This window comes from Aegilops tauschii, chromosome 4 (genome assembly GCF_002575655.3).
Source record: "Aegilops tauschii subsp. strangulata cultivar AL8/78 chromosome 4, Aet v6.0, whole genome shotgun sequence".
Taxonomy (NCBI): domain Eukaryota; kingdom Viridiplantae; phylum Streptophyta; class Magnoliopsida; order Poales; family Poaceae; genus Aegilops; species Aegilops tauschii.
In genome coordinates, this window is record NC_053038.3 from 177,933,306 (window position 1) to 178,221,663 (window position 288,358).

The following is a 288,358-nucleotide window of genomic DNA, read 5'->3' on the forward strand; positions in this document are numbered from 1 at the left end:
TGGACTTGCCCCCATTATCTATCTTAGGGTGTGTGGGTGCGTGTGGGGAGGAAAAAGAAGAACCGCACTGCGCCTGTCAAACAAGCGCACTGCCGCATTAGCGCGAGGCTGAGCTGGGGGGGAGGGGTGGCCGAGCCAGGAACGAGCCGTAGCAGGCGAAGACGCGGTGTGCCGCGGCGTCGCATGCAAAGGAGAGTCCGTAACATGACTTGCCCCCATTATCTTATCTTTTTTTAGGGGAAAAACCAGCACCACACCGAGGGGCATAGTTGTACTCACACATCTTCCTTGTATGGTCTTGCCCCCATTCTCTTATCTTTTTTAGGGTAAAAACCAGCACAACAACAAGGGGCATAGTTGTATTAACACATCTTCTTTGTATGGACTTGCCCCCATTATCTATCTTAGGGTGTGTGGGTGCGTGCGGGGGGAAACAGAATAACCGCACTGCGCCTATCAAACGAGCGCACTGCCGCGTTAGCGCGAGGCCGAGCCAGATGGGGCAGGGGGTCGAGTCACCGAGGCACGAGGCTGAGTCGGGGCCCCCTCCTCCCTCCCGGCGAGGCCGAGCCAGGAACGAGCCATAGCAGGCAACGACGCGGCGTGCCGCGGCGTCGCATGCGGAGGCGAGTCCGTAACATGACTTGCCCCCATTATCTTATATCTTTTAGGGGAAAAACCAGCACCGAACCGAGGGCCATAGGTGTACTGACACATCTTCCTTGTATGGACTTGCCCCATTATCTATCTTAGGGTGTGTGGGTGTGTCTGGGTGGGAAACAGAATAACCACACCGCGTCTATTAAACGAGCGCACTGCCACATTAGCGCGAGGCTGGGCCCGGGGGAGAGGCGTGGTCGGGACCCCCCCTTCCCCATCCCGGCGAGGCTGAGCCAGTAACGAGTCGTAGCACGCGACGACACGGTGTACCACGGCGTCGCATGCGGAGGCGAGTCCGTAACATGACTTTCCCCCATTATCTTATCATTTTTTTGGGGAAATACCAGCACCGCACCAAGGGGCATAGTTGTACTGACACATCTTCCTTGTATGGACATGCCCCATTATCTTATCTTTTTATGTGAAAAACAAGCACCGCACCGAGGGGCATAGTTGAACTGACACATCTTCCTTGTATGGACTTGCCCCCATTATCTATCTTAGGATGTGTGGGTGCGTGTGGGGAGGAAAAAGAAGAACCGCACTGCACCTGTCAAACAAGCGCACTGCCGCATTAGCGCGAGGCTGAGATGGGGGGGAGGGGTGGCCGAGCCAGGAACGAGCCGTAGCAGGCGAAGACGCGGTGTACCGCGGCGTCGCATGCAGAGGAGAGTCCGTAACATGACTTGCCCCCATTATCTTATCTTTTTTAGGGGAAAAACTAGCACCGCACCGAGGGGCATATTTGTACTGACACATCTTCCTTGTATGGACTTGCCCCCATTATCTATCTTAGGGTGTGTTGGTGCGTGTGGGGGGAATAGAATAACCGCACTGCGCTTGTCAAACGAGCGCACTTCCGCGTTAGCACGAGGCCGAGCCGGGGGAGGGAGGGGGGTCGGGACTCCCCATCCCCCAACCCGGCGAGGCCGAGCCAGGAACGAGCTGTAGCAGGCGATGACGCTGCATGCCGCGGCGTCGCATGCAGAGGCGAGTCCGTAACATGACTTGCCCCCAATATCTTCTCTTTTTGTAGGGGAAAAACCAGCACCGCACCGAGGGACATAGTTGTACTGACACACGTCCCTTGTATGGACTTGCTCCCATTATCTTATCTTTTTTAGGGGAAAAACCAGCACCGCACCGAGGGGCATAGTTGTACTAACACATCTTCCTTGTATGGAGTTGCCCCCATTATCTATCTTAGGGTGTGTGGGTACGTGTGGGGGGAAACAGAATAACCACACTGCGCTTGTCAAACGAGCGCACTGCCGTGTTAGCGCATGGCTAAGCCGGCGGGGAGGGGTGGTCGGGACCCCCCCTCCCTAGCCCGATGAGGCCGAGCCAGGAGCGAGCCGTAGCAGGCGACGACACGGCATGCCGGGGTGTCGCATGCGGATGCGAGTCCGTAACATGACTTGCCACCTTTATCTTATCTTTTTTAGGGGAAAAAACAGCACCGCACCGAGGGGCATAGTTGTGCTGACACATCTTCCTTGTATGGTCTTGCCCAAATTATCTTATCTTTTTTATGGGAAAAACCAGCACCGCACCGAGGGGCATAATTGTACTGACACATCTTCCTTGTATGGACTTCCCCCCATTATCCATCTTAGGGTGTGTAGGTGTGTGGGGGGGGAAGCCGAATAACCACACTGCGCCTGCTAAACAAGCGCATTGCCGCATTAGCGCGAGGCCGAGCCGGGGGGGAGGGGGGTCTGGACCCCCTCCCCCATCCCGACGAGGCCGAGCCAGGAACGAGCCGTAGCAGGCGACGACGTGGCATGCCGCTGCATCGCATGTGGAGGAGAGTCCATAACAATACTTGCCCCAGTTATCTTAGCTTTTTAGGGGAAAAACCAGCACCGCACCGAGGGGCATAGCTATACTGACACATCGTCCTTGGAGGAACATGCCCCCATTATCTATCTTAGGGCGTGCGGGTGCGTGTGGGGGGAAACAGAATAACCACACCGTGCTTGTCAAACGAGCGCACTGCCGCATTAGCGCGAGGCCGAGCCGGGGGGAGGGGGGTCGGGACCCCCCGTCCCCCATCACGGTGAGGCCGAGCCAGGAACGAGCCGTAGCAGGCGACGACGTGTCATGCCGCGGTGTCGCATGCGGAGGCGAGTCCATAACATGGCTTGCCCCCTTTATCTTACCTTTTTTAGGGGAAAAACCAGCACCGCACCGAGGCGCATAGTTGTACTGACACATCTTCCTTGTATGGACTTGCCCTCATTATCTTATCTTTTTTAGGGGAAAAACCAGCACCGCACCGAGGGGCATAGTTGTACTGACACATCTTCCTTGTATGGACTTGCGCCCATGTATCTTAGGGTGTGTGGATGCGTGTGGGGGCGGACAGAATAACCGCAATACGCCTGTCAAACAAGCGCGCTTCCGCGTTAGCGCGAGGCCGACCCGGGGGGGAGGGGTCGGGACCCCCCTCCCCCATCCCGGCGAGGCCGAGCTAGGAACGAGCCGTACAGGCCACGACGCGGCGTGCCGCAGCGTCGCTTGCGGAGGCTAGTCCGTTACCTGAGTTGCTCCCATTATCTTATCTTTTTAGGGGAAAAACCAGCACCGCACCGAGGGGCATAGTTGTACTGACACATCTTCCGTGTATGGACTTTCCCCCATCATCTTATCTTTTTTTAGGGGAAAAACCAGCACCGCAACCAGGGGCATAGTTGTACTGACACATATTCCTTGTATGGCCTTGCCCCCATTATGTATCTTAGGGTGTGTGGGTGCGTGTGTGTGGGGGGGGGGGACAAATAGCCGCACTGCGCCTGTCAAACGAGCGCATTGTCGTGTTAGCGCGAGGTCGAGCCGTGGGGAGGGAGGGTCGGGACCCCCCCTTCCCATCCCGGCGAGGCCGAGTCAGGAATGAGCCATAGCAACAGATGACGCGGCATGCCGTGGCGTCGCATGCGGAGGAGAGTCTGTAACATGACTTGCCCCCATTATCTTATCTTTTTATGGAAAAAACCAGTACGACACCGAGGGGCATAGTTGTACTGACACATCTTCCTTGTATGGACTTGCCGCCATTATCTATCTTAGGGTGTGTGGGTGCATGTGGGGGGAAACAGAATAACCGCACGGCGCTTGTTAAATGAACGCACTGCCGCGATAGCACGAGGCCGAGCCGGAGGGGGAGGGGGTCGAGACCCCCCTCCCCCATCCTGGCGAGGCCGAGCCAGCAACGAGCCGTAGCATGCAACGAAGCAGCGTGCCGCGGTGTCGCATGCGGAGGCGAGTACGAACATGACTTGCCCCCATTATCTTATCTTTTTTAGGGGAAAAACCAGCACCGTTATGAAGTATTATTTCAATTGTACTTGTTTGATAATTTTCATTGTACTGTTATGAGTTATTATTTGTACTTTAGGTGTTTGTTTTCTCCCTCTATATTAATTTTTTATTGTATTTAGTTTTTGTTATTATCTTTAGTAACTGCCCAGAGATAGTGGGCTTTGCCCTTTTTGTTTTTCTTCCATGATCGTGGGCTTTAGCCATCGGTTTTGTCCCACTCACCTTTTAACGTCCTCTCTCCTCCCCTCCTCAAATCGATTCCTTCTTCATTCCCCTCCTCTCCTCTTCTCGCATAGAAGGTGCTTCTCCTGTTTCGTCGCGGGAGCATCGGCCGGCGGGTTGAAGTCCAGGGGTGGAGGTCTGGGTGCTCTGTTTGCTCCTTTTTCTCTGCCATCGGCTCCCCTTACGTCCCCTTATACACTGATTTTCCCTGTATTTCTAAGTTATTGCTCTTGTGTTGTCTCAGGCTGGATTCACTAGGGTTCCTTTGCTCTTGAACGATCGGTTCGCGCCAGTGATACTGGATTCGGTGGTGGATTCTGTGTTTGCTGGTAAGAGTTTTGCTTTGTATGCGTGCTTCGTTTCTGAAGTAGGTAAGAACCCTAATTTTGTTCATGTGTCTTGCAGTTCTAGTTCGGCTGATTTTTTTTTTGACTGGGAACTGTAGGGGAACCCCCCACAGCATATCAACACTTTATTGAGAAAAAGAGTTACAGTACAAGTACAAAGGGGGATTACAAGAGGTAATCTAAGTAGCTAGGGGAAGAAGGAGAAAAAACAAGTTAAAAGATACAGACTATTGGCCTCAAGGTGGCAGAAATGAAATCCAGCGAAGAAGATCATCTTTGTAGGCAGCTTTCACTCTATATTGCATTAAGTTGATGTCATGGATGAAAGCAGAGATCTCCATTTATTAAATCTAGCCCTCTCATGCCTGAAGACCTTAGCGTTCCTGATGATCCAGATATTCCAGCAAGCAATGAACACCACTTCGGTGAAGAAGGGCTTCCTAAAACTCCTGCTAGCATTAAGAACCAAATGAGCCATGGAGTCACCAGAAGACCAATCAATTTGCAGATAGTTCCAAACTCTGACACTAAAGTTGCAATTGAAGAACAGATGATCCCTTGTTTCCCTAGTCTGCAAAGGACAAAGGACACAGTTTACTCCATCCTCCAAATGCCAATGCCTCCTATCCACCATGTCCTTGGTGTTCAACCTGTCCATAATAAGCATCCAAGCAAAAACTTTGATTTTCATTGTACAAGAGGACTTCCAGATCCAAGCTGTCAAAGGGTTGAAATTTGCTGAAGCAAAAGTATGTGAGTAAAACAACTTTGGTGAGTATCCCTTGGCAGTGCCCTTCCAAAACCAAATATCCTTGGACCCAAGTGTTCTATTAAGGCCACCCAACATGGACTGGAGAATAGTCAGATCATCAAAAGCCTGGCTGGACAAAGGAAGGTGGAAGTGCTGGAAAATGTCCTGAGAGTCCAAGAACTCAAGAATAGTGACCCAGGGGTCCTTAACATAGGAATAGAGCCTGGGAAATCTGAGTTGAAGGCTAGACACCTGACCATCAAACTGCAAGTTATCTGACCACATGAGGGCAGTGTCCCCTGCATTAATCTGAACCCAAGCACACTCCCTAAAATGATGCATGACCTTGCAAATATCCTTCCACCCGAATGAGCCACAATCAGAAGTTCCCTGGGGGACCCTATTATGATAGTAGGTATCCCAAATTAAAGAAACCCAAGGGAGATCCTTTTTATTAAGGAAGTTATTCGCATGTTTGATCAGAAGTGCAACATTCTAAGAACCAAGGTTGAGAATACCAAGACCTCCCCTATTTTTTGGCCTGCAAATAAGGTCCCACGCAGCTAGGGAGGGGGCAGGCTGACCCCTATTCCTCCTCCAGAGGCATTGTCTCTGGATTATCTCCAATTGTTTAAGAATTCCAGCTGGGACAGCCAAACTGCACAGGAAGAAAATGGGCATAGATGACAAAGCAGAGTTAAGAAACTGCAGCCTTTCCCCCTGATTCAAAAAGGATGAACTAGTTGTCATTATCCTCTCCATGCAATCAACTAATGGCATAAAATCCACCATTTTAGGCCTTGTAGTTCCCACTGGCAACCCAAGATATGTAAATGGCATTTTCCCAATCTGGCAGCCAAATGCAGAAGCTAATTCAGTCAGGATAGCAGTGTCCACATTGATGGGAATAATGAAGGATTTATGATAGTTCACATCCAGACCAGTGGACACAGAGAAGACCCTGAGCATATCCTTGAGAGCTATGAGATGGTCCTTGTCCGCAGGCAAGATGATAAGAGTGTCATCAGCATACTGAATCACAGTGTAATAATGATCATGACAAGGTATAGGTAACTGAAGAATGCCCCTTCTGAACATGTCATTAATTATAGTCTGCAAGAGATCAGCAGCTAGGACAAAAAGGAGGGGGGAGACTGGATCACCCTGTCTGACACCCTTTTTGCACCTGAACTTCCTACCAGGGACTCCATTGAGCAGAACAGATGAGGTACCTGTGGATAGAAGTTGCTACATCCAGAGGATCCACTTGTCATTAAAGCCCTTATATTTCAAAATTTGCACAATGGCCTCATGCTCAAGGGAGTCAAAAGCCTTTTCAAAATCCAACTTTAGAATCACAATAGGTCTCTTGGACTGGTGGCACTGGTGTAAATACTCAAAGGTCCACCCAGTACAATCTTGAATTTTTCTACTTTTTATGAAACCATATTGGTTCTTGTGGACACACTGCATAATCACCTCTTGAAACCTATTGGCTACCATCTTAGACAAGAACTTAAGACCCATTCCTGTTAAGGAGATAGGTCTGAAGTCACCCACCTCCTCAGGGGAGGCCTTCTTAGGCACCAGAGTTATGTAAGAGTCATTGATATTTTCCAGATGAGCAGTACCCTCAAACAAAGCCCAGGCCAGTTCATAAAAATCCTGAGAAATTATGTGCCAGCACCTTTTGAAGAAAAGACCATTAAAACCATCTGGACCTGGAGCTTTATCAACTGGCATATGCTTGACAATCAAGTCCATTTCCTCCTTCTCAAAAGGCTTAGTGAGAATATCCAATCCCACAACTGGTTCAATGAGGGAAGAAAGATCAAAACCCATATTAATTCCCCTGGAAGAACCCATTCTGTTCTTAAAACAATTCCAGATAATACCCTCCATTTTGAATGATCAGTCACCACCGTACCATCAGGCAATTTTAAGCTAGCAATAGAATTCCTTCGATACCTCTCCGTGGCCATAGCATGAAAGAACTTGGTGTTCTCACCACCCACTTTTATGTATCTGATAGTACATCTTTTCCTCCAATAGAGACATTGAAGGTGGAGCAATTTCTCACCATGGGTTTTAACCACTATCCTGAAATTAGATTCATGTTTGTAGAGTGTTCTATATTCCTCAAGCTCATCCAAGAGCCGGATAACACTATTGCATTTACAAATTAGAGTTTTCAGTTTGGAGATGTTCTTCTGCCATCTCTTTAGACACATCCTCAAGGACTTAAATTTGTCAGCTATCCTGGAAGTAATATGGCCCTTTCTGGATTGTTTCTGCCATGAGGAATCAACACAGTCCATAAAACCCTCCAACTCCAACCAATAATTCTCAAACCTAAAGATATTAGACTTGGGAATAGAAGTTTTGATTGTAACCATACATGGCACATGGTCAGAAGCAGTTCTGGCAAGAGGTATCACCTCAGTCATGGGATAATCAGATATCCAATCAACAGAAGTGAAGAACCAGTCAAGCTGCTCAAGGAGTGGAGTATCCTGCATATTGGACCAAGTGTAAGACCTGCCTTTGATGGGCAATTCCAAAAGGCCGAGGTGTCCGATAATCTCACTAAAGATGAACATGTCATTCAAATCACCACCAGGTAGATTTCTGTTATCCACAGAACGTAAGAAATTAAAATCCCCCAATAACAGCCAATTCTCATCCACAGGAATGTGCAGGTGATACAACCAGGATACAAAATTGTCCCTAGCTTCTCCCTGACAAGGACCGTAAACCACCACAAGAGTCCACCGCTCATTGTTTTGCCTAGAAACAAACTCGATCACCACTGCAAATTGTTGGACTTGCAATAAATTCCCACCAAATATAGACGAGTTCCAAACAACTAGAATTCTACCAGAGGCCCCCAAGGAAGGAGAGAAAGCAAAGCTATCAAATCTCTTGGGGCAAAAGCTTTTAAGCATTCTGGAATCGAATGAAGCACATTTAGTTTCTTGCAGACAAGCAATAGCACAGTGACTTTCGTCAATCTTTTGTCTAACAGCTCGTTGCCTAGCCTCAGAGTTTAAACCCCTGACATTCCAGCACAGGACATTCCAGTTTCTACAGTGATTATTCATAAAGGAATAACATAAACAAGTCTCCCATGCACATGACACACAGTGTCAGAGGCCCAAAAGCACATAATAGTTCCGAACCAACATTATTACATATCCAAGGATCAGAAAATGAAAACCAAACGCATAAACAGATTTATGGGCTTGCCAAACCCAGCAGAAGAAGAGCACACTATTCATTGGAGGCTTGATTTGCAGCAGCAGTAGGGTGCACCATAAGTGCATCCTCCGTGAGCAGAGTTGCATTAATCTCCAGCTCCTTGCCAATAGCTTGTAAATGACTGATGGGAGTAGGTGGAGGAGCATCTCCAAATGCAGGGTCATCAGACATGTCTGCAGAAAGAGGCTTGGCCTTGGGCTTCTTCTTCTTGGGCTGCAGAACCAGCTCATGGAAAGTGGGCTTAAACCCATTCCGCTGGGCTAAACTTCTGTTACACCTTCGATCAGATGTTTCAACAAGAGGCGTTGGCGCCAGAGTTTTGTGCGGCCTCCTCGTAGGTGCACGCGCAGGAGGAGAAGGGACAACAGGCGCAACACTCTCAGCATCATCCACAAATAACTCTCTAGCCACAGGTCGGGCAGGTACCAGCTCCTTCCATGTCAGCAAAGGAAGATCATCCTGCTGGAAAGCAAAGTCCCAGTTTCTCTTGGTCAAAATGACAGGCGACAGGGGTTTGGGCAGCAGAGGTTTTGGCACCTCAAACACCATTGGAGCATTCATCAGGTTTTCAAACGAGCGCCTCCAAATCATTTCAGGGGGCAGAGGGGGACCAAAGGGGATCTTAACCACAGGCTGATCCAAAGCTAGGACATCAAAAAGAGGGGGTTGATAGACCACAATTACCCAATTACTAGCATCCTCCAGGTCTGGTGCAATTTCCATCAGATCATTCAGGTTGTCCGGTGGAGCCCCATCAATGAGAACGATAGGTGCAGGGGGCACCTGAGGTTGAGCTTCAGAACTTTGGTGAGCAGAACTGGGTTGAGCCGAGGCATTCAACACCACGGATTCTTGATCCTCAACTGCAGGCAAAGCAGCAGATTTTAGGTCTGTAGATCTCAATGGCTACATTGTCCAGTCCAGACAAGTTGAATGCAGGTGATTTTTCCTGTAATTCGGATGATGTGTTATCAGCTCTGGTGCTTAATAGGTTTTTAGCTGTATAGGTGTTGTCGTATGGACTTTACAAATTGTATGGATTTTGATAGCTATTAATTTTTTCCTTGGAATGTGTGGTGTGTCTAGTTTTTAGGTTGTTGTGACCTGCAGACAGGTTGCAGTACTTAACACCATGTGTAGTTCGAAGAGTTGTCCTGGCATTTGAATAGTTTGTAGCAGTCTAGGAAGAACTACTATGATGTTGAAAGAGTTATCATTTTGAAGTTTGTTGTGCCAGTGGTGGGGTGATATTGTATCATTGGGTGCACTTGTAGTGTTAATATAGTTGAACTGATTGCTTGTTCATGTACCTTTATTTTTTTACTTTTTTTGCTGATTATGATGTTGTTGCAGATGTTGAAGTGTCGGTGCCTCCTAATTTTGACAAACCAGAATGCTTTCAAGAACTTGTGAATGTTATTTTTGAGACACCAAATCCTCTATAAGAACTTGCGAGTGTTGCTGGTGTTTCCCTTATATTTGCACTTTTTTAACAGCCTTGAATACATAAATATGTTTAGTTATATCACTTGTTCCTTTTGTTTGTGTCTGATGCTATGCGCCTTATTTATCTTGTCTCTGCAGTGTTAATTGTGTTTTAATTTTATATGCGTGTGCTTATGTTATTGGCTTATGCAGTTAATGACAGCCATGCTGCTCTTGAGGACATTGCTGATATTGTCAAAGATATTATTAATGGAATGTATTCTCTTAACTTTGATAATGGTGATGGGAGCTTGCAGTTGTCTGTCACTCAGTCATAGAGTGTTGATGGCACTGAGCCTGTTACTCGGGCTGAGGATGTTCCTATGCAGTTACAGCTCAAGGATGAAATGATAAGAAAGAAGAAGTGTGATTTCCAGAGGAGAAAGGAGTTGGAACGGCGTCACACTAGTAGGGAAAACCTTATACACAGAGGTATAGCAGTAGCGCTGGTCAAAACATGGCGCTATTGGTACTTATTAGTAGCACTTGTTACTAGCAGTAGCGCGTCTGTGCGGAAAAGTGCAACTACTATAATTCCCTCGCTGGTGCCGGTAGGCTAGGAATAGTAGTAGCGGTTCTTCCAGAAGCACGCTACTGCTGAAAACTTTGTAGCAGTGCGTTTATGCTGTAGAGCGCTACTATTATGAAAAACAAAATAAATAGAAAAATAAGTAGAAAAGTAAATGAAAATGAAAGAAATAGAAAAAGGAGAAATGAAAAAAGAAAATGTAAAGAAAACAAAATAAAAAGAAGAATAAAACTGAAAGGAATAGCTGTAGCGCGTTTCGCTGGAAAACGCTATAGCTAACTTAGCTATAGCGCGTTTCGGCAAAACGCGCTACTGCTAGTTTGACTTAACCCCCGGCCGCGCGGGCTCAAAATTTTGCTAAGTCCTTCCCCCCCCCCACTCCCCCCTCTCCGCCAACTGCTCCATCGCCGTCGTCGCCCTGCCGCCTTTGACCACACCGCCGCCGCCCGAGGCCGCCTTCGACCACACCGCCGCCGCCCGAGGCCGTCGACCTCACCGTCCCTTCCCTCGAGCTCACCGCCGCCGCCCGAGCCCGCCCAGGACCTCCGCCACCCGAGCCAGAGCCTGCCCTCGCCACCGACTGTAAGGCTTTGCCTCTCCTCTCCCCTACCCTCCTCTCTCTCTCTCTGCTAGGGCAATTCATATATATGTTGATGCTGTGTTGATGTTCATATGAACCCTAGGTGTTCACATGAACCCTAGATTTGTTTAGGGCAGTAGGCATTTTTTAGCATTTAGGAAAAATGATTAGCAATTTTTTTAGGAACTTAGCTAGGGCAAATTTTTATGAAAATGCCTAAACAGTAATTCCATTTAGCTTTAAATTAATAGAGGGTATGTAAATAATAGTAGCATTTAGATTTAAATTAATAGAGGCTATAAACAAAAAACACTTAGCTATAAAAAATTATTTGGACTATGGACCTGAATCTGTTCCAAATTTCATTCATATGAAATTTGAATTATTCGGACTATGGACCTGAATATTTTTGAAGAAATTGGGTGTAGGTACTAAGGTCTTGCTGTGGCAATTTTGGTGAGGTCAGAAGGGTTAGAGAAAATGGAGTTCCTAGACTTTTAGCATTAGACAAAAAACAAAAGTATTTAGCTATAAATAAAAAAAGTAGCTATGGCATTTAGCTATAAACAAAAAACAATATTGTTTTTCTTTTCAAAAAATTGGTTAAACTAATTGTTGCTATGTAAACAAAAAACAAGATTGTTTTTATATGATATATGTCATTGATGTTCATTTGCATATTCCATTATTGTTGATTATATCATTTCATTGAAGTGGCCATGTTATATGAAAATTCCTCAATAGTGTTTGCCCATGTTATATCTTTTCATTCAAGTGGTTCGATTGTGCCAAGTGGCTTTGTTGTTTCCAGGGAATGAAACCGAGCGGCCTATATTTTGCCGGAATGTTGATTCATTTCCGTTCCGGCAAATTTCAGGTTCTCGATTTGTCCACTTTTTAGCAAAAGTCATGCCGGAATTTTCCGTGAATTTCGGCATGACTTGTGCTACAAACTAGGACATATCGAGTGCCCGGGATTTGCCGCACCGGGATGGAGTCAACGTTCCTGCAAAGCATAGGCCTTTTTAATGTCATTATTCATTTTATTAGGTCTAGAACTAATTGACTAGATTTAATCGTAGGAAACATGGCTAGCAACAATGAAGGACATGGTTCTGGTGACTGCGACAACGTCTACCTGGCAGCAGAAGAATTTTTGAGGGAAGCCAACGATCAAGAGTTGATGTTGCTGGGTCCACCTGTCACATCGGAGAATGAGATCGACATTGAGACCGGCGCTGAGACTGAGACCTACGCCGAGACTAGCGGAGCCAGTATAGAACCGAAAGCAAAGAGGCAACGGCTTCCTAACAAGCTCAGGACTACTAGACTGGTGGTCACAGAGGTGGACGACGGCAATTTTGATCCAAACGCGCCCGAGGAAGCGCGCGTGTGCTACGGCAATCAAATAGGCTGCATCATACGGACAACCGCCACCATCAACGATGAGAAACTAAAGAAGATAGATAATATGAGGCCCTCCCTCCTAAAGAAGTTGGACCAGATATTCTTGTTCCCGGGCCGGAATGAAAAGGATTATAAAGATCCAGATAAGGACCTGGCAATGAAGAAGATAAACAAACACGCCATGACCAAGTTTAGCGACGTGTTGGCCACCTGGAAATCAAGGGTGAAATATTGGATCGTTAACAAAAAGGAACCCTACTCCGAGATTGTAAAGGATAATACGACAATCACGGCATAGCACTTTCAAATATTCAATGCGGCTTGCGAGGCCGAAGCTGCCAAAAAAAGTCGAAGGACATGAAGGGGCTTCAACAGAGAAACATTGGGTGCCACCACCTCAGAAGCCATGGTTACAGCAGCAAGAGGTCCATATGGGCCAAGGAGGACGTGGAAGCCGTGATTCTGGGCATCCAAGACCCCTTGGCGGAGTTCACCATCCCGCAGAAGCGTGACGTCCTTAGGGCCCTGCATCGTTGGGACCCAGTGAAGAAGGCTTTCGAGACGAACGCGGTCACGAAGGAGTTCATGAGACTGCTGGTAATTTTATTTATGATCAATTCGACTGCATGTTAGTCATATTGGTAAAAGATCATTGTGCCTTTTGCAGAGAGAGCGGCACAGGATTGCGGCCGAAAGCGACTCGCCGTCTGAGGCGTTGGTGAGGCCCAAGTGGGACACTCCATTCAACCGGGCGTTGAACATATTGAAGGGACTCCCGTTGGGGACTCGACCATTGTATGGACGCGTGCACGGTGCCAGAGACGGCGCCACGTGGAAGAAGTACTGTCGTGAGACCACGGAGGAGAGAAAGGAAAGACGGAGGTTAACTGAAGAAAAGATCGACAAGAAGGTTGAGATTGCGGTTGAGAAGAGATCATCTGAGATAGTCGCAACAGCGGTAGCTGCCGCAAAAAAGGTGCTTGTAGATATGTCTACTACCTTGGTTCCGGCCTTTTTCAATTTGAGCAGGCAAAATCTAGAAAAAATGCAGCGGACTTTCCCCTTGCTGACTTCTTCGGGAGCAGCTCGACTAGCGTTGCACCAGCACCTATAGCTGCACCTGCTCCCGCACCAGCTCCTGCACCTGCTCCGGCACCGGCTCCGGCACCGGACGTGCTCGGCGGTGCTTCGTCTTTGGCTGAGCTCAACGCCCTCACGGTATCTGTCACACCAGCCCCCTTCAATAAATGTATAATCTCCTGTTTTCGTTGCCTTTCGGATGCCTCACATCGCAGAGTTTTCTTTGCAGGCCGACGAAACCCCGTGCACCATATTATACACCATCGGCGACCAGAAGGTGGACGTGGGGAAGGCGACGATAATGGAGCCAAAGGAACCATTGTTCCATAGCCGGCCGATCCCCCCGGACGTCTTCAAGGTTTCCGTGGCCAGTGTCAAACCGGGCCACGAGAATTTGGCTCCTCTGGTACTAGTGGGGGATGACGACGAGACCCCGCGGCGGCTTGGTGATTGTTGCAACGGCTGGGTCCCACTGTGGCCAAAGAGTCTGCTTCGTCTGGAGGCGGCCGGGAGCACACCCACAAGCATGCAGTTAGGTATGAACATCAACACCTCACCTACCCAATTAGCGTCGCTTGTCGTGCTGGGTGATAGCGGAGGGGGTGAGGAAGAGGCTCCATTAGTCGCTGGTGACGTCGCCATAGATGAGGATGAGGATGACACTCAACAGTATGTCAATACTGGCGCCTACTTAGGGTTTGAGCGTCATGAGTCGGTGCCTGAATTGCCGCCTCCGGAGTCTGAACGTATTATGGACAACCTTCCGGTAGTAAAGAAGTCTAGGAAGAGAACGAGGAAAGGCAAAAAAGCTGCTTCTATGATCCAGCCGCCTCAGTAGCCTCGGGTTCAAGACCGTATAGATATCCCCGGTGCGGCAAAATGGCATATCCCCGGTCAACCTATCCTACCTAAAGCAGCGCTAGGGGCCAGATTCGGTGACTTAAGGAGACTTCATTACGATGTGCTGCGGATAGATAAAAGCCTCATCGCCTCAAAAAATCCTAGATACCCACTCTCTATGGTTAACGTGTCGCGGCAATTGTCGTACGTCGACACATTCCCCACGGAGAAGTTCTTCCTTTAATTCGATTACATCTTTGACATGTTTCACTTGAAGAAGCTGGATTTTACGTTTGTCCACCTTTATGCCTTGCACATGAACTACCTCATCGGGGTTGAGCAGATACCTCATATCTGTGTCGTTGACCCGTACTTCATGCACGAGGGCTTCTTGGGAGTCTGCGCAGAGCACCGTGAATACGCGAGGGAATACGCGCGGATATCCTTCCTTTGATTTCAATCATTCATTTGCACGGTGGAGGCTAATTAATTTGAGGTGTACTTATTTTTGCACAGCGGCGGGCGCGCCGTCCTCATCATCCTCTACCCCCAATACTCCCACGCTCTTTACTTGGACTCGTCGAAGAACCTTAACAAAAAGGATTACACCCACATCAAGTCTGTTCTTGACAGTGCTATGTTTTACTACGGCGCACAGGGTGGAGAGGTCAAGGACAAGAAGAAAAGGGACGGCAGGCCCGCCTTCGGCTATAAGACCGACTTCTGCTGCGTCCAACAACCGAGTGATTCTCTTAATGATGGATTATATGTCCGACACCACATGGTGGAGTACAGACGGGATCACCAGAACCTTCGCGTGTCACCTAGATCCGGCGATGCCCATATTCTGCAATGGGCAAAGAACTTAGGAGATCTCGAGGATCATCGACTTCGAGCTGAGTTCTATCACATCCAGCGCGAACTTGCCCAAATCATCATGAAGGAGGTCGTCGGAAAAACAGGGATGTTCTACGGAGAAGGACAAATGTCGCGGGAAGACGTCCGAACACGCGTAGCCGCCCAGCGTCTTGACCTGAAGCCTTTCACTAAGCTCGGGGACTATCTCCCTGACTTGGATGGATGGCACGACATGTTGGAGTGATGGTCGATATATGACAATGTGTCCGTTTAGTCCATACTATCTGTATGACGAAACTTTCAGTTATGCACGAAGAAACTTTATTTGTGATGTAATTAAACTGTCCTCCTCGACTAGCGAAGATCACTCTAGTTAGGGCATTTTGGGTACGATGAACTTTGTTTTTTATGCTTATGATATGTTGCTTCTATTTTTGCCAAGTCTGTCTCTTTCTGTTGCTCAACTATATATGTTGCATATCATCGACTCATGTGACGCTGCAGGTGTATAGATCATCGATGGCGAAGAAGTGCTACGCTAGGAGTATACGATGAGTGGCCGGAATGTCAGGCCCAGGTGTACCGGTTTCCAGTTTTCAAGCGACAACCAGTAGTTAGTTTAGGTTCATGCTAATGCGAGAGAGGGATACGAACTCATGTACTGCATAGTTCCGCTCTCACTCGAAGTGATAGCTCTTCTCGCATACATCATTGTTTAGATGGATGATGATGTAGTTGCAAGTAATCGAGACTTGTATTGCTATTTTCGAGATGATGACGAGATACCACTTTGTGTTGGATGATGATTATGATGATGACATGATTTGATGAGACTATTTGTATGTATATGCTATTATTACATTTGTATGTGTATGATATGCTAAAGATTATTGTAAAGCCTATTCAAATACAAAACAAATATGCAGAAAAAACAGAAACTAATAAAACTAGCAGTAGCAAGGGGAAAAAAGTTAGCAGTAGCGCTCCCTTACCAGTAGCACTTCCTGCTAAAAAGCGTTGCAGATATTAGCAGCCGTGCTCTGCACTAAAGCGCGCTACTGCTAGCCATGTATAGCAGTAGCGTGGGACGACAGGCGCTACTGCTACACGTTAGCTGTAGCGCCTTATCAGTAGCACGTCGTCCCGCACTACTGATAGGCAAAATACCCGCGCTACTGCTAGGGTTTTCCCTAGTAGTGTCAAAAGGCTGCCTGCGTGCAACGAAGCGATGAGGATGTTGCTCAAGCTCCTAAAGGTGTAGGTGATGAAGGTGGTGACGCGGCCTTTTCAACTGTGGATGCTGGATCTCGTGGAACTGAGATGCCTATGAAGACAAACTTGCTGCAGACTCGTTTGACGCAAATGTTTACTCGTGATGCGGTTAAGGAAAAGAAAGTTGTTTGGAAGAGGAATATGTTAGATCCAAATCCTGATGGCACACAGAGGCGTAGCCCACGTGTGAAAGCTGGTTCCCAACTTGGCAATAGCAATGCTGATGGACATAGTGTTGCTGTGAAGATTGGTCCGAGCACACTTGGTGCCTCTCCTGTTCGCCGGAGTCCATGAGTTTTGTCCAATAAGAAGCCTTCTTTGTCTCCTCTTCCAGAGCGCTCTTTGTTGAAGGAAAATAAGAAGCATAAAGTTGCTCCTGTGAAGGTGAACAAAGGTATGAAGAAGCCTGCTCGCGTCGAAGCTCAAAATCCTGTATCTGAAGAAGATGACATCGAAGTTGATTCTAAAGATGAATATGCAGTGGTACGTGTTTGTACTATGTGTGACTTACTAGTTGTACTTGCAATGATTTAATTGTGTCTGGGTTGGTATGTTAGCCAGGTGAGGGCTGGTCATTGTTTGCATCAATTGAGGGTGGTACTGATGTTGCTTTAAGAGTTGAACTTGTGCAATCTTTTTTTTCCTTCTTTCGTTCATATGTTTGTTTTGTTTTCTATATTCATTTAATTAAGATGTGCCTTCTTTATTTTCATTTACAGCTTGTTAGCATTATGAGTCCGGTCAAGCCGGTGAGAGGCAATGCCGGAAAAGTTGCTTTGGATGAAGGTGACCTAGAGCGATTGAACATAACTGTGCGATGTTCATCGAGAGAGATTGATGCTTGTGCTAAATTTCTTGAGAGTCACCATGTGGCTAGGGTTCATGCAGCTGGTTTTGGTTCTATCTTCAAGTGGAAGGTGAAGTATAACATTTCCCGCCCTCTAATGGGAGTTTTGTACATGAAGATAGATCCTGATACGATGACTCTTGACATGGGTGAGGCTAATAAGAAGCTTCGCATCACTAGCGATGGTATACAAGAACTATTTGGGTTCCCTCGTGGTGGTCGTTCTGCACCAAGGCCATCAAAGGACGGATATGATGATGCTCTGATGAAGTTAAGATCGGAGCTTGACATTAGCCGGAACAAAGATATCAAGACAAAGGATTTGAGGGATAGGCTCAAGGTGCTTGTCAAGGATCCCAGCAAAGGTGACCTTGCTCTCAAAGTGTTCTTCATTATTGTGTTTATGAAGGTTGTGTTGCCTGATGCCGCCTCGCGTGTTTCCAGAGAGGCAGCAATGTTTGAGGATCTCATCATTGAGGACATGGCTTACATGAATTATTGCCAGCTGATGGTTGATGAGTTTAGAAGGGTTGTTGTCAGCTACCAAGGTGGTGTTACCCGTGGGAAGGCAATCACAGGTTGTGCTATAGGGCCTGTACTAATGTACCTTGACTGCCTTATCCATGGCAAGACTCCGGAGCCTGACATGCGAGTCCCCCGCATATGTTTCATGGATCCTGACAAGCTTTCCGATCTGGTTGATGCAGATTTGATAAAAAAGGCAACAGAGATCCAAAGACTTGGGTGTTTGGGAAGCTTCCGGTGAGTTCTATTTTTGTCGTGTCTTGCAGACCTTTTTTTATTTAGGTAGAGCTATTTTTGCTGGAGTGAACATGTGTACTTTAGAGTTACCTATTTAGGTTTTGTGATTTCTGAAGCTTTGAGAGGTTTAGGTGCGATTTTTAGTACTGTTGTGTCATGTGTGGTTGAACTGAATCTCTTGTTCAACTGGCCTGTTTATAAATACTAACAAATTTGCACTGATAGTGAAAGATCTTTAGTGCTATTGATTCAAATATGTTAATATAATGTTTATTTTTTCTTGTGTGTTGCATTGATTAATTAATTCTTTTTCCACTTTTTTGTAGTGGAAAACTCAAGAGGAAGTTGTCTATTTCCGAGTGTATGAACGGCTAGTCCTGGAGATGCCGCGCCTCAGGTTCCCAAGATTTCATCCCGGCACGAAGAGTTGAGAGATGGCCATGGTGTTGAGGGTGCTTGTTATGTTCCCCCTAGCCCTAGTAAGGCTAGTATTTCACAGAGGCAGGGTTTTGGTATTGATGTAGCTGTTTCTGCGTTGGAGTGTGATGAGCATATTTTTAGTAATGTGAGTTCTAAGCTGCAAAAGGTCCCACCTAGAGTTGAACGTCTGAGCTGTATCAATGGTATCCTTCCTGAAGGTCGTCAATTTAATGCTAAGGAAGCAGCAAACTATATTGAGTTTGAGAGAATTTTAATTAGTGATATGCAAGATGGTGCTACTCAACTAATTCAGAGCTCGGTCTGTTGAACAACATGAAGTGTTTCAAAACTATGCAAGACTCTCGCTTTAAGCCATATGAAGAAAGTGCCAATGTTGTTATCAGGCAGATTGAGTAGGATGAGGCTGCTGCCATCAACCGTAGGGCTGGTGATGGTACTAAGGCTAATGTTTCTGACCACCATACGAATGATGTTGGCTTGGAGCCCCTGTTGTTGATGTGAGTCAGTCATTGATGTTCGCATTTTTTACTATGTTGTTCTGCTATCAGTATTGTAGTTGAGCTTTCTCATGTTCATCTGTCTATTAATTTTTCTTCCATGCAGGAGACCAGTCATAATGTTGAGGCTGCTGTTGACTGTGGAGTTAATGATCCATCCACTGATAAGTGCAAGGTTATTTTTATTCTTTTGTGTTTATATATATTCTTGAATTTTCACGTGCAACAATGTGCCTTACATGTTCATTTGTTTATGCCACACCGTTAATAGTATGTAGGTGATAACTGCCCTTTTGCTACTATAGTTTAATTCCTTGTGTTTATTGTTGCTAATAATAGCATTGTTTTTTGCTTCATTACTATGAATCAGGGTCCTGTTGTTGGCGACGAGCCTTGTTCGACCATTGGTGATGTTCCTTTGAATGTTAGTAGCAGCAAGATCGATGTTGTTGCAGTGAATGCTGCTAAGGTTTTGTTTTTCTGTGCTTGCATTAATTTTATATGCAGTTTTCGCTGTTGTTTCCTTTTACCTGTAACAGTTAGCCTCTGCACCTCTTCCTAGATTTTTTTGATTGTTAGTTTTGCTCATATTATTCACTTTTTCTAAATTTTTTTAGATGACTGATGTTGAGCGTGAGGCTGCCGTTAGTGTTGAAGATGATGCTTGTGGTGTTGCATTGAGCAATGGGCGTGATGTTGGTACCAAAGTTGCTGATGAGGATGTTGGTGCTGCCAGCATACTTGATGCCAAATCGTCTAGCGTTGGTATCGCTGAGAATGAAAATCTTGCTGATTGTGAAGATTTGTCGCCGGAAAATTTCCCGCTTGGATGGCTTGATTACGGTGATGCATTGCAAGATGCCTCTAGCGTGGAGGAGGTTCCATCTGAGGATGATGATTTACTTTTGTCGATTTCTTCTGGCCCCTTGACGCAGGAGGCGCTCCTATCGTTCCAGGATTTCTTTCTTCAGACCCTAAAAGCGCAGCCATATTGTTGTCCTCACAAGATCTTCCATCGTCAAACCCTGAAACTGGAGGCATATTGGTGTCATCACAGGAACTCCTGTTGTCAAACGCTGATAGTGCAGGTAATGACTTGTAAATGAGGCGTACTTCTCATTTATTGTATTTTGGACATGTTCACTTGTAGTGCTTGAACTTATTGGTTGATTTTTTTCTTTGCTATTACGAGGTTGTGCACGAACCGTTGGAATGGTTAGTTTGGGATTTTGCCTATATCATTTTTGTCTCTTTTTCTTTCTCTCATTTGACTATTGTTGTTATTGAAGTAGTTTTAATCCATGTCATCTTTTGTGTTTTCCTAGCGAAAAGCCGATGTTTCAAAATAGCGAATGTGATGCCAGTGTTGGTTCTGTTGCTAAAGCGTTTGTCCCCACTTGCATGCTCAACTCAGACAGTGCTGACGTTGTTTTATATTCTCTACGTCAGAAGTACCGAGACACTCACAAGTTGATAGTTCCCAGATGGGTGACGGTCAGTATTTTGCTTTCTACATAGGATGATAAGTTATTTTGGGAATTTTCTAACTGTTGTTGTTCTTTTTGTACAACAGACGAAGATCCAATGGAAATATTGATGCTAATGTGCTAAGTGGTTCACGAGATCAGGGCCTGATGGTTTTGACCAAGTAGGTTAACTTGAACTTATTGTACTCTTGAACTAGAACTGTCATTTTTTCTTGCAAGTTTGGGAGGTGGGAATGAACTTGAGTAGCCTGCTCTTTACCCCTGTACTGACGAATGATGTGTGCTTCTTTTTTTAAAGCTGCACTTATTGTCGCAAGGAAATTGAACTGATATGTTTGTTGCATGTTTGGGTGGTGGATATAAACTTGAGTAGCATTTATTTTTGGTAGTGGGTTGCTTACTCAATTAGAACTTATTATTATTTGGAGGGTGAATTTTTTGTTTCCTTATGATTTGTTAAATTCATTTTTCCTCTGCGATTTTTTTGTCAGCTTCTTTTCCCAACTTTTGACCGCCGTCATTTGTGGCAGCCATGAAGCCTAGTAAAGAATCTGGGCATTAGTGTTTGATTGTTCTGAATTTGAGGTTCCGTCGTGTCGAGTGTCTTGATTCACTCCGTGATGAAACCTGGAGTGATGAAGTTGGATTCTTTAGGACTATGACAGATAACATAAAGAAGCTTTGGAGGAAGTCCATCGTAGACAGGGCCAAACCGTTCTCGTCGGCGCATATTGATGGTTTCTCTTGCGAGTTTGTGCGGGTGCCGCGGCAGGAAAACACGTGAGTATCCGTTTTAATGATTTTTATTAGTTGTTTTTGTCACTGGGAGGATGGTGTTCCTGTATTTTCGAACTTTTGGTTGTGTTCCTGTATTTTGAATTTGTGATGTACCATTTTGTTTTTTATTTTGTTAACAGGAATGATTGTGGCTTCTTTATGCTACAAAACTGCAAGACCTATCATTGCTGGGAGGATGGTGTGATTGAAATGTTGGATTACAGCCACGAAGATATTCTTGACATTAGAAAGAGTTTGTTGTATACCTGCGCAACTAGCGATGTGTTTGATGTTGACTTCCAGGGTTTGTTTGGCATCGAACCCTATACGTAGGCATGACCTTTTGTAATTTTTTGGAGCTTGTACTTCTTGATTAGTACTGTCATGAATTATGTATTTGAACTTACCCTTGATGCGCTCCTTATTTTTTTTATTTTGCAGGTGAGTGGCTGCATCTTGGAGAGCATGACTACATGATCTTTGGCAGCCAGTTCTCGGAGCTCGAGCGTGTAGCTATTGATTTTAGCCAGGGCGTTCTCCCGAAAAGACAAGATCTGGTGTTATGAAGGGGCGGTTGGGAGCTCTGAAAGGTTCTACGGCTGCTTTAGCAGAGAGCTCCTCTACACTCAAGAATCCCATTGTGGAATTAATAGACAGTGATGATGATGCGTTTGACAAGATTGCTGGCATGGGAAGAGTCACCAGGTGCGTTGCTGCCAATGGTGTATCTCCACTTGCTGGAATAGTGGCCCGTTGAGCTGGTGTTGCTAGGAAGGATCCTCCTTTGAATTCTGGCAATGTTGTAAGCACGAAGCATGCGCCTAGAGCTCTTATAAAGTTTTGCTCCACTGTGGAGCAGCTTCACCTTCATAATTTCCCTCACCTGGACAAGGCTCGTAAGTGGTATAATCTGTTTCTTAGTGATGAAGGACGTGAGAAGTATGCCGAGTGAGTATCTCTCATTATGTTTGTTTCTTCTGTTTGTTTCTAACTACTAGATAAATATGACCTGAACTGCTAATGTTTATACAACTTGAACTGCTATGAATGCCTTATCTAGCCTCCCCTACTTTTTGTTCTTGTGTGTGCTGCAGGTCTGCGTTCTCAATGATACCTCAGCCCGATGATAGCATAACTACCTTCACTTGGAAACGCATCTGGGTAGTTTTTGCACCTAGGAAAATGATGGAGGGTGATGTAATGGACTTCCTCATTGAAGATTGGAAGCTAGATCCCGAGAGAAATGCTAATTTTGCATCTGGAAACAGGATATTGCTGAGTCCATATTTCATCACGGTAATCAATCAGATCGTTTGTTTCTATGAAACAAGACTGCCTATTGTTTCACGAGTTTTAATAATACTTTGCTTGTTGATTGTTTCCCCCTGTCTATTTTTTTGGCTTTTTACAGTTTGTGCTTGACTGTACGTACTACGGTGATGAAGATAAAGAGTTTAATGTGGAGGGTGCAGCGAGAGATTTGAAGAGCTATGTTAAAGATAAGGAAGACTTGCTCAGTGCCGACCTTGTGAGATATACTAGCTGATTTTTGGTTTTATTTGTTTGCTGTGATGCTGGTTTTTATTTTGAATATTTAATATCTCTTTTTTGGTTATTTGTTTTTAGATTATGATGCCTCTATTCAAACCTATCGCTTTATCAAAGAATAAGAAAGTGAACCACTTTTCCTTATACGTCATGAATCGGTACCAAAGTAGCGTTGACATCCTTGACTCTTTACCTTATAAGAAGAACCAACGGCCTTCAAAGAACACATATCATAAAGACTCCGAGAAGATTTTGAGTGACATTTATTATATGTACTGGATTAATGTTTCCGCCTCTTTGTTTCTGCTTTTCTCAGACCTAAAAATGTGTGGTTTCTTTTCTTTTTTTACAGATCTCTAGATTGGTCCAAGTAATGAAGGCTGTGTATGGTGATGCTCAGTATAATGCGAGAAAGCAGCCCAAATGGGAGGTTTTTGCAAATAAACCAACATTTGTCAAGGTTCCACTTCAAGGGGCGAATGAATGTGGCCATTATACTCTGTAGTATGTGGGAACCTATGATGGTGAAAGATCGTTGAGAACATTCGAAATAATGACGTGGGTTCTAGTTGAGCTTTTCACTTTCTGTGTTTGGCTGATTGTCTATTCTTTTTTGATGTGTCATGATTTTTGATAATTTATTTTATCGTTTTGCATTCTCGTATTGTTGATTGGAACACTGAGGATCTGTATACAGTTTTGTTCAACCGGAATAACCAGGTTATGTTGCTGGAGCTTCCCAAGGAGGTTCAAGCTTTGGCTCCTGGTGCATAGAAGAAATGTTCATCATTTGAGTAGTGAATGGGATACTTGTGTGATATATCTATTGAAACCATTGTAGGCTTTGTTTGTAGTGTTTGGATGTCTTTTCAACTACCATGTAATAACTGGTATATTTTCTGATGTTTTTAAGTGTGCCACAATGTTTAACAAACTTTTTTCCCATGATGATAGTGTGGTTGAATAACTGTTTCACTTGTGTATGTTTCATCGGGTATTCGTTTCAGTTAAGTTTATTTTTTGTACTGAAGTCTTATACACTAGTTCAACTGAAAACACCTTTTTTCAAGTGCATTATGAGTTGTTGCTAAAAAAGTGAGATTTATTTTATTTTCATCTGTCCCAACCTAAGTTGGACCTTTATAGTTTCTCTACCCTCTTTTCTTGTACTTATTGTATAGTTCTGTGAGTACTGAATTTGTAATCTCATTCAGCATAAGGCTTTTAAAATTTGGTGTCACAGTAGCACTTGTGGATCTAGCGTGAGTGGAGTGACGCTTCCTTGTTATGTAGAACTGATGTCATATAATGTATTAGAACTGAAGTTTTTGTTGGGATTGAGATTGTTTACGATGAAATTGCTACATGATCTCTAGCCATATTTTATTTAAGTATAAGAAATTTAGCAAAATTGAGAGCCAAATTTTTTGTTTGAACTTCTTGAATTTTAGTAATGGAACTTCATAGTAAAAGTTAAAGCACTGGTTTAAATTACTGCTACACCTGCATGCCGTTCGGGCTACGCAATGCAGGAGTAGCCTTTCAACGGTTGATGCACATCGCCCTGGGTCAGCAGCTCGGGAGGAACGACAAGGCATACGTCGACAACATAGTGGTGAAATCTCGGGAGGCAAGAACCCTTATCGAAGATCTGGAGGAGACCTTCGCCAGCCTGCGCAAGGTGAACCTGCGGCTCAACCCGAAAAAAATGTGTGTTTGGCGTCCCGTCTAGCAAGCTATAGGGTTTCCTGGTGTCGCACAGAAGGATCGAGGCCAACCCGGAGAAGGTCAAGGCCATAGAGAGGATGAGTCCACTGCAAACCCTCAAGCAGATACAGAAGTTAGCAGGCTGCGTAACCTAGCTCGGGAGTTTCATCTCCAAGCTAGGAGAGCGCGCCCTTCCCTTCTTCAAGCTGATAAAAAAGAAGGGCCCGTTCGAGTGGACTCTGGAGGCTGACGCGGCCTCCCCAGACCTCAAGAGGTAACTCACCAGCCCGCCGGGCATGGTAGCACCGTGCCCCCTTGAACCGTTGGTGCTCTACCTAGCCGCCACACATCACTCTGCCAGCGCAGCGCTGGTGGTGGTCCGGGAGGAGCGTCCGTTCAAGGGCTCACGGAGCAGCATCTCGCACCCGGTCGAGACGCCGCGGCCTCAGGACGGCGCTCTTGAGGCCTCGGCCGCCCCACCGGTCAGCGGGGCTCCTGAGGATGGCTCCCCCGAGGCCGCGGCAGCCCCAACAGATGGTAAAGTTCCTGAGGTCCCCCAGCCTCAGAAGCTACATGACCCCGCCAATACCTCCACCCTCGTCGAACACCTAGTGTACTTCGTTAGCACGATGTTGCGTGACATGCAGGCATGCTACCCCATGCCGCAAAAGCTTTTGCTCGCGCTCCTCATTGCCTCCCAAAAGCTGCATCACTACTTCCAAGGCCACCCCATCAAGGTTGTCTCCGCTTACCCCTTGGAGAGGGTGCTCCAGAGCCTTAACGCTGCGGGAAGGGTTGTTGAATGGAACAATGAACTGCAGGTGTTCCAGCTGGAGTTCAGCACCACCAGGATCATCAAGGGTGTGGCCCTCGCCGATTTCATGGCGGAATGGACTGACGCCCCCGACCGAGAAGTGGGCGAAGACCGTTCGCTCGCACCCGGAAATGAAGCACCGGATGGTTGGGTCATGTACTTCGACGGTGCATTCGTGTGTCAGGGCGCGGGGGCAGGAGCCGTGTTCATCTCGCCCACCCAGGACAAGCTCTACTACGTTGTGCTTCTCTGCTTCTAGCACAGTGAGATGGTCTCCAACAACATCATGGAACTGCGGCAGCTTTGGGGGTGAGGTTCCTCAACATCAAGGGCGACTCCCAGCTCCTCGTCAACTTCTCCAACAAGGCGTACAAGCCAAAGGACGAGCACATGGAGGCATACCTCATGGAGGTACGCAAAATTGAGAAATGATTCTTGGGCTTGGAATTGCAGCACGTGCAGCGTGGCACGAACAAGGAGACAGGCGACATCGCAAGGAGGGCATCCCTGCATCTACCTCAGGAGCCTGGCAGCTCCTCCCGCCGCGGGACCAGCATCACCTGAAGAGGAGCTTCCCCCGGCACCCCTCTCAGCCACCCCAGCTTGCGGCCCGACCTTGGGAGCCCGCCTGCTCCTTGCGCTCGAGCCTCGGGAGGGGTGCTAGACCGAGGAGTTCAAGGCATACCTACTCCAGGGTACCTTGCCGGAGAAGGAGGAAGACGTGGAGCGTGTGGCCCGCTAGGCCACTGCGTACTGTATCCAGGACGGTGAGCTCTACCGAAAGAAGCCGAACTATGTTTCTCTATGATGCATCTCTAGGGAGCAGGGATGCGAGTTCTTGGCCGACATACACGGCAGGGACTGCGGGCATCACGACTCATCACACACCCTTGTGGGCAAGGTGTTCCGCAGTGGATTCTACTGGCCCACGGCGCTCAATGATGCCACCGAGCTGGTAAGATCCTATGATACCTGTCAATTCCATGCCAAGTAGATCCACCAGGCCGCTCAGGGCCTCCAGACCATCCCTCTCTCATGGCCATTAGCGGTCTAGGGGCTGGACATCCTGGGCTCGTTTCCTTGACCGCCCGGGGACTACCTCTACCTCTACATCGCCATCGACAAGTTCACCAAGTGGGCGGAGGTGGAGGCTCTCCGCACCATCCCTGCCGGCTCGGACGTCAAGTTCATCAAAGGCCTCGTGAGCCGCTTCGGGGTCGCCAACCGCATCATCACGGACAATGGCTTGCTGTTCACCAACAACCTTTTCAAAACATATTGTGCTAACCTTGGAATACAGATATGCTATGCTTTGGTGGCACACCCGTGGAGTAATGGCTAGGCAGAGTGCGCCAACGCAGGGGTCCTGAGAGGCCTCAATGCGAGGACCTTCAAGAAGAAGCTCGAGGCTCGCGGCAGGGGCTGGCTGACGAGATCCAGTCTGTGTTGTGGTCCATCCGCACCACCGCGACCAAGCCGACGGGCGAGACTCCGTTCGTCCTCCTCTATGGAGCCGAGGCGGTCCTCCCTCACGGGGTTAGGTATTGCTTCGCGCGGTTCTTGGCGTTTGACGAGGCACGCTAGGACGACTTGCGGGGGATGGACCTCATGCTAGGGGAGGAACGCCGCCGCCAAGCCTCGCTCTGAGCAGCGATGTACCATCAGGCGTTGCGGCGGTAACCCTGCCGCAACGTCCGCTCCAGGATGCTCGAGATGGGTGATCTCGTCCTCAGGCGGGTGCTATCCAGGGAAGGGCTTCATAAGCTCTCACCCATGTGGGAGGGCCCCTCCAGGATCGCTCGTGTCTCTAGGCCTGGAGCCGCACGCCTGGAGACGCAGGACGGGATCCCCATCCAGAACGCCTGGAACATCCAGCACCTCCAGAAGTTTTACCCATAAAGAAGGCCCCGCTCCTGTGAAAGTCTCCGCTCGTGACACTCTCACGTAATAATGAGTTGGGGCTTTACATGCCTCGGAGTCTCCTGAGTGCCGCCCCTGGGCCTCATGGGGGCTCCCACCCACGTCCTAGTGCAGGCCGCATGCTCCGCACTGGTGGGAAGACAAGAAGACTAGTCTATGTGCCGGACGCGGCTGTTCTTTTGCTTGCTTTCTGTAGCTGGATTGCAACTTCTTGAATGAATTTGGAGCTTTCGTGTGTTTTTTACGCAAGAGTTAGAAAATTTGTCTCTTTTTGTTCGCCTTTCCAACCTTGTCTCAGGAGGAGCAGCAGTGGCCCGTCGCTCTTCCTCGTGTGTCCCGTGTGCGGGGTCTAGATACGGTGTGTGCGACTGGGCTCGCTTGTGACCACACCTCACCGAAACCTTGCCGCACCAGCTTTGGTGCCCTTAATCCTCGCGAGACGCTCTCAAACGAGCTCACGGGCATGCGCGCTCTCTTAAGTCCATGCCTCCGGGCATCGCGACGTGCTGTACTAGCCACAGCTAACCCATGCTCGGGGCTGGTGCGAGGTAGGACGAGACGCCTCATGAGGCCTTCTAACCTTGCAGCTACACGACGTCTCCTGAGGTTCAACGACTCTCGAGTCTTCAAGAAGGAAGCCCTTGTAGGATGCCCCTGGAAAGGCATGCCCTCGCGACATGGGAGTCTACCACGAGCACATCAAGCTAAGTTACCCTAACCGCACCTAGTTGAAACACGGATATCATGGCATAATATTAAAATAAGCATAGCATAATGGTGCAAGCGCCATGGTTCATTACACGCCCCAACAGGGCCCTCTACTTTTTTCGATGCAGGAGAAAAGGAAAAAGCAAAACCAAGCCATGCGACTACAACGGCTCTTGAGGCCCGGCTCCAGCATAGCCCGAGCTAAGTCGGAGTCTTCCTCCTGCTTCATCGGGGCGCGTCGGTGATGCGGCCCGTTGCCCTCCCCGGTCCGAGCCCGGCGGCATGGCGGCTCGTCATCCTCGCCGTCGCTGGTGCTCTGCCCAGAAGAGGATCCCCCGCTACTGGAGGCGGCGCGGCTGTCGCCAAGGGCAAGCTCACCTCCAGCAGCGGCAACATCGCTGTCGTCCTCCTCCTCACTGTCGCTCTCCGGCAGCACACCAGGCGCCGGCCGCTTACCCCGAAGACCCTGACAAAGAGGGCCCTGACGCCATCCTTCTAGAAGTGAAGGGTGCACCTCCCATGCAGGCCGCGTGCGCAGGCAAATGACTGCCACCCATGGTTCAGGAACACATTGCCAGCGGCGGTGACTTCAACATCCACCCACAAGGCCTTGCTGCGGTAGCCGTCGCCCTGCATCCAGAGGCCACCAGGCCCTCCGGCCGGCAGCGCGCTCACGAAGGAACGCAAAAGCTAGAACCAGATGCCCGCTGGCCTCTCCGACCACACGATGAACTCCGGAGGCGGGTCGGCTGAGTGGGAGCACGGTCGTGGCGGCCGGACGATCGCGCGCCTCCCCCCGTCGCCGAGGTCGCCCCATCCGCGGCAGCCCCTACCGCGGAAAGAAGCTCCACCGCGGCTGCCAAAGGCAGCGCCGGCCATTGAAGGAGCGCGCCCGCGCCACTGAGTGGTCGCCGCCAGGGTAGTCGCGTGCTTTTGCGGCCACCGACGGCCTCTCTTGGGCGGAGGCGAGCCTGGCCCCTCCTTGGGGCCTTTGCCTTCTCCGCTGCAGAAAACCTCCCCATCGGTGCCATGGGTGCTTCGAAAAGACGGCGAGACAAGAAGGAAGAAGAAGGAGCAAGCAGCGAGAAGATGGAGATGAGCTGGGGCTCCCCCCCATTTATAGCCAGAGGGAGGCCAACCGCCGGCCTCCACGATCCCCAGTAATGATGATCTTTTTTGCATGCAGCAGACTATTGTCAAGTCGAACGGTCGCCGAGGCAGCGTGGGGAAGTGGAGATGCCCACGTCCCATGAAGCGCCATGCGCTGACTAGGTCCACAGGCGATTGGGACCAGCGGCGCTTCGCCCATGACCTTTCGCTTCGCCTCGAAGCCAAGTCCGAGCGTGCCTTGGGCGCGGGGGCTACTGTCGGCGTTCTGAGAACCAGGGTACGCAAACTTGCCTGCCTGTGGCACACGGTGTGGCTCCCCCGGTGGCCTGGTACGGCTCATCTTCAGCATCAACAACACACAACCATCGCGAGGGGCCAAGCCTCATGAGACGAACGACGCCAAGACCTCCAGAGGGAGCATCCTCCCCGGGCCGGCTCCTTAGGAGCAAAGATTTCTATGCAAGCCCTCACCTCGTGAGGTTCAGATGACGCAAGCCATGAGAACCAAGGCCAGGCGGGCGCCAGCGGGCGCAGTACAGCAGGTTTCCTGTTTGGTGCTAAAGAGGCAAGCGCAGGCGCCGAGTCCCGAGGAATCAGCCAAAGGTCTCCATTTCCGTGCTACAATACCAAGACCGCTAGGACGGCAGGACGGAGGTCATCGCTGAGCCCACCACGGTGTCACGCCCAGAACCTTTGCAGGCGAAGACCACCTTTCGTCAGGATATGATGTACTATTTGTCTCCCTTCAAATTTGGCCGTTGTGGGATCCCTGCCGGCCTTCGTTTTGGGGGAAGATGACCAACACTACTATAGGATGCTACTAATGCGACACTATGATCAGAGACCCTTTAACGAAACTATGTGCGATGCATTAATCTCAAATGGGGATGTAAAAAACCGTCAAAAAGGTGCAAAACATTCGCGATGGCGGACCGATCAAACACGGTTCAGATTTTAGTTGCGTGTGTGATGCAGGGCACAGAGTTAATCCATTTGAACTGTTTTGCGATGAGGCAGAATAATACAAATGGGCAGCCATATCAATGTGTGTGTGATATACGACATACAATTCGCTTTGATGAACTGTTTGCTATTAAGAAGTGCAATAGAAACAGTTAGCTAGATCGAGGTGTGTTGATATATGGCATACTGTTCACTCGGACAAATTGTTTTCGATTAGGGAACACAACAGAAACAGTTCAACTTAACAAGATGTGTGTGATACGTGGCAACCAGCCGACTAAGATGAACTGTTTGCGATGAGAAATTACAACACAGACAGTTAATACAGTTAGTTCGTGTGTGATTCTGTGTGTACAAAAAACTTTGAAAAATGCAAACTAGTTGCTGGCGGTGGCTAGCAGTATCGCACACGATGCGTCCGAGAGTACTCGTGTGTGATGATTAGTAAATTACACATATGTTTCCTTATGCTAACACTTGTGTGATAAATAACATGTGGCACCAGAAACGGTATTCGGGTTGTGTGTGTGCTTCGCTTAGTCTTCTCGTGCTCCAGCGAATGCTTCCGCGCTCCACATAGCTGAATTATAAAATCCACGCCTCTTCCCTCATCGGTTTCCTGCACCAAGGTAATGGCTTGCTGCATATAACCCAGGCGGCAACGCACTGTCGCGACACTCTGGGCAGATCTAGTCCTCACCCATCTACCATTAGTTATTCCAAGCATGCCAGGAAACGACCAAAGCTTCGATGCCGACGCCAACCTGCATTACATCTTTGGCGAGGAGAATGAGCCGGAGCAGGTCGGGGAGCAAGAGCTTCATCGGCAGGTGTAGGCACGATGGCACATCGGCAGCGATATCGACGTGACAGTCCTTGGGCGCAGAATCGACATATTGTAGAGGAGGTGTGATGAGACATTTTCCATCCACCATGCAAAAGATTCAGATTTGGTCAACGGCACGATCGATGACCCACCCGAATAGCCGCCATCACCTGTGCTCGTCGAGAGCCTGATGCCCCGCAAGGAATGGGCAGAGGACCTCTGCGATTCAGTCAAGACACGGGCAGCCTACGGCTTCATCATTGCCCGCGCCAGCCGTGTCAACCTCGATCCCGATGATGTGGTGGCCAGGCTTGAGTGCATCCTTGGCAGAGTTGACGTCCCCGACGAAGTAGAACTATGCCAACGTGATATATTGAGGATGCAGGTGATGGACGGAGTTTGCTACCAGGCCGAAGACATGGAAATGGAGCGGTTCTGCGGAGATATCATGCACGTGATTGCATGCTGTCAAGCTCTTCTCGAAGAGGCCCAATAACCCCAAGAGCCTCCCAGCGCTAGCAGCTCCGTAGGCGGAGGCGGGTCGGGACACTTGGAGTGAACGGTCGCAAGGGTGCTATGCTGATCATGGAGTCCAAGAAGACTGTCGTCGGAAGGCCGCCAGCTCAACCTTTTAGCCTATATTTTATTATAATTGTATGCATATGTAGGTCATGAGTGTTCTGGGCCTTGCCGCATGTGGCAATTTAAATTATCCGGAATATGTAAGACAATTATTAACCGTTGCCATTGTAAATTTGCCTCCAGTGCGAGCAGAGCGCACGCAGGGACGCGAGAGCGGAGCACGCCGCAGCCGCCTCAATGGCGAGCAAAACGCGCGGACGGACGCGAGCAGAGCGCGCCGCGGCCGCCTCAACGGCGAGCAACCACATGGTCAACCTTCTGCCATCAATAAATTTTGACCTTGTTTCTTATCACATTGTGGATCACAATGCAATAAGTAATTGCAAAACTGTTCACACCTATTAAACTAATATGTGCTCACACTTTGCACCGGCTATAAAAACTACCCACTCAAAAATTACTTCACAGTTCCTCTCCTATAACCCACAAAACAGGTCTTTCCCGCCAAGTCGTTCCGCCATGACCGGTAGGAGGTGTTTTGAGTGGATATATAACCAAGCAGCAAAGACCAAGGGAGCGGAAGCACTAGAGAGGTCCTGCCGCAAAGTAGCAGACGCAACAGAGCTGTCCCGGCGCTCCGCGGAGCCCTCGAACAAGCTCTCACGGGCACGCGAGAGCTCTCACAAGCGCACTCACCGTGTCGGCAATCGTGATGATCTAGCGTTCCTGACGTCCTTGGCAAGCGACGACGACATTCTCGCTTGCATCATTAAGCAGCAGGAGTTGGTTGGCGTCTTGATGAAGCTGGTCGAGATCAGCGATGCCTCGGTTGACAAGGCGACCGACCTCGTCAAGCAACTCATGGGTGACAATGCGAAGCTCCTCAAGGCGCTCGCCGAGAAGGAGGAGGAGGTCGCCGGCTGGAAGATGCTGCATGAGCAGAGCAGTTCCTCGAGGATGAAGCTGAGATCGGTCATCGAGGAATTGATGGGTGACTTGAGGAAGGTCTGGATCGAGCGCGAGTAGGAGGTGGAGGAATCTGTGGCTGCTTTCAACCCAAGTCATGAGCAATTGAAGAAGGAGCTAGAGGATGTCGTCGCCCGGCGATCCATCAACGAGTAGAGACAGTAGCGACCCAGATCGTTATGTGTGATTTCCTTCTTCTCTTGCCCCCGTGTTTTCCAGGCTTTGCCGCATGTGGCATTTTAAATTATCCAGAATATGTAAGACAATTATTATCTGCGCCATTGTAAATTTGTTGTCGTATTATCCGTTGCCATTTAAATTAGGCCAAAATATGAGTTGAAAACACGAACAAAGCAAATGCTGCCATGGGATCACAAGCAAACACCCTCCGTCCAGGTACTTTAATTAACCCATTAATGGAGAAGTTGTGAGCGAGGCGGGCAGCGGCTGGTGCATGGAGGTCAAAGAGTTTGCTTCCCGGTGAGCATGGGAGGCCTTGCTGCTCACACATATCTCGTCGAGCCTGCGAGGTGGACAGGATGCACGTGTCCCATCGAGCATGCGCGGCTGACTGCTCGCACGCGTCCCGTCGAGCCTACACAGCGGACTTCTCGCGCTCGCCCCGTCTAATCAGACAGCTACACGCACGCCACCGGGTAGGGTTAAACTTTGACATGGTTCATATAATACAACTGTTTGCCATATTCATGTGTCAGCTATTTGTTTCAAAAAGGACTTCATTGGCAATTAATGTGTGCGCCTTGTCTGAAACTGGACGATCTTTTTTCCCACGGCATATATGTGCCATGTCTTGAAACCATGCCAAGTTTCATGATTTTTGGGTGAGTTTTTGATTTACTGGGATTTAAAAACCGAGATTCTCAATGTTTCAGGACCACAAGAAGTTTGTAATTCATTCCCATTCCTTAAATCAGACCTAAACATGTACCCAATGACACATGTATCCCACCCATTTTGCTTCACTGGAGCATGTGCTTGTAGTTCAAATTTGAATTATGCACTACATTAAATGCCTAGAAAACTTATTTAATATATACAATGGCCAAACGAACCCTGAACAGTTTCAAATTTCAACACGACACTCTTGTTATTATATGTTTCCTGTAGAAAACAAAGCTCAAGGCGAGAAGAGGCAGCGATTATCGTTCCACCCACAAGAGGGGCATGTTTCCCTACCGGAACCACGAGGGTTGCGACAGGCTCCGGTTTGTAAGAGGCTTGTAATATAGCTTCGCCCAAATTGGACAAATATATGTACCATGAAGTGACACCATGCCAAGTTTCATGATTTCCTGGTGAGTTTTGGATTTACAGAGATTTAAAAACCGAGGTCAGCTTCATCCCTTGTCTTGTACTCCCCCCGTTGTTCCATAATGTAGTGCATATAGATCCAGGCCTGGACACTTGTTAGCTTCTAATATTGACTTGTTGCTTGTAGGTACATATGCCTTTGGCAAGGATCCACGCATCGACCCTTCTTGCATATGGGGCAATGAGATATTCATGAACAAGCATCAAGTGAGGAAATAGATAAGGATTATTAGCAAAAAGGTATGAATAGTGGCAAGCAAATTACTTGTTTACGCTCCATCCAACACAAGAGTGAGCTGTAGGATGGTAACTACAAACTCTGCAGCCTTCTCTTTTTACTGCCCATAATGAGTTGCTAGACAACAATGTCTGAATCTTTTTCGTTCGCAGTGGTTCCCGAAGCAGTTGACTCAAGATTTCCTCCCAAAGTACATGATTGGTGGACACGCAATGAAGGTTAAAGTATTTCATCCAGACTACAATGAGCATCGAGAAGTCATAATGAAGATAGTGAAGGATGGACGGGCAGCCATCACAAGGGGTTGGCCAAGAGTCGTGCGTGCATTACGCTTGGAGGAGGGCATAGTATGGGAATTCCGCTTCACCTTCTCCAGCAACCAGAATGTCTTTCGCCTCTCTCTTTATAGTCTTTAGTACAATTGTGGTCCATCATTCTTTACTTGGTGCTTTTGTAGTTCTTTAGTATATGTACCTGTGCATCGAATTATGCATTCGTGGTTGATCGTATATTTGTGTTAAACATGGTTGGACATGAAATAAGTGATTGCCTACTTTCAAATTTGAAACATGTGATTTTTAAATTAGGGATTAATTACGGATTGCACTGCACACGGTTTGCGAAAGCGAAACGTCTGTGATAGACATGGAGATCAGGCACGTTTCTAGGATCCACTACGTGTGCAATCAATCTCCACTACACAGAAGACATCCTCTTGAAAACTGTTTGCGTTAGGCCAGCTTGCACAAACGTTTACCACATAAAAACTGTGTGTGATGGACAGCCTTTGCCACATAGTTTCTTCTACGCACCATGTGTGATGCATTCAATAACGCAAACAATAATTTTTTTTAATATCATGTGCAATGGTAACGCTATCACAAATGATTTAATGGGGAAAATTGTGTGTGATGTACGTGCGAACGGAAACATTTTCCTTGGAGCGACTATGTGGGATGTACATACGAACGGAAACATTTAGCGGGGACTGACAGTGTGGGATGTACTTGCGACCGGAAATGAATTCGCCTATCTAATTCTATTTTTTAGCACTACTGTACATATAACCGTATTTGAGCGCTCGCCAGTCGCACCTGACCTCATTTTGCCGAGTGTGTGTGCTAGGAGGGCATATCCCCGATGGTTTCTGGGTCATGTGGGAAGGACCCCCCTATCGCCCACACTCACTTGGCAACGGTTGCAAACACCGTCACGGAAAGGAGTTAAAAACCATTTGTATAGCGCCGACAAGTACCAGTGCAAGGCCACTATAAATATAGCTTAGCCACCACCATAGAGTGGGCAGAGGAATTAGACCATCCGAACCCACACCAGCTCACACAAACACAAGAACACGCCTCCTGAGGTTGTTCTTCCTCTGTACTAGTTCGTCCTCAGCCCACCTCGAGGCTAATCCACCACAAAGCAGGAGTAGGGTATTACACCGCAAGGTGGCCTGAACCTTGGTAAACTGCCATGTCCTCTTACTTTCCAGTTCATCGAGCTGGGCCGTGAGATCGACGAGTTAGTAGACTGGGGAGATTGAGTTCTTCGCACGCACCCCAGAGTTCGAATCTTTCTTGGGTCTGTGGAGCCCCGAATCCGATAAAAACTCTGCGCTTGGAGGCCCAACATGAGTCTACAAGCAGAAGGTTGCATAGTAGACATCAAGCTCTTTTCTGGTGCCAATGCCGGGGAGGTTAGTGCTTGAAGTTATATCTTTAGATCTTGCAATCGAATCTTATTGTTTCTTGTTTTATCACTACTTTAGTCTATAAAAGAAAACTACAAAAAAAGAATGGAATTTAGGTTGCCTCACATGCTTCATCTTTTTAATGTCTTTCATGAAAATGATGGGAGGGAAAATTGTGCTCAAGTGCTAGAAGAAGAAGTCAATAAAATGTTTGGCACTAAATCTTTGAATGATGAGCATTGTTGCAATGTTGTTAGTATGTTTTCTATGAATATTCATGATGCTAATGATGTGCAAAGCTATAAGCTTGGGGATGCTATGTTTGATGAAGATGATATTTTCCGTTCCCCAAGTTTTGATGAGCAAATTTATTATGATGGTAGCATGCCTCCTATTTATGATGATTATATCAATGAAAGTGGATTTGGAAGAGTGTCAACTATAGGTAAGGATCCCACTATTTTGGAGAGTGTTGAATCTTATAATATTTGTGAAAGTGGATTTGGAGAGGTCATGAATTTTTTTTGTGATGAATCCACTATCTCGGAAGAGGTCCCAATTGATTACTAGAATAAAGTTACTATCTATGATGATTATTGTGATGACATGTATGCTTTAAAGAATAATGATAACCATGAAACTTGTCATCATGATTTTAATTTTCAATTGGATTATGCCTCACATGATAGTTATGTTGTTGATTTTGCTCCTACTACTATTCATGAGAAGAATTTTGGTTATGTGGGGAGTAGTAAAATTTCTATGATTATGGATCATGAAACTAATGCTTTATGTAATGGTCATATTGTTGAATTCATTCATGATGCCACTGAAAATTATTATGAGACAGGAACATATGCTTTTACATATCTCAATAATATCAAGTTTCCTCTCTATGAATTGAAAATCTTGAAGTTATGCTTGTTTTTCCTTCCTATGCTAGTTGATTCTTGTTCCGATGAATTATTTTCTCACAATATACCTATGCATAGGAAGTGGGTTAGACTTAAATGTTCTATTCATATGCTTCATGATGCTCTCTTTATGTTTCAATTCTTACCTTTTATGTGAGCATCATTGAGATCATCATGCCTAGCAAAAGGAATTAAAGAAAAGCGCTTGTTGGGAGACAACACAATACTTATACCTACTGATTTTGTGTGTTCACATGATTAAGCTACTCTACTAATCATGTTTTATAGATTTTGTTTCAATAAAGTGCCAAGTAAAGCCTTTGGGACAGTGTGGATGATAGTTGACTTGAATCTGTGCAAAAACACAAACTTTTGCGCCCAGTTACAGAATTGTTAAAAATCACTGGGGCATCAAAAAATTCTGAATTTTTTTAAGGTATAGTGGTATAAAAATTGCCCAGGTTGTCATAATTTTTCAGAATTTTTAGAGTTACGGAAGTATCATATGTTTCCAGATTACTACAGACTGTTCTATTTTTGACAGATTCTGTTTTCTATGTGTTGTTATCTTATTTTGATGAATCTATGGGTTGTATCGGAGGGTATGAACCATGGAGAAGTTGGAGTACAGTAGATATAACACCAATATAAATAACGAATGAGTTCACAACATTACCAAAAGTGGTGATTTTATTTTCTTATACTAACGGAGCTTACGAGTTTTCTGTTGAGTTTTGTGTTGTGAAGTTTTCATGTTTTGGGTGAAGTTTCGATGGACTACGAAATAATGAGTGGCAAGAGCCTAAGCTTCGGGATGCCCAAGGCACCCCAAGGTAATATTCAAGGAGAACCAAGCATCTAAGCTTGGGGATGCCCCGGATGGCATCCCCTCTTTTGTCTTCGTTCATCGGTAACCCTACTTGGAGCTATATTTTTATTCACCACATGATATGTGTTTTGCTTGGAGCATCATTTTACTTTATTAGGATCTGCTTGCTGTTTGAATAAAATATTAAGATCTGAAATTCTTAAATGTTAGAGAGTCTTCACATAGTTACATAATTATCCAACTACTCATTGATCTTCACTTATATCTTGTGGAGTAGTTTGTTGTTTGCTCTAGTGCTTCACTTATATATATTTTGAGCACGGAGGTAGTTTGATTTTGAAGAAATTGTTGAACTCTCATGTTTCACTTATATCACTTTGAGAGTCTCTAAACAGCATGGTAATTTGCTTAGGTTATGAATTTAGTCCTAATATGATGGGCATCCAAGAGGGATATAATAAAAACTTTCATATAAAGTGCATTGAATGCTATGAGAAGTTTGATTCCTTATGATTGTTTTGAGATATGAGGATGGTGATATTAGAGTCATGCTAGTGAGTAATTGTGGATTGTAGAAATACTTGTGTCGAAGTTTGTGATTCCCGTAGCATGCACGTATGGTGAACCGTTATGTAACGAAGTTAGAGCATAATTTATTTATTGATTGTCTTTCTTATGAGTGGCGGTCGGGGACGAGTGATGGTCTTTTAGTACCAATCTATCCCCCTAGGAGCATGCCCGTAGTACTTTGTTTCGATAACTAATAGATTTTGGCAATAAGTATGTGAGTTCTTTATGACTAATGTTTGTCCATGGATTATACGCACTCTTACCCTTTCGCCATTGCTAGCCTCTCTAGTACCGCGCAACTTTCGCCGGTACCATACACCCACCATATACCTTCCTTAAAACAACCACCATACCTACCTATCACGGCATTTCCATATCCATTCCGAGATATATTGCCATGCAACTTTCCACCGTTTCGTTTATTATGACACGCTTCATCATTGTCATATTGCTTTGCATGATCATGTAGTTGACATCGTATTTGTGGCAAATCCACCGTTCATCATTTTTCATACACGTAACTCTTGAGTCATTGCACATCCCGGTACACCGCCGGAGGAATTCATATAGAGGCATATTTTTTTCTAAGTATCGAGTTGTAATTCTTGAGTTGTAAGTAAATAAAAGTGTGATGATCATCATTATTAGAACATTGTCCAATTGGAGGAAATCAAAAATAAAGAGAGGCCAAAGAGTCCAATCAAAAAAATGAAGAGAAAACAAAAAAATGAGAGAAAAAGGGAGAAGGGGCAATGTTACTATCCTTTTTCCACACTTGTGCTTCAAAGTAGCACCATGATCTTCATGATAGAGAGTCTCCTATGTTGAAATTTTCATACACTAGTGGAAATTTTTAATTATAGAACTTGGCTTGTATATTCCAATGATGGGCTTCTTAAAAATGCCCTAGGTCTTCATGAGCATGCAAGTTGGATGCAAACCCACTTAGTTTCTTTTTGAGCTTTCATACACTTATAGCTCTAGTGCATCCGTTGCATGGCAATCCCTACTCACTCACATTGATATCTATTGATGGAATCTCCATAGCCCGTTGATACACCTAGTTGATGTGAGACTATCTCCTTCTTTTTGTCTTCTCCACAACCACCATATTCTATTCCACCTATAGTGATATGTCCATGGCTCACGCTCATGTATTGCGTGAAAGTTGAAAAGGTTTGGGAACATCAAAAGTATGAAACAATTGCTTAGCTTGTCATCGGGGTTTTGCATGATTTGAATATTTTGTGTGATGAAGATGGAGCATAGCCAGACTATATGATTTTGTAGGGATAACATCCTTTGGCCATGTTATTTTGAGAAGACATGATTGCCTTGTTAGTATGCTTGAAGTATTATTGTTTTTATGTCAATATTAAACTTTTGTTTTGAATCTCATGGATCTGAACATTCATGCCACAATGAAAAAAATACTTGGATAAATATGGTAGGTAGCATTCCACATCAGGAATTATGTTTTTACCATTTACCTACTCGAGGACGAGCAGGAATTAAGCTTGGGGATGCTTGATACGTCTCCAATGTATCTGTAATTTTTTATTGTTCCATGCTATTATATTATCCATCTTGGATGTTTTGTATGCATTTATATGCTATTTTATATGATTTTTGGGACTAACTAGTTAACCTAGAGCCCAGTGCCACTTTCTGTTTTTTCCTTGTTTTTGAGTTTCGCCGAAAAGGAATATCAAACGAAGTCCAAATGAGCTGAAAATTTACAGAGATTTTTTATGGATCAGAAGAAGCCCCCAAAGCAAAAGAGTTGGGCCAGAAGTGCCACGAGGCCTCCACAAGGGTGGAGGGCACGTCCCCCTATCTCGTTGTCGCCTCGTGGACCCCCTTGACTTTTTCCCGGCGCCAAAAATTCCTATAAATATATTAACCCCCAGAAAAAAACCTAGATCGGGAGTTCCGCCACCGCAAGCCTCTGTAGCCACGAAAAACCAATCGGGAGCTCGTTCCAGCACCCTGTCGGAGGGGGAGACCATCATTCATGGCCATCTTCATCATCCCAGCGCTCTCCATGACGAGGAGGGAGTAGTTCACCCTCGGGGCAGAGGGTATGCACCATTAGCTATGTGTTTGATCTCTCCATCTCTCGTGTTCTTGATATGGCACAATCTTGACGTACCGCGAGCTTTGTTACTATAGTTGAATCATATGGTGTTTCTCCCCCTCTACCTTCTTGTGATGAATTGAGTTTTACCTTTGAGGTTTCATGATTATCAGATTGAATACTATTGTGGATTTGAGAACACTTGATGTATGTCTTGCGTGGGATACCCATGGTGAGAATTGGTTATTCTATTGATTAACTTGATGTATGTTTTGGCACTCAACTCATGGATTCCCGAGGTGGCATTGGGGTAATCTATGCATAGGGGTTGATGCATGTTTTTGTCCTTCTTTCTTCAGTAGGAATCTTGTGGCACTCTTTGATGTTCTTTGTGTTGGATTGAATATTATGAATCGGAAGTTGTTTGATGCATATCGTATAATTGACCCACGGATACTGGTGGTGACATTGGAGTATCTAGGTGACATTAGGGTTGATTGATGTATGTCAAATGGTGCTATTTTACTACGAACTCTAGGGCTATTTGTGACACTTATAGGAATACCTCAATGGATTGATCGAAAAGAATAACTTTGAGGTGGTTTCGTACCCTACAAGTAATTTCATCTTATGTTCTCCGCGATAGGACTTTGGAGTGACTCTTTGTCGCGCGTGAGGGATTGTTATATGATCCAGTTATGTTATCATTGTTGAGAGAACTTGCACTCGTGAAAGTATGAACCCTAGGCCTTGTTTCCAAGCATTGCAATACCGTTTTTGCTCACTTTCATTAGTTACCTTGCTGTTTTTATATTTTCAGATTACAAAAACCAATATCTGCCATCCATATTACACTTGTATCACCATCTCTTCGCTGAACTAGTGCACCTATACAATTTACCATTGTATTGGGTGTGTTGGGGACACAAGAGACTTTTTTTCATTTGGTTTCAGGGTTGTTTGAGAAAGACCATTTTCATCCTATGCCTCCCACGGATTGATAAACCTTAGGTCATCCACTTGACGGAAATTTACTACTGTCCTACAAAACTCTGCGCTTGGAGGCCCATCACGAGTCTACAAGAAGAAGGTTGCATAGTAGAGATCAGCGACAGTACGTCCAAGAGAGCTTTGGAGCATGAGAAGGCCATGGTTGGAGTGGTGCCGACAGAAGGAAGGGACCAGTGGAGAATGATTATGGGTCTTTGGCTATGGCTGGGGGCTGGGGCTGAAGTTAATATAGGGGGTGAATGGCAATGAGTTGCGGCAGACGGATGGACGACTGGCGCCGGAGTAGGTTCGTCGGAAGCCGCGTGTCATTAATGTGGGTGGCGGACGGACGGATGGCCATGGTGTCATTAACGCAGAGCAGTCGCTTGCACCGGGATGCCCTGCGGGTGGCGCGCTCTCGGCCGTCGCGCTGCTGCAATGCCGGCGCCAGTGAGAGGTCGCGTCGGGTGAGAATGCCGCATTGACATTTTGTAGCGACGGTGACCGTTTCAGGTGGGAAGCGAGCGCTAACGATGTAAGGAGTTTTGGTAGGCCAGGGCAGTCAGATGCTGGCGTGGTGGTATATTGTTTTTGTAGTTTGCGAAAGTACTCAATTAATGTGGCAGTTCACTTTTTCTTTCTACGATCAACATACACCCTACAAAGTACCGTGTTCAAATTTGGCACTTCTCAGGGTTCATTTAGCATATCTAGGCCATTATGTGCATTTTGTAGAAATTTACTACCACTATAAGAATTATGGGTTGTTTGGTTCCCAGCCACAGTTTGCCAAGCCAAAATTTGGCAGCCACACTTAGTTGGTATGTGTTTGGTTTTTGCCACACTTTGGCTTCCCACACTTTGTTTCCCCTGTGGTCCACTTGTCATAGAGACAATTTTTTGCCAACTATTGCCAAGTTTGGCATCCAATTTCTCAGCCACACTTGTGTGGCTGGCCACACTTTGGCTTGGCCCCACTAGTCTCCAACCAAACAGACACAATGAATCTCTACATCATGCATATATGATTCAAAGCTTACATGCTATAGTGTGGTATTTATTCATTATTTGGTTGCCAAATCTCATGCAGGAAATGCACATGTACCTTACTAATAAACATAGTTTCCAGTGATATTATTTGTAGTAACATGCATCAATCTGGACGGAGGTGCAGAAACATCAAATCCCAGCTACAGCTACAAAGGTGTGATGAGAGGGACGTGGAATGTCATTCGATCATGGTGCACGCTTCGTGCTCCGCATGGCTGGGGTGGTAGCCAATCAGAAAGCAACCCACAATAGGATCTGTGCACACAGTTTCAAAGGGCAATGGAAAGTAACCGTGTGCGGTAATAAATAGTAAAATGCACTAGCGGTCATCGAACTTGTCTCGATAGCTCACTTTGGTCACTGTACATAAGAATACGATAAATACAGTCACTATATATGACTTAAGATGATTATACGGTCACTGGCTTAGCTTATAGCTCCGTATTTTGTTTGGTTGAACGGTCAAACAGTCCACATGCACCTCACCTAGGTTCTACGGCCCCACCCATCAATGGGTCAAAAATAAATAAATTAGAAAAGCTAAATGTTGCATTGCATGGGTGGGGAATTAACCCCGAACCTCTCGAGTAAAACCCCACAAGCTAACCAAATGAGGTATTTTTGCAAGGAGCGTATGCGACGCACATGCATGCATGTGGACGACCCATGCGCGCGCAATACGCACGCGCACACACACAATACATACTAGCACGCACGCGGACGCACTTACGCAGTTACGCTTATGATTGTACTGAAATAAATCATGTGAACTCATGGATGACGAGCCTTTGAAGCGTATGCGGCACATATAGACAACCAGGCATCCATGCAACCGCTCTTGTCGCCAGCTAGCCTTCGACGACCACCATTAGAGACCACACAACCATCCATAACTTATGAATAATGGATGAATAGATCAAACACACACTTGTGTGCAGTGGCACTATGATCGGTCGCTCACGATACATATATAGGTACCATAGTACCCTCTCTAGCTAGGCTGTTTTATAGATTGTCATTGTGATGGATGATATACATGAGCAAGGCGCCGGTTAATGTCGTCGCGTCATGTGTAGAGCCATGGCTAATGTCGAGCAGCTCGACACCCAAGCACAAGTATGACATTGGTGTTGAGCCAAGTGAATACATGCTCGGTTTTCGCGGAGGACGCCAGTAAACGTCTAAATAGTAATGTCAGGCACTGCCGGGGCGCGCAGGTGACAGCCTCGTCGTTTGCATTCGCCATGAGCAGGACATTGATTGAGAGGGCGACGTGCATGCATTACCATGGTTTGACAGCGTGAGCATGACTGTCTGCATGCGTACATGCTACTTGCGTCTGTGGATGGTGTGCGCTAATGGATGCATCACGTATAATATAAAAAATTGATTTGTTAATTTAACAGAAAGTATTTTATTTTCATTTGGCTGACGAGTGTGCATTGCAACGATGAGTCAGTGGTTTGATTCCTCACATACACATAATTTTGGTTTTTATTTCTTTCTCCACTGGCAGGTAGGCCTGCATAGATAGATAGATACAGAACACGGGCCGATGCGGTGCATGTGGACTGTTTGACTGCTCAACCAAACAAATACAGAGCTATACCCTAAGCCAGTGACCATATAATCACCATATCTCGTATATAATGACTGTATTGACCGTATTCTTAAGTACAATGATCAAACTGAGCTATCAAGACAAGTTCAATGACTGCCAATTCATTTTACTCGGTAATAAATGACCAGTATTGAAGGGGAATCCAAATTTCCTTCGTTGTGTGTCCTTGAGATCTTGACAAACCAATGCACTATACGGTTGTCCAGCCACTCCGCCCCACAGCTCTCACCAAGCGTTGTTCATGCCACCACGACGCACACTAACCGGTAAGGAAGTGATGGCATCCCGCCGCGCCGAGTTCCTCGCCGCCGACGACCGCACACAAAATGGTAGGGAAGCGATGGAATCTCGCTATGCCGAGTTGATCGCCGCTCGTGACCTCACACCTACGTGGGTGGACTTTGAAGCTGCCAAGGCCGAATAGGCAGTAGAGCAACAGGCGGCCAAAGCCGCACAGAGGGAGCAGAAAGGGCAGAAAGCAATCAAGAAAAGAGAGGCCCGCCGCCGCAAGAAAGAAGAGGACGCACGCACTGCAGTGGAGACCTCGGCGGAGATCCAAGCACGGTGGGGTGTCCCCGACAAAGCCGGGAAGGAGAACGACGGCGTCTGGCCAGCAAGTGAGAAGTAGTAGTACTTGTAGTTTGTGTGTGCGTGTGTGTGTGTGTGTGCGTCGCCCATACGTTTGTTTAATTAATTATGAGCATGTACCAGTACTAGTTACTACTGTAGTTTTTAGAGCAAATTACCAGTACATTAGCCTAGACTCAATGGAAAAATTCCTATCCTATGCATCAAATGGCATCTCTTTCTGTATAGGAATTGAGATGCATGTCATCTCACTTCCTATGATTTTCATATTCCTACAAAATTCCTATCCTATGAACCAAAGGAGGCCTCCTCTGGAGTATAGTACTACTATAGCTAACAGTATTGCTGGTATAGTACTTTTCTTCAAGAAGAGAAATTCAACGAAGTCATGATGTTTCCTTCGTCCGAGAAACTTTACAGTGGGAAAGGTTGGGCCTGTGATTTGAAGGCTCATTAGTCATTATTACTGCGGCATGCCACCGGGGTGACTCTCGCTTGAAGTTCTGCGTGTATGGTAAGTGGACCAGGATGGTCGGCGTCCGACATGTCGGCGGAACGGAAGTATTCTTTCCAATATTGAGGAGCAAGGAAACCGCGTGGTACAGTATCACTACTGATTTATATTTATTTTTTATTTTTGATGAAAGCTAGCGTTTCAACTCTTACGACGAAGGAATGCCAAACATGGTACATGCTGGATGTCCCACACGTCAGCGAAAGGAGTGGGACATGAACAACGTGGTAGAGCGTCTCCACTTCTTCCACTTGTAGGTCGGAGACCACACGTAGTACTAGTAGTATAAACAATACAAAGTGCGACCCGGAGAGAAAGACGCATCTAGATGGAAGGTCTCGGGCCATACACGTAAACAAATATAACACCTAATATGTGCCTCGAATTAATATAGTAGTAGAGTACTTAGGCACATACATCATAATATGCACATACAACATTTAGTGGTAGTAAGAGACAAATGCCTATATGCCACGCATGTTCATACTATTTGTGCCTTTCTCCTTCACTTACTGCGCTACATTACTCAGGTTCGTACATGTCCATCTCGTAGTTCCAGTCCCGTGTGTTCTTCATAGATGGAACAATCCATAACGGTGGGCAACAGTAGTCCATATCATTGCAGCTTCTTAGTGTGGCTCCCCACGATGGAGAATCATCCAAACTGAAGCAGCATAGATCAGGGATAGGGCGTTTAAGATAAGAATCCGTCGGCGCGCAATGAAAACGCACCCGTTCTTCCTAAGCGGCAGGCCGTCGGTGTCGCACACGGAAGGTGGCATCATTTGCACTATGGGGTACTTGTCCCCAATGATGGAATACTCTTGAAGTGTGTTCATCCGCACACAGGTAGCATCACGGGGGTCGAACACGCCGCCGTCCATCTGGTACACCTGGCATCTCAAACATGGATACATGCTGATGTGCATGGTTATGGTCCATGCAGTATAATAAGGTGACGTAAGTAGGGGATACAGATTAAAATAAAATACTTTATATTGATTATTTATATGGGGGGAACGGAAGCAATGCATAGACCAGTTGCGACACGGGCGACAGCAAACAATTTGAGAGTGTTACCTAGGCCATGTACATTAATTAAAGTAGGAGTAGTTTTGTTTGATGGGATTATGGCTACCTAGCTAGTACTACACATAATTGAAATTGTTAAGTCCTTTATAGTTTATACAACTGGCATTATAAAGTTGCGTAGATGACTATCCCAATCAATAAAAAAGATGGAAAGAACTACTCCTGCTCCTGTAGTACAAAGAGACATGTACTGAAATGTTATATGATGAGATGGCAATAAGATATACGATAGTTCCTGGCTCTACTACTCTTGATTCGGAGAGAAGGGATTACTTGGGTACATGATCAGGGTTCGATTGTGATAGATCATGGCACCTTTTTGCCCTTCAATGGTACCATGGGTAACGACTGCTAAGATAGTACGTCCCAACTGGGTGTCGTCAGCTACAAGGTTCCAAGTTACACCAAATAGCTCATGCACATCCATGATTGGCAATCTGATTTAGATCGGGGGATGAATTTTCCCTACATAATCATGCAAACAATTTGGAATTCATAGAAACCTTACGAAAATCATTACATTTCGAAAACTTTTCATATAAACTGGACAAGATACATTACAGTTTTCATACAAACCGGAGTAAAACCTACTCTAAACAAGTTGCAACTGTAATGTGGGCAGCGCACGGATGACGACCGGCCGTGGTATCGTTTGAGGCTACTCGTAGTGGGGAGTATTATCTACAATATACTAGTGCATGATACTAGTGTATGATATACTACTTTTATAGTGCATAGTATCATAGAGTAGTAGCATAGATAATCATATTTATTGCCATGCATGACCCCCTATCTCTTCTTTAATTCTCTGCCTCATCACCATGTCTGCTATTCCCGAGTGTATGCACCAGCTAAGTTACCACCACCACCACTATGGCCAGCCTCGACGCGGAGCAGTCGTGTGCAGCGACAAGCGGCGCTCTCTCGGCCATCGCGCTGCTTCAAAGCCGGTGCCAGTGAGAGGTCGCCTCCGCTCTGGCTAGGCATTAATGTGGCACTGATGCTCCGGGGCGACGCTGACCGTTTCAGGCGGGAAGCGCACGCCGGCAAGGGAGGGGGTTTGGGTCGGCCAGGGCGGTGAGACGCGGGCGTGGTGGTGGTATTGATTTTGTACCGTTTCGGGTGTAGTACTGGTAGTTTGCAAAACTACTAAACTATTGCACTCAGTTTCCTAAATTTTTTTGGTAAAAATGTTACTTGCAATGCATGCATGCGTGACCAATATAAATGACTAATAAAAAACTACTACATGCACGCAACGATTTAATGCACATTGTAATCTCAACATGTGATTGGGAGCTCTAAATTTCAATTTGAAACTTATAAAACAAAAAAAATCAAAACAAATAAACTGGAAGAGAGGGAGTATTCCGTAGGATGTGTCCCATATGAAACAAGTCCCCTGGGTTGTCACCGCGAAGATGCGGTTCGAAAGGAGCACATCGTCTTCGTACTCATACTGTCGGTGTACAAAAGAAGGGGCGCACCTTTGTACCCCTTTACCTGTGCACGGACAGTCGGAGCCGCGCCCGCGGTCACACCAAGCAGAGCAAGGGAGGTAAACCGAGGTAAAACCAAAGCTCAAGACGGCCAGAGCAACGCCAAGATCAGGACCGCAAAGAAGCAGAGTGGCGAAGCAGGTTCCCCCGGCAGGATCCTTGCCGGGGGCAGCCTCAGCGGCCCCGGCAAGACCCTTGCCGGGGCGGCTCGCCCACACCAGCGGAGTGAGCCACCCTCGAGCCCACGGGTTCCAACTCAGCCAACCACGTTGGAACTAGGGGTCGGGAGGCACCTCCATGGTGGCATGCAGATATTTGTCAAGACCAAGGAGTGTTCAAGATCAGATGAGGATTAAAAGACAACAGCCCTCGGCAAGATCCTTTCCGAGGAAGGCCACAAGGCCCCCAGCAAGATCCTTGCCGGGGACGACAGCGCGCCACCGCAAGAACCTTGCCGGGCCACCCGGCAAGGCCCTCACCAAGTACGCCAGCAGGGCCACTGCCAGACCCAAACCAACCAAGTCTCTGTCGCCATTCGCATGCAGCTACCAGCTTAACCAGCTAAGCAGGCACCTGCGTGGCAACATGCAGATCTTCGTGAAGGCTCCACCACCGCGCCACCTCAGCTGCCTGCCTGCGTACATGACGCCGCACACATCGCTGGCCAGGGCACGTGTCAAAGCGAGGAGGAGCGGCGCCGGACGGGACGAGCCTCGCCCCCGTCCCCGATAAAGCTAGGGGACACCTTAGCGGCGCATTAAATGCGTCTTGTCCTGTAATACGAGTGATAAGCTCGTAATACTGTACGCCTATCCACCTCCTGTATGCCACTGTGGCATCCCCTTTCGACTATAAAAGGAGGCCCATGGCATACTTGAGGGGGATTCGGCTCTTTGGAACCAGGCACCCCACCATAGCTAGTTCGAGAGCTCAAGAACTCTCTGAAATACACCCACCAAAGCAGGACTAGGGTTTTACGCATCTTCGCGGCCCGAACCTGGGTAAATGATCCTTGTGCTGACTACTAATCCTGCTCTTCTCGCAACCCTGCGCCCCGGCAACCGTAGTGGGGATTCTTCTGATCCCATAGGTGTCATTCCACACCGACATCTTTGGCGGGCCTGGTAGGGGGCACAATTGTGAGAATCTGGTCTAGTAGTTGGCCTAGCAGTTCTTCATCGCCATGGCTCCCAAGAAGGAGAAGGCTAGGAGAAAAGGGCGCTGCCTGCGAACGTGAAGGGCGCCTGCGCGACAACAGAAAAGCTAAGTCATTTAGAGCCTTGAGTTATTTCCTCACATATATAAGGTTATCATCCTCGTAGATCCTGCCTATGTATGAAAAACCTGCACGCAAAGGGCCCTCCCGCAATTGGCAACACCCTTGTTCTGTTTCGAGTCCGCTCAACAGCTCAAGCGGCCGCGTCGAGGGTGGCGGGGTAGCCTTCCGCACTTGGCAACGCTCTCGATTCTGACTCGAGTAAAGCTCGACAGTTCGGGCGGCCGCGCTAAGGGTGATAAGGTGGTTCGCCTGGCAGCAAGCACACCCGTCAGGCCAATGGGGATCCGTCCCCAACACGCTGCCCTGGGTTTACGCACCGGCAAACCTACATAGTTAACGTAGGGTGGAAATACAAAGGAAAATCGAAGAGGAAAATAACATGCATAATATTAAAAGTACTGCAGAAGTTATATTACATCACTTCCTGCCGCAGTTCTAACTAAAGATAAAAATCGTCTTGGTTGTGAACTTGCAGCAACAAAAAGAAACGGGGTGCCTAATCCCGGCACTAGCCCTCCACCCTCAGAATCCCGCCGACACGGCTGATGATGGGCTTGATGCGCTCCCTGAGCGGCGTCAGGTCAGTATCCTCCGGCAAGCTCTCCAGCGCGGTGTCGAAGTCGAGGTCGGGGTACCAGTATGCCACCTTGGTCATGGCGCCCTAGCAAAGCCTCCGGGCCTCGTCGGCCAGCGAGGCCGCCCGGTTGGCGTGAAGCTACTCCAGAGCCTCGAGAACGCACTCGAAGAACAAGGTCAGCTTGGCGTTGGTGGTCCCACTGTGCTCTGGGGCGTACTTCACGCTTGGCATCCCCATGGTAGCCAGCTGCGCGGTGATCCTGCCAGCGACGTCCTCGAGGCGGCCGATCCATCGGTTCACGCCCTCATTGAAATCCTTATGCTCGGCGGCCTCGTTCTTCTACAGTTGCTTCTCGGTCTCCAGCTCCATGGCCAGGGCCCCCTCCCGGGCTTTGGCCTTCATGAGCATCCCCTCGAGGCCCTCCAGCTTCAGCGTGATGTCCTTGATGGACTTGTTGGCCTCAGAGAGCTCCCCGGCCTTGCTGATGGCCGCGCCCTACGCCTCCATCAGGGCGCCGTTGAGCGTGTCCTTCTCCTGGGATAGCTTCAGGGCCTACTCCTTCAGCTCATCCCGCTCCACCTCCAGCTCCTTCACCTTGTCGGCGTGAACCTGGGCCTGGGAATCGAGTGCCTCTTTGTGCCTCTGCCCCAGCTCACTGGTCTGCTGCAAGACAAGCTTCCCCACCTCTTCATCCTTGCCGCGAAGCGTGGCGGCAAGCTTCCCCTCGCGCGTGGCAAGGTCCTCCTCCTGGGAGTCCAGTGCGGCCTCGTGCTGGGTCCGAGTGGCTTCGGCGGCAGCGGCCAAGTTCTTCGCCGTCTCTTGGGCCTTCTCGATGTCGGCCAGTTTCATGGTGAGCTCCACGTCTGTCACGACCGGTTTTCCAATAAAAATATTTATTGAGAAACCAATCCCTTTTACGGACCAGTAGAGAAGAATTCTCCTCACTGGTAGACAATTTCTTGATCACAGAAGAAAAACAAGGAGTACTAAATATAATACAAGGTTGAGCGGAGACTTCTCAAAAATTTATTACAAGCACGCCAATAATACATAAAGGCGGATAGAGTGGCATAACTACTAACTCACAATAAAAGCGGTGGTGGATATATCACAGTGAAGTGGGTGACATGACTCCTGAATCTAACAGCTCTTCGAGCGTCGGAGTGAGGCTCAAGTATACTTATTGTGGGTGGCGGAAGCGTATATAATACAAGTGACCAATATCCAGGATCGCACGGGACTGACTGGGACTCCTCTAGGCGTCGGACTCACTATCAAACTCTTCATCCATGAGATCGCCTTCGTCAACATCTGGCCAAATCAACAAGCCAGGTGAGTACTATGAAAGTACTCGCAAGACAGTTCGGACATAAGATATAACAAATGTAAACATAATGCATATGAACAGATTAACAAAGCGCACTCAGACAACGAGATGGTAATGCATGGGAAACAAAAGGGAAGTCGGGCGGTAGTCCTCCCGAAATCCCAAGGTAATACTGAGGGCCAATCGAGTGTCTGAATGACTCCTCGAAAGGGTACAAATGAAATAACAATGCCGCAGTCGGGCGTCATGGCGACACCACATAAAGGGCTTATAATGGAAAATGAATGATAGTGCGTGCCACAGTCGGACGTCTGAGCGACATCACATAAAGGGCTTATATCGAAAGTAAATGACAACAGTGCCACAGTTGGACGTCTGAGCGACATCACATAAAGGGCTTATAACGAAAGTAAATGACAAGAGTGCCACAGTCGGACGTCTGAGCGACATCACATAAAGGGCTTATATTGAAAGTAAATGACAAGAGTGCCACAGTCGGACGTCTGAGCGACATCACATAAAGGGCTTATATTTCATAACTTAATATTTCAGTAGCTCATGCATTTAATTCATTTCAAGGGTACATTCAAGTACGAGATAAAAAAAAGGTTAGTCCATCCACAGGAATAACAATACAACGGGTATACTACTCATGCTTTGTTTACCGGGGATTTTACCACGAGGACTGATATAGATATGGATATACTGGCCATGGACCTTGACCATAGACACGATGACTCGGAAGGATTTGACTCTGCAGAGTTTGTACTTTAACCACAGCCAACGGATTTCAGTAGTCACAGGAACTAGTTCCGTTTACGGTAAGAAACACATCTAACCAGTACACACCCATTCAACATTCCGATGCCAGGAATCACCCTCGGCAACGTTCAAGAAAAACTTTGAGACAGGGAGGCTACAACCTCGCGTAGCATGGGATCAAATTTATATACGCGCGCTCTAAGGGGTGCCCCCTTCTCGGTCCCAACCGGAAACACCCATGCCCCCTGACCGGATGACTGGCTTTAATCCAGGGCCATGGAACCTTTATCCCGGCCCCTCTATTTGGTGTGTACACGGAAAGAGGTTAACAACTTACTAAACCGTATCCTTTGCAGAAAACATGTGGCAGCACGAAAGGGGAAGGACGGTAACGTGGCTCAGTCCATGTTAACGTCGAAGTTTATCAGATGACGTAAGACTGGCATGCTACAACAATACCATCTTGCTACCTTTCATGTCACCACATGATCAGGTCATTTCTCAACAAAGATCATGATAACTTTGAAACACACGGTCAGTTGCCTTGCATGCAACCAAATACTCACTGATGCTCCTATGCCATGCACAAACCATTCAAGCAAACATGCAAAACACCCGTCATATCAAAGGTTCAAACATGCTTGCCTAGTTCGGAGAAGTCGGAGTCTAGCTCGGCGAAGTTCGCGGCTCCGTCACCTCTTCCGGAACCTACGATATAACGAAACCGTATACTAACGTGAACATCGACGCGTGCATAAAAATTGTTCCAAATTGTTTTCAAATAAATACTAAAAAAACTAGACAAAAATACAAGACTGACAGAAAAAGAATCATTCAAAAATCATCTTTTATTAAAAAGTTATAAGGGTTTTAGTCCAGGGACTGATCTGTGATGAAACAGAAAAGAACCAGGGACTTGTTTGAGAAAACAGAAAACGGTTCGGAGTAAAAGGCGCCAGTCCAAAGAGAAAACGCATTTGCTCGAAGGCGCCAACAGAAAACGGTTTGAGGGGGGGAAAAGAAGAGAGGCTGACGGGGGGGTCCACCCGTCAGGTTTAAACTCCAATGGAGCTCGCCGACGCCCGAAGGCTGCGGTGGTCGCCGGCGTCAAACCACGGCGAGGCAGAGAGATTGGAGGTTACCAAGAGTTTCAGGGTGTTCTTCCGCGTCGGTGGGTGGTGGACTTGGTCGTCGGAGAGCACCACGTCGACGGCGACACTTTCTCTGGCGGACGGTGGTTCGGGCGATGGTGGAGTACTCCGGTGGGCGCTGCAAACTCCAAATTGAAGCGCGGGTCAGGAGAGTGGATGCATTAGGAAGCTACTGGCAAGAGTTGAGAGCTAGAGGTGCACGCACGGGGGTGAATCGAGCTGGACCCCGTGGCGGGTCGAGGCGGCCGGAGTTGGGGAAGAAGGCTCCCTCGGGGCTCTTCCAGTGGCTTGGCGTGGTATTGGTGGAGTGCAGAAGTGGTGTGGGTTCGATTTCGAGCTCGGGGCCTCTATTTATAGGCGATCCGAGGGGGTGGCCGTGAACAGGGTAGCTCCAGCGAGCGATTATGGCGAGGCAGGGGTTGGGCAGGGAGTTTAAGTGGCCAGGCAACATCAGGGAGGTTCAATGGTGCCGTTCCCCCGCTAAACCTCGGTCGGGCTTGGCGTAATGCGTCGATCCCCGATGGGGCGGCCGTACGGGCACGGCGGCGGCAGAGAGCGCGCTCCGCGCTTAGCAGTTCACGACGAAGGATGGCAGCGCGCACGGGCGAGTGGGTGGCCACGCGGCGGCCTCCGGTGGCTTGGGCGGCGCTGGACGGCGCCGTCCACGCTGCGCCTCTCTCTGGCAGCCGCAAAGCCGCTGCTGCCGTCGCTCACGGGGTGGCGCACCTCCTCCTGCTCGTCGCCGACGCCCGCAAACCTCCAGGCGATCATGCGGCGCAGGGATAAGAAGGAGGGGACGGGGAGCAAGGCGCCACCGCGGTACTGGCGAGATCGACATCGGGCTCTGAAGAAAACGACAGCAGTTTACTGAAACTGTTTATCTGAATTCTGAACATGACAGTGACAATGCTCTGCAGGTGTTCGACGAAATGATTTGGCATGAAAAAAAAATCTGGAGCTGGGACTTGGTGAGGTGACCTCTCAATGCATCCAGAGGCTGCCTGAATTTTCTCAGATTTTTAGGAGGAGAAAACAAATGAATTTCATCAAATTTGGCAAATAAGGTCCAAACTTGCAGCAAGTATAATTTGAAATATTTGAACTGGAGGCCAGTGGATCTTCATGGATCTTGATTGAGGGCTCTAAGGACTAGCTAGGGAAATTGGTTTGGAGGCAAAACTCAAAGTAGAAAGGGTAGCTCCTTTGTAAATCTCCAATAGCCAAAGTAGAGGGCAGAAATATTTTTGATAAGAAATAAATGGAAGATAAATTTTATGGGGAGGTTCAAACTGCTGGATTTGAAGTATATCATGATCCAAAGATGGGGAAAGGCTTATGGGAGGGGATTTCCACTTAGGTCATGGCAAGAGGGATTTTTGAAAGGGGAAAAGATCACTCCAAAAGCCATAGGGCTATTTAAAAGATTTTCAAATATATTTTTTTCCAATTGAAAAACATTTGAGCCAACATGAGATGAAAAACCTCCAAGACCAATTGTCAAGTCTAGGATGAAACCAAACAAAACATTTGTCATAAAAGGAAGTTTTTGAGCGGGAAAGTTCTTTTAGAAGAAAATTTAAATACTCTCCTCAAATCAAATAAAAGATTTTGATAAAACCAAAATAAAAAAAATTGGGTGTCACAACGTCGCACTTGGCCAGCTCGCCCTGGGCGGTCCTCAGCTCCTTGTGAGCCTGGCGGAACTAGTCCTACGTCTCGGTGACGCGCTTCTGGAGGTCCGCCTCCGCTTTCTCCACCAATGCCGTCCTGGACCTGACTTTGTCCAGGCGGGCACGGTGGAGCACCTGGAGCCTCCGGAAGTTGGCACCCATGGCCTGGAGCAGCCGCTCCTACTAGGAGCCGTCACCACCAACACTCGGCTCGTCGACGGCCCCAAGCCCGGCGGCGGCAAGCACTTCGTCGTCGAACACCTCTCCCTCGACGGGCGTCCTGGTGCTCGACGCGCCTGGAAGGTGGACGAACAAGTCGTCACTCACCCTCAGGTACTTGCCAAAGCCGGAAGCAGCAAAAGGGGAAGGCTGGTCATCAGCCACCTCCTACTCCTCCTCGGCAGCGGCCCTGCCGGCCTCCCCGGCAGGCCCATTGCCGGTCTCCTCAGCGGCGGCCTTGTCGGCCCCCCCGGCAGGCCCCTTGGCGGCGTCCTCAGCAGCACCGCTGGCGTTTTCCTTGGCGGCGATCTTCTCGGCCTCCGCCGCGGCGTCCTTGGCCACGTCCTCGATCATGGTGTCCAGGTCCTCCCGGTCCGCCGAGAGAGGATCTGGATATCAAGAAGAGGGTGGGGTCGAGCCAAGATCAAATATTCAAAAAGAAGAGAAAAAGTAGAGACGAAGGGCGGACGACTTACCAGTGCCAGGCTGGGAAGCAGAAGTCCCCTCCCCGCCAACATTTGGTGCCGAGGCGAAGCCACCAACACCCAAGTTCTCCTCCTCCTCCTCCGTGTGCGTGGGCTCGGTGTTTGGCGCCCTTGCCGGGGTCGCCCCTCGGGGCAGCGTGGTCGATGGGGGCGGCGTGTTGGGGGTAGCCCTCTATGGCTCCTCCTGCTGCTTCTCTCCTCCTGCATACCTGGCAAGGTCAGCACCAAAGTGTCGTGCCCCTGTAACATGTCGACGAGGGGAGAGTGATGAACTTACGCCGGGGGGTGTGCCGGGGGCTGCTGTCCGGGCTACTCAACACGACCGATGGCGCCCTCGAAGTACCAGCCGGGGACTAGCCGCCCGCTGAGGTCTTGGCCCTCTTCACCCTTTGGTCCAGAGTCTCCGCGTCCTTGCAAAGATGAAAACAAGCCAAGACAAGCGACATAGATTGAGGAGACATGGATGACGGGGAGAAGCCAGATACTTACTCGTCGTCCTCCTCCTCCTCTGCTGTTTTCCTCTTCCTCCTCGGGCTGAGGGATCCGAAGTCAAAAGTGACCCCCGCGACGGCATCTGCCGGAGGAGGGGAGGAGGGCGGAGTCTACGTGCGCTTGGACGAAGAAGAAGCAGATGCCTTCTTCCTCGCTGTCGCGGCCTTCACCACCTTCTTCGCCGCCGCAGCCCTCGTCTGATGTGCGGACTCCTCCGGGGACTTTGGCCGCCGCGCGGCCCTGACGGGCCGCACCGGCTCGCTGAAAGTGGCCTGCCGTAGGACTCACCCTCTCCCCGTGGCCGGAGGGTCAACAGCCCCGGCTCCTCCTCCGACGACTCGTCAGCCGCATCCTCAACCAGAGGAGCCTCTTTGCCGGCGCTGCTGGCTTCCCCGGCGGCCGCCGTCCATCGGGCGAGCTCCTCCTCCTCCGCAGCCGTCGCGACCTTGTCCTCCACACCACCATCGCTGCCGGCCTCCTCGGTAAGCTGCGCCTCCCTCGCCCTGGTGGCGATGTAGTCCAGTTCCGCCTGGGTGGTGTCTTGGACGAGCAGCTGCTCGGCGTCGGCGTTGATGTACCCCTCGTGCAGAGTGTCAAATAACTGCTGCACCTCGACGTCCTCCGGCTCCTTCCAGCTCGGGTCAGGGCCATGCGTGTTGCAATCTGGCATCATGGAGATGATCTTGGTTCGGCGCGAATTATTGCACAGCGGGACCACACCCGCCAGCAGCTTGAACAAAGGCCCCTTGAAGACCTTGCCGGCCTTCGCGGCGGCCCTCGCGAGCTTGCCGGTCCGCTCGACCTCGCCGTCGTGGCCCACATCGAGCTGGAAGAGCCGCTGGCAGAAATGGGCATGCCCATCACTCTGAAGTTGTGGTCGAGGCCGGGGCGAAGCCGCATGATGTTGGCGGGGTTCGTAAAGAGCCAGGCCGGCCTCCCCTTATTGTGCAGTGGAGCGATCCGGCGGCGGATGAAGTCGGCCCCGATCATCTCAAGGGTGAGCCCGACCTCGGTGAGCCAAAGGATCCTGGTGGTGGCAATCGTGAGCTTCTCGTCCTCGGCGTCGACGTCGCTCCAATCGCTTCTGCGGACCGGCGGCACCCGGCGAACTTCGCAGAACGCCGGCGAGTCCATCTATTCGATCCAGCACCACCGGCCCCGCCATTCTTCCCACCTCTCCTTCATGGCGCCATCCGGGTATGCTCCCTTGGACCTTGGGATCCAGGTGATGCAACCAGAAATGGCACCTCTCGTCTGGATCCGAGGGAAGAAGTAATGGCGGAAGAGCGCCATGTTGGGGTGCACCACGGCGAAACCCTCACAGAGGTGCACGAAAAGGGCCATGCACGCCACCGCATTCGGGGTAAAATCCAAGAGGCGGAAGCCAAAGGTGTGCATGATGTCACTGAAGAAATCAGAGAAGGGAGGACAAAGCCCGCAGGAAAAATAGTCGACAAAGAAGGGTTACCGATTTGGAGCAGCCTCGGCGCAGTTGGCAGGGATGACGCACGTGGCTAGATGCCCCGACTTCTCTCCCCCCGTCTTCACCCCCCATAGGGGCTTGAAGGCTTCCCGGAGCTCGAAAACATAGACTATCGAGGGGAAGAAGGAGGACAGCGTCCGCTGCACCGCCAGCGCACTCTCCAGCGGCTCCGCCGCTCCGACATCCTTGGCCACTCCCTTGCCCTTGGTGGATTTTGGCCCCATGGCGGCTGGGGGAGGGGGCAAGAAATAGAGGACGGCGGGAACGCAAAGGCAGCGAGCAAGAGCGAAGCTTGGGGAAGAAAAGGAAGGCGAACTGAGGCTTCCGAGATTGGGATTGCGCAAAGGCTAAAAGGAACAGTGCACCCGCGGTTATCCCTTTTTATGGGGAAGGTACGGGTCGCGCTGCCCATTTACTGCGATGTGACGCATGCGTGCGGGAACCGCCCCACGCATGCTGCCCACATCACGCGCACCCTCCCCCCCCCAGTCGTGCATTCAACACAGGTCGTGGGAAGCGCGGTGCGCAAAAAGTTTTACCGCGGTAAAAACCGCCCCGCCTGCCCGCGCACCGTTTTGAGCCTGGCCCAACAATGTGTCGCGCTTATGTGTGGCCCAGGCCCGTGGGCTCCTGTCGGTGTAAAAAAGAAGGGGCGCACCTTTGTACCCCTTTACCTGTGCACGGACAGTCGAAGCCGCACCTGCGGCCACACCAAGCAGAGCAGGGGAGGTAAACCGAGGTAAAACCAAAGCTCAAGACGGCCAGAGCAACGCCAAGATCAAGACCGCAAAGAAGCAGAGAGACGGTTTCCATGACCTCTTCGCGCGCTTTGCTTCCCACGGCCCGCGCGCGCGGCACGGCTTGGAGGGGTGTGCGTGACGTGGGTGGCATGCGTGGGGCGGTTTCCACACGCATGCGTCATATTTTAGTAAAGAGGCGGCTCTCGCCTTCCCCGTAAAAAGAGGGAGGCGTGGAGGCGCGGCTCATTTACTGAGCGGGGCCGGGGCGCGGTCTTCAAGGCGTCCACTCCCCACGATCACGGGGTGGGGAGAGGTCGCTACACCCGTCCCCTCAGTTCTGCACGTCCGCCACGCGTCCTTCATGCGCCTGGGGTGGCAAGCGGTGGAGGCGGGAAACCGGGCCGTCGCTGGTTGGGGCAGCGGGACGGTCCTGATTCCTTGCGCCTCCGGTGTCTGGATTGGTCGAGTGGGGCGGCTGAGCCCCAACCCCGCTCCTTTATAAAGAGGGGGAAGGGGGATGGCATCCCGCATTCTTCCATCTTCTATCTCCTCCTGCTTCCCCTCAACCGCCATGCAGAAGGGGAATCTTGGTCCCTCGACGGTGGCGGCGAGGGTCGCCGCTCGACAGCGCGTCCCTCCTCCTCCTGAGCCCGCGGTGGTGGAACCGGCTGCGAGGGGAAGGGGGAGGGGGCGAGGCCGGGGCAGAGGCCGTAGCGCTCGGGGAAGAGGAGGAGAGGGCGGCACGCCGGCCTTGCCCCCGCCAATGATGCCCTTCCTGACGGAGGGCCACATTGAAGACAAGCCTTGCGATTTCTTCATCAGGCTGCGCCGGCCTCCGCATCGTCGTCTTCATCTCCCTGCCCCTTCTGCTCGGGTGATGGAGCGTGACCCGCCCCAGACACTCGGGTTGCACATGAGGGGCTATGGGAACGGGGGCACGCGGCTCGACGTCGACTTCCCGGCTCCTCGAGTTATGTACCTCCGCCGTGGATGGAATACATTGGCCCGCATCCATAGCCTGACGGCGGGGCTCGTCCTCTACTTCAAATTAATGGAGGATGTCCTGCTCTCCGTCAAGGTCTTCGGAGAGCTTGGAACTCGCCTAAAATGCTGCATGGAGAGCTCCTCTGATGGAGATTCCGACGATGGAAGCTCTTCCTCGAGAAAAAGTGACGAGGAGGACAGCGGGGACGAGTCCGACTAGGCGTCAGACGCCGCGCGCCTGGGCGGGTGCAGCAGCAGCATCTGGACCTGGCCGCTCCTCCAGCAGGGTTTTGCTGGGGGTGGGGCCAGCTACTTGTACTTCTCGGGGCCGTCTCCTTGGGCGGCTGGCATCGGGAGGCTGCGGAAGAGGAAGAGGGCGGGCGGCAAGGCCGTCAACTCGGAGTACGCGGGCACCGATGCCTTCATCGAGTATTGCCGGTCCTGCCGCCTCGTCTTCCAGCTCCTTGGCACCGTCATCACCGGCCCGCCCGTGGGCGGCCACCGAGGTGTTCTCTTGGTGCTTTCTGCTGCTCGTAGCTCGCATAGGCGCCCCTTTTGCCCTCTCACCTCCTTGACCTGCCTCCTGAGGAGAGGGACAAGAAAGGGATCACGGGCACCTTATCTCTTTTTTAATCTGTAAGCCTGCGGGCCTTGTTAAATTTAAAGCTTGTAATCCCCTTTGTTCATGTTTTTCATTTCGTATGAACTGTACCTGTATGGGATGTTTTTAATGAAAAAGGGATGCTTGCCGGGGTTTTCGTTCATGGGTAAGTCCCGCGACAAGGAGCGAATCCTTGTTATTGTTTTAGATAAACGTTTTTCGCCCGGCAACAGGCCTTGCCGTCCCCCCACTCCACTTCACTGTTCTCGCGCTCTTGGCGGAGGCAGGGATGAAGTGGGCTTTAGGCCCCTCTCTCTACCTCCTTGCCGCCGTGGCTACAACCAAATCCGGACCCAGGAAATAATCCTTGGGTATAGGAAAAAGGGGAGCACGGCAGCCTAGACATAAAAACGAGGTTTCACATGCCCTAGTCCCATTCCGAAATGCATGACAGAGGATAAAAGACTTATCAGGATCTGCAGCCCCCGGCAACCTTGTCTTGCCGCGGTTGGATCCCCGTGCTTGCAGCCCCCAGCAACTCTGGTTCGCCGGGGTCGGGACGCCGGTCCGTTTTCTTTCTTCCAAGTAGCTCAGCAGAAGTGCTCATGTGCCCTGCGAACCAAAAGAGGACAGAAGAGAAACAGATAGATGCGCACTCAACCTCTAAGCTAGGGGTTAGTCGCTGCTGAGCACTATCAACCCTAACCAAGGAAGAGACTCGACCTAGCATGCATGCTATGACTTAGGGCGCCAGCGCTTCATTTATTTACGCTCAGGGTCCGCGCCTGGCTTTGTATCACATGCCTTGCCGGCAAAGCATGTACAAAAGGTGGCTTGCCGGGAGGCCCAGCAAGCCGCGCCATACGGGTAAAACATGCGAAGATGCTCAATGTTCCAGGAGTTGCACACTGGGACGGCATCCTCGGTCTCCAAGCGGACTGCGCCAGGCCTGGTGACTCGTATTACACGATAAGGGCCTTCCCACTTCGGCGTCAACTTGTTGGACTTCTTGGTCGACTGAACGCGCCGAAGAACAAGGTCGCCTTCCTCAAAGCTTCGGGCATGAAGCTTGCGACTATGGTAGCGGCGCAAGGCTTACTGGTAGCGTGCCACTCTCACAGCCGCCCAAAGACGATATTCCTCAAGGAGCGTCGCGTCATCTTGGCGCAATGGCTCTTGCTCAAGCTCATCATAAGCGAGCACTCGAGGTGACCCATATATGAGTTCCGTGGGGAGAACTACTTCTGCCCCGTTTACCAGGGCAAAAGGTGTCTGGCCGGTGGCTAGATTTGGCGTCGTCCTGATCGACCAAAGAACCACCGGCAACTCATCAATCCAGCGCCTTCCACTCTTGTGCAGCTTGTCAAAGGTCTTCGTTCTCAGGCCTCGCAACACTTCAGCATTTTCCCTCTCAGCTTGGCCGTTGCTCCGTGGATGTGCCACGGAAGCAAAACCGACCTTGCTGCCGAGGTCTTGGATGTACTGCATGAAGGTGTGGCTTGTGAACTGCGTGCCATTTTCGGTGATGACTCTATTTGGCACACCAAAATGGCAGACCAGTCCATTGAAGAACTTGACGGCTGACTGAGTAGTCACCTTCCTCACTGCTTCCACCTCTGGCCACTTTGTGAACTTGTCGATTGCAACGTACAAGTATTCAAAGCCCCGGCAGCGCGGGGGAAAGGGCCCAGTATATCGAGCCCCCAGACCGAGAATGGCCAGGAGAGAGGGATTGTTTGAAGGGCTTGAGCTGGTTGATGAAGCTTCTTTGAATGGAACTGGCATGCTTCACACTTGGTTACTAGTGCCGTCGCATCCTGGAGGGCGGTGGGCCAGAAGAAACCTTGCCGAAACGCCTTCCCGGCAAGGGCCCTCGACCCTATGTGGGAGCCACATATGCCTCCATGTATCTCTGCCAACAGCTCCAGTCCTTCCTCCCAGGGGATGCACTTGAGTTTCACACCGTTCGGCCTTCTCCGGTACAGGACGTCATCGACGAACTGGTACAGGGCGGACCGACGGGCTACTTTCTCCGCTTCTTCCTGCTCCTCAGGAAGCTCCCCTGTTTGGAGGAATTGGACGGTATGATGCGCCCATGCCGGAGCCTGGAGCTCGACGGCAAGGACCAAAGGCATCTCTTCCGCCATGGGAGCGGTTGTCTCTACAGCCAGGGTTTGACGCCCTGACGGAGCCAGTTGCTCTTGGGCAGGCTCAGTGTCCGCGGCAGCACCCTTGCCGGCAGCCCCAGGGGCTCGGTAGGAAAGTACTTGCCGTGACCTGATTTCCTCCGCTTGTTCTGCCCCGCTGATGGTTCGACGGATGGTTGAGTTAACCGGAGCAAAAAGGTAGCTGGTTCCACAGGTAGCTTGAATGCGGCACGCTTTGACAGGTAATCGGTGATGTCATTCTCCGCTCAGGGGACGTGCTTCGCCTGGATACCGTCAAAGCGTTCCTCCAACTTCCTCACCTCATATACGTAAGCTTCCGTCAATGGGCTCTGATAATCCTTGTTGACCTCTCTGACAACGAGCTGCGAGTCACCCCTGACGATGAGCTTCTTAACCCCGAGGTCTGCCGCGATCCTGAGACCGGCAAGCAATCCCTCGTACTCAGCAGTGTTGTTGGTGGACATCTCCCTGGGGAAGTGCATCTGGATCACGTACTTGAGGTGTTCTCCGGTGGGTGCGACGAGCAGCACACCGGCACCGGCGCCTTGCAGTGAGAAAGCCCCATCAAAGTACATGATCCAATCGCGGTCTGCTTCCTTGCCGGGGAGAGTGGTCTCCTGGATTTCTTGCCGTGGCCCCGGGCAGGCCTCTCTTGCTGGTTGTCCTTGCCGGGGCGGCCTCCTTGGCCGCCACGCTTCTTGCCGGACCCCTCCGCACCGTCCTGGTCCTTCTCCTTGTCCTGCCTCTCGTACTCAGCCTTTTGCTTCTCAGCAAGCAGCTCGACTTGCCGGCAGTTCTGGAGGTCGTGGCCCTTGGTGCGGTGGATCTTGCAGTATTGCTTGCCGGAGCTTCCTGGCTTGTCGGTAGCTGCCAAGGCCCGGCAGGCGGCGCACCCGGCAATCTCCATGCCCGGGGCGTCTGCGTCTACCTTCTTGCCGGCACCGGTGTCATTAGATCCCTCAATGGCAAGCACGGCCATGCCTTTGCGTTTCCTGTTGCGACGCCGGCCCTTATTCGTCGGGGTAGCGGCGTCTTCATCGGTAGAGTCGATTTCCGCGCCGGCGTCTTCGCCGGGGTACTTCCTTCCCTCTTCAGCCCGGGCGCACCTATCGGCCAGAACGTAGAGCTCGGCCACATCCTTAACTTTGGTCATCGCCAGCTCTTCGCGCATCTTGCGATTGCGCACGTTCTGGTGGAACGCGCTAATCACAGCGGCGGGATGAACATCGGGGATGTTGTACTGCACCCGGCTGAATCTCTGGATGTACTTGCGCAGGATCTCCCCTTCATTCTGGGGAATGATATGCAGATCACTGGCCTGGCCATGAGCTTGGTGGCCTCCCATGAAGGCGCCAACGAACTCATGGCACGGATCCGACCAGGAAGAAATGGAATCCGCCGGCAAGTGCATCAACCAAGACATCACTTTGGGCTTCAGCGCCAGAGGGAAATAGTTGGCAAGCACCTTGTCGTCACGAGCTCCAGCAGCCTGCATCGCAATGGTGTAGATGCTGAGGAACTCGGACGGATGGGTCTTGCCGGTGTACTTCTCACCGTCGTCGGGTCTGAACGTGCGGTGGGACGGCCACTGGAACTACCGCAGCTCACGGGTAAAGGCCGGGCAGCGTAAGGTAGGCCGCCGGAGTCCCCCCGGTGTCGGGTGGTCCATAGCGGGTCCCGCCCGCTTGTCCGACTGGAGGCACGTTTCGTGCCGGCGCTCGACCGTGGTTCGAGCGTCTTTGTGAGCTCGTTCCCGAAGGACCTGGCGTTGGTCGAGGAGGGTCCGCGGGTCGGACGACGCTATGGAGATGTTATCGCAAGCATCATCATGATGGGCCGGCGCCCGCGGCGGCTGGTGAGGAGGAGGAGAGTGCACCGTGGCCGCAGCTCCCCCGGTCCTCCCAGCGCCAGCATGTGGTGGCTCGGTGGAGCGCCGACCCGAGGGCCCCGCTAGTCGCGGACCTTCTTTGTTTGCGACGGCGACGAGGCTTCGGATGGTGGACCTCCACTCGACGAGCTTCTCCGCAGCAGGAGGGAAGTCGAGGAGCAGCAGCGTGCGCGCCGAAGCTTCCGCTGGCATGGGCGGCGGTGACAGCTGCGTGGATCGCGGCACGCTTCGACTTCTAACTACGTTAGAAGGATCTCCATTATGACCCAGCGGCTGCGTGCCATTTTCTCCAGCGCTTCGGCGAGCGTGTTGAACCCCTTCATATTGCGGATGACGCACAGAGCTCTTCCCACGGCGGTGCCCAGGGTCATCGACGTGGTGACGCTGCTCGGCGCACACACCATGGGAAGAGTGTGCGGTGGTCGCCGGTGTGGGCATCCTGGAGATCGCTGCGCCGCCCAAGGGTGGCACAGCAACACTCCTGGAGGGCCCCGCGCCGCCTGCGGGGGGCCCAGCTCCGTCTTTGGATCCGGCGACGTGTAGCCAGTCGTCTGGCACGCAAACGACGCCGCTCGCCAGGCTCCGACTGCCTGGGCGATGCTGGTGCTCGCGGGCCGCGGCCCAGGTCCTATCTGCGACCGGTCCGCTGCTCGTCCGCACCGGCACGGGCCGTTCGGCTCCCAACAAGCCAATCGCCATGGCCGTCTTCTTCTTAGGAGCCATGGCGACGAAGAACTGCTTGGCTAACTACCAGACCAGATTCTCACAATTGCGCCCCCTACCTGGCGCGCCAAAGATGTCGGTGTGGAACGACACCTATGGGATCACAAGAATCCCTACTACGGTTGCCGGGGCGCAGGGTTGCGAGGAGAGCAGGACTAGTAGAGAGCACAAGGATCGTTTACCCAGGTTCGGGCCGCGAGGACGCGTAAAACCCTAGTCCTGCTTTGGTGGGTGTATTTCCGAGAGTTCTTGAGCTCTCTAACTAGCTGTGGTCAGTGCGTGGTTCGAAAGAGCCGAATCCTTCTCCAGTATGTCATGGGCCTCCTTTTATAGTTGAAAGGGGCTGCCACAGTGACACACAGGAGGTGGAAAGGCGTACAGTGTCCTGAGCTTATCGCTTGTATTACAGGACAAGATGCATTTAATGCGTACCTTAGGTGTCCCCTTACTTTATTGGGGACAGGGGCGAGGCCCGTCCCGTCCGTCGCCGCTCCTCCTCGCCTTGACACGCGCCCTGGCCAGTGAGGTGCGTGGTGCCATGTAGGCAGGCAGGCAGGCAAGCAGCTGAGGTGGCGTAGTGGCGGAGCCTTCACGAAGATCTGCATGCCGCTACGCAGGGCTCGATGAGTTGGCCTGGGAGCTGCATGTTGCCACGCAGGTGCTCGCCCAGCTGGTTGGGCTGGCAGCTGCATGTGAACAGTGCTGGAAGCTTGGTTGGCGCGGGCCTGGCGGTGTCCCTGCTGGCGTCCTTGGCGAGGGCCTCGCCGGGTGGCCCGGCAAGGGTCTTGCCATGGCGCGTTGTCGTCCCCGGCAAGGATCTTGCCGAGGGTCTGGTGGCCTTCCTCGGCAAGGATCTTGCCGAGGATCGTCGTCTTCTAATCCTCGTCTAATCTTGAACATGTCTTCACAAAGATCTGCATGCCACCACAGAGGTGCCTTTCCGAGCCCTGGCCCCACGTAAATGATGGCGTTCGGGACCGTGGGCTCAAGGGTGGCTTGCTCTGTTGGTGTGGGGCGAGCTGCCCCGGCAAGGACCTTACCGGGGCTGCTGAGGCTGCCCGGCAAGGGTCTTGCCGGGGGAACCTGCTTCGTCCCTCTGCTCTTTGTGGTCTTGGCGTTGGCGTTGCTTTGATTGTCTTGGGCTTCTGTTTTGCTTGGTGTGGTCGTGGGCGCGGCTCCGACTGCTCGTGCACATGTAAAGGGGTACAAAAGCGTGCCCCTCTTTTTGTACACCGACACAAGATTACATGATTTAGAGGGATAAACTCAAGCAATATGATATAAACCCCATCTTTTTATCCTCGATGGCAACAATACAATACGTGTCGTTTCCCCTTCTATCACTGGGATCGAGCACCGCAAGATTGAACCCAAAGCTAAGCACTTCTCCCATTGCAAGAAAGATCAATCTAGTAGGCCAAACCAAACTGATAATTCGAAGAGACTTTCAAAGATAACCAATCATGCATAAAAGAATTCAGAGGAGATTCAAATATTGTTCATAGATAATCTTGATCATAAACCCACAATTCATCCGATCTCGACAAACACACCGCAAAATAAAATTACATAGAATAGATCTCCAAGAGAATCGAGGAGAACTTTTTATTGAGATCCAAAGAGAGAGAAGAAGCCATTTAGCTAATAACTATGGACCCGAAGGTCTGAGGTAAACTACTCACACAACATCGGAGAGGCAATGGTGTTGATGTAGAAGCCCTCCGTGATCAATGCCCCCTGCGGCAGAGCGCCGGAAAAGGCCCCAAGATGGGATCTCACGAGTACAGAGAGTTGCGGCGGTGGGAATAGGGTTTTGGCTCTCCATCTGATGTTTCCAGGGTATATGAGTATAAATATGCGAAAGAGGTCGGTCAAGAGAGCTACGAGGGGCCCACAAAGGTGGGGGGCACGCCCAGGGGGCAGGCGCGCCTCCCTGCGCCGTGGCCTCCTCGTTGATTGCTTGACGTCCACTCCAAGTCCTCTGGATCATGTTTGTTCCGAAAATCACGTTCCCGAAGGTTTCATTCCGTTTGGACTCCATTTGATATTCCTTTCCTTCGAAACACTGAAATAGGCAAAAAACAGCAATTTGGGCTGGGCCTCCGGTTAATAGGTTAGTCCCAAAAATAATATAAAGGTATATAATAAAGCCCATTGAACATCCAAATCAGATAATATAATAGCATGGAACAATCAAAAATTATAGATACGTTGGAGACGTATCAAGCATCCCCAAGCTTAATTCTTGCTCGTCCTCGAGTAGGTAAATGATAAAAACAGAATTTTTGATGTGGAATGCTTCTTAGCATAATTTTCAATGTAATTCTTTTTATTGTGGCATGAATATTCGGATCCGAAAGATTCAAGATAAAAGTTTAATGTTGGCATAAAAACAATAGTACTTCAAACATGCTAACCAAGCAATTATGTCTTATCAAAATAACATAGCCAAAGAAAACTTATCCCTACAAAATCATATAGTTAGGCCATGCTTCAATTTTGTCACACGAAACGTTCTCATCATGCATAACCCCGATGACAAGCCGAGAAATTGGTTCATACTTTTTAACGCGCTTCAGCCTTTTCAACCCTTACACAATACATGAGCGCAAGCCATGGATATATATATAGCACTATGGGTGGAATAAAGTATAATGATGGGGGTTATGTGAGAAGACAAATAGGTAGAAAGTCTCACATTGACGCGGCTAATCAATAGGCTATGGAGATGCCCATCAATTGATGTCAATGAGTGGAGTAGGGATTGTCATGCAACGGATGCACTAGAGCTATAAATATATGAAAGCTCAACAAAAGAAACTAAGTGGGTGTGCATCCAACTTGCTTGCTCACGAAGACCTAGGGCATTTTGAGGAAGCCCATCATTGGAATATACAAGCCAAGTTCTACAATGAAAAATTCCCACTAGTATATGAAAGTGACAACATAGGAGACTCTCTATCATGAAGATCACGTTGCTACCTTGAAGAACAAGTGTGGAAAAAGGATAGTAACATTGACCCTTCTCTCTTTTTCTCTCATTTTTTTCTCTTTTTTTTCTTTCTCTCTTTTTTTGGGCCTTCTCTTTTTTTTTCTTTGGCCTCTTTTTTTTAGTTCGGAATCTCATCCCAACTTGTGGGGGAATCATAGTCTCCATCATCCTTTCCTCACATGGGACAATGCTCTAGTAATGATGATCATCACACTTTTATTACTTACAACTCAAGAATTACAACTCAATACTTAGAACGAAATATGACTCTATGTGAATGCCTCCGGCGGCGTACCGGGATATGCAATGAATCAAGAGTGACATGTATGAAAAATTATGAATGATGTCTTTGCCAAAAATACGATGTCAACTACATGATCATGCAAAGCAATATGACAATGATGGAGCGTGTCATAATAAACGGAACGGTGGAAAGTTGCATGGCAATATATCTTGGAATGGCTATGGAAATGCCATGATAGGTAGGTATGGTGGCTGTTTTGAGGAAGATATAAGGAGGTTTATGTGTGATAGAGCATATCATATCACGGGGTTTGGATGCACCGGTGAAGTTTGCACCAACTCTCAATGCGAGAAAGGGCAATGCACGGTACCGTAGAGGCTAGAAAATTGTGACAGGTTGAGAGTGGGTATAATCCATGGACTCACATTAGTCATAAAGAACTCATATACTTATTGCAAAAGTTTATTAGCCCTTGAAGCAAAGTACTACTACGCATGCCCCTAGAGGGATATATTGGTAGGAAAAGACCATCGCTCGTCCCCGACCGCCACTCATAAGGAAAGCAATAAAGGAACACCTTATGTGTCAATATTGTCACACAACTTTTACCATACGTGCATGCTACAGGACTTGCCAACCTTAACACAAGTATTTCTCAATTTCAAAATTACTCGACTAGCACACTCTAATATTACCACCTTTATATCTCAAAACACTTATCATGTATCAAACTTCTCATGATATTCAATGAACTCAATATGGAAGTTTTTATTATGCTCATCTTGGATGCCTATAACATTAGGACTAATTTCACAATTAAAACAAATTACCATGCTGTTTAAGATTCTCAAAATAATATAAGTGAAGCATGAGAGATCAATAATTTCTATAAAATAAAACCACCACCATACTCTAAAATATATAAGTGAAGCACTAGAGCAAAAACTATATAGCTCAAAAGATATAAGTGAAGCACATAGAGTATTCTAAGAAATTCCGAATCATGTGTGTGTCTCTCAAAAGGTGTATTCAGCGAGGACGATTGTGATAAACTAAAAAGCAAAGACTCAAATAATACAATACGCTCCAAGCAAAACACATATCATGTGGTGAAGAAAAATATAGCCCCAAGTAAAGTTACCGATAGACGAAGACGAAAGAGGGGATACCTTCCGGGGCATCCCCAAGCTTAGGCTCTTGGTTGTCGTAGAATTTTACCTTGGGGTGCCTTGGGCATCCCCACGCTTAGGCTCTTTCCAATCCTTGTTCCATAATCTATCAAATCTTTACCCAAAACTTGAAAACTTCACAACACAAAACTCAACAGAGAATCTCATGAGCTCCGTTAGCGAAATAAAACAAACCACCACTTTAAGGTACTGTATTGAACTCATTTTTTATTTATATTGGTGTTAAACCCACTGTATTCCAACTTCTCTATGGTTTATAAACTCTTTTACTAGCCATAGATTCATCAAAATAAGCAAACAACACACGAAAAACAGAATTTGTCAAAAACAGAACAGTCTGTAGTAATCTGTATCTAAAGCAAACTTCTGTAACTCAGAAAAATCTACCAAAATAGGAAGACCTAGATAATTTGTTTATTGATCTACTGCAATTGGAATCAGTATTTTATCACGTTCTGGTGATTTTAAACAATTGTTTTCGTGAGCAGAAAGTTTCTGACTTTTTCAGCAAGATCAAATAACTATTATCCAAGAAGATCCTATAGGTTTTACTTGGCACAAACACTAATTAAAACATAAAAAAAAATAACCAGAGGCTAGATCAAATATTTATTGCTAAGCAAGAACAAAAAGCAAAAAACTAAAATAAAATTGGGTTGCCTCCCAACAAGCGCTATCGTTTAACGCCCCTAGCTAGGCATAAAAGCGAGGATAGATCTAAGTATTACCATCTTTGGTATTTATCTTTTTAGTGGAGTTATGCTCGAATCCGGGAGGTTCCTTACGTTTCCCTTCATACGCAGAGATTCTTAGATCTATAGCATCCAACCGTTTATTGCAAAGTGTGATCAATGTATTCATACGATTGAGATTTCCTCCAACATTTTTAAGAGGTTCAAGAGATTTTTGCAATTCGCCTAATTTTTCTAAGATTTGGGTTCCCTCTTGGGTAAGAGTTAGTCCCTTTTGTGGGGGAAGTACTCCTACTATCCCCTCTATAATTTCATAAGTAAAAATAGGATCAATTTCAATAAAATTCCCTTTGGCGGCAAAATCAAGGAGTTGTCTATGGGATAAGGTTAGCCCAACATAAAAATTACGAAGTAAAACCTTGAAATCTCCGTCTATAGTGCAACCACGATAGGATTCTATCATCCTATACCAAGCATCTTTTAAATTTTCTCCTTGTTTTTGTTTGAAGTGAAGAACTTCAAACTCGGGGGGACAAAGGAGTAGATAAAGGACTAGCCATAATGACGAAGCAAACGAAAAGGAGGCGAACGGAAAAGAGGGCAAATGAAACGGCAAGGGTGAGGTGGGGGAGAGGAAAATGAGAGGCAAATGTCAAATAATGTAATGCGAGGCATAATGGTTTGTGATGGGTACTTGGTATGTCTTGACTTGTGCGTAGACTCCCCGGCAACGGCGCCAGAAATCCTTCTTGCTACCTCTTGAGCACTGCGTTGGTTTTCCCTTGAAGAGGAAAGGGTGATGCAGCAAAGTAGCGTAAGTATTTCCCTCAGTTTTTGAGAACCAAGGTATCAATCCAGTAGAAGGCCATGCTCAAGTCCCTCGTACCTACACAAACAAATAAGAACCTTGCAACCAACGCGATAAAGGGGTTGTCAATCGCTTCACGGCCACTTGCAAAAGTGAGATCTGATAGAGATGATAAGATAATATTTTTGGTAATTTTATGATAAAGATTAAAAGTAAAGATAGCAAAATAAATGGTAATAGAAATAGCTTGTTGACGGGAGATTAATATGATGGAAAATAGACCCGGGGGCCATAGGTTTCACAAGTGGCTTCTCTCAAGATAGCAGAAGTATTACAGTGGGTGAACAAATTACTGCCGAGCAATTGATAGAATTGAGCATAGTTATGAGAATATCTAGGTATGATCATGTATATAGGCATCACATCCGTGACAAGTAGACCAACTCCTGCCTGCATCTACTACTATTACTCCACACATCGACCGCTATACAGCATGCATCTAGAGTATTAAGTTCATAAGAACGGGGTAACACTTGAAGCAACATGACATGATGTAGAGGGATAAACTCAAGCAATATGATATAAACCCCATCTTTTTATCCTTGATGGCAACAATACAATACGTGTCGTTTCCCCTTCTGTCACTGGGATCGAGCACCGCAAGATTGAACCCAAAGCTAAGCACTTCTCCCATTGCAAGAAAGATCAATCTAGGAGGCCAAACTAAACTGATAATTCGAAGAGAGTTGCAAAGATAACCAATCATACATAAAAGAATTCAGAGGAGATTCAAATATTGTTCATAGACAATCTTAATCATAAACCCACAATTCATCGGATCTCGGCAAACACACCGCAAAAGAAAATTACATTGAATTGATCTCCAAGAGAATCTTGGAGAACTTTGTATTGAGATCCAAAGAGAGAGAAGAAGCCATCTAGCTAATAACTATGGACCCGAAGGTCTGAGGTAAACTACTCACACATCATCGGAGAGGCTATGGTGTTGATGTAGAAGCCCTCCGTGATCAATACCCCCTCCGACAGGGCGCCGGAAAAGGCCCGAAGATGGGATCTCACGGGTACAGAGAGTTGCGGTGGTGGAAATAGGGGTTTGGCTCTCCATCTGATGTTTCCAGGGTATATGAGTATATATAGGCAAAAGAGGTCGGTCAGGAGAGCTACGAGGGGCCCACGATGTTGGGGGACGCGCCCAGGGGGGCAGGTGCGCCACCCTGCCTCATGGCCTCCTCGTTCATTGCTTGACATCCACTCCAAGTCCTCTGGATCACGTTTGTTCCGAAAATCACGTTCCCGAAGGTTTCATTCCGTTTGGACTCCGTTTGATATTCCTTTCCTTCGAAACACTGAACTACGAAAAAAAACAGCAATTTGGGTTGGGCCTCCGGTTAATAGGTTAGTCCCAAAAATAATATAAAAGTGTATAATAAAGCCCATTGAACATCCAAATCAGATAATATAATAGCATGGAACAATCAAAAATTATAGATACGTTGGAGACGTATCATCGGACGCGTGCACACACGTATTAGTTGCACCATATCATGCATGTGTCTATGCAAGAACGTGCGTGCATGTGCCATGCAAAAGCATTTTCTTTTTGCATTATGACTTGCCTATGCTTATATAGCCTACATCAAAACTCATTAAAAAAATTATTTTATGCAACAGTGAACAAAAACACGTCGAACAAATGCCCCCTCGTCGAGTTGAGCATGAGAGCGAAACCAATCGAGCTTGACTCGATGAATAGTTTTTTTTCTCTATTCTTGGCGCATGATTCATAAGGAGCCTGAAGAACATTTTTGGAGTTGACATCTCCGTGATGATGTGCCCGCCATTCCAAAGATGATTGATTAGCATTAATATGTCTTTGTGCAGGTATGTCCATCCACACGTGTGTTCCCTAGGGAGCTCATTGGATCGTATAACAGGCACATTGCTGGTCAATGAGGCAACCCTACCTTGTCTTCGTTCCATGGAGAAACATCATGCCTTGTCCTGGAAGGAAAAACAAAATTTACCAATCTCGTCGCGACCGTATAGCTGCTACGGTGCCGGCTGACTTGATTGGAGGGTTTCACAGATTCACACTGGTTGCTCTGGCGCATTGCACTACTCCCATGATCTCTATGTGTTGATGTAGGTGAGGCGGTGGTAGACCAATGACAGCTCCCCTTCATCTATAATCGGCACACCATTCAAGGCGAGGAAATTTTGGTTGTACACCGGAATGCCATTGGCTTTATGGATGATTGGGAGGTTGATGTTGCCCCCATGCTTCATTTTTGTTGGAGACAGGGCCACAGAGACACAATGGTGTTGTCTTCATGAGCGCAGGTGTTGCCTTCTGGCGCCCATCGTGTGTGTCGGTGTAGACCATTGGTTGTCGGGGTGTCATCGGCGTTGTCATGGTCGCCTAGTATTGCTGCCCCCAAACACCTATGATGTAGGTTGATGTAGTGGTTTATCGTCGGAATGTTGTCAACGATGAAAGGAAGCGCCTCTGCATGGCTGCAAAGATGTTCTAGGGGCACAACTAGAAACAACAAGCGAAAACAGGTGAAAAGGAGAAAGAGAAAAATAAAAAGAAACAAAGTTTGTGGGTTATTAAAATGTTGGCTTTCCCGTTATACACCAGCAATAGGCGTGATATCTGAGAAGGATATCGAAGGACTTGTCATTGGGAACCGTCGAAAGACCTTGACGATTGCAACTCAACAACTAAAATAAGCTTCGGTGTACATGTATGAAGATGTCGTATTTCGGGATGCTTCCGAGAGGCAACAAAAAATCATACTCTAGCACATCATCATACTGAGGGCCGCCACAGCTCGACATGCCCCTGCACACGCCCCATGAACCTAGAGACTTAGGTATGGTAGGTTCAGGGCAAATGGTTTTGGGACAACAGCTTGGCGATTTTTCTTCGTGCATATTGAGGGATGGTGAACAGCTACCTACCGCCTTCCTTCCAGTGGGTTCCTTACTTCTTGGGACCGCTTGGTTGCTTCTTGGACGGTTTGTATTATTTTTGAATTTGCTTCTTGGACTTCTGGAGTTTTATTTTGATTGCTCACGCGGAACGATTGATTGGCCACCGAATTCATGAACACTCTTTGACATTCGGCTCAAACTTCTTGAGGACTCTTCTTCTAGGATTTCTGGGGACCCACCTTGGGAACTTGGAAGGCAACTGTTCACCTCCGTGGACTAGGAAAAACCCTCTATCACTTTATCTGGGGCTTCTGGTGGCGCACCCCAGGGGTGCCATTTGACTAGGCACCAAACCAATTTACATTGGGTCAGGCAGCCCTCCATGATCTTTTCCTATAGTCTTCCCTGGAGTGTGAGCCTCTGTGAACATGAGGCATGCTGGGAAATATGAAGAGTGTGGGGTCTCAATACTCAGAAGTGCCCAAGTAATCGTCTTCGCTGCCTCCGGAAACATACACATTGTACGTGTCGTGCATTGTGGGTGTAGGAGCCGCTCCACCTGCAACTTGACACGTTGTGCCACCCTCCAACAAGTCCTAGGGTAGCCAAAACTTCAATCAACAGCATGATGCGATAGGGGAAAACCATTTTTTTTGTTGGACTTACTCCGTAAAAATTGGGGAAAACTAGATATATCCACGAAATGCAAAGAGATTGCACCATGGATCCAATAGCCCACATAAAAAATTTCCCCAATGGAAATCCGAAAGGCAACAAAAGAGGCAAAATTTCAACAATTTTTTTAGGAACCATCCGTTAATTGGGAGCATAGGACGGACTCCTCGGGAATCGACGAGCTGGAATGCTCCCCCGTTGTAGACTTGCTCGATGATGTATGGTCCTTCCCACTTTGGCATGAACTTGCCCTTCATCTTGTGCGTCACGACGATGGGCCACCTGAGCACGAGGACGAATTCGACTTTTCGGAAGACGTGTTACTTGACGAGCTTGTCGTAGGCTCTCACCATATTCTTGCAATAAAGCTACAACATCTGTAGGGCATGCAGTCGCCCCTCTTCAAGGGCGTCGAGCTCCTGAAACGCAGTTGTACCTATTCGTTTTGGGTGATCTCATCTTGGATAGCCACCCGCAAAGAGGGTAGCTGGACCTCCAATGGAAGGACCACCTCACTCCCGTAAATGAGAGAAAACAGAGTTGCCTATGTTGGGGTACGGATCGTAACGTGGTACGCCCACAAGGACCCAAAGAGACGGTCATGCCAGTCTCTCATGTTCCTTGTCAACGTCTTCTTGAGTATCTTGTTGGGTGTCTTGTTGAAGGCTTTGATTGCGCCGTTGGCTTGGTGTAGATGGTGGGGATGTAGTGATGAAGTGAAGGGGAGAGAGGTATGTCCATCGCTTCGGCTATCCTTAGCAATGTCCCTCCGTCTTGTCATTGCCTGATGATGAAGTGGGCGGCCTTCGCCTCGTCGGTGCCCGGCCTGGTGTTGTCCGCCTTGTCGGTGTCGAACTGGATGACTTGCCTTTGCCTCATCGGTGCCTGGCAAGATATGTATAGCTTCATCAGGAAAATACATGTCGGTGGTGTACAGCTTCGCCTCGCCGGTGCTTGGGCGATGTTGTGGACATGTGTCATGTGGATGTTGGGGTAGCTATTGACGATGTTGCCGCCTCAACAAGCGGCAACACAGGATTAGCATGAAACCATGCAAGGTGGCCTTGGACGGGCTTCGTGTTAGTAAAAGTGTAGAGATGGAGCTCCGCCTCAGTGGCGACGTAGAAGGCGCGCCCGCCTTGGGCGAGCTCTGTGTTGGTGTAGATGTCGCCCCCCTTTAGGCGAGCTCTGTGTTGGTGTGGATGTCACCCCCCTTTAGGCGAGCTCTATGTCGGCGACGGGGTCAACGTTGTTCCCGCCTGAGGAAAGCTCATTTTCCAATGGCAAAGATGGCGGCCTTCCTCAGACAAGCTCCATATCAGCAATGGTATGGCCAGTGCTCCGCCTCAGCTGCGGTGTAAATGACACCCCACCTGGGGTGAGCTTGTGCCGGGGAAGGTGTAGGCAGTGTCTCCAACTTAACATGTTCAACAGTGTAGATTGCACGACCCCTTGGGCGTGCTCCGCATCTACGACAGTGTAGACTGTTCCCTGCCCGGGCCAAGCTTCGCCTGGACGATAGTGTCGACCAAGCCCCGCTCAAGCTCCACGTCGATGGGGTGTAGATGGCACCTCAACATCGATGGGCTCTGTGTCGATGGCGGTGTAGGTGTCCCGCCTTGGGTGAGCTCCATGCTGTGGGTGGTTGACAACGCCCTGCCTTGAATGAGCTTCCAGATGGTGTAGAAGATGCCCGCCGTTAGGCGAGCTCCGTACGACGATGATGCAAAAAGTACGCGGTCCTTGGGCATGATCGGAGGAAATGTAGACGGCACCCGACTTTATGCGAGCTCCCTGTTGACGGTGGTGTAGAAGGTGCTCCACCTTCGAGCTTGCTCTGTGTTGGTAGTGGTGTAGACGGTGCCCCATATTTATCCAAATCTGTGTCGACGGAGGTGAAAAAGGAGCCCTGCCTAACGGAGCTCCGTGTCGATGGAAGTGGATGGCGCCCATCTTGGGGGCACTCCATGTTGATGAAGGTGTAGTCGGTGCCCCGCCTTGGGACCACTCAATGTCGGTGATGGTGTGGACGGTACCCCTCCTTGGATGAGTGATGTGTCACCTGTGGCGAGCTCCAGTTGGTGGCTGCATTGACAACCCTTCACCTGGAGAGGACAGGGTGGCGCATGATGTCAACTGGACGATGCAGCCCTGTACGCCAGCACCTTGAGTTGTGGCTGAGCTCCCCAGCAAGGATAGGACGCATGTCGTGGTGGAAGTGTTTGTCGTAGATGGTCCTATGGTCGACACTATTGAGTGGATTTATGGTTCCTCTGACCATCTTGACGTCTTACCATTGTTTACAATGTGGGGGAATGTTAGGATGCCCCCCGCTCTAAGTGGTGAGTTGGTGAAGACTACCGTCCACGTGCTCATGCTGAGGATCGTAACTTTAGGGTTGGTGCCTCATCCTACCTTCACCTTGCATTAATGAAGTATCTGGTGCTCCTTGATCATGGAGCTCCTTTGGATATGGTTCATATGTTCCTGGAGTGGGCGAGGATCCACACCTTGAATCCTTGCCACCTGGTGTCGTGCCTCATAGCACGGAACGGTGAACCTATTTCCGTTGGAGAGTGATCGCCATCGACCGCCGAGTTGTCGAGACATGTCGCCCATGCACCTCTTCAAGTTTTGTTGAGGTTGAGGGAGACTGTAGGGCGTTGGAATACTTCACCCTCTGTCAGGACCCCGATTCCAAGTCACATCGATCTAGCTGGTAACACCTCATATCACTTTGCGGCCTCACGCACGGTATTCCCACGGGTATCGCCTTACCATGGCCCGGGAGCGTTTCCGCCTTTTGGCTCACGTATATGATAGTGTCGCTAGCATCCATATGACAGACAACCCAGGCCGACACGACTAGTCGTGAACCCAAGGTGGCACTAACTTACGGGGACAGGCGTACATGAATCAACATCGAGCACGTCGGTTAGCAGCGTACGAATCCGGGCTGTAGCACTGGGCTAACAGGACTCCGGTGAACCGGGCTGTAGCAGGCTAGGTAGAACTCTGGATGTCACCGCGTGACATTTCCCCGAAGGGACAGACAAAGGAACAAAGTGAATCACATGTCGGCCAGTCAAGTGTTCCGGAGCAGTAGTGCTGGGCTAGCAGGACTCCGGTGAATCGGGCTATAGCGGACTACTATGGCTCATGGAAGCACAAGACTACATTTCCCCATAAGAGAGGCTACCAAGGATAAACAACTAGGTTGTCGGATCCCACACATACTAAGCATTTCAATCATACACACAATATGCTCGATATGTGTAAATACAACATGGCATCACAACAAAACTCTACGACTCAAAGTATTTATTCAGTAGGCTTCGAGGAGCGAGATATTACAAACATGGGTCTCATGACCCAACATTCAGAGCATACAAGTCAAAGCACATGCGGAAGCTTAACATGTCTGAGTACAGACATCTACAAATGAAAAAGGCTGAGAAGCCTGACTATCTACCAGATCCTGCCGAGGGCACAAGATCGTAGCTGAGGTATCAAGCTAAACGTCGAAGTACACACGGAACTACTAGTGAGACTGACGTCTCTCTGCAAAACATAAAATAGGCAACGTGAGTACAAATGTACCCAGCAAGACTTACACCAGAACTAGCTACATATGCATCAGTATCAACAAAGGGGGTGGTGGAGTTTGACTGCAGCAAGCCAGCTTTGACTCAGTGGCTATCCTAAACTATGACTGCAAGTAACTCTTTTGAGGTGGCGCACACGAGTCCACATATTCGCCATATCAATACACCACTCTTGATCCGCTCCCGTATCCACTTTCACTTGTCTATGAACTATTATAGGCAACCCAGAAGTCCTTTACCGTGGACGCGGCTATTCGAATAGATCATTTATAAGCCTGCAGGGGTGTACTTCTTCACACATGTTTCCACCACTTAGTGTCTGCACACGACATGTGCTCGGCAGACTTCAAGCGAAAGCCGACGTGGGTGTAGACAACGACCTAACTAACCACACAAGTCTCTAGTCCAGGTTTATTGCCTATTTGGGTTCCATCTGCGAGGAGATCCGGCCGGGGTTTCGCTCACAGCCCCAAACGATGTGTGCAGGGTTCCCGAGACACCAAACGGGCGCCCGGTACACTGTGCCACGTGCCTACCGCATCAAAGCCCACCCCGCGGGTCAGCGCTGCACACGGCCTCCAGCATACTACTAACACCAGAAACTACTTGCAACTCCTGGACAGAGGACAAGGGTGGTTAAGAAGCCGAGAGAGTCAATTAAGGATCCCAATGTGTGGTAGTAGCTGTTCATGGATCACAAACACAGAACTCAGTTCCTGAGGACGGTTTCAATGAGACAACCCACCATGCACTCCTACATGGCCTCTCACCACTACCTTTACCAAATCGTGTTCACACACTTTGCTCACACACAGTAGGACATGTTCATCACCATTCCAATTCATTCCCGATGAATTAGACCTGACTCAACTCTAAGCAGTAGCAGGCATGACAAACAAGCATGAATGAGTAGGAACATCAGGACTCAAACAACTCCTACTCATGCTAGTGGGTTTCATCTATTTACTGTGGCAATGACAGGTCATGCAGAGGAAAAGGGGTTCACTACCGCAGCAAGTAACAGATGAATCGTTGTTGTACTAATGCAGTAAAAGAGAGCAGGAGTGAGAGAGTGGGATTGTATCAGAATGAACAAGGGGGTTTTGCTTGCCTAGCACTTCTGAAGCTAGTAATAGCTCTTCATCGATGTCATCGAACCCATCGTCGGAACCACGTTTACTGAGAGGGGACAATACCGGCAAACAAGGAAGAAACACAATCAATGCAATGCAACAATATGATGCATGCTCATGACATGGCAATATGCTATTGATTTGAGCTAATGCAGCTAAGGACAGAAGGGTTTGAGCTTATTTGAACCAAAGATTCAAATTAAAACTCAAACTATGAATTTATAAAGTGCATTATCATGTTTTGATTTGAACAGCAAGGTTACGTTGATTTGTCATGCATGAAACCAGTACCAATGGATAGATTGGATTTTTCTGATCAGTTTTCATATATAAATTATTTGATTTGGAGCTATGATTGAATTACTATGATTTTTAGAAGTTTAGGCAATTTTTCTGGATTTTGTAATTTTAGAAATAAACTAATTCCAGAAAATGCATTACTGCATCAGCACTACGTCAGCATGATGTAAGCGAGTCAACGGGGCAGCCCAGGTCAAACTGACCAGTGGGTCCCGCGTGTCAGTGGCTAACTAAACTAACCTAGTTTAATTAGCACTAACCTAGGTTAAACTAATTAAGTTTAAATCTAAACTAGATTAATTAGCCGGGCGGGGCCTGCATGTCATAGAGCCAGGGGAGGTCAAATCCCCTGGTCAACCGGGGCTAAACCACCGGCGGTCAGAACGGTCAACCCGCCGGCGTTTAGCCGCTGGCGAGGCCGGACGCGGCGGAGCGCGTCGGGATCCACCTACAGGGGCTCTTTTGGCGTGCAGGGAGCAGCTACGGGAAGAGGGTGGAGTGGCGCATCCAACGGTGGCGGTGGCAGAGGCTGGGGTGGCCGGGAGCAGCGCCGACGATGAGCTTTGCGGCGGCCGGGGCTCGGGGCAGCTCGAACTCGCCAGTGTGGTGCTCGTGGAGGCTCGGGGCTATCTCCCATGAAGCCTACGCGGTGCGGTGAGTGCGTTGGGCACGGTGGTGAGGCCATTGCGTGGCTGGAGCCACGTCGGCGGCGAGTTCAGGCAGCGGCGCGTGCGGGCGTGGTTGGTGCGGCGACTACGGCGAGTGGCGGAGAGAACGGAGAGGGGGAGGGCGGTCAGTAGCTCACAGCGGTCGCGGCAACGCAGACGGAGGGCTCGGGGAGGGACCAGAGCGAAGCAGGGCGGCAAAGGGATCTCCGGCGGCCGAACGAAGAAGTCGGCGGCAGGGCGTCGTTGCAGCACGTCCGGCGTCGCGTGAGTCATCGAGGCGGCGTAGACGATGGAGGCGGAGCCCATGGGCACGTCAGAGGGGCGCGGGGGTGGCTGTTGCTATGTCAACAACGAGCGGCGGCGACGTGCACGCTCGGTGGTCGCGTGGGAGAGTGGCAGAGGAGGGGAGAGCGCTCGAGGGAGGGAGAGGGGAGGTGCAGGGGGTTGAGGGGGGGTGCGTGGAGTCGCGGGAGGCGTCCAGCGCAAGCAGGCGGGTTGGAGGTGGCCTCACGCGTGTGTGCGCGCGTCGGGCACACGCCCTCCTGCCTACTGGCAGGAGGTTGAAGACGGTAGGGCGGCTGGGCTGGGCCATCTACAGTGCTGGGCCGCAGCTGGGCCGCCAGGTAGGCCAGGTAAGTTGCTTTCTCCTCTCTGTTTATTTTCCTAATTATCTTCTGTTTTCTATTTTGCAAGTTTGTTTTGGCTTAGCGAAAAAATACTAAATCACTTCTATAAATCCTGAAATTATTTATGGGCAATTACTGAATTATCTCAGAGGCCCTTAGCTATTTTCAAAATTTTCAGAGCATTTAATAATAGTTATAGCAATTAAATGCCCCAATTCAAATACTTATTGATTTAATTCAAAGCCCAAATATGTCATGGAAAAATGTGCAACACCTCTGGTTATTGCTTCTAGCATTTTCCAGAAATGATGAACATTTTTGAAAGCCATTTGGATTCACTGAGAATATTTTAGTTGAACCTAGTGAATTCCTTTGATGCTAGGGTTTAAACAATCCCCATTTCAAGTTCATTTGAAACATAAACATGATGACACTCATGAGGCTAGCCTAGTGGATTGCCAGAAGCTAGGGATGTGACACCCTCGGTGCACCATGGTGTTGGTGTTCGCACTCTGAGTGTGGAGGGATGCTGGACTTGCCCGCCAGATGGCGGGCATAGAATGGAGGGGTTGAGCTGCCTCCACATCTCCTTTCATGTACGCCATTATGACTCCTTCAATACGGCACACGCTTCAAGCATTAGCTTGCGACGCTCCTTCATCGCATTGGCGGTGTCCCACCTTTGTGCCTTCTTCGACTGCACATTTTGAAATTGCACCGGATCCTGAGCTTGGTGCATGTAGACCTCCTCGCCAAGCTCAATGACGACCATGGGTAGCAATGATCTGATCTATACCATGACCGGCTCTGAGTTGCCACCGCGGGAGAATCCACCTGCATGAAAGGGTTCTTACAAGTGGAGATCCCTGCAGCATGTTGTGGACATTGGGAGATTGGCGAAGACGGTTTCGATGACCACATCGAAGCAAAGATGGGAGGAGAACCACGTCCCACTGGGCATGCCAATTTGTTTGACACGAGAAACATCTTAATATGTCGCTCCGTGAGAAGGGAAGAGAGGGAGTATGGATTTCTCTCATGCACCAGGGAAAAAGAAAAATGCGGGTGTGCCAGTGTACCGTAGTACACAAAGAAAAGTGATACAGGAAACAATTATTTCATTTCTCTTTGGATGAAAAAAATTACAAGATCCCATAATAAATGGTTGCGCTCTGTGGCCTACTAGCGCGGCCTGCCTGACTATGGCGATGTGCGGTCTCCTGGTTCCCGGGGCCTCGAAAAGCTCCTGGTTAATTACTCCCGCCGGTTGCTCCGCGAGATACCTCCGATTAAGCCGTGTGGTCGTCTTTGTCGTCTTCGCTTCGTGTTCTCCATGCATGATGATGGTGGTGTGTGTGTGTGTGGTGTGAGTGGCAGCAAAGCCTGTGTCCTCGTTGGTACACGTGCCGCTCAAAATATGGCTTTGTGTTGGCCACGTTCGCCCTCGCTGTCGCGCCTCGTCGGTCTAACAACGTTGATGTACTCGGTGTTGAAGTTGCATGGGTCCTGCTCTACTCGGACTTCTTGACGATGTTGCGGCTACATCGGGGTACGCAAGGGGTTTGCCTCGCGGGAGTATTCTTATGGAGACCAGCGTCGGTGTAAAACCAACGCTCGCTCATATCGGCAATGCCTATGTGGTTGGCACCTCATCTCGACTAGATGCCGAGTTTACAGCGGTCAATCCAGACAAAGGACGCCACCTCATGGGGCCATCGGAAGTTGTTGTTAGTGAAGTCACGTCGCCTCCTCGCCATCACGCCTCATCTTGATGGGCTTTGGGTCGTGGAGAGTGCCATGCGGCACCGTCTTCTCGTTCGGGTCACAGACAACATCGTATAGCGCCATCCTCTTCTCCGCGTTGCGGGCAGCACTGTGGCCTGTGTGATGTTCATGACTCTGGGTTGCAGGCTATGTCTTGAGGAGGTGGACATCGATAGTGTCCTCCCGCGAGCTCCACGCCTCTGTCCTTTGCGGCACCGGCTTAATGATGTTGACGATGAGCGTCATCCTGTAGAGCTCCATGTCGCCATTCACCATGGCACGGCGGCGGCAGCCTCACGAGCTCCACGCCTCCGTCCTCCATGGCATGATTATGTTGATGATGGGCGTCATCCTGGCGAGCTCCGTGTCGCCATTCACCGTGGCACGGCGGCTGCATCCTCGTGAGTTTCCATGGCACCAGCTTCATTGTTGATTATGGGCACCGTACTGGCAAGCTCCGTGTCGTCATCCACCGTGGCACAGTGGCAGTATCCTCATGCACTCCACGCCTTCGTCCTCCATGGCGCCGACTAGATGATGTTGATGAGGGGCATCATCTTTGGCGAGCTCCATGTCGCCATCCACCGTGGCACGGCGGCGGCATCCTCGCGAGCTCTACACCTCCGTATTCCATGGAGCCAGCTTGATGATGTTGATGATGGGAACCTTCTTGGCGAGCTCCGTGTCACCATCCTCCGCAGCAACCCGACGTCATCCTCGCGAGCTCCACGGCAACGGCTTTATGATATTGATGATGGACATCGTCCTGGGGAGCTCCGTGTCGCAATGTGGCGACATCCTCGCGAGCTGTACGCCGTTGGCTTGATGATATTGAGGATGGGCACCATCCTGGCAAGCTCCGCGCCTCCATTCTCTATGGCACGACGGTGGCATCCTCGCGAGGTCCATGCCTCTGCCCTCCGATGGCGGGCGTCCTCCTTGCGAACTCCACGTCGCGATCCTCCGTGGCACCAGGTTGATAAAAAAGACGACGGGCGTCGTCTTGGCGAGCTCCGTCTCGCCATCCTCCGCGGCACCATCTTGACGAAGTGGACGTCCGCGGCATCCCTTCAGCTCCACGATGCTTCCTCCGTGGCTCCAGCTTGATGACGAAGGTGACGGGCATCGTCTTGACGAGCTCCACACCTTTGTTCTTCATGGCGTGGTGCACTCCTTTTGGCCTTCGGGTTCAACGCCGCCGCTAGAGGAGCGTCGCCTTCTCTTGCGTCCATGAGTCAACGCCACTGCCACGTACATGTCTCCTTCCCAATGAAACCTGGTAAGAGAAAGACGATAAAAGGAAAGGGCGTGCTACTATTGCATGCACGTATGCTTGCTGTTGCGTGTGTGTGTACCGCTGATGACTTCATCGGTAATGTCCGCCATCATCTCATCGGTGTGGTCGTCTCCATGACGCAGTCCGCTTCTTCTCCCAGAGGCGCCTGGGTTTCTTCAATCCGACGCATCATGGCCGCCGTCGCCACGTCCCTTCTCTCCTCTGTCCCCGTGAGCCTCTTATGTGTGTTGTGTTTGCTATCATCACATCTGGACTTTGCCGTCGCTCCGGCGAGTGCATTTGACTGCGTGTGTTCCTCTCCATCGGGTGCCGGCTGTGCTTCTCACGTAGCACTGAAAGACATAGTAAAGAAATAAAATTAGTTAGTCGAGCTCTCCTGCATGCTCGCTGTGTGGCTGGATTCTTCCTCCTGGGCTTCGTGTGTTTGCGAATGCGTGGCCACGTGTGCGTCGTCGCCTCCCGCGCTGTGTTCGTTGATTCTCCGGGTGCGTGAGATGTTCTTCATCCGGCTACACCCCTGCTAAATTAAGAATGGGAAAGAAGAAAAAGAAACAAGTGCATCCATCGTACGTGTCCCTGAATATGCATGGGAAACTAAAGATCCACGCAATGACTGTGCGTGTTGCCATCGCCCGACGGCGCATCTTCATGCTTGTACTGGGGTGTAATTGCCGCCGCCGCATATGCCGGTCTTATCACATGTGTACGCGCTCTGTAGCGAGCGCCTCTACCGTACACGCCGCCGCCGTGGGCGCGCCTCTCCCGGCTGGCTTCCATCTCCTCTCGTCCGCTCTCCTTTCAGCCCCCTCTAGTCGCAAGGATCCTCACGTATATATAGTCTGAGAGGCAAAACCCTTGGCCACATACGTTGGTGGAAACCTTCCATACTTGGGCTGCTCGTTGCGATCGGATCCAAAGCTATCCACCTTAAAATTAAATTTTCCTTTCCAGTACGTTCTCTTCTTGCTTTGCATGCCTGCACAAACAAAGGAAATTGTTCGATGCATACCTTGTTTAAACAACGCATGCAATGATCCACCTAGTCGGCTGCCTTTGTTTCCAAAATCTGATAGCTTGCCAATTGACGTACGCGTACGGCTGCTGCTTCCGTGCAATTTATCTAGCCAGACCGGGTATTCGGCCATGTACGCGTATGTACTGGTATTTGGAGATACTTGCCGGTCCGCCGTAGATACCCGAATACATATGTAGAAGGTCTACGCGTACAAACAAGTATTCGGGTATGTACAAATGCGAGCTTACCAGGGTAAATATACAAGAATTCACAAGTAAGCATCTATACAAGCTAGCTAGTCTACGTGCATGTTGTCCGACGCGTGCACACACGTATTAGTTGGACCATATCATGCATGTGTCTTTGCAAGAACGTGTGTGCATGTGCCATGCAAAAGCATTTTCTTTTTACATTATGACTTGCCTGTGCGTATATAGCCTCAATCAAAACTCATTAAAAAACATTTTGCATTATTACACTAACACCGGCTCCAAGATGACATAAAGCAGTTTTAACATAGTTTTTTTTAATGGAGCATGGTATAGTTGGTACTCCCGGATCTTCAAGTTTCTTTGGTATTCCATGCTTAAAAGTATAATTGGCAAGCGTGGTGGAAATTTCAGCCTCCGGTATCTTTTTTTTATTTGTAACAATATCTTTCATATACTTAGCATAAGGAGGCATTTTAAGCATATCAGTCAAACGCATACGCAAGAAGATAGGTCTAATCATTTCAGCAAAGCTCTCAAAATCCTCATCATCCTTTTTCTTGGATGGTTTAGGAGAAAAGGGCATGGGTTTCTGAACTCATGGTTCTCTTTCTTTACCATGTTTCCTAGCAACAAAGTCTCTCTTATCATAACGTTGATTCTTTGATTGTGGGTTATCAAGATCAACAGCAGGTTCAATCTCTACATCATTATCATTACTAGGTTGAGCATCAACATGAACATTATCATTAACATTATCACTAGGTTCATGTCATTACCAGATTGTGTCTCAGCAACAGAAATAGAAATATCATTGGGATTCTCAGGTGTGTCTATAACAGGTTCACTAGCAGCATGCAAAGTCCTATCAGTTTTCTTTTTCTTTTTATTATTAGGAGTAGTTGCATCAGTATTAGTTCTCTGAGAATCTTGCTCAACTCTCTTAGGATGGCCCTCAGGATACAAAGGTTCCCGAGTCACCTTACCAGCTCTAGTCATAACCCTAACAACATTATCATTATTCTTACTATTCAACACATTACGCAAATCATCTTGTGCCTTAAGTACTTGTTCTACTTGAGTTGGAACCATGGAAGCATGTTTACTAATAAGCTTAAGATCATTAACATTTCTACTCATATAATCACCCAAGTGGTCAAGCATGTAAGCATTACGTTTCAATTGTCTACTAACATAAGCATCGAAGTTTTCTTATTTAACAATAAAATTATCGAACTCATCCAAGCATTGACTAGCAGACATATTATGAGGAATATCACCATCATCAAATCTATAGAGAGTTTACCTCTACTACCTATATCGGGATATGAAGACCATGTATCTCTTCAATAAGCGGTAAATTCTTAACATCTTCAGCTTTAATACCTTTTTCTTGCATAGATTTCTTTGCCTCTTGCATATCTTCAGGACTGAGAAATAGAATAACCCTTTTCTTTGGAGTTGTCTTAGGAGTTGGTTCAGGAAGTGTCCAATCATTATCATTACTCAATATATTATTCAATAGCAGTTCAGCTTGCTCAACAGTTCGTTCCCTAAAAACACAACCAGCACAACTATCCAGGTGGTCTCTGGAAGCATCGGTTAGTCCATTATAAAAGATATCAACTATTTCATTTTCCTTGAGAGGGTGATGAGGCATAGCATTAAGTAATCAGAGGAGCCTCCCCCAAGCTTGTGGGAGTCTCTCTTCTTCAATTTGCAAAAAATTAAATATTTCCTTTAAAGCAGCTTGTTTCTTATGAGCAGGGAAATATTTTCCAAAGAAGTAATAAATAATATCCTGGGGACTACGTACACAACCAGGAGCAAGATAATTAAACCATAACTTAGCATCACCCTTTAATGAGAAATGAAACAACTCAAGAATATAGTAATAGCAAATTATTTCCTCATGAGCAAATAGGGTGGCTATATCATTCAATTTAGTAAGATGTGCCACAACAGTCTCAGATTCATAACCATGGAAAGGATCAGATTAAACCAAAGTAATTAACTCAGGATCAACAGACAATTCATAATCCTTATCAGTAACAAAGATAGGTGAAGTAGAAAACTTAGGATCAAAGACTTCTCCTTCAGCCTTGCTAACAGTTTCTTAAGATCATCTCTTTCATTGCAGGGAAAGAAGTCTCTAGCAGTTTCTTCATCCATAATATGACCCTCAGGTACAACAGGCAACTCATATCTAGGGGGAGAATCATAATCTTCAGTTTCAATAATATCGTCAGTTTCATTAATTTCATTCTCTCTAACCCTAGCAAGTTGTTCATCAAGAAATTCACCTAGTGGCATAGTATTATCAAGCAAAGAAGTAGTATCATCATAAGCATCATGCATAGCAGAAGTGGCATCATCAGTAACATGCGACATATCAGAATCAATAGCAGCTTCAGGTGTCGCAGGTTTACTCAAAACAGAAGGTGAATCAAGTGCAGAGCTAGATGGTGGTTCCTTACCTCCCCTCGTAGTTGAGGATGTCTGTTACCTCCGTTTTGTGGTACGCCAGACCCCTCCCAATGAACAGGATCCCGTTTTCACCGTGGCCGGTTGAACACAAGGCCATTTCCTCCGTTTTGCCGTACGCCAGGACTCGTTTCCATCTGCTGTTCCGTCCAAGCCGGTTGGCTCCCGATGAACACGACGACGCATTCCCTTCCGACCCAGCCCGTTGCCTCCCCATGATCGCGATGACGGCGCAGCTTCTCCGTTCCAACCCAGCCATGTACACGAGCCCTGGTCGTACGTATGCACGAGTAGGCGTTCGAGATCCCTCCCATATGTACATACGTCGCCGTATTTACTTTCTTGCACCCTGGCCGCTGTACGTACGTGTACAGGCTACGTGTGGGCCTCTACTACGACACGTGCCATTCCTTACGCAGCCACGGTTCATCGCTGCAGCCTGCTGACAGACCGATCGACCAGTATGTACATACACGTTCGCCACCAGAATGACAACGCTATGTATGCTTCGACCAGGTGGGTCCCGACTGTCAGGCACTTCCTTGCCTGCGAAGATGTAGCTGGTTGGTCCCAGCAGTCAGGGGGGCGAATCATTTTTTTTGCCCGTAATATGGATGCACTTCCTTGCGTGCGAAGATGTAGCTGGTGGGTCCCAGAAGTCAGGGAAACGTTTTTTTCATGAAATACAGTGGCCCGTCCTATGGGTCCCTGCTGTTAGGTGGAGGAATCGTTATTTTGTGCGTAACAAGGAGGCATTTCCTTGCTGCGACTGTGGACCCAGCTGTTAGCCTCTCCACGTATAGTACTCTTCCGAGGGAAGTCATTCGTTGACCACATTGGCCACGCCGCGCCGAGAGCACCAGGGCGGTGGACGACGGCGAGACCTAGGAAGGGGACGACACGAGCCGCGGAACACGCGGTAGTGGATGCCCACGTGGAGGGGAGTACGTGGGTTGACTGATTCGGCTGCGGTGTGAGCCTGCCGTCGCCGGAGAATAACAGGAGGTGTGGGTGAGTATAGAGGGATGGCATGGCCAGCGGTGGCAGCACAGCCGGCCACGGGAGGCAGGAGCAAGCGGTACGGTCGACGCTTGTTTGGGTAGCTGGAGCAAGAAGACCAGAGGTTGAAGTAGCACTACGGCCGTTGGATGGACATCGTACGGTCACTGGAGCTAGAATCGTTCATATTGACTAAGTTGACAAAGCCCTCCGTCCCCGTCAACTTAGTAGGCCCACAAGTCAGCCTCCCATTATGCTGGGTCCTAGCTAGCAGGGGGAGTATTCATTTTTTTGTGCGTAATAAGGAAGCACTTATTTGCGTGCGAAGATATAGCTGGTGGGTCCGAGCTGTCAGTGGCTGGAACGTTTTCTTCGTGAAATACAGAGGCCCTCTCGGTTTGTCCCAGATGTTAGGTGGAGGAATCATTATTTTGTGCGTAATAAGGAGGCATTTCCTTGTGTGCGGCCGTGGACCCAGTGTCAGCCTCTCCATGTACAGACCACTCCAGATGCATGTCGGTCGTTGACCACGTTGACCACGCCGCGCCGAGAGCACCAGGGCGGTGGACGATGGTGAGGCGAAGGGAACGACACGGAGCCAGGGAAGACTCGGTAGTTGTTTCCCACGCGGAGGGGAGTACGAGGGTTTACTGGTTCGTCTGCCGTCGCCGGAGAATAACAGCAGGTGTGGGTGAGTAGAGGGATGGCTAGGCCAGCGAAGGGAGTACGGTGGGGCGGTGAGGCCTATGCGGCAGCACAGCCGGCCGTGGGAGGAGGGAGCAGGCAGTCCCACCGGCTCTTGTTTGAGCGGCTAGAGCAAGAAGAGCAGAGATTGAAGAAGTACGACGGCCGTTGGATGGACATCCAACAGTCACTCCTTGCGCGTCAACCTTTTTTTAGGAATGCCTCAAATCTGTGGAAAACAGTATACAACCCATCTGCCATTATTTCTAATAATTTACAGCCCATTTGCTAATTCTTAAGGGTTTTTTTGGAGCCCATATTCTTTTTGTTAGCATTACAGCCCATATTGTGGCCACGGTTAAAAAATTATATGAATTTTTGCATATTTCAGTGCGGTCCGAATTGTTTTTAATCCCAAAATTTTGAGTCACATTCAAACTGATTTTAGAAAATAAATGTATATCAATGTAAAATCCAACAAATTGTCCACGCATAAAAATCATTGCAATTTAAAATCGCGAAATGAAAAAAAAAGAACTTTTAAAATAATTGCCGGTTTGATGTGTTTTAAAAATGTACATCCCAATTCTCATTGCTGACAGGCCATTTTCTCGGCCAGCCGAATGAAGCTCTCCTTATCTTGAAAGATTTGCAGCCCTACAGGCTGACAAAGCGACTTACTTGAAAAATCACAAAAAATCTGGGCTAGCCATTTTCAAAAAGAAAGAAAAAACTACTGGGCTGGTCTGTGGTGAACATAAAAGAAAAGGCTGTCTAGACAGGCCAGAGTGCCCTGCACAACCCAGTTGACACCCTGCTTCCGTCTCAAAAACAAATTAGATAAATTCCACTCCAATTATGGCGATTCATGAAAATGCCACTGCAATTTCCAAACTTTGAAAAATGCCACTGTAATTTTTGCAAACTTTGAAAAACGCCACTGCAATTTTTCCAAACTTTGAAAAACACCGCTCCAGACTTCGAAAAATGCCACTGGAAATGGCATTTTTCAAAGTTGGAAATTGCAGTGGCATTTCTCGGAATCACCAGATTTGGAGTGGCATTTATCAAATTAACCCAGAACAAAAATAGTTGGGCGAGCTGCTGGGTCCCTGGTGTCAGCCCCTCGTTGTGCAATTCTCCCGTTTATTGACTATGTTGACAATAGCATGGGACCCAGATGTTAGAAATCCATTAGGAGGAGCCTTTTTTTGGCATGAAATAAGGAGGCACTTGCTTGCATACTGCCATGGCCTTGGTGGATCCCTGCTGTCATCCTCTCCACGTACAATCATCTCCTGATTGTGTACGCGTCAACCTGGTAGGCCCACAAGTCAGCCTCTAAACCCGTGGCGGACAAATACAACCCATTTAAAAAATAACATCCCATTCCATACGTTCAAATGGAAAGTTCAACATTCAGAGCAAAGTAACAGGTCTGATCCAGATATAGAGTACTGAACTTCCAGGTTGACAACCATCATAGCCAATTTAACTATCTACTCCCACTAATACTCTAGTAGTGTACAAGTACTAACTTACTCTTACCTAACTAGACGATGCCGGCCGCCATCTGCGGTACACGATAAACGCCAGCACCGGCGTCCTCCGCCTCGCCTCGGACTTGCCAGAGGTGCGATAGGGCGAGTTGCTCGCGCGCGTTGGCCCTTTCCAAAGCGGGAAACCCACTTGACGAGGTTGTAGTAAAATTCAGCATCGCGAACGCGTGCGTGCGACAGCCTCCAGGGCTATTTGCCGGGCGCCGGCCTCCACGTAGTCGGCCCAGTTGCGGGCGCTCTGCTCGTGACTTAGGGCGTCGGTGCGCTGCTGCTCCATGTCCCGCTGGTGGCCAAATCGGCGATACGCTGCTCCGCCGCGAGGCGATCGCGCTCCAACAACTCCTCATACTCCGCATTGCCATCTAAAGACCGATAGAATGCCTCCTCCCTCCGTCTGCCTTCCGGTGAAAAACCGAACACTAGTTCCGGCGATGAATCTAATGGTATATGTTTGCCATTCTAGATGTAAATGTTTTTCTCCACGTACATGGTCCAACTTTGTGATGTTTGACTTTTCAATAAATCTATATGCTATGGACTGAAGAGAGTGCCTAAGTCGAGAAAGATCAAGTGCGTGTGAAGGAGAATGAGTGAGTGTGCAAAAAGAGTATGTGTGTGAAAGAGAAAGGGACAACAAACGATAAATTAGAGAGAGAGAGAGAGAGTGTGTGTGTTTTTCGTTTCTTATGCAAACCCATCAGGCATGCATCTCCGAGATTGAAAAGCAAGGTGAGCAGATACACGAAGATAGCTAGTGCATGATTATTTGCAACGGAGAGAGACACCCCTATAGCACATGTCCAACAGAGGTCTGGCCAACAAGGAACAAAGGTCGAGAGGGACACATGGAGAACATGGACGCATGGGGAGGGAGAGAGGGTGTGTTTGTGATAGAGAGACCCCCTCGAGATAGTGAGGGGACTATATGGGTGGGAGATCGAGGAGGTGCGTGCGCGATAGAAAAATGCCCAGAGAGAAATCGAGATAGACCATGCACATGTTTGTGATGGAGACTAAGATTAGCTAGTCATACACATAAAGGGGGGGGACTGCGTGTGCCTACATTTGAGTAAGAGACCATCATACTTGGCTAGGCATGAGATTGTGTGTGTGTGTGTGCGTGTGAGATGGAGAGAGAACGAGGGAGAGAGATAGAGTTTTAGATGGGTCTACCGAGTGCGAGTGAGATATGCATGTGTATGTGTGACCCAGGTAGATGGAGAGTTTGAGAGAGAGGGAAGAGTTCTGAGACGACCAAGTGGTGCGTGAGAGAGTTACGGGCAACGATCCAAGGAATTTGTGTGCGTACGATGAGTGCACCCAAGATATTTAGCTTGGACTAGAGAATCATACATAGTGTGCGAGAGAGACCTATAGATGGAGTATATATGCATGCGAACTAGAAAGACCCCCCCCCCCCAACACACACACAAAGAGAGAGAGAGAGACGGAGAGAGAGGGATAGGCACCAAAAAGGTTCGTGTGTTGGATGCGTGCGATGAAATTTAAGATTGTCGGAGAGAGAGAGAGAGAGAGAGAGAGCAGGAGTCCGGAAGAGGGGGAGGTCGCGTTTTATGCATCAAAGACTGATATAAACCATGTTTTGATATATACTTGCATTCAAATATTTAAATTGGAGAACATGTTGTCTACAATCCACACATGAACGGAGATATGCGTATACCAAACAAGTTCATTAATTTGACTTTCAACATGTTCATGGAGTACTATAATACTGTACAACATGCTACTCGATTGAGGTGTTTTAGCCATTACCTGGTGAACGAGCTATTTCATTGAATCGAGATATTTCATTTTGGGTTTGATTCCCGTTTTTGAGTGGGTCAACTATTTGTCATATAGTAAATCGCTAGCAACGAGCATGTAAAAACACATTACTCCCGAGCATCATCTCTCCATCTAAAAAAGATGTGGCAAGCTAATATTTCAACATTTGTTTCGAATCGACTTGGTAATGTAGACGTGGATGCTCGTTCTCCCAAAATTTGAACGAACCGTTAAACACCCTCTGCTCGGTGGAATTCGCCCGAGCAAATAAATGGGAGACGCGAAATTACCATCCTATGTCGGACACGCATCAATTGGCCCATTGTAAATCAAGGGTAGGTTCGTAACTTCATCCAAGCGCGCCTTCTCCTCGGCCGAAATGAGATGTGCCGAATAATTCATAAACCATGGTCGGCAAAACACCCTCTCCTCGACCGAAATAACTCGCGCCCACTATATTTGAAAACACGCCCTCCTCGCCTGAAATCGCTCGCGCACACTGAGGGAGTCCTGGACTAAGGGGTCCTCGGACGTCCAACCTGCTGGACATGGGCCGGACTAAAGGGCTATGAAGGTACAAGACCGAAGACTCTCTCCCGTGTCCGGATGGGACTCTCCTTGGTGTGGAAGGCAAGCTTGGCATCCCAATATGAAGATTCCTTTCTCTGTAATCGATCTTATGTAACCCTAGATCCCTCCGGTGTCTATATAAACCAGAGGGCTAGGTCTGTCGAGGCCAATAATCATAATCATAGTCAGAAAGGCTAGACTTCTAGTGTTTTAGCCATTACTATCTCGTGGTAGATCAACTCTTCTAATACACATATTCATCAAGATCAATCAAGCAGGAAGTAGGGTATTACCTCCATAGAGTGGGCTTGGACCTGGGTAAACATTGTGTCCCTCGTCTCCTGTTACCATCGGCCTTAGAAGCACAGTTCGGGACCCCCTACCCGAGATCCGCCGGTTTTGACAAAAATGTTGTCCAAGGAGAAGTCTTCCTCCCCGGACAGATCATCGTGTTCGGCGGCTTCGCACTGTGGGCCAACTCGCTTGGCCATCTGTAGCAGATTGATAGCTACGCCGCTGGCCGTAGGTCAGATTCGGGAGCTTGAACTACATTGCGGATATCTGTGGAGACTTGATCTTCGACGGATTCGAGACCACGGCAGCAGCTCCCCATCACCACGATGAACATGACTTAAATCTATCATCGGACCATACCTAGGAGATAGCACCTATAACTGCTCTGCCTTAGATACGGAGCAGATCGCGCCATCCAAAGACGAGAAGCTTAACCCTGCCATGGATGCCGCAGTCCCAGCGGCGTTAGAGCCGCACACAGACCCAACCTCAAGTGGAATCTATGTCACGGGGGCCTCGGACTCGTTTCCGGCTACAGGTTCCGAACCATGTGCGTCCACGTGCGTCGAGCTCGATCAGTCTTCGATCGTTGAATTCAGCTCCGCGGACATTTTTCGGCACTCGCCTTTGGGCGACGTGTTAAACTCGTTAAAAGCACTATCCCTAGCAGGGGCTCACAGCTGAATTATATCCGGTTCGAACTGGAGGCTGATGACGGAGAACTTCGCTTCCCACCCACCGCCCACTTAATAGCCACTGTTGAAGATTTAACCGACATGCTCCATTACGGCTCCGAAAGCATCGACGGTATGGACGCAATGCCGATGAGGAGCAGGGCCAAAACCCGTCGTTTACCGGACGCTGGACGGCCACCTCCTCTTACGACGTGTAGATGGTGGATACAGCTAAAAGAACTAACAACGATGAAAAAGAAGATCTAGTCGAGGATAAACCTCCTGAGACACAGCCAAAGCACCGGCGTCAGCGGCGCCGCTCTAAGTCATGTCGTTGAAAAGACAGCAATACTGGCACGGGAGAAAACAATACTCAGGACGATGCCAAACATAATGAAGACCCCATTGAGATAACTTCCGAATAGGAGGAACGGGAAAACGGGCAAGTTAGCCCTGATGAACAGGGCATAAACGACGACTCGGAGGACAGTAATTATCTTCCACTCTCTGAGGATGAGGTGAGCCTTAGCAATGAGGATTTTATCGTGCCTGAGGAACCTCTCGAGCAGGAGCACTTTAAGCATCGGCTAATAGCCACTGCAAGGAGCCTGAAAAAGAAGCAGTAGCAGCTTCAAGCTAACCAAGATCTGCTCAACGATAGATGGAATGATGTCCTGGCAGCCGAAGAATATAGCCTCAAGCACCAATCCAAAAGTTACCCAAAGCGCAAATTGCTACCTCAGTTCGATGACGAGGCGCCGGAGCCCGTACCATCATCGTGCAATGCGGCTGACCGAACACCACGTGGTCGGGACAAAGCGGCAACTCAAGCCAAACACCAGCTCGCCCCACCTCATCATAAAAGCAGAAATAAAATAGCTCGGGGTTATACATATGACCTTCAGCAGGACCTGGACAATAGAACAGGACATACCAGATTGACCTACAGATCACGAGGACGTGCCCCGACACGTGACGGCGGCTATCTATTCGGACGTGACAAGCCTAGTCATGCCCGGGCCAAAAACCGCAGACGGACTCCATCGGAGCTACACCGCGATGTGGCCTGATATAGAGGCGCCGCACACCCTCTTTGCTTCACTGGCGAAGTAATGGAGCATGAATTCCTAGAAGGGTTTAAACCCGTGAATATTGAATCATACAATGGAACAACTGATCCCGCGGTGTGGATCGAGGATTTCCTACGCCATATCCATATGGCCAGCGGAGATGACCTCCACGCCATCAAATACAACCTGCTAAAACTCAAAGGGCCAGCTCGACACTGGTTAAACAGTCTGCCTGAAAACTCTATTGGCAGCTGGGAGGATTTGGAAGACGCCTTCCACGACAACATCCAAGGTGCATATGTCCGGCCACCAGATGTCGATGACTTAAGCTACATAGTTCAACAGCCCGGAGAGCCAGCCAGGAAATTCTGGACTAGGTTCCTAACTAAAAAGAACCAGATCATCGACTGTCCGGATGCCGAAGCCCTAGCGGCCTTTAAACACATCATCTGTGATGAATGGCTCGCCCGCCACCTCGGCCAAGAAAAGCCGAAGTCCATGGCATCCCTCATGACACTCATGACCCGCTTTTGTGCGGGTGAGGACAGTTGGCTGGCCCGTAGCAAAAACACGGCAAGCGAAGCGGGCACCTCCGAGGTCAAAAACAGCAATGGCAAGCTTCGACGCAATAGGCAGAAACGTCGAAGCAATGGTGATAACACCGATGGCACTACAGTCAACACCGAATTCAGAGGCTCCAAGTCTGGTCAGCGGAAGAAACCATATCAAAGAAACAACCTGGGACCATCCAGCTTGGACCGCATACTCGACCGTCCGTGCCAGATCCATGGCACCCCAGACAAACCAGCGAATCATACCAACAGAGATTGTTGGGTCTTTAAATAGGTCGGCAAGTTAAATGCCGAGAACAAGGAGAAGGGATCGCAAAGCGAGGAAGATGACGAGGAGCCCCGGACACTGAACACAGGGGGACAGAAGAAGTTTCCCCCTCAGGTCAAAATGGTGAACATGATATACGCTACCCACATCCCCAAGAGGGAGCGCAAGCGCGCGCTCAGGGGTGTCTATGCGATAGAGCCAGTCGCCCCAAAATTTAATCCATGGTCGTCATGCTCGATCACCTTTGATCGTCAGGATCATCCGACCAGTATTCATCACGGCGGTTCAGCTGCACTAGTCCTTGACACAATAATTGATGGGTTCCACCTGACGCGAGTCCTCATGGATGGTGGCAGCAGCCTCAACGTGCTCTATCAGGATACAGTGCGCAAAATGGGCATCAATCCATCACGGATCAAGCCCACAAAAACTACCTTTAAAGGAGTCATACCAGGTGTAGAGGCTCGCTGTACGGCCTCAATCACAGTAGAGGTTGTCTTCGGATCTCCGGACAATTTTCGAAGCGAAGAGTTAATCTTCGATATCGTCCCCTTTCGCAGCAGCTATCACGCACAGCTTGGATGAACCGCATTTGCTTGATTCAATGCAGTGCCACACTATGCTTATCTCAAGCTCAAGATGCCCAGACCACATGGCGTCATAACATTTAATGGAAACACCGAATGCTCCCTCTGCACCGAGGAGCACACCGCTGCCTTAGCAGTAGAAGTACAGAGCGGCCTTTCCAAGCAGAACCTTAATTCGGCGGCCGAGCTCCCGGACACTATCAAGAGAGTCCGGACAATTCTGCAGCAGGACAGCTCGGCTCATCAAGAGCTCGACTAGCAATTTGGCCTCCATCCCAGTCCCGATCAAGTGGCGGCGTTCGTACCGCGCTTACATAACTACGCACTCAAAATACCATGGGCATAGATGGAGGCATAACTAGATTGTGGTCCACAATACGGCTCGACCGCCCCTAGAAACACATACTTTCACTATTTCCTTTTTTCTCCTTTTCAGGTTTCTTTTCCACAGGTCTTCCCTGATGGCCTAATCACCGGTCCTTTGGACGTATAAATACACCAAGACGGCAGTAAGCATGGATGTATAGGGGAATTTTTAGGTGGTCTCTTTAACGATCACTCTACCTGTTTGCAGGAACCACATGCAGCTCTCCCTTGGTTGTGGCATGTTAAATAGCCTGTTGCTTATTGCACTACTTGTACAAATGTGCTTTGACGTATTAATCAAATTATAATGGAAACAGTTTGCGGCCCAAATTCTGCGGCTCTAGCTTACTACCCTTCCTTCTTTCTTATTTTCTTTTTTGATAACCTCATCAGATAGCACCCGTACACTTTGGTACGTTTCAATTTGCCAGGGGCTTCATAGCGCCCCGCAATACGGCAACAAAGTCCGAACACTTTTTACACTATAGTTCGACACCCCGAATTTACCACTATCTGCATTGATTCCGAATCATGTCTTTGGTCAATAGTTGGGTTGCCCAGCTCCTGTGCTTGCTACCTTACGTTTCGTTATATCGGCTAGGGTAGTAAAGGGAGAACTACTGCGATTGTGCCCTGGTTTACCCGGATGAACACCTCAGTAGAGAAAGCCAGAAACTGACTGTCATGATGCGGCGAGAGCCGGTCAGCTCTTCGGAGGTCTCAAATCATTAGAGATTTTTTCCGCATTGCACGAGGGATTGGTACTTACCCGATCAGGTGTTTACAGCATCCTAGTTCAGATACTAGGGGCTGTGCCTTTATTTTTATTGTCAAACTCCTATGGCTAAGGGAGGGTGCTAAAGCCGCATAGTCCGATTGCCTGGTTCGCTGCGCTAAACACCTCCTTCAAGGACCAAAAAATATGGTCAAGAGTGTTTAGATTACATCCTGAACACCCCCGTACTACCTACGTGGGGGCAAAAGCCGACGACTGGCCGACTCTCAGATCTCACACAACACGGCCGCACAGGAGGTAAAATCTTTTAACAAACATTATATTACATAACGACTTTGTTTCATCATAGCAGAGACAACATGAATGTATTCATTCTAAAATAATGCCTTGCACACATTGTGTCGCCACAATACGAGACCCCTCCGGGACGTCTTCAAAATACCGCTCGGGCATGCGGTGCTCCTTGCCCTCAGGCGGTCCCTCGGTCACAAGCTTGACGGCGTCCATCTTCGCCCTCCACACCTTGACGCGGGCGAAGGCCATACGCGCGCCCTCGATGTAGACTGACCGCTTGACGACGTCCAGCCAAGGGCAGGCATTCACCAGCCGCTTCACAAGACTGAAGTAGCTGCTGGGTATAGCTTCGGCAAGCCAAAGCTGGATTATTAAATCCTTCATGGCTAGTTTGGCCACCCTATGCAGCTCGACCAGCTGCTTTAGCTGATCGCTAAAGGGCACCAGATGTTCTGGCGCAAGGTATTGCGACCAGAACAACTTCTCCGCTGAGCTCCCTTCTCTGGCCCGGAAGAATTTCGTAACATCAGAAACACTGTGCGGCAGATCCGCAAATGCCCCTGGAGAACTCCAAATCCGGGTTAGTAAGAAATACTTCTTCTTTACATACTTTCTTTGCATACTAAACGCTTTACCCTCCGCGATTTTCCTGGCCTCCTGGATCTCCTGGAGGGCGCCCTGGGCTTCAACCCGGGCCTCTTCCATGCTTTGGCGATGTGGGGACCCCGACTCATAAGTCGTGATCACCGAATGCACGTGTACAGTGATTCCAGAGATCAATGCTCACTGAACACACAGAAGCTGAATAACAAGAGTCTTACATCCATACATACCGTCTTACATAAATTATGACCATTATGGTCAAGTCTTGAGTATAACTTCGCAGCGGAAATCTTCGTCGATAACTTGGACCCATGCCATCTGCCTTAACCCTACAGGCATTCTGACTGGGAAAGCATCCTAGTTTGCATGTTCGTCACCGAAGTATTCTTCATCATATCCTATTCTTTCAAGCCTGGCCAACAAAATAACCAGTGGCAAGCCAATGAGTACTTTGAATGTACTCGCAAGCAACCCGTGTTTTGAGAACAAGGTACAACAATGCATGATATAGCACTAAGTAGGTCATTTTGCAGAAAGCTAGTTTTGAGTGCAATGACATGTTCAACAACTTGTAAGACATGCATCAGGAGAATTCAAGTAACCATGAGAACAGGTTACAGATATCAACATAATTAGAGTGGGCATCAACCCAACTCAATCATGTCAAGTTCTTTGACTTGACCCAAGTAGTTATTTCCACTTTTCCATACACACTCACTGGTTTCGCAAACATTTGGACGTAGCCCAAGAGCGGTTATCCAACTGTCCTTGACTGTGGTCATGGCTATTCGAATAGTTTTACACTCTGCAGAGGTTGCACACTTTACCCACAAGATCCGGGGAACTTCTGTGTCATCCACGACCCGCGGTACCTCAAGTACCCTGGGTAAGCACCCGATCACTATCTTTCCCTAGACGACACTAACATAGAGTCCACTCGATTGGCAGTAACCCATGTCCCCAACATTTCACATCTTAAAATTGTGGAGCCTCGCTCCCATATTCATCACATACCACAAGCACGGGGTACCAACGGTGTGTCCGGTGCCCTGTGAAAACAGTCATGGCCGCCGTACCTGGCACGACCCCATCCCGAGAGAGCGCAACAACAACTCTCCCGTCACTAGTAATGCGGGCTCCAAGCTAGTATCGACCTAGGTAATCAATAATGCCCTTTCCCATATAATGGTAGAGTGGTTGCGCATGTAAGGTTGGAATAACGGTCGTAACTTAAACCAATCCGTTTTGAAAACAACACACACACTTGCCTCGGTACACCACTTTGTCATCAAGTGGTTACCCAACTCATTATCTCCCTCGGTCATAAGTGGCACTCGACAGGGTTTTCGAAAAGTCATTTGTAAATACTTTGTCTCCATCACCATGCATATTCTCGTCCCTTTTTGCATAGCAACTACTTTAGCATCCTATCTACTCCCACTGGCATAACCCTCATAAGGAGGTAGGGTCATGCACAATGCAAGTATCAACGAGGAAGTAACAGAGGCAAACAACCCCAAGTGGTCACCTCATCATCAATGACTCCGATGCAAGCAATAAAAGTGTTATATGACATGCAGAAAAAAAGGTTTCATAGACATGGTCAAAGGGCTGCTTGCCTCGTTCATCAGAGTCTTGAAATCTTCTGGTCCTTCTCCAAGTACTCCGTCTACTTCGTCAACTAACGTCGGAACAAACACAATAAGCAACACAACAAGGCAAAAGTAAAAGTGCCCTAAAAATGTGAGTTGGATTTTTCTAGGATACCTCTGGTCATATGAGGAATGACCAAGGTGATTTCATTGGAAGTGGATCAATGGATATTTCTAAACATTTTGATATGATGGAATCAAGGGGTTTATCGATTTGCAAGAAGTGTACAGAAGAACTATTTGAAAAATGATCAAAGGCATCCATTTAACAATGAACAATTTTAGAAGCATCTAGGAGTTGGTTTCACTGGATTTGGAGTTCAAAGGAAATTCCTAGGGATTTGCAAAGTTGGTTATACATGGATAATTGGAAAAATATTTGATGTGGTACAGAAATAATTGGGAAAAATGTTCAAAAACTAAGTTATGAGGATATAAGTATCTAGGAATTTGAATCATCACATTTGGATGAAGAATGGGCCCACTGTGATTTTCTAAAGTTTATCACAGAAATGGAAAAATAGGATTTGGTAATTATTTGTGAAGAAAGTTTTTCTGAAAAAATGAGAAGGTCGAACCATATGATAGAGCATGAATTTATGAACTACTAGAAATTTGAATCATCCAATTTGGAGCTCTGTTGAATTATCTATGTATTTTTTAAGTTGACTGGAAAAGAAAAACGAAATAAGGCTTTAACCTTATCCTCCGCACAAGGCGACAGATAGTCTGTGGGCCGGCCCAGCTGCACGGCCGCACGGGGCGACATCGGTGACGTCGACGGCGCCTTCCGCCGAGTACGCCTTCGCTGTGGGTTCACGGGAAACATTGGACCCGTCTCCAATTAAACGGTGGGGCCGGCCCACTGGGTCGCCGACGCATGGGCCCAGCGCTCAGGCCATCGCCTACCTCCCTCAAACAGAGCAGAGGTAGCGGAGGTGAGGCCGAGCGGGCGCCGGCGCTCTCCCGGGCGGCACGGGCCACCTCCGGCGGTGCCCGACACACCGACAGACTCAGCGCGACGCGACGCACCCGTCCATGTGCTGAAAGCATTGGCCGGTGCTCCGAGTTGAGCAGGGCTTTGGGTGCAGCAGATGGCGGTGGCGGGCTTGGTTGGTGGTGCCCGTTTCGGTTGCGGAGGAGGGGTCCTAGGGTGTTGGGGAGGTCCGTGGAGGCTTGGGGGGTGCCGCAGACTGGTTTAGAGGAGGAAGGGAGGCAGGGGCGAGTCGAATTTGAGTGCGGGTCCGAGGCTGCAGTCGCGGCAGAGGAGGAGGAAGAAGGCACGGGAGGAGGTGTGGGTCGTTCTGGGAGGTGTATGGGAGGGAGAGAGCGAGGGGCGTCCAGAGAGGGGCTCGACAAGGCTCTATATGGCAAAGCCATTGTGCACCGCGAGCCGCGCTCGTGGGTGCCCACGGAATCGGTCCTCGCGACCGTTGGGAGGGGCCAGGCTGGGTCAGCGGCGTTCGTGGAGTCCGTCCAGGAGGGAGGGAGGTGAGAGGGGGAGCGGGGCGAGGTCAGAGGCGGGCCAGCCATGTGGCCAGGGAGTGGCCGAGTCGGGCGGTGCTCGGGCACGCGACGGCGGGCTCAAACGAGAGAGAAGGGGGAGGGGGCCGACCACGTAGCGTGTCACGCACGCCGAGGCAGCCTCGGGGGACACGTTCCCGGCTTCCATGGTTGACGGGAGCATCGGGCAGAGTGCGGCTACAGTGCCCTAGTGCACTGTAGCGTGGTCTAGAGCGCGGCCATTGCATGCCATGGCATGCAAATGGCTTCCTGCGCGTGGCCAAGCTTGTCCACTAGCTCCTGGGAGTTTCTGATATGCTCCATAAAGCTTAATAGTTAAGGCAAGTCCTTAAGAAAGAAGGGGGAGGGAAAATAGGTGCTGCCATGGTGAAAAGGGAGGGGTAAACCAGGGTTTCACCCTCCTCAATTATTGAACCATGGTTGGAGCTTTTTACTGGAGGTAGAAGGGAACTAGGAGGGGCTGTGGTAAAACTTTGAGCTCAAGGAGAATAGTGTAAGTGGTCAAAATGGTGATTTTTGAAAAATGACAGAAGGTGTTTGATGCAAATTTGGGCAAGCAAATTAGTTCCGCTTGGCATGAGAATTAACAGGATCAAGTGGCATATATAATTGAGGCTGACCACCAAGTTTGAGTCCATTTGAAGAAAGTTGCCAATGTAACTTTGGCAAACCCTAGAAATTAGTAGAAATGAACTGGTGGATCTAGTTGAGCAAATCATTTCCCCTTTATGCACCACTTGGTTTAGTGGCCTCATTTGGTCATGTGAACATGCTCACAAAAGTTGGGGTCAAGGAGAGAAAGTTGGTAGTACAAAGTTGTTCAAATGTGAATCTGGACAAAGATGGTTTTGGGGCATTTTTGTGAACCAAAATAGTTTGGATTGAGCTGAAACTTTGCAATGTCATCATATTTGTATATGTGACTTTCTAGAATTTTCTTGGATTTATTTGAAAATATTTCTTATAGAAATATCTCAAATACTTGAAATGTACAGAAATGGTTTTGGAGGGTTTTGCCCAATATTTTGAACATGACCATGTGTTGAAACTCTTATATATGGAAAATATATGTCCACTGAGTTTCCCTGATTTTTGTCAAATATTTTTGAAAGAATAGAATAATTTTTCCCTATTAAAGACCATTTCTGGCCTTAAGAAAAAGCTTTTAAATAAAATAGGAAAATATCTTTTCAAATTATATTTTTGTGGTTTATGGGCGTCCTATATCTAATAGGATTGAAATATACCTTTTGAAATATTTTTCACACCCCAAATCAAGTACTTGCAGTGCAAACCTCAATTCAGGGGTTTTTGGAAACCTAATTTTAGAAAATACTTTTTCGCCAAATTATTTTTGTAAGAAAATACTATATAGCTCTATACACATGGCATGATCATTGGGCAGATGTTTGGGGCAAGGAAAAGGAGTATAAGAGTAGGAGGATTTATTTGATTTTTAGAGCACTTGCAACTAACACACAAAAATCAAATGAAGCAATGACCAAAACACTCAAAAGTTTTTGTCAAACCACACTTTATCATGATTTTATTAGCTTAAATGTTGTGGCATGAAAATCAGGGTGTGACAGGCGAGCCCTGGCGAGTTCGGTCTCTTGAGCCGAAACATCGCGCTCCAAGGTCTCACATTTCTTCACGGCATCCTGGAGCTCTTGCTGGACCTCATTATGGCTGGCCTCGTGCTTCTTACGAGTGGCTTGTTCCTTGGCAGATCTCTCCTCGGCCTCGACTAGGGCCTTTTTAAGGACCCCGACCTCGGTCGTCGCTCCTACAAAAATCACGTCACTACTATCAATACACACCATTCATTCTTTCCGCATATACAGCAAGTCACAACATACCTTGCTTGTCCTCCAACTGCCTTTTTACAAGGCCGAGCTCTTCTCGGCCCGCTCTAGACTCTGCTTTAGTCTGGAGACCTCAGCAACTTGAGAGGTCGCGGCCAGCAACGACGTCTGCTTATTCACATAAGACATATTTAGTTAGTTCCCGGTGAAAATTACTTGATCCTCTGTCCGATTTTTCTTTCCGAACACCGGACAGTGTCTCAGGGGCTACTGTCTATACTAGGATTTGCTCTTTCGCGTCGCTTACCTAAAAACCTGTCAGCAGGCTACTGCAGGCTTCGGTCAGTCCGCTCTTGACGGACTGAACGCTCTCAACCACCGTACCCATAAGGATACGGTGTTCATCCACAATGGAAGCGCCCCGTAGCACTTCCTGTAGATTATCCGGTGCCTCTGGTTGGACAGAGGTCACCGGATTTCGAAGCCATATAGGTCTCCGGAACCGTATTCGGCTGGGGGCCAAACTAAACATGGCCTCCATCGCTAGTCTCCATGGGGATCTGCTCCCCCATGTGTCCGGCGGCCGAGGTTTCTCCCTCTGGCGCCACCCCGACGTCCTCCTGAACCTCTCCCTGGCCCGGGAACGTCCTTTGAGACAACACCTCATCGTCGCCCTTGGCCTTGGGAGAGTGAGCGGCCGGCGGGGACTCACTGGCCATCGCCTTTGAATCCAGCGAACCTCCCAATGAGGATCGCGGGGAGCTGTCGTGGGCTAGACTGCAATAGCATAATTCAACATATTAAAACTATGAAGAAGAGAGTCCGGATATATGGACGCATTACGGTCTTTAGTACTTACGATGCGGCCAGGGGCTTGTTTCAGGGGCGCGGCTCTGTGTCGGTGTCAAAACCGGCGGATCTCGGGTAGGGGGTCCCGAACAGTGCGTCTAAGGCGGATGGTAACAGGAGGCGGGGGACACGATGTTTACCCAGGTTCGGGCCCTCTCGATGGAAGTAATACCCTACTTCCTGCTTGATTGATCTTGATGATATGAGTATTACAAGAGTTGATCTACCACGAAATCGTAGTGGCTAAACCCTAGAAGCTAGCCTATGGTATGATTGTTGTTCTTGTCCTACGGACTAAGCCCTCCGGTTTATATAGACACCAGAGGGGGCTAGGGTTACACAGAGTCGGTTACAAGGGAGGAGATCTACACATCCGTATTGCCAAGCTTGCCTTCCACGCCAAGGAGAGTCCCATCCGGACATGGGACGAAGTCTTCAATCTTGTATCTTCATAGTCCAACAGTCCGGCTAAAGTATATAGTCCGTCTATCCAAGGACCCCCTAATCCAGGACTCCCTCAGTAGCCCCTGAACCAGGCTTCAATGACGACGAGTCCGTCGCGCTGATTGTCTTCGGCATTGCAAGGCGGGTTCCTCCTACGAATATCCCATAAAAGATTTTGAACACAAGGATGGTGTCCGGCTCTGCAAAACAAATTCCGCATACCACCGTAGAGAGCACAATATTTCCACAAATCTAATCTACTGACAGCTTTTCATAACATGACCTCACACCACGGCCTGGTCATTATTGGAACCGTTTCTCTCAGCCTGCCACTGCATGTTTCGCGAGGCGGTTTTATTGGCACGTCTTGTCGAAGCAGAGATAGTGTCCCCCTTATCACGGGATTCTCATCAATACGGGTATGGGTAACCCAATCGTGCCTGTTGGTATGACTCCTCGATTTTAGGAAAGTCCCAAACAGCCATGCGGAGGACGCTTGATATTCACCCTCTTTATAAAGGGGCCAAGGCATGTCCTTTTCTTCTCGCACTCAATCGAATCCTTCCCCCACCTTGAGTTCGAACACCCAAGGCTCAGGCTAGGCGCTTCGGACCTTCAATCATGTCCGGATCCAACCTTCAAGGTCGGTGGATGCCCTCCTCTGTCACAGAGGAGGACATCAAGAAGCTAAGAGAAGCCAGGTATCTGACCGCCAAAATCTCTCACAGGCTGCCTGCTCGAGGGCAGGTCATTCCCACTCCCAAACCCGGTGAGAGTGTCGTATTCGTCTCCCACTTCCACCGAGGGCTAGGCTTTAGTCTAGATCCCTTTGTTTGTGGGCTCATGTTCTATTACAGGCTTGATTTCCATGATCTGGCCCCGGATTCCATCCTTCACATCTCGTCGTTCATCGTCGTGTGTGAGGCCTTCCTCCACGTCACCCCACACTTCGTCTTATGGCTCAAGACCTTTAATGTGAAGACGAAGATGATTAATGGGTGACACGCAGAATGCGGAGGTGCCATAATAAGCAAAGGCGCCGATGCTCCATGGCCAAAGGGTTCCTTCCCGGAGGTTTCCAGCTTATGGCAATGGGAGTGGTTTTACATCACAACTCCTCGAGGTACTAAGTGGGTAGCCGCCCCTGCCTTCCGCTCGGGCCCCCCGCCACAGCTGGCGTCATGGACTGGGGGCCACTCAATGATGTGCCGATATTGCATAGTCGGATCCGAGATCTCCTCGAGAGAGATGTCAGCCATGTCATGGTAATGCAAGTCATGCTAGTTCGTCGAGTCCTGCCTTGCAAACGCCGACCTCTCCGTATGTGGGTGTTCAACCCGGAAGGACCGCGAACTATTCAGCACTTCTTCGGCGTGACGCTCGAAGGGATGTACAGATTGTTCTTCGGATCACGAATAAAGTGTCCGGACACCACCGAGGATGTGGGTCTAAACTGCCATCGTCCAGACACCCAAGTAAGTAGTTCTTTCGGCCGAACATACTGAAAAGTCACTCTTTGACCAGGACTGGGTAAAAAAAGGCGAAGATGATCAGGTGTTCGGCCCCCCTTCCCGAAGGCTCAACAGATCCAGTACCGGCCAGAATGCTTGAGCTCGCGCCTTATCAAGCACCCTTAGGGGAAGATAAAGGGGGGAATAAAGAAGCCGAAAGCGGGCCTCACTCATTATTCACAAAGACCGGGGGGATTAGTGCCTCCGCGAAGGAGGATAACCGGGGAGAAGAATCTAAAATTCCCTCTCCCCAGGGAATGAAGAGGACCGCCTCTGAAGACATGGAAACAATGGTTTCCAAACAAGGGAAGAAATCTTCGTCAGGGGGTCCTACCCCGGAGGGTATCCTTACCGCACAGTGCCCGCAAGGGGATCAGCCCCCCACCAAACTGTAAGTAGACAAAAGTACTTTATAGTAAATGTATCCTACTTTATTTCCGAGGACAATAACCGAGACGTATGTCTTGTAGTTCGGATCGTAGCCCTTCTCGACAGAGTTCGTCTTCGGGGGATCTTCTTCCGGAGATGATGGAGAGTGAAACACCTCCCCATGCCTCCCCGCCTCATGAGGCGGGCGACCCAGAGGTGTCGTCACAAAGGATTTCTCCTGATCCACCAAGGCCAGAAGGTAATCCTTCAGCCTCAAGAAGTCCAGAGTATTCGGCTCCTGAAGGGAGCAACAGAAAAAGTCCGGGGCCGTCTGGGGCGCGACCGGACGTATTGATGAGTCTTCTAGAGCAAGCGGCCATGTCAGAGGTGCATCGTACGTTAATGGGTACGGTAGTTAAGAAGATTTCATCCGCCGAAAGCGGGTTGCATGAAGCTTTTATGAGCCTACTGAGAGGCTTTGAGGTACGCAAAGTAATATGTATATTTTTGTCGGTACCGCACACGCCAGGTGTGCCCTATGCAGATAGTAGCCCCTGAGACTCTGGTTGCTGTCGAAAAAACGCGGCAAACAGAGGATCATAGTCTCAGGTAATAATCATGCCGCCATCATGTGCAGGTGGCTGAGGGTCCGGTGGCTAGCCGGACTAGGGAGTTTGCCGAATTGAAGCGGCAACTTGATGCGGCGGATGCCGACATCGTGCTTGTAAACAGGTGGCTTGACGAGGCACAGGGTATGTATTCTCCGATGGTCAACATAATTTAAGAGGGGCATGATGCTAGTATCTATAATATGTTGTGACTGCAGATGGAGTTGCCGTCGTGGAGACCCTTCTGGCAGAACTTGCCCGAGCCAAGGAACAAGCCAGGAGGAGTGATGCGGCCGCCCTAAAGGCGATCGAAGAATTAATAGCCGAACAGGCTTCGCATTGCGAGAGCAAAGAGAAAATAGCCAAGATGGCTGTTGAGTTGAAAGATGCCGCCGACCGTTATGAGCTTCTTGAAAGGGAAAGTCAAACAAAGACGGCGGACCTGGAGAAAGGCATGGTAGTAGCTAAGGAAACCCGCTCTAAAATCAGAGCGGCGAAGGAGGAGCTATGTCAAGCCGTAAATATCACGGCTGGGAAGCCCTTTTTGTTGCGGACGAAGTTCGGAGATCCTAAGTATGCCCTTCTGGATCAATTATGGAGTTCTGCGGACGCGTACCTGGATTTGGCAGCAAGTGCTGCTGATGCGACCAAGTTTTCCGAAGATCAAAAAGATCACGAAGTGGAAAAGTTGTTCTGGTCGCAGTTCAATGCTCCGGTGCGTCCGCTGCTGTTAAATGAGCAAATGGCCGAGTGGGCCGAGCTCCATAGGTTGTCCGGGCTTGCCATGAGGTCTGTCGTGCATCGTCTCATGCTGGAAGGACCAAGGCCGAATAGTTACTTTGGTCTTGTGCAACGATCCCTTGGTGCTGTGCCGCATACCGACGCTGTAAAGAGGTCGGCGTGCATAGAGGGTGCGCGGATGGCTCTTGCCCGTGTCAAGACATACTAGGTGGAGATGGAGGCCACCGCGATTGCAACCCAGAATCCGGCTGTAGGCCAGGTTTCGGCTGAGCACTATTTTGAAGAAGTCCTGGAAGGTGCTCGTTTAATAGAGGCTCAGTGCTCGAAGAGTGTCATGTTCGACTAACATGTATCTCGATTGTAATAACAATGCTATTTGAATTATAAAGGTTGTTTATACTTTTCCCTGAAAGTATTATGACGCCTCCTTTGCTGCCGTTTATGTATATATGTATATAACCCGAAAGTTTGCAGTCGTCGGCTTCAGCCCCCATGCATATAATGCAGGGGTGTTTGCAAAAGCACGTGTTCACACTTGATCCAACGTCTTGGTCCATTAAGGACGTGGTAGCGCGGCGAACGAGGCAATCGGACTATATTGCTTTAACACTTTCACTTAACCATAGGAGTTTGACAGTGGGGCTACTATATAGCCCCTGGTACTTCCGCGCTCATCCGAGTACGGGGCGCGTACGTACATGACCGAGAAAACCGGCGTTTCGTTAATGCTGAGGAATCCCGAAGATTCCGCTAAGTCATCGAGTGGTTGACCAGTCTCGCGCTTTATCATGACAGTCAGTTTTCGGCTTTCTCTACTTAGGTGCACATGCGGATAAACCAGGGCACAATCGCAGTAGTTCTCCCGGTGCCACCTTAGCCGATAGAGCGGAACGTAAGGTAGCAAAACGAGGGAGCCGGGCAAACCCAACATTTGACCAAAGACATGATTCGGAGCTGATGCATATAGGGCCAAACTCGCGACGCCGTACACTCCCTAAGGTATTCGATCTTTACAACATATACCGGGCTGAGTAACACCCTTGATAATGAACCCCGAGTGTCCAGGTATGTGCATTATTCGGACGTGGTGAAATGCCAATAACGTCAGCATCCCTCTCGGTTATACTCAGTATCCGGAGGATGTGAAGCAACAAGAGACAGTAAAAAAGGTTTACACAGGGTCTTAATCTAAAAAGAAACCTTTGAGCGGGGCCCTACTACACGTCTGCGCCTGTGTCTCCGTTGTGCCGTATCCTGGGAGGGTGTAGCACGATTATCATCTGTAAAAGAGAAGAACTTAGGTGAAAGTTGTCATGCGAAAAATTGGTTATTCTCAATAAACCATTAAAAGTCAAGATAAGTGGTCGAGCCGGACTGTAGTCCTTTTTACATGCGGGAAGCCCCTGGTACCGCCCATGGGGGTATATCCATCAAACCAATCTCAGGTTTGTCTAAGCTGTTATAGCTAGTGATGCGCCGGAATCGTCTAGTCGTGTCCGCGGTCTTGACGACCGATCATTTATTCTGTTTGGAGAGGCCGTTTAGTGTTCGGCTGCTAAAGCCGCCACACGTTCTTCCGCGCGTAAGGAACACTCAACATTTCTGCGAACTGTGATGATGCCACGTGGACCGGGCATCTTATGCTTAAGAGAAGCGTAATGCGGTACTGCATTAAAACAAGCGAAAGTTGTTCTTTCGAGTAGTGCTTGATAGCCGCTTCGGAATGGAGCGATGTCGAAGGTTAACTTTTCACTTCGGAAGTTGTCAGGAGAACCGAATACAACCGATAGTAACCAACAACCTAAGTTTAGCAGCAGCGCGGTGTCACAACGCGCGCTACTGCTAATGCAATAGTAGTAGCACGCTTTTTACGCACGTCGCTGCTGCTAATTTTGAAATTGTCCACACGGTTGGCCCCGTTTAGCAGTAGCGCGTGTGAGAAAAGTGCGTTGTTGCTATTGCTAGGACGCAGCACCCCACCACATTTTCCCACCCGTCCTCCCCTCCCCCATCTCCTCTCCTCCCTTTCCCCTACCTCCCACATCCTCCCTCTCTCACTCTTCTTCTTCCTCAATACGTCTCCCCCCATTAGTCTCCCTCTTCTACCTACCTTTCTCTCTCTTCATTACTCCTAGCTAACTACACCACCTCCATTAATGCATCTCCTTTCTCTTTTTCCTTCCCCCTCCACTAGTTGAAGTTGTCTCCTCCCAAATTAGCTATCTAGGTAGATGTAGCATTTAGTTAAGTGACCTATTTGCCCCCTAACTAGATCTATCTTTTTCAAAGAAGAGCTTTGTGCACTTTTGATCTCCCTACATCATCATCTCCACCGTGTGCTCGATCTCGAGATAGAGATGAAGGGAGTGCAATAGTAATGGCTGATGTAATCGGTCCTGTAGAACATAGAATGGATGATGAGACGGAGGTCGACCCAATGGGTTTCCTCAATACAAACGCATATGACTATGACATAGATATGATGAGTCAACCATATGACGATTTGGGCTATCAGCATGCTTATGAGGATATGGATGATCTGCCCGGGCAGGAAGGTCGTAGCAGGGATTGCAAAAAGTCTCTCTTCATGAAATCCTCACAGGAAACGCCTGAAGATGCCGCCTCAAAACAGGCTCAACTAGCCGAGGGTCGTACAGTGCTTAGCCCGGGAACACTGGGGCAGGGGTTAAGGAAGGGTCTGGAAGGTGTGCCCAAGAAAAAGGAGAGGAAGAGATCGGGGAAGATAACTGCCTCCAAACGAGCCAGAGCACATAGCAGCTAGACGATGGATTCTGAAGAGCGTGTACCCGTGAAAGGTGCTGCCATGTTCCATCTCACGGGCGAGCCGATGCTACCGCCAAAACCGCTGGAGGCACTATCAGGGGATCTCAGGAGACTGCACGACCATGTGCTGTTGACTGAGAAAATCCTACTAGCCTCACAGGATCCAGGATATCCGACATACGCGGCTCGTGTGCCTGAGGGGAAGTGCTACGTCGGCACACGGCCCGCGGAGGTGTTCTTCCTGTGGTTTGACCATATATTTGAGATGTTTCTAACAAGGCGGCTCGATTTTACAATTGTCCGCCTTTTTGCGCTACATATGAGCTCCGTCATGAAGAGAGAAGAAGTCTCGCAAATTTGTGTGGCGATCCGTACTACATGCACGAGTCTTTCTTGAGTCTCGGCGACTGTGAGCGTGAAACTGCTAGGGACTACCTCCAGAACATCATGGTACAGAATAAGGACCAGGAAATTGTCCTTCTACCTTATCATCCAAAGTAAGTCAGTTTCGGACAACCCTTTCGTATATTTCAATCATTCCTTCTTGCTCATATGGAGAATAATTTGAGGTGTCTTTTCCTCGCAGCACTGGGCGCGCCGTCCTTATCGTTCTTTACCCGCGAGTCTCCCACGCCGTGTATTTCGACCCTTCCAGAGACTACGAGAAGAAGGACTACACCCACATAATGAATATTCTAGATCATGCTCTCCAAGGATTTAGCATTAGAGGTGGCCACATGCAGATCAGGAAACAAAGGAACAAGAAGATGGGTTTCGCGCATAAAACTAATTTCTACTGCATCCATGTCCCAAAACCAAGTAAGAAGGATGGATTCTACATCCTCCATCTCATGATTGAGTACAACATGGATCACCAAAAGCTTCGCATGACAAGCAGAAATGATGATCATATCCACAAGTGGCTAAAATCTCATGGAGAACCGGATTATAAACTTAGAGATGACTTCTTTCGCATCCAAAGGGACATTGCGACGATCATCATGAAAGAAGTCGTCGATGTGAAGGGGATGTTCCACCACGGCCCTATATCGCGAGCTGACGTCCGAACTCGCATAGGCATGCAACGTCAAGACCTCATGCCGTTCAAGAAGCTAGGGTCCATCCTCGACGATACGGAAGGATGGAACTTCTAGTGATTTACGATGCCGATGATGATGATATGTGTCGGTTGAACTTGTATACTTTCTGTAGCGATGAAACTTTGTGATGTCCACAGTCCCTGCCAAACTTCTGTTAGTTGGGGTATGATGACCTGCGTACCTCTAGTTAATTAGTTTGCGTACTGTATGTTGCATCTAGTTGCTAACCCTTTCTTTTTCGTGTTGCTCTAATATATTTTGTTGCATATGATTGTACATCCTCTTGATGAAGATGCATCTCTAACAGGTACCTAGTTTCTTGATGGCGAGATGGTAGTGCTATGTTGTGTACAAAGGGAAGGTTCCGGGGGTGTACAATGAGTGGCCTGAGTGTCAGACGCAAGTGAATGGGGTCTCGGGCGCCAGCCATAAAGGCTTCAAAAGCAGACAAGAAGGAGAAGCTAGTTACTTGAGGTTCAGGCTAGCACGAGAGAGGACTCGTAACCACCGCCTCATGTACTGCATAGTTCCGCTCTCACTCATAGTGATAGCTCTTCTCGCGTATACCATTGTTTAGATGGATGATGTTGTAGTTGCAAGTATTCGAGACTTGCATGTATCGCTACTTTCGAGATGATGACGAGATACCACTGTGTTGGATGATGATTATGATGAGACTGTTTCTATGTATATGCTATGATTAAATTTGTGGTCTCGCAGCCATTTGTATGTGTATCATGATCACATTTGTATCTGCTAAAGATTCTTGTATAAAGCCTGTTCAAATACAAAACAAATATGCAGAAAAAATAAATCAAAAACTACTAAAATTAGCAGTAGCGAGGTGAGAAAAGTTAGTAGCAACGTTACAGTAGCAGTAGCATGTCCAGACAAAGTGCGCTAGCGCTATTAGCAATAGCGAGCTTCCACACAGCACGCTGCTGCTACACTTGTATAGCAGTAGGGCGGGCGCGCACGCCCTGCTGCTACGGGTTAGCTGTACCGCCTTATTAGTAGCGTCGGCTCCCGCGCTACTGATATACCTAGAACCCGCGCTGCTCCTAGGATTTTCCCTAGTAGTGTAGGGTATTACCTCCATAGAGAGGGCCCGAACCTGGGTAACATTGTGTCCCCCATCTCCTGTTACCATCGACCTTAGAAGCACAGTTCGGGACCCCCTACCCGAGATCCGCCGGTTTTGACACCGACACCCACTATGTTTTAAAACACGCCCTCCTCGCCCGGAATCGCTCGCGCCCACTATTTGGGAGAAGAAAAGTGTTGGGGAACGTAGTAATTTCAAAAATTTCCCTACGCACACGCAAGATCATGGTGATGCATAGCAACGAGAGGGGAGAGTGTTGTCCACGTACCCTCGTAGACCGACAGCGGAAGCGTTATCACAACGTGGTTGATGTAGTCGTACGTCTTCACCATCCGACTGATCAAGTACCGAACGTACGGCACCTCCGAGTTCTACACACGTTCAGCTCGATGACGTCCCTCGAACTCCGATCCAGCCGAGTGTTGAGGGAGAGTTTCGTCAGCACGACGGCGTGGTGACGATGATGATGTTCCACCGACGCAGGGCTTTGCCTAAGCTCCGCAACGGTATTATCGAGGTGTAATATGGTGGAGGGGGGCACCGCACACGGCTAAGAGATCTCAAGGATCAATTGTTGTGTCCATGGGGTGCCCCCCTGGCCCCGTATATAAAGGAGCAAGGGGGGAGGCGGCCGGCCTAGGAGGAGGGCGCGCCAAGGGGGGAGTCCTACTCCCACCGGGAGTAGGACTCCTCCTTTCCTTGTTGGAGTAGGAGAAGGGAAGGGAGAAGGAGAAAGAAGGAAGGGGGCGCCCCCCCTCCCTAGTCCAATTCGGACTAGTCCACGGGGCGGGGTGCGGCCACCCTTTGGGGCCTTTCTCTCCTTTCCCGTATGGCGCATTAAGGCCCAATACGAATTCCCGTAACTCTCCGGTACTCCGAAAAATACCCGAATCACTCGGAACCTTTCCGAAGTCCGAATATTGTCGTCCAATATATCGATTTTTACGTCTCGGCCATTTCGAGACTCCTCGTCATATCCCCGATCTCATCCGGGACTCCGAACTTCTTCGGTACATCAAAACTCAATAAAATTCATCGTAACGTTAAGCGTGCGGACCCTACGGGTTCGAGAACTATGTAGACATGACCGAGACACATCTCCGGTCAATAACCAATAGCGGGACCTGGATGATCATATTGGCTCCCACATATTGTACGAAGATCTTTATCGGTCAGACCGCATAACAACATACGTTGTTCCCTTTGTCATCGGTATGTTACTTGCCCGAGATTCGATTGTCGGTATCTCGATACCTAGTTCAATCTCGTTACCGGCAAGTCTCTTTACTCGTTCCGTAATACATCATCCCGCAACTAACTCATTAGTTACAATGCTTGCAAGGCTTATAGTGATGTGCATTACCGAGTGGGCCCAGAGATACCTCTCCGACAATCGGAGTGACAAATCCTAATCTCGAAATACGCCAACCCAACAAGTACCTTTGGAGACACCTGTAGAGCACCTTTATAATCACCCAGTTACGTTGTGACGTTTGGTAGCACACAAAGTGTTCCTCCGGTAAACGGGAGTTGCATAATCTCATAGTCATAGGAACATGTATAAGTGATGAAGAAAGCAATAGCAACATACTAAACGATCGAGTGCTAAGCTAACGGAATGGGTCAGGTCAATCACGTCATTCTTCTAATGAGGTGATCCCGTTAATCAAATGACAACTCATGTCTATGGCTAGGAAACATAACCATCTTTGATTAACGAGCTAGTCAAGTAGAGGCATACTAGTGACACTGTGTGTCTATGTATTCACACATGTATTATGTTTTTGGTTAATACAATTCTAGCATGAATAATAAACATTTATCATGATATAAGGAAATATATAATACTTTATTATTGTCTCTAGGGCATATTTCCTTCAGTCTCCCACTTGCACTAGAGTCAATAATCTAGTTCACATCACCATGTGATTTAACATCAATAATTCACATCACCATGTGATTAACACCCATAGTTCACATCTCTATGTGACCAACACTCAAAGGGTTTACTAGAGTCAATAATCTAGTTCACATCGCTATGTGATTAACACCCAAAGAGTACTAAGGTGTGATCATGTTTTGATTGTGAGATAATTTTAGTCAACGGGTCTGTCACATTCAGATCCGTAAGTATTTTGCAAATTTCTATGTCTACAATGCTCTGCACGGAGCTACTCTAGCTAATTGCTCCCACTTTCAATATGTATCTAGACCGAGACTTAGAGTCATCTAGATTTAGTGACAAAACTTGCATCGACATAACCCTTTACGACGAACCTTTTGTCACTTCCATAATCGAGAAACATATCCTTATTCCACTAAGGATAATTTTGACCGCTGTCCAGTGATCTACTCCTAGATCACTATTGTACTCCCTTGCCAAAATCAGTGTAGGGTATACAATAGATCTGGTACACAACATGGCATACTTTATAGAACCTATGGCCAAGGCATAGGGAATGACTTTCATTCTCTTTCTATCTTCTGCCGTGGTCGGGCTTTGAGTCTTACTCAATTTCACACCTTGTAACACAGGCAAGAACTCTTTCTTTGACTGTTCTATTTTGAACTACTTCAAAATCTTGTTAAGGTATGTACTCATTGAAAAAACTTGTCAAGCGTCTTGATCTATCTCTATAGATCTTGATGCTCAATATGTAAGCAGCTTCACCGAGGTCTTTCTTTGAAAAAACTCCTTTCAAACACTCCTTTATGCTTTGCAGAATAATTCTACATTATTTCCGATCAACAATATGTCATTCACATATACTTATCAGAAATGTTGTAGTGCTCCCACTCACTTTCTTGTAAATACAGGCTTCACCGCAAGTCTGTATACTATATCCTTTGATCAACTTATCAAAGCGTATATTCCAACTCCGAGATGCTTGCACCAGTCCATAGATGGATCGCTGGAGCTTGCATATTTTGTTAGCACTTTTAGGATTGACAAAACCTCCTGGTTGCATCATATACAACTCTTCTTTAATAAATCCATTAAGGAATGCAGTTTTGTTTATCCATTTGCCATATTTCATAAAATGCGGTAATCGCTAACATGATTCAGACAGACTTAAGCATAGATACGAGTGAGAAACTCTCATTGTAGTCAACACCTTGAACTTGTCGAAAACCTTTCACAACAAGTCGAGCTTTATAGACAGTAACATTACCGTCAGCGTCAGTCTTCTTCTTGAAGATCCATTTATTTTCAATGGCTCGCCAATCATTGGGCAAGTCAATCAAAGTCCATACTTTGTTCTCATATATGGATCTTATCTCAGATTTCATGGCCTCAAGCCATTTCGCGGAATCTGGGCTCATCATCGCTTCCTCATAGTTTGTAGGTTTGTCATGGTCAAATAACATGACCTCCAGAACAGGATTACCGTACCACTCTGGTGTGGATCTCACTCTGGTTTACCTACGAGGTTTGCTAGTAACTTTATCTGAAGTTACATGATCATCATCATTAACTTCCTCACTAATTGGTGTAGGAGTCATAGGAACAGATTTCTGTGATGAACTACTTTCCAATAAGGGAGCAGGTACAGTTACCTCATCAAGTTCTACTTTCCTCCCACTCACTTCTTTCGAGAGAAACTCCTTCTCTAGAAAGGATCCATTTTTAGCAACGAATGTCTTGCCTTCAGATCTGTGATAGAAGGTGTACCCAACTGTCTCCTTTGGGTATCCTATGAAGACACATTTCTCCGATTTGGGTTTGAGCTTATCAGGATGAAACTTTTTCACATAAGCATCGCAACCCAAAAATTTTAAGAAACGACAACTTCGGTTTCTTGCTAAACCTCAGTTCATAAGGCGTCGTCTCAACGGATTTTGATGATGCCCTATTTAACGTGAATGCAGCTGTCTCTAATGCATAACCCCAAAACGATAGTGGTAAATTGGTAAGAGACATCATAGATTGCACTATATCCAATAAAGTACGGTTATGACGTTTAGACACACCATTATGCTGTGATGTTCCAGGTGGCATGAATTTGTGAAACTATTCCACATTGTTTTAACTGAAGGCCAAACTCGTAATTCAAATACTCTTCTCTACGATCAGATCGTAGAAACTTTATTTTCTTGTTACGATGATTTTCCACTTCACTCTGAAATTATATGAACTTTTCAAATGTTTCAGACTTATGTTTCATTAAGTAGATATACCCATACCTGCTCAAATCATCTGTGAAGGTCAGAAAATAATGATTCCTGCTACGAGCCTCAATATTCATCGGACCACATACATCTGTATGTATGATTTCCAACAAGTCTGTTGCTCTCTCCATAGTTCCGGAGAACGGCGTTTTAGTCATCTTGCCCATGAGGCACGGTTCACAAGCATCAAGTGATTCATAATCAAGTGATTCCAAAATCCCATCAGTATGGAGTTTCTTCATGCGCTTTACACCAATATGACCTAAACGGCAGTGCCACAAATAAGTTGCACTATCATTATTAACTTTGCATCTTTTGGCTTCAATATTATGAATATGTGTATCACTATGATCGAGATCCAACAAACCATTTTCGTTGGAGTGTATGACCATAGAAGGTTTTTATTCATGTAAACAGAACAACAATTGTTCTCTAACTAAAATGAATAACCGTATTGCAATAAACATGATCAAATCATATTCATGCTCAACGCAAACACCAAATAACACTTAGACACTAATCCCGAAAGTACAGGGAGTGTGCGATGATGATCATATCAATCTTGGAACTACTTCCAACACACATCGTCACCTCGCCTTTTACTAGTCTCTGTTTATTCTGCAACTCCCGTTTCGAGTTACTACTCTTAGCAACTGAACCAGTATCAAATACCGAGGGGTTGCTATAAACACTAGTAAAGTACACATCAATAACATGTATATCCAATATACCTTTGTTCACTTTGCCATCCTTCTTATCCACCAAATAGTTGGGGTAGTTCCGCTTCCAGTGACCAGTTCCTTTGTAGTAGAAGCACTTAGTCTCAGGCTTAGGACCAGACTTAGGCTTCTTCACTTGAGCACCAACTTGCTTGCCGTTCTTCTTGAAGTTCCCCTTCTTCCCTTTGCCCTTTTCTTGAAACTAGTGGTCTCGTCAACCATCAACACTTGATGTTTTTCTTGATTTCTACCTTCGTCGATTTCAGCATCACGAAGAGCTCAGGAATTACTTTCGTCATCCCTTGCATACTATAGTTCATCACGAAATTCTACTAACTTGGTGATGGTGACTAGAGAATTCTGTCAATCACTATTTTATCTGGAAGATTAACTCCCACTTGATTCAAGCGATTGTAGTACCTAGACAATCTGAGCACATGCTCACTAGTTGAGCTATTCTCCTCCATCTTTTAGCTATAGAACTTGTTGGAGACTTCATATCTCTCAACTCGGGTATTTTCTTGAAATATTAACTTCAACTCCTGGAACATCTCATATGGTCCATGACGTTCAAAACGTCTTTGAAGTCCCGATTCTAAGCCGTTAAGAATGGTGCACTAAACTATCAAGTAGTCATCATATTGAGCTAGCCAAACGTTCATAACGTCTGCATCTGCTCCTGTAATAGGTCTGTCACCTAGCGGTGCATCTAGGACATAATTCTTCTATGCAGCAATGAGGATAATCCTCAGATCACGGATCCAATCCGCATCTTTGCTACTAACATCTTTCAACATAATTTTTCTCTAGCAACATATCAAAAATAAACACAGGGAAGCAACAACGCGAGCTATTGATCTACAACATAATTAGCAAAATACTATCAGGACTAAGTTCATGATAAATTTAAGTTCAATAAATCATATTACTTAAGAACTCCCACTTAGATAGACATCCCTCTAATCCTCTAAGTGATCACGTGATCCATATCAACTAAACCATAACCGATCATCACGTGAAATGGAGTAGCTTTCAATGGTGAACATCACTATGTTGATCATAACTACTATATGATTCACGCTCGACCTTTCGGTCTCCATGTTCCGAGGCCATATCTGTTATATGCTAGGCTCGTCAAGTTTAACCTGAGTATTCCGCGTGTGCAACTGTTTTGCACCCGTTGTATTTGAACGTAGAGCCTATCACACCCGATCATCACGTGGTGTCTCAGCACGAAGAACTTTCGCAACGGTGCATACTCAGGGAGAACACTTATACTTTGATAATTTAGTGAAGGATCATCTTATAATGCTACCGTCAATCAAAGCAAGATAAGATGCATAAAAGATAAACATCACATGCAATCAATATAAGTGATATGATATGGCCATCATCATCTTGTGCTTGTGATCTCCATCTCCGAAGCACCGTCATGATCACCATCGTCATCGGCGTGACACCTTGATCTCCATCGAAGCATCGTTGTCGTCTCACCAACTATTGCTTCTACGACTATCGCTACCGCTTAGTGATAAAGTAAAACAATTACATGGTGATTGCATTGCATACAATAAAGCGACAACCATATGGCTCCTGCCAGTTGACGATAACTCGGTTACAAAACATGATCATCTCATACAATAAAATATAGCACCATATCTTGACCATATCACATCACAACATGCCTTGCAAAAACAAGTTAGACGTCCTCTACTTTGTTGTTGCAAATTTTACGTGGCTGCTACGGGCTTAGCAAGAACCGTTCTTACCTACGCATCAAAACCACAACGATAGTTTGTCAAGTTGGTGCTGTTTTAACCTTCGCAAGGACCGGGCGTAGCCATACTCGGTTCAACTAAAGTGAGAGAGACAGACACCCGCCGGTCACCTTTAAGCAACGAGTGCTCGCAACGGTGAAACCAGTCTCGCGTAAGCGTACGCGTAATGTCAGTCCGGGCCGCTTCATCTCACAATACCGCCGAACCAAAGTATGACATGCTGGTAAGCAGTATGACTTATATCGCCCACAACTCACTTGTGTTCTACTCGTGCATAACATCAACGCATAAAACCTGGCTCGGATGCCACTGTTGGGGAACGTAGTAATTTCAAAAATTTCCCTACGCACACGCAAGATCATGGTGATGCATAGCAACGAGAGGGGAGAGTGTTGTCCACGTACCCTTGTAGACCGACAGCGGAAGCGTTATCACAACGCGGTTGATGTAGTCGTACGTCTTCACGATCTGACCGATCAAGTACCGAACGTACGGCACCTCCGAGTTCTACACACGTTCAGCTCGATGACGTCCTCGAACTCCGATCCAGCCGAGTGTTGAGGGAGAGTTTCGTCAGCACGACGGCGTGGTGACGATGATGATGTTCCACCGACGCAGGGCTTCGCCTAAGCTCGGCAACGGTATTATCGAGGTGTAATATGGTGGAGGGGGGCACCGCACACGGCTAAGAGATCTCAAGGATCAATTGTTGTGTCCATGGGGTGCCCCCCTGGCCCCGTATATAAAGGAGCAAGGGGGGAGGCGGCCGGCCTAGGAGGAGGGCGCGCCAAGGGGGGAGTCCTACTCCCACCGGGAGTAGGACTCCTCCTTTCCTTGTTGGAGTAGGAGAAGGGAAGGGAGAAGGAGAAAGAAGGAAGGGGGTGCCCCCCCTCCCTAGTCCAATTCGGACTAGTCCATGGGGAGGGGTGCGGCCACCCTTTCGGGCCTTTCTCTCCTTTCCCGTATGGCGCATTAAGGCCCAATACGAATTCCCGTAACTCTCCGGTACTCCGAAAAATACCCGAATCACTCGGAACCTTTCCGAAGTCCGAATATTGTCGTCCAATATATCGATTTTTACATCTCGGCCATTTCGAGACTCCTCGTCATATCCCCGTTCTCATCCGGGACTCCGAACTCCTTCGGTACATCAAAATTCAATAAAATTGTCATCGTAACGTTAAGCGTGCGGACCCTACGGGTTCGAGAACTATGTAGACATGACCGAGACACGTCTCCGGTCAATAACCAATAGCGGGACCTGGATGCTCATATTGGCTCCCACATATTGTGCGAAGATCTTTATCGGTCAGACCGCATAACAACATACGTTGTTCCCTTTGTCATCGGTATGTTACTTGCCCGAGATTCGATCGTCGGTATCTCGATACCTAGTTCAATCTCGTTACCGGTAAGTCTCTTTACTCGTTCCGTAATACAACATCCCGCAACTAACTCATTAGTTACAATGCTTGCAAGGCTTATAGTGATGTGCATTACCGAGTGGGCCCAGAGATACCTCTCCGACAATCGGAGTGACAAATCCTAATCTCGAAATACGCCAACCCAACAAGTACCTTTGGAGACACCTGTAGAGCACCTTTATAATCACCCAGTTACGTTGTGACGTTTGGTAGCACACAAAGTGTTCCTCCGGTAAACGGGAGTTGCATAATCTCATAGTCATAGGAACATGTATAAGTCATGAAGAAAGCAATCGCAACATACTAAACGATCGAGTGCTAAGCTAACGGAATGGGTCAGGTCAATCACGTCATTCTTCTAATGAGGTGATCCCGTTAATCAAATGACAACTCATGTCTATGGCTCGGAAACATAACCATCTTTGATTAACGAGCTAGTCAAGTAGAGGCATACTAGTGACACTCTGTTTGTCTGTGTATTCACACATGTATTATGTTTCTGGTTAATACAATTCTAGCATGAATAATAAACATTTATCATGATATAAGGAAATATATAATACTTTATTATTGTCTCTAGGGCATATTTCCTTCAAAAGGTTACTCTACTATCCCCGACCCTCGGTACATAGACCCAAGCCGAGACGCCTAAAGGCAGGGGTAGAACTGTAACCCCCCCCCCACATTTCAGACAAATGCATCCGTAAGACATGGTTCCCCCTCCCAATTCCCCATTCATACCTCGTGGGCGCCAAATCATCTTCTCCCCGGAAGTTCCCTTCTCCCAACCCCCGAAACCTCAGCCCCTCCTCCATGGCGCCCCGACCGCACCAAATTCACAGCCGCCTCCTCTCTAATCCCGGAGACGCTGCACATTTGTCGTCGTGCACTGGGCCGTGTGCCTCTTACTCCGTGCTGCGGAGCTGCCTCGACGACGGCCGCCTGAACCGTACCGGAGCCGATTCACCCCCGCCGTTGTTCACAGCGTCGGAGCGGCTCCAACTTTGGAGCCCGGCACTGCTTCCCCGTAGCCATCGACCATCGTGACGTCTCTGCTTCCCTGACGCCGGTAGCTACCGCAACAGCGCTGGCCTCACCGACTAGGAAGTTGGAGCTGCCTACTTCACCAGGCCGCCAGATAGGTCGCACCCTCATCTCAAATCACTTTATTTAGGCGTCAATTGTCTGAATTTTTATTCTGGGCCAATCGATTCCCAATGGGAAGCAGCACCCCTCGAGCTGGCGGAGCTCCTAGGCTGCCGGTTGGCTGGTGTCTAACGTAAGGGTGCAGGGGCGCAAGTTCGCCGCGGAAGTAGCGCTTAGATGGCTATCTTAGAGTTGTGTGGGTTGAAGGTACTGCCGCCGCCGGATCTGGATGACGGTGTGTCTTTGTAGATTGGCCCGGGGGCGGGGCAACCATGGCAGTGCGGTGCGTCGGGGAGCGTTGTTTTGGTCGGGGCCACGGACGGCGGAGGCAGGCTGGTCTGCCGGTGGTCGCTGCCTCTTCGGGGAAGATTCTGAACAGTGTGAGCCGGGAAGCACAAGACGAACATCAAGCCATCCGGCGTAGATCGGATAGTTGATACATCTCCAACGTATCTATAATTTTTTATTGTTCCATGCTACTCCCACCGTTCCTTTATATAAGGTGTATTTTTTTGATAAAATTCCACAATGTAAGGTGCATTTTTTCTAATTCCTCATAATTCTGATCTTGTCCCTCCAAAAAAAGGTAAGTATCTCTCCCCTGATTGCATGCATCTCTCCTTGTAGAGAAAAGAAAGGAAACTATGTCTCTCCCGATTGTGTGTATCTCTTTCTTTCTAGCCTAAATGATTTACTTGCCGCTAATCTACGAATTAGACAAGGGTAATTTCATCCTAAATAGTCCACAATTATGTTTCGCTAACGTGCTGAAAATAATACACTTTAGATAAAGGAATGGAGGGAGTATTATACTATCTGTTTTGGATGTTTAATGGGCTTTATTATACACTTTAATATTATTTTTGGGACTAACATATTAACCAAAGGCCCAGTGCAAATTGTTCTTTTTTTGCCTATTTCACTGTTTTGCAGAAAAAGAATATCAAACGGAATGAAACCTTCGGGAGAGTTATTTTTGGAACAAACGCAATCCAGGAGACTTCGAGTGGACGTCAAGTAAGCAACGAGGCAGCCACGAGGTAGGGAGGCGCGCCCAGGGGGTAGGCATGCCCCCCACCCTCGTGGCTCCACCGACCTACTTCCTTTGCCTATATATACTCACATACCCCGAAAACATCAGAGAGCACCACGAAACCCTATTTCCACCGCCGCAACCTTCTGTACGCGCGAGATCCCATCTTGGGGCCTTTTCCGGCGCTCCGCCGGAGGGGGAATTGATCATGGAGGGCTTCTACATCAACACCATAGCTTCTCCGATGATGTGTGAGTAGTTTACCACAGACCTTCGGTTCCATAGTTATTAGCTAGGTGGCTTCTTCTCTCTCTTTGGATCTCAATACAAAGTTCTCCTCGATCTTCTTGGAGATCTATTCCATGTAATTCTTTTTGCGGTGTGTTTGGCGAGATCCGATGAATTGTTGGTTTATGATCAAGATTATCTATGAACAATATTTGATTCTTCTCTGAATTCTTTTATGCATGATTTAAATATCTTTGCAAGTCTCTTTGAATTATCAGTTTGGTTTGCCCTACTAGAATTATCTGTCTTGCAATGGGAGAAGTGCTTAGCTTTGGGTTCAATCTTGCGGTGTCCTTTCCCAGTGACAGCAGGGGCAGCAAGGCACGTATTGTGTTGTTTCCATCGAGGACAAAAAGATGGGGTTTATATCATATTGTTTGAGTTTATCCCTCTACATCATGTCATCTTGCCTAATGCGTTACTCTGTTCTTATGAATTTAATATTCTACATGCATGCTGGATAGCGGTCGATGTGTGGAGTAATAGTAGTAGATGCAGAATCGTTTCGATCTACTTGTGGCGGACGTGATGCCTGTATACATGATCATGCCTAGATATTCTCATAACTATGCGCTTTTCTATCAATTGCTCGACAGTAATTTGTTCACCCACCGTAGATTATGCTATCTTGAGAGAAGCCACTAGTGAAACCTATGGCCCCCGGGTCTATGTTCCATCATATTATTTTCCTATCAATTTACTATTTATGCCTTTGTTTATTTTGCAATCTTTACTTTCCAATCTATATCATAAAAATACCAAAAATATTTATCTTATTATCTCTATCAGATCTCACTTTTGCCCAGTGGCCATGAAGGGATTGACAACCCCTTTATCGCGTTGGTTGCAAGGTTCTTATTTGTTTATGCAGGTACAAGGCGACTTGCGTGTAACCTCCCACTGGATATATACCTTGGTTCTCAAAAACTGAGGGAAATACTTACGCTACTTTGCTGCATCACCCTTTCCTCTTCAAGGGAAAACCAACACATGCTCAAGAGGTAGCAAGAAGGATTTCTGGCACCGTCGCCGGGGAGGCTTACGCCAAGTCAAGTCAAGATTTGATCGCCCAGCAGCTAGCCATTTCTGGCGCAGTTGCCAAGTCAAGTCAAGACATACCAAGTACCCATCACAAACTCTTATCCCTCGCATTACATGATTTGCCATTTTCCTCTCGTTTTCCTATCCCCCACTTCACCCTTGCCGTTTTATTCGCCCCTCTTTTCCGTTAGCCTTTTTCTCGTTAGATCTTTTTGTTTGCTTGTGTTTCCATGTGCATTCTATTTGCTTGCATCTTTGCTTGCTAAAAATCTATTGATATGGATCCACTTAAAGTGTTCTACTTGGATCATCTTCGATCCTTATGCGCTCGTGCTAAAACCCCAACTAGCCTAGTTGATGGGAAATCTTTAGATGAGCATGCTCATTTTGTGCGTCACCGTTTGTCTAAAAAAGGGAGACTCTTATGGGATCAAATAAACAGATTGTTGTGTTATGCTTGAAATCTTTGTGAAATTTATGATTTTACTTGTTGCTCTAAGAACCCTAAAAAACACCTTCCCTACCTATGTGAGTTTAATGATAATGAAATCTTATCTTCTTATGCAAAGGGTGTTTATAGTTACTATGATATCGAACAAATTGAAGAATTTGTTGCTTTTAAGGGTGCTTATGAAGTTGATTCTTTGATTGAAAAGTATGATACTACTCTCTACGAATCTGAAAATTTTGACATACTTAAATATTGCTATGAAAACTATGCTCATAATGTCTATGTCCAAGAATTTACTGAGAGAACGACCGTTGCTTTGGAAGAAAATAATGATATGCATGAATCTATAGATAATGATGATTCCGATGATTTGATCGAAATTTCCCTTGATGAACATGATGCTTGCTATTCTTGTGGCCATGATGCCAATATTTTTGAAGACGAATTTGCTATAGTTTCGTATGTTAAACATGAGATCGTCGCTATTGCGCCCATACTTGATAGTTACTTTGATGAAAAGCATGATTGCAATGATGTTATTATAAATTCTATTGATTTAAATTGTGCCAATGATATGCAAAACCCTAAGCCTGGAGATGCTAGTTTTGCTATGTCCACTACTTGTTGCAATGATCATGATTGGGGTGATTCTTCTTACAATCTTGAAAATTTATTTAAGCCCCATGATGAATATGAGATTGATAATAGTGTTTGCAATATTATTGAAAGTGGGTTCGGGAGAGTGTCAACTTTAGATCCCACATATTTGGAGAACGTTCAATCTTATGAAATTTTTGATAAAAGTGGGTTTGGAGAGGTCATGACTTTAGATAATGTTAATCCCACTATTTTGGAAGAGTGTCAACTTTGCATGCATGTGGATCGTGTTGACAACATTTTATGTGATAGCTATTTTTTTGAATTTGCTTATGATCCAACATGTAATTATTATGAGAGAGGAAAATATGATTGTAGAAATTTTCATGTTACTAAATTACCTCTCGTTATGTTGAGATTGCTATTGTTTCTTTCTGCTTCCTTGCATATGCTAGTTTTTGCATGTCTTGATAATTTGTTTGCTTATAAAATGCCTATGCATAGGAAGTACGTTAGACTTAGATGTGTTTATCACGTGTTCTATGATGCTCTCTTTGTGCTTTAATTCTTGTCTTTGATGTGAGCATCATTAAAATTATCAATGCCTAGCTAGGGGCATAAAATGATAGCGCTTGTTGGGAGGCAACCCAATTTTATTTTTGTTTCTTGCTTTTGTGTTTCTGTTTAGTAATAAATAATTCATCTAGCCTCTGTTTGGATGTGTTTTTATGTTTTAATTAGTGTTTGTGCCAAGTAGAACCAATAGGATCTTCTTGGGTGATAGTGGTTTGATCTTGCTGAAAAGGACAGAAACTTCGCGCTCACGAAAATAATTGTTAAAATTCACCAGAACGTGATATAATACTAATTATTTTTGCAGTAGATCAATATACAAATTTTCCAGGTTTTCCTAGTTAGTCAGAATTTTGGAGTTCCAGAAGTATTCGAACAAATCTGATAACTACAGACTGTTCTGTTTTTGACAGATTCTGTTTTTCGTGTGTTGTTTGCTTATTTTGATGAATCTATGGCTAGTATCATGGGGTATGAACTATAGAGAAGTTGGAATACAGTAGGTTTAACACCAATATAAATAAAGAATGAGTTCATTACAGTACCTTGAAGTGGTGATTTGTTTTCTTATACTAACGGAGCTCATGAGATTTTCTGTTGAGTTTTGTGTTGTGAAGTTTTCAAGTTTTTGGGTAAAGATTTGATGGATTATGGAATAAGGAGTTGTAAGAGCCCATGCTTGGGGATACCCAAGGCACCCCAAGGTAAAATTCAAGGACAACCAAAAGCCTAAGCTTGGGGATGCCCCAGAAGGCATCGCCTCTTTCGTCTTCGTCCATCGGTAACTTTACTTGAGGCTATATTTTTATTCACCACATGATTTGTGTTTTGCTTGGAGCGTCTTGTATGATTTAAGTCTTTGCTTTAGTTTACCACAATCAAACTTGCTGTACACACCTTTTGGAGAGACACACATGAATCGGAATTTATTATAATACTTTTGTGCTTCACTTATATCTTTTGAGCTAGATAATTATGCTCTAGTGCTTCACTTATATCTTTTTAGAGCACGGTGGTGGTTTTATTTTATAGGAATTATTGATCTCTCATGCTTCACTTATATTATTTTGAGAGTTCTTTAGAACAGCATGGTAATTTACTTTGGCTATAAAATTAGTCCTAATATGATAGGCATCCAAGACGGGTATAATAAAAACTTTCATAAATAGTGCATTGAATACTATGAGAAGTTTGATACTTGATGATTGTTTTGAGATATGAAGATGGTGATATTAGATTCATGCTAGTTGAGTAGTTGTGAATTTGAGAAATACTTGTGTTGAAGTTTGCAAGTCCCGTAGCATGCACGTATGGTAACCATTGTGTGACAAATTTGAAACATGAGGTGTTCTTTGATTGTCATCCTTCTGTGTGGCGGTCGGGGACGAGCGATGGTCTTTTCCTACCAATATATCCCCCTAGGAGCATGCGCGTAATGCTTGGTTTTTGATGACTTGTAGATTTTTGCAATAAGTATGTGAGTTCTTTATGACTAATGTTGAGTCCATGGATTATACGCACTTTCACCTTTCCATTATTGCTAGCCTCTTCGGTACCGTGCATTGCCCTTTCTCAGCTTGAGAGTTGGTGCAAACTTCACCGGTGCATCCAAACCCCGTGATACGATACGCTCTATCACACATAAACCTCCTTATATCTTCCTCAAAACAGCCATCATACCTACCTATTATGGCATTTCCATAGCCATTCTGAGATATATTGCCATGCAACTTTCCACCGTATCATTTATTATGACATGCTTCATCATTGTCATATTGCCTTGCATGATGTAGTTGACATCGTATTTGTGGCAAGGCCACCATTGCATAATTTTTCATACATGTCACTCTTGATTCATTGCCCATCCTGGTACAGCACTGGAGGCATTCATATAGAGTCATATTTTGTTCTAGTATCGAGTTGTAATCATTGAGTTGTAAATAAATAGAAGTGTGATTATCATCATTAATAGAGCGTTGTCCCAAATAAAAATAGGAAAAAGGAGAAAGGCTAAAAAAAGGCCCAAAAAAAGAGAAAATAAATAAAAGGGCAATGCTACTATCCTTTTTTTCCACACTTGTGCTTCAAAGTAGCACCATGATATTTATGATAGAGAGTCTCTTGTTTTGTCACATTCATATACTAGTGGGAATTTTTCATTATAGAACTTGGCTTGTATATTCCAACAATGGGCTTCCTCAAATGCCCTAGTCTTCATGAGCAAGCAAGTTGGATGCGCACCCACTTAGTTTCTTTTGTTGAGCTTTCATACATTTATAGCTCTAGTGCATCCGTTGCATGGCAATCCCTACTCCTTGCATTGACATCAATTGATGGGCATCTCCCTAGCCCGTTGATTAGCAGCGTTAGTGAGAGACTTTCTCCTTTTTTTTGCTTGTCATCGGGGTTGTGCATGATGAGAGCATTCTTGTGTGACGAAAATGAAGCATAGCCAGACTATATGATTTTGTAGTGATAAGCTTTCTTTGGCCATGTTATTTTGAGAAGACATAATTTCTTAGTTAGTATGCTTGAAGTATTATTATTTTTATGTCAATATTAAACTTTTGTCTTGAATCTTTCGGATCTGAACATTCATGCCACAATAAAGAGAATTACTTAGGAAATTATGTTAGGTAGCATTCCACATCAAAAATTCTATTTTTATCATTTACCTCCTCGAGGACGAGCAGGAATTAAGCGTGGGGATGCTTCATACGTCTCCAACGTATCTATAATTTTTTATTGTTCCATGCTATTATATTATCTATTTCAGATGTTTAATGGGCTTTATTATACACTTTTATATTATTTTTGGGACAAACCTATTAACCGAAGGTCGAGTGCAAATTGCTGTTTTTTGCCTATTTCAGTGTTTCGCAGAAAAGGAATATCAAATGGAATCCAAACGGAATGAAACCTTCAGGAGAGTTATTTTTGGAACAAACGCAATCCAGGAGACTTGGAGTGGACGTCAAGGAAGCAACGAGGCGGCCACGAGGTAGGGAGGCGCCCCCAGGGGGTAGGCGCGCCACCCACCCTCGTGGGCCCCTCGTGGCTCCACCGACCTACTTCCTTTGCCTATATATACTCATATACCCCAAAAACATTAGAGAGCACCACGAAACCCTATTTCCACCGCCGCAACCATCTGTACCCGCAAGATCCCATCTTGGGGCCTTTTTCGGCGCTCCGCCAGAGGGGGAATCGATCATGGAGGGCTTCTACATCAACACCATAGCCTCTCCGATGATGTGTGAGTAGTTTACCAGAGACCTTCGGTTCCATAGTTATTAGCTAGATGGCATCTTCTCTCTCTTTGGATCTCAATACAAAGTTCTCCTCGATCTTCTTGGAGATCTATTCAATGTAATTCTTTTTGCGGTGTGTTTGTCGAGATCCAATGAATTGTGTGTTTATGATCGAGATTATCTATGAACAATATTTGATTCTTCTCTGAATTCTTTTATGCATGATTTAAATATCTTTGCAAGTCTCTTTGATCATGCCTAGATATTCTCATAACTATGCGCTTTTCTATCAGTTGCTCGACAGTAATTTGTTCACCCACCATAGATTATGCTATCTTGAGAGAAGCCACTAGTGAAGCCTATGGCCCCCGGGTCTATCTTCCATCGTATTATTTTCCTATCAATTTACTATTTCTACCTTTGTTTATTTTGCAATCTTTACTTTCCAATCTATATCATAAAAATACCAAAAAAAATTATCTTATTATCTCTATCAGATCTCACTTTTGCAAGTGGCCGTGAAGGGATTGACAATCTCTTTATCGCGTTGGTTGCGAGGTTATTATTTGTTTGTGCAGGTACAAGGCGACTTGCGTGTAACCTCCTACTGGATTGATACCTTGGTTCTCAAAAACTGAGGGAAATACTTACGCTACTTTGCTGCATCACCCTTTCCTCTTCAAGGGAAAACCAACGCATGCTCAAGAGGTGGCAACAGTACCAAAATAAAATAAAATAGTTTGACCCCAATTTAGTCTTCAGTCAACAGACGTGTGACCACTCTCGTACCTTGTTGTTGATCTCTTAGGGTATTTCTTCCGATCAGAGAGATGCGTCGTTCTTAACATTATGTGTTTTTGGCATCTTCACCCACACCGTCTTCCGACTCACCGCAGCTGCTCCAATAAGGGAAGCATACACCAGAAGGGAGCTATAGTCCCTACTCAACAGCTCCCTGCATCGAATGCGCATGCCCGACATGGACTTCCACAACAACTGCAGAGCCATCGACAAGTCAGCACATGATGCTCACTCCTATGGATGGTGGCCAGATATGTTGTACCCTCATCTTACTTGTGTGCAACATATATGTCTTTGTTATTAATCTAAGCATGGAAAATAGATTATCACATTTCACTGTATATTCATGCTGATCTCTTACGGGTCTTGTTCAGGAGTTAATGCTGTTCCATAGTTCAGCTAAGAGACTTGTTCTTTAGGTAACGCTGTTCCATAGTTATCATCCATCAGCCAATGCTATCCCACAGGCTGGTGATTATAGTATTATACCACTTCTTGTATAACCTATGTTGTTCCTTAATACTTTTGTGTGCCATCTAGTTAATCTCGAGAACAAACGATACATATTTTGTGTCTTTCATTAGCAGTAGTGCGGTCAAGAAAAACCCGCTACTGATGCAAATTTAGTAGTAGCGCGTGAGGGCTAAACCGCGCTGCTACAAAAATCGACCAACAGTAACCAACAACCTAGGTTTAGCAGCAGCGCGGGGTCACGGTGCGCGCTACTCCTACAGCAATAGTAGTAGCGCACATTTTTCTCATGTTGCTGCTGCTAATTTTGAAATTGTCCACACGATGGGCCCCATTTAGCAGTAGCGCGTGTGAGGAAAGCGCGCTGCTGCTACGCTCTTATCACTAGCGTGTTTTCGCTCCCGCGCTACTGTTAAGTCGCAGCACCCCACCACCTTTTTCCACCCACCCATCCTCTCCCCCATCTCCTCTCCTCCCTTTCCCCTACCTCCCATCCTCCCTTTCTCACTCTTCTTCTTCCTCAATACTTCTCCCCCCATTACTCTCCCTCTTCTACCTACCTTTCTCTCTCTTCATTACTCCTAGCTAACTACACGACCTCCATTAATGCATCTCCTTTCTCTTTTTCCTTCCCCCTCCACTAGTTGAAGTTGTCTTCTCCGAAATTAGCTAGCTAGATAGATGTAGCATTTAGTTAAGTGACCTATTTGCCCCCTAACTAGATCTATCTTTGTCAAGAAGAGCGTTGTGCACTTTTGATCTCCCTACATCATAATCTTCACCGTGTGCTCGATCTCGAGATAGAGGTGGTTAAAATTTCATCCTTTTGCAAAATGGAAACATGTGTATGTGTGTGTGATATGATAATTGGGCAATATGATGGAAATTGTGTGTTTGGCATGAGTTGACGCCAAATCGTGCTTTTGAATTGCCTATGTTTTGCTGAAATGTCGATTTATTTCCGTTTTGCCGAATTCCGAGCAAACTCTAGATCTATATGTCCTATTTTTAGGGAAGGTCATGCCGAATTTTTGTATGACTTTGATGCATGCACGCATTTTTATAATGAATTTGTTTAGTATTATCGTGCACACATTCATGATGGTCAGTGGAACGATGGTGGACAGGTGGTTGCGGTCGGCGGTGCAGGACATGAAAGAAAATAACCGGATAGAGGTTTTATGTCCGTGTCGAAAATGCAAAGGAATAGTTTGGCTCGACCCCTATGACGATGGTCGTGTCAAAGCGCACCTGCTCATGACTAGATCATGGATGGCTATACTCGGTGGATAATTGAAGATGAGGATGATGATGTTGAGGACGCCGACGGGGCAGGCAATGATGACACGGGGCAAGACGAAGAGATGATCGATAATGGCGGCGGGGAAGAAACCAGACATGGCGGCGGAGAGAACGTGGACTCCACGCAGCAGAGTTCGTCGGTACTAAGTTCGATCATGCGGGACCCTCATGTTCAAGCACTGCTTGGCAAGGAGACGAGTACTGAGAGAGCTGCTTCTAGAGAGGAGGCTCAGCTGGAGCAACTGGTGGTAGACTCGAACACTCCATTGTATGATGGTTGCAATCCTGAGGTGACCCGCTTGAGTTTCACGCTCCAACTCCTGAAGACGAAGGCTAAAAACAAATGGACTGACACTAGCCTCGGTGAGCATCTCAAGTACCTAAAGGATGTTCTTCCCACGGGGAATCTATGTCCTACTAGTATTGGTGAGGCCAAGAAGACCGTGTGCCCTCTTGATCTGCCGCACATTAGATACCATGCACGCACCAACGATTGCATAATTTATCAGAAGGAGCACGTGGAAAAAACAAGTTGTCCGGTGTGCAATGCTTCTCGATACAAAAAGGCCAAGAAGAAATGTCCCCAGAAAGTTGTATGGTACTTACCGATCACTCCCCATCTCCAGCGGTATTTCGTAGATCCCAAGGAAGCAAAGCTAATGCGCTGGCACGCGGAGAGGAAGAAGCCCGACGATGGAGATGATCCGAAGCTAAGACACGTCAAGGATGGAAGCCAGTATAGAGCATTGAACAACTTCTATCGGTATTTCGAATGTGATGCAAGGAACATCGTGCTCGGCGCGTGTACCGATGGCATGAATCCGTTTGGCAACCAGACCACCAACCATAGCACATGGCCCGTGTTTGTATGGATGTACAACCTCCCCCCTGGTTGTGCATGAAGTCGAAGTACATTCACATGAGCATGCTTATTCAAGGGCCGAAACAACCAGGAAATAATATTAATTTGTATCTGGGGCTACTTCAAGAGGAGTTAGACACGTTATGGAAAGCACCGACCAAGGCATGGGACGCCAGCAAAGGCGAGTATTTCTACATGAGAGCCGTGCTGATCACGACGGTGCATGACTATCTCGGTTACGGATATGTCAAAGGCCAGGTGTGCCATGGATATTGCGGATGCACGCGGTGCATAGATGATACGACATCTCAGTAGCTAACGTCAAGGAAAGATGGAGGGTCTGGGAAAATCGTGTACATGGGGCATCGAAGATGGCTTGAACAGGACGACCCGTGGAGAAACCGTGGAGATCTATTCAATGGTCACGCTAAGCATCGAGGACCTCCACGTAAGCACAGTGGTGCCGAAATTCATGAGCTGTTGAAAAACTGGAAGGAGTGCCCCACGCCAGGAAAGACGATGAAAAAGGCGCTGGAGCCGCTGCTGAAGGTATGGAAGATGAGGTCTATGTTCTGGGACTTGGAGTACTAGCACAAACTCGATACACCTCATTGCCTTGATCAAATGCATATCTGTAAGAATGTCCTTGAGAGCTTGCTCGCGACACTGATGAACATGCCGGATAAGACCAAGGATGGGCCGAAGGCAAGAAAAGACTTGCAAGATTTGAATATCAGGTAATATCTGCACATGCCGCCCCGTAAAAAGTCAGACGAGACAGATATGGAGACAGAGGCGCGGGAGAAGAAGGGCAAGAAAATAAAGAAAGAGGATTATTGCCCCTTCTTGCTTCACCTTAAGTCAGGCTGAGATCGATCAATTCTTTAAGTGCCTTACCGTAGTCAAAGTTAGTTCCGGTTATTGTGGCAAGAGAAGCAGATATCTAGACACGGACAAGAAAAGGTTCAGCGGGATGAAGTCCCATGACTGTCATGTGATGATGACACAGATACTACCTGTTGCCCTTAGAGGGATAATGGACAAGCACGTTCATGACACGCTTATTGGTCCGTGCAACTTTTTCGACGTCATCTCTCGAAAGTCGATCAGTGTGAAGCAGCTCCGAAGGCTACAGGAAGAGATTGTTGTGATACTGAATGAGCTTGAGATGTACTTCCCGCCCGCGTTCTTTGAAGTGATGGTGCATCCGTGTGTCCATATTGTGGACGACATAATAGACCTGGGGCCGTCATTTCTGCACAACATGATGCCGTTTGAGAGGATGAATGGGATCATCAAAGGGTTCGTTCGTAACATGTCCCGTCCGGATGGAAGCATTGTCCAGGGCTATCTGACACAAGAGTGCATCTCTTTCCGCGAGAATTTTCTATATGGCACAGACCAGCCGCCTGGTGCTAGTGTTGGTTTGCTCGTTAACAAGCACGATGGGAGGCTCGAAGGAGAAGGTCACTCCAACGGTCGCAGGGAACTGCACGTGGCATACTTAGATCGATGCAGCGACTTTGACAGAGCAAACTTGGTAGTGCTACAACACCTAGACGAGGTAGATCCTTTCGTGGCACTACACAAAGAAGTTATCGCAAAGAAGTATCGTGACTGGGGGGTATGCAGGATGGACGCAGAAAGTTACTAGAGAGCACAACTCCACTTTCCTGCATTTGTTCAAAGAGCATATTAATGCTAATCCCCCGGAGGAGGGATCTAAGGACGGATTGCTCATAACCTATGAGGCATACGATATCAGCGAATACACGTTGTACACAGAGGCCAAAGATATGGACAGTGATGATCAGAACTCAGGGGTGACGATGGAATGCATGACCGGGAGCGACAACGACGCAACTGAAAGATTTTACGGAAGGGTCAAGGAGATCTGGGAGCTTGACTACTCTGGACTGCACAACACGACGATGTTCCGTGTCAGATGGGCTTAGAATGTCGAAAGAGAAAACCGTAATTTCACTACCATGACTATACCCGACACCAAGAGCACTACCGTGAACGCTATCGCAAAAAACGAGCCATGGGTACACGCTAAGCACGTGACACAATGCTTCTTCATAACCGACCCGCGCAATCCTAGCCGTGTTGTCGTGAGGAGAGGCAAAAGGAACATCATTGGAATGGATGGAGTCGCCAACGAGGAAGACTACGATCAGTACGGCAACCCAATGAGGGTAGATGACGATGATGATGAAGTATATGTCAAAAGAAGAATCAATACTACATTACCTAAGAAAAATCGTACTCCATGGAAAAGGCAAAGTCACAATGAGGGGCTCAATTATTCTTCAACGAACAAGAAGGGAAAGAAGGTAACTCAAAAACGAAAACGTCAACGCTGAGGAACCGTATGTTATTGGTCAAATGATGTAATATATATGTTCCTATTTTGTATACACACTTAGCCATTATTATGCATGGGTCCAATGATGTAATATATATGTTCCTATTTTGTATACATATTTAATCGTCAAATGATGCAATATATATCGCCTTCCCTTCGTTCACTGCTCTCGGAAAAAAAAGAAAAGAAAAGTTAGAGAAAATAAAGGGAAAGAAAATAGAAGGAAACAAATAGGAAAACTGTTATATAGGTACTAGTTATAGCAGCAGCGCTTTTGTGAGAAAAGAGCTACAACTAGTCAAGATAGCAGTAGCGGTTTCTACACAAAACCGCTATAGCTACCTGGAGTAGCTATAGCGCGTTTTTCCTAAACGCGCTACTGCTATGCCCACTTAACCCCCAAAATCCCCACTCCTCCCTTCATCTCGCCTCTTTTCCCCCAAATCCCGACACTCTCTCCCCATCGCGCCGCCGGAGCCCTGCGCTCGCCCCCGAGGCCGACCCCGACCGACCCCGGCGCCGGCTCCGGCCGTGGCCCCCAACCCCGACCCCGGCCCCGACCCTGACCCAGACCCCAGCCCCAGCGCTCGACCCCAACCCCGACCCCTCCCAACCTCCGCCGTCGTCGGGCCTGCACCCTCTGTAAGCCCCCCACTGCTCCTCCTCTCTCTGGTAGCTAGGTTTTTTGGTTAATTTACTTAGGTTTTAGTTAGGGCAGATGGTTAATTAGGTTATATATTTAGTTATGAATTTAGCTAAGTTTTTTCTTCAAGTTCTATATTTTTCTTGCTTTTATATGCAAATTTGATGTGGACATGTGATGTTTTGGACATGTCATATTTGGAATTTGGACATGTCATTTGGACATGATGATTATGTGCAGGGTAAATGATCCGAGTGGCCTATGTTACGCCGGAATGTTGATTCATTTCCGTTCCGGTGAATTTCAGGTGCTCGATATGTCCACTTTTTAGCAAAGGTCATGCAGAAATTTTCTGTGAATTTTGGCATGATTTGTGCTAGATAGTAGGCATATCGAGTGCTGGGAGTTAATGGGAAACGACATTCCGACAAACATAGATTTCTTTTTTATGTCATTTCTCATTTTTTTCATAGTTTTAGAATTAAACGAGGAGACTTAATCATAGGAAACATGTCGAACAACGAAGAAACTGGGCCTTCTGACCAAGATGCAGACGAGAGGGATTATGAGGGTGAACAAGAGTACCTCGACTATTTGACTGCTAAGCAATTGCATAGTCAAGGTTTGCAGGTCGGCCTCGATGATGGTACTGATGCCGACATCAACACCGACGGGGCCGGCATCGATGGCGGCCCCGAGACCGGCGAGGAAGCTACCGCTACTGAAAAGAAGAAGCAGAAGATACGAAATCCTAACAAACTAGGGATTGGAGAACTGGTGATCACAAAGATGGCACCTGGCAAGTTTGAGCCATTAGAGCCGGAAAAACCTCGCAAGTGCTATGGGAACCAAGTAGGATGCATACTACAGGAATGCGCGAGCATCAACAACGATGACTTAAGGAGTAAAGAACATTTGACGCAGGTGCTCCTGACGAAGTTGCACAAGAGATTCAAGTTCCCCGACCGGGATGATAACATAGAACAACCGTGGGATGATTCGAGGATGAAAAAGATTAATAATCACGCCATGGGCATGTTCATCAATGATTTGGCCTACTGGAAAGGGAGGGTGAAACGAGCTATTGAGGCTGAAGAACCCCTGTCCAAGATTCTAGAGGAAAATCCTACACTTACGGAAGAGGAGTTCGAAAATTTCAAGGACACTTGTGCTACCGAGGCAGCCAAGGCTAAGGCTGTGAAATTCAAGAGCCTTCAGCAAATGAACACGGGAAAGCATCGCCTCGGAAGGCGTGGCTACCTCGGTAAAAGGCCCATATGGGATAAGGAGGACACGGAACGTGAAGCCGCGGGTATCTCAGACCCCTTCGCGAAGTTAACCAACCCCTTGGAGCGTGACTTCATCAGGGCCCGCTACAAGTGGGACAAGGAAAAGAAGGTTTTTTACACGGACCAGATCACGAGGAAATTGATTAGACTACTGGTAATTATTCTTTTACCACCTTACATTTAGCTCCAGATCTATTCGACTACACATTCCTAAACGGTTCACGCTCCTTCTGCAGGAGAAGCAACACCAGCTTGCAGCTGAAAGCCCTACTTATCCGATGAGGCCCAAGTGGGACACCCCTCTCAACCGGGCCTTGAACGAACTTAAGGGACTCCCTTTGGGCCAGTGGCCGCAATATGGTTGTGTGCACGGCGCTGGAGACGGCACACGTGGAAGGTATTTTACAACGAGGGCCTGGAGGCAAAGAAGAAGAAAAAGAAGTTTAGTCAGGCGGACATCGACGCGAAGGTGAAGCTTGCGGTCGAGAAAAAAGCAGCTGAGGACACGAAAAAAACAGCCGAGAAGAAAAATGAGTTCTACAGCAGGCAGTCAATGCAGCTGTACCTGCCTGCAGAAATGATTTCGCTACTAACCTGGTTCCAGCTATCATCAACTGGACGAAGTAAAAACCAGACAAGACGATACATGATTTCCCGTTGCCCAGTTTCATCGGGAGCAACTCCGTGAACAACGACACCACCGCACCATCACTTTCTCATGCAACCGGGCCTCCGCTCACAGTCGCTCCCGCTCATAGCAGCCCGTCCTCAGTCTCTGGCGCGCTAGGTGGGCCTTCGTGTTTGGCTGAGCTCGACGCCCTCACGGTAATTACATGTCGAACCAACATATATATATATATATATAGAATATTCCATTTTCGTTGCCTTTCGGATGTTTTACGCCACAGACATGTGTTTGCAGGCCGAAGAAACCCCGTGCACCATACTCTACTTGATCAAAGGCCAAAAGGTGGACGTGGGAAAGGGGATTATAATGAACCCCTTGCAACCCACGTTCCACAACCAGCCGATCCCCGCTTGGCACTTCAGGGTTAACTTGTCTAGTGTGAAATCGGGGCACGAGGATTTGCCTCCTCCAGTACAGCATGTGGAAGAGGACGATGAGACCCCGCCGCGGATTGGAAGCTGCATGGGTTGGGTGCTGCTATGGCAAAAGAATCTTATTCGTCTGGAGCCGGCCGAGAGCACACCAATAACCACACATCAACAAGCATGTGCGGAGACCACCACCCCGCCTACGCAATTACCAGCTCCTGTAGTGCCGGGTGAGAGCGGCGGACGACGTGATGAAGGGGGTGCAATAGTCACTACAACAACAATACACTTTTGTGATGATACGTGTTTGTCACAGTAGGTCACGTTTTCTGTCATGCATGTACATCCATGAAAAATTTACGGCAGAATCAAGATAGTCATACCTATGCTGTCGTAGAAGTGTTCCATGACATTACCAAAATTATCATCACGGAAGTGTCCACTTCCATGATGATAAATCGCACGTCATAGAAGTGCTTTCGTCAAGGGTGACCGACACGTGGCATCCACCGTAACGGAAAGCCGTTAAGCTATCGGGTCCGGATTTGGATCCGATGACCCGTTAACAGCCCCGACCAATGGGGATTTTCCATGTGTAAAATCATCATTGGCTGGAGGAAACACGTGTCGGCTCACCGTTGGGACAGATGTCATCCAATCATTGGACCCAAAGCGCCTATGATACGCCGACACGTGGCACAGCCAAACAGAGGCCCATTCCTGTGAAAAGGCCAGCCCATTTGACTTGGTCAAAATGTGGCGGGCCGGCCCACGGCAAGCCTGTTAACGGCCTGTTCGCATATAGCCCATTTACGGCCCGCTAACCCAGGGCCCGTTTACGGCCTATCCGAATTAGGCCCAGTAGCGTAAGCTGGGGCGTCCAATATAATTCCAGCCTGTTTTAACTTCTGGCCCATGTATGGCCCATGACGTCTTTCGGCCCATATGAGGCCCTTAGTAACCCTCGGCCCCTTAACGGCCCGTGGTAAAACTGGTCGTAATGAACAGTGTATCACTTTATACCCATTAACGGCCCATTATTCAGTTGGGCCGTTTCCAGCCCATGTTATCTTTCGGCCTTCTCAGGCCCATTTATTCTTGGGCTCATTTCCATCATTCGTTTACTTACGGCCCGTTACTATCATTTTCTACCTGTGGGCCAAATTCAGCCCATGGTTACAGTCGGCCCGTTTGTGGCCCGTTAATACGTTGGGCCGTTTTCATAGCGTCATCAAATACGGCCGATTAACGAAGGCCCGTTATGGTGGGCCCATAAGCGAACGATTTCAACTCTAGCCCATTTATGGCCATAATGTGGTCTGTTATTGGCCCATGTTTGGCCAACCGATCATAAGGCCCGTAGAAGGCCCATTGATGAAATGGCCCGTAGAAGTCCCATTGTGTCTACGACCCGTATAAGGCCCATTGCTTCTACGCCCCGTAGAAGGCCCATTGTTTCTACGGCCCTTAGAAGGCCCATTGTTTCTATGGCCCGTAGGAGGCCCGTGTGAACTACAGTAAATATGTAGCCCATGGTTACTGTGGCCTAGTTTTAAAAAATAGGTTATTGCTGCCCCTAGCAAACCGCGGAAAAAGAACTGCACTGACTACAAGAAAACAGATAAACAAGATAATAAGGAAATAAATAAGCAAGCAACTTACGCTAGGCTATCATGGCTATTACACATATTACATCCACTGGGCATCAAAGTTCGCCACCAGTGCAAATATAGGGAACACCCTACACTATGCAAAAATGGCTTGCTGTTTTCTTCAGCCGGCGGCTGCACGTTAAGAACAAATTTTGTATCGCACCAAAACAAATTACAAATATAAAACAAAAGGAAGGTTGGCATAAAAGTTAACAGTCTAGCAGATAAATGCACCACCAGAAGTTCAGAAGCTCAGTTCATTTGACCTGACTGTTATGTTTTCATGTTGTATTGTCCGATGGAGCATCATAACCTTCGCCTTCAGTTATCCTAGGCTCCTGAACAACATAGCAAATGTCTGATAGTCTGGTTTCAAAACCATGCATATCTTGAGAAAATCAAACAATGTGTCTCATTGTTTCACAAAGGGTCTCTGTTAGGGAATGGACTTGTGTCTGGAGCGCAGATACAACATTGTTTTGAGCTTGCATATCTTGATCATGAGGCAGTTTGGACGAGATTGCCTTAACAACCAACCCAGTATTACGCAGGAACGTGCTTTTGGCACTGTTAGTGGACAGGTACTGACCCACTGCAGCAAGAGCTGACATTGCGGTTATAGTTGCCTCGCCACCTTCAGAAGGTGGCGGTTCCACCATTTTTTCCATAGCTCACTGAAAAGTTGAGGTTTTACATTGGTAGTACCAAAACAGAAGATATTATGGAGGCAGCAAAACCAAACAAAATAGCTTTGGTCTATATACAGAACTTATTCTGGTGAACCCATGTAAAATAATAGTTGTATTTTATTGCAAAGTACATAATAAAACCAGGTTCCAAACATATGACCATGTACCATCGCTAATGTATTGTCTATTTCTTCACATTGTATTGAGGGCTAAGGATAAAGAGACGAAGTTTATAATACGGTAAGCATAGTATGACATCATTGATATCACAAAACAACTGAGAACAGACAAACAGACAATTGTAACGTTCTGTGGGCAAGTCCAGCACTGAACTAGATTACAGGTCAAGATCAAAGGAACATCACTCCTCTCTTTTAAACCTTGTAAGGTGCAATGATACGCTAAGACAATTGTGTATGAAATTGAAAAGAGTAATAGACATTGGCTGCAAACCATGCAGTTCAAGGCACAAGTCAGAGTAAGTAGTAGTTAAAAGGCATGAGGATTAAGGACATACAACATCGGCTTTGACTAGTGTAGTCACGCCCTTCTTCTTGCTGGTGTGACAGTCCTTGAAGATTTCCAAAGCATTTGGTTCAGGTACCTTTTGGTCCTTGCGGGCTTTCCTCTGCATTTGGAACAAGTCAATATAGATATGATAATATGGTACAACGAAAAGAGTGAAACAGCACCTATTACAAGAGCCTTGCAGTATGCAATATAGCTACGAGATCTTGTCGTCTATTGGAATTTCACTTTCGTACGGTTGGCCTTGTTCTTTGAACAGTTCACCTACAAGAAGATAGATTTGTGTGGCACATGCGTAAATAGGACTTCAACATGTGATCTGAGCACATATATATAATGTACCTGATACTTCGGATCGGACCAGTGTTTAACGAGGCCTCTCCAGTCTTCATTAGATATATTTTCCACTAGAGATGTTTGGGCAAGTTCACTGTTAGCCTTTCCTTCAAAGTGAGTTTTCCTCAAGTTATACTGATACTGTCGTAGAACAGACTTGAAAACATGGGTGCAAGCTTGTCTGGTTGCATCATCTTGGCTATCCAACTTGCACCTCATCTGTTGAAAATTATGGGAATCTCATTATCAGCAACCTAGAAAGTATTGGACAGAGCAACACGATATTACTAGTTTCCATACATAACCATACTTATAGATAAATGGTCGAGGAAGGTGTTGAACTGGGTTTCGTCTTTTTCATTCTTGTGTTGAATCCATGTTGGGAGGATACGTACATGACACCTAATAGCAACCGCTACCTCTTGTACTAACTTGGCTGACTCTATAGCATCACATGGCCTTTTTAAACCTGCCTCAAAACGGATCTCCATTCTTCCTGCTCTAGATTTAGTTAACCTATCGAGCATTATCCCTGATGTTTGTTTCCTCTTGCGCCTAGGTGCTAGTCCAACAACAAACATAGGAAGTGTTAGTGTACATCAAACTGTGAGACTACATATAAAGAAGCATGCAACTGTAACTTGACTCCAGCAACTACCTTCTTGCTGTTGAAGCTCACAAAGTTCATCTGATCTTGCCAAATCATCTTGTGTCAAGAGTGCTTCAGAAGTACTGTCAGGTGGCAAGGGAGCTTGGGAACGTGCTGCTAGCTGAGTTGACCAATGAGTAAATCGTGCAGCTGGTGGTACTGTGGAAGGTGTTGCAACAACTAGGGTTGTCTCTGCTTGTTTGGTGGCAGTTATTTGTTTCTGTTTGGCTTGTTCTGCAGCTCGTTTAGCACGGGATACCCTGTCGGTACAATTTTCCGCTGGACTTTGACCTTCTATTGCACCATCAGTACCGGCAGAATCTGCAGGATTCTTCTGCTTCCCTTTCCCTGTCGTTCTCTCTTGCTTCCTCTTTCTATGTGCCATGTTAAGTCAAGCTGACAAGAAAAAGGAATAACAATTTAGTTCTTCAGAACAAATTGATGCGTGATACAGACGAAGTAAACTTTGATGTTAGACAACCACATGATAGGAGGATGTAATATGTAAGAAAAACAGGACGGCATGAGATAACCACAACTATGATGTGTAAACTAAGCAGAAGACATTTCACTAAATTAGAAGAAATGCAATGGAAGGTAGACACTATATCAAAGATGCTACAAATATCACTCTACCAAGTTAACAGTGTCTCATCATAAATGCTGTTTAAACAAATGTGAAGCAGTACAAGAAATAAATCATATGCAAGATTCAAACAACATCACACTATCAATTTAAAGGTCTCTCGTCATTAGTACCATTGCATATTCATAGCATTGCATATTCACAGCTTATGATGTGTAAACTAAGGAGAAGGCATTTCATTAGAAGCAATGAAAGCTAGACACCATATGAAAGATGCAACGAATATCACTCTACCAAGATAAAACTATCTCGTCATAAGTGCCATTTGAACAAATGAGTAGTACAAGCTAGAAAAGAATGCGAGATGTAACCTATATCACACTCCGAAGTCAAACGTGTCTTATGATTAGTGATTGTTGCAGGTTACACAACAGTAGTAATTTGTTGTAAGAACATGGTGTGATAGACAGATATTGTATGTTCTAGAAATAGGAACACGTGTCTTATTCAAGTATAATGTGTAAAGTAAGCAGATGGAATTCAACAAAATTAGAAGCAATACAAGCTAGACATCACACATAAGATGGAACCACAAATAACAGTGCCAAGTTAGAGGGAGCACCGGTGATGGTGCACTAGGGGAGATGTGCTCATCATAAACACAGCTACGTTGAGTGTCTATGCATGTGTTGTCTTGGAAATCATCTTCGGGGGATGGAGGAGTAGAAACTGTAGAGTCCCTCCATTTGGAAGGAGCACCTTTATCCGCTGCCTTGCTAACTTCCTTCCGCTTTATTGATTTTGAATTGTCAAGTAAAACCGACAAGAAAAGCAATAAAATTCTCTCTTCAGAACTCATTCATGCATGATACTGACAATCACTACTTTGATGTAAGGCAAACACATGATACCAGGATGGAATATGTACGAAAAACAGGACGGCATGGCATGTTCACAACTGTTTGTGTAAACTAAGCAGAAACCATTCCAACAAATAAGAAGCAATGCAAGCTAGACACCACATGAAAGATGCAACCAATATGACTCTGCCAAGTTAAAAGTGTCCCATCATAAATGGCATTTCAACAAATTAGAAGCAGCGCATGCTATAAATCATATCAAAGATGCAACTAATATCACACTGCATATAGTGAAGGTGTCTCGTCATATTGATTTATGCGGGATACAAAAAAACAATAGTTTTATGTGAGGACATGCTTAATAGACAGATGTACTATGTACTAAAAGTAGGAAGGCATGTCACATTAATAGGTATAATGTATAAACTAAGCAGAATAGCACATGCAATTTAACCAGATTAGAAGAATTATAATCTAGACACCATATGCAAAAAGCAACCACATATCACGCTGCCAAGTTAGAGCAAGCACCTGCGATGCTAGTGTAGGGGAAATGCGGTAATCAACTATAGAGCTACGTTCACTATCTTCATCTAGCCTTGATGTTTCTTGAGAATCATGTGGGGAGACTGACGCTGCATTCTTTAAATGAGGATCTTTTATCACAATAGTCCACTGGCCTGACTGCCTCATCCTAAGTGATTGATGAGGGATACACAAGAACATTAGTTTGATGTAAGAACATGGTTAATAGACAGATGTACTAGTATGTACCAAAAACAGGAAGGCGTGTCATATTCAAAGGTATAGTGTGTAAGCTAAGCAGATGCAATTTAACCAAATTGGAAGCAATACAAGCTAGACATCCGACTGGAGTGGTGAGCATGATCATCTAGGACCTGATAGCCTGGTGGGACGCGGGCTACTTCGCCACCATCGTGGCTTTTTTAGTTGGCTTCCAGTTGATGCATGTCTGTGCTGGGCTTGTCACTGGCTCGGCCAGTGCCCTGACTAGCTATTTGTCTTCTGGTGCTCCCGGGATGGTGGTTCATATAAAAAATATCTTTCCTTATCTTAATAAAGACCGACTTCGGCCTTTCGAATACAAGCTAGACACCATATGCAACATGCAACCACATATGACACCGCGAAGTTAAAGGAAGCACCTGGGATGGTGGTTCATGGCGAGCGAGGTCATCAACTCCAGAGCTACTTTTACCGTCTCCATCTGTTGACACTGCACCCTTTATAAGGCTCAAATGTGTCTGTCCTAGCCGCGTACCAAGCTGGAGCGACTTCTCTCTTTTCTTTTCTACTTCTGTCAAGGCAGCAGAGTCTGAAATACCCTTGCATAAAAACACAATAGTGAGAGTATGGGTGAAGTGTGTGCAGAACTAGTGCACTATAAAAGTAGTAGATAGCAGGTGGCTGAAAAATAAATGACAGGAGACATATGATAGCTCTACAACATTGCATGGCAAACAAAATTAGATTCTACTCCGTATGATTTTGTAATATATGAGCACTTGATTGGCTGGGAAATGGAGGTACTCCTCCAGCACACCACCACATGTGGTCCTATCAAGATAACAGTCGACTGAAAATAAATAGGTCGGTCGGTTTTTTTAATGAACCGTCTGATCTATAAGGAACGGGCAGATGGCATTCGTCTACCTCCCGCGAGTCACTTTGACGATCTTTCTCGAACCGCTAGCGACCACCAGCCCAGACCACTGCCTCCGCCGCCCCGCCCTCCCCTCGACCTCACACCACCGCCGTGCTTGGCAGTGCCCCCAGGCCATCCCTTTAATTCCGGCCGACGTCTAGATCAGGTGCCAGCAGCTCTAGGCCCCACGTGCCCCTATGATAAACACCGAGGCGCTGCTTCCCTGGTGTAATAGGCGGACTAGCGCCTGTTACGCTGGGGAATGCTTCCGTTAATTGGGAATCAACTGACGAGGAACTGAAATCCAGGGGGCGACGGACCTCTAGCTAAGGTGAAATAGTATATGAGGAGAAACCTTGTGCATCGTGAGTAACTAGGAACATGTAGTATCAAGAAGAAGCGGTCAACTAGTTTCTTCTGCGGGATAATACCGTGCAAGCAGACACGTAAGCTTTGCACGAATAAGGGAAGAGGAGTACCATTTTCGGTTGCCGGTGTGGTCGCCTCCACATGTCGCGCCGATCTTCTTATTTTTGCTGGGGAAACCGATGTTCTGGAGGAGGGTGCAGGCTTGGACGAACCCATGGCCAAATTGTTTACTGTGTTGCCGTGGCCGTATGTCGGCGGAGGGGAAGCAGATCCGAGGCGCCGAAGGACGGCGTAGCAGCAACAGCTTCGGTGCGGTGGAGGGTGGCGAAGTTGGAGCGGCAGCGGTGAGGCGCAGGACGGCGTGGATGAACTGGCTCGGGTACGGACGGCTCGGCCTCGCCTTCAACTACTAGCCATGGAGGTCGTTGCGGTTGAGGTTGCGGTGGACGACGATGTCGGGGTATTGGCTCACGGAGGACGCCGGTATTTCGCGGCTGGTGGAGAGGTAGTTTTTGCGCCCACGGAGTATGAATGGGGAATCGGACGGGTGGGCGGGGGGGGGGGGGGGGGGGGGGGAGAACCATGTTTTGTTCTGGGCCTAATGCGTTTACTATATAGGGCCTAATGCGTTTACTATACAGGGCCTAATGCGTTTTCCGATGCTAACTTTGACCAAATGTTAGAGTAATACTATATGACATGCAACTTACACAAAGCATACGGTCAAATTCGTATGTGAAGGAGCTTCCAATGATATAATTTTCACATTATACATCTCATGTACTATTAATCTTGTCAATAGTCAAATGCGGTTTTGAAAAACGCATTAGAGCATGGTTAATAATATAGCCAGGCGATGGCTATAAGGAACTGCCATGTCATCTATAGCCATCATCTATTATATGCACTCATAGAGTAGTGTGGGCTATAAGGTTGGCTATTTCCCACAAAAAAAATTATATGGTTGGCTATTGTATTAGTACTCTTTTCCATCTCCTCTCCATCTCTTTCTTCATATTTATTGTATTTAACTAGGAACGTGTATATAGCTAGGCCCTTGCATGAGAGCTCACTCCCCTTACTTTTTCACATCTCTCTCCTCCACATAGGCCCTATATAAATGGAAGGAGGGAGTACTACTATGAGCACTGCATACTCTAGTACAGATGTTGTCAGTACTCCACTAGTACTATTGGACAAGGAGATTAAAAAAAGTTACTATTGGACTGGCTATACGTGGCGAAATCCTAGTAGGAAGAGCATGCGCGAGAACAAGCACATTCACGTGGTTGAAAACAAATTGGAAACCATCTCAAGTAAAAATCTAGGAGTACGTACGAATCTAACAATATTGATTGGTCGTTGTTGAATGTTGATACTTTTTTTATCAAAGTAGAGATACTTTCACTACACATAAAACTTATATGTAAACTAGAAAGGATAGGAGGGAGTATATTGTACGTTAAAAAATGAAACGAACATTGAATACCCTTTATATTTGATTTGCGGATGCTAGGATCACCGATTCAAAATTTTGAATCCGCCTTAGGTATCACACATGCCCCCACTCGTTCTCCCTCGATTTCATCTCGGGGTCCGGAGATCGATTGAAAGAGGACTAGGGTGGGTACAATACGTTCATTTCTCTTATGAACATACAATATACTCCCTCTGATCCCCACAGACTCCCCCCTCCCCCGCGGGCCATTTCTATCATAGAAACGGACCAAACCTTTATCTCCTTGCACGACACGCAATTGATCTCTGAACATCAATCGACCTCATCAACATGTGTTAGGGCATGAACCGAATGGGATGTCAAAACTAAGACGCGAAGCGACACGTAGTGGAGGCAAAGTGAAACTTTAAACGAACCGTTTGTTTGTATGCATGTCGGACAAATTACAAAACATTGGAAATACAAGCATGGTCTAGGCCCACATGTGAATGATACTCGGCGGAATGTTCAAATGAGGCATGCGGGAGGATGGACTCGACCGGAGGGCGACATGATCAATGGAGAAGAGGGTTGGAGAGGAATGAGAAATAAGCAAACGCCACATGATTATACTTGAATGGCTCAAATAAACACTAAGTTGTCTCGCTTGGCCTACATAGTGACAGGCCTAATGCGCAACGCGGAGCACTGACGCTCGAATATGGCCGGAAAAACAGGGAAACCGACCTGTGGGGCACACTTGTCGGGACGACGTAGCGCAATTAGTCCAATGGAGGAGCTGGCCCATGACCTCCTCGCCACCGGCAACCGTTCATGTGGGTCGTGGGGGCCAACAACGTGGCGCAGCTCCGGCACGGCCTCTGGACACGGCGACCGCGGTGAGCAACACGCTCATTGTCTCTAGACACGGTCGGTTTCAGTGTACCGAGGGTGGCGTTAGTGTTGTGGCACGACCAACAGAATGTTTGGTTTGTGCCCAAGGTTGCCCCATCAAAGCATTGGGTAGCCAAAATTTTGGTTGAGGTTTTGGTTGCCCATGATTTGGCCGACATCGGCAAGAAAAATGAACTAGAGATGGCTAGAGTTCATTGGCATGCCAAAAAAATGGCAACCATCCAAACAAAGACCAATCTTTGGGTCATGACCAAAATTTTGGTAAGGTGCACTTTGGCCACAATCCAAACACACCCCAACACCCGGCTCATCGAGGATGCACGGGGCGCCAGGACGCGTCCACGGAGTGGTGTAGCGCGGCCAACTGCATCATCATTGGGTCGTCTTGCTTTTTCAATGACATGTGTCGGTCGCATGTGAGCAAAGGGCATCTCCAACGTTGCCACGACCGTAACTGACTACCCTGGCACACCAAAAACCCCTCGTCCCTCGCGTTGTCGCGCGGTGCGTTCCCAGCCGGCGCCAGCTGCCCGCCTTCATGTCGTCCGTCCGTATGCCGTCGTTAAGAGGCTCGGTGCCCGAGGAACCAACTCTGGCGACTTAATGACGCACTAGGACGATTGGCCTCACCGGAATGCGCTACTTAAAGCGGCGACGCCCAGCTAACCTCCACACCATAGCGCATCGTCCTCCTACCTGGCACCACATCCGCCATTACCGCAAGCGCAAACGCTCTGCGGGAGAGCTTGTCTTCGGGGATGAAGCTCGAGGTCGCCGCCCTCTCTCAAGTCACCACACAAGCGGTGGCCACGCTGGCGGCCGACGACGGGAACTCCGTCAGCCAGGCGTCCTACTTGCCGCCATCCAACGTCTGGCACCGCCGAGGTCGGGGACTCCTCCGAGGATGAGTAGGGCATGGGAGGCGGCAGGGCATGGTGTGCCAACTGGCCGGTCCGTCTCCCGTGTTCTACTTTTCCTCGCCGGAGACCGCACCTTCACTTCACGGGTCTTGAACCCCGCCATCGTACATGGAGATCGCAGATGGAGGACGTCGGTCGCCGCCGTAGAACAGGTTCCGGGTTGGGTTTCTTTTATTTTGTGTCCTATAAAAGTTCAAAATGTAATGAAAATTTGCCGTGTTTGCATTAATCTCGGCCGGTGTATATGAACTTTCACAATAATATAGTATATTGTAGGAGTACTAGCAAGATGCCCGTGCGTTGCACGGAAGATCAAGATCTTGTGGGAGAAAAGGATGAATGAGGGAAGGCCTTATCTGCAAATGCACATTCACGCATTTCACATCTTTCTACATCTACGAGAACCTACGAAAGGGTTAGCGTAAATTGCCTCTCTCTCTCTCTCCTCCCCTGATTTTCATGGTGGTGGGCTCCTCCCTCCCCCCAATCTACAATCTATAGCTCACACGTTTCACATTATGTTAATTACGTAACTGGGACTACGTAGGTGTGGCATTACTCGTCCTAAAAACCCAACTAAGCCAACCACCCATCATATCGCGCGGGAAAAGACCTGGCCGCGCCGTTTTAGTCGGGATTACCGGATTACTAGTAGTAGTATCGATGGATCGCACGAAGCAACAAGTTTTTTTAGGGGGCGAAGCACCTAGTTTAAAAGGAAAAAAGGCGGTACACTCACGGCACCCCTATCGCGGTCGCATTGCACCCCACACACGTTCAGTCCTGGACACGGCTCACGCAAACAAAACACACTTCGGCTTGCCTCTTCACTGACACGTGGGACTGCACTTGGAGAAACCGACCATGCGCCAAAATCCCCCCGCCCACCGCGAGAAAATCCTCCCCCCCACCCAAAAATTCCTCCCAAATCCTCGATTCAACTGCCCTTCGGCCAACTAGCCAATAATATTCCCCAAACCCCCGTCCCCCTCCACTCCATTCGCTCCGCCAAATCCGCCCTCCCTGCCACGCCAATACGTCGGCGCCGCGGTTCGTCGAGGGGACGCACGACGTTCCTCTCGCTCCCACAGTACGCTCTCGTAGACTGCCGTCCTCTAGCCGTGCCGCCACCGCTGGCGACGTTCTTGTGGAGGCGCACGAGGTCAGCACCGCCACCGCTGGCGGCGTTCGTGTGGAGACGCACGATGGTCGGCTTCTCCCACGGTACGTGCATTCTAGATTGAGGCCCCGTGCCTGTCGGTGTAGCACTGAATGTTAGCTGATAGACGCTGTTAATCTCACTGTTTGCCAAAGTAGTTTACAGTCAATATGCTCTACTTAAGAAGTTTCCTTGCCCTGTTCTGCACTAAATCTTCTTAGCTGAAATGGCATGCCAAGGCCGATTAGTTTCTAAAATATCCTGCCATATATTTATTGTGACGTAGATTGCCATGGTCTAGTAGCCAATCTGTTAGGTGAAATAGCTCTACACCGTTTTATACTCGATCTTTTGTTGCTGCGATGGCCTTCGATAGTTCGATGGCTATGTGCTCGGCCCCATTGACTGCTGAAACAGCCTGCCATAATTGAGCATTCAAATCTATTTGCTGAATTAGCTTTACATAAATTTTGTTACTTAGATCTGCTCATCCAAATGTCTTGCCATAGCTTTAGACATCGACCTAGGTATTTTCTTCTGGACTTCATAAAAAAGCATATTTGTTTTTCCTGTAATATCTAGTAGAAGAACTAATTTGTATGTGTAACAAGTGGACATGACTTGGATAACTTCTGCTCGAAGATTCTCTGCTGCATATGTCGAGGGGGTTGAAAACTTCATGATCTTTATCAGAGCTGAGTATGGTGGTCCAAAATCAGACGTGCTCTGCCCATGTAGCAGTTGTATGAATTCAGTTACAAGACCCCAGTCAACTGTGCAAAATCATCTACACTTGTATGGGATGTCGGTCACATATACTAGGTGGGTTTATCATGGTGAAGCTGTGAACGTCAATGTTATTGACTACGTGGAAGCAGCAGATCACCATCTTGATCTGCCTGATGCTCAGGTGGAGGAGGAGGAGGAGGAGGTGGTGGCGGAGCCAGTGAGCCTGACCAACATTGAAACAATGGTACGAAATGCTCGTGCATTCCATGAACTTTCACCTGCAGAAGAAAAATAGTGGGCCCGCATGTTGGAACAATGCAACGTGGTTGTCACCCCAGGAAATAAGCTGTCAGTATTCTCAGCTATGGTCACCTTTCTTCAGGTGAAGACATCTGAGCGGATGACCAACAAATCATTCGATGCGATGTTGGCTGCTTTCCGCAAAGCTTTCCCAGATGTGTCTGAGCTGCCACACACCTACAGTAAAATGAAGAAATTCCTTCGTGCAGTTGGAATTGGATATGATATGATCCATGTTTGTAAGAATAATTGTGTTCTGTTCCGGAAGGATTATGCCAACTTAAGTGAATGCCCGAAATGCAAATCATCAAGATGGAAAGATGGTGATGCTGTGAAGAGGATTCCTCATAATGTTCTGAGACATTTTCCAATTACACCAAGATTGCAGAGGTTGTTTCATGATGCTGAAACAAGAGAGGATGTACTGTGGCATTCTAGGAACCAGGAGTATAGAGATCAAAATGTACTGAGCCATCCATCACATGGTAGTGAGTGGAAAAGCTTCAATCAGAAACCCGAAAAGTTTGCTGCTGACCCGAGAAACATTAGACTTGGCTTAGCTTCAAATGGCTTTAACCCATTTGGCCACCAGAGCGCCACATATAGCATGTGGCCAGTGCTTGTTATCCCTTACAACATGCCTCCAAATGTCTGCACCAAGGAATCAAACTACATGATGGCCTTGCTCATCCCAGGTCCAAAAAGTCCTGGAAAGGATTTTGATTTGTTCATGGAGCCTCTTGTGGAGGAACTTCAACAGCTATGGAGGGGTGTTCTCACTCGAGACCTATATAGCAGCCCACCAGCTGATTTCTTTCTGCGTGCTGTTATAATTTGGTGCATCCATGATTATCTGGCTTTGGCCACTATGTCAGGGCGAAGGACACATGGTTACAATGCATGTGTTCACTGTGACAGGAATCCGCTGTCATACGCAATACTTAGCAAGATATGTTACATTGGACACTGCCGTTTCCTTGCCAAGGACAAGCCACATCCTAGAAAATACTGAAGACATGTGTTCAATGCAAAGCATGAAAACCCTGATGCGTCAAAGAGGCTCACCGCCGATGAGTTGCAAGTGGAATTAGAGAAGGTCAGGCATATTACACCAGGAAACCATCCTAATAATGGTAGCGGGAAAAGGAAGCGTGGCAGGGTAGAAGAGAGATTATTATTTACCCGCAGGTCCACTTTGTGGGACTTGGAGTATTGGAAAGATTTGGATCTGCGGCATAATCTTGATGTGATGCACATCGAGAAGAATATATGTGACAGCATTATCGGCACACTTCTTAATATTGAAGGCAAGACGAAAGATACCTTAAAATCTAGGATTGATTTGACACACCTGGGTAGGAGACAGGATTTGCAGGTGCAAGATTAAGGTAAACCACGGTATATGGCACCAGCTGTGTACGTCTTGGTCAAGGTAAAAAGAAAAGAATTCTGTGAGGTCCTGTCACGTGTGAGATTCCCACAAGGATTTGCTTCCAACCCTGCAAGGAGAGTCAGTGCAGATGGAAACAAGGTACAAGGGTTGAAAACTCATGACTGCCACCTCCTACATCAAAGGGTTTTACCTGTTATCCTTAGAGGATTGGGCCGCCCTGACTTATACAGAGCAGTTCCAGAGTTGGGACAATTCTTCAGGGAACTCTGCAGTAGAAATATCAGGATAGATGCTTCAGAGCGTCTTAGAGACAAGATACCAACTATCATATGCGACCTTGAGAAGATATATCCTCCAGCCTTCTTTGATGTGATGGTGCATTTGGCTGTTCATCTACCTGATGAGGCACTACTTAGAGGTCCAGTACAGTATGGCTGGATGTACCCTATTGAAAGGCGGCTAGGCACTTTCAAGGGCTATGTTAGGAACAGATCTAGACCCGAGGGTTCCATTGCAGAGGCCTACATTGCTATAGAAGCGTTGAAATTCTGCTCAAAATACATTGAAACAGCTGATCAGCTTAGCAAAGAGGTGGATGAAGACAATCCCGGGCTCAATGTTTTCGATTATTCTGTTCGAGTTACAGGGAAGAGTCGACAAGAGGAGAAACCTAAAGATTTGGACAAAATGGTTTGGTATGTGTTGAATAACTGTCCTGAGATACTACCTTATATCAAGTAAGTGCTAAGTACTGCAGCTTATACATCGTAATCTACTAAACTTGCAGCTCATTCTGATATATTTAGATGTTTGACACGATCACTATGTTGCGCAGCATCTACAAAAAGGAGTTACTGCCGCAAAATCCAAGAAACATTGACAAACTGGTTATGGTAGGATTTATGAAATGGTTCAAGAGCCATGTAAGCTTTTGAATTGCACTGTCAGTTTTTTTAATATATTGAGTACATAAGATGATCAGCTTGTCTATTTTCTAACCATAGGTTAAGAAGATGCGGGAGGATGGGGCAGGCAGTTGATGATGCCCTTTACTCACTAGCAATGGGTCCCGATACTTGGGTAAGACATCATGAATCTTGCGTTGTTGGAGATGTGCGCTACAACACCCTTGCACGAGAAGAAGGTAGGAAGACACAAAACAGTGCCATCATGAGCACGGATACGTATGACAAAGAGACAACTGAAATGTATGCTAACATAACATACATTGTTCAGTTGCAGTATATCTCCAGTTTCGAGGATCATCGTTGTGTGGTTCTGTTGTGCTGTCATTGGTCTAACCTGTTTTCCAGGATCGTAAAAGCCAGAGCTGATGATTATTCAAATCCATCAATGTCAAGACGGCGTACCGGACCAACGAGCCTTTTATTTTGGCAAATCAAGCAACACATATATTTTTCTTGGAAGACACATTTGCACGTAGCGATGACTGGAGAGTATTGCAAAGGTTTGAGCAGAGGAATTCGTTTAATGAAGTTGCACAACAAGAAGATGCTTACACTGCTCCTGATGTACAAGATAACAGAGATGTTCCTAATATCTTTGAGAACCATCACTTCAATGACGCTGGCGAAAAGATTGTCTGTCGTGTTGTGGACATACAAGAGTTGATCAAGAAGAAGCCAACGTTTGAGGACGTTGAGGACGAAGAAGAAGATGACACCATGGGGAATTACGATTCAGACTGATACACATGGCGAAGATGTTGACGCTGCTGCTGTGGATGATGATTACATTGCTTTTGTCGTATTTTCCTGTCAGAAGACATTTTTTTATCTACTATGTGAAATTGTGTTTGCTATGACAACTGAAACCTGATGAACATGCTGTTTAGTATTTTCCTGTGAGAACATCACTTGTTATGTATGCTGATTTGTGTTTGGTGATTGTATGACGACTAAAACATGATGACATTGTTGTTTAGTTGTACTCATATTTGGTTGTGAAACGTGAATTTGATGACATAGTTTGCTGTTGGACTGCAATTTGCTCGACATCTTCGAATGAGAACAAAGCTGACCCGACAGGGCCTCTGCTAATTTATTTATTTATTACCAAAAGGGCCTCTGCTATTTATTTATTTATGAGCAAAAGGGGATACCCCCTGATTTCCGTTAATAGAAATCATTAGATGTTCACAACACTACGCCCAGCCTGCTACACAGGTTTCATTCATTACTAGTTTCAGCAAAGTGCTCATGTCATAGCCACTGAATACATCACGAGTGCTACATATATTGCAAATAAAGAGACAATCATCCTACAGAGCACATCGATTTTGCCCATTATCTTCACAAGCTCTTTCATCTCCTCATTGCTGCCAAGGCCATTCAGCAGCTGTTGCTTGGCGATGATCAGAGGAACTGCATCTTTAACCTTCTGCTCTGCATCTTCCTCTTCTGTCGTTCCTTCAGTTAGTTGTCCAACACCCCAAACTGCTGGTATTGGGATTCCTCGGCTAACCAAATAATCAGCGTAGTTGCACTCCCCCACATCAGCAACTTCCCAGAAATACAAATCACACGAATCTTCCCTTTTCTGGACGAATCAAATTGGAAGATCATCAACCAAACTATTAAAAAAATCAGCAACTGAAGCAGCAGAACAACACTTAAACATATTATTACCCCATGATTCGGGCATTTGTAGAAGACTCGGCAAGGGTTGAGGATTGTGGTTGAGACGCGACGGATGACTCTGCGTGATTTGCAGCAGTGGCACCACACCAACGGCAGCGGGTTGCGATGAGCAACCGGCTGCGGTGCGCGTGCCGGCGGGGGTGTGATGAGACCCACAGGCGATGGTACGGGTGGCAACTTGGCACATATTTGGTTGTTGCCTGCTAAAGAGCAGGTGGACGAGCAGCCAGTAGACATGGTTGCTGCGGCCAGAGCTTCTGATGCTAGGAAGAGTAAGTAGAGAAGAAGAGAAGCGAATGTTGGATATGTCAGTTTCATTACTTGCAGAGTAGCATAGCACCATATCTAGTCATAGTCTAGGTTTGGATTCGAACCAGCAACAGGAGCATGTCTCTCTTTTCTCTAAAACTCAGCAACGTCTCTTTACTGGTACACTAGCTTGTTCTGTACGCCTTCTCAAGTCTTTGATTCCTCCACCTGACATCTGGGACCCACCGGAAGGGCCTCTGTATTTCACGAAAAAAACGTGCCCCCCGCTGACAGGTCGGACCCACCAGCTATCTTCGCACGCAAGGAAGTGCCTCCTTATTACGCACAAAAAATTAAATAGTCCCCCTGCCAGCTGGAACCCAGCATAGTGGGAGGCTGACTTGTGGGCCTACCAAGTTGACGGGGACGGAGGCCTTTGTCAACTTAGTCAATATGAATGATTCTAGCTCCAGTTACCGTATGATGTTCATCCAACGGCCGTAGTGCTTCTTCAACCTCTCGTCTTCTTGCTCCAGCCGCCCAAACCAGCGCCGGTCGTGCCGCGTGCTCGTGCCTCCCATGGCCGTCTGTGATGCCGCGAAGGCCTCACCACCCCCTACTACTCCCACCGCTAGACAGGGCATCCCTCTACTCACCCACACCCCCTGTTATTCTGTGGCGATGGCAACCTCACACTGCAGCCGAACCAGTGAACCCTCGTACTCCTCTCCGCATGGGCATCCACTGCCGCGTCTTCCCCGGCTCTGCGTCATCCACTTCCTAGTCCTCGCCGTCGTCCACCACCTTGGTGCTCTCGGCACGGCGTGGTCAATGTGGTCAACGACCGACTTCCATCGGAAGAGTACTGTACGTGGAGAGGCTAACAGCTGGGTCCACGGCCGCAGCTGGGTCCACGGCCACAGCCCAGTTTTTTTGTGATTTGCAAAGTAAGTTGCTTTGTCAAGCCTATTGGGCTGCAAATCTTTCAAGACGAGGAGAGCTTCATTCGGCTGGCCGGGAAAATGGCCTATCAGTAATGAGAAATGGGTAGTACATTTTTAAAACACATCAAACCGGCAATTAGTTTCAAATTACTTTTTTTTCATTTCGAGATTTTAAATCGCATTGATTTTTATGCGTGAATAATTTGTTGGATTTTATATTGATATACATTTATTTTTAAAATCAGTTTGAATGCGACTTGAAATTTCGGGATTAAAAACTGTTCGGACCGCACCAAAATATCCAAAATTTCGTACAATTTTTTAACCGTGGCCACAATATGGGCTGTAATGCTAACAAAAAGAGTATGGGCTCTAAAAAACCTTAAGAATTAGCAAATTGGCTTTAAATTATTAGAAATAATGGCAGATGGGATGTATGTTGTTTTCCACAGATTTGAGGCTTTCCTAAAAAAAGGTTGACGCACAAGCAGTGACTGTTGGATGTCCATCCAACGGCCGTCGTGCTTCTTCCATCTCTACTCTTCCTGCTCCAGCCGCTCAAACAAGCGCCGGCGGGACTGCCTGCTCACTCCTCCCCGCGGCCGGCTGTGCTGCCGCGCAGGCCTCACCGCCCCACCGTACTCCCATCGCTGGCCTAGCCATCCCCCTACTCACCCACACCTGATGTTATTCTCCGGCGACGGCAGACGAACCAGTAAACCCTCGTACAGTCGTACTCCAATCCGCGTGGGTAACAACTGCCGAGTCTTCCCTGCCTCCGTGTCGTTCCCTTCCTAGGCCTCGCTGTCGTCCACCGCCCTGGTGCTCTCGGTGCGGCCTGGTCAATGTGGTCAACGACCGACATGCATCTGAAGTGGACTGTACATGGAGAGGCTGACAGCTGGGTCCACGGCTGCACGGAAGGAAATGCCTCATTACGCGCAAAATAATGATTCCTCCACCTGACATCTGGGACCCACCGAAAGGGCCTATGTATTTCACGAAAAAAACATTACCGCCACTGACAGCTCGGACCCACCAGCTATATCTTCGCATGCAAGGAAGTGCCTCCTTATTATGCACAAAAAAATGAATACTCCCCCTGCTAGCTGGGACCCAGTATAGTGGCAGGCTGACTTGTGGGCCTACTAAGTTGACAGGGACGGAGGGCTTTGTCAACTTCGTCAATATGCATGATTCTAGCTCCAGTGACCGTACGATGTCCATCCAATGGGCGTACTGCTTCTTCAACCTCTGGTCTTCTTGCTCCAACCGCCCAAACCAGCGCCGGTCGTGCCTTGTGCTCCTGCCTCCCGTGGACGGCTACAATGCGGTGGAGGTCTCACCACCCCCTAATACTCCCACCGCTGGCCAGGCCATCCCTCTACTCACCCACACCCCCTGTTATTCTGCGGCGACGGCAGCCTCACACCGCAGCAAACCAGTGAACCCTCATACTCCTCTACGCGTGGGCATCCACTGCCGCGTCATTCCCTTCCTAGGCCTCACCGTCGTCCACCGCCCTGGTGCTCTCGGCGCGGCGTGGTCAACATGGTCAAGGAACGGCTTCCATCAGACGTGGACTATACGTGGAGTGGCTGACAGCTGGGTCCACGGCCACAGCAAGGAAGTGCCTCCTTATTACGTGCAAAATAATTATTCCTCCACCTAACAGCGGGGACCCACTGGACGGGCCACCGTGTTTCGCGAAAAAATGGTTCGCCCTGACTGCTGGGACCCACCAGCTACATCTTTGCACGCAAGGAAGTGCGTGACAGTCGGGACCCACCTGGTCGAAGCATATGTAGCATTGTCATTCTGGTCGCGAACGTGTACGTACATACTGGTCGATGTAGAGGCGCGCACGTGTCTTAGTAGAGGCGCGCACGTAGCATATACACGTACGTACAACGGCCAGTGTGCAAGAAAGAAAATACGGCCACGTGCGTACATACCGGCAGGGTCTCAAACGCCTACTCGCGCATACGTACGGCCAGGGCTCGTGTACATGGTTGGGTCGGAATGGAGAAACTACGTCGTCGTCGTGTTCATGGGGAGCCAACCGGCTGGGTCGGAATGGAATGCGTCTTCGTGTTCATCGGGAGGGCTTGGACGGAACAGCCGATGGAAACGAGGCCTGGCGTACCGCAGAACGGAGGAAACGACCTTGTGTTCGACCGGCCATGGTCGAAACGGGATCCTCTTCATCGGGACGGGTCTTGCGTACCGCAAAACGAAGGAAACGGGCCTCCTACGGTCGAAACGGGGGTCCTGTTGATCGGGAGGGGTGTGGCGTACCACAAAACGTAGGAAATGGACTTGTGTTGGAGCGCTACGGTCGAAACGGGGGTCCTGTTCATTGGGAGGGGTGTTGCGTACCGCAAAACGGGACACCACGCGATACTGTTCATCTCCACCATCGACCCCTCCATCCTCCATGGGCTACTGTTCATCCATCGTCGACCTCCTCCAGCCTCCACCTGCGACTGTTCATCCACGGGCTCCTGTTCATCTAGCCTCGACCGGGCGCTACTCCACCGGCTATTGTTCAACCAGCCCTCTCCATGGGCTCCTGTTCAACCACCCCTCCACGGGCTATTGTTCATCCAGCCCTCCACCATCTACTGTTCATCCAGCCCTCCACAGGGTGGTCCTATTCATCCAGCCCTACACGGGGTCCTGTTCATCCAGCCCCAACCGGCTCGATCGATCGGGGTCCTGCTCATCCAGAGGCAACACCACGGGGTCCTGTTCATCCACCCCTACCGGGAAGTATTCATCCAACCCCCCCCCCCCCCCCCGAGCAACGCTCACTTTTCATCCAAAGGCAGCATCAATCGGCTTCAGTTAGCAGCAGTAGCGAAGGAATCGCTCGATCGGGTTCAGTTAACAGCCATCGATCGATCGCTCGGGTTCAGTAACGCGTAGCCTGCAGTGCAATCGCTCGGGTTCAGTTAGAGCCCAACGCCTCGCTCGGGTTCAGTTAGAGCCCAACACCTCGCACCCACACGCATGCGTCTACGAGAGAAACGTGCATCACTCGGCCCCGACCACCCACCGTAACAGGGAACACCCCGATATTTTCCTCGCCCTCGCTTCTACCACGGTTTTTTCCATCATGGACGGCCCAAAGAATGTCATGCAGCTGCGTCTCTGGCCCGCCCAGGACGAAAAGCCCATTTTCTGTCATGATTTTCTGTCATAGAAGTAGGAGCCCACCACATCTATGATGATACCGGGTTTTGTCACAATTATCATCACAGAAGTGTCATAAGTATGACAGAAAAAAAATTCGTTCAGCCCAAAATGTCACGGATGTGTCTTTTTTTGTAGCGAGTACTGGCAGATGTAATCGGTCCTGTAGAACAGAGAATGGATGATGAGACGGAGGTCGACCCAATGGCTTTCCTCAATACAAACGCATATGACTATGACTTAGATATGATGAGTCAACCATATGACGAATCGGGCTATCAGCATGCTAATGAGGATATGGATGATCTGCCCGGGCAGGAAGGTCGTAGCAGGGATTGCAAAAAGTCTCTCTTCATGAAATCCTCACAGGAAACGCCTGAAGATGCCGCCTCAACACAGGCTCAACTAGCCAGGGGTCGTATAGTGCTTAGCCCGGGAACACTGGGGCGGGGGTTAAGGCAGGGTCTGGAAGGTGTGCCCAAGAAAAAGGAGAGGAAGAGATCGGGGAAGATAGCTGCCTCCAAACAAGCCAAAGCACATAGCAGCCAGACGATGGATTCTGAAGAGCGTGTACCCGTGAATGATGTGGCCATGTTCCATCTCACGGGCGAGCCGATGCTACCGCCGAAACCGTTGGAGGCACTATCAGGGAATCTCAGGAGACTGCACGACCATGTGTTGTCGACTGAGAAAAGCCTACTATCCTTGAAGGATCCAGGATATCTGAAATACGCGGCTCGTGTGCCCGAGGGGAAGTGCTACATCGACACACGGCCCGCGGAGGTGTTCTTCATGCGGTTTGACCATATATTTGAGATGTTTCTAACAAGGCGGCTCGATTTTACAATCGTCCACCTTTTTGCGCTACATATGAGCTCCGTCATGAAGAGAGAAGAAGTCTCACAAATCTATGTGGCGGATCCGTACTACATGCATGAGTCTTTCTTGAGTCTCGGCAACTTTGAGCGTGAAACAGCTAGGGACTACCTCCAAAACTTCATGGTACAGAATAAGGACTAGGAAATTGTCCTCCTGCCTTATCATCCAAAGTAAGTCAGTTCTGGACAACCCTTTCGTACATTTCAATCATTCCTTCCCGCTCATATGGAGAGTAATTTGAGGTGTCTTTTCCCCGCAGCAACGGGTGCGCCGTCCTTATCGTTCTTTACCCGCGAGTCTCCCACGCCGTGTATTTCGACCCTTCCAGAGACTACGAGAAGAAGGACTACACCCACATAATGAATATTCTAGATGATGCTCTCCAAGGCTTCAACATTAGAGGTGGCCACATGCAGATCAGGAAACAAAGGAACAAGAAGATGGGTTTCGCGCATAAAACTAAATTCTGCTGCATCCATGTCCCAAAACCAAGCAAGAAACATTATTTCATTGCCAATCCCAACCCGCTCCAATGATTATCCGATTGTCCAATATGCGGACAACACCCTAATCGTCCTGCCTGCGATCAATGATTAACTCATTGCCTTCAAGGAGATGCTTGACACTTTGGCGGTGCCAATAGGCCTGCGCGTCAACTTCAGTAAATCCTCTCTTATTCCAATCAATATGAGTGATGAGGAGGGCGCTAGGGTTGCCACTTTGCTTGGATGTGATGTTGGTTCCATGCCATTCACATACCTAGGGTTGCCAATGGGAACTTCTAGACCTACAATCTATGATCTGCTGCCTCTGGTTGATCGCATTGAGTGTCATTTATCTGCATCCTCATGCTTGCTGAATCAAGGGAGCCGACTACAACTACTGCAATCGGTGTTGTGTTCCATGCCAATTTATTACTTGTGTACACTATCTCTTCCCAAGGGCATATTGCAGCAAATAGAGCGCATCATGCGGCAATGTCTGTGGAGAGCAAACACGGATAACCCACGCCAATCATTAGCTGCTTGGGATTTGGTCTGTCGCCCTAAGAACTACGGTGGTCTGGGTGTTCTTAGTTTGGGTACTCAAAATGAGGCTTTGTTGCTCAAGCACCTCTTCATGTTCTTTAACAAGGTTGATGTGCCTTGGGTCACATTAATTTGGGACACTTATTATGCATCCTCACCGCTACAAAGCACTCAGAGCTGTGGCTCCTTTCGGTGGCATGATGTCATGCGTTTATATAAAAAATTTTGCAAGCTATCTGTTCCACAAGTACATGCAGGAAACACGGTGCTTTTTTGGCTCGATCGATGGCAACTGTGTAATCATGTTGTCTTATTGGAGGAGTGTTTCCCAAGGCTCCATTCATTTGTGATTGATGGTGCGATCACTGTCAAAGAGTTTATGGAGCGGCCTGATGCCTCGGACCATTTCCATCTGCCTCTGTCGCCGGAGGCCTATACTGAGTTCACCCAACTCCAGGCCCTGCTGCCTTTGATCAACCTGGATGAGGAGAGGAAGGACATTTGGAAATGGCCATCTAAATATGGTGATTTTAAGTCAAAGATTTACTATGAGTTATGCTTCTCCCACCTAGTGGTTGATCCCATTTTCAAATGGATTTGGATGTGTGCATGCACCCTCAAGTTCAAGGTGTTTGGTTGGCTTCTTTTAATGGATCATTTGAATACCAGGGATATGATCCAGTGCCAACACTGGATCAGCCAGGATGACACATGTGTGCTATCCCACTGTGCTACCCATGAAGATCGGGCTCATCTTTTCTTTGCTTGCAACTTCAGTCAAAGGGTTTGGAACTATCTTGGAATTTCTTGGACTGTGCAGCAGAACCAGACCACATATGAGATGCTCAATCGGCTAGGAGGGATTTTGGTCTTCCTTTTTTCACAGAGGTTGTATTCACTTCTTCATGGAATATCTGGACACAAAGGAATGGGAAGATCTTCAGAAATGAGCAGCCTTCCTTTAGATCTTGGAGGAGGAACTTTATCCATGACATTTCTCTTTATTCTCATAGAATTAGATGTAAATATAAAGATAGCTTAATCTCTTGGATAGCTTCCCTTTCCTAGACCTCTTTGTAAGTATTTCCTTTCTTCTACTTGTAAATTTGTAATTTTGTAACTTCTCTATTTCTTTTCAATAAAGGGTTGTGAGGCTGTTTCCTTGCAGTATATAGTAAAAAAACACCAAGCAAGAAAGATGGATTCTACATCCTCCATCTCATGATTGAGTTCAGCACGCATCACCAAAAGCTTCGCATGACAAGCAGAAATGGTGATCATATCCACAAGTGGCTAGAATCTCATGGAGAAGCGGATTATAAACTTAGAGACGACTTCTTTCGCAGCGAAAGGGACATTGCGATGATCATCATTCAAGAAGTCGTCGATGAGAAGGGGATGTTCCACCACGGCCGTATATCGCGAGCTGACGTCCGAACTCACATAGGCATGCAACGTCAAGACCTCACGGCGTTCAAGAAGCTAGGGTCCATCCTCGATGATATGGAAGGATGGAACTTCTAGTGATTTACGATACCGATGATGATGATATGTGTCGGTTGATCTTGTATACTTTCTGTAGCGATGAAACTTTGTGATGTCCACGGTCCCTGCCGAACTTGCATAACGCTACTTTGTTAGTTTGGGTACGATGACCTGCGTACCTCTAGTTAATTAGTTTGCATACTATATGTTGCATCTAGTTGCTAACCCTTTCTTTTTCGTGTTGCTCTAGTATATTTTGTTTCATATGATTGTACATCCTCTTGATGAAGATGCATCTCTAACAGGTACCTAGTTTCTTGATCGCGAGATGGCAGTGCTATGCCGTGTACAAAGGGAAGGTTCCGGGGGTGTACAACGAGTGGCCTGAGTGTCAGCCGCAAGTGAATGGGGTATCGGGCGCCAGCCATAAAGGCTTCAAGAGCAGACAAGAAGGAGAAGCTAGTTACTTGAGGTTCACGCTAGCGTGAGAGAGGACTCGTAACCGCCGCCACATGTACTGCATAGTTCCGCTCTCACTCATATTGATAGATCTTCTCGCATATACCATTGTTTAGATGGATGACGTTGTAGTTGCAAGTATTCGAGACTTGCATGTATCGCTATTTTCAAGATGATGACGAGATACCACTTTGTGTTGGATGATGATTATGATGAGACTATTTGTATGTATGTGCTATGATTACATTTGTGGTCTCGCAGCCATTTGTATGTGTATCATGATGACATTTGTATCTGCTAAAGATTCTTGTATAAATCCTGTTCAAACACAAAACAAATATGCAGAAAAAATCAAAACTACTAAAATTAGCAGTAGCGAGTGGAGAAAAGTTAGCAGCAGCGTGACAGTAGCAGTAGCGCGTCCACACGGAGCGCGCTATAGCTATTAGCAGTAGCGAGCTTCCACGCAGCATGCTGCTGCTACACTTGTATAGCACCAACGCGGGTGAGCACGCGCTGCTGCTACGGGTTAGCTGTAGCACCTTAGTAGTAGCGCCGGTCCCCTCGCTACTGATATACCTAGAACCCGCACTGCTGCTAGGCTTTTCCCTAGTAGTGATGTTTTATAATTGAAGCACCATTCTTCTATATAAGGCATGCAAGGGGAAGACGTCTGCGTTAGAATCTGAAGGGTTACAAACCAGGTCTTTGCAAAAGATCCAAACGCCAGGAGATAATAAATCAACTCCAGTTATCATAGATACTGCTCCAGCACAGAGAAACCCAACTCCCACTGATAATAAGCAGATTCCAGTGGCCAAAGAACTAGTCTGCTCTAGTCCAGCAAAAATATGTCAACTCCATTCTAAGAAGCGTGTGCATATCCTCGCATCATGAAATTTTATAGCATTCTGATCATATTTTCTACATGTTTCTTACACATCTCTCTTTTAAAAAATAAGGTTAAACGATAGAAGACTTCCTCCATTGGGATCGTATTCGAGGAAAATATATTGCAGGAATTCTCTATGCTCCAATACTGATGTAAGTACCTGTTGTATATCACTATATTTTTACATCAGCATTTATTTTGTTAATCTACGTGAATCCAACCTTTATCTGATCTAAAATTAGTTGTAGCAAAATGTTAAAGGCGCCAATGTTGATTTTTGTAAGGAAAACTGCCTGGTAGTTTTGTATACTAAGCTGCATGAGTGTACTATCTCATATCATGCACATTACGGAATTGTAGTGCTGCTCTGGTTGCCCATTCATTCATTTTTTTCAATGTTGCTTTCGTAATACCTTACATGGCTGATGATAGATGTGTCGTATTGTGTTAATTTGGTGTAGGCTAGTTGCCCAAATGACGTTGTGTCAATGTTGCTTTCCTATTATCTGACCTGGCCAATGATAACAATGCTAGTGTGTTAATTTGGTGCAGGCTGCTGAAGATAAGAAGACAAACTCTGAAAACAGCAAGGCAACCCCATTGTTTCTTTCCAATAAATCTAGGCCAGGTAATATGGCAATAACTCTTGATTAATCTGTTCGGTTCCCCTCGTAATTTATGTTATGATGTAGTGGTCGAGACACTCTCCACTATCAATAATAGAAGCCTGCCAAAATCGCCATCTGAATCTGTTCAGTTTCCTCTGTCTCGAATGCAACAGAAAAAATGTATGTTTGTGAACCAATTAATGGCTGAAGCAATGATGGAAATGGTGGAGGAATCAGAGGTGCACATTCATGTGCAACAACAACTGATCAATATTTTTAGAGATAGTGTAGCAAAGCAGCAAGAACTTGCCCACATGCTTATGGGCGTCATCCGCGCCGAGGTTGCAGATTGTGACGTTGTAGATCATTAGGTTCTGTTCATTTATTTGCACTGGCATCAATCTTTGATTGCCCAGTGGATGTAATTTCATGTAATATATGCTGGATGTGCAACGTTTTCCCCTGTATGCCGTACGTTTGCTCGATCGGTTTTGGTCCTGTGCATAATTGCTCGTCATAATGGGCTCAAATTATCTAATTGGGCCTAAATACATGTATGAACTTTAGTGGGCCCATTAAGTTAATGGGCCGTTACCAGGCCGAAAGTTAATGGTCGGCCCTCTTACCTCCCGGGTCGTTAACAGGCCGACATCAAAGAGGGCGACAGGTGGGCCCATTTGATTTCACAGGCCGTTAACAGGCCGTTACTAAGGTCGGGCTACATATGGCCCAACTATACCGTGGGCCTTTAGCAGGCCAAAAGAGACAGCGGGCTCATACTGGACCATGAAGAGCATGGGCTGCTAAGAGGCCGAAAGTTAGGTCGTATAGTAAATGGCCCAACTGTGTTGGTGGGCCTTTAGCAGGCCGTAAGAGAAACCGGGCTGGTATTGGACCATGAAGAGCATGGGCTGTTAAAAGGCCAAAACTCAGGTCCGACCACAAATGGCCCAACTCATTTACGGGCCGTCAACGGGCTAAAAGACACACCGGGCAGGGAATTGGCCCAACACTTAAATGGGTCGCTAAAAGGCCAAAACTAAGGTCTGACTACAAATGGCCCAACTCATTTATGGGCCGTCAACAGGCTGAAAGACAGACCGGGCTGGAAATTGGCCCAACACTTAAATGGGTCGCTAAAAGGCCGAAAGATGTACATCCTGAACGTTGGCCCATCCCTTGAATGGGCCGTTAACAGGCCTAAATCACATCGGGCCGATATTGAGCCCAAATATATAGCGGGTTGTTAACGGGCTCGAACTAACAATGGGCTGCAATGGTGTCAAATCTTTAACGGGCCATTGACGGGCCGAATTGGAACATCTCGTATGGGCTTTGGGCTAAAATGGACCTGAAACAAGTAGGCCTTATATGGGCCGGCCTGCTAATTTTTACTGGGCCGGCCTTTTTCGCCGGAATGGGCCATTGTTGGGCCGTGCCACGTGTCGACCTATCATAAGTGCCTCCTGCCCAATGAGTGGATGACATCTGTCCCAATGATGAGCCAACATGTGTTTCCTCCGGCCAATGAGAATTTTACATGTGGAAAATCCCCATTGGTTCGGGCTGTTAACGGGTTATCAGATCTGAAACCGGACTCGACAGCTTAACGACGACCCGTTACGGTGGATGCCACGTGTCGGTCACCCTTGACGAAAGCACTTTCATGACGCGCCATTTATCGTCAAGGAAGTGGACACTTCCGTGATGATAATTTTGGTAATGTGATGGAACACTTCTACAACGGCACAGGTATGACTATCTTGATTCTATCATAAAATTGTCCTGGATGTACATGCATGATAGAAAGCGTGACCTACTGTGACAAATACGTATCATTAGGGAAGTGTCTTTTTTGTACTGTAAGTGACTAGACAGATCATTCGCACACACCTAAATAAACAATTGCATGCATTTTAAAGTAGGAGAAACGATCATCTAGTCATCTACTTCTTGTGATGCTCCCGCCACTGCTATGTGGCTTGATCCCTTGTCTAGGTCAGGAAGAAGACAGTTCATCATGTCAACAATCCGCTTGTACATCTCGTAGATTGTGTACGCATACTTGACATGTTGTTCATCCATTCTCTCATGCCACACACTGTGCCAGGCGTTCTTGTCCTTATTGCTCTCTTCCTTCATCGTCGCGTAGTAGGGGTCGATGATGGCCGAGCCGAGGTCAACCAGGGAGTTCAGTTTGTTTTTGTTGCTGCCCCAGACTTTGTAGTGGTGCTGGATGTTGACAAGATTCGGGCATTTCAAGTCCGAAACCTTGAGCGCTTTTAGATCGTTGGTGGTGTCTACCGTAGCGAAATTGTAGTCGGAGCTGTTGATAAACCTGGAGAAACGCTCGCAATGCCTTGTGGCAAGGTGGTAGTGGTAGACGAGGACGTCATGTTGCGCGCACAACTGGGCGACGATAAGCTTCTGATCGTGCCCGGCACGACCGATGGTGTACTTGAGGTCGAAGCCGACCACTCGGTACTTGTTCTCGGCAAGGAACTGCTCCATAGTTTGAATGGAGCTTGATACGTCTCCAACGTATCTATAATTTCTGAAGTATTCATGCCATGTTTACAATAGTTTTATATGATTTTGGTATGATTTAATTAGAACTAACCCGGACTGACACTGTTTTCAGCAGAACTACTGTGGTGTTGTTTTTGTGCATAAATAAAAGTTCTCGGTATGCGATGAAAATCAATGGAGGATTTTTCTGGAAAATATGAAAAATACCGAAACAAAAATCTACCGGAGGGGAGTCCCGGGGGGCCCACGTGGGTGGGGGCGCGCCCCTATGCCTCGTGGACTCCTCGAGAGCCCACCTGGCGTGAAATCAATGCCAACTTCTCCTATAAATACAGAAACCTTCGGGAAATAACCTAGATCGGTAGTTCCGTTGACGCAAGCCTCTGTAGTCACGAGAAATCATTCTAGGCCCTCTCTCGCACCCTGTCGGAGGGGGCCATCATCACCGGAGGCCATGGAGGAGGATCTCGGAGGGGCCATCATCGCCATGAAGGCCAAGGACCAGAGGGAGAACCTCTCCCCATCTAGGGGGGAGGCCATGGAGGAGGAAGTACAAGGGGGAGAACCTCTCCTCCTCTCTCTCGGTGGCGCCGGAGTGCCATCGGGAGGGGAATCGTTTTCGCGGTGATCTTCATCAACAGCACCATCATCATCACCATCCTCATCTCTTTTACGTGGTCCACTCTCCCGCACCCCGCTATAATTCCTACTTGAACATGGTGCTTTATGCCACATATTATGATCCAATGATGTGTTGCCATCCTATGATGTTTTGAGTAGGTATCCTTTGTCTTTGGGCTGATTGATGATCTAGCTTGGTATGAGTGGTATGTTTATTTTGGTGTTGTCCTATTGTGCCCTCCGTGTCGCTCAAGCGTGAGGGATTCCCACTGTATGGTGTTGCACTACGTTCGTGATTCGCTTATAGTGGGTTGCTTGAGTGACATAAGCATAAACCCGAGTAAGGGGGTTGTTGCGTATGGGATATAGGGTACTTGATGCTTTAATGCTATGGTTGGGTGTTACCTTAATGATCTTTAGTAGTTGCGGATGCTTGCTAGAGTTCCAATCTTTAGTGCATATGATCCAAGAAGAGAAAGTATGTTAGCTTATGCCTCTCCCTCATATGAAATTGCAATAGTGATTAGCGGTCTTGTTAACAATTGCCTTGGACAATTCCGCACACCGATCCATCATTATGCCACACTCTCTATTTATAATATTTAGTAATATATTCTAACTTTATGATAACAGCACCTACTTTTATATTTTAGCTCTCCGATATCATGCAAAGTTATCTTCTTCATACCCACAACGTAGTTTTATTTCTCGTTTCTAGTTGGAAGCAAACGCTTAGTGTACATAGAATTGTATCAGTGGCAGATAGGACTTGAGAGAATAATGATCTTACCTTTAGCTCCTTGTGGGTTCGACACTCTATACTTATCACTTCTACCATTTGGAATTGCTACGATGATTCCCTGCACTTGGGGATTATCAAGCTCTTTTCTGGCGCCGTTGTCGGGGATGCAATAGCGTGGGGTTGATATTCTCGTGTGTGCTTGTTTGCTTTCTTCACTTAGTAGATTTTATTCTTCCTTTTTGTTTCTGTTTAGTTGTGGGCTAAACATACAAAAAAAATAAGAATGAAAATACCAAAAAAAATTACTTGCCTCTCATGCCTAAAAAGTTTTTCAAAAAGAGAAGTGATTGGAAAGTTATGCATTGTAGAAGTGAGGGTCGACCTTGAGCATTTGTGTTCATGCTCACGGAAACAATGTAGAATTTTTCATGGAAGTTTCTCTGTAAATAATTATCCCCTTGTGTATATCCATTGTATTATAAAAATAATGTGCCAATCTTTGGTTTTAGGATGATTAGATTGCTTGTTTACTATGTGCAGAACAAAAACAGAAACTTTGGCTGTAGCGCGTGATTTCATGTTTTTTACTGGAAAGTCAAATGGGTCTGAAACTTTTTTCACATTAATTATGTACAAATTTTTCAAATTCTCAAATTTATTTCATAATTTTTTGAGTTACAGAAGTTTACTAAACCTCCAGATTACTACAGACTGTCCTGTTTTTGACAGATTCTGTTTTCTATGAGTTGTTCGCTTATTTTGATGAATCTATGGGTACTATCAGGGGGTATGAACCATGGTGAAGTTGGAATGCAGTAGATATAGTTCTAATATGAAATTGGAATAAGTTTGCAACAGTACCTAAAGGTAGTGATTTGCTTTATTACACTAACGGATCTCACAATGTTTTTGTTAAAGTTTTTTGTGGATCAAGTGTTCGAAGAACGAGGAGTTACCAATGTGAGAAGAACAAAGAGAGGCAAGAGTTCAAGCTTGCGGATGCCCAAGGCACCCCAAGTAAATATTTCAAAGGATACTCAAGCAGCTAAGCTTGGGGATGCCCCGGTTGGCATCCCATATTTCTTCTTCAACAATTACCGGTATACCTCGGTTTTTGTTTTGTTCACATGATATGTGTCCCTTGTGTTTTCCTTTTTCTTTAAGAACCATGCTAGTATGAGATATCTCTCCATCGATTTATATAATGATCCATGTGCTTCACTTATATCTCTTGAGTATGACCTTATAGAATGCTCTGTGCGCTTTAGTTAAATCTTTTGAGTATGGTTTTATAGAACGCTTCGTGTGTTTCACTTATATATTTTGAGCTTGGATATTGGTTAGTCTATATTAATTGTAGAATGCTCCATGAACTTCACTTATATCTTTTGGAGTATGAATAATACTATCATCTAAGCGGGTTTGGAAGAGTGTCAACTTTAGGAACTAGTGATCCCGCTATTCCGAATGAGAAGAATTTTGCTTATGTGGAGAGTACAAAATTTTCTATACTTGTAGATCATAAAAATAATGCTTTATGTGATGGTTATATTGTTGAATTCATTCGTGATGCTACTTAAAATTATTATGAGGGAGGAGTATATGCTTGTAGGAGTTGCAATAATATCAAGTTTCCTCGCTATGTGCTTAAAGTTTTGAAGTTATACTTGTTTTGCCTTCCTATGCTAGTTGGTTCTTGTTCCTATAAATTATGTGTTCACAAAATCCCTAGGCATAGGAAGTGGGCTAGATTCAAATGTGCTAGTCATATTCTTCATGATGCTCTCTGTATGTTTCAATTCTTTTCTTTTATGTGAGCATCATTGAAATCATCATGCCTACCTAAAAGGGATTAAAGAAAAGCGCTTGTTGGGAGACAACCCAATATTTAACCTTACTGTTTTTGTGTGTCTACATGATTAAGCTACTGTAGTAATCATGTTTTATAGCTTTTGTCTCAATAAAGTGCCTGGGAAGACTTGGATGAAAGTTAATGTGATCTTGCTATAAAAAAGAGAAACTTTGCGCTCACGAGATTAGCTGCCATTTTTTACAGAAGAGTGCTTTTGAGTTGATTCTTTCTGCAGAAGACTAATAGACAAATTCCTCACGTCCACCAATTTATTTCACAGTTTTTGTAGTAGCGGAAGTATGGTTGCTGTTCAGATCATTACAGACTGTTCTGTTTCTGACAGATTCTGTTTTCATTGCATAGTTTGCTTGTTTTCTAGTTTCTATGGATTATAGTTCTCAATATAAATTGTAGAAATGATATGGTACAGTAGGAATTGTGTGAGAACAATTATGAACCTTGTCTTCGAAAGTACCAAAGTGAATGGTTTACTCTTTATCATACTAACCTATCTCACGAAGTTCCGTTAAGTTTTGTGTGATTGAAGTTTTCATGCTTTGGGTGAGATATTGATATGAGGAGAATAAGGAGTGGAAAGACCCTAAGATTGGGGATGCCAAGGCACCCCAAGGTAATATTCAAGGAAGACTCAAGCGCCTAAGCTTGGGGATGCCCCGGAAGGCATCCCCTCTTTCGTCTTCAGAACTATCGGTATACCTTACTCGGAGCTATATTTTTATTCGTCACATGATATGTGTTTTGCTTGGAGCGTACTTTCAATTTTACTTGCTGTTTGAATAAATTTATTGGATCTGAAATCTTGAATGAAAAATAATCCTCCTTTGGCTAGTTAATTATTTGACTACTCAGTGTTCTTCACTTATATCTTTTTGGAGTAAGTTTGTCATTTACTCACGTGCTTAACGTATATCCTATGAGTAAATGGTTGAATGAATTGAATGTCATAAATCTGATTTAATATATGTTTCATATGCTTATAATATGGGTAGTAATGACTTCAGACATAATCAGTATAGGTAGTAAACTTATTGAAAGTTAGCAAACATAGAATTGGTCAGTTGAACAATTCATGAAAGAATATTGAAGGAAGAGAGATTTCACATATAAATATACTATCTTGGACATCTTTTGTAATTGTGAGCACTCATTAAAATATGAAATGCGAAAAGGTTGATGTTGGACAAGCAAGACAACGTAATGGGTTATGTTTTCTTATATCCAAAATAAAGTATATTGTCATGGATCATCGAACATGCTGAGCTTGCCTTTCCCCCTTATGCTAGCCAAATTATTTGCACCAAGTAGAGATACTACTTGTGCTTCCAAATATCCCTAAAACTAGTTTTGCCATGAGATTCCACCATACCTACCTATGGATTGAGTAAGATCCTTCAAGTAAGTTGTCATCGGTGCATGCAATAAAAATTTCTCTCTAAATATGTATGATCTATTAGTGCGAAGAAAATAAGCTTTATACAAACTTGTGATAGGGAAGTAATAAAAGCGACGGACTGCATAATAAAGTTCTCTATCACAAGAGGCAATATAAAGTGACGTTCTTTTGCATTAAGATTTTGTGCATCCAACCATAAAAGCGCATGACAACCTCTGCTTCCCTCTGCGAAGGGCCTATCTTTTACTTTTATCTTCTACCTTATGCAAGAGTCATGGTGATCATCACCTTTCCTTTTTACACTTTTTCCTTTGGCAAGCACTTTGTGTTGGAGCGATCCGGATATATATATCTACTTGGATGTAGGTTTTTATGAGTTATTATTGTTGACATTACCCTTAGGTAAATGGTTGGGAGGCGAAACTGTAAGCCCCTATCTTTCTCTGTGTCCGATTAAAACTTTGAACCCATAAATATCACATGAGTGTTACCAATTGTGAAATATTAAATGATAGTTGAGTATGTGGAGTTTGCTGAGTCAAAGCTCTGACATAGGCCCTTCCTGAAAATAAGATGAATTGCAATTGTTTGATGACTAAGAGCATTGTTGTTAGTTTTCAAGAAAGTTTATGATCTGTACTTTAACATGTGAATAGCTTGTTACTTGATCATGAAAAGTTTTATGAGATGAGCTACTGTTATGATATATAATGATGCTAGCAAAGGTGACTGAAATTATCATTGGTCAAACTTAAGCACTTGCTAGCATTCACACTTCATAAATTATTTCTTTTATCATTTACCTACTCGAGGACGAGCAGGAATTAAGCTTGGGGATGCTGGTACGTCTCCAACGTATCTATAATTTATGAAGTATTCATTTCATGTTTACAATAGTTTTATGTGATTTTGGTATGATTTGATTAGAACTAACCCGGACTGACGATGTTTTCAGCAGAACTACCGTGGTGTTGTTTTTGTGCAGAAATAAAAGTTCTCGGAATGCGATGAACGGAGAATTTTTCTGGAAAATATGAAAAATACTGGAACAAAAATCTACCGGAGGGGAGTCCCAGGGGACCCACGAGGGTGGGGGCGCGCCCACCCCGCCTGGGTGCGCCCCTGTGCCTCATGGACTCCTTGAGAGCCCCCCTGATGTGAAATCAACACCAACTTCTCCTATAAATACAGAAACCTTCGGGAAATAACCTAGATCAGAAGTTCCGCTGCCGCAAGCCTCTATAGCCACGAGAAATCGTTCTAGGCCCTCTCAGGCACCCTGCCGGAGGGGGCCATCATCACTGGAGGCCATGGAGGAGCATCCCAGAGGGGCCATCATCGCCATGAAGGCCAAGGACCAGAGGGAGAACCTCTCCCCATCTAGGGGGAGGCCATGGAGGAGGAAGCACAAGGGGGAGAACCTCTCCTCCTCTCTCTCGGTGGCGCCGGAGTGCCATCAGGAGGGGAATCATCGCTGCGGTGATCGTCTTCATAAACATCACCATCATCATCACCATCCTCATCTCTTTTACGCGGTCCACTCTCCCGCACCCCGCTGTAATCCCTACTTGAACAAGGTGCTTTATGCCACATATTATGATCCAAGGATGTGCTGTCATCGTATGATGTTTTGAGTAGATATCCTTTGTCTTTGTGCTGATTGATGATCTAGATTGGTATGAGTTGTATGTTTTATTCTGGTGCTGTCCTATTGTGCGCTCCATGTCGCGCAAGCATGAGGGATTCCTGCTGTAGGGTGTTGCAATATGTTCGTGATTCGCTTATAGTGGGTTGCTTGAGTGACAGAAGCATAAACCCGAGTAAGGGGGTTGTTGCGTATGGGATATAGGGGACTTGATGCTTTAATGCTATGGTTGGGTTTTACCTTAATGATCTTTAGTAGTTGCGGATGCTTGCTAGAGTTCCAATCGTAAGTGCATATGATCCAAGAAGAGAAAGTATGTTAGCTTATGCCTCTCCCTCATATGAAATTTCAATAGTGATTACAGGTCTTGTTAACAATTTCCTAGGACAATTCCGCACACCGATCCATCACTATTCCAAACTCTCTATTTATAATATTTAGTAATATATTCTAACTTTATGATAACATCACCTACTTTTACATTTTAGCTCTCCGATATCATGCAAAGTTATCCTCTTCATACCCACAACATAGTTTTCTTTCTCGTTTCTAGTTGGAAGCAAACGCTCGGTGTACGTAGAGTCAATCAGTGACAGATAGGACTTGAGAGAATATTGATCTTACCTTTAGCTCCTTGTGGGTTCGACACTCCATACTTATCACTTCCACCATTTGGAATTGCTACGATGATTCCCTGCACTTGGGGATTATCAGAGCTCTCCACCGAGACCGGATCGTTCGTATACACCACCGAGAGGGCTTTCTCCCTCACGTGGGTGTCCACTACATGATGCGCGGTGAACTGCCCGCCGTTGTCGTCGTCGGCCGCTGGGAGCGCCATTGGAGCCACGACGAGCGCCATTGGTACCGCTGGATGTCCTCTCTGTATGTGTCCTTGTGGGTGTGCTTATTGTGTCATGTGAGACGAGAGATAAAGGTAAATGGCCGCAGGAATAAAAGGGGGCCGGGCAGCGTGGATTCTTGGGGCGTCAGCATGGAAGTTTTTGCAGCGGATAACTGCATCGTTGCGCCGCGCCCGGCGCAACCGCTTGCACACGAATGTGCGTGATCGTGCGCCAGCCCCAAACACTGGCAGCGCGCGTGGAGTGACGTGGGCGGAGCACCCGTAGTGACGTGAGAGCAGAGAGCGCGCGGCGGGACTCGAGCAGAGCGCGCCGCGGCCGTCTGAACTGCAAACAACCACACGCAAAGAGCAGTTGAACACGCAGGAAATTGTCGCCTACAAGCCGCCGACAGTTGCGTCATTGCGTAGAGAGCGGCCGTGTGCTACCACCTCCATCTAGTCTATAGTATCCTTTATATTATGTGCCATACTTTGCCCTCAAATTTAACCAACAAAATGTTAATGCATGTTATAAAAATTATATAATTGGAAACTAAGTTCAAATACAAATCCAACTATATAATGTTTGGCGGCATGCATTCGTATTTTATTAGTTAAATCATACTTATAAACCAGGACGGTGGTATAGTAGGTAATTAAATTGCAAACGTTTTTTTATTAACCGTATGTGTACGTGGCCTTTCGTCCTCCTCTCGCACGTCTTGTCACCCTGCTGCCGCAGACGGCTTACAGCGCAAGCTTGCGCAACGCGCGAGAGCGTTATTTTCGCCAAACGATGGCGCCAATGAATCGTCGGTGAGCCCGTTCCCGCGCAAACTCGTAGGTTCCCATGCAAGCTTCCCGCCCGACTCGGTGAAGTCCCCCTAAATCCCAATGCTTACCAGCCTGCTATAAAAACCCTCACGGCCGGCGAGTCATGCGTCGCATTTTCCCCTCCCTCGCTGTAGCTTATCTCGTCTGCTTCTCCCACAATCGCCAATGGCACCGGTCCGTCGTTGTCTCTCAGCCACTCCGCTGTCATCAGAGGGCAGCTCCAGCTGGGAGGCTACACCACGGCGTCGGCGCAGTCCCCGGCGTAGTGTAGTGCGCGTGCCGTCCCTCTTGGGTGTGCACGGAACACCCACCACATGCTCCGGCGCTGCTGCCCGTCGGCAGCTGTTGCCGGCCGCTGTTGCCGCCACACCACCGTAGAAAGCCAGGGCCATCGCCCGCTCTGCCGCCACTACCCGAAGGCAGGAGGTGGTCGTCCTGGCCGCCACCCCACTGACGGCCATTGTGGCCATCACCCGCTCCGCCACCGTGGCCCGAAGGTGGGAGGTGGTGGTCGTGGCCGCCACCCCATCGTCGGCCACCATTGCCGCCAGCCCACCGTCGACCACCGGGGTCATCATTCGCTCCGCCATCGCCGCCCGAAGGTGGGAGGCGGAGGTGGATGCCTGCACGTGCGTCAGCGATCTTGCGCGCTACACCGAGTTCCTGCGAGAGCAGGAGGAGCGCCTCGTCGAGCACGCAAAGAGCCTTATCGCCGCCGTGGGCGCGTCACATGCTGGCTCAGAGGCGAGGAATCAGGAGATCTACGAGGAGAACCACCGCTTCGAGAGGGGCCGTCTGGAGCGGCAGAGGGCGTTCGAGGTGAGCGTCGCTGAAGCTGCAACAGCGGCAGGCACCGTATTGCGGTTGCCCAACTCATCGGTAGGCTCCTCCTCCTCCGCCTCTTACTGAGCGCACTCGGCAGAGGAGAGGCAACCGGAACTAGTACAAAGCCCCTCCGCAGTAGTAGTAGTAGTAGTATTTAGGGGCTATTTTGTTCAGTTCATCTAACTATAGATGTGGTGGAAATGTACAACGTACTTAAAATTAGCTAGTATATATCGTTGAACTAGCTATTTCAGTACGTGGTTGGCAACAATTGGGGAAAAGTTTGGTCGGTTCAGTTGTCGAGTTGAACTGTTTGTATAAATTAAGAATGACTGCTTAATCTATGAATTAAATCTATGCTTAATTACTGAATTTTAGTTGCAAAAATTAGATAGTGCTAGTGATTTTTAGCTGCATATTTTGACAAATCGCAGTGTTACAAGGATTGGCAAATCTTACCAAATTGTTTGTAAGTGGTTGCACACGGGTCATCCAGAACAACCGTTTGCGTTGAAGGGATGCACAAATCCAGCGCCGCTCTCACTTTGCATACGGGTGTTCTATCTAAAACATTTGCGATAAAGAGCTGCAGAAATCCCACTCGGCACATTTTCTCTTGGCTTCTTGGGGAAGCTGTCGGTTTGCATACAGGTGTTCTAACTAAAACATTTGCGATGAGTGTTTTATAGTTAAAAACCGAATTAAACTGCGGCTTGGGCGCCATTAATGGAGAGGATGCGAGCAAGGCGGGTGGCCATGGAAGTCAAAGGACTCTCTTCCAAGTGAGCCTGCGCAGCGTACAGCTTGCACGCTTCCCGGTGAACCTGCGCATTCGAGGACAGCTAGCACGCCTCTCGGTCAGCCTGCGCACCGGACGGCGCTCGCACGCCTCCTGTTCAGTCAAGGTCAAGCAACTGTCTGCACGGCACCTCCTACAGCCATTAAAACCAATACACATGGCGTCACGTGAATGGTTAACAAAACGCACACGGTTTGAATTATTTAAACGTTTGAGATACTAAAGTGGCATCTATTTTTTCAAAATGCCTTTGTTGGCGGTCATTATTCAAGTGCGCCTTCTCTCAAAATGGACACAAAAAATACCACAGCATGTCGGGTGCCATTCCATGATAGAATGCCAAGTTCCATTAATTTCAGATGATTTTTGGATTTATTAGAAGTTAAAAATAAAGTACTCAATGTTTTGCCGGCAATCAACGGTGCCCTGGTGTTCGAAATTCATTATCATTTCTTGCATGTGACCTAAGCATGCACCCAAGGACACGGATTTGAATTTCAACCAATTTATATGCACTGGAGCATGTGCATGTAGTCCAAATTTGAATTATGCACATAAATGCATTGAAAACTCAGTTAATGCATAAGAATGTCCAAACGAACCCCGAAAAATCACAAAAATTGACACAACACTCTTGTTGTTCTATGTTGACACGAGAAAAAATTTGAAAGCAATAAGAGGCAATGGATATCGTTTCGTCCCAAAGGTGGGACGTTCCCTACCGAAACCATCATGCTTGTTGTGAGAAGCTCTGGTTTGTGAGAAGCATATACCCAAACCTGCCCCAAATTGGACAAAATATTTACCACGGCATGCTGATGCCCCTCCATGGTAGAACGCCAAGTTTCATGAATTTCAGACGAGTTTTGGATTTACTAGAATTTAAAAATAAAGTATCTCAATGTTTTGGCGGCAATCAACGGTGCCCTGGTGTTTGAAATTCATTCCCATTTCTTGAATGGGACTTAAGCATGCACCCGAGGACACAGATTTGAATTCTAAACAAATTTATATGCACTGGAGCACGTGCATGTAGTTCAAATTTGAATTATGCACATAAATGGATTGAAAACTCAGTTAATGCATAAAAATGTCCAAACGAACCCTGAAAAATCACAAAGATTGACACACCACTCCACTTGTTCTACGTTGACACGAGAAAAAATTTGAAAGCAATAAGAGGCAATGGATATCGTTTCGTCCCCAAAGGTGGGATGTTCTCTACCGAAACCATCATGCTTGTTGTGAGAAGCTCTGGTTTCTGAGAAGCATATACCCAAACCTGCCCCAAATGGGACAAAAATTTTACTACGGCATGTTGATGCCCCTCCATTATAGCATGCCAAGTTTCGTGAATTTCAGATGAGTTTTTGATTTACTAGAATTTAAAAACGAGGCATCTCAATGCTTTGCCGGCAGTCAACGGTGCCCTGGTGTTTGAAATTCATTCCCATTTTTGCATGGGACCTAAGCATGCACCCAAGGACACAAATTTGATTTTTTAACCAATTTATATGCACTGGAGCATGTGTATGTATTTCAAACTTGAACTATGCACATAAATGCATTGAAAACTCAGTTAATGAATAAAAATGTCCAAATGAACCCCGAAAAATCACAAAAATTCACACAACACTCCTGTTATTCTATGTTGACACCAGAAAAAAATTTGAAAGCAATAAGAGGCAATGGATATCGTTTCGTCCCCAATGGTGGGACGTTCCCTACCTAAAACCATCATACTTGTTGTGAGAAGCTCTGGTTTGTGAGAAGCATATACCCAAACCTGCCCCAAATGGGACAAAAAATTTACCACATCATGTTGATGCCGCTCCATGATAGCATGCCAAGTTTCATGAATTTCAGACAAGTTTTGGATTTACTAGAATTAAAAAACCAGGCATCTCAATGTTTTGCCGGCAATCAACGGTGCGCTGGTTTTTGAAATTCATTCCCATTTCTTGCATGGGACCTAAGCATGCACCCAAGGACAAAGATTAGATTTTTCAACCAATATATATGCACTGGAGCATGTGCATGTAGTTCAAATTTGAATTATGTACATAAATGCATTGAAAATACAGTTAATGCATAAAAATGTCCAAACGAACCCTGAAAATCACAAAAATTCACATAACACTCCTATTGTTCTATGTTGGCACTGTCAGCGTTCTTGGAATGGGGGTCCCCAGACTTGCCTGCCTGCAGCCCACGGCGTGGCACTACGAGCGGGCCCGTACGACCCATCTTTACCAACAAGCAATCAAGACCCTCGCGAGGGGCCAAGCCTCACGAGGCGGGCGACACAGGACCTCCTCGGGAGCGGCCTCACCAGGCTGGCTCGCGAGGGGCTGAGAGATCAAGGCGAGGCAAACCTCGCGATATTCTCATGACGCAAGCCATGACGATCGAGACAAGGCGGGCGCTAGCGCGTTCATTGTACTTGCTTCCTCTTTGGTGCTAAGGAGGCAAGCGTAGGCGCGGGGTATCGAGGCATCAGGCAAAGGTTTCCATATTGGTGCAATGAGACCAAGACCAGTGGGACGGCGACATGGAGGTCATCGTGGAGCCCGAGCGGGCGTCACCACCAGAGCCTTTGGCAGGCGAAGACTGCTTTTGTTAGGATGACTTGTACTAGTTGTCCCCTTTGAAATTGGCCGTTGTGGCATCCCTTCTCGCTCAATATTTGGGGAGAGGACCAGGGCCTCTGTAAATAGGGCTAGCCACCATAGTAGGAGGCATCGGATCCTGACCCACGAGATCTCATCTTGAGTGATCCTCACGCTGACACATTGACCAAGCACAAGAACACCTCCCCTCAGGAGGCTGCTCTTCCCCTTGTACCATTCATCCTCAGCCCAAGAGGCAATCCGCCACACCACACTAGAGTAGGGTATTACACCACAACGATGGCCCGAACCAGTATAAATCTTGTGTCTCTTGTGTTGCGAGTTCGTCGAGCTAAGCTTAGAGATCCTGGCGAGGCTGAGGGCGTGATTTGTTAGGGGGAGATCTCCGCGCGCAACCCAATGTTCGAACCTTTAGGGTTTTGCCGAAACCTGAGATCTGACATTTGGCGCGCCAGGTAGGGGTGCGCCAGAGTTTTGCTTCCATCGATTCACGCTCCACCATCTTCATGCCCATTCCGCGTGCCTGGCACCGCTCTTCCAGTTGGATCTACGAGCGCCCACGGTGACGCCTGGGGCTCCGAGCCCTTGCTCCCGCCTTGCGGCAGGTGTAGTGGCCACCCAAGTTCAAGCCGGAGATGCTGCCGCGCTACGACGGCACGGCGGACCGGTCGGCTTTCCTCCTGGCGTATGAGGAGGCCGTCCTTAGGCCGGAGGCGATGACAAAGTCATGGCCAACTGGCTTCTCATGGCCCTCACTGGCGCACCGCGCGCCTGGCTGCTCAACCTCCCCGGATCCACGGTGGCATCTTGGGAGGAGTTGTGCGGCATTTCGCTGCGCGCTACGCGGCGCCGGCGTATCACGCGGTCGCGGCCCTCCTCGGCGGCTCGCAAGCACCGCCCTCGGATCGTCACACCAAATCATTCCTTCGCCAGATCGGTGCCACTTCCAAGCGCCCGGCGGCTCCACCGGGCTGGGCCGTGCCCGAGGCCGACCTCACCTTCGACTCGAGGGATCATCCCATCTCCACCATCAGCTCGGGTGTGCTCCCAATGCTTTGCACGCCCACCATCTGCAACGTGTCCGTCACCAAGATGCTCATCGATGGCGGTGCCGGCCACAACGTGCTCTCCGTCGAGGCCTTCAGCCTTCTTCACGTACCGCTTGAGCGGCTCCACCCTAGCAAGCCTTTCTCAGGGGTTGGTGGAGGCTCCGCCCCCTCCCTGGGGCGGATCCGCCTCCCTGTAACCTTCGGCACGCGCGACAACTACCGCACCGAGCTGGACGACATCGACATCGCCCGCATCGGCGTCATGTACAACACCGTCCTCGGGTACCCGGCCCTGGCTCAGTTCATGGCGGCGACCCATCCGGCCTACAACCTCATGAAGATGCTCGGAGCAAGGGTGTCCGTGCAGTAGTTGGGGACACCAAGGAAGCCCTGATGACGCTCAAGCTTGCCGTCAAGACCGCTGCAACGGCGCAGCCCGCCGACGCGGACAGCTCCAAGGCCAAGGGAGCCACACCAACCAAGAAGAAGCAGTTGTTCACTAAAGACAAGGCAGAAACCAAGCAGGTGCTAGTCGAGGAGGACAGGTCCTCGGGGGCAACCTTTACTGTAGGCACCAACCTCGAGCCTGATCAGGAGGAGGCGCTATTGAAGTTCTTGCGCGCAAACAAGGAAGTGTTCGCTTGGGAGCCCGATCAGCTGGTAGGGGTCCCAAGAGTGGTGATAGAGCAACACCTGAAGGTGTGCCCCAACGTACGCCCCGTAAAGCAGAGGGCGAGGCGGAAGTCCACGGAGAAGCAAGCTTTCATCGTTAAGAGACCCACAAGTTGGAGGCTGCGGGTGTCATTCGCGAGCTTCGGTACCCCGAGGGCTGGCGAACCCCATCGCCGTGCCAAAGAAAGGCGGGAAGGAGCGTATGTGCGTCGACTTCACCAACGTCAACAAGGCCTTCCCCCAAGATCCGTACCCGCTTCCACGCATCGACCAGATCGTTGACTCCACCACCGAGTGCGATTAGCTGTGCTTCCTGGACGCGTTTTCGGGATATCACCAGATCAAGATGGCGGTAGAAGATGTGGAGAAGACAGCCTTCCTAACCCCGTATGGGGAGTACTACTACACTTGCATGTCGTTCGGGCTGCGCAATGCAGGCGCAACCTTCCAACGGCTGATGCACATCTCCTTGGGTCGGCAGCTCGGGAGAAACGTCGAAGCTTACGTCGACGACATCGTGGTGAAGTCTCGGGAGGCGAGAACTTTGATTCAGGACCTGGAGGAAACCTTCACGAGCCTCCGCCAGGTGGACTTGCGACTCAACACGGAGAAGTGCGTGTTTGGCGTCCCTTCCGGCAAGCTACTCGGCTTCCTTGTGTCCCACAGGGGAATCGAGGCCAACCGAGAGAAGGTCAAGGCCATCGAAGACATGAGCCCACCGCAAACCCTCAAGTAAATGCAGAAGCTTGCTGGATGGGTGACTGCGTTGGGACGCTTCATTTCCAAGCTGGGAGAGCGCGCCCTGCCCTTCTTCAAGCTGATGAAGAAGAAGGGCCCATTCGAGTGGACCGCGGAGGCCGACCAAGCATTTCAAGACCTCAAGAGATATCTGACCAGCCCTCCAGTGATGGTGGCGCCACGACCTCTCGAGCCCCTAGTGCTTTACCTTGCCGCCACTCCCTACTCCACCAGCGCGGCTCTAGTGGCGGTTCGGGAAGAACACCAAGCCAAGGGCGCATCACACCGAGCCACGCCCCCAGCAGGGATGCTGCAAGAGCAGGAGGGCGCCGCAAGGGCCACAGCTGCGGTAGCAGAGGATCAAGCTCAGCAGGACGACGCCCCAGAACCTGTAGGGAGGGTCGCCGAGTGGAACATCGAGCTCATCACCCTCGTCGAGCACCCGGTATACTTCGTCAGCATGGTGTTGCGGGATGCAAGAGCACGGTACCCCATGCCTCAGAAGCTCTTACTCGCGCTCTTGGTGGCCTCGCGTAAGCTGCGACATTACTTTCAAGGTCACCCCATCAATGTCGTCTAGGCCTACCCATTGGAGAGGGTGCTCAGGAGCCCCAACTCCCCTGGGAGGGTCGCCGAGTGGAACATCGAGCTGCAGGCATTCCAGTTGGATTTCAGCACCACCAGGGTCATCAAGGGAGCCGCGCTCGCCGATTTCGTGGCAGAATGGACGGACACCCCGGCGTTTGAAATAGGCGAGGGTCGGTCCCTCTCGCCGGGAAGTGAGGCGCCCGACGGCTGGGTCATGTATTTCGATGGTTCCCTCGTGCACCAGGGCACGGGGCTGGAGCAGTGCTCATCTCGCCCACTCCAGACAAGCTCTACTACGCTGTGCAGCTCTGCTTCCAGCAGGGCGAGAAGGTCTCCAACAACATTGCAGAGTACGGAGGCTTCATAGCTAGCCTGAAGGCTGCGGGGGCCCTGGGGGTGAAGCTTCTCACCATCAAGGGCGACTCGGAGGTCCTCGTCAACTTCTCCAACAAGGTATACTAGCCGAAGGACGAACACATGGAGGCATACCTCGCGGACGTGCGCAAGATGGAGAAGCAGTTCCTGGGCCTGGAGTTGCAGCATGTGCCCCGTGGCACCAACAAGGAAACCGACGACATCGCCAGGAGGGCATCCAAGCGACAGCCCCAAGAGCCTGGCGTCTTTGAGGAGCGGCCCTTCATGCCATCGGCAACACCGCCGCTTTCAAGGACATGGCAGCCTCGGGAGGAGCTCCCACAACCACCTGCCACGGGAGCCCCAGCATGTGGCCCAACCTCGGGAGCGCGTATAATCTTGGCACTCGAGCCCCAGGAGGGATGTTGGACCAAGGAAATCAAGGAATATCTGATGCAAGGGATGCTGCCGGAGAAGGATGAGGACGCGGAGCGTGTGGCCCGGCAAGCCACAACATACTGCATCCAGGATGGTGAGTTATATAGGAAGTGGCCCAATGACGTTTCTCTGCATTGCATCTCCAGGGATCAGGGGAAAGAGCTGCTAGCCGACATACACGGCGGGGACTACGGGCACCACTCATCGTCGCGAACCCTCGTCGGCAAGGCATTCCGCAGCGGATTCTACTGGCCTACGGTGCTCAACGACAAGCAAATTCATCAGCTAGCTCAGGGCCTCCAGACCATCCCGCTCTTGTGGCCGTTCGCAGTCTGGGGACTGAATATCCTGGGCCCATTCCCTCGAGCGCCTGGGGGCTACCGATACCTCTACGCTGCCATCGACAAGTTCACCAAGTGGGCGGAGGTGGAAGCCGTCCGCACCATCCCAGCTGGCTCTGCGGTCAAGTTCATCAAGGGTCTCGTGAGCCGTTTTGGGGTCCCCAACCACATCATCACCGATAATAGCTCGCAATTCACCAGTAATCTCTTCAAAACGTACTGTGCTAACCTTGGAACACAGATCTGCTACGCTTCAGTGGCGCAACCCCGGACCAATGGTCAAGCCGAACGCGCCAACGTGGAGGTCCTGAGACACCTCAAGACCTGGACCATCAAGAAGAAGCTCGAAGCCGGCGGCAGGGGTTGGCACGACGAGCTCCAGTTCATATTGTGGTCCACCTGCACCACCTCCAAGCCAACGGGCGAGAACCCATTCTTCCTCGTCTACGGAGCAGAAGCGGTTCTCCCTCACAAGGTCAATCATCGCTCCGCACGGGTCCTGGCATTTGATCAGACGCGGCAGGACGCCACGCGGGGGATGGACCTCGTGCTGGGGGAGGAACACCGCCGCAAAGCTGCACTGCGGGCGGCATGATACCAGCAGGCGCTGCGGCGGTACCACTGTCGCAACATCCGCTCTAGGACGCTCGAGGTGGGTGACCTCGTCCTAAGACGGGTGCTCTCCAGGGAAGGGCTGCATAAGCTCTCACCCATGTGGGTGGGCCCGTTCAAGGTCGTCCATGTCTCCAGGCCTGGTGCCGCGCGCCTGGAGATGCAGGACGGGGTACCCTAATACGTCTCCAACGTATCTATAATTTTTTATTGTTCCATGCTATATTATATTCTTTTATGGACATTATTGGGCTTTATTATACACTTTTCTATTATTTTTGGGACTAACCTATTAACCGGAGGCCCAGCCCAGAATTGCTGTTTTTTGCCTATTTCAGAGTTTCGCAGAAAAAGAATATCAAACGGAGTCCAAACGGAATGAAACCTTCGGGAACATGATTTTCGGAACGAACGTGATCCAGAGGACTTGGACCCTACGTTAAGACTTCAAGCAGGAAGCCACGAGGTAGGGGGCGCGCCTACCTCCCAGGCGCAACCTCCACCCTCGTGGGCCCCACGTTGCTCCACCGATGTACTCCTTCCTCCTATGTAAACCTACGTACCCCCAAACTACCAGATACGGAGCCAAAAACCTAATTCCACCGCCGCAACCTTCTGTACCCATGAGATCCCATCTTGGGGCTTGTTCCGGAGCTCCGCCGGAGGGGGCATCGATCATGGAGGGCTTCTACATCAACACCATAGCCTCTCCGATGAAGTGTGAGTAGTTTACCTCAGACCTTCAGGTCCATAGTTATTAGCTAGATGGCTTCTTCTCTTTTTTTGGATCTCAATACAATGTTCTCCCCCTCTCTTGTGGAGATCTATTCGATGTAATCTTCTTTTGCGGTGTGTTTGTTGAGATCGATGAATTGTGGGTTTATGATCAAGTTTATCTCTGAACAATATTTGAATCTTCTGAATTCTTTTATGTATGATTGGTTATCTTTGCAAGTCTCTTCGAATTATCAGTTTGGTTTGGCCTACTAGATTGATCTTTCTTGCAATCGGAGAAGTGCTTAGCTTTGGGTTCAATCTTGCGGTGTCCTTTCCCAGTGACAGTAGGGGCAGCAAGGCACGTATTGTATTGTTGCCATCGAGGATAACAAGATGGGGTTTATATCATATTGCATGAGTTTATCCCTCTACATCATGTCATCTTGCATAAAGCGTTACTCTGTTCTTATGAACTTAATACTCTAGATGCATGCTGGATAGCGGTCGATGTGTGGAGTAATAGTAGTAGATGCAGGCAGGAGTCGGTCTACTTGTCTCGGACGTGATGCCTATATACATGATCATACCTAGATATTCTCATAACTATGCTCAATTCTGTCAATTGCTCAACAGTAATTTGTTCACCCACCGTAAATACTTATGCTCTTGAGAGAAGCCACTAGTGAAACCTATGGCCCCCGGGTCTATTTTCCATCATATTAATTTTCCGACAACAAGCTATTTCTGGCACCATTTTTATTTTACTTTCTTTACTTTGCATCTTTATCATAAAAATACCAAAAATATTATCCTATCATATCTATTAGATCTCACTCTCGTAAGTGACCATGTAGGGATTGACAACCCCTTATCGCGTTGGTTGCGAGGATTTGTTTGTCTAGGTGCGAGGGACTCGTGCGTGGCCTCCTACTGGATTGATACCTTGGTTCTCAAAAACTGAGGGAAATACTTATGCTACTTTGCTGCATCACCCTTTCCTCTTCAAGGGAAAACCAACGCAGTGCTCAAGAGGTAGCAAGAAGGATTTCTGGCGCCGTTTCCGGGGAGTCTACGCAAAAGTCAACATACCAAGTACCCATCACAAATCCTTATCTCCCGCATTACATTATTTGCCATTTGCCTGTCGTTTTCCTCTCCCCCACTTCACCCTTGCCGTTTTATTCGCCCTCTCTTTTCCGTTTGCCTCTTTTTGCCCGTCTCTTGTTTGCTCGTGTGTTGGATTGCTTGCTTGTCACAATGGCTCAAGATAATAATAAATTGTGTGAATTCACCAATACCAACACCAATGATTTCCTTAGCACTCTGATTGCTCCTCTTACCGATACTGAATCTTGTGAAATCAATACTGCTTTGTTGAATCTTGTCATGAAAGATCAATTTGCCGGCCTTCCTAGTGAAGATGCCGCTAACCATCTAAATAGCTTCGTTGATTTGTGTGATATGCAAAAGAAGAAAGATGTGGATAATGATATTTTTAAATTGAAGCTATTTCCCTTTTCGCTTAGAGATCGTGCTAAAGTTTGGTTTTCATCTTTGCCTAAAAATAGTATTGATTCTTGGAATAAGTGCAAAGATGCTTTTATCTCCAAGTATTTTCCTCCCGCTAAGATCATCTCTCTTAGAAACGATATTATGAATTTTAAGCAACTTGATCAAGAACATGTTGCACAAGCTTGGGAGAGGATGAAATTAATGATACATAATTTCCCTACTCATGGTTTGAATTTATGGATGATCATACAATTTTTTATGCCGGATTGAATTTTGCTTCTAGAAATCATTTAGATTCGTCCGCGGGAGGCACTTTTATGGAAATCACTTTAGGAGAAGCTACTAAACTCCTAGATAATATTATGGTTAATTATTATCAATGGCACACTGAAAGATCTACTAATAAAAAAGTGCATGCGATAGAAAAAATTAATGTTTTGAGTGGAAAGATGGATGAACTTATGAAATTATTTGCTACTAAAAGTGTTTCTTCTGATCCTAGTGATATGCCTTTGTCTACTTTGATTGAGAATAATAATGAATCTATGGATGTGAATTTTGTTGCTAGGAATAATTTTGGTAACAACACGTATAGAGGAAACTTTAATCCTAGGCCTTATCCTAGTAATTCCTCTAATAATTATGGTAGTTCCTACAACAATTCTTATGGAAATTTTAATAAGATGCCCTCTGAATTTGAGACTAGTGTTAAAGAATTTATGAATTCGCAAAAGAATTTCAATGCTTTGCTTGAAGAAAAATTGCTTAAAGTTGATGAATTGGCTAGGAACGTTGATAGAATTTCTCTTGATGTTGATTCTTTGAAACTTAGATCTATTCCTCCTAAGCATGATATCAATGAGTCTCTCAAAGCCATGGGAATTTACATTGATGAGTGCAAAGAAAGAACTGCTAGGATGCGTGCTAAGAAAGATTGTTTTGTGAATGCGTGTTCTTCTAGTGTTTATGAAAACAAAGATGAAGATCTAAAAGTTATTGATGTGTCCCCTATTAAATCTTTGTTTTGCAATATGAATCTTGATAATGATGGGACTGAATATGATCCACCTTTACCTAGAAGACGTTCCAGAAATTTGGAGTTTTTAGATCTTGATGCTAAATTTGATAAAAGTGGGATTCAAAAGAACAAAACTTTGGATATTAATGAACCCAGTATTTTGGATTTCAAGGAATTTAATTATGATAATTTCTCTTTGATAGATTGTATTTCCTTGTTGCAATCCGTGCTAAATTCTCCTCATGCTTATAGTCAAAATAAAGCTTTTACCAAACATATCGTTGATGCTTTGATGCAATCTTATGAAGAAAAACTTGAGTTGGAAGTTTCTATCCCTAGAAAACTCTATGATGAGTGGGAACCTACTATTAAAATTAAAATTAAAGATCATGAATGCTATGCTTTGTGTGATTTGGGTGCTAGTGTTTCCACGATTCCAAAGACTTTGTGCGATTTGCTAGGTTTCCGTGATTTTGATGATTGCTCTTTAAACTTGCACCTTACGGATTCCACCATTAAGAAACCTATGGGAAGAATTACTGATGTTATTATTGTTGCAAATAGGAACTATGTGCCCGTAGACTTTATTGTTCTTGACATAGATTGCAATCCTTCATGTCCTATTATTCTTGGTAGACCTTTCCTTAGAATGATTGGTGCAATTATTGATATGAAGGATGGGAATATTAGATTCCAATTTCCATTAAAGAAAGGCATGGAACACTTCCCTAGAAAGAAAATAAAATTACCATATGAATCTATTATGAGAGCCACTTATGGATTGCCTACCAAAGATGGCAATACCTAGATCCATCCTTGCTTTTATGCATAGCTAGGGGCGTTAAACGATAGCGCTTGTTGGGAGGCAACCCAATTTTATTTTTAGTTTTTTTCTTTTTGCTTCTGTTTAGGAATAAATTTTGATCTAGCCTCTGGTTAGATGTGTTTTTATCTTTTACTTAGTGTTTGTGCCAAGTTTAACCTATAGGATCTTCTTGGATATGATAGTTATTTGATCCCGCTGAAAATTCCAGAAACTTTCTGTTCACGAAAACAATTGTTAAAAATCACCAGAACGTGATACAATATTGATTCCAATTGCTGCTCATCAATAAACAAATTGTCTAGGTCGTCCTATTTTGGCATAATTTTTGGAGTTCCATAAGTTTGCGTTAGTTACAGATTACTACAGACTGTTCTGTTTTTGACAGATTCTGTTTTTCGTGTGTTGTTTGCTTATTTTGATGAATCTATGGCTAGTAAAATAGTTTATAAACCATAGAGAAGTTGGAATACAGTAGGTTTAACACCAATATAAATAAAGAATGAGTTCATTACAGTACCTTGAAGTGGTCTTTTGTTTTCTTTCGCTAACGGAGCTTACGAGATTTTCTGCTGAGGTTTGTGTTGTGAAGTTTTCAAGTTTTGGGTGAATGATTTGATGGATTATGGAACAAGGAGTGGCAAGAGCCTAAGCTTGGGGATGCCCATGGCAACCCCAAGATAATCTAAGGACACCTAAAAGCCAAAGCTTGGGGATTCCCCGGAAGGCGTCCCCTCTTTCGTCTACTTCCATCGGTAACTTTACTTGGAGCTATATTTTTATTCACCACATGATATGTATTTTGCTTGGAGACTCTTGTATGGTTTGAGTCTTTGCTTTTTAGTTTACCACAATCATCCTTGCTATACACACCTTTTGAGAGAGACACACATGATTCGGAAATTATTAGAATACTCTATGTGCTTCACTGATATCTTTTGAGTTATATAGTTTTGCTCTAGTACTTCACTTATATCTTTTAGAGCACGGTGGTGGTTTTGTTTTACAGAAACGATTGATCTCTCATGCTTCACTTAGATTATTTTGAGAGTCTTAAATAGCATGGTAATTTGCTTAAATAATCCTAATATGCTAGGTATTCAAGACTAGTAAAAACTTTCTTATGAGTGTGTTGAATACTAAGAGAAGTTTGATGCTTGATGATTGTTTTGGGACATGGAGGTAGTGATATCGTGCTAGTTGAGTAGTTGTGAATTTGAGAAATACTTGTGTTGAAGTTTGCAAGTCCCGTAGCATGCACGTATGGTAAACGTTATGTAACAAATTTGAAACATGAGGTGTTCTTTGATTGTCCTCCTTATGAATGGCGGTTGGGGACGAGCGATGGTCTTTTCCTACCAATCTATCCCCCCAGGAGAGATGGTCTTTTGATGACTTGTAGATTTTTGCAATAAGTATGTGAGTTCTTTATGACTAATGTTGAGTCCATGGATTATACGCACTCTCAACCTTCCATCATTGCTAGCCTCTTCGGTACCGTGCATTGCCCTTTCTCACATTGAGAGTTGGTGCAAACTTCACCGGTGCATCCAAACCCCGTGATATGATATGCTCTTTCACACATAAACCTCCTTATATCTTCCTCAAAACAGCCACCATACCTACCTATTATGGCATTTCCATAGCCATTCCGAGATATATTGCCATGCAACTTTCCACCGTTCCGTTTATCATGACATGTTCATCATTGTCATATTGCTTAGCATGATCATGTAGTTGACATAGTATTTGTGGCAAAGCCACCATTCATAATTCTTTCATACATGTCACTCTTGGTTCATTGCATATCCCGGTACACCGCCGGAGGCATTCATATAGGGTCATACCTTGTTCAAGTATTGAGTTGTAATCATTGAGTTGTAAATAAATAGAAGTGTGATGATCATCATTTTATAGAGCATTGTCCCAAGTGAGGAAAAAAAAGAAAGGCCATAAAAAAAGAAGGCCCGAAAAAATGAGAGAAAAAGAGAGAAATCTTCATGAGAGTCTCTTGTTTTGTCACTTTCATATACTAGTGGGAACTTTTCATTATAGAACTTGGCTTGTATATTCCAACAATGGGCGTCCTCAAGTGCCCTAGGTCTTCGTGAGCAAGCAAGTTGGATGCACACCCACTTAGTTTCTTTTGTTGAGCTTTCATATATTTATAGCTCTAGTGCATCCGTTGCATGGCAATCCCTACTCCTTGCATTAACATCAATCGATGGGCATCTCCATAGCTCATTGATTAGCCTCGTTGATGTGAGACTTTCTCCATTTTTGTCTTCTCCACATAACCCCCGTCATTATATTCTATTCCACCCATAGTGCTATATCCATGGCTCACGCTCATGTATTGCGTGAAGGTTGAAAAAGTTTGAGATTACTAAAGTATGAAACAATTGCTTGGCTTGTCATCGGGGTTGTGCATGATGAGAGCATTCTTGTGTGACGAAAATGGAGCATGACTAAACTAGATGATTTTGTAGGGATGAACTTTCTTTGGCCATGTTATTTTGAGAGGACATAATTGCTTAGTTAGTATAGTCGAAGTATTATTATTTTTATGTCAATATCGAACTTTTATCTAGAATCTTTCGGATCTGAAAATTCATACCACAATTAAGAAGAATTACATTGAAATTATGCCTAGTAGCATTCCACATAAAAAATTATGTTTTTATCATTTACCTACTCGAGGACGAGCAGGAATTAAGCTTGGGGATGCTTGATACGTCTCCAACGTATCTATAATTTTTTATTGTTCCATGCTATATTATATTCTGTTTTGGACATTATTGGGCTTTATTATACACTTTTATATTATTTTTGGGACTAACCTATTAACCGGAGGCCCAGCCCAGAATTGCTGTTTTTTGCCTATTTCAGAGTTTCGCAGAAAAAGAATATCAAACAGAGTCCAAACGGAATGAAACCTTCGGGAACGTGATTTTCGGAATGAATGTGATCCAGAGGACTTGGACCCTATGTCAAGACTTCAACTAGGAAGCCACGAGGTAGGGGGGCGCGCCTACCCCCCAGTTGCGCCCTCCACCCTCGTGGGCCCCACGTTGCTCCATCGACGTACTCCTTCCTCCTATATATACCTACGTACCCCCAAACTACCAGATACGGAGTCAAAAACCTAATTCCACCGCCGCAACCTTCTGTACCCATGAGATCCCATCTTGGGGCCTGTTCCGGAGCTCCGCCGGAGGGGGCATCGATCACGGAGGGCTTCTACATCAACACCATAGCCTCTCCGATGAAGTGTGAGTAGTTTATCTCAGACCTTCGGGTCCATAGTTATTAGCTAGATGGCTTCTTCTCTTTTTTTGGATCTCAATACAATGTTCTCCCCCTCTCTTGTGGAGATCTATTCGATGTAATCTTCTTTTGCGGTGTGTTTGTTGAGACCGATGAATTGTGGGTTTATGATCAAGTTTATCTATGAACAATATTTGAATCTTCTGAATTCTTTTATGTATGATTGGTTATCTTTGCAAGTTTCTTTGAATTATCAGTTTGGTTTGGCCTACTAGATTGATCTTTCTTGCAATGGGAGAAGTGCTTAGCTTTGGGTTCAATCTTGCGGTGTCCTTTCCCAGTGACAGCAGGGGCAGCAAGGCACGTATTGTATTGTTGCCATCGAGGATAACAAGATGGGGTTTATATCATATTGCATGAGTTTATCCCTCTACATCATATCATCTTGCTTAAAGCGTTACTCTGTTCTTGTGAACTTAATACTTCCCCTTCTCCGCGGCGGGGACGGCCGCGTCCATGCTTGGGCACCGGAGATCCGGGCCCCTCCTGACGGGCCTTCCCCTTCTCCGCGGCGGAGAACCTCTTCGACGGCTCCATTGGTGTCGCTACTGGCAATGGAGCAAAGGGGGAGAACCGAGCGGAATGGGAAGAGATGGGTGACGGGGGCTCTGCCCCCCTCCTCATTTATAGCAGGAGAAGGCCAACCAGCGCCCCCCACGATCACAGGTAATGATGGTTTTCCGTTGCATGTAGCAGGGACTCGTCAATTTGGGCAGTTGCCGTGGCAGCATGGGGAAGCGAAGACGCCCATGTCCAATCAACCGCCATGCGTCGACCAAGGCCATAGGCTGTTGGGGCCCACGGCGCTCCGCACTTGCCCTTTGGCTTCGCCACGAAGCCAAGTCCGAGCGCGCCTTGGGCCCGGGGGCTACTATCGGTGTTCTGGGAACGGGGCTCCCCAGACTTGCCTGCCTGCGGCCCATGGCGTGGCACTGCGAGCGGGCCCGTACGACCCATCTTCACCAACAAGCACTCAAGACCCTCGCGAGGGGCCAAGCCTCGCGAGGCGGACGACACAGGATCTCCTCTGGAGCGGCCTCACCAGGCTGGCTCCCGAGGGGCAGAGAGATCAAGGCGAGGCAAACCTCGCGAGATTCTCATGACGCAAGCCATGACGATCGAGACCAGGCGGGCGCCAACGCGCACAGTGTCCTTGCTTCCTCTTTGGTGCTAAGGAGGCAAGTGCAGGCGAGGAGTATCGACGCATCAGGCAAAGGTTTCCAGATTGGTGCAACGAGACCAAGACCAGCGGGACGGCAAGACGGAGGTCATCGTGGAGCCTGAGCCGGCGTCACCACCAGAACCTTTGGCAGGCGAAGACTGCTTTTGTTAGGATAACTTGTACTAGTTGTCCCCTTTCAAATTGGCCGTTGTGCATCCCTTCCCGCTCAATATTTGGGGAGAGGACCAGGGCCTCTATAAATAGGGCTAGCCACCACAGTAGGAGGCATCGGATCCTCACCCACGAGATCTCATCTTGAGTGATCCTCACCCTCACACATTGACCAAGCACAAGAACACCTCACCTCAGGAGGCCGTTCTTCCCCTTGTACTGTTCATTATCAGCCCAAGAGGCAATCCACCACACAACACTGGAGTAGGGTATTACACCACAAGAGTGGCCCGAACCAGTATAAATCTTGTGTCTCTTGTGTTGCGAGTTCGTCGAGCTAAGCTTAGAGATCCCGGCGAGGCTGAGGGTGTGATTTGGTAGGGGGAGATCCTCGCGCGCACCCCAGTGTTTGAACGTTGAGGGTTTTGTCGGAACCCGAGATCCGACAGACACGAGAAAAAATTGAAAGCAATAAGAGGCAATTGATATCGTTTCGTCCCCAAAGGTGGAACGTTCCCTACCGAGTACCATCATGCTTGTTGCGAGAAGCTCTGGTTTGTGAGAAGCATATACCCAATCCTGCCCCAAATGGGACAAAAAATTACCATGGCATGTTGATGCCGCTCCATGATAGCATGCCAAGTTTCATGAATTTCAGACGAGTTTTGGATTTACTAGAATTTAAAAACCAGGCATCTCAATGATTTGCCGGCAATCAACATTGCCCTGGTGTTTGAAATTCATTCCCATTTCTTGCATGGAACATAAGCATGCACCCAAGGACACATATTTGATTTTTCAACCAATTTATATCCACTGGAGTATGTGCATGTAGTTCAAATTCGAATTATGCACATAAATGCATTGAAAACTCAGCTAATGCATAAAAATGTCCAAACCAACCCTGAAAAATCACAAAAATTCACACAACACTCCTGTTGTTCTATGTTGACACGGGAAAAAATTTGAAAGCGATAAGAGGCAATGGATATCGTTTAGGTGGGATGTTCCCTACCGAAAACCATCATGCTTGTTGTGAGAAGCTCCGGTTTGTGAGAAGCATATACCCAAACCTGCCCCAAATGGGACAAAAAATTTACCATGGCATGTTGATGCCGCTCCATGATACCATCCCAAGTTTCATGAATTTCAGACGAGTTTTGGATTTACTAGAATTTAAAAACCAGGCATCTCGATGTTTTGCCGACAATCAATGGTGCCCTGGTGTTTGAAATTCATTCCCATTTCTTGCATGGGACCTAAGCATGCACCCAAGGACACAGATTTGATTTTTCAACCAATTTATATGCACTGGAGCATGTGCATGTAGTTTAATTTTGAATTATGCACCTGAAATGGCTAGAAAACCAATTTAATGTATAAAATGTTCAAACGAACCCTGAATAATTCCAATTCCTTTACGACACACATATAGTTGCATGTTCACTCCAGATAAAAAGGTCTAGCCATTCAAACACCGTCCATTGCCGCTGTGACCCCATTATGTAATTCAAATCAAGATGAAAAATCAAGTAGACCGCACACAGTTTATTATCAGCAACTGTGTGAGATGCAGCACAAAGTATCCTGGAGCACCGTCAGTGTATAGTACGCCTATGGCTTACGCGAGAAGGTGCGTCGGCTATAGTCCACAGCCGGCGTCTCAAGCACACTAGCATGCTCCCCAAATATCATTTCACTGTACAATCATCACCGGTGAAAGATGGGCACGTTGACCCGCGTCGTGAGTGCAACTTCGGTGGCCCACTCCGGCGAGAGTGCGGCCGCAGCCGCCATGCGCGTGCTAACAAGGTGCATGAGCGTGGCCGCAATCTGTGACCGGGCGGCAAAGGCAGCCCAAACGGCCGCTGTTGCTTCTCAGGTGGCCGCAGCAACATCTGCCTCGGGGATAGCAACTGGCAAGAGCTGCACAGCAGCTGTCCGTTCCGCAGTGGCGGCCTTAGCCCTGATAGAGGCCGCCCACGACCATGTCGAGGCGGCCCACGCCCAGCTCCTGGCGGTCACCGCACAAATCGAACGAAGATTCTCCGACAACGGTCGGCAACCCACGACCGAAGAGCTAGCAATCGCCGAGAGCGTTCGAACAGCTGTCCATTCCTCCGCCGCATACCTTGCAATGACGGAGCCCGTCCAAGCCTAGATCGCGTCCGCCCACGCCCAGCTCGTGGTGGCCTTTTCCAAAGAGATGGCGGACGCGGATGGCGAGATGCGTGCCGAGTATGGTGCGATGGATGCCATGGAGCCCCTTCCCCAGGAGACCGTCGGGCGCGAGCTAGACATGGAGGCTGCGGCAGAGATCGACGAGCACCTTCCGTAGTAGTACTCTTTATTTTGTTTAATTAAGAGTGTCGGTCTTTAATTGGTTAGAGTAATGTTTAGGTCAGCTAGCTCTGTTTAATTGCTGAACTGGCTCGATTAAGGAGTGTGGGTGTGCTGTCGTCTCCTTTGTGTACCCAAGTTATGCAATGACATGGATGACCACTGTAATCATGGAAATTCGAACCAAAACTTTTGACATTCAAACTCATCACACACGGGTTAAGCTATCTGAATCGCTTGTGATGTCCACATATCGTACACAGTTCTGAATAAGGGACCATGTCTGCTGACACTTTGCGCGCCAGTTTTTTGGCTGAAGCGATTCCAAATTTTCGGCTTCCGTGCAAATATCTACCTCCCCGCCCCCTCCCACTTACCAATACCTACATTGCCCCTCTTTCCGCCTTCCTTTCCAAGTTGAAACCTTCACTCCTTGCTTGCAGCGCCGCCTCCTCGTCGGCGACCCTCCTTCATGCTGCTCGGCATCGTCTATGTAGGCAGGTAATCCACACCTGACCACCATCCTCCTCCTCCTTCCACTTACCACATGCCCCGACCGCCAGCGCAAGCGCGACACCTTCCACCCAACTCACCGACCCCTCCACCAAATAAGCGCTGCCCTAAGCCATGGTGCACGCAGTATAGCCAGGATCTCAAGGAGCATTTGGCGGCCGACAACCAAATCGCGGCCGCACGCGCGGATGAGGTCGCGATGGCTGCCATTCGTGCCGACCCCCAGATATTGGAGGACCACCTTGCCATTTGCTAGCTATGCCGGTTAAGCATGCTCGGTTTACCCGTTGCGTGTGCTGCTCTTGCCTTTGCTTCACAAATTCTAGTGAATTCTGCTATCTAATTTTACCTTGCAATCTATTGCTCTAGTGTATATGTTCTATATGTCGTGCAGTGTGGTGCTTACTTATTAACTGTTTTGTTAATTAGTTGTCATCTTCAGTTAACTATTTGATTCAGTTCTGCAAATGTTATGTTCAATTCTTCAGGCTGCAATTTTGTATTGTCTTCCATGTGAGAAATAAATCAAATTTATGTTTACAAAATACATGAGAAACAAACACAATTGCTATATTTCCAAGTTGTCAAGCATGCTTTGTTTGGTTATACATTGTGCAATGTGGTTCTCAGTTAACGTTTGGTTCATTTGTGTTGTGGTATTTAGTTAACTGTTTGGTTCAATTCTGCAATGCGGTGTTTAATAGTTGTGGGTGCATTCTGTTATTCTATACCATGTGAGGAATAAATTGAATTTGGCTGTAGTAAATACATGAGAAACAAATACAATTGCTACAATTGGTTGTAGGTAACTGTTTGGTTAACTGTCTGATCTTCTATTAGGAGTATGTTATATTGTGGAATGTGGTGCTCAGTTAATGTTTGGTTCATTTGTTGTGGTGTTTAGTTAACTGCTTGGTTCAATTCTGCAATGCGATGTCCAATTTGTCGTGGGTAGAATTTTGTATTGTTGTGCATTTGAGGAATAAATTGAATTTGGATGCACTTAATATATAAGAAACATATACAAGTGCTATATTTCCTAGTTCTTAATCATGCTTGGTTTGGGTAAATGGTTTTTCTGTGTGGCTTGAACTAATCTGATGAATCTGCAATGTGCTTATTTTTCATCAACATATTTTACTGATAGCATGGGAACCCTTACTTAACCTGATGACTAACTACCTTATATGTGTTGCAGGGAAACAATGGGAAGCACTGAGGTTTACAATCGAGGTTAGCATGTGCATGGTCCATTCTCTAATAGCACATTATTGTGCAATTGCAGGAACCATTCTAATATTTTGGTTTTTAACAATTTGGTCTTGCACATGTAGGTTCTGCTGTCAGAGGTTTTGACCCACTGTTCGACCCTTTTTTACATATGGGGAAATGAGTTGTCCATGAATATCAATCAAATCAAGAAACTCAGAAAGATTGTTAGGATAAAGAAATTAGTGACAAAAAACAACAAGATCTTTGTCTGCACAATGAAGAAGACATCAGTTCACTACAAGATGGTACTAACAATTATACCTTGCCTTTTTTATTCCTTTGCCCCGTTTCCAATATAGAGAAGATATTTATGCACATTCTTGTTTTCAGGCCTTTCCAAAGCAGTCCACTGATGATTACCTCTCAAACAACCTCTATGGTCAGGAGGCGAGGAAGATTTTCATACAACGCCCATGGTTCAATATTGCAGTGTTCCTGAAGAGGACGAAGGACGGACGTTCAATCATCCACAGGAACTGGCCTAAAGTTGTGAAGACCTTCAACATGAATGAAGGCTCAATATTCACCTTCCGCTTCAGCAGTTTTCCAAATGAGATGCATCTGTCTATATACCGTCTATGATGCTAATTTCGAAAGGTTCTACATGTTGCATGTGGAATATGCTGCTGGTGTAGTTGTGTAATGGGGTAGCTGAGTGCTGAAGTTATATCATGTTGTACTCTGATGTATTTGAATTATCAAATTGTGCTTCCTTAATATGTAAATGAAATATATTGTGTGCTTAATATGAAATGTCAATTAGATTGATAAATGGATTATGAATAATTAGATAATTAGCCTGCTAATTGGGTTTTGCTATTGCAAACGGTTGTTGAAAAAATACTGTGGGCGATGACCTCAGGCAACGCACACAGTTTCTAGGAAGAAACCGTGTTGGATCAATGAACAATCACACATGACTTTCTCTTGAAAACTGTTTGTGTTAGGCCACCTTGCGCAAACGTTTACCACATAAAACTATGTGCGATGGACAGCCTTTGCCACACAGTTTCTTCTACGGACCATGTGTGATACATTCAATAACGCAAACGATTTAACGGGAAAAATTGTGTGTGATGTACCTCTGAACGAAAACGTTTTCCTTGGAGCGACTGTGTGGGATGTACATACGAATGGAAACGCTTAGTGGGGACTGACTGTGTGGGATGTACTTGCGACCGGAAACAATTTTGCCATATAATTGTATTCTTTTAGCTCTATTGTATGTATTTCCTTATTTGAGCGCTCGCCGGTCGCACACGACCTCATTTTGCCAAGCGCGTGTGCCAGGAGGGCATATCCCTGACGTTTTATGGGTCGTGTGGGAAGGACCCCCCTATCGCCCACACTCACTTGGCGATGGTTCCATATGTCATCGCGGAAAGGGGTTAAAAACCATTTGTTTAGGACCGACGCGTACCAGTGCACATATCAAGGGACAACAGGGAGTTGCGTTCTTTATGCGCTCTGGTTCATCATGTCTGGCCAACCAACATTTTATTATCCAAAATCTGTTTACTCTTCTTTAGCATGCTCCTCTTCTGTTCTTCTTTTGTAACTACTCTCTCCGTACCTAAATATAAGTCTTTGTAGAGATTTCTCCATGGACTACATACAGATCAAAATGAGTGAATCCACACTCTAAAATGTATCTATATACATCCATAGTGATCCATAGAGGAATCTCTACAAAGACTTGTTTTTAGGAACAGAGGAAGTATAATAGTTGTGCAATATGTTCTTTCTAGTGAAGAGGAGCAGGGGAATTTGAAGTGTACAGGTCTATTCGATCGCTTGTCATGGATGCTTTCAACTCTTCGTGTTGGTCTTCATGTAAATTGTCATGTACGCTTTCAACTCTTCGTATTCGGTCATATGTGTCACCTTTGAGAGTTAGACTGATAGTAACAGTAATGCGCCTTCAGTTGTAGAGAGCTGGTATCCGAAGCCTTTCTAGCTGTACCGGCAATACTAGCACAGATATTCCAGCAAGTTCCACTTTCCTGATTATACTCCTGATGCTTAGGGTTTTCCATTATATCTACACTATGATCTGCTTAGGTGCTTTGTGTCCTACTAGCAACTGTCCACCCTTTAAAGCAAAATAACAAACCAATCATACAACCTAAGGTTCTTCAAATACGAATATGATATGATACTGACATTATCTAATAGAAACACATTTAATTGCTTAGCTAATGCTCCCACTTGTGTTTCCAAATGCATGTGGCCACATATAGAGAGATATATGGAATGACATTTCTTTGGGCGCTCTGATTCATCATGGGTGGGCAACCAACATTGTATAGAAAGAAGGGGAATCTCAATAATATGCTTCCCCTTCTATTCATTAACATGTTCCTCTTCTGTTCTTCTTTAGTAAGTACAGTATGTTCCTTGTCAGGAAGGGGAGCACGGGCATCTGTAGTCGACAGCTCTATTTTGCCGTTTCTACTACATGATTTCGCACTTCGAGTTGGCCTGCCATAATATCCCAGAAATGGTGGGAGCCGCGTGGTCTTTGATAGACTAGACTAATACACTAGTAAAAAAAGACACATCCGTGACATTTTGGGCCGAACGAAATTTTTTTCTGTCATACATATGACACTTCTATGACAATAATTGTGACAAAACCCGGTATCATCATAGATGTGGTGGGCTCCTACTTCTATGACAAAAAATCATGATAGAAAATGGGCTTTTCGTCCTGGGCGGGCCGGAGACGCAGTTGCATGACATTCTTTGGGCCGTCCATGACGGAAAAAACCGTGGTAGAAGCGAGGGCGAGGAAAATTTCGGGGAGTTCCCGGTTACGGTGGGAGGTCGGGGGCCGAGCGATGCGCGTTTCTCTTGTACACGTACGCGCGTGTGTGCGAGGCGTTGGCTCTAACTGAACCCGAGCGAGGCGTTGGGCTCTAACTGAACCCGAGCGATTGCACTATAGGCTACGAGTTACTGAACCCGAGCGATCGATCAATGGCTGTTACCTGAACCCGATTGAGCGATTCATTCGCTACTTCTCCTAACTTAAGCCGATCGATTGGATGAACAGTGAGCGTTGCCGGGGGGTTTGGATGAACAGTGAGCAGTGGCGTTGCCTCTGGATGACAGGACCCCGTGATGTGGAGGGCTGGATGAACAGTAGACGGTGGAGGGGTGCCCGTGGAGGGGTGGTTGAACATGACCCCGTGGTGTGGAGGGTTGGATGAACAGTAGACGGTGGAGGGGTGCCCGTGGAGGGGTGGTTGAACAGGACCCCGTGGTGTGGAGGGCTGGTTGAATAGTAGATGGTGGAGGGGTGCCCGTGGAGGGGTGGTTGAACAGTAGCCGGTGGAGTAGCGCGCGGTGGAGGCTGGATGAATAGGAGCCCATGGAGGCTGGAGGAGGTCGACGGTGGAGATGAACAGTATCCCGTGGAGTCCCATTTTGCGGTACGCCACACCCCTCCTGATGAACAGGACCCCCATTTCGACCGTAGGAGGTCCGTTTCGTCCTTTTTGCGGTACGCCACACCCCTCCCGATCAACAACACCCCCGTTTCGACCATAGGAGGTCCGTTTCGTCCGTTTTGCGGTACGCCACACCCCTCCCGATCAACAGGACCCCCGTTTCGACCGTAGGAGGTCCCTTTCCTCCGTTTTGCGGTACGCCACACCCCTCCCGATCAACAGGACCCCCGTTCGGACAATAGGAGGTCCGTTTCCTCCGTTTTGTGGTACGCCACACTCCTCCCGATCAACAGGACCCCCCGTTTCGACCGTAGGAGGTCCGTTTCCTCCATTTTGCGGTACGCCACACCCCACCCATGAAAACGACGCATTCCGTTGCCTCCCCATGAACACGACGCATTCCGTTGCCTCCCCATGAACACGACGCATTCCGTTGCCTCCCCATGAACACGAGGACGACGCTGTTTCTCCGTTCCGACCCAGCCATGTACACGAGCCCTCACCGTACGTATGCGCGAGTAGGCGTTCGAGACCCTGCCCATATGTACATACGTGGCCGTATTTTCTTTCTTGCATCCTGGCCGTTGTACGTACGTGTACATGCTATGTGCGTGCCTCTACTACGACACGTACGTACGCGCCTCTACTACGACACGTGCGCGCCTCTACATACGCTTCGTGACCAGAATGACAACGCTACGTACGCTTCGACCAGGTGGGTGCCGACTGTCAGGCACTTCCTTGCCTGCGAAAATGTAGCTGGTGGGTCCCAGCAGTCAGGGGGGCGAATCATTTTTTTGCCCGCATGCACTTCCTTGCGTGCGAAGATGTAGCTGGTGGGTCCCAGAAGTCAGGGGGGCGAATAGTTTTTTTGCCCGGAAGCACTTCCTTGCGTGCGAAGGTGTAGCTGGTGGGTCCCAGCAGTCAGGGGGGAAACGTTTTTTTCGCGAAATACGGTGGCCCATCCGGTGGGTCCCTGCTGTCAGGTGGAGGAATCATTATTTTCCGCATAATAAGGAGGCACTTCCTTGCTGCCGCCGTGGACCGAGCTGTCAGCCTCTCCACGTACAGTCCACGTTCGATGGAAGTCTTTCCTTGACCACGTTGACCACGCCGCGCCGAGAGCACCAGGGCGGTGGACGACGGAGAGGCCTAGGAAGGGGACGACGCGGAGCCGGTGAAGACGCGGCAGTGGATGCCCACGCGGAGAGGAGTATGAGGGTTCAATCGTTCGGCTGCGGTGTGAGGCTGCCGTCGCCGCAGGACCTGGCCAGCGGTGGGAATAGTTGGGGGCGGTGAGGCCTCCGCGGCAGCACAGCCGGCCACGGGAGGCAGGAGCAGGCGGCACGACCGGCGCTGCTTTGGGCGGCTGGAGCAAGAAGACCAGAGGTTGAAGAAGCACTACGGCCGTTGGATGGACATCGTATGGTCACTGGAGCTAGAATCGTTCATATTGACTAAGTTGACAAAGCCCTCCGTCCCCGTCAACTTAGTAGGCCCACAAGTCAGCCTCCCACCAAGGTGGGTCCCAGCTAGCAGTGGGAGTATTCATTTTTTTTGTGCGTAATAAGGAGGCACTTCCGATGGGTCCGACCTGACAGCGGGGGGAATGTTTTTTCGTGAAATACGGTGGCCCGTCCGGTGGGTCCCAGCAGTCAGGGGGGAAACGTTTTTTCCGTGAAATAAGGTGGCCCGTCCGGTGGGTCCCCGCTGTCACGTGGAGGAATAATTATTTTGCGCGTAATAAGGAGGCACTTCCTTGCGGCCGCCGCGGACCCAGCTGTCAGCCTCTCCACGTACAGTACTCTTCCGATGGAAGTCAGTCATTGACCACGTTGACCACGCCACGCCGAGAGCACCAGGGCGGTGGATGACGGTGAGGCCTAGGAAGGGGATGACGCGGAGCCGGGGAAGACGCAGCTGTGGAAGCCCGCGCGGAGAGGGGTACGAGGGTTCACTGGTTCAGCTGCGGTGTGAGGCTGCCGTCGCCGCAGAATAACAGGGGGTGTGGGTGAGTGGAGGGATGGCCTGGCCAGCGGTGGGAGTAGTATGGGGGCGGTGGGGCCTCCGCGGCAGCACAGCCGGCCACAGGAGGCAGGAGCAGGCGACACGACCGGCGCTGCTTTGGGCGGCTGGACCAAGAAGACCAGAGGTTGAAGAAGCACTAGGCGGTTGGATGGACATCGTACGGTCACTGAAGCTAGAATCATTTATATTGACTAAGTTGACGAAGCCCTTGGTACGCTCCGACTTAGTAGGCCCACAGGTCAGCCTACGAAACGGTGCGCCCAGATGTCAGGGGGAGGAATCATTTTTTGGGCGGCCGAAGCTAAGATTATCTGAGATTGAAGAAGAAGCACGACATCCGTTGGATAGACATCCAACGGCCACTGCTGCTAGAACCGTGTGTTGACTATAATAAGTTGACAAAGCCTTGCATACGCGTCAACTTAATTTTTTTAGGGGACGCGTCACTTAGTAGGCCCACAAGTGTGTGGCAGAAAACTTATAGCCCATTTGCGTTTTGTAACAATGTACAGCCCATTTCTGAATTCTAATGGAATTTACAACATCCCATTTACAGTTTGTTAAAAGTACAACCCATTTCCTAGCTAGGACAACGATTAATAATTTCAACCAACCGTTGAAGACAAAATTCAATAAAAATTTCCCACATTTTGATGGGATCCGAAATATTTTTATACCGAAATTTCTAGTCAGATTAAATATAAATTTGTATTACATAAAAATCCAACGAAACATTGTGCGCGCAACAATGAAAATTTAAGACTTTGAAAATCCATAAATAAAATTTTATAAACTAATTTCGTGTTTGGTGCATTTTTTTATAGTTACTGCCCAGTTTTTATAATTACATCCCATTTATTATTTTTTAAAGCCCATTTTCCTGTTAAGCCTAATGCATCCCTCCTAGGAAAGATTCGCAGCCCAGCGGGGCGGAGAATAACAAGTTGACCTTGCCTGGGTATTCCTCAAAAAGACGTATAGCTGGGCTAGCCATTTTCATCTTGAAAAAATTAGTATCTGGGCTGGATATCTGGCCTGGGCTAGACAGGCCACAACCCACCCAGTTAATACCCTGCTCTCCTCTGAACAACAACGAAATCATCGCCAAGAAAAACTCTGCAGTGCTCACGCCTCAGAAACACAAATACTGCTTGAGCTGCTTGGTCCCAGCTGTCGGCCGCACCTTGTGCAAGTCTCTCCTTTATATTGACTACATAGGTTGACAATGGTGTGGGACCGTGATGTCAGGAAACCAGGAGAAAGCAAAAAATATATATAGTTGTACATAATAAGGAGGCACTTGCGTACGTATGGCTATGGCCCTAGTGGGTCCCTAGTGTCATCCAGTCAAAATAAAGTCATCTCCTAAATCCTCATGTTCGTTGACGATGTTAACAATGCTCGGCGCCACGGCTAGCGCAACAACTCGAAGGACAACGGAGAGGGTCTCGCGGGCCCTGCGGATGGTCTGATGCAGCGCCCACTGCTCATTCAGGAAGCTAGGATCATCGGACACCTATGAGCACCTTCGAGAAACTGAGACGGCATGAAACGGTAAGGACGCGCTTGGGAGCTCTAGTTTATTTCAAACATGTATTAACATACAAGTGTAATTTACTCGTCATCGGAAACAACGCGTAAAACACAGGCGTAATGAAACCGAGGGCCCGAGGTCTGTAAGTAAAACCGGCGGGTTACGCGTGTAATTTGAGAGACCAGTGTATATTTTACGAGCACTGCTATATGGACGACATTACCAGATGATACATGCACGACGTGCGTATCATGCCATCCATGGGCAAGGCTGAAACAACAGTTAACGGCTGGATTAGCAATCGTCCGAGTGTCGTTCAGCGTTTTTATCATGTGTGAAGTACTTCCGATATTTTACTAGTCGAAATCAGCCAACCAAGCGCCTTCGCCCGAGACCATCTGCTTTAATTCACAAGCGTCAATTTTACAACCGGTTTTGGTTGGAAAACGATGATCCAATCACGGCCTAATATCATGAGTTGGTGGGAAGATCATATGGTTTCACGTCTAACCTACCCGACTTGTCGTATAGGCTATGAATGAAACATCAGACGATGAACTTCTTAAGCACGGAAACAACATAAGAGGATGATCTTCTTAACAAGCAAATCACTGGCATTAGATCGACATGCAAAGCAATACGAAGCATTATTCTCAGGAGGCACGGTGAACAGCTCGTGATGCCGCATGCCACAACATTCCAAGCTCAACTTTGCAATCAAACACAAGGCCTAGCATTACATAGACAATATTCAGAACAAACTCTTAACACAGGAATATCTCAGCAGAGTAACTATTTACTTCTAAACTGAACACATGAATAGGAAAAAACACTCGACGCTGCTCACAGCAAGGGCGTCCCACTCAAAATATCAAATGCATGTCTTCTGGCTAACATCAATGAGCAAATTTTGACAAGGTTTTCCAATTCCAATATATTAAACTAACGTCTTCTTGCTAACATCAATGATTAAACTTTGACAAGCTTTTCCCATTCAAAATATCTAATGCCTATGATCGTGGAGTCCTGTCGTAGCTTCTTGTACTTGTTTGGGCACTTTTTGCCCAGGGCACTCCACGTGTTGTTAAATTGCCAATGGTCTCTGCAGACTAGTCATGTCACCGGTGTCTAATAATACTCTGTAAAGCTTCTCGGTCATTCCTTCTGTAATGTAGCGCAAACAGTGACTGCTTCTTTCTGCAAAGTGGAACGACCAACTGGACCCAGTAATGCAGCAGTTTGCGTTGGACACATTGGCTCCTTTTGTGCAGTTCAACTAAAATCGAAGTCGGAATAAAACCGAGCTTTAATTTTGATATCCCTGTAAGCAACAATAGGTATAAGGGAAACAATTACTGAGAAACAATGGTTGATGACTTGTAATCCTAGAAGAAAAGCATCTACTGATCTACTTTATCTTAATGGGAAACAAAGCAGGAGAGTAGCAATTCTCCATCAGTGTGATTCATTCATATTGACTCCGACATTATCTTAACAATGCCTTGTTTCAACATGTATAAAGAACGACAAAGCAGAAAAGTACCATTCCTAAAACAATGCAACTCATTCATTTTAACAAAGACATTATCTTAACAATACCTTGGTTAAACATGTACAAAGAACTACAAAGCAGGATAGTACCATTCCTAACAAGTGTTGCAGTTTTGAACTAAGATTCAGTAGTTTATTAATTCTGAGAGTGGCATTGCTTAATTTTACCAGCGGCATTAGATTAACGAAAAGCATAAACAGTTCCAGGGGAGAGTGGGCGCAACAATAGTATGTGCTTCCATCTAGTTATAGAGGGGGTGATGCAGAGTTTGTTGTAACAAAGCAACAAGCATCATGCCTGGGTTGGTCCCATTTTTGTTCACTACTTAATGGGAAAAGACAGCAATACAATAGCTTCAATTCAAACATTTATTTAAAACAGTACCAATACAAGTAGCACAACATCTCAAAGCACAATGCAAAATCATGTGGATGAAGGCCTGTACTGACCTTTCATGAGACGGACAAAGATAAAATACGAATCTGCCAATACGAATAGGAAATCCAATCTCGTTTTGTGCAGTTGCACTGAAATCAAGCAAAGTGTTTCGCGTAGCGAAGCAAAATGTCGCAATAGCAACAAGTTGAATAGATATCCCTGTTTAAACAGAGGCAAAAAAGGAATCGATTACTGGCTAATAAAGGAGGATGAAACATGCGTCCACAAAAATGGTAATCCCGCCAATCCCTAACAAGTGTTGCAGTTTTGAAATAAGATTCAGTAGTTAATTCTGAGAGTGGCATCAATTACTGGCTTATAAGGGGGTGATGCTGCATTTGTTGTAACCAAGCAACAAGCATCATGTCTGGGTTGGTCCCATTTTTGTTCACTACTTAACGGGAAAAGACAGCAATACAATGGCTTCAATTCAACATTTATTTAAAACAATACTAAAACAAGTAGCACAACATCTCAAAGCACACTGCACATCATGTGGTTGAGACCAAGATTTGAAACAACTCGCCACGAAGACTGGAAACAAATATCGATCTCCTTTTGTGCAGTTCCACCAAAATTAAGCAAAGTCACCGGTGTGACATTCAAGTTGAACTGCACAAAACACTCTTAAAACATAAGTGTTTCGAGTAGCGAAGCAAAATTTCGCAATAGCAACAAGTTGAATCGATAGCCCTGTTTTAACAGAGGCAAAAAAGGAAACAATTAGTTGCCGATAAACGAGCATGAAACAAACAGTGACAGAAAGAAGCATCTAACTTATCTTGGATGGAAAACAAAGTAGGACAGTAGCATTTCTAAAACGGTTGCATTGATTCATATTAACAGAGACATTCTCTTGAAACAACATTCGTTAAAAAATGTAATTTACTTTTAACAGTGGCATTGCTTCAATTTTCCGGCGGAATTCTTAGATTAACAACAGCAAAATAGCTGTATGGGACATGCCAGCACCATGTGCGTCCACACGTATAAATGGGTGATGCAGAGTATGTAGCCAAGCAGCATATATGCGCTGGTCCCATATTTGTTCTCTTTGAACCTTCTTCCTATGTGAGGGCAGCAAATCTAGTCCTGCACAAACTACCCGACCCCCCAGTTTCTTTCCCTTTCAACAAAGAGATCGGTTCCTTACAGATGTGTCTACTGGGTTACCCCCTTTTTCCCTTTTCGACCTACAAAGCGGCTGGATAGCCAGTCTATACTACTTTCCGCCCCTCCTTTCCTCATTGAACCACGTCCTAGATTCTTGCTCCAGCCCACCGCACCCTTCTTTCCTCTTTGAACCAAGACCTAGATTCGACTACAGCTCGAAAAAGATCCACATGCAGCTAGAGCAACGACGGTTTCAAAGAAACTTATACCTTAGGGTCGTCGGGATGTGGCAAGGTGTGCGGCGGGAGGCTGGATCTGCCCACACTACGTACGGCAGCGAGGAAGAAGGGGTCGGTGGCCCTCCCGCATAGGCGCTGGGTGAAAGAGAACAGCGCAGCCGGCAGTGGATTGCCTCCCTCGCCGAAGGCGATAGAGTGAACGCTGCACCTCCTCCCCTTCCCGGTGCGACGGGATATAGACGCCTCCTTCACCAGCTGTGAGGGGGGAGAGAGAGACAAGAGGCCAACGCAGTCTTGTTTAGATCTGGTGAAGAGAGGGTGAGAGACTGTGAATATAGCAAACCCTAGCAAATGAACGCTGAGCCTCCAGCGTGTAACATATATGGAGAGGGTGAGAGAGCGAGACGCGAGAAACTCTATCAAACAAGAGGCTATAATGGAGCAAAAAAATCTCTCCATAGCAGTGGTTTTAAATAGAATACGTGTGTTCCTGGTAAAAAGAAACGAAAACTGGCGGACAATTTTTTAAGGGTCTGTCTAGGACACATCTAGATGTGACATAGTTATGTCACATCTAAGTTGATGTCCACTCTGTTTGTGGTCTATTTTTTTCCTAGTTTTTTTGTTTCTTGTTGCTACATTATATACTTGTGGGAGCTTAGATGTGATATCCTTAAATAACATCCAGATGTGAATTAGACAAACTGATTTTCTAACGTACCAAGAAAGAAAACTCGATCAAAAACACGCCCCCGCTTCCAAGTCGCGAGAGTCGTCGCGCACACACACATAGACATAGACATGCATATCCGTGTTTACGTAAAATTCCATTTCCATCTCCATCTCCAATCATATTTGTCCAACTGGCACATTATTTACGTTGTTAATTATATACGCAGCAATATTAACGTACAACATCTCTTGTTTGCGCACGTCTGGACCGCTGCCACGGCCGGTCCTGACCAACCCGAACCCTCTTCATCACCCGCGCGTGCTTCCTGCCTGAAACGGTCAGTGCCACATTCATGCCCGGCCAGAGCGGACACGACATCTCACTGGCGCCGGCATTGAAGTGGCGCGCCTGCTGAGAGAGCATCGCCCGCGCCGCTTCCGGGTACACGCGGCTGCTCCGCGTTCAAAGGTCGCAATAGCCGGCTACAACATGCATGTAAAAAGTTCTTGGGAGTCTGTGCTACAGCTAGCTGTCCTCCCCCAACTCGTCAATCTCTTCCAGTAGTGCTAGTACTCCATGGCGTGATCCATCGAGAAGCAGGCGGGAAAGTTATCGTATACTCGGTTTGCGGTGAGTGGCATGCCGAGCGACCGTGTGGGGTCGAGCCGTGGAGGAGGGTGAGACACGAACACGATAGACGTGATTTAAACGTTGGTTTTGCTGGATGGCGCGATCCAACGAAACTAAACGTTGGTTTCTCTCTGTTTCCATTTTTTCTCCGAAAAAACGGAAACTTTCGACTCCATTTTCATTCCTATTCCAAGGTTGCCCCGTTACAACATTCCATCAAATACAAAGGAAAACTAACACGCATGCTGATGCATCTCAATGATTCACAGATCATAGCCAATATTTACTTCACAACTAAAGAAAAAAGTTGTGAGAGCGTGTACGAAAGAAAAACTACTGATGGGGTCACTACGACTTAAACCCTAAACCCTAAACATGATTTAATTTCCTGGCCATGTAGAACCTGTCGAAGGAAAGACGGCTGGCACCCTCGGATCATACGATGCTTTTGTGCAGTTCCACTAAAATCGACCTGAGCATCCCTGATGGCAAAGATATTGAAGAAGTGTGATTAGAATAATAGTACTGGCACTAGTTCATGAGACATAAACTCATCACAAGTAGAAGCCGGTAGAAGTAGAGAAAGATCGACATGGAGATGGAGCTACGGCAGTGGAGCGAGCCGGCTCCAAAAGGAAGATGGACTACCTGGGACGTCGGGCTGTAGCTAGAAGGGCGGTTGGGACGCGGTATCGGCCCATACCGCGGTGACCCCCGATTGGGACGCACCGACTGTGGGTTTTCTCCCTCGCCGATGTCGACCGCGTCTACGCAGAACATTGTTCCCTTCCCCCAGCTGCGGGATCAGGCCTGTCGTTCTATGCTTGTGAAGAGAGCAACCTAAGCAAGTAGGCTTGTAGCTTCGGCTCCTGCTCGTGTATATATAGTGGTTTTCTTTTTCTCTCCATATCAACCATTTTATATTGCGTACGTGTCATTCAATAGTGAAATGGAGGTTGCTTCTTTCGACTAACTTACTGTGTGATTTGACTGCTCCTTAGTGGCCCCTACACGTACTCCCCCTACGTGTATGCAATAGTCACACGTACACATGGACGCAAAAATGCGCGCGACGCCCTAATGCATGCATGTCCGAGCACACGACGGAACACACACGGTCACGCTCAAGTGCTCAACCTACACGTGCATGCACACACATAATCAGTCAGGGTGAGCTAGTGACCGAATAAACACCGGAAAATATATATATTGAGCACAATGAGCGTATTATGAAGTCCACTGACCGTATTTTTAGAAATATACAGTGACAGACAGTGTATTTATCTCGTTTGAAATTAAGCCATATTAACCGGAGAGGAGGCAGTATGGACTAGCATTACTTTGCTGTGTCCCGTCAACTTGCCGAACGAGGAGAAGGTTGCAGGACGGGAGAAGCTTGTGCGCGGTGGCTCGCAGGACAAGGAGAAACTTTTGACTAATGCAAGCTCTCCCTCGCTCAGGCGGTGGACGTGCAACAGTTAATTCGGTGTCAGATTGCCAGAAGCATACACTATACTACTAGTGCTATTATTGTTCGACTTCCCTAATAGGCGAACAACCAAGCGCAAAGTTTACTAGTACTACTACTATAGTCTATAAAGGTACGTACTATACTAGTACTAGGAACCGGATGGAGGAGTGTCTGCACTCTTATTATAATTTTAAAATGTGATAAAGCAATCTTCAACACATTTGGTTCTCTTCGAGGGTTCTCGCATGTGATAATGGAAGTTGATTGCATGGAACACTTGCCACAATTCTCGCTTAATTCTGGCTCATATCCTGTTACAAATAGTAGCACTCGGTAATATTTCCTCTTTTTTTGTTATTCAGCATGTAAACAGGTCAGCAAACCTTGCGGCGCATCTTCGTGCTAACCGTGCTTGCTGCACTTTGAATGTGGCCGAGAGCTGGCTTGATGAAACACCTCGCTTCCTACTTCTTTTTTTGCGGGGTACCTCGCTTCCTAGTGACCAGTGTCTTGGTTGATCGTCCTAAGAATGCTTATATAAAGCTCTCTCATTTACCCGCAAAAAAGATTAAGCCATATTAACCGGGAAGGAGGGAGTATGGACTAGCACTACTTTTTGGTGTGTCCCGTCAACTCGCAGAACGAGGAGAAGCTTGCAGGACAAGGTGAAGCTCGCTTACGCCTTTTGACTAATGCAACCTACCCTCGGTGGACATGCATCAGTCCATTCGGTGTCAGATTGTCAGAGGCATACACTGTAGTCCCAACATGCGGAGTTCCATCATTGTTCGACTTCACGAAGAGGCGAAGAGCCAAGCGCAGTAGTACGAGTAGTACTACTACTAGAACTGCATGGTGGAGCGTCTGTACTCTTATTTTTTTATCTGTGATAAAGTACACGTTTATTCCGGAGAAGGGCGGAAAACGGCAGCCCAACATGTAATGAATGATATCGATCAACCAACCATGCTCGAATATATCTTATCCTCCGTGTGAGCCCGTCTGTGTGTTCTCGCTCCTCGTCTCTCTCAAGGAACGGCGGGTTGGCTCTTTGTCGTCAATTGAGATCGGTTTTCTCACACTCCTGTCCCACATGTCAGTGATATGCCAAGAGGAGGTGCGTTGACCGACTGGCCATACGCGTACTTGGTTTTGCACCATCATACTACTCCTCCCTCCGTCACAGTTTACAGGGCGCGCTTCATTATGATGCATTTCTCTCAATGCATTTCCACCACCAGAGAGACTTTAGACGCGTTTGGTTTAATGCTCCATTAATTAGGGCGTGGTAACCGCAATCAAGTCCACAATTTTCTCTCCATGTACTGTACTACTACGGAGTGGAGTAAGTGCATGCATGTGTGTACCCGGGGTGGAAGCACTGCATGCATGTGTGTACGCATTATTCCCTATAGTAATAGACGCCGTGCTATAACTACCAATGCTATTTTTCAGGCCGATCGCTAGTCGCCTTGGTCCCATAAAATTTTTTCTTTTTTCTGAAGCGCGCTGTATAAATAGTGACGGATGGAGCAGTATGAGCGGATTCAAAGAAGAGCGTATTGATGGTTACTTCTTCGGAGCAACTTACAGTGGGAAAGGTGGGGCTTATGATTTGACTGCTCATTACTCACTATTAATGCTGCGCAACGACCGGGGCGAGTCTCCCATGCGGTTGTGCACTACCCCCTCGGTTCTTAAATATACTCCGGAGTATTTGTCTTTCTAGAGATTTCAACGAGTGACTACTCAAATATTTGTCTTTTTAGAGATTTCAAATGGACTGGCACATACGGATGTATATAGACATATTTTAGAGTGTAGATTCACTCATTTTGCTCCGTATGTAGTCACTTGTTGAAATCTCTAGAAAGACGAATAGAATATTTAGGAACGGAGGGAGTACACATACGAAGCAAAATGAGTGAATCTACACTCTAAAATATGCCCATTTGAAATTTGTAAAAAGACAAATATCTAGGAACTAAGGAGTATAATTTTGTGCATGGCACATGGACCCGGATGATGAAGAGGCTTCTGGCAATGCTATCAAGCTTCCATCATTTGTTTACATAATTGACGTACTATACAAATAATTTTCCAGCGACATGAAATTGTACAATGGTGTGAGCTTTCAGCTTTTGTTTCACGTGTCTTGCCATTGATGCTCTTTCGGAAACAATAAAAAACTAACTTCCTTGCTAATGCATGTCAATTATTAGCAGATCAGAGCTAATAATTACATCACAACTGAAGACAGAGTTGTGATAAGGTGTTAAATTAAAATTGATCCATGCTTTCATTGGCAGCAACGTCCCCCCCAGCTCTGTCTAAATCAACAAGGCATGTTGGGAAAAAAGTAGCTGTCTGGAGCATGCAACATTCAGATCATTTTGTGTAGTTCCACTAAAATAGAGCTGAGCGTCCCTGTTCCAAAGATATTAAGTGTGATTACGATAGTAGAGGATTGCTGATGAAACAATAAACACACAAATAGAAGCCGGTCACCTTTGCAGTCTCCCTTAAGACTAACTAGTTGGAGAAGATTAGGCTCAGAGTTGGATGAGGAGGATAGAGAAAAACCAATCTCCCTTTGTGCAGTCGCACTGAAATGTAGAGACGTTGCCCATTTGACATTTTAGTACAACTGCACAAAACACTCTTAAGAAAAAAGTGATTTGTGCAGTTCACCAAAAGGTCGCAATAGCAACGAGTAGAAAGGAAACAATTACTAGCCAATAACAGTTGATGACACATGCGACGACAAAAAAGAAGCATATTCCTTGTCCTAAGGGAAGATAACAACACGGTTGTGTTTGTCTAAAACAGTGTGAGGACGAGAATGCAATATGGAAAGTACGCCGGACGAGCTACGTTTTGGGCAAAGAACTATGGAAGATCCACATGCAGCGACGTGGGAAGACGGGCAGTGGAGCAAGGCCGGAGGGGATACCTGGAGGTCATCGGGATGTAACTAGGTGAGCGGCGGCGGGCGGAATCTGCGAGCAGGTGGCGTAGGCCCTGCCGCGCCGGAGCTTGGTCAGAGAGAACGGCGTGTACCGCAGATCGGAATGTGCTGTCTCGGCGCCGTCAAACAGAGAAACAATGCACTTCCTCCCTTTCCCCCGGCGGACGGGATGCGGACGGATCAGTGACCAACGGTGAGAGAGAGAGAGGCCACCACACTCCCTTTCCCCCGGCGGACGGGATGCGGCCGGATCAGTGACCAACGGTGAGAGAGAGAGGCCACCGCAGCCTTGTGTGAGATACTCTGAAAAGCAACAAACCAGGCAGGCAGGCTCCATTATATATAGTGAGCGGACTACCTTTTTCTCCATAAAAATCATTTTATATTATGTGTACGTGCCATTGAGCGCTATAACTTTATTTAAAAATAACGCGGCAATGCGTCAAGTCGAAATTTATTTCGTGCACGCGTGGTACATGACCTCCCTAGGTAAACAACCGCTACAGGTGTTCAAATTAGCACGTGGTCTGCCATTTGGTAAAGAAATGAGCTCCACCGTGTACCCGCGCGGGTGTGGCTGGGCACGAAGCGTGAGTACGTGCATGGTGCACCTATTCTCTTCTTGTATATGTACACCACCTACGTGGGGTTGTGTGAGAGAGATACAAACCTAGAGAGATATAGTGTGTGGGTTCTTGAGAGTTTTTTTCTGGGGGGGGGGTCAATCAAAAAATGTAACATATGCAATGTGTGTGAAATAGAGTCCTGGATATAACATATATATAGAGGGGGCGATCCACGAGAAGAGAGTGGAGGTATCATCGGCTTGAGGTGTCCATAGAATCGAAGAGAGGGATGATGTGTGTGTGTGTGTGTGCGCGCACGCGATCGGTAAAGAGTGCCATCGAATTTGTGTGTGCCCACGTCAAAGATATAGAGTGGCTGGCCTACTGGAACGTGAGATGGGACATGTGCAATTTGTCTCTGTGGCATGGATACCTACCTGCAGCGCTCGACTATTGGTGTGTGGTGGTGGAAGAGGGAGGCCCAATTAACTATAGAGGTACAATAGCTGGTATATGTGTGGAGGAGGAGAGAGGCCTACCTCATGTATTAAGGAGATCGATCTGCCTCATGTATTAAGGGACATCGATCGGCATCCATGCATATGTGCAGGAGAGGAATAAGGTTGGGAGAGAGACAGAGCTAGAGTGTTGGAGGGGGTGGTAGTGGATTTGCTTCTAACAAATGGTGGGATAGGCTTGCTAGACAAACGGAGGGCATGCCCGCAATATCAATAAGAGAGGAGATGGCTGCTTGTTGTCTGTGCACGTGCGTGTGAGAGACGGGTCAGGAGGCATGTACGAATGATGAGGGGGAGGATGTGGATGTGGTAAGCAGACGTAACTACATAGGAAGATCAATCGCCCTTAGTTAGAGAAAGGAGAGACATAACTTGTGAGGTACGTCGATCGATGGGGGGGTAGTTAAAGTCGATCTAGGTATATGTTGGGAGATCGATCGGTATACATGCATGTGTGTGTTAGAAGAAAATGAGGCACGAGGAGAAGGATAGAGAGAGAGGGATGCATGTAGGAGGTGGTACGAGAGGCATACTATATCGAGGGGGGAGGAGTGTGCGAGTACGAGAACGGTCATGCGAGCCAAATGACCCTCGGCGGTACAGCTCTGAAAATTTTACCGCTGAGGAGGTCAATAAAGCTGTAAAGGGTTTGCTTGGGGAGTCTCAAGACAACTGCAATAAGACGGGACTACCACCAATATTTAAACTCAACCCAGCCCCACCTGTAAGTATTCATTTATGTCCAGCTTAAATATCGTTTTGACCTATTATGTGTCTCACTTTCTAATCCTTCTTTTATTTCACAGCCCGACTCTGCTTTTTGGAAAAGAAAGAGGAACACTGTTGTGGCCAACGCCAGGACAGGCCCCAAGCCGAAGAAGAACAAGCAAGTTATTGCAGCTGAGCCGGCTAGTATGGATTCATTTGCCAACGTATGTTCTGAATGCATCGGTCCAAATGTTTGCGAATGTTTCGCAACATGGTGTTGACGATGCCTAATATCATTTTTGAAGGTTAGACTTAAGCCATTAAATCCCATGGTAGAATCGACACTGGTCATGGTTTTTTTGGGAAGTAGGATTACCTCGGCCTCTGTAGCAACCTAAGGACACAATTTTTTTATTATATTATTCCACAGAACCAGACAAGGCAAATACATGGATCAACTCGAAGCCACTTGCCTCGCAACCACTATCTCTATACCTACAAGCTTGATGATCTGCTCGGACCTCGTATCCACACACACCATCTTATTCGGTGGCCTCACCAAGCCGCCCAACGGCAAGCCAAGAGCATCAAATGGTCTAATAGGCCCTCTACATGAAACGCATGCGCAAGCTATAGAATTATCCACCACAATCTTCCGTAGTCCCACCTTCAGGTGCGATCAATGCATTCACCTTGCTAAGTCATTTTTCTGTCAACGCCAGCATGACGCCAGATAGCGCAACCATCCTACGTGCGTCCATTGACACACATCCGTTGCCAAGGCCCTGCTCCACCATGCCGCGGAGACACACTCTTGTCGATATGGTAGATCTATAACCGCTCAACCTCTTCGTCCCTCCAGCCACCATCTGCTCTAAAACGATGCCCCCATGAGGGATAATGACACTGAGGGTGATGTCACTGTCTAATCAGGAAGACCCAAATTTAGGGTTCGCCCTGGAGCAGCTCCAGTGAAGTCCACAACCCACCTAACTCCCAAGGCGGCGCCTTCAAGAAGGACATGACAACAAGATCGTCACCGCTGCCCAACCAAGTTGGTTTTTCACCTGGGAGGCTAAGACGAGGAGGGCGAGATGGCGCCTCCATGGAGGGAAGCAGCATCAGCGGGCGTCGCCGCCGTCGAGGCCGACATGGATGGCCTGGGATTTCTCCTGATCTAGACTTCCCGCAACCAGCACCTCAACTAGCAAAACCATAGAGATGCGATCCAGATCAGGGAGGGGAGGAGCTAGCCAAACAAAGGTGTCGTGGTTTTGTCATGGTAGATGCCCTAGTGAAAGGACTTAGGTGCGAGGCCATCGCTATGGTGATTAACTTGTCGGGGTTGAGCGGGACAAGAGACACGAGTTTACCCAGGTTTGGCCCCTCACGTTGGAGCTAAAGCCTACTCCTTGCACTTGATTGATTGTAACTTTCCCTATTCTATGCCGGGGACTCGCCTTTATATACAGGTCAAGGCCGCCGGCTTACAAGAGTCCGGGTCGGTTATCCTCCGTGACCGATCCTAACTCTAAGTCGCCTTGCCTTCTATGACAAGTCATGATCGGGCCGCTTACACCTCCTGGTCATGCGCCGTCTTCTGGCCTTGGGCCTTTAAGCTGGCCCATCTTGTGAGCCGTCCCTTTGGCCCTACAACTTGATCACGTGGGCCTGTCTGAGGCCTTGCTTCAAGAGTCGCCAACGGCCTAACCCAGCCCTTTTAGGGCGGGTTATATCGCGGGGTTATATCCCCAACATTAGGCCCCAGAATGATTTGAACTTTTTCATGTCAATCTCAAATTCGTCCGTTGGGCGAGTCTTCTCCTTATGCCTCTCAATCTCAGTTTTGAAAATCTTCATCACCCGCCATAAGAAATGATGATGTCACCTCCATGATTGTCGGAAAATCCTTCATGAGGTCAGAACAAATCTTTGTACAAATCCTATCATTCCAAAAATCGAGGCGTCACTTTGCTGTAAAATTTATTGTGCCTCCTCAATTTTTGTACCGACCATTCATTGTTACCTTTTCCATATAAATAGGAATGTGGGGCCTTCCTTTTACTTTGTACCTCATCTCCTCCTCTTCTTCTTTTTCCTTGCGAGTCCCTTCGAAGCTGGAGCTCCGCCGCGCCCGTCGTCCTACACCAGCCATCTCACTCGGGACCGTAGCACCGCCCCGTCTTCGTCGGAGCATAGCGGCGTTCCTCCGCTTTCTTTTGTCGCAGCTAGGTACCCCTTTTCTTCCTTCTCAGATCCGCATTAGGCCATCTGAGTTCATGGCGTTCGTCGGCGTTCTTCCATTCCTTTGTTCATCATATCTTGACTAGAACTTGTTTTTGATCCGAAAATGCCATAGGAATACTACAGTTGTAAGTTTGATATCCATCTTGCATCTTGAACAAAGTGTATTTTTTCATAATGAACGGGTAGCCCATTAGTACTTCCGTCACCACTATTTAGTTTTAGCAATTATTTTATTTTTTGAACTACCCACAGATCCATAAATATAGTTGTTCAATACTGAAACTTGTTTGCTCCACACTTCGCAGAATTCAACAATCTTGAATTTTAGATAACTCACCCTTGCATCTTGAGCGGCTTACCAACATATCTTTAACTCGCCAACATTCCAAAAACCGCCTCTTTCACATAACTCACCACTGTTTAGAGTGACTTGTCCTTATACTACTTTATTCATATGACGGGGATAGTGAGTCATTTCTTCTTAAGTAACCCGCCCTTTTATATCTCCGCAGTCTTTCATTGTATTCAGGCAGGTCATTATGTCCAAAACCACCATCTGCAATTGGGGACCTTCCCTAGACACCGAAACCATTCTTAAGGATTATCAAACCCATGGTCTCCTGGTTACTCAGGAGGAAATTGGCTGGCATGTCAGTCAAGGAGAAGAAGTCCCTAGACCCGGTGAAGAAGAGGTAATAGTCTATACTGACCATATCCTCAGAGGTTTTACACTGCCCAGGTCAAAGTTCTTTCGGGATGTCTTGCACTATTTCAATCTTCATCCTCAAGAAATAGCTCCAAATTCAGTGTCAAACATCTGTCACTTCCAAATTTTCTGCGAAGTTTGTCTGCAAATAGAGCCCACTGTTGCTCTTTTCAAAGAATTCTTCTATATAAACCGCCAGACCGAATACACGGATGGTTCGAGTCAAGAATTGGGTGGAATCTCAATCAGGAGACACTGAGGTGGCGAATTTCCTCCAGCCACCTTGCCAAGCCACCCAAAAGGATGGATAAAAATTTGGTTTTCCTATAAGAACACTACCCAAGCTAAAGAGAAACCTCTGCCGGGTTACAGAGCTGACCGCCTTCCAATAAACTTTGACCCGCCAAGCAAGATTCTTCTAGATGAACATGCTAAAGCACTCCCATACTATTCGAAAGTCAAGGCCTTGCTAGCCAATGGGTTAACTAGAGTTGACCTAACCCGGTACTGGGTCTCTTGGAGAATCCTTCCCCTAAGCCGCCGGTCCGGCTTAATGTATGAATATTCATGCGAGCCAAATGACCCTCGGCGGTACAGCTCTGAAAATTTTACCGCTGAGGAGGTCAATAAAGCTGTAAAGGGTTTGCTTGGGGAGTCTCAAGACAACTGCAATAAGACGGGACTACCACCAATATTTAAACTCAACCCAGCCCCACCTGTAAGTATTCATTTATGTCCAGCTTAAATATCGTTTTGACCTATTATGTGTCTCACTTTCTAATCCTTCTTTTATTTCACAGCCCGACTCTGCTTTTTGGAAAAGAAAGAGGAACACTGTTGTGGCCAACGCCAGGACAGGCCCCAAGCCGAAGAAGAACAAGCAAGTTATTGCAGCTGAGCCGGCTACTACTCGACTCTCTTGGCTGACTCTTTATTGAATTAGCTGATGCCTCTTGTTCTCAGGATGAGGCTACTATAAGTCGGGCTGAAGACACTGAGGTAATTGCCATCTCTTCTAGCTCAGACTCCACGCCTAAAGAGAAAATATGGTGGGTTGTCCAGAAAGAAAAAATTTCTCATCCAGATGCTCACTTAGATCCGCACGTTATTCTGAAGAAAACTCAGCATGAGCTAAGGCGCCAGACCCGAAGTGGCGCTCAGGCGGTCTAATGGTCAGGCTGACTCATGAATCATCCCGCAAGCGGCCTAACGAGGTGCCACATAGCCCAACTCTGTCTTTACCAAAAACGGGCCTTATCAGACAAACTCTTAATCCATCTGATTCAAATTACCAGGAGTCACCATCGTCTTTGAGAGGCTCATCTTCAACCCAGCTGCCTCCCTTTGTTATAAATGCGGGGCAAGCTTGTGTACATAAATTGTTGGCGACTTAACCTATCATCATATACATCTTAATATTCCAATTTAATCACAGGGCCAAAGCCAAGAGTAAGAAAAGAAAGGTTGGCGACTCTTCCAAGGCCCCCAAAATCCCTGAGTCAGAGGAGCAGGTGTTGGTAACTCCTAAGGCCAACACTAAGAACCCTGAAGCGCATCACAACAGTCAAGATGACTTGCCTCCGCAGACTGACGAGACGGCCTCTGAGGCCATGGATGTTTAAGCTAGCCCGGCGGACCATCTTAACCCGCCGAGCCCCATTCCTGCCTGAAGCCCAATCAAGGCAACTGAAGAAACTCCTCCTGAGAAGAGTAATGACGATATTGCTATCAGTGGGGCGAGTCAGAAAATCCCTGAGACCTCTAACGTGCTGGCCAAGGATACAACCAAAGAAGAGACGCCCTTGCTGGAGAAGGGTAATTCAAAACTGGAGCTGCCCAATTATGAGGAGTTCAGTGCTGAAGAACTTCATGCCGTTTACCTAAGCCGGCTGGCTACAAGCTGAGACATGGAAGCCGGGTTATTGAACATGATGAAGAAAAATATATGAGGTACACTTTATCTCCTTTTGTCATATATCCCAATGTAGCCCCCAAGTCTTGATCATAGGAAAAGCATTGAGTATGGTTAAGACTTAAAGAAAAATCTATAAATTCCAAAGTGTAGCCCCCAAGGGCCCGATTATCATGCAAATTATAAGCCGGTTCTTTATACTCGTTTGAAAAGAAAGCATCATGTAGCCCCCAAGGGCCTGCTTATCTTCATGACATGAGCTGGGTCTTTAGAAACTCTTAAAAGAAAACATCATGTAGCCTCCAAGGGCCGGCTTATCTTTATGAGATGAGCCAGGTCTTTTGCAGTATAGATAGAAAAGAGCGACGTACATTAGCCCCCAAGTGCCAAGGACATTGCATGCAATGTGTTTGGGACTTCAAGAGTTTTGCCATAATATCTTTGTCAAAACCCGACTTAACCAAACCAGCAATCCCATAGTGTTCTCTTTGAATGATGACCTTCTTTTAACTGTTGCAAGAAGCGTTAAGTCGAGGCAAGTCAGACTTAGCCGGCTTAAAGAAAATCTTGGAATCTGAACAAGCTGAACGTACCAAGGCTAAACGGAGCTTAAAGTCGTCTTTGGAGGACTTAAAAAAGTGAATGCAAACTTTGACGCTGAAAGATATGCCTTGGAGACTAAAAAGGATGCTTTATTGAAGCGTGTAGAAGACGCCGAAAACCAACTTAAGACGGTGGCTGCAGAGTTGGCCTGCTTAAAACACCACATTTCTCAATCAACTGAAATAACTCGTCTGGAGACTTGTGAAATATGATTCTAACTCGCCTGGCGACTCTTGCTTTGAATGTATAACAGGTGCCAGGAGTGCCAGCCTTGGGCAGAACATGCTAGTGAAGCTCAAAGCCGTGTATGCTTTGACAGAGAAATTATATGCTCGGAGCCTTCATACTCTTGTGGATGTATCCAATGGCAAGAAACCAGCACAGCTCATCAAAGATGTATTAGATCAACTATCCACAGTGCCTGGTCAAATTGAAGAACTAAACAGATCAGCTGCTCGTGCAGGAGCAATAGCCGGGTTAGGCCGGGCAAAAGCTTATCAAATGGAGCTGCATCCCAAAGAGATGGCTGGCGGGTTTCCAGAATACAAGGACGACGGGTCTGTCTTCGATGAATCAAATTATGCCAAGTGTATCAGAGAGATGCGTCCATTGGCGTGTCAACTTGATCAATAACTGGATCTGCAGAAGTACCAGCTGGCATATGACAGCAATAATACACGAATCAAGGCGCCTTCATTTGACACTACAGATTTGACTCCTCAAAGGCGCAAGCATATTTTTGCCTCTGATATTGACCCTTGATCTATCATCGATGATGATGCGATCTTTCAGGCATTAACTGGAGTCGACTAGATGTCGGACAATCTTCAGATCGAAAATGACGAAGAGCCTGCTCAGGATGACCCAGGAACCTCTACAACATGGCAGCAACCCGTTGATAACCCGTAAGGTACTATCCCGGACGGCACAGAGGCCGGCTCAAAAGAGTGATATATCTCATGAAAACTTGTTTGAAACACTTTTGGGCTCCACTGTGTCCTTGTAATAGGCTTAGTTAAAAACATGTGGCTTCCCTGTCATGCCTTCGAGCATGGCTTTTAACCGATGATCCAACAACTGTGTGATCAAGCTTCTTTCTAACCTAATCAATTCCTATATGCATCTTTGCTTTGCACCATCTTTGACTTCAGGTGCTTACTTGATATTTTGATGTATAACTTGTAAGGGGTCCATCAATTCCTGGACTAGTGACATACAGTCAAAAGCCATGGCGGGTTAATAACCCAATGACCCCTGGTCATGAAAAATCTTGAGGTGATGACCTCGCAACTCATGCCCATGATAGGCTCAATTTTGAGCAATGCTAGCCTGGACCTTCTTTGATCCAAGGACTTATAGTATGCATATACATATGATTAAAAACATAAAAAGACAAAAAAAGAGAATATAGACATGTATATCTCAATATTTATATGTCGGCTTTTAAGGCTCGACTGAAAAAAGACTGACCGTTTAAGGCTCAAATCTTGATTTCATTAATCGTGGCATAATAGCCTTGGTTTATCATTGCTATCAGTAAGTTGGGCTCTCACATTACTAAAGTTGTCGTTTTAACTGTGACAAGTTCAGGGTCTTAAAGATTGACATATAGCGCGTACAGCAGGTCAACAAGTTTGGAGTAGCATCAAGCATATGGGCAGGTTTAACCAATAATGTGGCATTTTTTGCCGGGTCAAAAGGGTGAGTAAGCTAAACTCGGTGAGTTGGAAGCCCCCAAGTGCCCTTGTGATAAGTTAATAAAAGACTCATGAACAAAATATGAGATGAAACAACAGAGGCCCCAAGTTTCAGGGATGCCAGCTTTATTAAGTTGACAATAAAAATATATACATGATATGTATGTGCAATGATTGGAGCCAGTGGCTCAAGAATAGTAAGGCCGAAGATGAGCAATATTCCAAGGCATGTTGGTCTCCTCCTCAGAGGTACGGGACTTATCGTGTTCACGTATGTCCATGAGATAATAAGACCCATTGTTAAGGTTTTGCTCACCACAAAGGGCCCCTCCAAAGTGGTGATAACATATGCATACCTGTCTGATCTTGAATCAGACGGAGCACTAAGTCACCCTCCTGGAACGTCCGATTTTGAACTCTGCGGCTATGATAATGATGCAGGTCATGTTGGTAAATCGCCAATCGAGCTGCTACGAGGTCACATTATTCATCCAAGGCATCATGAGCGTTTTGTCGGGCTGTCTCGTTGTCTGCTTCAACGTAATCCGCCACCCTGGGTGAGTGATGACGAATATCACTTGGGAGAAGCGCCTCTACGTCATAGACCATGAAGAAGGGCTTATAGCATGTTGATCTGTTGGAGGTGGTCCTGATACTCCAAAGAACTATTGGAAGCTCCTCAACCCAACAACCCGCCGTTCACTCCAGAGGAACCATAAGTCGGGGCTTAATTACTCATAATATCTCCCGGTTAGCATGCTCTACCTGACCATTGGACAATGGATGAGCCACCGAGGATATATTAAGATGGATGTGCTCTCTTCGAGAGAACTCCTTCATAGCACCCTTAGACAGATTTGTCCCATTTATCAGTGCTGATACTAAGCGGATAACCAAAGCGGAAGATCAGTTTTTAACAAACTGAACTGCAGTTGCTGCTTCGCAATTACTAACTGGCTCTATCGGTGTATAGAAGTAGGGGCCTTCTGTACCCCTTTACTTGTGCACAGGCAGTTGTAGCCACACCTGCGGCGACGCTATGCGGGGCAGAGGAAGCAAGGAACAAGACTACCAGAGCAGCGCTGAAACCAGAGGCACGGGACAACTTACCCAACACCAGGAAGAGTGAATGGGCAAGGTGGATTTCCCCCTGGCAAGAGCCTTGCCGGGACAACTTACCCAACACCAGGAAGACCACCACCCTTGAGCCTGAGAGTGCCGACACCATCGAAAACATTGGAACCGAGGCTCGGGAGGTGCCTGCATGGTCGTATTTAGATCTTTGTGAAGGCTGAAGGCCTGCAAGACTAGATGAGGAACCAGAAGATGAGGGCCCCCGGCAAGACCCTTGCCGGGGACGCCCACGAGACCCCGGCAAGGCCCTTGCCGGGGATATCTGCGGGGCCATAACCAGGCCCGCACTTATCAAGGTTTCGCTGCCCCATGGCCGTTCCAACGTAGCAGCCAGCTTGCCAACCTGGCACGCACCTACGTGGCAGCATGCAGCTTCTAGGCCAACCAGGCAAGCACCTGCGTGGTGGCATGCAGATCTTCGTGAAGACCCTGCCACCGCAGCAGCGTAGCAGCCAGCCAGGCGGCGTGACGCTGCATGCCTCGTCAGCTTGGATGCGCGTTGAAGCGAGGTGAGGCGGCGACAGACGAGACGAGCTTCCTTGCCATCCCCGATAAAGCAAGAGGACATGTCGGCAGCGCATTAAATCCGTTTTGTCCCATGATGTCAAAGATAGATTTGTACACCGTAGATACTTTCCACCTCCTGTGCGCCACTGTGGCGGCCCTTTTGACATATAAAAGGAGGCCCGAGGCGTACTGAGAGAGGATTCGGACTTTTTGGGCTAGGCATGCACCGCAACTAGTTCAAGATCTCAAGAACACCAAATATACATCAAAGCAGGACTAGGGTTTTACGCATCATTTGCGACCCGAACCTGGATAAAATTCCCCCGTGTTGATCTTCTAAACCCGCTCTTTCCACATCCCCGCGCCCTGTCAACCCTAGTAGGGATTCCCTGTGATCCCATAGGTGTCTTTTCCCCAGACATCTTTGGCGCGCCAAGTAGGGGGCGCAAACTGTGAAATCCGGTTTTTTGAAGTCAACTCATCAACTTCATCATCGCCATGGCCCCCAAGAAGAAGGGGATGACAACAATCGGGTCATCCAAAGCCGGCCCGTCCGCGCCAGCAGGGCGGGCAATGAGGTGGCCCCGTGTGGTGCCGGAGGCGCGGCCCGCGAGCATCCACGACACTCTGGCAATCAGAGCTAGCTAAGCGGCGTTTTTTGGGTCCAGGAGGGCGAGCCACACGCCGCTGGGTCCGGTGGCGGGGCCGTGCTACCCAAGGGCGGTGCGGCAGCCTCTATCATGCCCTAGCTGGCACCCACGTCGCGGCCTTCCCAGGCCACGCGTGACAAGCAACACCGCGATGCCGGTGCCCCTGGGCGCCCCCGCGGGAAGAGCCCTTTGCGTCTTTCTCAGGACGCGCCGGGCCGGCCTGCACACCCGGACGCTGGCGGAAGCGGCGCGCGACCGCGTGACCATGATAGAGATGCTTCTAATGTGGTTAGAAGTCTAAGCACGTCAAGGTCCACGCAGCTTTCGCCACCTCCCACGCCAGCAGAATCGTTGGCGCGCGTGCAACTACTCCTCGACTTTCCTCCTGCGGCAGAGAAGCTCGACGAGTGGAGAGCCACCATTAGGAGCCTCATCAGCTTCGCCAACAAGGATGAACCACGACCAGCGGGACCCTCATGCCGGCGCTCTGTAGAGCCAGCGCACACCGATGGTGGGAGGACCGGAGGCGCAGCAACCACAGTACACTCTCCTCCCTCACGCTAGCAACACCAGCCGCCGTCTCGTCTGGCCGACGCCTGTGGCAATGTTTCCACAGCATCATCCGACCCACAAGCCCGCCGCGATCAACGTCAAGTTCTTCGGGAGCGAGCCTAGGAGGTTGCTCGGACCACCATCGAGCGGCGCCGGGAAGCACGCTATCAATCGGATAGGCGTGCAGGGCCCACTATGGACCACCCAGCACTGGGGGGTTCCGGCGACCTACCCTACGAGGTGGGTTGTCCGGCCTTTACCCATGAGCTGCGGCAGTTCCACTGGCCCTCCCACCGTATGTTCAAGCCTGATGTTGGGGAGAAGTACAACGACAAGACTCACCCATCGGAATTCCTCAGCATGTACACTATCACGATGCAAGCCGTCGGGGCTCGCGACGACAAGGTGCTTGCCAATTACTTTTCGTTGGCACTTAAGCCCGACGTCATGTAATGGTTGATGCACCTACCAATGGATTCCATCTCCTCTTGGTCGGGTCTGTGCCACGAGTTCGTTTGCGCCTTTACCGGAGGCCACCAAGCTCCTGGCTAGGCAGGTGATTTGCATGTCATCTCCTAGAAGGATGGCGAGAACCTGTGCCAGTACATCCAAAGGTTCAACCGTGTGTAGTACAACATCCCAGATATGCACCCCGCCACCGTCATCAGTGCGTTTCATCAAAACATACGGAACCACAAGATGCGCGAAGAGCTGGTGATGAACAAGGTTAAGGATGTGGCCGAGCTTTAAGTTCCGGCTGATAGATGTGCTCGGGCTGAAGAAGGAAGGAAGTACCCCGGCGAGGACCAAGAAGGCCAAGGCTGACGACCCGGGCAATGAAGTTGCCGGGTGCGCCGCTTGCCGGGCCTTGGCGGCTGCCGACAAGCCAGGAGGCTCCGACAAGCAGTACTGCAAGATCCATCGCAACAAGGGCCACGACCTCCAGAACTGCCGACAAGTTGAGCTGCTTGTAGAGAAACAGAAAGCCGAATATTAGAGGCGGGACAAGGAGAAGGGCTAGGATGGTGCTGAGGGGTCCGGAAAAAAGTGTGGCGGCCACGGAGGTCGCCGCGGCAAGGATAATCGACAAGATAGGCCCGCTCGGGGCCGTGACAAGAAGGAGGAAGATGATGATCATGGTGAGGACGACGAGTCCGGCCAGCACGATTTCCAGAAAGCTATGGAGGCCATGAGTGTCGACAGTGGCGCTTCGTTGCATACCTCTCACCACCAGCTTAAGCAGTTGGCGCGTGAGGTCACTGCGGCAGAGCCATCATTCGATGCCCAAAAGCCACTGAAGTGGTCCAACACACCTATCATCTATGACACTGAGGATCACCCTAATCACACCACTGCGGTCGGGTGTTTGCCGTTGTTGGTTTCACCAAAAATATGCAACCTCAAGGTGACGAAAGTGCTAGTCGACCGCGGGGCCGGTCTGAACTTGATCTCGCCCACTGTGATCGAGAGGTTGCGAATCACCCATGGAGATCTCAAGGAGACGGGCTCGTTTCAAGGAGTCAAAACGGAGAGGAGTCAGCCGAAGGGTAAGATCACGTTACCCGTAACATTCGGGGGCGAGCTGAACTACAGGACGAAGAAGATCATTTTTTATGTCGCTAAGATCCCCATGCCCTACAATGGGATCCTTGGTCGCCCAGCGTTGGCCAAGTTCATGGCAACATCACATTACGCCTACAACACGTTGAAGATGCCCGGGCCGCTGAGCATCATCACCGTCCCCTCTGACAAGAAAGACGCACTCATCTGCGCCGATCAACTCTATCAGGAGGCAGTTGCAGCAACTGCCTCCAAGGCACTTGCTCCTGCCGCTGTAGCCCCGGGAGGGAAGAAGACCGGCAAGACCTCTTCCGGCAAGGGCAAGACCTCCTGCACCCACTCCGGCAAGCGCGCCTCTTCGGAGTGGAGCGCTCCCATCGATGACGTGCCAGAGAGTTCCACCGGCAAGAGCAAGAAATCCAAGGCAGCACCACCAGAGACCAAGAAGGTGCCCGTTAAGGAGGATGGCACGGGCGGGGCTTTTACTATAAGCTCCACCCCTGACAGCAAATAGGTAAGCGCGCTCGTCGCCTTCCTGCGGGCGAATGTCGACGTGTTTGCATGGCAATCATCCGACATCCCCGGCGTTCCCAGGGAGGTGATTGAGCACCATCTTGTTGTTTGTCCTCACGCGTGGCCCGTCAAGCAGAAGGTTAGGAAGCAAGCTTTGGAGCAGCAAGAGTTCATCATCGAAGAGATCAGGAAGTTGGAGGCAGCAGGTTTGGTCAGAGGAGTGCTTCACCCCACGTGGTTGGCCAATCCGGTGGTGGTGCATATGGAAAATGGGAAGTGGAGGTTGTGTATTTATTACACACACATCAATAAGTCTTGTCTGAAGGATCCTTTCCCTCTGCCACACATCGACCAGATTGTGGACTCCACTGCCGGGTGTGACCTGCTGTCATTCCTCGACGCCTACTCAGGATACCGTCAGATCTTCATGATGAAGGAAGACGAAGACAAGACCGCCTTCATCATCCCACGTGGTATGTACTGTTTTGTACGAATGCCTCTCGGGTTGAAAAGCGCTGGTTTGATGTTTGCCCGAGCGGTCCAAATTGGTTTTGAGCCCCAGCTGCATAGAAATATGGAAGCTTACATGGATGATATAGTGGTTAAAACAAAGGACAAGGCTACGACCGTACAGGATCTGGAAGAAACATTCGCAAATCTGCGCAAGATCAACCTCAGGCTCAACCCAGAGAAGTGTGTGTTCAGTGTCCCATCCAGCAAACTTCTTGGCTTCTTTATGTCTCAACGCGGGATCGAAGCAAATCCCAACAAGATCAAACCAATTGAACAAATTGAGGCGCTGAGACGGGTCAAAGACGTCCGTAGGCTCACCGGCTGCGTTGCTGCTCTAAGTAGGTTCATCTCCAAATCTGTTGAGCGCGCCCTCCCCTTTTTCAAAGTTTTGAAAAAGGCAGGTCCAAGAAATGGACTCCGGAGGCAGAGGGCGTACAGGATTTGAAGAAGTACCTCTCCTCCACGCCAATACTAGTCGCACCTAAACCACAAGAGCCGTTGCTGCTATATCTAGCGGCGACGAATCAATTGGTCAGTGTTGCGCTAGTAGCACACAGGGAGTCTGAGGAAGAAGCAGCAGTAGCAGCGAAGCCATCAGATGGTGGGCCAGGGCTCTCCCCGGCAGGGCCTGAACACCGGCAAGGCGGGACCCCTGGCAAGGCAGAGTCTGTGCAGATGGGGGAAGTTGGACAGAAGTAGAAGGTGGTGTAGCACCCGGTTTATTTCGTCAGTTCCCACTTGCACGGGGCTAGATCAAGATATTCCGGGATGCATAAGCTACTTTTCAGCCTCCTTATGGTCTCAAGAAAGTTGCGTCACTATTTCGAAGCACATAGATCACCGTCGTCACCCGCCTCCCCTTGCAACGAATCTTGCACAACCCTGATGCGACTGGGAGGATTGTGGAATGGGCTTTGGAACTATCGAGCTTTGGCCTCATGTTTGAAAGTACTTCGACAATCAAGAGCTGAGCCCAGGCGAACTTCATAGGAGAATCAACCTCAACGCCCGACGAGGAGATTCAAGAGACCATCCTTGCCGGCAAAGAGACGTGTCGTGATTGGATTATGTACTTTGATGGGGCTTTCTCACTGCAAGGTGCTGGTGCTGGCCTGCTGCTCGTCGCACCCACCGGAGAGCGCCTCAAGTACATGGTACATATGCACTTTCCTCGGAAAAAATCAAAGAACAACACGGCGGAGTACGAGGGACTGCTTGCCGATCTCAGGATCGCGGCAGACCTCGGGATCAGGAAGCTCATCATTAAGCAAGTTAACAAGGATTACAAGAGCCCATTGATGGAGGCTTATGTGGATGAAGTGAGGAAGTTGCAAGAGCGTTTTGACGGTCTACAAGCGGAGTATGTCCCCCGAGCAGAGAACAACATCGCCGATGACTTATCCAAACACGCTGCCATCAAGTTGCCTGTGGAACCAGGTACCTTTGTGCTTCAATTAACTCAGCCATCCGTTGAGCCATCAGCAGGACAAAAGAAGAGAAGGAAAGCAGGTCCGGGCAAGTACTTTCCCGCTGAGCTTCCAGGAGCCACCGGCAAGGACGTTGCCGGGTGTTGCCGGAGAACAGCAACCTCCGGTAGGACCTCAAGTCTTGACCGTAGAGGCGGTTTCCCTTACAGCCGAAGATGAGCCACTAGTCCTTGCCGTCGAGCCCCAGGCTCCAGCATGGGCACAACACACTGTCCGTTTCCTCCAAACAGGGGAACTCCCTAAGGAACAGGAAGAAGCAGAGAAGGTAGCCCGTCGGTCCAGCATGTACCAGTTTGTGGATGATTCCCTATCCAGAAGAAGACCGAACGGCGTGAAATTGAAGTGCATTCCTCGGGAGGACAGACTGGAGCTGTTGGCAGAGATACATGGAGGCATGTGTGTCTCCCACATAGGGTCAAGAGCCCTTGCCGGCAAAGCATTCCGGCAAGGTTTCTTGTGGCCCACCGCTCTCCAAGATGCAACTGCACTAGTAACCAAGTGTGAAGCGTGTCAGTTCCATTCAAAGAAGCTTCATCAACCAGCTCAAGCTCTTCAGACAATCCCTCTTTCCTGGCCATTTTCGGTCTGGGGTCTCGACATACTGGGCCCCTTTCCCCGTGCGGTCGGGGGCTTTGAGTACTTGTACGTCACAATCGACAAGTTCATAAAGTGGCCGGAAGTGGAGCCGGTCAGAAAAGTGACAGCACGGTCGGCCGTCAAGTTCTTCAAGGGGCTAGTCCGCCGTTTTGGTGTGCCCAATAGGGTCATCACTGATAATGGCACGCAGTTCACGAGCCGCACTTCATGCAATAGATCCGAGACCTCGGCGGCAAGGTTTTTTTGCTTCGGTTGCTCATCCCAGAAGTAACGGCCATGCCGAGAGGGCGAATGCAGAAGTGCTGCGAGGCCTCAAGACTAGGACTTTTGACATGCTACACAACTCCGGAAGGCGCTGGATTGACGAGTTCCCGACGGTTCTTTGGTCGATCAGAACGACACCAAATTGAGCCACCGGCCAGACACCCTTTGCCCTGGTATACGGGGCAGAAGCAGTTCTCCCCACATAACTTATATACGGGTCACCTCAAGTGCTCGCTTATGATTTGCTTGAGTAAGAGCAGTTGCGCCAAGAATATGCGACGCTCCTTGAGGAAGATCGTCTTCGGGCTTCTATGCGGGCCGCTCGCTACCATCAAGCCTTGTGCCACTACCATAGCTGCAAGGTACATGCCCGAAGCCTTGAGGAAGGCGATCTTGTTCTTCGGCGAGTTCAATCCGCCAAGAATTTCAACAAGTTGACGCCGAAGTGGGAAGGCCCTTATCGGGTGATACAAGACACCAGGCCCGGCGCAGTCCGCCTAGAGACCGAAGATGGGATTCCAGTGAGCAACTCCTGGAACATCGAACATCTTCGCAAGTTCTACCCATAAGGCGCGGTTGTCGGGCCTCCCGGCAGACCACTTTTTGTACAAGCCTTGCCGGCAAGGCATGTAACCCTTTGTACAAAGCCAGGCGCAGCCCTGAGCAATAGATAACTAAATGAAGCGCTGGCACCCTAGAAATTAGCATGCATGCTAGGTTGGGTCTCTCTCTGTGATAGGGTTGATAGTGCTTGGCGGCAGCTAACCCCTAGCGTAGAGGTTGAGTGCGTGTCTTTCTGTCTCTTCCCGTCCGTTCTTGGTTCGCAGGCTGCACAGGCATCCTTGCAAGAGCCATTTGGAGGAAAGGGGACGAATCAACACCCCCGACCCCGGCAAGCCAAGGTTGCCGGGGGCTGCAAATTTAGATAAGTTTTCTCTCCCCCGCTATGTGTTTCCGTATGAAACTTTGTTCACTCCTATACCAGCGAACTCCCTTTTTCCTATGCCTGAAGCCCCTTTCAGGCCGGAATCTGGTTGTAGTTACGGTGGGAGGGAAGCAAGCGAAGGGCCCGATCCCACTTTACCCCTGCTCACGCCAAGGGCATGGGCATGGTCATGGTATAAAGCGGGAGGACGACAAGGGTTGATGCCGGGCGACATTGTTTATTTGAAATACCAAGGACTCGCTCCTTAGTGTGGGCCTCTCTCACGCACAAAGGAACCCGACAAACACCCTTTTTCATCAATACGTTGGTTAAACAAGTACATTTCATACGGAACATAAACATGAGCAATGGGTTACATGGTCTAAATTCAACAAGTGCCTGCAGGCTTAAGATCCAAAAAAATATAAGTTGTCGTAATACCTTTCTTGTCTCTCTCCTCAGGGAGCAGATCACGATAAGCAGAAGGGAAAAAGGAGTGCCTAGGTGAGGTACGAGCAGTAGAAGACACCAAGAGAACGCCCCGGCGGCCTCCCAGAAGAAGGTTGGTGATGATGGTGCTGGGGAAGAAGCTGGAAGATGAGGCAGCGGGCCGCCAATACGCGACGAAGGCATTGGTGCCACTGTACTCCGACTTGACGGCCTGCCACGCGCCTTCTTCGTCTTCTCCGGCCCTCCAGCGCCAGCCTCCAGGAGCAACGGCTGTTGGTGTCAAAACCGGCGGATCTCGGGTAGGGGGTCCCGAACTGTGCGTCTAGGATCAATGGTAACAGGAGACGGGGGACACGATGTTTACCTAGGTTCAGGACCTCTCTATGGAGGTAATACCCTACTTCCTGCTTGATTGATCTTGATGAATATGAGTATTACAAGAGTTGATCTACCACGAGATCGTAATGGCTAAACCCTAGAAGTCTAGCCTATATGACTATGGTAATGTGTGTCCTTTCCAGACTAACCCCGCAGGTTTATATAGACACCGGGGGGATCTAGGGTTTACATAGAGTCGGTTACATAAGAAGGAATCTTCGGTCGACAAGTTTGCCTTCCACGCCAAGTAGAGTCCAATCCGGACACGGGTACAGTCTTCGGCCTTCATCTCTTCACAGCCCATCAGTCCGGCCCATGGATGACAGGCCGGACGCCCGAGGACCCCTTAGTCTAGGACTCCCTCAGTATCCCCTGAACCTGGCTTCAATGACGAGGAGTACGGCACGCAGATTGTCTTCGGCATTGCAAGGCAGGTTCCCCTTTCTCCGAACTCCAAGATAGTCTTCAGATGCGATAATAGTATCCGGACCTGCCACATACACACCATACATAACCGCAGAGAGAATATATATTTTCACATGAGTTCTTTCTGCTGACAGCTTTTTTAATAACACGGCACCACGTCTGTCCGGTCATAATTTCGAACCATTTTTCGTCTGCTGCTCCATGGTTTGAGACGCGGTTGCCATTGACACGTCTTGTCAAAGCAGAGATCATGCCCCCTTATCGCAGGATTCTCATCAATGCGGGCATGGGTAAACCAACCATGCTGTTTGTATGGTCCTTGGGGATAGGCGAGTTTTCAGGGCGAGTGAGGAGGCGTTTAATATTCTATGCCTTTATAAGGGGATAAGGACTCCCTCTTCCTCTCTCACGCCCTCTCTCTGCCTCCGTCTTTCCAATCTCGAGCTCCAGCGCCCCAGTACTCATCTCCTTTCCACCCAAGCAACCTGTCAGGATCCGAAGGTCAAGGTAAGTGGATGGTCTCCTCCATCAAGGAGGAGGACATTACTGAGCTTCGGGCGGCCGGGTATTTGGCGAAGGAGATCACCCACCGTCTGCCGGCCGAGGGACAAGTCGTCCCCACACCGAAGCCCACTGAGAGGGTAGTATTCATCCGCCATTTCTTCCATGGGCTAGGGTTTCCACTCCACCCTTTCGTCTGCGGGCTCATGTATTATTACGGGATAGATTTTCATGATCTCTCCCCGAATTCCTTCCTCAATATCTCTGCGTTTATCATCGTGTGCGAGGCCTTCCTCTGCATCCAACCCCACTTTGGGTTGTGGCTCAAAGTCTTCAACATGAAGCCGAAGGTGGTGGACGGCCAGCACGCGGAGTGCGGAGGAGCCATGGTGAGCAAGCTGCCCAACATTTCCTGGCCGAAAGGTACTTTTGTGGAGATAGTGAAGGAGTGGCAGAGACAATGGTTCTACATCACAGAACCCCACGGCACCACCTGGGCCGTGACTGCCGAATTCCGCTCCAGTGCTCCCATGCGACTCAACTCTTGGATCGAGAAGAGTCCGGAGCGGTGTTCGCCCGATGAGCTGATAGCGTTGCAGACGTGCATCCAGAGCATGATAGCCAAGGACGTCAAGCTCGTCGATGTGATCCAGGTGATGCTAGTTCGCCGGATTCTCCCATGCCAGCGCAGAGGTCGCCCTCTGTCGGATTTCAATCCGAAGAAGCATCAGACCCTGGCGAGGCTCTTCGAGACAACCCACGAAGATGCCTGGAAGTTGCTCTTTAAGGCCAAAGAGAAAACGCCGGCCACGGATTCAGACCATGGTCACAACTGTAAACACCCCGCCAGCGAAGAAGGCCAAGGGGGCCAAGAGTGGCCACCGTCGCAAGGGCACTTCGGACGTGACGTCCGAAGACGACGAAGCTCATTCCTCTGTCCCTGAGGACAATGATGAGGAAGAGGAGGACGAAGAGGAAATCAACCCTCCCCCTGAGGAGAGGAGGAAGAAGAGGGCGGCTTCGGTGCACCTGGAAGCGGAAACGCCCAAGAAGGGGAAGGGCGCCCCGATGGTCAATACCGTGTGGAACGTTGACAGTAGTCTGGAACGACGCCCCCGCACTAAGCCCCAGGGCGCATCGTAAGTTACAAGGCTCGTTCATGCGCACACCCGACCCTTTCTCTTCATTATTTTAACGTAGTTAACTATACTATTGCAGTCCGGCCCGTGACCTTATCCAGCGATCTTCATCCGGGGGTTCGCTGGCTCCGTCGGAGATGGCGAGCATGTCGCCACCGCCTGCCTATTCCCCAGGGGCCAGGGACGATACGGAGGTGCTGTCCCAGAGGCTCGCTCCGACCCGGGGAGGAGCCCAGGACGCTATCCGGGAGGTGCCACGAGGCGAGACCTCCATTTCCGGACACATGGGGGAGCCGAGCCCCAGGGAAATTGGCAAAGAGGGCCACATCTAGTTCGGCCCTCAGCCGAATATGATTCCGGAGACTCATGTAGCTCCGGAGTAAGGCGAGAAGCCCCCTTTGAAGGAGGAGGGGTATGCCGCTTCCACCGGTGGCCCCCGTCCATCCAGGGGCGCCGGATAACCTGATGGAGGCGCTACGAGGCGCCTCCGTCGTGGACGAGCACCGTGTCCTTATGGGTGCGGTGATGCAGAAGGTTTAGTTCGCCAAGAGCGGACTGAATGATGCCTGCCACAACCTGTTGACAAGTTTTGAGGTAAGAAAGAGAAAAACCCCGTGTAGACCGTAGCCCCTAAGACACTGTCCGGTGTTCGGCGAGAAGAACCGGACAGAGGATCAATCCTTAGTTATAGGAGACTAACTGAATATGTATCGATAAGCAGCCGTCATTGTTGGCCGCGACCTCGCATCTCGAGGTCTCGAAACTGAAGCAGAGGCTGGAGCGGACCGAGAACGAGCTCGGCGAGGTTAAAATTCGGCTCCAAGAGAAGCAAGGTGAATGACGACTTGCTATGTGTTCGGAAAGAATAAGCGCTGTATATTGACCGCGGTGTCATGATACGTGCAAGAGCCGCGGCCGATGTCGAGGCCCTAAGGAAGGCCCTGGGCGAGGCCGAGGAGAAGGCTGTCCAGCAGCAAACTGCCCATAAGAAGCTCAAGGCCCGGGTCAAAGAAGTCCAGCAGGAGCTCCAAGATGCGGTGAAAATGTGAGACCTTGGAGCATGATGCGTCGGCTCAAGGGGCCGAACTCACCAAGGCTCATTAGAGCGCGGAGACCGCACGGAATGTGAGACCTTGGAGCATGATGCGTCGGCTCAAGGGGCCAAACTCACCAAGACTCACCAAGGCCCCAGGCCACCCTCCAGGAGATCCAGGAGGCCAAGAAGATCACGGCGGGTAAGGCTTTTAAGATGCAAAGCAAGTATGCGGAGAAGCAGTTCCTTTTACTAACCCAGGTTCGGAGTTCCCCAGGGGCTTTTGCTGATTTACCACACAGTGTATCAAACACCGTGGAGTTCTATCGAGCCGAAGGAGGGGGTTCTATGGAGAAGCTCTTCTAGTCGCAATATGCGGTGTCAGAGCCTCCCGTGTCCTTTACCGGTCAGCTGAAACAGTTGGTGGAGATGCATAGGGTGGCCGAATTAGCCATGAAGGATTTGATAATCCGGCTATGGCCAGCTGAAGCTATGCCTGGCAGCTACTTCAGACTCGTGAGGCGGATGGTGAACGGCTATCCTCGGCTGAACGTTGTCAAGCACTCTGCCTATATTGAAGGTGCCCGTATGGCTTTCGCTCGTTGCAAGATGTGGTGGGCGAAGATGAACGCCGTTGAAGTTGCTAGCGGGCCGCCGGAGGGCAAGGAGCACCGCACACCCGACCGATATTTTGCGGATGTCACAGAAGGGTCTCGACTTGTAGCAGCGCAATGTTCGCAGGACATTGTATTTGAATAAATGTATTCATGTTGCCTTTGCCTTGTATTATGAAAAGAAAGCATGTTTTTGTAATGTAATTTTATTATGCTTTGAAATGTTTCCTCCTGTGCGGCCGTGTAGCATGTAATCTGAGGGTTGGCCAGTCGTCGGCTTCTGCCCTCACGTAGGTAGTACGGAGGTGTTCGGGATGGAATCTAAACAATCATGATCCAATTATATGGTCCTTGAAGGAGTTGTTTAGCGCAACGAACAAGGAAATCAGACTATACGGCTTAAACGCCCTCACTTAGCCATAGGAGTTTTATAATAAAGCATGGGCGCAGCCCCTGGTTTAAACCAGAGTGCTGTCAGCATCTGATCGGGAAGTGCCGATCTCTTGCATAACGCGGAAAAATCTCCAATGATTTGTAACCCTCGAACAGCTGACCGGCTCTCGCCATATCATGACAGTCAGTTTTCGGCTTTCTCTACTAAGGTGCTCATCTGGTCAAGGCCAGGGCACAATCGCAGTAGTTCTCCCTTTACTAGCCTAGCCGATTCGGCGGAACATAGGGTAGCAAGCACAGGAGCTGGGCAACCCAACTATTGACCAAAGACATGATTCGGAGCCAATGCATATAATGCTAAATTCGGGGTGCCGAACTTGTCTATAAGAAGTGTTCGGACTTTTGCTGCCATAGTATGGGACGATGAGGAGTCCCTGGCGAATATGAGACGTACCAGATTGTACAGATGCTGTCGATAAGCAAATCGAAATAAAAATGAGGTAAGAAACGAAAACCACAGAAACTGACCCGCAAACCATTTTCATTATAACTGTATGGATACATCAAGGCGTATCCTGTACAAAAAGTGCGATAAGCATCCGGGCTATTTAACATGCCAGAATTAAGAGGGCGCAGCGTGCAGGTACTGAGAAATAAGTAGAAATACCGTCAAGAAGAACGTGTAGAGGTTACCCTACGCACTTATGCTGCTTGCTGTCTTTGTATGTCGATCCTTCGAAAGGACTGGTTATCAGGTACACGGGAGAAAGAACCTGAAACAAAAGGAAAAAAGGGTGAAAGTATGGGTGAGTCCGGGGTCGATCAAGCCGTACTATGGACCACAAGCTGTGCCTCCATCGATGCCCATGGGATTTTGAGTGCGTAATTATGTGCGCGTGGTACGAGTGCCACTACTTGATCAGGGCTGGGATGGAGGCCGAATTGCTAGTTAAGCTCTTGACGGGCCGAGTTGTCCTGTGGCAGCGTAGTCCGGACCTTCTTGACGGTGTACGTGGGCTCGGCAGCCGAATTGCGGCTCTGCTTGAAAAGGTCGTTCTGTAATTCTGCTGCAAGGGCGGCGGTGTGCTCCTCTGTACGGAGGGAGCGTTCCGTATTTCCATTAACTGTTATGACGCCGCGTGGACCGGGCATCTTGAGCTTGAGGTAAGCATAGTGTGGGACCGCATTGAATCTAGCGAACGCGGTTCGTCCGAGCAGTGTGTGGTGGCCACTGCGGAAGGGGACGATATCGAAGATTAACTCTTCGCTTCGGAAGTTGTCCGGAGAACCGAAGACCACCTCCAGCGTGATTGAGCCCATGCAGCGGGCCTCAACGCCTGGTATGACTCCTTTAAAGGTAGTCTTTGTGGGCTTGATTCATGAGGAATTAATGCCCATCTTCCGTACTGTATCCTGGTAGAGCAGGTTGAGGCTGCTTCCACAATCCATCAGGACTCGTGTTAGGTGGAATCCGTCGATGTTTGGGTCAAGGACCAGTGCGGCCGAACCGCCATGGCGTATACTAGTTGGATGATCTCGACAATCGAAGGTGATCGGAAATGACGATCACAGATTGCATTTTGGGGCGACTGGCTCTACCGCTTAGACTTCCCTGAGTGCCCGCTTGCGCTCCTTTCTAGGGATGTGCGTGGCGTATATCATGTTCACCGCTTTGACTTAAGGGGGGAATTTCTTCTGCCCCCCGCTGTTGGGCTGCCGGGGCTCTTCATCCTTTTTTTTGACAGAAAGACTGTAAGGGAACCCCTTACAGTATAATTGGTGCAACAAACCCAAATTGCAAGTACCATGCCTTGAACCTGGATGGGTGGGAAGGCATCAGCCCCTTCCCACCACTAGGCTCTTCATCCTCATCCTCACTTTGTGATCCCTTTTCTTTGCTTGGGCATTTAACTCGCCAGCCTGTTTGAAGACCCAACAATCTCTGTTGTTGTGATTGGCTTATTTGTCTGGGGTGTCGTGTATCTGGCACAGATGGTCGAGTATGCGGTCCAGGCTGGAAGGTCCCTCATTGTTCCTTTTGTAGGGTTCTTCCGTTGGCCGGACTTGGAGCTTCTTAATCCGGCGTTCACTGTGGTGTCGTCGGTGTTATCGCCATTGCTTTGGCATTTGTGTCTATTGCGCCGGAGCTTGCCGGTGTTATTCTTGGCCTCAGAGGGGCCTGGCTGGCTGGCTGTGTTTTTGTTCGGGCCAGCCAGCTATCCTCACCCGCGCAGAAGCGGGTCATGAGTGCTGTGAGGGCTGCCATGGATTTCGGCTTTTCTTGGCCAAGGTGGCGGGCGAGCCATTCGTCACGGATGCTGTGTGTGAAGGCTGCTAAGGCTTCAGCGTCCGGACAGTCAACGATCTGGTTCTTTTTGGTTAGGAACCTAGTCCGGAATTTTCTGGCTGATTCTCCAGATTGTTGAACTATGTAGCTGAAGTCATCGGCATCGGGTGGCCGGACATATGTACCTTTGAAGTTGTCGAGGAAGGCTTATTCCAAGTCCTCCCAGCTGCCAATGGAGTTCTTAGGCAGACTATTTAGCCAGTGTCGAGCTGGTCCTTTGAGCTTTAACGGGAGGTATTTGATAGCGTGGAGGCCATCATCTCGGGCCATGTGGATGTGGAGAATAAAATCTTCGATCCATACTGCGGGGTCGGTTGTTCCGTCGTATGATTCAATATTGGCAGGCTTGAACCCCTCGAGGAATTCGTGATCCAGCACCTCATCTGTGAAGCAGAGAGGGTGTGCGGCGCCCCTATAGCGGGTCGTGTCACAGCGCGCCTCCGACGAAGTCCATCTGTAGTTATCGGCCCGGGTGTGATGGAGTTTGTCACATCCGAATAGGTAGCTGTCATCCCGAGTAGGGAACCGTCCTCACGATCTGTATATTGATCTGGTGTGTCCTGCTCTACTGTCCAATTCCTGCCGAAGGTCGTACGTATGGTCCCGAGCTGGTCTGTCCCTGTGTTTGCGAGGCGGTGGGGCGGTCTGTTGTTCGGCCTGAGTTGCCATTTTATCCCGACCGCGGGGTGGTCGGTCTGCCGCGCTATCCCGACCGCGTGGTGGTCGGCCCGCATTATGCGAGGGAGGTATGGGATCTGGTGCCTCCTCATCGAACTGAGGTAGCAGTCTGCGTTTTGGATAACTCTTGGCTGGGCGCTTGAGGCCTTATTCTTCGGCTGCCAGGACATCAGTCCATCTATCGATGAGTAGGTCTTGATCTGCTTGGAGCTACTACTGCTTTTTCTTTAGGCTTCTTGCAGTAGCTATGAGCTGGCGCTTGAAGCGCTCCTGCTCGAGGGGTGCCTCAGGCACGATGAAGTCCTCATAGCCAAGGCTCTCATCATCTTCGGAGGGTGGACGATAGCTATCATCATCTGGGTCATTTGGTGTGGCCTGTTTATCAGGGTTAACCTGCTCGTTGTCTTGCTCCTCCTGTTCGGATGCGGCTCCAACAGGGTCTTGATTGTTTTCGGCGTTGCCCGGAGTAATGTTTTCTCCAGTGCCAGTGTTGCCATCATTTGAGCAACGAGGTTTACGGCGGCGCTTAGGGCGCTGGCGCTTGGAATGTGTCTCGGAAGGTTTGTTCGCGTCTGGCTCTTCTTTGTCATCACCAGATACTTTAGGTGTATCAACCATGTACACGTCGTACGAAGAGGTGGCCGTCCAACGTCCGGTGACTGACGGGTCTTGGCCTTGCTCCTTGTCGACATCATCATCTATACCGTTGATGTCTTCGGAGCCATAATCAAGCTCGTCGGTTAGGTCCTCGACGGAGCTATGAAGTGGGTGGCGGGTGGGAAGCAAAATTCCCCCTCGTCAGCATCTAACTCGAACCAAACATAGTTTGGCTGCGAGTCCTTCTCCAAGGACAAATTCCTTAAAGAGTTCAGCACATCGCCCAAAGGTGAGTGCTGGAAAACGTCTGCGGCGCTGAATTCGAAGACCGATAACCGATCTAGCTCGGTGTCCGCAGGCGTACACGGTCCGAAACTTATAGCCGGAAACGAGTCCGAAGTTCCGTTGTAGCAAATATTGCAGGGTGTTGAGTCCGTGTGCGGCTCCAACGCCGCGGACTCTATGGCTTTGGATGGCACGATCTGCTCTGGTTCCAAAGCCGTCGCAGCAACAGGAAGCATCTCCTAGATGTGATCCGATGACAGATTTAAGTCATGTTCATCGGAGCGAGGAGGAGCCGCGGTCTCGAACCCATCAGAGATCAAGTCTCCATGGATATCCGCGACGTAGTTCAAGCTTCCAAATCTGACCTGATGGCTAGGGGCGTAGCTGTCGACTTGCTCCAGATGGCCAAGCGAGTTGGCCCGCAGTACAAAGCCGCCGAACACAAAAATCTGTCCAGGGAGGAAGGTTCCTCTTCCTCCTTGGACATCGTCGTTTTCGACGATTGAAGGGGCCATCAAACCTTTTGTTGACGGCATAGTGGAACTCTCAATGAAAGCACCAATGTCAGTGTCAAAACTGGCGGATCTTGGGTAGGGGGTCCCGAACTGTGCCTCTATGATCGATGGTAACAGGAGACGGGGGACACGATGTTTACCCAGGATCGGGCCCTCTCTATGAAGGTAATACCCTACTTCCTCCTTGATTGATCTTGATGAATATGAGTATTACAAGAGTTGATCTACCACGAGATCGTAATGGCTAAACCCTGGAAGTCTAGCCTATATGACTATGGTAATGTGTGTCCTTTCCGGACTAACCCCTCCGGTTTATATAGACACCGGGGGGATCTACGGTTTACATAGAGTCGGTTACATAAGAAGGAATCTTCGGACGCCAAGCTTGCCTTCCATGCCAAGTAGAGTCCAATTCGGACACGGGTACAGTCTTTGGCCTTCATGCTTCACAGCCCATCAGTCCGGCCCAGGGATAACTGGTCGGACGCCCGAGGACCCCTTAGTCCAGGACTCCCTCAACGGCCTCGAGAAGTTCAAGGAGCTGGCTCAAGGAGCCGCCGCCAACAGCTACCCCTCCCCGACAAACCACTCTGCCAGGGAGAAGGCCAGGTGCAGATGGTGCTACTGCCGGCGTCGCCTAGGGATGGGATGTCCGACGTCTAGTCAGGCCCGTCCCCGTTGTCCTCCCCACCGGTCCCCTCCTCGTCGCCGTCGCTCGAGGAGGAGCTCTCATCATCGGTCGATCTCTCCGCGCAGCACCCTAACCTGTGTCCCGAGCGCCCGAAGACCTTGACGAGAGCAGGTCGCTCCCCACTAACTTGAAGCAGAGAACATGCCCCTTCATCAAGCAATGGGCACGTGCAAAGGTTTTCCAACCCCGACGAAGGAGCATCACATGAGGGACGGGGAACCCTGTGTTCACCCACATGTCGCTATTGCAACAACCCTTCATGTGGAGCCTCAACCTCGGTGGCTGGTTGATCTCTAGCACCCTCACAAACACCTCGAGAAGGCTAAGGCGGCTACGCGGCGGCTCGCGCAGTTGCAGGATGAACTCCAGTGGCATGTCCCCGACATGGCCGCTCGGCGAAGCAGAAGAAGATGGTGGCGGTGCTGGTGACGGAGATGGCGATGACGCGGGTGTCCCCCTGCCGCGCCCGCCTCTGCCTCGACCGCCTCACCGACTGTGGTCCCGTCCGGCACCTCCACCTCGGGCGTGACCTTTGCCTTGGGCAGCTGGCTCTTCCTTGACCGCCGTGGCTCTTTGGCGGGAGGAATACCTGGTCGCCTCCGCGGAAGAGCGGCTGCGGCCATGCCCTCTTGCCATGGAAGTGGATGGAGAATGGAGGTGAAGGGAAGACGTGAGAAGATGTCTCTCCTCCTCCTCCTGAGTCCCCTTTTTATAGCCAAGCAGGGAGGGCTAAAGACTGGCTCCTCGCCTCTGGAGATCCCGTTCAATTCCGGCTCATTAAGTTGGCGACGAGCGAGGTCATCGACCGCCCTCCCCGCCCAATCAAAGGCGCATGAGTATCGGCCATAGCGCGCCTTCCCACATCCTTTGTGTCTGTCACCTACCCCACGCCGTGCATGCGGCGTACGTGGCGAAAGGGGCGGGCGCAGTGGGAAACATGGAATGATGGTTCCAAGACGGGGAGAATAAATGAGCAGTGGCCCAGCAGTTTTTCCCTCTTTTATAGGGAAGACGCAAGCCGCCTCTTTACTCTTTACAGCGGGATGATGCAAGCATGCGGCGGTCATCCCACGCACGAGCCCCACGTCACGAATTCAACGTGGGTCGTGGGGAAGCGCAACTGGTGAAGGAGTTACCGCAGTCAACACTCTGCCACGTGTGCCCACGCACCGTTCCGGGCCTGGCCCAACAACGCTCCACGCTTATGTGTGCCCCGGGCCCGGGGGCTCCTGTCGGTGTACAAAAGTAGGGGCTTCTGTACCCCTTTACTTGTGCACAGGCAGTTGTAGCCACACCTGCGGCCATGCTTGGCAGGGGAGAGGAAGCAAGGAACAAGACTACCAGAGCAGCACTGAAACCAGAGGCTTGATGAGTGAAGGGGATGACCTACGCTGCACCGGCAAGAGCCTTGCCTGCTCAACTTACCCAACACCAGCAAGACCGCCACCCTTGAGCCTGAGAGTTCCGACACCATCAACAACATTGGAACCGAGGCTCGGGAGGCGCCTGCATGGTGGTATGCAGATCTTTGTGAGGGCTGAAGGCCTGCAAGACTAGATGAGGAACCAGAAGACGAGGGACCCCCGGCAAGACCCTTGCCAGGGACGCCCACGAGACCCCAGCAAGGCCCATGCTGGGGACATCTGCGAGGCCACAAATAGGCCCGCACTTATCAAGGTTTTGCTGCACCATGGTCGTTCCGACACAGCAGCCAGCCTGCCAACTAGGCACGCACCTACGTGGCAGCATGCAGCTTCTAGGCCAACCAGGCAAGCACCTGCGTGGTGGCATGCAGATCTTTGTGAAGACCCTGCCACCGCACCAGCACAGCAGCCAGCCAGCTAGTGTGGCACTGCGTGCCTAGTCAGCTTGGACGCGCATCGAAGCGAGGCGAGGTGGTGACAAACGAGGTGAGCTTCCTTGTCATCCCCGATAAAGCAAGAGGACACGTCGGCAGCACATGAAATGTGTTTTGTCCCATGATGTCAAAGATAGACTTGTACACCGTAGATACTTTCCACCTCATGTGTGCCACTATGGTGGCCCCTTTGACATATAAAAGGAGGCCCGAGGCGTACCGAGAGAGGATTCGGACTTTTTGGGCTAGGCATGCACCCAGCTAGTTCAAGATCTCAAGAACACCGAATATACATCAAAGCAGGACTAGGGTATTACGCATTGTTTGTGGCCCGAACCTGGATAAAATTCCCCGGCGTTGATCTTCTAAACCGCTCTTTCCATAGCCCCGCGCCCTGTCAACCGTAGTAGGGATTCCCTGTGATACCATAGGTGTCGTTTCCCCAGACAGGCTCTTCTTCAATCCATTTGGTAAACTTGTCAACTGCCACCAAAACGTGGGTCTTCTTGTCTTTAGACCTCTTGAACGGCCCAACCATATCAAGCCCCCAGGTCGCAAATGGCCAAGTGATTGGTATTATCCACAATTCCTGAGCTGGCACATGATCTTGCCCCGCAAATTACTGACACCCATCACACTTGCTAACGATGTCCTCTGCATCAGCATGAGATGTCAACCAGAAAAACCCGTGACGAAAAGCCTTAGCCACTAAAGAACATGACCCGACATGATGAGCACAATCACCCGCTTGAAATTCTTGTACAATTTCACGTCCTTCTTCAGGAGAAACACAATGTTGGAAAACGTCGGTCACACTACATTTGTGTAACTCGCAATTGACAATAGTCATGGACTTGGACCGCCTTGTGATCTGTCGTGCCATATTTTAACCATCCGGTAACTCGCCTCAAGTTAGGTAAGCCAGATAAGGCATCGTCTAGTCAGGGATGGCATGAAGAGCCTCCACTAACTGTCCCTCCAGGTCAGGAATAGCAAGATCTTCCTCCGAAGGTACTTTAACAAAAGGATTACGTAGTACATCAAGGAACACATTAGGGGAAATGGCTTATGCTGTGATCCGAGCCGAGATAGTGCATCAGCTACCTCATTTTTTTGTCGGTCTATGTGATCCACCCGATAACCTTAAAGTGACCACCAATATTATCCACTCACTAACGATAAGCCGCAATAAGCGGGTCTTTAGAATCCCACTTTCCTGAAACTTGTTGTGCCACTAAATGCGAGTCACCCAGACATCTAACCCGGCTCAAGTTCATCTCCTTGGCCATTCGGAGTCCATGGTGCAAAGCTTCATACTTAGTTGCATTGTTAGTACAAGGGAACATGAGCCTTAAGACATTACAAAATTTATCACCTCGTGGAGATTCCAAAAAAACTCCAGCCCCCGAGCCTTCCAACTGCCTGGACCCATCAAAGTGTATAGTCCAATATGTATTGTGAGGCTTCTCCTCGGGTGTTTGTAGCTCTGTCCAATCATTTATAAAGTCCACCAAAGCTTGAAACTTGATGGCTGTTCTGGGCACATACTTCAAATGATGCGGTCCAAGTTCAATTGCCCACTTAGCAACCTACCCTTTAGCTTCTACGTTTTCAATTATGTCACCAAGGGGAGCAGAACTGACCACCGTGATTGGATGCCCAAGGAAATAATACTGGAGTTTGCGGCTGGCCATGAACACCCCAAACACCAGCTTTTGCCAATGAGGGTATCGTTGCTTAGACTGCGTGAGAACTTCACTAACATAATAAGCTGACTACTAGACTGGATAATCCTTACCCACCTCCTTGCACACTATGACAAATGCCAAACTGATGGCTTTATTACTAGCCGCCACGTACAGAAGCAAAGGCTCTTTGTCGATGGGAACAGCCAAGATGGGTGGCTCAACCAACTGCTTCTTGAGCGCCTCAAACGCCTCATTAGCAGCATCGCTCTAGACGAAGTGATCAGTCTTCTTCATGAGCTGATACAAGGAAATTGCCTTCTCCCCAAGGCGGCTTCTGAACCGGCATAGGGCTGCAATATGACCCGGCAACACTACAAAAAAAAGACATTTCCGTGACATTTTGGGCCGAACGAAAAAAATTGTCATGCTTATGACACTTCTATGATGATAATTGTGGCAAAACCCGGTATCATCATAGATGTGGTGGGCTCCTACTTCTATGACAAAAAATCATGACAGAAAATGGGCTTTTCGTCCCGGGCGGGCCGGAGATGCAGCTGCATGAAATTCTTTGGGTCGTCCGTGATGGAAAAAACCGTGGTACAAGCAAGGGCGAGGAAAATATCGGGGAGTTCCTTGTTACGGTGGGTGGTCGGGGGCCGAGCGATGCGCGTTTCTCTCCTACACGTACGCGCATGTGTGCGAGGCGTTGCGCTCTAACTGAACCCGAGTGAGGCGTTGGGCTCTAACCGAACCCGAGCGATTACACTAGCTACGTTACTGAACCTGAGTGATCGATCTCTTGCTGTTAACTGAACCCGAGTGATTCCTTTGCTACTGCTGCTAACTGAAGCCGATCTATGCTACCTCTTCATGAAAAGTGAGCGTTGTTGGGGGTTTGGATGAACAGTTCCCGGTGGGGGGTTGGATGAACAGGACCCCGTGGTAGTAGAGGCTGTTGCCGCTGGATGAACAACACACTGATCGATCGAGCAGGTTGGGGTGGATGAACAGGACCCCGTGGAGGGCTGGATACAGGACCCCGTGGAGGGCTGGTTGAACAGTACCCGGTGGAGGGCTGGATGAACAGGACCTCGTGGAGAGGGCTACTTGAACAGTAGGCGATGGAAGATCGGTGGAGGCTGGATGAACAGGAGCCCGTGGATGAATAGTCGCAGGTGGAGGCTGGAGGAGGTCGACGGTGGAGACGAACAGTATCCCGTGGAGTCCCATTTTGCGGTACGCCACACCCCTCCCGATGAATAGGACCCCTGTTTCGGCCGTAGCGCTCCAACACAAGTCCGTTTCCTCCTTTTTGCGGTAGGCCACACCCCTCCCGATCAACAGGACCCCGTTCCGACCATAGGAGGTCCAAGAGAAGTCTGTTTCCTCCATTTTGCGGTATGACAGGATCCCATTACGACCGTGGCCGGTTGAACACAAGGTCGTTTCCTCTGTTCTGCGGTACGCCAGGGCTCGTTTCGATTGGCTGTTCCGTCCAAGTCGGTTGGATCCCGATGAACATGACGACGACTTATTTTCTCCGTTCCGACCCAGCCATGTACACGAGCCCTGGCCGTATGTATGCGCGAGTAGGCGTTCATTACCCCGTCCGTATGTACGTACGTGGCCGTATTTACTTTCTTGCACCCTGGCCGATGTACATACGTGTACACGATATTAACTGGACTGCGTGACATGCTACGTGCGCGCCTCTACTACGACAAGTGCCCTTCCTTACACGGCCACGGTTCATCGCTGCAGCCTACAGACAGACAGATCGTATGTACGTACACATTCGCGACAAGAATGACAATGCTATGTACGCTTCAACCAGATGGGTCCCGACTATCAGGCACTTCCTTGCGTGCGAAGATGTAACTGGTGGGTCCCAGCAGTCAGGGGGCGAATCATTTTTTTGCCCGTAATATGGACGCAATGCCTTGCGTGCGAAGATGTAGTTGGTGGGTCCCAGCAGTTAGGGGGAAACATTTTTTTTGAGAAATACCGTGGCCTGTCCTGTGGGTCCCTGCTGTCAGGTGGAGGAATCATTATTTTCTGCGTAATAAGGAGGCACTTCCTTCCTACGACCGTGGACCCAGCTGTCAGCCTCTCCACGTACAGTACTCTTCCGATGTAAGTCGTTCCTTGACCACGTTGACCATGTCGCGCCGGGAGCACCAGGGCGGTGGACGACGGCGAGGCCTAGGAAGGGGACGATGCAGAGCTGGGGAAGACGCGGCAGTGGATGCCCATGCGGAGAGGAGTACGAGGGTTCACTGGTTCGGCTGCGGTGTGAGGCTGCCGTCGCCGCAGAATAACAGGGGATGTGGGTGAGTAGAGGGATGGCCTGGCCAGCGGTGGGAGTAGTAGGGGGCGGTGAGGCCCCCGTGTCATCACAGCCGGCCACAGGAAGCAGGAGCACGCAGCACAACCGGCGCTGCTTTGGGCCGCTGGAGCAAGAAGACCAGAGGTTGAAGAAGCACTACAGCCGTTGGATGGACATCCTACGGTCACTGGAGCTAGAATCGTTCATATTGACTAAGTTGACAAAGCCCTCCATCCACGTCAACTTAGTAGGCCCACAAGTCAGCCTCCCACTATGGTGGGTACCAGCTAGCAGGGGGTATTCATTTTTTGTGTGTAATAAGGAGACACTTCCTTGCATGTGAAGATATAGCTGGTGGGTCCGACCTGTTAGTGGGGGGAACGTTTTTTCGCGAAATACAGAGGCCCTTCCTGTGGGTCACAACTGTCAGGTGGATGAATCATTATTTTGCGCGTAATAAGGAGGCATTTCCTTGTGTGTGGCCATGGACCCAGTTGTCAGCCTCTCCACGCACAGTCTACTTCCGATGGATGTCGTTCGTTGACCATGTTGACCACTCCGCGTCGAGCGCATCCAAGGTGGTGGACGACGGCGAGGCCTCGGACATCAACGAGCATGAGATGGGAAGACGCGGGAGTGGAGTCGCAGACGAGAGGTGTACGAGGGTTAACTGGGTCTGGTGTTGTGTGGTTCGGCAGTCGGTGGAGAAGAACAAGAGGTGTGGAGGGGTGGAGGGATGGCCTGGCCAACGGCGGGGTAGCGCTACACAGCGAAGCATGCTAAGCAGAGCTGCTAGCAGTAGGAGGCAGGAGCAGGTGGTCCCGGCGGCGCTGGAGGAAGAAGACGAGAGATTGAAGATGGATGCCGGTCATTGGATGTAAATCCAACGGCTAACGATGTCAGAATCATTTGTTGACTAAGTTGACAACGACTTGCGTTGGCTTCAACCTATTGGCCCACATTTCAGCCTCCAAAAATGTGGCACGTATTCAAACCATTTTTCAGAATTTACAGTCAATTTGATCTCCTTTTTTTAGAATTACAGTCCATTTGTTGGGCTGGGTGAACAAATAATGTAGCGTCCATGCGGCCCATTTAATTTTTTTCCTAAATAATTACAAGCCATTTGCACTTTCTCGAAATACACAATTTTGCTGGGCTGATTCTAATTGTAATGTTGGGTTGGGCGCATCAATGTTATCAAAAAATAAACAGGGCCTAAGCATTTTGTTATAAATATATCTAAATAATAAGTGATTTATTATTGCATTGGTCCTTAAATCTTACCAAGCTTTTGGACACAATCACCAGGATGTTCGTTGCCAAAAAAATCCAGGATTTTATTGGTATGAAATTATTTTTATAAGTTAATAAGATGTGGGATATTGTTTTCTTACATATGTAAGTATCTGTTAACTATATGATGACAATAACAATAATATATAATAAGATATAAAATAATTTAAATATATATAATATAGTTAGAAGGGAAACATAAGTTGGACCAGGCATTCCTATTCTTATATAGAAACATAGAACATACCTCTGTGTTTTCTTCAAAAAATACATAAATTGGGTTGTCGATGTTTCAGGAAAACTAAAACCTCGGATGGGAAGTCCATAGGCCGGTCGATACATGATGGCGCTCAAGAAAATACAAACCAGCATGTCGTGGGCTGCGCATGTTAAAAAATAAAGCCTAGACGGGGCAGCCCACAACCCAGCTGATACTTGCTGCCCCAGTGATAATAAATGATAACTGCGAGCTCCCCGGCTTCGTTGTGAATTTATCTCCTTTAGTAACTATGTTGAAGCACCTAAAAAATGTAACTATGTTGATGAACGCGTGGGCCCCAACGTCAGTATAGCATTAGGAGGAAGTATTTTTTCAATGAGGCACTTGCTTGCGTACGGCCATATACCTGGTGGGTCCCGACTGTCGACCTCTCCACGTACAGTCCTCTCCAGATTCCTCTCGTTTGTTCAGCATGTTCACAAGGGCAGACAGCGGCGCCATGGCGAGCGCACAAAGGCGCAGGAGGAGATCGGAACACCTGATGCAGTGCCTTATTTGTAATGAAAGTACTGAACCAGCCCAGTGGCCATGTGACACTACCTGAGAGTTGTTCCGCCCGTGTTCGATTCCACCTGATGGTGGGAACATATCTCCAATTTTTTCTGCCTCTGCCATTATTGACATGTGGGTCCCCATTGTCATCTACGCACACCACGTCCAACACTTGCCAAAACTTTGTCCCTCGTTTTCTCTGTTTTTCACACACTCGACATTGTGTGGGCATTTTGAAAATAGCATATCTTTTTGACTGTGCATCATATGAAGATGTGCTATGCATGAACGTTGATCAGCATGATGTTAACTGGCTGGTAGTTCCATTTTCTACCACGAATAAAACTTCCAACATGATGTTATCCCTATTTGAAAAGTCCGTGTTCATATAAATGCTCTGCCTTTGAAAGTTACAGTTTATCTGAAACTGAAACTTGCAGTTTCTTCTCTGAGAATCACATTGTCTGCACTTTTATACTCCTATGAAACTACATTTTTTTAATGCTAAAAATAGATCTCTAGAAATCATAAAATGCTTCGTAGGCTCAATACTGCAAATCTGAAATTCAAGAGACATTCATATCTGAAATTACTCTCAAAATACACAACACAAAACACAATTCACAACCTGCAAATACTGACAACCCTAAGCTCCTCCAGACAACTCACAACCTACCCGACTATTGGGCTGGGGGGCAGTCCCCTCCTATTCCTCGGCGGCAGACAGCCGCCCCGTGAGACGATGTGAATGGCGAGGGAGAGGATGGCGGGGAAGCATCATCGGGCCAACTACTTTTCTCCTCTTGCAGTTGGGTTCGGTCGACGAAGACTCCATCAGCTCGCTCTGGCACAACACCCTCACAAACGGCACCCTGTAGATGCTTGATCCTTCAATCTCTGGAGGATGCTCCATCTAGGATCGATACTCCCACCACCGCTCCCTCACGATTAGATTCGGTGAATCTGTTTGCTCCATGGCCGAGAGGAGCAGCTCTATGTACTCCCGCGCGACTCCCTTCGGGAGTATCACCGCCTTTTCGTTCTATTGCATATATTTGGCCATGGATGTCGCCGTCGCCGCTAGTTGGTCGTTGTTGTCAAACCAAGACTGTATCTCCAACATCCTAGCTAGCTTCACAAGGTTGCCATCTGCGATCCTCATGTATCGGTTCTACTCCTCCATCGATCTACTTCTCCACAGCACCTTCACTCGCCGGCGGTGGTTTTTGAATGGAAGAGGGGAGGAGCAGCGCTGGTTTTGCATTAGAACGGGAGAGGAGCAATGCTGGTTTTGGATTGGAACAGGAGAGGAGGGGCGGTGGTTTTGAAATGGAAGAGGACAGGAGCGGCGCTGGATTTAGATTGGAACAGGAGAAGAGCGGTGGCGGTTTAAGAGGAGAGGAGCGGCGCTAGTCTTGGAAGTATTTTTTTGTTTAGCGTATTTTGGGTCAAAGTTTGACCACGTACTGTATTTGACAAGCAAAATGTGAATGCATATCACAAAAAATTGTATTGTTTGGTTCGTATCTGAATGTACTTTCAAATTATATTATTTTTGCAACGTATAACATATATTTTATTTGTGAAAATCATGGTCAATTATGACCCAGAATAAAAGGGAGACTAGTTAATGTGGGTTTGCTTTCTTAATTGAAGGGTAAATTGATTTTGATTTTGATCCAGTCACAGCGCGCCGGCCCTCTCGTCCTATCCTAAATTGCTGCCGCACGCTCCTCTCCCTCTTCTCCATTGCAAAACAACCTCCTCTCCTCTCCATCATCTCCATTCCAAAACCGCCGTCTCGCCTCTCCCTCTTCTCCATTGCAAAACCACCTCCTCTCCTCTCCATCATCTCCATTCCAAAACCACAGTCTCGCCTCTCCCTCTTCTCCATTGTGAAACCACCCTCTCTCCTCTCCATCATCTCCATTCCAAAACCAACATCTCGCCTCTCCCTCTTCTCTTTTGCAAGACCACCGTCTCTCCTCCCATCTTCCAAAGCTAACACCAGACCACTCAGAAGGACATCTATGGAGAGGATGCAACAGCGAATCAGGCAGATCGGTGGCGGCGACCAGACAAAGTTAGCCAGGTTGAAGGAGATCCTTACTTGGTTTGACAATGAGTGGGAGATTTCGAGGACGTTGAGGGCCATGTGCCAATGTATGCGAAAGAGCGAGACGGTGGCGATGAGGGCGGCGATGTACTCCTCGGCGGCAGTCACGCTGCAGTCCTTTGAGTTCATCGAGTATCTCCTCTGGGTGATGGAGCAAACAAATTTTCCCGAGGCGAAAGTCAGGCGGAGGTGGTGGGCGTACAGGTCGAAGGTCGAGCACCCAGAGTACGACAAATCGATCGAGTACAGTGTACCGTTCGTGAGGGTGCAGAGCCAGCCGGAGTCACAGGAGTTTTCGTTCTCCCACCGCAAGAGGAGGCCGGATGGCACGACGTCGCTTCCCCGCCTTTCTCCACAGTTCCCTCGACGCTCGCCTCGTTTCAACGGCAGCGATAGGGTTTAAGGTAAGCTTCGCACCAACCTAATCTTACATCTGCTCATGCTTACAATTATTGTGACAGCTAATGAAAATCATGCTTATAATTAGTCTCCGAGTACTACGCCAATCACCCTAAAATAGCTCTGGACCTTTGGGTCAAAGTTGTGACACTGTGTACAAATAAAGAAAAATAGATTGGTGCTTCTTTTAGAAAAGAGTACTCCCTAGAAAACTGCCAATATAAGTTACTAGTATTTGGTTAGAGGATTTGCTGCCGAGAAAGATCCGTCCACAGAAAGCGCCACACATACCATTCCTGGTGGTGGATGCCAATGCGTGCATGGAGCATGGTTGGTGTCGGTAATTTTTAATTGGCATACCTTGCACTCTGCATATATGCCGGTTCCATCCGTACATTTGTGCAGTTCCACCAAAATGCAGCTGAATAACCCTGTTTGCACACATAATGAAAAAGCATGATTACATTATAGTGGCACTAGTTGATGAAACATACACTAATAAATAGAAGAAAATATTGCGATAGTATCATAGTATGTCTTGCTGCGAGGGCGAGATGGGGCCTGCGATGCCTCATACGGTACGCCTCATACTGGAAATCGACCCAAGTCTCCCCGATACACCTTCTGCCAGTGATGAACATCAGTCTACAGCGGTAGTACAAGGAGGGGCGTTGAGACATTCCAATCTCTATTTTTTGTGCAGATCAACTAAAATTAAGCACCCAGTTTGCAGAAACGCTTAAACATTAACAATGGGACTAGTTCATGAAACATATACTAACAAAGAGAAGCACATTCTTTATCTACATTGGAAATGAAATGATAGAGAGGACACTCGCTCTATTTTAACTATATTATTACTTCATTTTATCAGTGGCATTAGGGTCGAGCAGGTGGCAAACGCGGTTTATCGTGCCTCGCAAGGATAGAGGCCGGGGGTGCTTAGACTGGGATGCTGAAGCTAGCTCTTTCAGTCCCTATCTTCCCCCTTGATGTTTTTGTGGTAGAATTTGGGTTGTAATCCAAACTTGGTCGAGCTGGTGTTGCGTCCCCCTACCTTCCTAGCTTATGTGGTGAACTTGTCTCCTGCTAGTACTCAATCCGTTCTAGTAGTAGTTGCATAACTGCTCGTTTACACTGAGATGTTGTCGGATAATGGTTCTCTATGCTTGGGTTTCTTTAATGAAATCGGAGGAAACCCCTTCTTTCGATAAAAAAAATTCTGTGACACTAGAGGTGCCAAAACATTTCCTCAAATTAATAGTGTCACTAGATTAAGGTTCAAAATAATAACATTACTGCTTTATCATGGCAGTGCCAAAACAGTAGCACAAGACCAGACTCAACATGCAGGATCTTTGGCAAACGGTCAGACCAAAAAGGAACATACCTCGTGATGGGAACCATATCTGTAGTCAACGCCATCGTAGAAGGGATGACACCAGTCACTAACATGGATGGTTCAATTCATGGGGCCTTTTGGTGCAGTTCACCTAAAATGAAGCAATGTCCCATGAGATAGCAGCTTCTTTTTTAAGATAAGGGCTCCAGCCCCGGTTCCATATCCATGAGAAAATGAAACCCACAGAGCTTCTTCTTCATTAGTTTCAATAAAATTGAGAAACATCAAGGTTGGTTGTGAAGCTCCTGGAATGTTCAACTATAATTTTCATATCATTTGTGCAGTTCAACGAAGATCAAGCATGAAATGTATATCTCTGTTTGCACAAAAAAGTGGAAAGGAGGGTGACTAACAAGTGATGAAACATACATCAAATGAAAAGAAGCGTGTTCCTTATCTAATTGGCAATCCTACAAGGACTGTCCCATTTCTAAAGCAGCAGCATTGCTAGATATTATCGTGGGCATTAGGATTAACTATGCCAACCGTAAAATACGACATTACTTTAGTGGTGCCATTGCTTCATTTTACCAGCAACATAACATTAACAGCTGCTACAGAGTTGGTATTTGGGCACGTGAGAGTAGGCGGACCAGGACAGTTGCATTTCTAACGAAAAGAAGCAATTTATCTTAATGGGAAATTTAGCAGGACATAAAAAAAGTGCCATAGATTCATATTACTGGAGGCATTATGTTGAAAACAACATTGGTTTAACATGTCCTTACTTTTAACAGTGCAACTGCTACATCTTACCAGTGGCATTAGATAAGAGTGGCTCGGGGCAACAAACATCAGAATAGGATATCTGGGTTGGTCCCATTTTTGTTCGGTATAGCTGAGGGAGTCCTGGATTAGGGGGTCCTCAGACGGCCGGACTATATACTTTAGGCGGACTGTTGGACTATGAAGATACAAGATTGAAGACTTCATCCCATGTCCGGATGGGACTCTCCTTAGCGTGGAAGGCAAGCTTGGCAATACGGATATGTAGATCTCCTCCCTTGTAACCGACTTCGTGTAACCCTAGCCCCCTCCGGTGTCTATATAAAACGGAGGGTTTAGTCCGTAAGACAACAACAATCATACCATAGGCTAGCTTCTAGGGTTTAGCCTCTACGATCTCGTGGTAGATCAACTCTTGTAATACTCATATCATCAAGATCAATCAAGCAAGAAGTAGGGTATTAACTCCATTGAGAGGGCCCGAACCTGGGTAAACATCGTGTCCCCCGCCTCCTGTTACCATCTGCGTTAGACGCACAGTTCGGGGCCCCCTACCCGAGATCCGCCGGTTTTGACACCGACATTGGTGCTTTCATTGAGAGTTCCACTGTGCCGTCACCGTAAGGCTTGATGGCTCCTTCGATCATCGGCAACGATGCGATCCAGGGTGAGGTTTTCCTCCCTGGACAGATATTCGTATTTGGCGGCTTCACACTGCGGGCGAACTCGCTTGGCCATCTGGAGCAGATCGAGAGCTACGCCCCTGGCCATCTGGTTAGGTTCGGAAACTTGAACTATACTACTGACATCCGCGTAGACTTGATCTTCGACGGATTCGAACCCATGTCGGGTGCGCTGCACAATCACGACGAGCATGACGTAACTCTGCCGTCGGACAGTGTTTGGGAGATCACACCTGCAGCTACTCTGGCCCTCAATCCGAAGCAAATTGCGCCATCCGAGGACGGGTGGATAGACCCCGCCATGGAGGCCGCACTCTCAGTGGCGATAGAGCCGAATACTGACTTCACCCCTTACGAGATCCGTGTTGCTGAACCATTGGATTCGTCCCCGGCCACGGGCTCCGAACCGCCTGCGTCCGTGCCTATCGAATTCGATTGGGCACCGATCATGGAGTTTACCTCTGCGGATATCTTTCAGCACTCGCCTTTTGGTGATGTGCTAAATTCATTAAGGTCTCTCTCCTTGTCAGGAGAACCTTGGCCGAACTATGTCCGGCTAGAATGGGATGCGGACGATGAAGAAATTCGCTCCCCACCCACCACGCACTTAGTAGCCATTGTCGACGATTTAACTGACATGCTCGACTTCGACTCCGAAGACATCGACGGTATGGAAGACGATGTAGGAGATGACCAGGAACCACCACCCACAGGGCGCTAGACCGCCACCTCATCATATGATATATACATGGTGGATACCCCCAAAGAAGGCAATGGCGATAAGACAGCGGAGGATGACCCCTCCAAGAAGCAACCCAAGCATCGACGTCAGCGGCGCCGCTCTAGGTCCCACCATATCAAAAGTAGTGATACCGGCACAAGAGACAATAACACTCCGGATACTGTCGAAGACGACGACAATCCCCTTCAGCCAGATTTAGAGCGGGAGGATGAACAAGCTAGCCCTCCAGAACAGGCAGCAGATGGAGAAACGGAGGATGACAATTACATGCCTCTCTCCGAAGACGAGGTGAGCCTCGATGACGAAGAATTTATTGTGCCTGAGGATCCCGTCGAGCAGGAGCGCTTCAAGCGCCGGCTTATAGCCATAGCAAATAGCGTGAAGAAAAAGCAACAGCAGCTTCGAGCTGATCAAGATTTGCTAGCAGACAGATGGACCGAAGTCCTTGCGGCCGAGGAATACGAACTCGAACGCCCCTCCAAGAGTTACCCAAAGCGCAGGTTGCTACCCCGACTCGAGCAGGAAGCATTGAAACCTACATCACCAGCGTATGATGCGGCTGATCGGCCACCTCGTGGCTGAGACAGAGAGGCATTTTAGCCTGCACGCCGTCGCCACTCAAACAAAAATACCAAGGCCCGGGGCAACACGCGGGACCTGCGAGACGTATTGGAAAACAAGGCAAAACATGCAAGATCGATCTACGGGTCATGGGGGCGCGCACCAACGCGGGACGACGACCATCACGCCGGATACACTAAATGTAAATCCGGCCGGGCCGAATACAGCAGACACGACTCATATGAACTGCATCGTGATATAGCCCGGCATAGAGGCGCCGAACACCCCCTATGCTTCACTGATGAAGTAATGGATCACGAATTCCCTGAGGGTTTTAAACCCGTAAATATTGAATCATATGATGGTACAACAGATCCCGCGGTATGGATAGAGGATTTCCTCCTCCACATCGACATGGCTCGCGGTGATGATCTACATGCCATCAAGTACCTCCCACTAAAACTCAAAGGACCAGCTCGGCATTGGCTGAATAGCTTGCCAGCAGACTCCATTGGCAGTTGGGAGGATTTGGAAGATGCATTCCTTCACAACATCCAGGGTACTTATGTGCGGCCACCAGATGCTGATGACTTGAGCCATATAATTGAGCAGCCAGGGTAATCGGCCATGAAATTCTGGACCAGGTTCCTAACTAAGAAAAACCAAATTGTCGAATGTCGGATGCAGAGGCCTTAGCGGCATTCAAGCATAACATCCGTGACGAGTGGCTCGCCCGGCACCTCGGCCAGGAGAAGCCGAAGTCTATGGCAGCCCTCACGACACTCATGACCCGCTTTTGCGTGGGCGAGGATAGCTGGCTGGCTCGCAGCAACAACACATCAAGGAATCCGGGCACTTCAGATACCAAAGATAATAATGGCAGACCACGTCATAACAGACATAAGCGCCGCAACAATGGCGATAACGCCGAAGATACGGCAGTCAATGCCGGATTCAGTGGCTCTAAACCCGGTCAGCGGAAAAAGCCATTCAAAAGAAGTACTCCGGTCCCGTCCAGTTTGGACCGCATACTCGATCGCTCGGGTCAAATCCATGGCTCCCCCGATGAGCCAGCCAATCACACCAACAGAGAATGCTCGGTGTTCAAGCAGGCCGGCAAACTGAACGCCGAAAACAAGGGCAAGGGGCTGCATAGCGACGACGAGGAGGAGCCCCGGCCACCGAACACGGGAGGACAGAAGAGGTTCCCCCCACAAGTGAAAACGGTGAACATGATATACGCAACCCACATTCCCAAGAGGGAATGGAAGCGTGCACTAAGGGACGTCTATGCGATGGAGCCAGTCGCCCCAAAGTTCAACCCATGGTCCTCTTGTCCGATCACCTTCGATCGCAGGGACAACCCCACTAGTATCCGACATGGCAGATCTACCGCATTGGCCCTTGACCACATCATCGACGGATTTCACCTCACTCGAGTCCTTATGGACGGCGGCAGCAGCCTGAACCTGCTCTATCAGGATATAGCGCGCAAAATGGGTATAGACCCCTCGAGGATCAAACCCACTAAAACCACCTTTAAAGGTGTCATCCCAGGTGTAGAGGCCCATTGCAAGGGCTCAATCACACTGGAAGTGGACTTCGGATCTCCGGACAACTTCCGAAGCGAGGAGTTAATCTTCGATATCGTCCCGTTCCGCAGTGGCTATCACGCACTGCTCGGGCGAACCCCATTTGCCAGATTCAATGCGGTACCGCATTATGCATACCTCAAGCTCAAAATGCCAGGACCCGGTGGAGTTATAACAGTCAATGGAAACACATAACGCTTGCTCCGCACGGAGGAGCACACTGCAGCCCTCGCAGCTGAGGCACAACGCAGCGTTTTAAGGCAAACCGCCACTTCGGCGATAAAGCCCCCGGAGACCTTCAAGCGAGTCCGGAGTAAGCTGCAACAGGATCGCCTGGCATGTTCAGAGCTTGCCTAGCAGTTCAGCCCCGTCCTAGTCCCAGTCAAGCGAAGAAATCTGTGCCGCGCGTACATAATTACGCACTAGAAATACCATGGGCATAAGCAGGGGCACGACCAGGGCACGTCCCACAATGCGGCTTAACCGCCCTAGGGGCTGTATACCTTTATCATTTCCTCTCTTTCAGGACCTTACTCTCTGGAAGCCCTTTCCGGCAGCCTGATTGCTGGACACATTATGGGAAGGAACCACCAAGGGGGCAAGAAGCTAAGACGTACAAGGGAATCCCCAGGTGGTCTCTGATAACAATCGAAGTACCCATTTTTAATACCCATACACAGCTTGCCCTTGGATAGGACATGTCAAATAGTCCTATTTTTTGCTTATCGCACTAGTTGTATCAGTACGCTTCGACATATTATTTAAATAACAATGCATAGCATTAGTCTATTATTGCATTACCCTTCCTTTTTCTTGTCTGTTTATTTACGACAACTTGCACCCGTACATTCTGGTACGACCAATACGCCAGGGGCTTCAGTATACCCCATAATACGGCATGAGAAGTCCGAACACTTTCGACAGTGCGGCACCCCGAACTTATAGCATTATATGCATCAGCTCCGAATCATGTCTTGGGTCAATAGTTGGGTTTGCCCGGCTCCCATGTTTTGGTACCTTATGTTCCGCAAAATCGGCTAAGGTAGCGCTGGGAGAACTACTGCGATTGTGTCCCGGTTCTTCCAGACGAGCACCCCAGTAGAGAAAGCCGAAAACTGACTGTCATGATAAGGCGAGAGCTGGTCGCTGTTCGAGAGGTCTCAAGTCCTTAAAGACTTTTTCCGCTTCGGGCGAGGAGTCGGCCTTGCCCGACTTAGGCGTATATAGCAGCCCAAATTCGGCCTTCCAAATAGTAGGGGCTTCGACAAAATTTAAAATTGTAGACTTCTATGGCTAAGTGAGAGTGATAAAGCCTTATAGTCCGATTGCCTGGTTCGTTGTGCTGAACACCTCCCTCGAATGACCCAAAATTGGGATAAAGAGTGTTTAGGTTTATCCCGAACACCCCAGTAATAGTTAAATGGGGGCAGAAGCCGACGACTGGCGAACCCTCAGATTTCATAAATGGCCGCACAGAAGGTAATATTTTAAATTAACAAGCGTTGCATAGCGCAAATGAACTCGTTTCACATTACAGGATCACGTGAGTATGTTCATTCAAATATTACATCTTTAGCACATTCCTCCGCCACAAGGCGGGAACCCTTCAGGACACTGTCATAATACATTTCGGGGTGGCGATGCTCCTTGCCTTCCGGTGGCCCCTCCTTCACCAGCTTTACGGCGTCCAGCTTCGCCTAGTGCACCTTCGCCCGGGCAAATGCCCTGCGCGCACCCTCGATGCAGACGGACCGCTTTATGACTTCAAGCCGTGGGCAGGCATTCAGAATCCGCCTCACCAGACCAAAGTAGCTGTCAGGCAGGGGATCGCCAGGCCAAATCCGGACTATAAGACCCTTCATGGCCTGTTCGGCCGCCTTGTGGAGCTCGACCAGTTGCTTCAGCTGGTCGCTCAAGGGCATTGGCTGTTCGGTCCCAGTATACGGAGACCAGAACAACTTCTCCGTCGAGCTCCCCTCCTCAGCCCGGTAAAACTCCGCGGCATCCAACACACTGCGGGCAAGATCTGGGAACGCTCCTGGAGAGCTCCGAACTCGGGTAAGTAAAAGGAAAGTTTCCTTCACATGCTTGCTTTGCATAATGAATGCCTTACCCGCTGCTATCTTCTTAACCGCCTCACTCTCCTGGAGGGCCTTGTGGGCTTCCGCCTTGGCGTTTTGTGCACTTTCAAGGGCCTTCGCAAGCTCGGACTCTCGTGTCTTAGAGTCAAGCTCCAAGGACTCGTGTTTTTTGGTGAGAGCCTGGAGCTCTCGCTGCACCTCGCCTACCCGGGCTTCTTGCTTTTCTCGCTCGATGCGCTCCTTGGCAACTTTGTCTTCGGGCTCGGACAACGCCTTCTTCAGGGCGCCACTTCGGTCGTGGCCCCTGGCAAATTCATGATGATCCTATTATTTTACAACCAAATTTCTTTTTAATATATAGACAGGGTATAGCTTACCTTTGTTCTCTTCGAGCTGCCTCTTGGTAAGGCCGAGCTCTTCCTTGGACCGCTCAAGGTCCTGCTTCAGTGCAGCGACCTCCGCAGTACGTGCGGCAGCGGCCAGCAGTGAAGCTTGCATATGCACATAGGCATATTCTGATTAGACTGCCGAGTCATTATTTGATCCTCTATTCGGCCTTTCTTCGCGAACGCCAAACAGAGAATCAGGGGCTACTATCTATGCGGTAATATTTTCCTATAAGTTGATTACTTACCTAAAAGCTTGTTAGGAGGCTGGCACAAGCTTCAGTTAGTCCGCTTTTGGCGGACTGAACCTTCTCAATCACCGCACTCATGATAGTGTGGTGCTCTTCGTCGATGGAAGCGCCGCGAAGCGCTTCCAGCAAGTTGTCCGGTGCCTCTGGATGGACAGAGGCCACCGGCACGGGCGGCTTGCCCCTCTTAACGGGGGGTCGCCTGACAGAGTCCGGAACGTGGAGGTTCCGACACAGTGTTCGGTAGGTGGCCGAATTCGGAGCCCATGGGAGTCTTGCTCCCTTTGTGCCCAGGATCCGGAATGTCGCCTCGAGGCGCCTCCAGGACTACCTCCCCTCGGCTCGATGCCCTTTGAGACAACACCTTGCCGTTGTCCGTAGGGCGAGGGGTGGAGGCGGTCGGAAGTGAATCGCTATTCATATCCGACAGGTCCAAAGAACCATCCGACGAAGATACGTCGATACGGGCTCGGGATGGACTGCATAATCATGTTCGTCGTGATGAGAAGCAGTGCAATAAAACATACCATGAATTACTATGGTATCCGGATACTTACGACTTTGCCAGGGGCTTGTCCCTGGGCAGCCACTCGTCGTCGCTGTAGGCGGCCGTCGTGGAGCTGTCCGGAAGGAGGGTCCTACCCTTCTTGGACCCTTCGGCCTCCCCGGTTGGGGCGGCCTTCCTTTTCTTGTCTCCCCCGGCTGGGGGGGGAGAACATTCCTCTTCCTCCTCCTCGTTTTCATGGGAGGAGTGTGCCTCGGAGTTTTCGGACGATGAGTCCGATATAACCTTGCACCGGAGACCCTTTCGGGTCCCCGTGGCCATCTTCTTGGCCTTCTTCACCGGCACCTCATAAGGCGCCGGAACCAGTATCTCCGTTAGGAGAGCATCTGCTGGATCCTCAGGCAGGGGGCTGGGCAATCGATCTGCTTTGCTGTCTCTACCCAGTCCTGTTAATAGCATGGAGGCTTAGATCCCGCACATGATTAAACTGGGGAAAATAAACATACAGTGAGATATAAAAAACTTACCGTATTGGCATGGTGCTTTGCGCTGAGTCCGCGGTCCTCGGTAAGGGGAGGAGGTACCTCGGCGCCCTTGAACAGCACCTTCCAGACGTCCTTGTGCATCGTGTCGAAGAGCTCTTGCAGCGTCTGGTGCTCGGCCGGGTCGAACTCCCACAAATTGAATGCTCGTCGTTGACACGGGAGGATCCGGCGGAAGAGCATGACCTGGACCACGTTGACAAGCTTGATTTTCTTGCTCATCATGTTTCTGACACATTTCTGGAGTCCGGTCAGCTCCACCAATGAACCCCAGGACAGGCCCTTCTCTTTCCAGGAGGTGAGCCGCGTGGGGATTCCGGATCGGAATTCGGGGGCCGCCACCCAGTTGGTGTCGCGCGGCTCGGTGATGTAGAACCACCCCGATTGCCACCCCTTTATGGTCTCCACATAGGAGCCTTCGAGCCAGGTGACATTAGGCATTTTGCCCACCATGGCGCCTCTGCACTCCGCTTGCTGGCCGACCACCACCTTCGGTTTAACATTGAAGGTCTTCAGCCACAGGCCAAAGTGGGGCCTAATGCGGAGGAAGGCCTCGCACACGACGATAAAGGCCGAGATGTTGAGGATGAAATTGGGGGCCAGATCGTGAAAATCTAGCCCGTAGTAGAACATGAGCCCGCGGACAAACGGGTGGAGGGGAAATCCCAGTCCGCGGACAAAGTGGGTAAGGAAAACCACCCTCTCATGGGGTTCGGGCGTAGGGATGATCTGCCCCACATCTGGCAGCCGGTGTGCGATGTCCGTGGCCAGATATCCGGCTCCCCGTAGCTTTGTGATGTTCTCCTCCGTGACGGAGGAGACCGTCCACTTGCCTCCCGCTCCGGACATACTTGGAGTGGTTTGAGGGGGAAAACGCGAACTTGGGTGCTGGAGCTCGAGTGCGCAAGAATGGATCAGCAAGGAGGAAGAAGGCGTGGGTAAAAAGAGGAATCCTTGTCCCTTTATAGGGGCAGAGGAAGCTATACGCCTCCCCACCTGCCTAGTAAAACTCGCTTATTCCCCAAGCGCCGTAATTGATGGCGCGGTTGGGTTACCCACATCTGTATTTTCTGAACCCTCGGCAGAAGGACAGTCCGGTGCCACTCCCATATCGGGCCGCGTCTCTTCGGTTGGGACCGGATCTTGGTTATTAGGAGTATGACTGGTTGGGTCCCCGGACATAGTCCGTCAAACCTTTTTCCTGATACAAATGAACATATGAGTCACAGTATGACGCGACTGCTAAAAAAAGAGCATAGTTGCGAACCCATACCCCTTCAAGGAAGGCTCGACCGTGTCTCTGTTTGCCTTCCTCTTCGAAGGCCTGCCCGACATGGGAGCCGCTCTCTCTGGAGATGCCCCTGGGGCAGCACGATGCGCCAAACACCTCCCCTACTGAGCACAGGATGGTGCGGTGAGTAAGAAAGAATGAGAAAACCCTCTCAGACGAAGTGTCTCCTGATTACTTACATGAGAAGCAGGGAGAAGACCGGGATAGTCGGTGATGATGGCCACCTCTGTGCCATCATAGCTCGTTTGATAAAATGTCCCATTCTCGAGCACCACAAATATATCCGGATCCTCTTCGACTCCAGGGTCAAGGTCCCGATTGTGGCCCTCGGGTTGCGGGGCGGGGCTGTGAAGCCCCTCAGAAATCTTTCGCCAGTGCTATTATAAATGGACGGATTAATATTCATTGAACGAAGCTTAGGGAGTGGAATGAGTAGAGCAGAAGAGTTGGGGGCTTACCCAGCTAGGAGGACTGTACATGGAATATCCTTCTCTGTGCGTGATGCGCAGGAACTCCTCTTCCTCACCTTGAATAGTTTGGCCAATATTTTGGCTAGGGCTGCAGGGGTGTCCGGACCTTTCCTGCCACAGCGGGAGGCGTCATCTTCCCCATTGTAGTTCGACGTGGGGAGTCCTCTGTATTGGAGTGGCTGGACCTCCCGCACTATGGAGGTCGCCATCACTTTGACTATCGTATATCCAGACTGGGCAAGCGTCCTGATCTTCCTCAGGAGTTGGCAGACTTCCGCACTATCTTCCTCCTCAAAGCTCCGAGGGCGCCAGCTGTGGCGTTTCTTCAGAGGGACACTTGTAAACTCGGGGAGGCCCCTCCTGACTGGATCTGGAAGTACGACGTCCTCAATGTAAAACCATTCAGAGGTCCACTCTTCGGAAGCTTTCTTCGGTGTGCCCGATAGGTATCTGGTCTCCGCAATGCGCCATATTTCGGCCCCGCCCACTTCAAATATCGATCCCTCGTGGTTGTGCGGGACAAGACAAAATAACCTTCTCCACAGATCAAAATGGGCCTCACAACCCAGGAATAGTTTGCATAAAGCGACATAACCTGCAATGTGCAGGATGGAGGCTGGGGTAAAAGTGTGCAGCTAGAGGCCGTAATACTCCAGAAGCCCTCGGAGGAATGGGTGAATTGGAAATCCCACGCCCCTCAGCAGATAGGGGACAAAGCACACTCGTTCCCCCGCGGATGGATTGGGGAAATCCTCCGCCTGGGTTTTGCCATTAAAGGAAACCAACCCTGCTCGAACAGGGACCAGATCCGCATGGGGGAGAAATCCCTGCGTTTGCAACTTCGCCAATTGACTATGGGACACGGAGCACCTCTCCCACTTGCCTTTCTCCGGGTCGGAACGGGAGGAGCTGGGAATGCTAGCCATGTTGGAATGGTCTTTCCTCGCAATCTCTAAGGATTTTATCCCCGTGGTGCCGAATGATCTGAGACCCAATCTCTTTAAATAGACGCTCTTTCTTGCATGGCCGGGGTGTTATTTGCAAAAAATACCCTGATCGTCCACATTCGCCGACACGTGGAAGCTGAAGTCATCAATGCACATAAGCCCAGGGGTGCGACATTGAATTAAAATCCGAATACATTACTTGGAAGTCGTCGGAGGAGGAACCCGCCTTGCAATGCCGAAGACAATCTGCGCACCGAACACCTCGTCATTGAAGCCTTGTTCGGGGGCTACTGAGGGAGTCCTAGACTAAGGGGTCCTCGGGCGTCCGGCCTGTTAGCCATGGGCCGGACTGCTGGGCTGTAAAGATACAAAGACCGAGACTGCACCCGTGTCCGGATGGGACTCTCCTTGGCGTGGAAGGCAAGCTTGGCGACCGAATATGTAGATTGCTTTCTTTGTAACCAACCTTGTGTAACCCTAGATCCTCCCGGTGTCTATATAAACCAGAGGACTTATTCCGGAGAGAGACTCATTACCATAGTCATACAGGCTAGGCTTTTAGGGTTTATCCATCTCGATCTCGTGGTAGATCAACTCTTGTAATACTCATATTCATCAAGATCAATCAAGCACGAAGTAGGGTATTACCTCCATATAGAGGGCCCGGACCTGGGTAAACATTGTGTTCCCCGTCTCCTGTTACCATCGTTCTTAGACGCACAGTTCGGGACCCCCTACCCGAGATCCGCCGGTTTTGACTCCGACACCGGCCACTTCCTCCACGGTGTCGCTCCCTCGGCGGTGACGTCCACATCAGTAGAAGCTGCTACTGCTTAAGCTCTCGCTCGTGCTGCTACTCTGCTCTTGCTCACGGTCCCCTGCCTGGTCTGCTCTTGCTATTGCTCTTGCTCTTCCTCTTGCTCTTGCTCGCGCTGCTTCTCTCACTCTTTCTCTTGCTTGTGATGCTGCTCCGATTTGGCTACACTTCAGTCGACTGAATCGACTTTTGGGTCAGTCGATTTTCAGGGGGTGGGGGGCTCGCCAGAGTTAAGAAAGAACTAGCCGCAGTGGGGAGGGGGCTCGCCGGTGACGTACCCCACTATCTATCTTAGAGTTCAGGGTGGGGGCGGTGGTCGCCGGCGGTGGTGGGGCGGTGGGGTGGGGATCGCCAGAGAAAAAGCTCGGCATGAGGGGGCCTAGAGGGATGGTCGGGGCGGTGGCAGACCGATGGTGGGAAGTGGTTTCGGGGCGGGCGTGGCAGCGCACCACCGGCCGCGGGCCGCGGGGGGCGGCACTTGGGCTAGTGGTGGCTGGCGGCTCACGGGAGTGGAGGTTGAAGATGAACTGCAGGGCCTTGATTTCGTATCCAACGGCTGGAAAATCGACTGAACAGAGATGAAAAAGTCAGTCGACTGACATGTAACCTCAACCTGATGCTTCTACATGACCAGCTGCCCCGGCTCTCGCACGCGCTGCTGCTACTGATTTTCTGCTACTAGTGCATTCAGTTTCGACAGTAAAATTCAGTTTCGACGGCAAAATTCAGTTTCGACAATTAAGTTTGGTTTTGACAGTTAAATTCAGTTTCGGCAGTAAGTTCAGAGATGAGCGGGTGATGTATTTTACATCTAGCACTTTGTGGTTATGTATTTTACGTCATCTATTGGAGATGCTATTAGAATTCCACTCAGGTTAACATTGTCTCTCTTGTCCTGCTTCAGCCTCGGCGTCGTACAACTCACCAGAGCTACTCCAATGCCGAAACCCTCCATCATAGCGGAGCAGTACCCCAGGCTCCATCTTCAGACAGCCAAGTCAGCCAGAGCATCATCACTGACCAACCCAATCACGCTGAGATCGACATGGCTTCGCCAAAGAGGTTGTACACTTGTTTTATCTCTGTTTACTCTACATGTTATATATATTGTCCACTGAGCACACGTAGTAAAGTGAAATACGATTATTTTATCCTACTATATGACAAGCAGTGAGATAACAGGCAACTTCGCTATCAGTGATGGACTCTCTTGAACGCCATCATTATTTATCTCTGCGCGTTTGAGTTGTGCATTTGTCGATGGGCCTGGGAGTTGAGCTAGTTGGGAAGTGGCCTGGGTCCAAAGTAGTAGAAGTAGCACAAAAACATTTTTTGAGTGTAGGCTTTTCCTTGCTCAAGTCTTCCTACTAGAATCGCCAGTGCTTGAAAGGAAAAGTGAAGGAAAACATATGAATGGGAAAGTTTCCTATGGTACTACTATTCATGCATTTGGTTCAAAGGAATGGAGCAAAGGAAAACTGTAGGATTTGTTCCTTTAGTGTCTCCTTGAAAGAAAAACCGTAGGAATTTTAATTTCCACTTGTCCTCCTTTTCAAATTCCTATTCATGAAGCACTAAACTAAGAGATAGTAGTATAATAGCATTATAACCATACATTTTCTTGTGGTTTGACTTAATCTCACCATGCTTCTTTGCATCCTGTGATCTTCCAATTCTTGTGAACTAGACACCCAGATTGGCAGAAATCCTGTGTTTTTAAATTCTCTGTTTTGCACGTGCATTCCTATCCTATTCCTGTCTATTTCCTATCCCTGCAATGTTAGAATCCTCAAATTCAAACAAGCCCTTACACAATTACTTCTGTTACAAATATGTGTCAAAGAAAACCTTGTGTGGTTTGTCCTGCTCCTGCTGCACTATGTTCCACCCCAGCTCAGCTGGTCCACCGACGGAAGGGTTCACCACAGCAGGGATCCGCTCCCTAGACTGTCTTTCGTCGCCTCAGATCTTCTTACCCGCCACCGGCAGCCATGACAACTGCATTACAATCATCAACTGAGCAGATGACCTTGACGACTACACGGGTTCGCAAGAGAGATCGCACTCTTCTGTGTCTGCTTACGTTATGCATCGCTTAATATGATGACATGCTACTTTATCATCATGTTCACCTATTAGACTCCGAGTCAGGTCCAAACTAATGCTGAAACTTGGGTTTTTAAATGGTTGTGGGGTACATATTGGGGCAACAATAAGTACTATCTGTCTACTATCTGGTTAATCTCGGGTGTGTACGATGAGTTTCATGTTGGGTGAAAACAAACATTAAAGGAGCCAATATCTGTATTTTTTAACTAAAGCTATTATCTACCTGCTATCATTGGTTTTGGGTCTATCCATAGTTTTCTACCATCACTCTGGATTTGTGCATCCACTCCTTACATAATCTCACTATGTTTTATTCCTATGCATGTCAGTTATTGTAAACAATGGAACTGAACATGTAGAGCAAAAGAGACGAGCATTGCGTGGCAATAAAATTTCATGCAGACGTCGCTCCATGGAGGGCGCAAAGGCAGCCCCCCGTCCACCCATTTCGGATTGTAATCAAGAGGAAGATAACTGTTCTGAGGGGGATTTAGAAGGAGAAGACCACTCCTATTTACCCCCTGAGGTCTTTGCTCTAACTTGGCATGCTGATGTTGGTAATATAATGCATATGGTGCCTTGCATTGCTTACTTTATACATCAAATATGTCATTTGCTTAGTTTAGACATGCTTTGTGTGAATGCCATCTGTTTAGTTTCTTTATCGTATATGTGAATCATGCAATGCGATCTTGTTTAGCCAGGCATCATATATGTGAATTTTGCAATGCCACCCTGGTTAGCCAGTCATCTTATATGTAATATATATCATGCCATCATTTTTTATTACGTGTTAAATTTGTCAACAATTTTAGTACATTCAATTACTCTTCCTGTGCATCAGCCATTCGGCACGGTCATGGAAAAATCTGGAGTGGAAACAAGGTCTTCAGAGCAAACAATGCTATCGATGAAGCGCATGTCTTGCTGGTTATGGATAGCTCCTCAGAGGAGGATTCAGAGACTGATGACCAGTCCTATCCCCCCCCCCCGAGGTGCATGCTCTAACTTGGCAGGTTTATGTTGCTCATATCGTGCATATGGTATCTTGCATTGCTATGCCATTTGCTTAGTTTAGACATGCTTTGTGTGAACGCCACTTATTTAGTGTCTAATTACCATATATGTGAATTATGCAATGCCATCTTGTTGCAAGACATTATATATGTGAATTATGCAATGCTATCTTCTTGCAAGGCATTATATATGTGAATTATGCAATGCCATGTTGTTTAGCCAAGCATCATATATGTGAATTATATCATGCCGTCCTTTTTTTGTATTTCTTGTTGCATTTGTCGACAATGTTTGTATATTCAACTGCTCTTCCTGTGCATCAGCCATTTGAATTGGTGATGAAGAAATCTGGAGTGAAAACAAGGTCTTCAGAGCAGACAATGCTACATGCTGAAGCAGATATCTTGCTGGTGACAGATAGCTCTTCAGAGGAGGATTCAGAGGCAGATGACCAGTCCTATTATCCCCTTGAGGTGTATGCTCAAACTTGGCTGGGTTATATTACTCATATCATGCATATGTTGTATTGCAATGCTTAGTTTTGACATCATATACACAATATTGAATGCCATCTCCTTAGTTGAGACATCATATATGCGATTGCCCTCTGCTCACTTGCTTAGTATATAAATCATATATTTGAATTATATCATGCCAGGATGTTTACATAGACAGCATGTATCTGAATTATGGCATGCGAACCCATTTTCTAAAGACATAATATAGTTATATCATCTCCCTGTTTACATAGTCATCATATTTTGAATTATGTCATTCGATCCGTGAATTATATCACGCCATCATGTTTCCATCGATGAAATGTTTGTGATTTATGGCATGTCAACCACTTTAATAGACACATCGTATAGTTATATCATGTCATCCTGTTTACATAGTCATCATATTTTGAAATATGTCATTCTATCATGTTTAGTTAGCCATCATACATGTGAAATTGTGTCATGCTATCCTGTTTAATTAGCCATCATATATGTGAAATTATGTCCTGCTATTCTGTTTGGTTAGACAACATAAATGTGAATTATTTCATGCCCTATTTTCTTCCCTACTATCCATTGCACCTGTCTATCTTACAATGTCTGTACATTCAATTACTTTTCTTGTTTATCAGCCATTTCAATTGGAGGGGGTGATGGAAGTATCTGTGAGAGTAAAAACACTGTCTTCAGAAAAGATCGTGCTACATGTCGATGCAGATAGAACCACGGCTGTAGTTGCCCAAGAACCAGCCCCACCACACATAACCCAGACTCACGCGGATTGTACCCCTACCCAGTTGGACAGAGAACCAGCTACACCCCGTCTAACCCCAATCCCAGCAGATAGTAACCCAGTTCCAGTTGACACAGCACCGTCTCCACCACAGAGCAGCCAAACACGAGCAGTTAGTAAGGCAACTGCAGTGCCCAAAGCACGAGGACCACCACTCTGAACCCCAAGTCAATGCTTAAAGCAGAAGAAGAATTGTTCTCAGGTCAGGTTCTGTAGCTATGGTTCATACTACTTTTCTCTTGCATCAATGTATTTACTCATATCAACTAATTTCAAATTTGAAGGATGCATTGAAACTCCAATGGCACAACAGGTATGTTTTAAACCTGTTTCTTTAACATGTTTGCTGTGGTAACTTGCTCTATGTTGATTTCAGTTTCAATTGAATGACAGTTATGTTCTCATGCCATGCACATTACAAGTGTTGTTATTGTTGTGTAGTTTCCCACACTTATATTCTGTCTATGCTGCTGTGTCTTAAATAGATATGATTTGAATTGTCTCTATCTTGATTTGGGAACATAAACTAGAATGATATAGACCATACAGTGACTATACTACATACATATATGTTTGTTTCATCCTGTTATCCTGTCCACCTTACTACTGAACTGGTTTACCAAAATGAGTTTCATATACAACGTGGTAAACCTGTGATGTGTTTGTTTGTTTCTCTTTTAAAATGTGGATAAAATATTGGAGAAGAGTTCCCCATTATGCAATGGTAAAGGAAGTAATGCAGATAAGGTTCAAGATTGTGAGACACCCTGTTGGTCTCCAAGAAAGCTGATAAAAACTATATTGAAGACACTGAGACAACCCCAAAGTCCTATCTTGATGTAGTGTTCGCTGCCTGAATCAGTTCGGCTTCTTGAGTCTCAACTTCAAGTTGAAAGACATCAATTAGATGTTATGCGACAGGAAGCCAAAGGACTGAGGAAGTCCCAACAGAATTCAGATGCATACTTTCTGGTGCAACAGCAAGTGCTGGAGGATTTAAGCGCTAAACAAGAGAAAGTTAATAAGCTCGGTAAGCATCTTGACAGCATTATGGGTACCCAGGATATCGTTTCTTGAGCTCTTATGAAGTGGTTTCAGTTCTGGAATTGTTTTGCTGCGGCATTTATTTGCATTGGTCGCCAACTTTGACAACCAGTGTATATGATATTCTGCTTTGTTCCCTATATGTGCACTGGTGGCAAACTTTGATGCCCAGTGGATCTAATATGTGTAATAGCCGTGATAGCCTAGCGTAAGTTTCTTGCTTGTAGTCAGTGCAGTTCTTTTGCCGCGGTTTGCTAGTGGCCGCAATAACCTATTTTTTAAAACTAGGCCACAATAACCATGGGCTACATATTTACTGTAGTTACCATGGGCCTCCTAGGGGCCGTAGAAACTATGGGCCTTCTAAGGGCCGTAGAAACAATGGGCCTTCTACGGGCCGTAGCATCAATGGGCCTTCTACGTGTCGTATGATTGATAGGCCAAACACGGGCCAATAACAGACCGCATTATGGGTCGTAAACGGGCTAGATTTCGAATCATCCGTTCATGGGCCGACAATAATGGGTCGTCGTTAATCGGCCGTATTTGATGACTCTATGAAAACGGCCCAATGGATTAATGGGCCGCAAATGGGCCGATTGTAACCACGGGCTGAATTTGGCCCACAAGCATAAAAGGCCAGTAAGGGTCCATAAGTAACCAAATGCTGGAAATGAGCCCAAGAATAAATGGGCCCTGAGAAGGCCGAAAGATAACACGGGTTGGAAACGGCCCAATGGAATAATGGGCCGTTAGTGGGTATAAAGCGTTACACTGTTCATTGCGGGCCAGATTCACCATGGGCCGTTAATGGGCCAAGAGTTACAAATGGCCTCGTATGGGCCGAAAGACATCATGGACCATACATGGGCCAGAAGTTACAATGGGCTGGAATCATATTGGACGACCCAGATGAAGCTAATGGGCTTAATTCCGATAGGACGTAAAGGGTCGTGAGTTAGCGGGTCGTAAATGGGCTATATACAAATAAGCCGTTAACAGGCTTTCCGTGGGCCGGCCCGTTACCTTTTGACCAAGACAAACAGGCCGGCCTTTTCACCGGAATGAGCCTCTGTTGGGTCGTGCCATGTGTCAACGTATGATAGGCGCCTCTTTTCCAATGAATGGATGACATCTGTCCCAATGGTGAGCCAACACGTGTTTCCTCCGGCCAATGAGAATTTTACACGTGGAAAATCCTCATTGGTCTAGGTTGTTAGCGGGTTATCGGATCCAAAACCGGACCCGTTAGCTTAACGGCGACCCGTCACGGTGGATGCCAGGTGTCGGTCACCCTTGACGAAAGCACATCCATGACGCGCCATTTATCATCATGGAAGTGGACACTTCCGTGATGATAATTTTGGTAATGTCATGGAACACTTCTATGACAGCACAGGTATGACTATCTTGATTCTGTCATAAAATCGTCATGGATGTGCATGCATGACAGAAAACGTGACCTACTGTGACAAACATGTATCATCATGGAAGTGTATTTTTTTTGTAGTGCAGGCACTGAAAATCATTGATACATTCCGGCTTAGAAAGAGAGGTAATAGCCTCAATTTTCTCTGGGTTAGCTTCGATGCCCTGCTCTAACAGCCAGGAAACCAAGAAATTTGCCTTTGGGCAAGCCGAAAACACACCTGGCCGGGTTAAGCATCATCTTGTACACTATCAGATTATCAAAGGTCTCCTTCAGATCCTCAAGAAAGGTTTGTTTCTTCCTTGACTTAACCACTATGTCATCCACATTGGCATGAACATTCCGTCCAATCTGCTTATGAAAGTAGTTCTGAACACAACGCTGATAAATCGCCTGGGCACTCTTGAGCCCAAAAGGCATAGACACATAACAAAAAGCTCCAAAGGGGACGATAAAAGTTGTATTTTCCTGATCTTCCACTGCCATCTTGATCTGATAATAACCAGAATAAGCATCCAGAAAACACAAACTCTCACAACCCGTCGTGGCATCCACAATCTGGTCAATACGGGAGAGAGCAAAAGGATCATTTGGACAAGCCTTGTTGAGATCTATGTAATCCACACACATACGCCAAATGCCATTTTTCTTGAGCACTAGCACATGATTATCCAACCACTGAGGATGAAAAACTTCAATGATTAACCCGGTAGCTAGGATCCGGGCCACTTCTTCTCCAATAGCCTTACGCCTCTCCTCGTTAAAGCAACGGAGGAACTGTCGAACAGGCTTCATCTTAGGATCCACATTAAGGAGGTGAAAAGGACATGTACCTAGGGTAGGGTCCCAGGCCTGACCTACATACCCTACCCAAGGTCATTACATACAAGACTCCTAGACCTACAAAGTTCGAAAGGAGGGGCCGACTAGAATGACAGCAGCGTACAAGTCACTCGGACTCAGGATCCACTCAGTAACCTCTACACCACTCGACCGTCCTTTCTCACTCAGAGTACCAAGAGTCACTCGAAGATAGAAGACCTAGAGCCACCTAGGGATGTAAACGGTCGGGCAATCAGTTCCTTGCCATAAAGATCATCAAATATAGGCGTTACCAGTAATGCTAGCACCTTTTACTTATCCATCGAACCCTTGGGTAACTGGGCATTCATAAGGAGCCACAGAATCTATATAAGCCGCCCCTCCACTCCTGCACAAGGGTTCGCACCCCTGTAATTCAACACACCAGATAACAAAGCTCCCGCAGCACCGAGATGTAGGGTCTTTACCTCTTCTGAGAGGGGCCTCAACTCGTAAATCCGAGTGTACAACCTCGCCATAGCTAGGCTCTGCCCTTATATACGTACCCCTAGCCTCTACTGTCAGATCTTTTCCCACGACAGTTGGCGTCCACCGTGGGGCAGGCGTCGAAGCGACTTCTGGCGTGGTTGCGTTCTTCAAACTTCTTCATCATGGTTTCCGGCGGTGGACTGTCCCTGGGCCGCGAGATCCATCTCGGCACTCTCAGGTTTGTCGCTGACGACTCGGCATGGCTCCAAGAAGCCCCTGTGGACGTAGAGGCACTCCCAATTCATAGGGAGGCGCACTTCCCTGCAAGTTCTTGTGGTGTCCTCCTCCGACACTCATCAACTCAGTATCAGTTGGCTCTGGTGGCATGTTCCCTCCCCGTTGCTCACTGCCGCAGGCGATCCAGTTGCTCTCGGCGGTGAGTGAGACACGCAATGGCTCGTCAGCCATCCACTCCGCAGATCGCGGAAATCAAGCTGGATGCGTCCCTCTACGGCTTGTTTGATCCACTGGTTGATCACTCTGATGCACCTTCTGAGTGTGAGAGCAACGACCCGGCGGCGGAAGTCCTCGTGATTGCCTCCTAGCTTAGCCCACCAGGATTTCCCTGTGGTGGTGGTGAGAGTGGTGGTTCGTCGCATGTCAACGACGAGTATTACCCACAGGCCCTCACTGAGTAACAGAGGGAAGAACTGCTATGCAGGAATGAGCAGGTCCTTCAGACTCCCATCGCTGGCGCGACGGCCGAGGCCCAGGCTTTGGAGGTTGTGGGCATGGCCACTCTGGTCGAGCGTACGCGTCTGGAGGAGCTTCAGAAGTCACTCGAAAACTGCACTCGCAGGCAACCCCCAAGTTCCACTCAACGGCAGTGGCAACTGTTCCCGGATGGATCACAAAATGAGTATCAGGTATTCCGCACTCTGATCCAAAATGTTGCGGCTGCTACGCGGATTGCAGATTCCATCCAGCCATCCCAATTCGAAGATGGAGAAGGTTTTTGGCAGATCCGAGCATTGCTCAGAGCGGCTAGGGAAAAGAATTCAGGCATTTCCCAGTCACACAACAGAATTCACAGCAGATCTGTAAGGGCGGACACAGTCCAGTCGGCTGACAGCCCAAGATCGCCTCCGCAACGCGAAGATCGCGGTTATCACCAGGATCAGTACCTGGATCAAAGCCGCGGTCAGTTTGCTCCTCGTCAGCATCATGATGACCGCCGTCATGTGCCAACGCCCCCTCCGAGGAGTGGATCATATGCACCCCAGCGGTACGATGACAGGCGCCCATACAGCATTGAGCGGAGAGAGCCAATCGATCCTGGATTAAATGCAAGGTCAGTCCTCGTGTAAAATCTAGTTGACAGAAGCAGAGCTCAACGAGACGGTTTGGATAGAGATCAACCGAGTGGAAGTGGCATGTTTATCTCTGGGCCTGAGTGTTTCAGCAGGGCCATATGGGCTTCTGAGATACCACCCAACTTCAGGTTGGTCATGACACATCTCCGTCGTATCTACTTTTCCAAACACTTTTGCCCTTCTTTTGGACTCTAACTTGCATGATTTGAATGGAACTAACCCGGACTGATGCTGTTTTCAGCAGACTTTCCATGGTGTTATTTATGTGCAGAAACAAAAGTTCTCGGAATGACCTGAAACTCGACGGAACATATTTTTGGAAAATATTAAAAATACTGGAAGAAGAATCCATGTCAGGGGGCCCACACCCTGTCCGCGAGGGTGGGGGCGCGCCCCCTACCTCGTGGGCCCCCTGACACTCCACCGACCTCAACTCCAACTCCATATATCCATGTTCGGGGAGAAAAAAATCAAAGAAAAAGATTCATCGCATTTTACGATACGGAGCCGCCGCCAAGCCCTAAAACCTCTCGGGAGGGCAGATCTAGAGTCTGTTCAGGGCTCCGGAGAGGGGGATTCTTCACCGTCGTCATCATCAACCATCCTCCATCACCAAATTCAATTTGCTCACCGCCGTGCGTGAGTAATTCCATCGTAGGCTTGCTGGACGGTGATGGGTCGGATGAGATCTATCATGTAATCGAGTTAGTTTTGTTAGGGTTTGATCCCTAGTATCCACTATGTTCTGAGATTGATGTTGCTATGACTTTGCTATACTTAATGCTTGTCACTAGGGCCCGAGTGCCATGATTTCAGATCTGAACCTATTATGTTTTCATGAATATATGTGAGTTCTTGATCCTATCTTGCAAGTCCATAGTCACCTACTATGTGTTATGATCCGGCAACCCCGAAGTGACAATAATCGGGACCACTCCCGGTGATGACCATAGTTTGAGGAGTTCATGTATTCACTATGTGTTAATGCTTTGGTCCGGTACTCTATTAAAAGGAGGCCTTAATATCCCATAGTTTCCATTAGGACCCCGCTGCCATGGGAGGGTAGGACAAAAGATGTCATGCAAGTTCTTTTCCATAAGCACGTCTGACTATATTCGGAATACATGCCTACATTATATTGATGAATTGGAGCTAGTTCTGTGTCACCCTATGTTATGATTGTTACATGATGAACCGCATCCGGCATAATTCTCCATCACCGATCCAATGCCTACGAGCTTTTCACATATTGTTCTTCGCTTATTTACTTTTTCCGTTGCTACTGTTACAATCACCACAAAACCCAAAAATATTACTTTGCTACCGTTACCGTTACTTCCATATTACTTTGCTACTAAATACTTTGCTGTAGATACTAAGTTATCCAGGTGTGGTTGAATTGACAACTCAACTGCTAATACTTGATAATATTCTTTGGCTCCCCTTGTGTCGAATCAATAAATTTGGGTTGAATACTCTACCCTCGAAAACTGTTGCGATCCCCTATACTTGTGGGTTATCAAGACTATTTTCTGGCGCCGTTGCCGGGGAGCATAGCTCTATTCTTTGAGTCACTTGGGATTTATATCTGGTGGTCACTATGAAGAACCTGAAAGATGAGAAAACACAAATTTATCCCTCAACTACGAGGGGAGGTAAGGAACTTCCATCTAGCTCTGCACTTGATTCACCTTCTGTTTTGAGTAAGCTTGCGACACCTAAACCTGCTTCTGCTATTCATTCTGATATGTCGCATGTTATTGATGATGCCACTTCTGCTATGCATGATACTTATGATGAAACTACTTCTATGCTTGATACTACTGTGCCACTTGGTGAATTTCTTGATGAACAACTTGCTAGGGCTAGAGAGAATGAAATTATTTAAACTGATAATATTGAAGATAGTGATGATGAAGACTCTCCCCCTAATAAATATGAATTACCTGTTGTGCCTGAGGGTTATGTTCTGGATGAAGAATCTGCTAGAGCTATTTTAGCTTGCCATGATAGAAGTAATCTTAAGAAGTTATTAGCTAAATGGAGGCAGCAATCTCTTAATGCCAGAATGAAACATGACCCTACTTTTGTTACTTCACCTATCTGTGTTACTGATAAGGATTATGAACTCTATGTTGATCCTGATATAATTACTTTGGTTGAATCTGATCCTTTTTATGGCTATGAATCTGAAACTGTTGTGGCACATCATACTACACTAAATGATATAGCCACCCTATTCACTAATGATGAGAAATCTCGCTATCTTTATATCCTTAAAATATTTCCATTCTCATTAAAGGGTGATGCTAAGATATGGTTTAATTCTCTTGATCCTGGTTGTGTGCGTAGTCCCCAGGATATGATTTATTACTTCTCTGCTAAATATTTCCCTGCTCATAAGAAACAAGCTGCTTTAAGGGATATATATAATTTTGTGCAAATTGAAGAAGAGAGTCTCCCACAAGCTTGGGGAAGGCTTCTCCAATTACTTAATGGTTTGCCTGATCATCCTCTTAAGAAAAATGAAATACTTGATATCTTTTATAATGGACTAACCGATGCTTCCAGAGATTACCTGGATAGTTGTGCTGGTTCTGTTTTCAGGGAAAGAACACCGGATGAAGCTGAAATTCTATTGAATAATATGTTGACAAATGAAAATAATTGGACACTTCCTGAGCCAATTCCCGAGCCTATTCCTAAACCAACTCCGAAGAAAAGAGGTGTTCTATTTCTCAGTCCTGAAGATATGCAAGAGGCAAAGAAATCTATGAAAGAAAAAGGTATAAAAGCTGAAGATGTTAAGAATTTACCTCCTATTGAAGAAATACATGGTCTTAATTTACCGCTTGTTGAAGAAACATATGATCTTAATCCATCACCTATTAAAGAAACTCATGGTCTTGATAACCCGACACAGGTAGTAAAGGTAATTTCTCTCTATAGATTTGATAAAGCTGAAATCCCTCCTACTAAGTTTGCTAGCCAATGTTTGGATGAATTTGATAACTTTATGGTTAAGCAAGAAGATTTCAATGCTTATTTTGGCAGACAGTTAAAACAAAATGCTTATATGATTGAACACTTGGGTGATTATATGTCTAGAGTTAAAGGTGAACTTAAACTCATTAGTAAAGATGCTTCTATGGTTACCACTCAAGTAGAACAAGTACTTAAAGCTCAGAATGATTTGATCAATGAATTGAATAGTAAGAATAATGACTATGCTGTTAGAGTGGCTACTAGAACAGGTAAAATGACTCAGGAACCTTTGTATCCTGAAGGCCACCCTAGGAGAATTGAACAAGATTCTCAGAGAAATAATATAGATGCACCTAGTCCTTCTAAAAAGAAGAAAAAGAAAATGATAGGACTTTGCATGCTTCTAGTGAACCAATTGCTGAACCACCTGAGAATCCAAATGATATCTCTATTTCCGATGCTAAAACACGATCTGGTAATGAACATGAACCTAGTGATAATATTAATGATGATGTTCATGATAATGCTCAACCTAGTAATGATAATGATATAGAAATTGAACCAATTGTTGATCTTGATAACCCACAATCAAAGAATCAACGTTATGATAAGAGAGAATTTGTTGCTAGGAAACACGGTAAAGAAAGGGAGCCATGGGTTCAGAAACCCATGCCTTTTCCTCCCAAACCATCCAAGAAAAAGGATGATCAGGATTTTGAGTGCTCTGCTGAAATGATTAGACCTATCTTTTTGCGTATGCGATTAACTGATATGCTCAAAATGAATCCTTATGCTAAGTATATGAAAGATATTGTCACAAATAAAAGAAAAGATACCGGAAGCTGAAATTTCCACCATGCTTGCTAATTATACTTTTAAGGGTGGAATACCAAAGAAACTTGGAGATCCAGGAGTACCAACTATACCATGCTCCATTAAAAGAAACTATGTTAAAACTGCTATATGTGATCTTGGAGCCGGTGTTAGTGTTATGCCTCTCTCTTTATATCATAGACTTGATTTGAATAAGTTGACACCTACTGAAATATCTTTGCAAATGGCTGATAAATCCACTGCTATACCTGTCGGTATTTGTGAGGATGTGCCTGTTGTGGTTGCAAACGTTACTATTTTAACAGACTTTATTATTCTTGATATTCCTGAGGACGATAGTATGTCTATTATTCTTGGAAGACCCTTTTTTAATACTGCAGGGGCTGTTATTGATTGCAACAAAGGCAATGTCACTTTTCATGTTAATGGCAATGAGCATACGGTACACTTTCCGAGGAAACAACCTCAAGTTCATAGTATCAACTCTATTGGAAAAATCCCATCGATTATTTTTGGAGGTTTTGAATTTCCTCTTCCTACTGTCAAGAAGAAATATGATATTATTATTTTTGGGGATGTGCATATCCCCGTTGAGGTAACATAGTGTTATTCGAAATTTCTCCGGTTCCATGTTATTCAGAAAGAGTTTGTTAACAAGACTTGATCCACCTTGTTGGTGGATTCCTTTTGATGAGCATGAGATGGATGAAACTAGAAAGCACAACCTTCTGTACCCTTCTTTTACTTTCTGTTATTTAGTTGAAATAAAGTAAAAATAATATTTTTCTGTCTGTTTTCTGATTTATCCGTGCAATATAAAAATACCCCAAAAATAAAAGTTCTCCAAATGCCCTGAAAATGGAATATGATTTTTCTGGAATATTTGAGAATATTTGAAACTGAGAACATAGCAGGGGGAGCAAGCACCTGGCCACGAGGGTCCAGGGCGCGCCCACCCCTACAGGGCGCCCCCTGCCTCGTCGGCCCATGGTGGCCAGCCTACACTTATTCCTGCACCCACACACTTCTTCTTCCTCCCCAAAAAAATCACCATCCAGCTCAAGCACGAGTTCTAGCTCATTTTGCTCCGATTTTCGATCTCCTTGCACAAAGCATCTCTCACAAAACTACTTTGGGTGATTGTTCCTTGGTATGTGACTCCTCCATTGGTCCAATTAGTTTTCGTTCTAGTGCTTTATTCATTGCAAATTTGTGCTGCCTAGGTGACCATGTTCTTGAGCTTGCATGTCAAATTTATATGGTTCCAAGTAGTTCTAATGCATGATATAGTCTCTAGGCACTTGTAGGAGTAGTTGCTATCAATTTTGTTGAGCTTGGTTCACTTTTGTTTGAAGTTACTAAAAAAATTCAGAAATGTTTCAAAGGATAAAATATGCTTAGGAAAATGTACCAAGGTGGTTCTTCAAGGAAGCAAGGACCCAGGCTTGCAAGGCGTGATGCTGACGATGAGCCACCAAGGGACGCTCCAGTGCGGCCTTGTGAATGGCCTTCAGAAAACTTTATGGATCGAGCGGGAATCAAGGAAGAATTTAACGCATATTTGCGTAACGCTGATCTTGTGAGCTTCGAGCAAGAAAAGTGCCGCCAGTACCACTATCTCACTAGTTCCTTTGTGAGGAGGTTTGAATTGTCATCTTCACGTAATTCTCCAACTGTCCTGTTTGATCTTTATGAAAAATCTTATACGATGGACTTAGAGGATTTTACCTTTGCTTGTAAACTTCCACAATTGGGTAGTGCTAGTGAACCTCGCAAATCTGAATCTAGAAATTTTCTTGCTAGTATAACTGTGGGGGAATCTAGAGGTATAGCACAAGCTACCATAGGGAGCATTCATTTTCCTGCTATACATTATTTTGCTCTCTTCATAGGTAGGTGCATAAATGGTAAAGATGAAGCATGTCATATGTGTGTCCCCGACCTCAGTATTCTTAGGAGTGCTGTGCTAGGAGACAAATCTTATAATTTGGGAGCCATTCTTGCACGTAGGTTGCGTCATAATAGATTTAATGGAGATTTCTTTGGCGGAATTTATGCAACCCGCTTAGCTGATTTTCTTGGTGTAACCATACGTAATGATGATATTCAATTGCCTCCTACTTATTTAGACTTTAATGCTATGGTTCACCACCAGTTTGTCGAGAGGAATGAATCACCTCTTCGGTATCGCTTATTCTTTGACAGACGTCGTGCTGTCCATATTACTCTCCCAGCTCCTGCCTTCTTTGATTATCAGGCAAAAGGAAGACATTTTATTACCAGAGAGGAGGCATATGAGTACGAGAGGAGGGCGGAGGCAGCTCGTAGCCACGCTGCAGCCCAGGAGGCAATAACCGCTGCATCGCAATACGACCCCAGCTACAACTATGGATATCCGCTAGGCCATCCGTGGCAATAAACCAACTTAGGCCAAAAGCCTAAGCTTGGGGGAGTACGTATTTCCCACCAACATTACATTTATGTTCACACACTCATTGCTAGATGTAGGTGCTCGTACTTTTTCAGTGTAATATCCATGCTAGTTTATTTTCATTTTTCTTGCTTTCTTCTTGTGTGTTTGAAAAATCTTAAGAAAAACCAAAAAAATAGTAGTAGCTTTTTAGCTAGTTTATTTTCTTGCTGTAGTAGTAATAATTAAAAAGAAAACATAAAAAGATTTCCCGTTCTTCTTTTGCTTGTTGGGAGCTTTCCCGTGTAAATAGTTTTATTTCTTTTCTTTTCTTTGGGGGTCGATTGGAGAAGACCATAATGAAATTGCTGAAGTGGCTCTTATATGCATCATTATTGATTTAACGAAGAGCCCATATTGCCTTGTCTTCTCCTATTTATTGAATGCTCGCAGATTCTAGCTTAGTCCAATGCACGTGCACTCTCATTATTTTCACATCGTTCGGTCGTGCAAGTGAAAGGAAATTATGATGATATATGATGGACTGACTGAGATGCGAGAAGCTGGTATGAACTCGACCTCTCTTGTTTTTGTAAATATGATTAGTTCATCGTTCTTGATTCAGCCTATTATGGATAAACATGTTTGCCATGACAATTAGAGATCATAGTTGCTCGTGCCATGCTTGATTAGCTATGAGTTATAATGGTTTACCTTGCGTGCCAACATGTTATTAAAATGGTTGTGATGTGGTATAGTTGGGTGATATCCTCCTTTGAATGATTTAAGTGACTCGACTTGGCACATGTTCACACATGTAGTTGAAACAAATCAACATAGCCTTCACGATATTTATGTTCATGGTGGATTATATCCTACTCATGCTTGCACTCAATGTTTATTAATTTTAATGCATGTTCATGACTGTTGTCGCTCTCTAGTTGGTCGCTTCCCAGTCTTTTGCTAGCCTTCACTTGTACTAAGCGGGAATACTGCATGTGCATATAATTCCTTAAACCCCAAAGTTATTCCACATGAGTCCACTATACCTTCCTATATGCGGTATCTACCTGCCATTCCAAGTAAATTTGTATGTGCCAAACTCTAAATCTTCAAATGAAATTCTGTTTGCTCGAATAGCTCATGTATCAACTAGGGCTGTCCGTATCTTCCATGCTAGGCGGGTTATTCTCAAGAGGAGTGGACTCCGCTCCTCACTCACGAGAAAATGGCTGGTCACCGGGATGCCCAGTCCCATGCTTTATGCAAATCAAATCAAAATAATTGCAAACAAAACTCCCCCTGAGACTGTTGCTAGTTGAGGCACTCGTTGTTTCGAGCAAGCCATGGATTGATGCTTGTTGGTGGAGGGGGAGTATAAACTTTACCATTCTATTTGGGAACCGCCTATAATGTGTGTAGCATGGAAGATATTGCCATCTCTTGTTTGTTATGTTGACAATTAAAGTATGCCGCTCAAAATATTATTTATCTCTATTTCAAAACTGAGCTCTGGCACTTCCCTCTGCGAAGGGCCTATCTATTTACTTTTATGTTGAGTCATCACCCTCTTATTAAAAAGCACTAGCTTGAGAGCGCTGCTGTCATTTGCATCCATTACTGTTAATTTATATTGGGTATGACTGGATCTCCTTTACCATGAATTACAATGTCTAGTCAGTCCTTGATCTTCAAAGGTGCTCTACATTTATGTTTTGCGGTCTCAGAAAGGGCTAGCGAGATACCATCTTATTATATCATATTATGATTGTTTTGAGAAAGTGTTGTCATCCGAGATTTATTATTATTGCTCGCTAGTTGATTATGCCATTGATATGAGTAAACATGAGACCTAAGTGTTATTGCGAATGTGGTTAGTCATAATCATTGCTGAAAACTTGAATGCTGGCTTTACATATTTACAACAACAAGAGCAAACAGAGTTTGTAAAAGTTTTTCTTTATCACTTTCAGTTTATCAACTGAATTGCTTGACGACAAGCAAAGGTTTAAGCTTGGGGGAGTTGTTACGTCTCCGTCGTATCTACTTTTCCAAACACTTTTGCCCTTGTTTTTTACTCTAACTTGCATGATTTGAATGGAAGTAACCTGGACTGAAGCTGTTTTCAGCAGACTTTCCATGGTGTTATTTATGTGCAGAAACAAAAGTTGTCGGAATGACCTGAAACTCTACGGAACATATTTTTGGAAAATATTAAAAATACTGGAAGAAGAATCCACGTCAGGGGCCCCACACCCTGTCCACGAGGGTGGGGGGGCGCCCCCTGCCTCGTGGGCCCCTGACGCTCCACGGACCTCAATTCCAACTCCATATATTCATGTTCGGGGAGAAAAAAATCAGAGAAAAAGATTCATCGTGTTTTACGATACGGAGCCGCCGCCGAGCCCTAAAACCTCTCGGGAGGGCTGATCTGGAGTCCGTTCGGGGCTCCAGAGAGGGGGATTCCTCGCCGTCGTCATCATCAACCATCCTCCATCACCAATTTCATGATGCTCACCGCCGTGCGTGAGTAATTCCATCGTAGGCTTGCTGGACGGTGATGGGTTGGATGAGATCTATCATGTAATCGAGTTAGCTTTGTTAGGGTTTGATCCCTAGTATCCACTATGTTCTGAGATTGATGTTGCTACGACTTTCTATGCTTAATGCTTGTCACTAGGGCCCGAGTGCCATGATTTCAGATCTGAACCTATTATGTTTTCATGAATATATGTGAGTTCTTGATCCTATATTGCAAGTCTATAGTCACCTAATATGTGTTATGATCCGGCAACCCCGAAGTGACAATAATCGGGACCACTCCCGGTGATGACCATAGTTTGAGGAGTTCATGTATTCACTATGTGTTAATGCTTTGGTCCGGTACTCTATTAAAAGGAGGCCTTAATATCCCTTAGTTTCCATTAGGACCCCGCTGCCACGGGAGGGTAGGACAAAAGATTTCATGCAAGTTCTTTTCCATAAGCACGTATGACTATATTCGGAATACATGCCTACATTATATTGATGAATTGGAGCTAGTTCTGTGTCACCCTATGTTATGATTGTTACATGATGAACCGCATCCGGCATAATTCTCCATCACCGATCCAATGCCTACGAGCTTTTCACATATTGTTCTTCGCTTATTTACTTTTTCCGTTGCTACTGTTACAATCACCACAAAACCCAAAAATATTACTTTGCTACCGTTACCGTTACTTCCATACTACTTTGCTACTAAATAATTTGCGGCAGATACTAAGTTATCCAGGTGTGGTTGAATTGACAACTCAACTGCTAATACTTGAGAATATTCTTTGGCTCCCCTTGTGTCGAATCAATAAATTTGGGTTGAATACTCTACCCTCGAAAACTGTTGCGATCCCCTATACTTGTGGGTTATCAGGCAACAGGGGTGAACAAGTTCACTTGCGAGTCGAAGCCAGATACATGGTTAGAAGATTACTGAGTGCCTGTGCAGATTGGCGGAGGCAATGATTATGTTGCCATGAAACATTTGCCCTTGATGCTAGAAGGATCTGCCCGGGCATGGTTTAACCAGTTGGCTCTTGCTAGAATATACTGTTGGGAAGACTTGGCTAGAGTGTTCATTATAACATTCGAAGGAACTTGCAAGCATCTTGCTGGGCTGACTGAATTGCAGCACTGCGTTCAAAAGCTGAATGAAACTTCGAGAGAATACATAAAGCATTGTACCAGGCTTCACCATGTGGTGGAGAATGTTAGAGAGCATCAAGCGGTTGGTGCCTTCAAAAAAGGTGTCAGGTACAGAGAAGTCATCCTGAAATTTGGCCGATCTGGAACAAGAACCGAATGATGGAGATTGCCACTCGGTACGTGAATGGAGAAGAAGAAGATCGTGTCCACAGCGGCAAGGGAAAAGCTAATGAGCATGACCCCAACAGCACTAATCCCAGTCGGAAACTGAAGCTCAAAGCTGAAGCTACTAGTCAAGCAGAAGCAGGCGCCGTGGCTGCACAAGGCAAGTTCAAAGTGAAAGTCAGAGAGCAGTGAATACCCGAAAAGAATAGGGATCAGTCGGGGCAAGATGTCCTTGATCTGACGTGTGCCATTCACACCAAGAAAGACAAGAAGGGTAACCTGACTTTACCCAATCATACCACTCGATAGTGGAGGTTGTTGATTCAGCAGTTCCGTGAAGATCAGTCGAGTGAGAAGAGCCCCGAAGATTACAGTGAAGAAAAGGCTGAGGATTACCCCAAGGTCAATGCCACTCTGGAGATTTTCACTAACGTCGAGAGCAAAAGCTGACTGAAAGTCATTAAGGGAGTGGTGAATATGGCTGTTCTAGCGACTATGACATATCTCAAGTGGTTGAAAACCCCCATAACTTCCGATCAGTCAGACCACCCAGCTCACGTTGCTACCCCTCGGCGACAGGCGCTAGTGGTTTAAACAGTTGTGGGAGGCACTCGGTTGCGTAAGGTCCTCATGGATGGTGGGAGTGGTTTGAACATACTCTATGCTGGGACCCTGAAGGAATCAACATTCCGATGTCCCGACTCAGCAAGAGTAACATGTAGTTCCATGGAGTCATTCCAGGGAAGAAGGCAAACTCACTCGGTTAGATTGCTCTCAATGTGGTTTTTGGTGACTTGAAGAATTTTCGGAAGGAGAAACTGACGTTTGAAGTGGTGGACTTTCATAGTGCCTATCACATTATCCTTGGCCAACCGACTTATGCGCGTTTCATGGCCCGTCCATGTTACGTATACCTCAAGCCGAAGATGCCCGGACCCAAGGGTGTAATCACGGTTACGGGGAATAGGCAAAGAGCCGAGGAGTGTCTTCAGCAAGGATCCAAAATCTTTGATGAGCAGTTGGCAATGTTGGAATTTGAAGAGTACAAGAGAAATGCTGATCCAACTGATTTTCTTTGATCCAAGAAGCCAGCCTATGATTTCGCTTTCCAGTCGGCGGGATTGACAAAACAGGTCCTCATTCACCCGTGGGCTCCTGCGGCATCTCCAACGAACATCTCCACAACACTCGACAGCAAATAGGAAGCCATGCTCATCTAGTTCCTCCGTGAGAACTAGGACATCTACGCATGGAAACCATCTGACATGCCAGGTGTTCCCAGGAGACTGGCTGAGCACCGTTTGAGAGTTGATTCGCAGGCCAAGCCTGTTAAGGAGCATCTTTGTGGCTCAGCTGCAGAGAAGAGGAAGGCGATCGGCGAAGAAGTGGCTCGGTTACCGGCGGCTGAAATCATATGTGAGCTTTACCACTCAAAGTGCCTCGCCAATGTCGTCATGGTTCCCAAGGACAAGTCACTCCTTATGCACATCGACTTCAAGCACATCAATCGGCCTGCCCAAAGGATCATTTCCCGCTCCCCTGAATCGACCAAATAGTGGATTCCACTTCGGGTGTGAGTGTTTGTCTTTTCTTGATGCGTACTCCGGGTACCATCAATTCCGACTGTATGGACCGGATGAAATTAAAACTGCCTTCAGCACCCCTTTCAGGTGTTTCCGCGATGTCACCATGCCATTCGGTCTAAAAAATGCCGGCGCTACCTTTATGCGCCTGATTGAGAAGTGCTTGCTCACTCAAATCAGTCGGAATGCTGAGGCTTACATGGATGATATCATGGTGAAGTCACGTGCCGTGGCGGAACATGATCACCTATGGGTCCCTTGGCCCCTTGTGGTTTGGAAAGGGGGAGGGGCATGTTGCATAAAGAGCGGAGACCGTAGGTACAACATGCCAATGGTGACACGGTGGTTTTTACCTAGGTTCGGGCAGCTGCAAAGCGTAAAACCCTACTCCTCCTTTGGTGGATTGGATGGAGGATCGTGATGAACATGCAGCACTCAAGCCGGCAAGGTCGCCTCGGGGAGAGCAGCTATGTGCGTAAGAGTGTACAAGGGTCCGAATCCTAGTTTAGGTCACCATGGGCCTCCTTTTATAGGCTAAGGGGTTACCACAGTGGCACATTAGTCATTATGCACTGAGTAGATAGAAAACTTTGCTATCATACCTAACTCTACAGACAGGACAAGGCGCATTAAATGCGCCGCTTAGTGTCACGTCGTGAAAGTAGTCCCGCAAGCCTTGCCGCGCTACTTTAGCTGTCTCTCGCCCTGTCTGCCTGACACGCCTTTGAACGGGTGTCATGCAGGGTGAATCTTCTCCCCAAATGGCTGCCACATGCCAGATGATAGCCACTTCATCACTCGGGGGGCTCGACACCGCACAGATAAGTGACTTGAGTCACTGTGCGGTGGAGCGGTAGTGTCTTGGCGGGGTGATCCGCCCTCGGCGTCCCCGGTAAGCCTGCCGAGGGAGTCTTGAGACTTGTCTTCGATGTGGCCTCGACCGGGCTCTCCTGCCGGCAAGGGAGGTTTTTCCTTAGTGATACATTGCTCTTCTGTCTTGTCTTGTTGTTCATGATCCGCACTTTGATTCCTCAAAGAGCTATCTCCTTATCTTGGTATTGTCTTGCCGTAGCAACCTTGCCTCTGTGCCTGTGTACAGTCTAGGCAACATATGTCAAGGTTTCTTGCACCGATAGGAGCCCCCAGGCCTGGCCGGAACATGCTGCCGAGCGTCTTTGGGGTAGGCCCTATCAGGTACATAGGCAGAGGGCTTGTGGTAGCTCATTTTTTATATTTCCCTTGCTTCTTTATTAACCTATGCTTGAGTCAGTTTCCAGGTTTTTTCGCGCATCGTGCAAGACATTACGGGGGAGATTTAAGCCATGATCTGTGGTCTACCCACGTCCAGAGTTCACGGGGTGATAACTGCCATTCCACTAGCTTCCCTGCTCCTGGTGCCTTCGCCACGTGTGTTGCATGCATTGTGCAGGGTTGGTGGCAGACGCGGAGGGCGCGGGAATGAGCGCCATGGTAGAAAGCCAGGCGTCGTGGATTGGCGCTAGGGGTTGGCCTTGATTCCATGCATCGTTAGTGGCACAGAGGAGTCAGATTGGCAGAATGGGGCGGTCGCCACCTGGGTGAGGAGCCATCCCCCGGCTCCGCTCGCCTATAAAAGGGAACGTGAGAGAGGCGCTGACTCACACCAATTCCTTCCTTCTTTCTTTTGATATCATCTCTCTATCATGGCAAGGGGGAGAGGGTGCAGTGGTGCTCCGGCGGTGGCGACAAGGGTTTCTACTTGACAATGCCTCCCTCCTCCCGCTGGGGACGCGGAGGTGGATCCCGCCGCAAGGGGAGGTGGTAGAGGATGCGGACGTGGCTATCGTGGCGCTCAGGGATAAGGAGGGCGAAGTGGCGCCCTGATCATGCCTCCCCCGTCCATTCAGAACCCAAATGAAGGCCACGTCGGGGACCAGCCGTTGGAGTTTATTGTCAAGCTGCGCGGGCCCCCGCACAGCCGCCTTCGGCTCCCTACCATATTCGCGAGGGTAATGGAGATCGAACAACCACCGGGACTGAGGCTGGACATGAGGGGTTGTTGCAATGGCAGCATTCGGGCGGACGTGGAGTTCCCCGTTCCCCATGTCATGTTTCTCAGGCATGGCTAGAAGACCTTCGCACGTGCCCACAGCTTGGCGGCGGGGCACATTCTCCATTTCAAGCTAATGGACGCCACCTTGCTCTCTGTCAAGGTCTTCGGGCTTTCGGGTGCTCACTTAGGGTGCTGCACGGGGAGCTCGATCAACGATGAAAGCTCCTCCTCGAGCGATAGCGACGAGGAGGACAGTGACGGCACATCCAATGGGGAGGACGACTGCTCCGACTCCGACTCCAGCTGAACACCAGCCACACCGTCACTGTCAGTCGGCAGCACCACCATCTGCACCTGCATCTCCTCCCCGGCAAGGCGATTTGCTTGGGAGTTGGATGTTGAGGTGTGGATGGTGTCTCCGGCTCCTCCAGTAGCCTTCCAGCTGGGCTCCAGTAGGCTTGCTCGTGGGCTCCAGCTTTGTTCAACCTGCCGCGTCCCGCTGGCCCTGGTGGCGGTGACCAGGGGATCCCTCCGCCGCTCTCTTCACCATCACCTTCGTCCGCACCCTCCCAATCTTGTCAGGCTCCTTCCGATGGGCCTATCGGGGTCAGGCTGGGCTTCTGCCCAGGCGCTCGTTTTGCCCTCTTCACCTCCCACCGTAGTTCCTAGGAGTAGAGGGACAAGAAAGGGATTACAGGGCACTTATCTTTTTTCAGTCTAAAACATTTAGGCACTTGCCAAATTTTAATCTAAATATGTAATCTATTTTATCGATGTCTGTGTTCTCTAAGATCTGTACTTGCTTCAACATATTAATGAAAAAGACAAGCCTTGCCGGGTACTTCTACATGTAGCATATCCATGCAAAGGATGGGCACCTTCATACTTTTAAGTAAACAAGTTTCCTCGGCAAGCTATCTTGCCGGTGCCCTCCATTGTTGACACAAAGGCGGGGCCTGCCGGGCTTAAAAAATATGGAGAGGGACCGGCTCCTTGTGAAATGCCACTATGACCTTCCGGACCGAAGCAACGTTCGGGTCAAAGGATGGGAGCACAAGTGCTTCGAAGGAGACAATGTATGTCTATGCACAAGTTTTCTTCTTACAGAGGCACGTATGGATAAAAAGAGAACTTATTTGTTTGGCTTGTCGTGGCTTGATATGTAGGCTTGTACCCTTTTCTTTGTTTCAGGATCGAGTCCGCGGCAAGAATCCTTCAGTTAGTGCAGAGGGAACCAGTAGCAACATATGATCTCAGCTACATGCTCATGGCAAGTTCATGTTATGAT